This window comes from Microtus oregoni, unplaced genomic scaffold (genome assembly GCF_018167655.1).
Source record: "Microtus oregoni isolate MIOR12 unplaced genomic scaffold, Mior012 000005F_ref0000423, whole genome shotgun sequence".
NCBI lineage: Eukaryota > Metazoa > Chordata > Mammalia > Rodentia > Cricetidae > Microtus > Microtus oregoni.
Window position 1 is genome coordinate 8,094,717 of NW_024543064.1, and position 283,120 is coordinate 8,377,836.

The 283,120-nt window shown below is 48.5% G+C and overlaps 7 protein-coding genes across 15 annotated transcripts; 3 read left to right on the forward strand and 4 right to left on the reverse strand.

The window, feature by feature from the left end:
- Positions 1–9,500: 9,500 nt before the first annotated feature.
- On the forward strand, positions 9,501–19,760 carry LOC121447948 (TAR DNA-binding protein 43). Of its 8 annotated transcripts, none has more exons than XR_005974318.1 (8): positions 9,502–9,705; positions 11,000–11,251; positions 13,841–14,004; positions 14,480–14,620; positions 15,906–16,076; positions 16,457–16,601; positions 17,537–17,676; positions 18,394–19,760. XR_005974318.1 is itself a non-coding variant. In XM_041651306.1 (7 exons), the coding sequence occupies exons 2-7, from the start codon at positions 11,014–11,016 to the stop codon at positions 17,440–17,442; spliced, it is 867 nt and encodes a 288-aa protein (XP_041507240.1). In that variant the 5' UTR covers positions 9,502–9,705; positions 11,000–11,013; the 3' UTR covers positions 17,443–18,387. The 8 variants fall into 8 exon arrangements, 5 of the variants coding, with proteins under 5 accessions (XP_041507238.1, XP_041507240.1, XP_041507242.1 ...); XR_005974319.1 differs by having other exon boundaries at positions 9,503–9,705; positions 16,457–16,583; XR_005974320.1 differs by having other exon boundaries at positions 9,503–9,705; positions 16,457–16,574.
- An 879-nt stretch (positions 19,761–20,639) lies between these two features.
- LOC121447947 (mannan-binding lectin serine protease 2) lies at positions 20,640–33,881 on the reverse strand. 2 transcript variants are annotated; one of them, XM_041651302.1, is made up of 11 exons: positions 33,846–33,881; positions 33,536–33,764; positions 33,255–33,432; positions 32,591–32,719; positions 30,755–30,951; positions 30,336–30,483; positions 29,392–29,510; positions 25,811–25,889; positions 23,155–23,286; positions 22,595–22,669; positions 20,640–21,525 (listed from the first exon to the last, which is right to left on the reverse strand). In XM_041651302.1, exons 1-11 carry the CDS (start codon positions 33,848–33,850, stop codon positions 20,762–20,764), a joined length of 2,055 nt encoding a protein of 684 aa, XP_041507236.1. In that variant the 5' UTR covers positions 33,851–33,881; the 3' UTR covers positions 20,640–20,761. The 2 variants fall into 2 exon arrangements, with proteins under 2 accessions (XP_041507236.1, XP_041507237.1); XM_041651303.1 differs by lacking the exons at positions 20,640–21,525; positions 22,595–22,669; positions 23,155–23,286; ... (3 more) ...; positions 30,755–30,951; positions 33,846–33,881 and adding an exon at positions 32,092–32,251 and having other exon boundaries at positions 33,536–33,837.
- Positions 33,882–42,449: 8,568 nt separating this feature from the next.
- On the reverse strand, positions 42,450–45,679 carry LOC121447815 (spermidine synthase). The gene is made up of 8 exons (XM_041651102.1): positions 45,415–45,679; positions 45,007–45,127; positions 44,617–44,709; positions 43,606–43,759; positions 43,253–43,336; positions 43,028–43,173; positions 42,822–42,944; positions 42,450–42,738 (listed from the first exon to the last, which is right to left on the reverse strand). Exons 1-8 carry the CDS (start codon positions 45,579–45,581, stop codon positions 42,718–42,720), a joined length of 909 nt encoding a protein of 302 aa, XP_041507036.1. The 5' UTR covers positions 45,582–45,679; the 3' UTR covers positions 42,450–42,717.
- A 7,237-nt stretch (positions 45,680–52,916) lies between these two features.
- LOC121448206 (exosome component 10-like) lies at positions 52,917–76,322 on the reverse strand. Its single transcript, XM_041652023.1, has 25 exons — positions 76,184–76,322; positions 75,060–75,196; positions 73,383–73,506; positions 72,872–72,976; positions 72,461–72,626; positions 72,186–72,300; positions 71,570–71,645; positions 71,295–71,405; positions 70,895–71,038; positions 69,825–70,015; positions 69,093–69,249; positions 66,816–66,964; positions 66,629–66,679; positions 65,690–65,801; positions 62,726–62,776; positions 62,506–62,584; positions 62,302–62,408; positions 58,990–59,085; positions 58,713–58,787; positions 58,191–58,272; positions 56,468–56,544; positions 55,052–55,223; positions 54,480–54,541; positions 53,594–53,670; positions 52,917–53,086 (listed from the first exon to the last, which is right to left on the reverse strand). Exons 1-25 carry the CDS (start codon positions 76,292–76,294, stop codon positions 53,056–53,058), a joined length of 2,658 nt encoding a protein of 885 aa, XP_041507957.1. The 5' UTR covers positions 76,295–76,322; the 3' UTR covers positions 52,917–53,055.
- A 1,118-nt stretch (positions 76,323–77,440) lies between these two features.
- On the reverse strand, positions 77,441–188,292 carry LOC121448014 (serine/threonine-protein kinase mTOR). The gene is made up of 58 exons (XM_041651552.1): positions 188,190–188,292; positions 185,196–185,371; positions 184,497–184,605; positions 183,654–183,886; positions 182,811–183,011; positions 181,470–181,604; positions 177,585–177,860; positions 177,393–177,501; positions 173,548–173,734; positions 172,607–172,735; positions 171,537–171,781; positions 170,902–171,117; positions 170,156–170,361; positions 167,916–168,038; positions 167,027–167,116; positions 166,644–166,736; positions 165,534–165,668; positions 165,173–165,302; positions 163,739–163,989; positions 159,826–159,912; positions 157,468–157,635; positions 156,988–157,100; positions 156,615–156,777; positions 154,776–154,868; positions 153,991–154,137; positions 152,140–152,282; positions 149,821–149,983; positions 149,552–149,697; positions 129,547–129,622; positions 126,661–126,800; positions 121,088–121,188; positions 117,854–117,969; positions 116,183–116,260; positions 115,883–115,990; positions 112,556–112,681; positions 112,354–112,485; positions 107,596–107,711; positions 106,501–106,618; positions 104,517–104,765; positions 103,884–103,984; positions 103,337–103,433; positions 102,952–103,050; positions 102,622–102,744; positions 102,355–102,537; positions 101,331–101,465; positions 100,980–101,154; positions 97,299–97,434; positions 95,801–95,948; positions 94,357–94,479; positions 92,943–93,025; positions 88,871–88,943; positions 88,420–88,494; positions 88,039–88,174; positions 87,378–87,443; positions 83,166–83,246; positions 82,840–82,920; positions 79,205–79,310; positions 77,441–78,682 (listed from the first exon to the last, which is right to left on the reverse strand). The coding sequence occupies exons 2-58, from the start codon at positions 185,355–185,357 to the stop codon at positions 78,667–78,669; spliced, it is 7,650 nt and encodes a 2,549-aa protein (XP_041507486.1). The 5' UTR covers positions 185,358–185,371; positions 188,190–188,292; the 3' UTR covers positions 77,441–78,666.
- On the forward strand, positions 141,432–146,477 carry LOC121448015 (angiopoietin-related protein 7). The gene is made up of 5 exons (XM_041651553.1): positions 141,432–141,859; positions 143,946–144,046; positions 144,526–144,720; positions 145,341–145,539; positions 145,719–146,477. Exons 1-5 carry the CDS (start codon positions 141,505–141,507, stop codon positions 145,886–145,888), a joined length of 1,020 nt encoding a protein of 339 aa, XP_041507487.1. The 5' UTR covers positions 141,432–141,504; the 3' UTR covers positions 145,889–146,477.
- A 3,565-nt stretch (positions 188,293–191,857) lies between the features above and the next one.
- On the forward strand, positions 191,858–201,112 carry LOC121448830 (ubiA prenyltransferase domain-containing protein 1). The gene is made up of 2 exons (XM_041653071.1): positions 191,858–192,690; positions 199,864–201,112. The coding sequence occupies exons 1-2, from the start codon at positions 192,162–192,164 to the stop codon at positions 200,349–200,351; spliced, it is 1,017 nt and encodes a 338-aa protein (XP_041509005.1). The 5' UTR covers positions 191,858–192,161; the 3' UTR covers positions 200,352–201,112.
- The last annotated feature ends 82,008 nt before the right edge of the window (positions 201,113–283,120 follow it).

Sequence of the window (283,120 nt, forward strand, 5' to 3'; positions counted from 1 at the left end):
ATCAAAGTGACATTAGGAGGGAACATTTTACATTCATCAGAATGGCAAAAATTAGGGAGGTGGGAACGAGGAAGGAGGAGGGCTGGGGAGCTGTGCAGAGGTGGGCGGGGAAGCAGCATCTTTCAAGCTCTCGGTGCCTGAGAGGGCTGGGTTGGCGGGGCCACGGCCTGTGCTTCTGCCTGGCTTCTTACCTGGACCATGGGGAAGGTATCAGCCTGCTTCACAGACAGAGGATCAAGCAACTCTTGACGTCAATTGCTAAGATGGTAGCTGTACCAAAGAAAGGGTCTGTGAACACAGCCTTGTAGCTATAAGCTCAGGGCGCCAGGGCCTTTGTTCCTTTGTGGTATCTTGGATCTCTGGGAGGGTGAGCAGAGATCGCAGGTGAAATAGGGTGGTCTTTTACTGTGGGATTCCCCTCTGTATGCTGTGAATATGTTATGTTACCATTGGTTAATAAGAAGCTTTACTGGCCTATAACAGGGCAGAATATAGCAAGGCGGGAAACTCAAACAGAGATAGAGGAGGAAAGAAGGCAGAGTCAAGAAGATGATGTCCTGTAGCTACCAAAGGAGAAAGATGCCAGAACCTTACCAGTAAGCCACAGCCTCGTGGCAATGTACAGATTAATAGTAATGGGTTAATTTAAGATATAAAAGCTACCAAGGAATAGGCCTGAGCCATTGGCCAAGCAGAGTGGTAATTAATATAGTTTCTGTGTGATTATTTGGGTCTGGGTGGCCAGGAAGCAAAAGCCCGTTCTCAGTCAACAGTTTACCCAATGCTGTGAGCATTTAGAAGTGATGGACTACAGGTTGGTGAACTTTGCCCTAAAGAATATACAGTAAACACTTCTGGCTTTGCCAATAATACTATGAATATTAAATGTTACAACCTCAGAGGATAGACAGAGCAAGCATGGCTGTGTTCTAATGAAACTATCTGTGGGGTTGGAGAGACAGCCCACTGGTTAAGAGCATATTGTTGTGAAATATTTGTTTAATTAGGCAAAGATGTGTTGCATTTATTTAATTATATAAAGACGTGTTGCTTTTGTTTACGTTGCAGAATATTTGTTTAACTAGACAAAGATGTGTTATATTTGTTTCATTATGTAAAAATGTGTTACTGTTTTACCTTGTCTGCCTAAGGCACCTGACTGGTCTAATAAAAAGCTGAACATCCAATAGCCAGGGAGGAAGTACAGGTAGGACTTCCAGGCAGGGAGAGTGAGGAGGAGGAGGAATTTAGGCTCAGGAATGCTGTGGGATAATGCTCTTGTACACTGTAAAGATTTGTCACACATACTGGGTTTGTTTTTTTTTTTTTGTAATTTTATTGATTTTTATTGAGCTCTATATTTTTCTCTGCTCCCCTCCCTGCCTCTCCCCTCCCCTTCAACCCTCTCTGAAGGTCCCCATGCTCCCAATTTACTCAGGAGATCTTGTCTTTTTCTACTTCCCATGTAGATTAGATCCATGTATGTCTCTCTTAGGGTCCTCATTGTTGTCTAGGTTCTCTGGGATTGTGGTTTGTAGGCTGGTTTTCTTTGCTTTATGTTTAAAAACCACTTATGAGTGAGTACGTGTGATAATTTTCTTTCTGGGTCTGGGTTACCTCACTCAAAATGATGTTTTCTAGCTCCATCCATTTGCCTGCAAAATTCAAGATGTTGTTTTTTCTGCTGTGTAGTACTCCATTGTGTAAAGGTACCACATTTTTCTTATTCATTCTTCGGTCAAGGGGCATTTAGGTTGTTCCAGGTTCTGGCTATGACAAACAAAGCTGCTATGCACATGGTTGAGCACATGTCCTTGTGACACAATTGAACATCCTTTGCATATATACTCAAAAGTGGTATTACTGGGTCTTGAGGAAGGTTATTTCCTAATTTTCTGAGAAATCGCCACACTGACATCCAAAGGGGCTATACCAGCTTGTACTCCCACCAGCAATGCAGGAGTGTTCCCTTTACCCCACAACCTCTCTAGCATAAGTTGTCATCAGTGTTTTGATCTTGGCCATTCTTACAGGTGTAAGATGGAATCTCAGAGTTGTCTTGATTTGCATTTCTCTGACGACTAAGGATGCTGAGCATTTCCTTAAGTGTCTTTCAGCCATTTTAGATTCCTCTGTTGAGAGTTCTCTGTTTAGGTCTGTACTCTATTTTTTTAATGGATTATTTGTTCTTTTGATGACCAATTTCTTGAGTTCTTTGTATATTTTGGAGATCAGACCTCTGTCCGATGTGGGGTTAGTGAAAATCTTTTCCCATTCTGTAGGCTGTTGTTTTGTCTTGTCGACTGTGTCCTTTGCTTTTCAGAAGCTTTTCAGTTTCAGGGAGGTCCCATTTATATAGAGCCAAAGATATACAGAGAAACCCTGTTTCAAAAAACGAAAAATTAAAAATAAAAGAAATGGAGAGAAAAGTCACATAAAGATGGAAAATACACAGAGAATCTGAATACTGTATGCTATTGTATTGTCCCTGAATTGTTTGACTGCTGAGAAAGGAACAAAAGCTGCTTAAAGATATTTGATTACGCCGGGTGGTGGTGGCGCATGCCTTTAATCCCAACACTTGGGAGGCAGAGGCAGGCGGATCTCTGTGAGTTCGAGACCAGCCTGGTCTACAGAGCTAGTTCCAGGACAGGCTCCAAAGCCACAGAGAAACCCTGTCTTGAAAAACCAAAAAAAAAAAAAAAAAAGATATTTGATTACAAATGCTGCTGAATTAATTCAACCTACATATTTTGAAAATGCCTTGACTTCAAAATTTAAGTCAAAAACTATGTTACTTTGGAGAAGAGATTTTGCTTTTGTTTCCACAGGAAATGAGAGGTTACAGATTCATTCCAGGTTAGGAAAAATAAAGTTTGATCAAGGAAGACCCCCTGAAAAATCTCCAGTAGGAGAGGATGGCCCAGATTATCCAATGTTTTTAGAGCAGCGCTGTTGCAGTTTCCTCTGAGTTCTACATCCAGAACAGCTTCAAGACTGCTGGCTGAGATGATCTAGCCTCACAGAATACTCTAATCAGGACTTGGCCCGAATCTTAAATTTTCTTTTAGTCCCCATAAGATTACTAGTGCCCCCTCAATCAGCAGGAAGTAGCTTAGAAAACTATGCCCACACTTCAAAAACAATGGATTATGGATATTTGTCTTTGTTTAGTGTGTTTGTTACAAGTTGTTATGGATAATGGTCAGGAAAAAAGCTAAACAATGAAGATTAGATAAAGGGTCTTGTTTTAAAAAAAGGGGAAGAGCTGTGAGAAAATGCTCTTGTACTCCTTAGCTGCACCCTCAGTCCCCAATTTCTTTTTTTTAAAGATTTATTTATTTATTATGTATACAACATTCTGCCTCCATGTATGCCCGCATGCCAGAAGAAGGCACCAGATCTCATTACAGATGGTTGTGAGCCACCATGTGGTTGCTGGAATTGAACTCAGGACCTCTGGAAGAGCAGTCAGTGCTCTTAACCAATGAGCCATCTCTCCAGCCCCAGTTCCCAATTTCTAACCTGACACATAATAACTGCATATATTTATGGGGCACAGTATGACAATTTGACACATGTATACAATATACAATTGTCAAATGAGGTAGAGCATTTTTGTCTCTTTAAACATTTGTCATTTCCCTGTGTTAGAAAGATCTGAACTCTCCTTTAGCGCTTTTCAAAATTTGCACTAGGGCTGGCCAGTGGTGGCACACACCTTTGATCCCAGCACTCAGGTGCGAGGTCAGCCTGGACCACAGAGTGAGTTCCAGAACAGCTGGGGCTATACACAGAAACCCTGTTTCAAAAAACAAAGAAATAAAATAAAATATGCACTAGGACTGGCTCGTGGAAGCACACACCTCTGATCCAGCATGAGGCAGAGATAGGAGCATCTCTGGAGTGGGATATTTGTACACTGTGTAAAAATGTATTGCTGGAACTGGTGTAATAAAAAGCCCAACAGCCAATAGCTAGGAGAGAGGTATAGGCAGGACTTCCGGGCAGAGAGAGAACTCTGGGAAGAAGGGCACCAAGGGGACATGAAGGGGATGAAGAACAAGTCACAGATATGGGACTGAGGAAAGGTAACCAACCCATGTGCTAGAACATAGATTAGTAGAAACAAGCTAATTAAGTTATAAGAGCTAGTTAGGAAAAAAGCCTAAGCTAAAGCCAAACTTTCATAATTAATAATAAGTCTCCATGTCAATATTTGGGAGCTGGTGGTCCCAGTGAGGAAGTAAAACTCCAGATCTCTATGATGATGAGTCCACCTTGGTTCACAGAGCTAGTTCCAAAACAGCCAAGACTACGAAAACCCTGTCTCAACATAATATATATTGAGCCAGGCATGGCAGTCCATACTGTACCCCCAGCACTTGGGGATGGAGGTAGGAGGTAATCTTCAGCTACATAAAGAACTCAAGGGCACCCCAGGTCCTCTCAGACCCATTTCTAAAACAGTAAGAACAACAAATGGATTTGAAAATGTTTAGACCAAGCTTGGTGGTACATGCTTGTAATTCCAACATGACAGAGACTGTGGCATGGAGGTTGCCGTGCGTTGGCCATCTGAACTATCTACATAGTGAGTGCAAGACCAGCCTAGGCTAAGTACCAGGACTTCGTCTCAAAAAAGCAAAGGAAGAAATAAATTATTTATTAATATGGGACTGGAGAAATGGCTGAGTAGTGAAGCCCAACACCCAGACAGTAGACAGGGCATTTCAGAGAATGCCTGCAGCCCCTGCTCTAGGAGGAGCAGAAAGAGAAAACCCAAAGCCCCAGATTCAGGAAGAGAACAGGGAGAGAGTGATATAGTCGTCTGGCTTGCGTGTGCACATACATGCCCCCCCACCCCGCATGCACATATACTCACACTTAGACACACACACAAATAAGTAAATAAATCTGTTTTTAAAGTAGGAAAAAATCATACATTAAATATGTACATAAATTTTCCTTGTCATCATCCCCTAAATAACTCAATACAACTATTTACATAGCATTTACATTTTATTAGGTATTGTGAGGAATGCAGAGACGATTTAAAGTATATGGGGTCATTTGCATAGGTTATATGCAAATACTATATTATTTTATAATAGGAATTTTAAAGAGGGGCAAGGTACCTATGCCTATAATGCCAGTGCCTGGAAGGCTGAGGCAGGGGAACCACTGCAGGTGAGGCCAGCCTGGTTTGTTCAGGGTTTTGTTATTGGCGTTTGCATGGATTGCTTTTCTTGTAACTTATATTTATTTATTCCTTGTTTTTGAGAAAGGGTTTCCCTATGTAGCCCTGGCTGTCCTGGAACTCATTCTATAGATGAGGCTGGCCTTGAACTCACAGATCTGTCTGCCTTTGCCTCCCACGTGTGCACTACCACTACCTGGCTCATTTTTTTTTTTAGATTTATTATTGTATCTATGTGTATTGTGTAGGTCTATGTGCATACATCATAAGGATGCAGTGTCCATGGAGGCCAGAAGAGGGCATGAGACTCCCTGGAGCTGGAGATACAGGTGGCTATGAACCACCCAGTCTTTGTTTTTCAAGACAGGGTTTCACTGTTTAGCTCTGGCTGTCCTGGAACTTGCTCTGTAGACCAGGTTGGCCCCAAACTCACAGTGATCTGCCTGCCTCTGCCTTCCAAGTGCTGCTGTGTTGGGATCCTTTGGAGTCCTGGCCTCCAGCTGTTCTTCCCCACTAGTGACCTTTCCTTGCCCTTTTGATTTGAGCTTCTGAGAGCTCTGTCAAAGTTGTTTACCAACCCTGCTTCCTGAGGACGCAGAGCCCTGGCCTTGACCAAGGATCAGGCGGTGAGGTCTTTACCTGTTGGTCCACCTGGCTGGGTTAGGTAGAAAACCTCCGTGGTGCCGTTCAATAAAGTGCTTCTTCTACCATCAGCTAGAGAGGTGTATGTCTGTTCAATCCTGACGTCCTTCGCTAGGTTTCGGTTCCAGGCCGTGCAGGCAGGCGGCACTGCAGATTAAAGGTGTGGGGTACACCACCACTGCCCAGTGAACCACCCAGTCTTATAAGGGCGCTGGGAACCAAACTCCTTTCCTCTGGAAGAGCAGAAGGTGCTTTTCCAGTCCCTACAAAAATGACTTTGAAAAACCTAAGACCTAGGCCAACACAGGGAAGTATACCTTTATTCTGGCAGGTTGTAGGCAGGAAATAAAAAAAAAAAAAAAGCCTATCACAATGAAGCCAGACTTTTTTTTTAAATCTGGATACTGTTTTACCTTTCAAATATGCCTGAGACCCTATCTCAGAGTGGGGGGGGCGGGGGAGGGGAGGAAAGGGGAGGAGAGGAGAGGAGAAAGAGAAAGGAAAAGACAAAGAAAGAAACAAAAATAGGAAGGGAAAAAAAGCCAAGTGGTGGTGGCATACACCTTAATCCCAGCACTCAGGATGGAGGATACAGAGGGAGGGAGGTATCTGAGTTCAAGGCCAGCCCGAACTACAGAGTGAGTTCTAGGACAGCCAGGGCTACACAGAGAAAACCTGTCTTGAAAAGTCAAGAAAGAAGAGGAAGAACAGGAGAAGGAGGAGGAGAAAGAGAAGAAATGTCTCCAGTAGGCTGGAGCTGAGTAACTCCCAAAAGGTTTCATTTTATAGTCTAAAGCCACAAGGTGGGGCAAGCAAGTAAGCAAACAAAAGCATTCTTAGCAGGTAGCTTGGAGGTTGACAGACTGTAAGCTGAAGAGAGGGCAAGGACCTAGTGTTTCCACTGTTTCTCCAGGTCGTAGCAAGTTAAGTCCTGCTAGGCGACAGGCAGTGCTTTAAGGGAATCACTAGGTAAGTCAATAAAAAATAAAACAGTAACAAGTCATTGATCTTTTCTACCTTATTCTCTCCTTCAGTGCCTTAGCCTCCTGAGTAGCTGTGACTACAGCCCAACTCCTAGAAATGGTCACAGAAGTCATGTAGAAGAATTTCCTTGTTTGGGGGATAAGAGGGCTGAACGTGGCCTAGGTGGGGGACGTGAGAGCTGGCTATACACAATCACAAACAGATATTACAAAATATGAGCCAGTTACTAAGGGGTCTTTGTGGGCTCCGCAGCCAGCAGAGAGATGATCCTAGAGAGGCAAGAGGGTAGTTCTATTCAACACGGTTCAGGAAGGTAGTTCGATTCAACACGGTTCAGGAAGGTAGTTCGATTCAACACGGTTCAGTCGGTGGTAGTTCTTCCAAACTTCAAGCATCTGATCCCAAGTGGTTTATTTTTTTTTATTTATTGTGTTATTTATTTTGGTTTTTCGAGACAGGGTTTCTCTGTAGCTTTGGAGTCTGGCCTCAAACTCACAGAGATTCACCTGCCTCTTCCTCATGAGTGTTCCAAGCAGTTTATTTTACACACAGCACAATTTGGTGAAAATTTTTCTGGTGATAATTAACTCAGTCTCATGTGTACAACAAAGCATACATCATGAATCTCTGAAGAACAAAGTAAGCTGAATCAGAGATGACTACGTCGAAACTCTTTGTAAAAAGTACATGGGACACTGGCCATAAAGATAGGTTCTATAGTAAACTGAGAAAAAGCAAGCTCATTAGGGGTCTGGAGAGGGCCTTGGTGGGGTCGCAGCTAGTGTAAAGGAGACCAGGCTAGAAAGCATACCCATTCCCAGCCTTCTAGGTGACAACAGGCCTTGCCTTCCTTCTCTTGAAGTCCCTACTCTGAGTCACTAACATTCCAGATTCCTCTAGTGCTTGTCTGTGAGCACAAATACCTCCGTGCCTTCCCCCCCAGGGCTTACTTATGAGTGGCAGCTATGCTGGTGTGCACTGTATTATTACTTCAACTGTTCCTTATGTCTGAATGGGTCTGGTTTTTCTGAGACAGGGTTTCTTGGTGTAGTCCTGGCTGTCCTGGAAATCACTCTAAAGACCAGGCTGGCCTTGAATTTAGAAACCTGCTTGCCTCTTTCTCCTTAGTGCTAAAATTAAAGGTGTGATCACCACCGCCCAGCAACAAAAATAACTCTTAAAAAACAAACAAACAAACAAACCCAACTAAACAAGTCAACCACGAAGTGTGTGTTGGTCTACAAAGTGAGTTCCAGGACAGCTAGAGAAACACAGAAACAGAGAAACACAGAAACCTTGTCTGGAACCCACCACCCACCCATAAAATTTGTTGTGGGTCTGGGGTAAGAGCACTGGCTTGACCCACCGCACCTCAGCAAATAAATAACAGGGTCAGGAGCTGGACGTGGTGGCCCAGGCCTTGACCTTCAGTCTTTAATTCCAGCAGATCTCTGAGTTGAAGGCCAGCCTGGTCTACAGAGGAACTTCAAGGACTGCCAGGGCTACAGAGACCCTGTGTCTTGAAAAATAAATAGAACCAAAAAAAAAAAAAATCACCTTTTGGCAATCAGCCTATGTTGTTGGGTATTTTTATTTTTCCACTCTACTCTTAGGGGCTTGCCACCAGCTCCCAAATAAATCACACGAAGACTTATTCTTACTTAGGAATGCCCAACTTTAGCTTCATTTCTTTTTGGTTTTTGATTGTTGGTTTTACAATAGAAGGTTTCTCTGTGTAGCTTTGGAGCCTATTCTAGGCTCTCTCTATCTCTAGGTCCCTCTGTAGACCAGGCTGGCCTCGAACTCACAGAGATCCGCCTGCCTCCGCTTCCCAAGTGCCGGATTGAATCCAAGGGATTGAAGGCGTGTGCCACCACCATCGAGCAATTTGGCTTATTTTTGCCAGTTTTTCTTAAATTATGCTATCTATCATTTGCCTCTGTGCAATCTTTCTCTATCCTATACACATTTCTTTACTTCCTCTGTGTTTGCTACGTAGCTGGGTGCCTGGCCCCTGACGTCCTCCTCTCCTTTTTTTCTCCCAATATTCCCTTCCCAGATTTCTCCTTCTATTTATTCTCCGTGCCTGCCAGCCCCGCCTGTCCTTTCTCAGTGCCTCAGTTTCCTTACTTATAACATCAGATTCCTAGGACATCAACACTTGGGAGGCTGTTGATAGGGGAGGGGGAGCCATAATGAGTTCAAGGAAAACCTGGGCTACATAGTGACTTTGAAGTCTCTGTCTCTAAAACAATACAAAGACTCTGAAAACTACAAGGGACAAGCACAGCCCAAGGTCAATGGAAGAACACTTGTCTACGATTCACAAGATTCTATTTTGTTTTGTTCTTCCCTGGAGCCAGACGGGGCACAAAAGTACCTGATACAAAGTAGTACTTAGGACAGCTACCATTTGTGTAGACCAAAGCTAGGGTTTCCACGGTTGGAAATTACCGAGCAAGGGCAGAAGACGTCTGAAGACCAGCAAAGTTTAGAGCCGGGAGCCGGGGTTCCCTGCGAGATTCCCTCCCCGCCCCCACCCGACCCTCTCGCGCCCCGCCCGCCCCGGCTCCGCCCCTTCCCTTGAAGCCCCGCCCACCGTCCCCGGTCCCGCCACGCTCTTCCCGGCCTTCCGCCAGTCTCGCGCACTTTCCGTGAGCGCGAGCTGCTCTGCTGGGGTCGGCGGTTGGTCGGACGGAGCCACGTGCCACGTCGCGTGGGGGTGGAAGCTAAAGCCTGCGTAGCCGCGCTGTGTCTCCGGCTTCGGCGTCTCCGGCGCGGCCCCTCCGCTCTCCGCGTCCTTCCATTCCTTTCTGCGTGTCCGGGCGCCCGCTAGGATCTGAGCCACTTCGAGGAGGGAGCGCCTGAGCCTCCGCGAGGTGAGCGCCCCTCCTGACAGGAAGTGGGTGGGAGCGGCCGAAGGCGGGCGGGGGCGGGAGGCGGCCCTAGCGCCATTTTGTGGGCACGAAGTGGTAGCTCGGCTGAGATCGGGTCCCTCGCTGTCGCCGTTTCCTCGTCGTGCTTTCTGGTCGCGGCCTAACGGTGAGTGGTGACCCCAGGGCTGCTCGCGGGCTCCGGATGGGGCTCCGCGGGGAGGTCTCAGGCGCCCTGCGCGGCGGGAAGGGCGCTCTGGAGCGGGGCCTAGCTGGCCTCGCGCCGCCGCGTCGTTAGGGCCTAGCGCGGGCGGCAGCCGGGGCCGGACGCCGAGCCTGCCGGGCCGTGCGGGCGGGGAGTTTGTCGCAGCCCCGGGGCTTCGGCGGTGCGGACCCCTTCGGGAGTCCGAGAACAATCGGTGCCACCGTGGGCCTTGTACTCCGGCGGCCCCACCCCAGGCCGAGTGGGGGGGTGGTTAACGTCGTTCATCGCGCAGAGCCTTCTGGGAAGTGGTGGCCTACGTCGCGGAGCCACTGTCGTTCCTGCCCTCGACGCCCAAGTTTAGCTCTCCCTTCCCGAGAATGAGGAACAGGAGACCTCAAGTTTCCGAGCGCCGCCAGCCCCAGATGGAATTCTTTGTGGATTTCTTCCACCCGCTTAAAGCACGTGCTCGGCCCAATGTAGGGTCTCAGACCTTGGAATAAAACTAGTTCAGGATGGCCAGAAAATATTGTAGTCTGTAGTTTTCGCTCCGGGTAAGAAAACTGTGTTTGCAAGAAAAAAAAAAAAGTCGGAACAGAAACAATTAGTTCTTTAACCCTTTATTTTTTTGTCTGGTTTTGTAACCAACAAGCCAGGTGGTAACACTTTTGGAATTTTAGCGCACCTCAAGCATATAGTAAGCCCTGAGAAAACACTTATTAAATAAGTGAGTTGGGAACAAAAAGTTTAAAGTCTTTTTTTTTTTTTTTATCTCTAAAGAATACTCTTGGCCGGGCCGTGGTGGCGCACGCCTTTAATCCCAGCACTCGGGAGGCAGAGGCAGGCGGATCTCTGTGAGTTCGAGACCAGCCTGGTCTACAAGAGCTAGTTCCAGGACAGGCTCCAAAACCACAGAGAAACCCTGTCTTGAAAAACCAAAAAAAAAAAAAAGAATACTCTTCCTCAGTTCTCAGGGATGGCAAAAGAAACATTAGGTTTCAAGTGGCAAGAGGCTTTTCAGGAAGTGGGAACAGTAGTGGTGGTGACTAAATATAAAGAAATAACTGCTATTATTCTCTTGGTCATTCATCTCTCTAGAAAATTCGGCAAAGATGTCTGAATATATTCGGGTAACAGAAGATGAGAACGATGAGCCCATTGAGATACCATCAGAAGACGATGGTACAGTGTTGTTGTCCACAGTTACAGCCCAGTTTCCAGGGGCATGCGGCCTGCGCTACCGGAATCCCGTGTCTCAGTGTATGCGGGGTGTTCGGCTGGTGGAAGGAATCCTGCATGCCCCGGATGCCGGCTGGGGAAATCTGGTGTACGTTGTCAACTATCCGAAAGGTTTGTTACTCTGTTTTTGCCTTATGGCTGACTACAGTTAGGCTTGTATGCCATCCTAAATCGTAGATTATTTGTGTGTGGTGCCGCTGTGATGTCCAGGGCTTCATGTTTGCCGTGCAAGGACTGTTAGGCTCTGTCCTCGGGGTTTGGCCTTTGTGGCAAATGTCTTCTACAATCCAGTTCTTTTAAACTTTGCTTAGACTACTCTAAAAGGTCCCTAGTCTAAATAGTGATTGGAATTGTAGGGCTATTTTTTTATAGGAGTATATACTTAAATGTTAAGCTGTTGGAACAGTTATTGCCAATCTGATGCTAAATTTAGGCTGTTAAAACAAAGTGCCTTGGGATGGAGTGGTGACTCTGGTTAAGAACAATGGCTCTTAAGAGAACCCAGATTCAATTCCCAGCATCCACAGGGCAGCTTACAACTGTCTGTAACTGGGATCAAAAGTATGTGCCACCAGGCCCGGCTTTCTCAAATTTCTGCACTGTGTGTGCCTGATGCAAAAAGGGCATCCAACCATCTGAAGGGGGCGTTTGAATGGTTGTGAGCTGCCATGTGGTTGCTGAGAACCAAACCCTTAGCTCCACAAGAGCAGTGCTTTTAGCCTCTTGCTCCCTTGTTTAAATTAACCTCTTTTCCCCTCCTCAGAGAAGCCACAGTTGCAGTGGCCCAAATCTTGATTTAGTACAGAATTACCTTGATTTTAAGGTTGTGGTCTTATTTTCCCTGCCTCTTATGAGAAAGCCAGGCCTCATGTCACACAGCTTTGACTCAAGCACTCGAAAGCTGAGGGGAGTCAATCTCTTGAGTTTGGGACAGCCAGGGATAAACAGAGACCCTGTCTTCGAAAGAGGATGATTGCCTGGGAATTGGTACGTTGTTACTTTTAGTATAATGATATTGCAACAAAGTGCCACACATACCTGTAATCCCAGCATCAGCAGGGGGTATGAGGCAGAAAGATCGTGACTTTGAATCCAGTCTGGGCTACATAGTTACAGCTGAGGTCTCAAACAAGGGAGGTCAGTCCACAAATTGTTCAATATACAAAGACTAATATTTGTCTAAGAAATTAAAGAGGATCTGCTGGGCAGTGGTAGCACACACCTTTAATCCTGGCACTCAGGAGGCAGAGGCATCCTGGTCTACAGAGTGAGTTCCAGAACAGCCAGGGCTGTAACACAGAGAAAGAAAACACTCTACTACGTTATATTTCACTGTTTCCTCACAGTGATCTTCAAATCTGTAATATGAAGATCTCAAAATTATAAAAACCTGTCTTAAAAAACCAAAAAAAAAATTAAAAGAACATTTGATGTTGTTTGGGGGTGGCACACACTCGAAATTGAAGGTTAAGAAGCTCAAGCAGGAGAAACTCAATTTTGGGGGAAGGGGGTTTCCAAGAGTATTTCTCTGTAGCTTTGGGGCCTGTCCTGGAAATAGCTTTTTGTAGACCAGGCTGACTTCGAACTCACAAAAATCTGCCTGCCTCTGCCTCCCAGGTCCTGAGATTAAAGGCACATATGTACCACCACCATTTGAAGAGCACTGTGGGGACATGGTAGAATACTGTGTCTACATGAACGGGAGCTGAAGCTAGAGCGTAGTAAAGTGCTTGTCTGGCCTTTGAGGTGGCGTGCAGCCAATAATAACGGCAGGAAGGATGAGGAAAGAGGGTTCTTGTGGCCCGCCACCACAGGATTTCTCTGTGGCTTTGGAGCCTGTCCTGGAACTAGCTCTTGTAGACCAGGCTGACCTCGAACTCACAGAGACCCGGGTGCTGGGATTAAAGGCGTTTGTTACCACTGCCCGACCAGAAAGAGGATTCTTTAAGACCAGTTTTGGTGGCATATGTAAACAGTATCACTGGATGTTTGGATAAGACAGAAAGCACCCAAATTTACATGTAGAAATAAAAGTTGCTAGTTTTCTCTTTTAAGTATGTATGTGGGCTTTGTAAGGTTTTTTTATTGTTTTTTGGGGGTTTTTTGTTTTCTTTTACACCATGTGCATCCCAAGAGGGTGTTTGATCCCTTGGATTAGTCAGATAAATTTAATGCCACAAAATGAAAATGAAGTAGAATTTTGTTTATGTAGATACCGGTTTTGAGGAGAACATGCAGTTGGTTTTATAATCTTAGATTGTTCAAAACTAGGCCAGGGAGATAGATAGCTGATAAATGCAGTAAAGACAACTCTCAGCAAGCCAGGCCACCTGTCTACCTCTGGTAGCTGATTTCTGTGGGGTACAGCCTTCCCCAGGAATAACAAGACAGAAGGCCAAAAACTGCTTACAAATGGTATACTCGGCACTTTCTCAAATGTACACAAATCAATTTTCAAAAAGATAATACCAAACTAGAATTGAGATTCCTCTAATTTGCACCAGAAAAATCAGCCTCTTAAGCTACATTCTGTCCTAAGAAGGATACAAGTTTTCCAGTCTCTTCACTGTTTATAGATCTGGTCTTGTTGGTTCATTGTATTTTGTTGTTAGATAGACCAGGCTGGCCTCAAACACAGAGATCCACCTGCCCTTTTTTTTTTTTAACTGCTAAATATGGGTTTCTGTTTGCCTTGTTTAGATAACAAAAGAAAAATGGATGAGACAGATGCTTCCTCAGCAGTGAAGGTGAAAAGAGCAGTCCAGAAAACATCTGATCTAATAGTGTTGGGTCTCCCCTGGAAAACAACAGAACAAGATCTTAAAGATTATTTCAGCACTTTTGGAGAGGTTCTTATGGTTCAGGTAAACTTAACTAGCTAATTGCTTTTGTTGTTGTTGTTGCTTTATAAATAATATCATTCAAAATTTCCACTTCCCTCCCACTCACCCCCCCAAACCCCATCCCCTCTTTATGCTGTTTGTATAGGTCATAACAGTAACAAAATTATAGTTAAGAAGTAGCAACAAAAATAATTATGTGTGGGGTCACCATAGCATGAGGACCTGTATTAAAGGTTGCAAGCATTAGGAAGCTTGATAGCTACTAGTTTAAAGGAAATAGGTTATATTAGATCTTCTTTGTGCTCATTCTAAACATTATTAGAGTCCAAGTTAGTCATTCTCTACTGTTCTCTGATTTTCTGCTGTTGACTTTGCCTTGAGCTCTATTGACTTTAATGTGCTGCTTCATTCAGTTGAAGCCATTCAGAGTTTTATGTGATCTCTGATTTGTTTATGTGTGATATTAGTAGAATAAGTTTCAATCGTCCTTTCTTAGGTCAAGAAAGATCTTAAAACTGGTCACTCAAAAGGGTTTGGCTTTGTTCGGTTTACGGAATATGAAACCCAAGTGAAAGTAATGTCACAACGACATATGATAGATGGACGATGGTGTGACTGTAAACTTCCCAATTCTAAGGTATTTTGCTCTTTGTTTTCCTGTATGCTTGGAGAATCTTTTCTTAAGATACCTTAAAATATTAAATGCATTTGGAAACATGGCAAGGAAAGTTTTAGCTTTTCAACTGTGTAACCTTGGCTGTCCTGGAACTTGCTATGTACTGTGTATATCAGGCTGGCTGTGAACTCAGATCTCCATGCTTGCCTCTCCCGAGTACTAGGATTGTTTGTTTTGGGGGGGGGGATTTTTGGTTTGATTTGTTTTGTTTTGTTTTGTTTTGTTTTTTTGTGGTTTTGTTTGTTTTTTCCGAGACAGGGTTTCTCTGTAGCTTTGGAACCTGTCCTGGAACTAGCTCTGTAGACCAGGCTGGTCTCTAACTCACAGATATCCGCCTACCTCTGCCTTCCCAGTGCTGGGATTAAAGGCGTGTGCCACCACCGCCAGGCAGGCTTTTTTTGCTTTTTGTTTGTTTTTCTCAGATGGGTTTCTCTGTTTGGCCCTGGCTGTTCTGGAGCTCATTCTATAGACCAGGCTGGCCTCAAACTCAGGTCAGCCTGCCTCTGTCTCTTGAGTGCTGAGGTTAAACCACTACCTGATTCTTGAGACCTTTGCTACTTCTACCAAGAACCCACATTTTTTGTTTTTTTAAAGAACGGGTTGTGATAGCATGTGGGTTCCCCTGCAGAGGGAGAGGCAGGTGATCCATGGAGCTTACCAGCTACCAGTCTAGAAAAATAAAAGTTTAGTGAGAGACCCAGACTCAAAAAAAGGTGGAGAATGACTAAGAAAGATGAGTAGCATCAACCTCTATCCCGAATGTGCACATAATGGTCTCGTGTGTGAAGGAAATTAAAGCTGGGCATGATGTTGCATTCCTGTAATTCAGGTTGTCCTCACTTACATATCAAGCTGAGGGCCATCCTGGGGTACATGGAGCTGTCTTAAAATCCCAAGGAAGTGAGGTTGAGAACTTAATTAGTAATTACTTATTTTTGGAAAGGGATTGGTTCAGTTTTCAGCACCTGCACTGCAGCAGCAACTAACTACAGTTCTGAGTGATCCAATCCCTTCTGTCCTAAAAGGGCACCAGACCTGGTTAACATAGATACAGGAAGGCAAAGCATGCCTTTCCCCCACCCCCCACAAGGGGCCATAAATCTTGTCACACACTTTTAATCCCAGCACCCAGAGGCACAGGCCAACGAAGGATACACAGACTTTGTCTGGGGCGGGGGGCAAAACACCAAAGAAAGGGGAAGTATGCCTTATATATTTATTTCTGATGTTCCTTTCTTTTGACCAGCAAAGCCCAGATGAACCTTTGAGAAGCAGAAAGGTGTTTGTTGGGCGTTGTACAGAGGATATGACTGCTGAAGAGCTTCAACAATTTTTCTGTCAGTATGGAGAAGTAGTAGATGTCTTCATTCCCAAACCATTCAGGGCTTTTGCCTTTGTTACCTTTGCAGATGATAAGGTATTTTTCTTCTTAATACGTTTCAGGGCTGGGAATGTATCTGGTTTGGGGCTACTGTATGTGCCCAGCATGATACAGTAGGTGCTAAGCTCAGTCTCCAGCACTCAAAATGATAAAAGTGACTTGTTCCAGCTGATTGTCACATTTTCAGAGTAGAGTGTATGGGTTTAGATAGCAGTAAGATGCTCTTCCGATGTTTTTCATTATGTGAGCTTTGGGGCTGTTACACATATTTTAGTTACAGATGTTGCCAAAGTGAAACTAGCAATCATTGCTTATTTTCCTTCTACTTAGATGGGTTATACTAAGATTTGGTATTGTATTGCTGAGTTGGTACGTGAGTTGGTTTAATCACCATTTACATTCCTTATTTCTTATAGGTTGCCCAGTCTCTTTGTGGAGAGGATTTGATCATTAAAGGAATCAGCGTGCATATATCCAATGCTGAACCTAAGCATAATAGCAATAGACAGTTAGAAAGAAGTGGAAGATTTGGTGGTAATCCAGGTGGCTTTGGGAATCAGGGTGGGTTTGGTAACAGTAGAGGGGGTGGAGCTGGCTTGGGAAATAACCAGGGTGGCAATATGGGTGGAGGAATGAACTTCGGAGCTTTTAGCATTAATCCAGCGATGATGGCTGCAGCTCAGGCAGCATTGCAGAGCAGTTGGGGAATGATGGGCATGTTAGCCAGCCAACAGAACCAGTCAGGTCCATCTGGTAATAACCAAAGCCAGGGCAGCATGCAAAGGGAGCCAAATCAGACGTTTGGTTCGGGGAATAATTCCTATAGTGGTTCTAATTCTGGTGCCCCTCTTGGTTGGGGGTCAGCATCAAATGCAGGGTCAGGCAGTGGTTTTAATGGCGGTTTTGGCTCAAGCATGGATTCTAAATCCTCTGGCTGGGGAATGTAGACAGTGCTGGGGGAGGGGTGGTCGGTTGGTAGGTAGGTAGGTATAGAATGGTGGGATTCAAATTTTTCTAAACTCATGGTAAGTATATTGTAAAATACATATGTACTAAAAATTTTCAGATTGGTTTGTTCAGTGTGGAGTATATTCAGCAGTATTTTTGACATTTTTCTTTAGAAAAAGAGGAAAAGCTAAATGAATTTTATAAGTTTTGTTATATAAAGGGTTAAAATACTGAGTGGGTGAAAGTGAACTGCTGTTTGCCTAATTGGTAAACCAACACTACAATTGATCTCAGAAGGTTTCTCTGTAATATTCTGTCATTGGACTTGTTAAATGGATTCTTTGCATGTTCAGAATAGAAACCATTGGTTAGAACTACATTCTTTTCTCATTTTAATTTGAATCCCACCCTATGAATTTTTTCCTTAGGAATATCTCCATTTGGGAGATCATGATGTCATGGTGTTTGGTTCTTTTGGTTTTGTTTTTAACACTTGTCTTCCTTCATATACGAAAGTACAATATGAAGCCTTCATTTAATCTCTGCAGTTCATCTCATTTCAAATGTTTATGGAAGAAGCACTTCATTGAAAGTAGTGCTGTAAATATTCTGCCATAGGAATACTTCTGTCTACATGCTTTCTCATCCAAGAATTCGTCATCACGCTGCACAGGCTGCGTCTTTGACGGTGGGTGTTCCATTTTTATCCGCTACTCTTTATTTCATGGAGTCGTATCAACGCTATGAACGCAAGGCTGTGATATGGAACCAGAAGGCTGTTTGAACTTTTGAAACCTTGTGTGGGATTGATGGTGGTGCCGAGGCATGAAAGGCTAGTATGAGCGAGGAAAGGAGAGAGCGCGTGCAGAGACTTGGTGGTGCAAAATGGATATTTTTTAACTTGGAGAGATGTGTCACTCAATCCTGTGGCTTTGGTGAGAGAGTGTGCAGAGAGCAATGATAGCAAATAAACGTACGAATGTTTCGCATCAAAGGACATCCACGTCTGTTGGAAGACTTTGAGTTTTGTTCTTAGAAAACCCACTTTAGTTGAATGTGTTCAGTGAAATACTTGTACTTCCCTCCCCTCTGTCAACTGCTGTGAATGCTGTATGTGTGTTCTCCTCTGCTACTGAGCTGGAAGTGTGGGCACGTGAACTGAAGCTGATGGGCTGCGAACATGGACTGAGCTTGTGGTGTGCTTTGCAGGAGAACTTGGAAGCAGAGTTCACCAGTGAGCTCAGGTGTCTCAAAGAGGGTGGACGTTCTCATGTCTGTTAGCTAACATAAGAATGCTGTTTGCTGCAGTTCTGTGTCCTGTGCTTGGATGCTTTTTATAAGAGTTGTCATTGTTGGAAATTCTTAAATAAAACTGATTTAAATAATATGTGTCTTTGTTTTGCAGCCCTGAATGCAAAGAATTCATAGCAGTTAATTCCCCTTTTTGACCCTTTTGAGATGGAACTTTCATAAAGTTTCTTGGCAGTAGTTTATTTTGCTTCAAATAAACTTATTTGAAAAGTTGTCTCAAGTCAAATGGATTCATCACCTGTCATGCATTGACACCTGATACCCAGACTTAATTGCTATTTGTTCTTGCATTGTCCAAAGTGAAAGTTTTTTCATGGGTTATTCTGTTTTTAATCTAGTTTTTCATAAGTCTGGGTGACAGAACCTAAAATGGTAAGCAGTTACCCTCCAGCTTGTTCTGAGTGCCTCTGTGCATTTGAGTGATTTTTCTATTGACATGGCTGTATAAGTCTCCGTTGGGAACTCATGCCTTCTAAAAATACTATTTGGGAGGGGGCAAAACAGTTGTTTCCAAATGCTTTGTAGCAGAGCATATCAATGGGAAAGAAGGGATGATAAACATTCTGGGGGATTTAAAAGTGGAATTAATTGCAATAGGGATGAAGTAGAAGAAACCATGTGCCTGAAATCCATTCAGAAGCCTGATAGCTTTAAGAACTAGTAGGGTGGGTTGTCTATCTGTGGCAGTCTTTAAGTGAGATGGGCTTGTCCCCTCTGGGCTGTAGGGGCATGAAGTGACAGTGCTCACAAAATCAGATTAGACTCTCACAATGCATTGTTAAGAATGTAAAAGCAATAATACCTTGATTGTTGTACTTTCCTGTAACTACTGAGAGCTGGGGAACTCCTTTTCTAGCTGGAAAGATGTGACCATTTTTGTTAGTTTCCCCACTGCCCTTACCTAAATAGATGATGATAAATAGGCTTGTCATTTTGCAAATTGCGTGTTTTGAAATTTTATATCCTCTAGACTTGTGAACACGGTGTTTCATTATTAAGTATCCTCTGTAAAAGGATCTTGAGTTATTGTAAATTTTTTTCTCTGCATCTAAATCTGCATGATTTCCAAACCCTGTACATCTGAATTTTGCATTTTAGCACTTGCACTATTACTCAGCAGCAGTAACATGGTAACATTAAAATGGTTTTCGGGGACCTCCAAAGACTAAACTGGCAAGCCGTCCAGGAGTCCTGGGGTAAGTTACTTGTCGATGGCATGGTTTTGATCCCTTGTTTGCACCTGTTAAAGAGTTACTACTGGTCATCTAGAAGGCTTTCAATGTTGAGTAGCCTTTTAATATGTTTATGGTATGATGTAGCTGTAGATAGTTATTTGCCCTACATGAAGTTTTAGAAATAAACTACTTGGCAAAAATTTGGTTTTGAAAATCTATTTGGTTATCAAAATGCATTCATTCTTAAACAATCTTTGAACCGCAGTTGAATAAAAAGTTTTCTTGCCACCAACAGTTTAGTGTCTGGAGTCTTACTGGAAAAAAAAAAAACATTTTTCATGACAAAAATGCCAGAAAGTTTTAACAGTGACTTCTGAGGGAAGGTGCAATATAGCATTTTCATCCATTAAAAATGTGAGTCTCCAGCTGGGTGTGGTGGCACATGCCTTTAATCCCAGAAGTTGAGGCATACACTTCAGAGTTGTGGGCCAGCTGTTGCTCCATAGTGATACTGTCTCAGAACTCATTGGAAGTACAATCAAATGTGACATTTTAAGATTAAGGCAGCATCTTAGCGGGAGAGTAGCAGTTGCTTTGTGAGTTACCATCGTTTTTGTTACATAAGTTCACTGTGTGCGGTTTTCTGCTGGTGTGCTTTCTATGATCTGTTTTGGGTCACCTGTGCCCAAGTCATGCTCACTTAAGAACAGTCCAGATATAGTGGCATACACTTTAATACCCAGCACTTGTGAGGCTGAAGCAGAATTGTAAATTTGAGGTCGGCCTGGCTGCTACTCAAGGGTTAGGGTGGGTGGAGCAGGATTCAGAATGTTATCTTAGTTGGCTTGCCAAACTCGCATATCCAAAACCCAGATTTAATTGTCAGCACCAGATAAAGTGAGGTGTGGCATACACCTTTAATCCCTAAGCATTTGGCTGGTAGGAGCAAAAGAAAGAGGTTGGGTTGTCTGCTACATTAGTTTTAAGGCCAGCCTAGAACATGAACCCATTGATTATGAAAATCAACAGCAAGCCTTTAGTTGTTCAGAAATGGGAACAGCCAATAGATTGTAGAGAATTGAACACGACATGGTAGGTTTGTGTGCAGGGTTGGTAAAAATAAACGTATTGAACACCATGAATCGACAAAGTTGACATTGGCAAGTGCATGTAACAGTTTAATCCGGTTTAGTTTAGGGTGGGCCATTGATGCTCCTTGGGTTCTGTTACTGCTAAGAGCCTTTCCAGGTATTTGTAAGAATAATTCACAGATTGGAGGCATACAAGTTAGAAGTTACTCATTATGTTCTGGATCCAGGAAATATAGTTTATGACTTTGGTATAGACCCCATATTGATCTGCCTCCCCACAATTAATGGAACCCCAGGAAACTATTCCTCCCACAAACCATCGCTGTGTTTCATTATCTAGAAACACTAATGCCCCTCCACTGTCACCTCTGCAACTGTCCTTGCCACCAGTTTGTAAGCCAGCACAGAGCATGTTAGCAGTTACTCTTCCTCCTGGGTAGAGCTTCTTTGCGTATGCAGAAGTGCATTTTTGATGGTCGACAATTGGTATGTCCACAAACATTAGGTTTCTAGCAAGAAACCCCTTCTGGGTTAAGCCCCAGCCAGCCACAGTTCCAATGGTATCTGTCCTCATTAAGGATGCAACTTCTTTTGTTGGCAGGCAAACAGGCATGACACTTCCATTGATGGTGACTTTGTTCTTGAGTTTAATCAGTGCTATGTCATTGTCAAAACCAGCATTGTGATTGTAACCTTCATGTATAAAGACAGCCTCGGGCCAGGCTTGGGTGTAATGAGGTGAGAGCCTTTTGAGGATACCCATACGAATGTCCAGGGAAGACACGTCCTCTGTTAGCCCATACACAGCATGAGCAGCTGTTAGGATCCAGTTGTCGTGTAAAAGAGCCCCTGCTGCTATGGTCTCGCCCAGTAATAAGACTTGCCAAGGAAAGTCACCAGTCTTTGCGAGCTGCCCTCCAAATATGCGGCCTCTTGTAGAGAGTGTGGACATCCCACAGACTGAGGAAAGAGCAAAAGCAAGTTGAGTGTCAGTAGTTCTGTCCCATGGATTGGTGGATAGGTAGGCATCCTCTCTGTTAGGCAAGTGAGGCTGTTCTAGTTTCACTTGATAGTCCTTAACTGGTGCTTAGCTACTCAGGATCAGTAAGATTTCACAGATTCTTATGTTTTGCTTTATGAAAACATGAGGAAAGCTGTAGACAATACGGACAGGAGTTGTGTGAACAAAGACATGAGTGCCACATACAGGCGAAAGGTCAGGACTCTGCATTGCTTGCTTTACCTCTGAGTTCATTAGGAACTCTGGGAAGGCAGGAATTAAGGTTATGGTTTGCAAAATTACTGTTGCCTTTGAATGTAAAAATGTAGTAAATCATAATGTAGCAGCAATGGCCAAGATGCTTCTGGTTCTAAAATTTGTGTTTCTGGTCTAGTTGAATCATCCAAACATTAAGTTTGCAGTGTCTCTGTTGCAAGCTAATTACTCAGGAATGCAGCACATGTTTCTTATTGTGGTCTTGTACTTTGATTAAAACTTAGAAGCAGCATGTAAACCAAATACAGGGTTAGAAAACTAATTTAAACCAGCTAACATGGGGGTAATGAGTGTATTATTACCTTTAAATTTTTTTAAAAGCATTCTCAACTATTATTATTGGAGCCAATTCTGGTTTAAAAAAATTAAATACTATTAAAAGGCAAATTGCATTAATGTTGAAAAACGTGTATGTTGAAAACAATTGCTTAGGGAAATAATGAAGTTATTAGCTTTGGGTTTTAATAGCACTTTTACAGAGAAGAAAAGTAACTCAGCAAGAATTCGTGTTTATAAGTGTATAAATCGTTTTAGATAATTTAAAAAATCATTTAATTTTTTACGCTTGCCTAATCATAAGGTCAAAAATGGTCAAATGAGTGGTGCAGCTAGCAGCCTCTGTTTGCAGAGGGGTAATGAGAACATGCTTGGGAGTTATGTTGGCCTAAGCCAGCCTCTGAGCCCCCTGTCTGCCTGTTATCTTCCATCTACTCTGTGTCAGCTGTGATTCTCTTTTATAAATGCGTCCATTACCAGGCTTGCAAACCGGGAGGAATTTTTCTCCTTTGGAGCTCGTCCAGAATCCATCAGCTTCACACACATATTTACCTGCAAATCGTTGGAAAAGCAAAAATGTTTAACTGTGGTTGTCATTTGCTTGAATAACCCCTTGAAAAATGTTGATTCTTGAGCATCCATGGTGGGGAGAGGTGTGTGAATAACCATTTTACATGATTTCATAAATAGCTGTCTGCATTACCATGTTTGCTTGCAAAGTGGAAACCTTTTAGATGTGTAACTTGAATATGTATCAAGATCTCAAGTGCTTAATGATAAGGTTTTTGACTTGTTAAATTAAACCATTTGGAATATATTGTGTGTTTGTGGTAGTCATTTACTAGATAAGATCTGTTTTCAGATTCTTGCAAATTGACATTAAAGTCACTTCAACTGTAATATTTCACTTAGCACGAGGGAGAAAGGCCTTTTAATCCTTTGTCTCCCTTAGCCAAAAAGTCTGCCTCAAGTTTATATTCAACCTTAAGGACTCAAGTTCCAAGTACCACCCGCCCCTCCTTGAAGAAAGTACTTACCATCACTGCTCATTGTGTAGAAAGTCTCTTCACAGCTGTATTGGATGACAGCCTTGTAGGTGGTCACTTCAGGGCCTGTGATGTATTTCATGTGGCCATTGGGTAGGTCATCGGGAGGACCACAGTCAACAACTAGTAAAGAAACAGTAGGGAAGAAGAACCCCTTTGTTTATGGATTGGTGGAGTACTTATGGAGAGCCAAGTGGGCCTTGTGCTAGCCTCTATTTCCTCTACATAGTGCATGGCAAGAATAGCTTCAGTTTGGTAATGCTAACTGAAGGGACTTCTGGAGAGGAGTGGGTGGGCTCTCCAGAGAAGGGAATTCAGAAACACTTGAGAGTTACATAGTTCCTACAAAAGAAATGGTCTACAGGAGAACATGGAAGAAAAGCCAGTGTTATTGTGTGACATAAACCAGTGGACTAAAGGTCCTCTTTACAGTTATACAGGGGCGGGGGGTGCTTGAGACAGTGTCTCTATACATAGCCCTGGCTGTCCTAGAAGTTGCTGTGTCCTCTGCCTCAAAAGTACTGGGATTAAAGGTGTGCTGCCACTACTGCCTGGCACAGTTTTATTGTTTTTCAAGATGGGGTTTCTTGCCAGGCAGTGGTGGTGTACGCCTTTAATCCCAACACTCAGGAGGCATAGGCAGCCTGGTCTACAAGAGCTATTTCTGGGACTGGCACCAAAGCTACAGAGAAACTTGTCTCCAAAAAATAAAGATGGGGGGGGCTGGAGAGATGGCTCAGTGGTTAAGAGCACAGACTGCTCTTCCAGAGGAACCAGGTTCAATTCCCAGCACCCACATGGCAGCTCACAACTGTCTGAAGATCAGTTCCAGGGGATCTGACACTTCACACCAATGCACATAAAATAAAGTTAAAAAAAAAAATAGATGGGGTTTCTCTGTAGCTTTGGAGCCTGTCCTGGAACTTGCTCTGTAGACCAGGCTGGCCTCAAACTCAATCCACCAGCCTCTGCTTCCCAAGTGCTGGGATTAACGTGTGCCACCACTGCCTGGCCTCTCGCTGGCATTTTGTCTGCATGTTTGTAAGGTACATGCGAGGGTGTCAGAAGCCCTGAAGCTGGAGTTAGGTGGGTGCTGGGAACTGAACCTGGGTTTTCTGGAAGAGCAGCAGCCATGGCTCTGCCGTGCCACAGGTGAAATAGCTTCTGTGTCTAGAACTACAAGCAGTAGCAGGACCCAGACCACTGGTTGCCCAGATACTCTCAAACCTTGAAGTTTGTTTTCAAATATGTGGACTCTTGTAATGAGACAGTACTAAGAGTGTGTGATTCTTGAGAAATTTCTTTGTTTTCAAAATGGGAATGTGCCATTATCCCTGTATGTGTGTGGTAGGTGTGCACACTGCAGAACTGTCCTCATCCTGCACTTACAGCGTGCCTGTGTGTGCCCACAGAGGGGTAGTGGGGTGGTGATAGCAAACACCTTTAATCTCACCACGCAGGGAGATAGAGACAGGTAAGGTCAACAGAACTAGTTCCAGGACAGCCAGAGCTAAACAGTGAAATCGTGTCCTTTTTTTTTTTTAATATTTATTTATTATGTATACAATGTTCTGTCTGTGTGTATGCCTGAAGGCCAGAAGAGGGCACCAGACCTCATTACAGATGGTTGTGAGCCACCATGTGGTTGCTGGGAAGTGAACTCAGGACCTTTGGAAGAGCAGTCAATGCTCTTAACCTCTGAGCCATCTCTCCAGCCCCTGAAATCGTGTCTTTTTTTTTTTTTAAGATTTATTTATTATGTATACAACATTCCTTCCTGCACACCAGAAGGGGGCACCAGATCTCATCACAGATGTCTGTGAGCCACCATTTGGTTGCTGGGAATTGAACTCAGGACCTCTGGAAGAGCAGTCAGTGCTCTTAACCACTGAGCCATCTCGCCAGCCCCCTGAAATCGTGTCTTGAAAAACAAAAAAGAAAGAAAAAAGAACAGGAGAGGCCTACGCAGCAGCATCACACTTCTGTAGGGCGATAGGAATTACGAGGCTCAGATGGTTCCCTACATTTCTTCGATCTGCACGAGCCTCATTTTACACTTCTTACACTCTGAATTACTTCAGAGCACTCTGCCTTTCCTCAGTACTTCGGTTCCTCTTGGCCCATAGACTTGAGTAGAAGGAAATCTAGAATTTGTGCCCTAGTAAATGATTCATTTGGCAGGGGAGGTGGGAATGACAAGTCACAGAGTGATTAGTGGTGGGCTGGGGAGCGTGCTTTCTGTACAGGCATAGGTCCTCAGCACCCAGGTAAACCAGAGATGGCAGTGTACTCCCTAAGTAAGATGAGGGGGTGGGGATCTGTAGAGAATGCCAGGCAGCCCGTAACCCAGTGGTTCTCAACATATGGGCCCTGGCCCCTTTGGGGTTGAAGAACCCTTTCTCAGGTTGCCTATAGACCAATGGAAAACATTAATTTCATAACAGTAGTAAAATTACAGTTATAGCATAGCAATGAAAATTATGGTCTGTGGGTACCACGCGAGGGACTGTATTAAAGGGCCGCAGCGCTAGGGAGGTTGAGAACCACTGCTCTAACTACATGTTCATTCACGTGTGTGCACATGAAGGGTACACAGAAACGGTACAGGTGGTAGCAAGGGAAGGGGCTTGTCACCATATGACCGTACTGCTGCACTCTGGTATTGGCCAGTCCCAGGATCCATCTTTCTGACAGACAGCAGTGAATGATTTTAAGGACACAGAACCCTGAAGAGAAAATTCAGAAAATGAGCTCCCTGTTAACATCAGGTCCCTCCCCTCAAACCTCAAGTGAGAGCAGTAACTGGGAGGCCTTGTTTCATGTGCACATTTGCTGCCAACAGCTCTGCTGGTTTATGTCACCTAGTCCGTGGTGGTATTGTACACATTAATAACTGCTGCAATTCTTACATATAGACTGCTTCCCAATGCACCCTAGAACTCATCTGGCCAGAGTTCCTGTCAGTGCTCCCCTCTCATCCCTTCCTCTGGAGGGATTAGCCCCCTGCCCCTTCCACCATTTATTTTTATGAAGCCCTGCTGTCCTGGAACTGTGTAGACCAAGACCAGGCTGGGTTTCTTTGGTTTTTCGAGACAGGGTTTTTCTGTAACTTTGGAGCCTGTCCTGTAAATAGCTCTGTAGACCAGGCTGGCCCCGAACTCACAGAGATCCGCCTGCCCCTGCCTCCCGAGTTCTGGGATTAAAGGTGTGTGCCACCACTGCCAGGCCAGACTGATTTTTTTAATTCACAGAGATCCACCTACTTCTGCCTCCTGAGTGCTGGGATTAAAGGTGTACACAATCACACATTTAAAAAAATTTTGGTTTTGGTTTTTGAAAAAGGGTTTCTCTGTAGCTTTGGAGCCTTCCTGGAAGTAGCTCTTGTAGACTAGGCTAGCCTTGAACTCACAGAGATCCACCTGCCTCTGCCTCCACCTCCCAAGTGCTGGGATTAAAGGCGTGCTGGCAAAAATTAAAGAGTTTAGATTTGTTTTATGGGTTTGAGTGTTTGGCGTACCACTGATGTGCTGGATGTCTATAGAGGACAGAAGGTGGCCTTGGACCCCTTGAAACAAGTTAGTGAGGTTGTGAGCCACCACGTAGGTGCTCGGAACTAAATGCCAGTCCTCGGTAAGAACAACTGATGTGTTCAATCATCTCTCTAGGCTCTTCCGCCATTTATTTATACTAAGTGCCAGACGGGGTCAGGGCCAGTGAGATGGCTCAGCAGATAAGATTAGCTGCCAAGCCCGACAACCCTGAATTTGAGACCTGTAATCTGCATGGTAAAAAGAGAACTGGCCTCTAAACATTAACGCGTATGAAGCCACACAAATAAATGTTTTTTTCAAAAGGAGCCTGGCATGGTGGTAGTGCCAGTGACCCCAGTGCTCAAGGAGGCAGAGACAGACAGATCTCTCAGTTCAAGGCCAGCGTGGTCTACAAATCAAATTTCAGGACAAGTCAGGGCTGCACAGAGAAACCTCCATAAATGTTTGTGAAAAACTGCAGAGGTCAGTTACTAAAGTCAAACATTAAGCTGAACACATCTTTAATCCCTGAAGTAATATCAACCACTGAGCCAAGTGTGGTGGAACAACCTTTAATCCAAGGCATGCAGATCTCTTGAGTTTGAAACCAGCCTGGTCTACATAGTCCAGAGAAAGGGAAAGTATGCATTAATGGAAGAGGGTGCCATTTGCAAAAGCTATAATGTTTCAAAGAATATACATTTTTTCAGTTAAATAATAAACACAGGATGTATAGAATGCTTTACTAGCATCTTCCAAGTCCTGGGTTGGGTCCAAAGCAACACATACACTGGGCGTGATGGAACATGCATTAATCCCAGCACTGGGAAAGTAGAAGCAAGAAGACCAGGACAGGACAAGATATCCTCAGCTACAGAGCAAGTTCAAGGCCAGCCTACGCTACATAAAACTGTTTCAGAACAGTTGAACAAATTTGTGATCTTGCACTTAAGAAACAGTGGAAGAGCCTGACCAAGAGTTTTGCAAGGTGGGGCTTTCTCCAGTTTGCCCCTCCACAGACTGGACTCCATCCCTAGCTGTCACTCCAGGGTTATTGCTTTTTGCCACTGGGATTCAGTGACAATTTTGAAGACCACAGTGAAGATGAGTTAATCTCTTACCTGTGTCCCGAAGCAATGCACTAAGCAGTTTTTAAAATTATCTTCCCTCTCCCTTAACAGTGAGCACTATTTATAACTTTGCAGAATGTACTCTTTCCAGGGCTGTCTAAGCTTTGTGGGCCCAGGGGCTGTTCCCCAGGAAGGTTTTCAGCTGACCAGGGAAGACTTAATTTAACAGGAGCTCTGCAGAGTTCATGGGGCAAGGTGCGCGCACCCCTTTCTGTTGTCTCAGCCCCTTTCCAGAGAGCTGCTGCATTTTGCAGATGAATAGAAGTTCTTTCTCTAAAAGAGACTTCACAGCAGACAGGGCTGTGGGCTGTGCAGGCCGTGACGCAGACAGCATACTTAGTGTGAGAGTCAGGCCTCAGCACCAGAAGTAGAACCCTCTGCCAGGTGTGACCACGTACACCTATAATCCCAGCACTGGAGAAGCTGAAGCAGGAAGCCAAAGAGCACATGGCCAGTCTGGTCTACATCTTGAGCCATTGTCTCAAGAAGTGACTGCCGAGCCAGGCAGTGATGGCACACGCCTTTAATCCCAGCACTTGGGAGGCAGAGACTAGCAGGTCTATGTGAGTTGGAGGCCGGCCTGGTCTACAGAGTGACTTCCAGGGTATCCGGCACTACACAGAGAAACCTGTCTCAGAAAAACAAGCAGAAAGGGCTAGAATGGCAGCTCAGTGGTTAAGAGCACCAGCTGCTCTTCAGAGGATCCTGGGTTCAATTCCCAGCACCCACATGGCAGCTTGCACCTGTCTTTAACTCCAGTTCCAGGGGATCTGACACACACATAGACCTATGCAGGCAAAATATCAATGCACATAAATTAAACAACAAACACAAAATCAGAAACAGGCTGTACAGTGGTGGCACATGCTTTTTAAAAAAAATTCGAAAAAAAAGTAATTACTTTTAAAAGGTACGACTGCTTGTAGCAGCACACAAGCATATGCTAATCATCCCAGCACTCAGGAGGCTGAGGCAGGAAGGTTGGGGTTTTGTTTGTTTGTTTGTTTCGAGTCAGGGTTCCCTGTGTAGTTTTAGAGCCTATTGTAGAACTTGCTCTGTAAACCAGGCTGGCCTCAAACTCACAGAGATCTGCCCACCTCTGCCTTCCAAATGCTGGGATTAAAGATGTGTGCCACCAACGCCCAGCATGAAGCAGAAAGAATTTGAACTTGAGGCCAGCCTGGACGACATTGTTTTAGGCAAAAACTGCCTCAAAACAAAAATGAAAGGCAGGATTCCCCTCCACACACACCATGGTCCCCCAAAAAGATTCTCCTATTCCTCTTTGCTGCAAACTTACTACTACTCTGATTGTTTTCTGCGTACGTAAGCACTTCCCATTTTCTTTCTTTCTTTTTTTTTTTTTTGATACGGGGTTTCTTTGTAGCTTTGGAGCCTGTCTACTAGCTCTTGTAGACTAGGCTGACCTCGAACTCACAGAGTTCTGCCTCTGCCTCCCGAGTGCTGGAATTAAAGGCATGCACCACCACTGCCCGGCACACTTCCCATTTTCATCTCGAATTTCAAAGGCACCATGATCATAGGCACTCAGGTTTTTAGTGACTCACTTGGAGAAGCTCAAAGCCAGGCTTGCAGAAGACGGAAAAGCTGTCCTTCAGGATGTACTTGGCTTGCACGGGTGAAATGTGACCATTAGGTGGCGCCATTGGATCAGGGCAGGGCTGAGCTGTGCAGAGGAACAGGTTTATTTTTGAAGTCTGTAACAGCCAGGACTGAATTTAGCAATGCGCAGTCTTGGTTATAAATTAAATACAAGCCGGGCGGTGGTGGCGCTTGCGTTTAATCCCAGCACTCGGGAGGCAGAGGCAGGCAGATCTTTGTGAGTTTAAGGCCAGCCTGGTCTATAGAACAAGTTCCAGAACAGCCAGCGCTACAAAGAGAAATCCTATCTCAAAAAAGAAAAATCACAAAAGTAAATAAATAAAATAAAATAAAAATAACAAAGAGGAAAGAAAAAAGGTAACCAGGAGCCGGGGCTGGCAGCACACACACCTTTAATCTCAGCACTCAGGAGGCAAAGGCAGATGGATCTCTGAGTTCAAAGCCAGCCTCAAATTACAAAGTGAGTACAGATGCGGAAGGGAACAGGTGAGTGGGTGGGTGGCTCCTGACGGGGCCAAGACAGAGGGAAGCATGGACCTGGAATCGCAGCTCTTGGGCAGAGGCAGGAAGATCCGAGTTTAAGGGCTGTTTTGCTATAAGACAAGTTTAGGGCCCTTTGACCCACAGAGTTAGACACTATCTCAAAAATACCGGAACTGAGGGAGGTTGCCCAGGAAAATGGTTGCCTGGGTGAAGGGATAGAGGGAAGGAACGTGACGATTGCTATCACTACGTCTGTCATGGAACGTCATGTGACAGGCTACGCTGCCCCATCTGGGCTCCCTTTCTTGGCCTGGCAGGAAAGAGTCCAGGGCTATGTAGTCTGCTGATGCCGCACAAGGGACAGAAACCGTTTCCTTTGCTGCCTGCGCCCGAGCTGCTTGCTCACCTGTGCTTGTGTAGCGTATCTTCCAGCCTGTGTGGTTCCCCGAATCATCAGTGGCAAACATGATGGTCACGCTGTTGCTGTTCGTTTCAATCCTGCGGGGCAAGGTCTTCCCACAAAATGGGCCGTATTCCCTCTTCTCCGTTTGGATCTGAACAAAGAAAACCCTAGGACCTGCTGCAGGGGTCTGGCCTGTGTTAGAGGGAAGCGCACCAACTGAAAGTGGCTGGGGCAGGCTGGCACAACAGGGTGGGACCCCGTTCTTCATGCGGAAACCACAAGCTGGCTTAGACCCCTCACAGAAAGGTTGGAAGGGACTCACTGGGGGGACAGAAAACAGGGGGCCACTAGTTGGAAGAAATGGAGGGTTGTTGGGGGGCACGACAAGGGAACACAACAAGGAAAGGGTGCAAGAATCAGACCTTGAGGGAGTCATAGGGGCACTGGATCTCGGGGTGCATCTCCACATCGAAGGACTCCACGAAGTCCACGATGACCCTGAAGCCCTCCTCCAGGCGGATGCTGTAGGTGCAGCTGGTGAGTTTGGGGTACGGCTGTGGGTATTCAGGGCTACTGAGCTCCCCAGACCTCCCAGTGAACACCTGGCCTGAACATAGGGCTGGGAGGAGAGAAGACAGGATAGCATGACTGCTCGAACCGGGGACAGCACTCGAGAATGGGGAAACACCAGGGACACCTATGTTCTGGGTTTGGTCAAGGCCCAGCTCTTGATAAACCGCAGAGGCAGGAGGGGACACAGACTCCACCCTAGACGATGCCCGAGGACAGAAAGGAACTCTGTTGCCCTCGGGCGTTAGCTGAAGCAGGGTAGCGTCAGGGATAGTTTGCCAGGGCCCAAGCTCCTACCCCAGGGTCAGAGTACCAGCTGGTGGAGAGCAAAGGAAGGGAGGCTTGGCCAGAGGGAAGTGGGCCCTGGCAAGAGGAGGCAGCCCACCTCCCCAGGGGCCTTAGGAATTCAGGGAAAGGAAGGAGGCCGCCCCTTGAACTCAGTCAGGGCTTTTCCCTGCTTCCGAATCATTCCAGTGCCCACCTCACAGTTCCCAAGCGTGTCCACAAGGGGGCTCCCGCCATGTCTGGCAGAGACCAGCCCAGAGCCCTGGATCCCAGGGAACAGCCTGAAATGCTTTTCCCAGGCCTTCCCTGTTCTTAGAAGTAGCCCTGGGGACGGCTGAGGGAAATTTACGTCACCAGTGTGCACACAGTCTGCCCTCCTTTCTCAGGCTGCTAAGCTGCCCTGTAGGTGATCAGGTGCCGCCTCTTTGAGAGGTTCTTCCCCCCATCACGGGTGGTAAGATGGCTTGTAGGAAGTGAAGACTCCACATTGCCCTCCTTCCCTGAGGCTGCTTCCTACTGCTAGAGAGATTCCCCTGGATGTAAGGTAACTAGCCTGATCCCTTGGCAACACCTTCCTCGGTCTCTCTGTTCTGAATCAAGCTCCTCCAGGTCAGGAAACAAAACCCTGCATTGCCCTATAAGCAAGAACTGGCTGAAGATGTCCTGAGATCAACTTCAGAAGTGGTAACAGGACAGTCTCCCTGTGTGAGCTCAGGCTAACCCTGCCATTCAGCGCCCCATCCACAGGATAAGGGACTTAAAGCAAGCCCTTTGCAAGTGCCTAGGACCCTGGAGGAGGTTCCCGCCATCAGGCTATGAGGCAAGGAGGGTTAAGATGAAGGCACCAGGTGGCTCAGCTGTCCCTAACTCTCCCCCACTCCCCACAAGAGACACACAGCCACAGTGGAGACGGAGGCAGGTTTATTGTTGTTGTGCGCATGGCGGATGGTTGCTGTAGCTGGCAGCCTTTCCAGCCCCACGCAGAGCTGCAGGGGTGGACACGCTCTGACATCTGACCCCTTGGGGTGGGCAGGCTGGAGCTGAGGGAGGTTAGAGGCTCTGCTCTGGAAGAGAGAGGGGGCATCAGGGAGACTGAGGAGAGCAGGGCCAGGGTAAAGGATGAAGGGACAGGGAGGCCAAAGCAAGCATCCAGGGGCTGGGGTCAGGAACAGTGGCACTGAGCCTGCCGGTGCCGCCCCCCTACCCTGAGGGTCTGTGACAGAAGGGAAGCTCAAGGTGAGCCAGGCTTAGCCAGAGATGCCAAGCCTACCCAGGAACCACCCAGGAGGGAGAGGTGATTGGCTAGGGAGGAGTCAGGCATGCTAACAGGGGAGCAAGAGGCCAGCCTCCTGAGCCTTGGGGAGCTGGAGCAATCGGTGCAGAGGGGTACCCCACCCTCTCACCTGAGCAGGTGTGTTTGTTCTGGTGGAGAATGTAGCCCACTCTGCAGGAGCAGTAGTAACCGCCCAGGTAGTTGTGGCAGTAATGGTCACAAGGGACTTCTTCCAGGGACGCTCGGCACTCGTCCACATCTAGGGGGCCAGGCAGGCAAGGGGGATGAGATGGGACAGAGCTCAGGCCTTGGTGGCCCGTGGGAGGAGGCTGCAGCTTGGCAATTCACAGCCCTAGGGCAGAGATGCAAACAGCACCCTTGCTAAACCAGTGATAGGCTGAGTCCTACTCAGAGCCGCCCAGACAGTGTGATCAATCAACCCAGTGGCGAACAAGGTGGACGAGGTTCCACGGACCCCATACAGCAGCAGTCTGGGCATAGAGAGGCTGTGCCACTTGCCTGAGTTCACACAGATAGTCCCTTCAGGGACCAGAGTGTGCAGTCAAGTGTGAAGCCACACGCCTGTGCAAGCGCTTTGTGACCTGACATCTGTGTGCTGGGGCATCATTACGTCATTGACAGCTACCGGGTCGTGTGTCATTAGCCCCCACGGTGCCTGACGTCAGGCGATGGCAGGACTCACCTTTCCTGCTGGTTTGACCTAATCCAGAGCCCCAGGAGAGGTGGGAGGCAAGAGACCCCAAGATGGGCAGCCTGGGCCCGGGAGTGCTCACCCTCCGTTGCATAGAAGGCCTCAAAGCCTGTGAATGGCTTCTCATTGGAGTAGTCTGAGTGGAAGGTGACCTCCAGGTGAGGGCCCAGTGAGTAGAAGGTGTCATTGCCCGGTGCCTGCTCAGTATCCGTACTCTCCTGGCCACACAGTGTCGCCAGCACCTTGTTCCCTGAGCTCAACTGTGGGGTCAGAGGGAGGGAAGGTTAGAGCCAGGCCTGCCTTCCTGTCAGACTTTGCCATGCCCCATGGCCCCAGCTGTGCCCCCTGTCACCTGCCAGGTACCTTGACAAAGTCATACTCGCAGCGGTAAGAGAGTTCCAGGTTGAAGTGGGTAAAATAGAGGCGCAGGCGGTAGCCAGGGGGTGCAGTCAGCTTCCAGGACCGATCCTGATTGTTGCCATATGTCTCTGGGAAACCAGGGGACGCCAGGCGTCCGAATACAGGCTCAGGCCACTTTGAAGCCCGAAGTGTGGTCACCAGGCTCCACAGCAGGCCTAGGAAGATGAGTAGCCTGTGGGCAGGGAAGGGACATGAGGGACTGGGCCTAATCCCTCCTGCTCCCCCAGAGGCCATGGGTCACTCATTCACCCACCTCATGATGTGCCACCAGCTCTCAGGCCCAGCTTGACTCACCTTTGATCTGTTTGTCCAGCACCCGGCCCTGCCCCCAGCCTCCCGGACCCAGGGATTCTGGGAATCCATCCATGGCTCCTGCCTGCCTCACTTCCAGGCAGGAAGGTTAGGTGGCTCTGGGGGGGCGGGGGTAGAAGCTTGACTAGGCCACAACCTGGTAGCAATCCTCAATTCCACCCTCACCCACCCTCAGTGTCCTATTTGGTGGGACCAGGAAGATCTATTGGGCCCGAGTTTCCGCCACAGTCACGTGGACTGCCTAGACAGCCCCCTCAACCCAGGGAGAGGCAAAAGAAGAGATTTGAGCAAACAGGCGAACCCAAGAGGAGAGGGACCACAGGACAGAAGACAAGATGTGGCTGCATCTGGGAAGATGAATGGTGGGTGGCGGGTGAGGGAGAGGCTGCTGGTGACTGCTGAGCCCAGAGGGGCGGAGTCAGGGAGCTGGGTTCCTGGTTCTGGAGCTGGTCTGCAGGGAAAGTTACTCATTTGAAGACAGAGGCTCTCTCACCCTGACTATGTTGCACTGTGTAGACCAGACTGGCCTCAAACTTGTAATAATCCTCCTGCTCCTAGCTCTGGGGTGCTATGGGGAAGGACCTTGCAGTCCAGCAATTGTAGAAGTAAAAATTGAGACTCATGGGAAGGATTGGTCTATGGAGAAAAGAATGGGCCTTTGATTGACCTGTTGGAGGAGCCTGGGGTCTGCTTGTTCTCATTAGTCACTAGGACAGCAAGTTTTTAGATTGTGCATGTGTGTGCATGTGCTTGTGTGTGCGCGCACGCACGCTCTGCCTTGTATGTTCCAGTGCTTTTGGAGGCCATAGAGAGAGCATTGGATCTCCTGTAGAGTTACAGGCAGCATAGAGTTTGGGCACTGGGAACGGAACTTGAGTCCTCTGGAAGAGCAGCAAGTGCTATTAATTGCTGAACCATATCTCCAGCCCCACGGATAGCATTTTGAAGAATATTTTTTTTTGGTCAGGCATGGTGGCACATGCTTTTAATCCCAGCACTCAGAAGACAGAGGCAGGCGGATCTCTCTGAATTTGAGGCCAACCTGATCTATAGAGCAAGTTGTAGGACAGTCAAGGCTACACAGAGAAATCCTGCTTGAAAAACCAAATATTAAAAGTAAGAGAGAGAAGTCTCTTGGGTCAGATTTTAGCAGCTAGTCCCAGCCAGCTGACCTCAACAGGCCAGCTAAACAGACACGTTTAACAGTGAAAACCACAGGGACTTATCCAGTGTGGCTGTGTGGGGAAGAACAAAGAGTCTGTGTCCCTCTCTCCCCCGTCCCCCCCTCTCCCCCTCCCTCCCTATCCCGTGTTCTCTCTCTCTCCCTTCCTTGTCCTCTCTCTTCTCTGCCTGTCCTCTCTCTTTCTCTCTCTCTCCATCCTCTCTCTTCCCGTCTTTCCTTCCTCTCTCTCTCCCTCCTCTCCCCTGTCCCCTCTCTCTCCCTGTCTTCTCTCTCTCTCTCTCTCTCTCTCTCTCTCTCTCTCTCTCTCTCCCCCTCTCTCCCTCCCTCTCCCTCCTCTCTTCCTTCTCCTTCCCTCCTTCTCCCTCTTTCTTTTTCTTCTGTCTCCAAAGATAGGATCCTTGAGGCTCTATAAGCAGACTTAGCCCATGTTGCTCACGGTAAGAGTGAAATGGACAAGCCCTATTTTGTATTCAAACCTTCCACTTCATCACCGTTTTAGGCTCACTCTGTTCTCCTCTGTGAGGCAAGGTCTGTTACTTCCTCAACCAGAACCTGCCTCCTAAGGTTTTCGGAGCCTTCAAAAACAGCCTGTCAGGGGCTGGAGAGATGGCTCAGTGGTTAAGAGCATTGCCTGCTCTTCCAAAGGTCCTGAGTTCAATTCCCAGCAACCACATGGTGCCTCACAACCATTTGTAAAGAGGTCTGGCGCCCTCTTCTGGCCTTCAGGCATACCGACAGAATATTGTATACATAATAAATAAATAAATATTTTTTAAAAAAAACAGCCTGTCAGCCGGGCGGTGGTGGCGCACGCCTTTAATCCCAGCACTCGGGAGGCAGAGGCAGGCGAATCTCTGTGAGTTCAAGACCAGCCTGGTCTACAAGAGCTAGTTCAGAGAAACCCTGTCTCGAAAAACCAAAAAAAAAAAAAAAAAAAAAACCAGCCTGTCAGCTGCGGGGCCTATTATCCAACACAGGAGTCTGTCTGGACCTTTTCTTTTCTTTTATATATATATTTTTAACCGTATGAGCTTGCATGTATGTAAGTGAACTTGTGCACCTGGTACCCTCAGAGGCCAGAAGAGGGCATCAGATCCCCTGGAACTGGAGTTACAGATTGGTTGGTTGTAAGTTATGTGGGTGCAGGAAATTGAACCTGGGTCCTCTGCAATAGCAGCAAGTACTCTTAATGAATGAGCCATGTCTCCAACCCCGCTGTGTGGGGGACATTTTATATTTAAGTCATGACTTTGTGTGTATGTGTATGTGTGTATTCTTCATGTTTGAAGTTTACCCCACAATCCTGGAGTAACTGGTTCATATAATAGGGCACATACCCACGCGTTTTAGCACCAGGAGGCTGAGGCAGGAGGACGAGTTGACTCTTATATAAAAATCCTTTCCTTATTGCCTCAAGTCCAAAATTAAAGACAGTCAGCGGTGGCAGTTCAGCAGCACAGCGCATGCTTGGCCCCGGCTGTGCTCCTCAGCACCCAGTGAATTAAAAAAAGGCCAGAGAGAGATAGATCATCTAAGGAATTCTGCCATTTAATGTTTACTTGGGAAGAGCAGAGCATTGCCTTGGCAATGCTCTTGCCATCATAAATTATGGGCGTAGTCACAAAGCTTGAGCAAGAAGTTTTACAGATAAAGATGCTGGCATCGGATATTTTAAAACAATAGTCCTGGCCACAATGACTAATAACAAGAGTGACGAGGATCTAAGCAGGCAGCTGCTGCAGATGTGTGAAGTTCTGGGTAAGGTCGCGGCCTCTGCAAGTTTGTGTCTCTGGGAGTGTCTTCAGACAACCACAGTAAGAATGTTTCCTACAAAACCTCTGAAGTTCATTTGTTTTTCCTTTTCTTTCTTTTTTTTCCTTCTTTTTCTTGATTTCGATACAGCGTTTCTCTATGTAGCCCTGCCTATCTTGGAACTTGCTCTGTAGACCAGACTGGCCTCAAACTCATAAACATCTGCCTGCCTCTGCTTCTCAAGTGCTGGAATTAAAGGTGTGCGCCACCACCTCCCAGCTCCACCAAATCATTTAAACTACCTTTGTCTTTATCATTCATTGTGTGTGTGCATAAATAAGCATGAAAGTCAGGACAGCTCACCAGAATTGCCTCTCTCCTTCTGCCATGTGGGCAGGGCACAGAGCTGTCTACTCCAAAACAGTGGTAGGGCGCAGAGCTGGAGTGGAGGGCTGGGTGATAAACCCGAGCTTTATCAGGTCATATGCCTATTAGGCAACGAGAAAGCTGCCAACCATATCTGTCATGACCCTAACCAATGGCTGCCATGGATTGGGTGCCAGGCCCTGAATACGTATGCTTTCACCTAAGCCCTGCCCCCAGGAAGTGAATTTTCTTTTTTTTTTAATATTTATTTATTTATTATGTATACGATATTCTGTCTGTGTGTGCCTGCAGGCCAGAAGAGGGCACCAGACCTCATTCCAGATGGTTGTGAGCCACCATGTGGTTGCTGGGAATTGAACTCAGGACCTTTGGAAGAGGAGGCAATGTGCAGGCAATGCTCTTAACCTCTGAGCCATCTCTCCAGCCCAGGAAGTGAATTTTCTTGTTCATCTATTTTCAGAGGAGGAGTAACTAGTGGCTTCAGGTCACCAAGTGGAAAAAACCGGAGTCAGATTCAGGGAATTTGATTCTGTAGCCAAGTTCATCTTCACATTCTGCCCACTTTACTGTTGTGAAGACTGAGGATAGGAGCTGTCAGGGCACTCACATCATAGAAATGAGAGATGATGCAGCAGGTTTGAACCCAGGGCTGCTGCTGTCTCCTGTCTGTCTCCCAGGGGGAGCACATGTCTTTCTGCTCTGGTCTGGGGACCTCAGGTCTCAGCAAGGTCTTGAACACAACTACTGTAATATTTCCACACGTTTTTAGGAAAGTCATCGCCAAGAGAGCTGGTCTAAGCCAAAGTTCACATTCAACTTGGTTGCACTTGAGATGGTCTGAGTTGACTACAACCTGCCTCAGGAAACCAGAGGGACCAACCAGCCCCAAAGAGGAAGAGTCACACCTCGTCTCCCTAGGACAAGATCCAGGGACTAGTGACTTCCCCTGGCCCAGGTCCCCAGGTCATCCAGCCTCTTCCGCAAACGGCAAGACTGAGGCCCAGGCAGAGGATCCCACGACCGTGTTTACTTCACAGCATTGCTGTCCTTTCGGCCACTTCTCTTCTGTCCCCTTCCTGCCATCTCCAGGTCTTCATTTTGCAGCTGGGCACGTCGGGGGACCGCTGCTCTTGTTGGCAACCTCAGCCACATCTGGCAGATGTGTCAGCAGGATGCAGAAGGGATGTGTGAGTAGCCTTAATGTGATGTGGGGGAGCAGCCGTGGGCAGAGCTGTGCCTGAAGAACCGGCTTGATGGCCTCCCCCTTCCTTATTTTCCATGTTCCCTGACCTCATCCCTTACTGGTACTTCTTCCTTTTATACTGGTCCCAGTAATTCACCATTTTCCTTTATCTTCCCATCCATGACTGCTGAGAGGGGGGATAGTTTTTCTTTTTTTTTTTGAGACAGGGTTTCTCTATTTAGCCCTAGCTGTCCTGGAACTCACTCTGTAGACCAGGCTGGCCTCAAACTTGGAGAGATCTCCATCTTCTGCCTCCCTGACATTAAAGGTGTGCACCACCACTGCCCAGCTTATCTCCCTTCTAGACCAGAATATAAGAAGTCAAGATTTGTAAGGCCCAGGGAGTTTAAGCTCAGTCCCTGGGCCTCTGCCCTCCCAACAATGACGGAAGAACACAGCCCTGTGGACAGGAAGGCCAGAGCTGGTGATCCATGCTCTTGGTCTCAGAGAGGATGTTGGGAGGATGTATCTCCCTTGAAGCTTGGAGCTGGTCTCAAACCCAGCCTAGACTGTGAGTCTCTGAGCTCCAGCTTAAACCCCTCCCTGCCCTGTGCATGGGGTCAGCCCAGGGTCTATGATGCTTATAGGATGTAAAACCAGAGAAAAGGTCCAAAACCACAGAGAAACCCTGTCTCGAAAAACAAAAAACAAAACAACAACAACAAAAAAAAAAAAACAAACAGGGGGGCTGGAGAGATGGCTCAGTGGTTAAGAGCATTGCCTGCTCTTCCAAAGGTCCTGAGTTCAATTCCCGGCAACCACATGGTGGCTCACAACCATCTGTAGGGAGGTCTGGCGCCCTCTTCTGGCCTTCAGGCATACAGACAGAATATTGTATACATAATAAATAAATAAATATTAAAAAAAAAACAAAAAACAAACAAACAAACAAACAAAAAACCAGAGAAAAGGAAGTAGAGACAGAAAAAACGCAACCAGGCTGTTCCACAGGGACCCAGGCACAGAGGACTTCTCCCCCTGGGATTCTGTGACTGTCATTTCTGCACTAGGACAGAGCGCTTGGTACTGGGTGAACCTGAGTGCTTTGATGTCTGTGCTGCTCCCTGGAGGAAGTTGTCTGACCTTACCTCCAGCTGTCTCATGGCAGCCATGACTGTGATGCCGGCACTCAGGAGGCTGAAGCAGGAGGATCCTAAATTCTACGCCAGCTTGAAGTACATATCGGGATAGGGCATTTAAAACAAAGCATGCCAGGTGGTGGTGCACACCTTTAATCCCAACAGACAGGAGGCAGAGGCAGGTGGATCTCTGAATTTGAGACCAGCCTGATTTACAGAGTTCCAGGACAGTCAGGGCTACATAGAGAAACCCTGTTTTGGAAATAAAAATTTAAAAACCATGGGAAAAAAAACAAACAAGATTAACCAATCAACATCCTAGGGAACTCACCTGGCAAGAGATAAAGCCACAGTGGGCTACTTCCTGTCCCAGCTGTAAGCATGTTCTACATGAAAGCCAGCCTACCAAGGTGAGCAGGCAGGCAGAAGGGAAGGAGGGAGTTAAATCTTTGTCTCCACGGTGCTGGGATGGAAGCCAGGGCCTTGCTCATGCCAGGCAAGTGTTTTACCCCAATCCTTGGAGAAAAGCAACTAATCAATGATGGTAGACATGACCAAGTCCAGGAGTTATGTGGATTTGTTATTTAAGACATAACCGATCATCTACAGGCACAAAGGGTCATTCCCACATTAGCCTGCCCAACAAGTGTGCTGGCGGCAGATCTGGGGAGGCAGTTTACAAGACTAACTTCATTTTGGACAGCAGTTCCATAGAGTGACTTATCATCTCTACCCGTGACTTTTTTCTTTTTTTTTTTTTTTAAATATTTATTTATTTATTATGTATACAATATTCTGTCTGTGTGTATGTCTGCAGACCAGAAGAGGGCACCAGACCTCATTCCAGATGGTTGTGAGCCACCATGTGGTTGCCGGGAATTGAACTCAGGACCTTTGGAAGAGCAGGCAATGCTCTTAACCACTGAGCCATCTCTCCAGCCCCCGTGACTTTTTTCTTGAGACAGGGTTTCTCTGTGTGGCCCTGGCCGTCCTGGAACTCACTTTGTAGAGGTGGATGAATTCGAACTTGGAGATATGCCTGTCTCTGCCTCCTGAGTGCTGGGATTAAAGCTGGCAGACAACCTAGGTCCCTCTGGTCATTCCCAGGCTTTAGCAACTTCGACTCTTGGAGGCCAGAACAAGTCTTGCACTACTTACCTGATGACCAGGGTGCAAGGCTGTCTCCCACCCAAATCACCTAACTAGCAAAGTCAGGTGTCAAAGGAACCCATTACAAATGACATAATACTCCCATCAAGAAATTCCAAAGGTTTTAGTCCCTGTGACTGTAATTAGGGACAATGACCAAAAGCTATAAAATAAGCAGGAAGTGAGATGACTTCCCAGATATCAACTTGGGGGTCACTGTTTTTCTGAGCAGCCCAGGGGACTACTGGAATTTGAGACAGGGTTTCTCTGTAGCTTTGGAGCCTGTCCTGGCACTCGCTCTGTAGACCAGGCTGGCCTCAAACTCTGGGATTAAAGGCGTGGCCGACTATTGGAATTTTTTTTTTAAAGATTTATTTATTTATTATGTATACAGTGTTCTATCTGTATGCTTGCTGGCCTGAAGAGGGCACCAGATCTTATTACAGGTGACTGTGAGCCACCATGTGGTTGCTGGGAATTGAACTCAGGACCTCTGGAAGAGCAGTCAGTGCTCTTAACCTCTGAGCCATCTCTCCAGCCCCCAACTATTGGAATTCTTAAACCAGGACATGGCTAATTTACAATTTTAGAACTCTAGGCAAAATTTCCATCTGGGTGTGGTGGCACAAGCCTTTTAATCTCAGTTCTTGGGAAGCAAAGGCAGGAGGATCTGAGTTCAAGGCTCGCCTGGTCTAGAAAGAGTTCTAGGACAGCCAGGGATACAGAAACCCTGTCTTGAACAACTAAAGATTTCCTGTTCCCCAGTACAAGCCAGTCTGAGCATTCTGTGGCTCAGACTCCAGGCCTCTCCGCGGCTGCTGCTGTGCTTGAGAAGACACTCAGTTCACAGAGCTGATGGATGTGGCTCTTTGGGAACCCAAGAGCTTGGTCTGAGCTGGAGATGCCACCCAGTATTTGGTATTCAGAGACTGACTTCCTGCTCCCTGGTGTCAAGCCCACAGCAGAGCAATTCTGCCCTCTACTTGGCTGGGCAGACACGAGCTTTGGGAAGGGCACCTAAGCAGTTAGGCTGAGGCCATGACAGTGAGGCCAATCAGCTCAACGGCACATGGTCTGAGTGTGCCAGACCCTGGGTCCCCACAGTCAGAATCACTCCTGTCAACACAGGGCACTCGGTGACGCTCAAGTTTGGGAGTCTGTCATGTCACTTCGATAGCGGAGCAACAGCGTTGGTGCCCCTGCCAGCCTATCATCTTCCCACAAGCTCCCCTCTCCCTTGGCTACAGTGGGGCATGGTTAACTCCTGCTCTAGCAAGCTTTCTGGGTCATTCCTGTACCTGGCTCCTCTCTCCAGAGACCAGAGCCCTGGTTCTGGTGAGAGGATGTGGTGAGGCTGAGAATCAAGTTCAGCACCTTGGAGAGAGAACAGCGTGCCTTTGAAACTTAGGAGGTGGATTTGAACTCAGGTTTTGATCCACAGAAAAAGCATTATAGGGGTAAGCAGATGTGATTAAACATGTTCCAGGTCCTTGCCAGTCTCTTCTGGGATTGCCTCTAGTGCCAGGGTGTACCCTGCCTCAATTCTGCAAGATGCCCACATTCTGAACACTCCGGGGCAGTCCAAAAGTTAGAGCCTGCAGATTTCACTATCTGGATCCTCTACCCGACACTCCTGTGGTGGGTGCTTGATTAGCCGAGGGGCTGGGCTTGTGACTGCTGGGTCCCCAGAGCCCACAGGCCTCCCTCATCATCAGTACCACTGGTGGGACCAGAAAAGGTCGGGGTCATGACTGAGTTATTATAAATACACATTTTTTGTTAGGTGACAGAGGGCATAGATGGTGCTGTACAGAGCTGGTTTAGGCTTGGGGCCAAACGCCACAAAGACTGAGTCCACCCAGCAGGGCAGGCCAGGCAGCATTCTGGGGCCTGTAACACTTGGTTGGTCGGTAAGAGTCACTGGGAGTCTCGTTCAGGGCTGGCGGGGCCCTAGACACCTTGGAAGCTCCTTGGTCCAGTCCGATTGAGGTCGCGGGTGGTATTGCAGTGGCACCTAGGCTCAGCTTATGTCATTCAGGGCCTGGTGGGACAAGAGGGCGTCAGGAAGATGTCTAAGATGTGCAGGACAAGGAGGCACAGCAGGGAGACTGGCAGGCCACTCACCTTGCGGGTGAACTCGGGCAGCACAAAGGCTGCGCGGTGCATGTCCGTGTTATAGTATTTCAGCTGCATCTGCTCCACCTGGGCCTGTGTCAGCTGCTGCACAGGCTCCCGGAAGTTGGTGCTCTGGGGACCAGGGACCAAAGGGTATCAAGAAGGGGCTCTCAGCGTCCACCCACACCCTACCTTGCAGGTGACCCCCAGCTCACCGGGTTTTTGCTACATAGCATGAAACCAATCTGGCCGCTTGGGTAGGTGGGGATGGTGCAGTAGGCATAGCCCACCACAGGGAAGAGAGATTTGCAGAAGTGCCTCATCTCCTTGATGAGGTCCAGGTGCAGCCACTGGCACTCACCTGTGGGGGAGTTGTGGGTCAGCCTTGCCACAGAGAGAACAGATGGCCCAATCGTGCATCCCACTGTGCCCATGCTCACCCTGGCAGCAAAGGATGCCATCCTCCTTGAGTGCTGTCTTCATGAGCTGGTAATAGGACTCCTTGAAGAGGCTCTCAGCGGGGCCTAGAGGGGCAGAGACCTCGGCTAACCTGGCTGAGACCCCCAGGCCAGTCATCCATGACCCAGCCACACGGTTTCTCAGCGGCAGAGATGGTGTTGGACCAAAGTTTGGGTATTGTGGAGCCTACTGCTTCCACCTGGGGAACCCTGCATTTAACCCCCTCCCACATCACACCCCACCCCACTCTCTTCAGGTCTCCATCTCTGGTGGCAAGGGAGAACACAGCTCTGGCTGGGGGGCTGCTGCGGGTATGGGGCTTGCCCTGGCTCACCCATGGGATCCGAGGAGTCGGTGATGATGACGTCGAAGGCATCTTGGTTCTGTTTCATGAACTCAAAGCCATCACCCACATGGAGGGTCAGCTTAGAGCTAGAATAACCGATGGCCATACCCGGCAGAAACTTCTTAGAGACTTCAATGACATCCTGGAGAGGGGGACAGGAGGGACTGTGCTGGGTCTGAGTTTAGAGACTCCTGGTTGAGTCTCCTTGGACAAGCCCTTCCCTTTCGGAACCCCAGTTCCCACAGATCTGTAAAATGGAAGGGACTCTGGAACTTCAGCTATTCAGGGGCTGACTGGTTCTCACCCGGAACGCACCATCATGTAGACCGAGTGTCCCGTGTACAGAGCAGGGCTTTCTTGACCCTTTATTAGGTTTTTTGAGACAGAGTTTTTCTCTGTAACAGCTCTGTAGACCTTGAACTCAGATCCAGTTACCTATGCCTCCCAAATGCTGGGATTAAAGGCGTGCACCACCACCGCCTGGGAGACCCTTTAATATTTTTGAACCAGTCTCATGTAACTCAGGCTGGCCTCGAACTTCGGATCTTGCTTCCATCCCCTAAGTGCTGGGATCTAGATATGTGTGGCTACAGAATTTCTTATGGCCAGGACCCTCCTTCTATCCCTAGCTAGCCTTATCAGGTCACTGCAATGTCTCCTCCAGTCCAGATGATCAGCTGTACGCTCAGGACTCACCTGCCCATCATCCCAGAACCTTGGGCAACGCTCAGTGCAGTGCTCACTAAAACCACACTGGGCATAAAGGGTAGATGCCTTAGTTGCTGGTGATGTCCCTGGCCTTGCCAGGGCCTTAAGGCAGAGACCAGCTCTGAACATACAGAATTAACATCCACAGTACAATGTGTGCCAGGCTTTACCTGGTTTTCCTACTGAATCATCTTTTCAGACTGAGGAAACAGGAACATTGAGCCATAGGGTGCAAAGTCAGGAAGGGACAGAGCTGACCCTGGGGACTCAGGCCTGTCCTACAGCACCCACCTCATCGATCTCACACTGGACCACAGACTCCACAGACGGGTGCTTCACCACTTCCCGTAGGACGCCCCCATCTCCACCCCCGATGATCAGCACCTGGGTGGAGGAAGGACAAGTCAGGCCTGAGCAGGTCCACTCCCACAGAACCTGGAACTGTCAATGCGCCTCCCAGCTACAGATCTCTGACTCATTTTCTACCTTCCAGAGAACCCTTCTGTCTTGGAAGCCCGGGTTTCCCCTCGGGGCTTCTCAAGAGAACAACCCCCCTAGGGGCTCCACTCATCCGGACTGGCAATTTCTAACAAACATCTGGGTGGCATCTGGCCCCACACCTAGTGCCAGACCTGTTTTGGGACCCTGAGCTCGGGGCCGAACCAGGGGGGGATGCGGTACCTTCCGCGGGTTGGGGTGACTGCAGAGCGGCAGGTTGGCGATCATCTCCTGGTAGGAGAACTCGTCCCTCTCGGTACACTGGATGACGCCATCCAGAACCAGCACGTTGCCGTAGGTTTTACTGCGGGCAGAGTGACAGTCGGGGATGTGGGTCCAGGGGCACGGGGAGAACGGGTCCCAGCCCGCCCTGGGTGCGCACCGTGGCCGCCACGGGGTCCCGGTGTGGGCCGTCGGGGTGACACGTGGCAGGCCGGCCACGAGTGGGGGCTGGGTGGGCCTCGGGGTCCCCTCAGCTGACGTGTCCTGGGAGTGACACGTGGACGCGGGGCCGGGACGCGGGCTTAGCGCGAGGGAGCCGGGCCTAGCGCAGAACTTCTGACAGCTGTCCCGGCGCGCGGCGGTCGGTACCTGCGGAAGACGAGGATGTCTTGGTACCGCGAGCGCCGGTGGTGCAGCAGCTGCTCCACCTGCAGCGACAAGGCCTGGCCAGGCCACAAGCTGCAGGTCTCTCGGAACCAGCCCTCGCGGATGGCGGCGGGGCCGGGCGCGGCTGTGCTGTCGGGGCCGGGATCCATGGCGGGCGGGCGGGCGGCGCGCGTCGCGGGCCCGGGACTGCAGGCCGCGCGGAGCCGCAGCACAACGGGACCAGCTCTGCCCGCCGCCCGCGCCACAACCTAACCCGTACGGGGGCGGGGCCTGTGTTGAGGGGCGGAGCCCTGGCCATCCAATGGCAGCGTGGGCTGGCCCGCGGCTTCACGGGTGCTCATTGGCCGCCGGGCCGCAGCCAGCGGTGATTGGCTAGGGCGAGCTGTCCGTCAGCAGCAGCAGGGTAGTGCGGCCGGCTGCCGGGCCACGTGGGGCCGAGGGGCCCTGGCGGCGGGAGGGTTCCGGGGCGGGCGGCGCCGGCGCAGGGGTTCAAGGGCCGGGGCCTCATCCTTGGCAGCTCACTGGGTTTGAGATCCTGAGTTTAGTCCGGGCCCCTAAAGTATTTTTATTTACATGAGAGGATTGTCGCGCCATTTGGCTCCTTTGCTTTGAATTGCGAGCCAGGAGCGGGTAGCTGCGGAATAAGAATGGGGCTCTTTCCCGAAGAGTTTCTAAATTTACCCGCAGATCCCAGGAAGAGGCCCTGCACATTCATATTCAGAACCAAAAAAGACTGGCGCGCATTTTTTTCTTTTTGACAAACTGAGTCTTGCTCCTTGAAGGGTGGGAGGGAACGTGCTGTTTTTATGAAAATGTCAAGGAACTTATCAGAATCACATTAAGCATGCTAATTACCAAATATTAAATGCTAATTGCTCCATACACAATTTGAATGCCAAGGAAGGAGGATGAACCCGGAATAAGCAATTCCTGACACGGTGTCAGGGATGGGTCTTGACTGACATTAGCGGCCTCCACCTGGAGCGGGAGCGTGCTCCCTTGTCATAACAACGCACTGGCTGAAGCGCACAGGCTGCTGTTGCTGGGGGCTGCAGCCTCAAATCTGTCCCCCCTTCTTGCTGACTTCAAGGTCCTAAATGGAGGAGCAAGGAAGGCAGTCCTAGAAAGTTGCCACCGCATCCAAGTAAAGGATCACAGTGGGTCAGATGGAGGGAGATAGTGTGTCCAGTTTTACAGGCTTGACTGGGATAGCCTGTACTTGGTAGAGTGTCCTGTACTTGGTAGAGTGCATGGCAGCTCGGCCTCTGGGCTATAACTGGCTGTTCACTTGCCAGGAGCTCTGAGCCAGAATGCAGATTGCCACAGGGGTAGGGATGGTTCCTGGAGATGCCAGCCCCTGATGACAGGCTGAGCTGGGTCCGGTCCATCCCTCCCCTGGGAACAAGGGTCCAGCATATACCCTCCAGGCATGTGCCTTTCAGGTTTAGGAAGATGGAGGTACTGAAAAAACTGCAAGTAAAGCCAGGCATCGTGGCATACATCTTTAATACTAACACCGAAGAGTCAGAGGCTTGAATCTCTCGGAACTATCTATAGAGGAAAACCAAGATCCATAGGAGACCTTGTCCCAAAGAAAACAAAAACAAACCAAAATACCAAAGGCAACCAAACCCCCCCCCCCAAAAAAAAAAAACAAAAAGTAAATAAAGACCTGCAAACAAAACCTCCCTGAAGCCGGTGGTGGTGGCAACACACTTTTAATCCCAGCACTTGGGAGGCAGAAGCAGGCTACCTCTGTGAGTTCAAGGCCAGCCTGGTCTATGGAGCAAGTTCCAGGACAGGCTCCAAAGCTACAGAGAAACCCTGTCTCAAAAAACAAAACAAACCCAAAAAACAAACAAAATCCTCCCTGAAAGCACAGCGACCGAGAAGCACCAGCCAGCTGGTGACCAAGAGGAAAAGCTGTGGTTCTGCTTTTATTCTCACTACCCAGTCCACATAAAAAGTGATACTGAAAATCAGATGCCAGGCAGAAAACAGAACACAAGCCTCAGCCACACCTCACTCCCAGGTGCTTGTGGACAAAGGGAGAGAAGGCAGGCTGAGGCAGTGGCAAGGTGAGCCTGTCAATGAATAGTGGCTGGCCATGGGGGCTGCCACATGGTGTATGTCACTGTGGAGTCTGGCTAGATCAAGAGATTGGTCAGCTTCTCCATCCTGAGTGCTGGGGTTAAACACATGTGCCATTCCACACAGCTTCGGCGAGTCTTTCGAAGCACTGGGTTTAGCCAGTAAATGCTGCGGCTGAATGGGGGCAGAGCCTGTGAGCAAAGGGCCTTCCCGTGCCCGACTAGGTCCAGCTTCAGCATGTCAGGGTCTATACCTCCTGCTTTCCTCCAATTTGGTCATCCTAGGTCTGTTCAAGTGATCACCCCCCTGGGCCTCGGCTTCAGCGGCCTGAGCTACAGCTGTTTTCCAATCTGCCAGGGCTCCCTCCCCACGCCCACCTTTTGTCCCAGAAAGGAAAAATTTAAAAATTTATTGCCTGTGCTGGCTAGCTATCTGGTTGACACAGCTGGAGACATCTGATAAGGGGGAACCTTAGTCAAGAGTACTCTACCACCAGATTGGCCTGTGGGATATTTTCTTTATTGATGATTGCCAAGAAAGGGCCCAGCCCACTGTGGGTGGCCCCCACCCTGGGCAGGTGGCCCTGGGTGTCTAAGAAAGAAAGTAGGCTGAGCAAGCCATGAGGAGCAACCAGTGGGCATGTTCCTCCACTTTAGTTCCTGCCTCTTCTTCAGGGTTTTCTTATGTAGACCAGGCTGTCCAAGACCTCATGATCTTCCTGCCTCCTCCTCCTGAGGGCTAAAATTACAGTCACCAGGCCTGCTTCTTCCTTTCCACTTACGGGCACAGCCCAGTGCCCTTCTGAGCATCCCCTGCCCTCAGTCTCTCTATGGAAAGTGCCCACCACTGCAGTTAGACTGCCATGGGTTAGCAGATTATGTGCTCCTTGCTCTTCAACGCTCACTGTTCTGGGATGTCTGTACACTGTGTGAAAATGTATTGCTGTGATTGATGGAACAAAAAGCTGAGCGGCCAATGGCTAGGAAGAGGTTCAGCAGGACATCTGGGGACAGAGAGTATATGCTGGGAAGAAGGGAGGAGATACCAGGAGACACAGAAGGGAAATGGGAGATGCAAGATGGAAGAGAAGTAACACCATAGGACAGATCATAGTTTAATACAAATTAGTTTATTTAGAAATAAGCCTAAGCAATTGGTTTAATTTCTTTCCGGTTGAGCTTTCATAATTAATAAGAAGCTGGGCGGTGGTGGCACACAACTTTCATCCCAGCACTTGGGAGGCAGAGGCAGGTGGATCTCTGTGAGTTCGAGGTCAGTCTGGTCTATACAGTGAGTTCCAGGACAGCAGCAGGGACTGTCGTTATTTGTGGGCTGGCAGTCCCAATGAATTTCTTTTCTTTCTTTTTAGTTTTTCAAGACAGGGTTTCTCTATAGCTTTAGTCTGTCCTGACTGAGCTAACTGGGCAAAGGAGTCTACCAGGCTCTCTAGCCCAAGGTAATGATGAAATTGATCAATCATTAGTAGGAAATGTGCTAGAAGCCTCTGAGTTTCATAAGAAACACCAAGTTAGACGGGCGGTGGTGGCGCACGCCTTTAATCCCAGCACTTGGGAGGCAGAGGCAGGCGGAGGATCTCTGTGAGTTCGAGACCAGCCTGGTCTACAAGAGCTAGTTCCAGGACAGGCTCCAAAACCACAGAGAAACCCTGTCTCGAAAAACAAAACAAAACAAAACAAAACAAAAAAAAAAAGAAACACCAAGTTAATAGCAAGGGTTTGAAGAAAGAGTTTTTTCCTATCACTTGACAACAAGCCAAAGAAATAAGGGGATGTCCTACCTGTTCTTTGTATAACCAAACACCACTACCTGCAGGAAATAAGCCTCAGGGTACTCAAAGAAATGTAATTTGGTAAATGGATGTGTTTTATTTGGTAGAGTTTAGAAAATTAAAATATGTACATCATACCATAGATTCAGGATTTCAATGGGCAACTGCTTTGAATTCTGAATAGGCTGATTCTGTAACTCCACATTTATTAGAAGTTACCTGTACAAATTAAGACTGACAGTGCTCCAGCATGTCTCTAGTAAAGGACAAAAGAAGCTATTACAGGTACACCACACAATTCTACAGGACAAGCAGTTATAGAAACATCTAATCAAACTCTAAAGGATAGGCTTTATAAACAGAAAGGGGTAATAAAGACCCCCAGAGATAGACTGCTCAAAATTTATTAACTTTAGGGCTGGAGAGATGGCTCAGAGGTTAAGAGCATTGCCTGCTCTTCCAAAGCTCCTGAGTTCAATTCTCAGCAACCACATGGTGGCTCACAACCATCTGTAATGAGGTTTGGTGCCCTCTTTTGGCCTGCAGGCACACACAGACAGAATATTGTATACATAATAAATAAATATTAAAAAAATTATTAACTTTAAATGTTCAAAATGCTATGAAAAAGGAACAGCAGCTGTGGAGAGACACTGGATGGTAGGAAAAAACCTGCTGAGCTAAATTAGCCTGTATACTTTAAGAATGTGCTGAACTCAGAATGGAAAACAGTTAAGTGTTACGTTGGGGAAGAGGTTTTGCTTTTATTTCCACAGGAGAAGATAAGCTATAGAAACCACCAAAATTGATAAAGATGAGATTTGAACAAGAGAGACCTCTTGATTAGAAGGGGCTATAGTTCATCAAACAATGTGGCCATTCAATCTAAAGTAACTTATAAGACTGGCAAATGTGTTTCATTTGATCTGATATAACCTGCCAAAAAGGGAAACTCTTCAAAGTTAGGGCTGGGGCAAGGTTTTGTTTTTATCTTTCCAGGAGAATAAAGTTTTTGTTTTTATCTTTCCAGGAGAATAAAGATCCAACTAAGGGATCTGAAGACCACTGGACAAATGAGACACCTGAAGAAAAAGGACAAACCCTGCAGAGAAAATGTCCTAAGAAAAGGAGTAAACCAGCCTAATGATCCAACACATTTCCAACAGGATAAAATTGCATAAGTCTTCCCAAATGTTTGCTTTGCTTTTCTCTACAGAGATATAAGTCAAATGGTCTTTTTTTTTTTTTTTTTGGTTTTTCGAGACAGGGTTTCTCTGTAGCTTTAGTGCCTGTCCCGGAACTAGCTCTTGTAGACCAGGCTGGCCTCGAACTCCCAGAGATCCGCCTGCCTCTGCCTCTGGGATTAAAGGCGTGCGCCACCACCGCCCGGCTTCAAATGGTCTTTTTTAAAGTCCCAGTTCAATTAAAAATTAAAGCAGGGGCTGGAGAGATGGCTCAGAGGTTAAGAGCACTGGCTGCTCTTTCAGAAGTCCTGAGTTCAATTCCCAGCAACCACATGGTGGCTCATCTGTACTGAGATCTGGCGCCCTCCTCTGGCATGTGAGCATACATCAAGGCAGAATGTTGATTACATAATAATCTAAAAAAATAAAATTTTTTAAAAAAAAAGAAAAAAAAATTAAAGCAGGTTTTGGAGTTAGGGTGTGGCTCTCTCCTTCTCAAACCCCAAGCATGCTTGTTTTTTTTTTTTTGTTTGTTTTTTTTGTTTTTCGAGACAGGGTTTCTCTGTAGCTTTGGAGCCTGTCCTGGAACTCCCTTGGTAGACCAGGCTGGCCTCGAACTCACAGAGATCCGCCTGTCTCTGCCTCCCAAGTGCTGAGATTACAGGCGTGCGCCACCACCGCCCTGCCCAAGCATGCTTGTTAAAGGAAAATCCAAAATCTCTGTCTCATGTCAGAAAAGCCAGCTGGTATGGGACGGAAGAAAAACCAAAATTAAGGGACTATTATATTGCCACTAATCTCATAATGCTTTGGTTCTCTTCTAACATACAGGTAGGTATACATGCAGAGCATTTATTAAAAAATACTTATCTATATATAGATATATAACACAAATATATAAAATCTCTCTCTCTATATATATATCTAGAAAAGCCTTTTGCTTTTAATTTTTTTTTTTTTTTTGGTTTTTCGAGACAGGGTTTCTCTGTGGCTTTGGAGCCTGTCCTGGAACTAGCTCTGTAGACCAGGCTGGTCTCAAACTCACAGAGATCTGCCTGCCTCTGCCTCCCGAGTGCTCGGATTAAAGGCGTGCGCCACCACCGCCCAGCTGCTTTTAAATTTAAGAGACCCACCTACCTCTGCCTCTTGAGTGCCAGGATTAAAGACACGTGCCACCACCGCCTGGTTTAAATTTATTTTTCTTTTTTTTCTTTTTTTGGTTTTTTCGAGACAAGGTTTCTCTGTGGTTTTGGAGCCTGTCCTGGAACTAGCTCTTGTAGACCAGGCTGGTCTCGAACTCACAGAGATCCGCCTGCCTCTGCCTCCCGAGTGCTGGGATTACAGGCGTGCGCCACCACCGCCCGGCTAAATTTATTTTTCAATTGACATTTTTGCCTGCATGTATGTCTGAGCAAGGGTGCCAGATCACAGACAGTTGTGAACTGCCATGTGGGTGCTGGAAATTGAGCCCAGGTCCTCTGGAAGATCAGTTGGTGATCATAACCACTGGGCCATCTCTCCAGCCCCCAGAAAAGCCTTTCAGTATATTACGAATACTACAAAAAATGTCCCAGCACTGAGGAAATGGAGGCAGGAGAATCAGGAGTTCAGGGTCATTCTTGAATACACAACAAGTTTGAAGCCAGTCTGGGCCTTAAGACTCTGTCTCAGTGGGTAAAGGTACTTGCCACCAAGCTTGGCAACCCGAGTTGGATCTTCAAGACCCACATAGTGGAAGGAGAGAACCGATTCCCATAAATTGTCCTTTGACCCCCACACTAGACTGTGCAGACACATAATAAATAAATAGTGTTAAAAAAAAAAACCAAGATAATGTCAAAGGTCTAGGGATATTCCTCAGTGTGGGCCACTTGCCTAGCAGTGTGAGACCCTAAGTTAAACCCCAGCCTGATGAGACCTGGCCGTGGTGGCACACGCCTGCCATCACAGTGCTCTGAAGGCTGAGGCACAAGGGTAGCCGGTGAGTTTGAAGCTAGCCTGGGCTACAAAGTGACACACTGCCTTAGAGAGAAGGAAGAAACAGTACTGCTAGACGTAGTGGCAGACACTTGTGAGCCCAGCACTCGGAGAAGGAGGCAGGACTGTAAGTTTTATGCTAGCCATGACTGGATGACAGAGTGAGACCATGCCCCAGACTTCCGCTACCCCTGCCACCCAAGTCAAAAGCTAAAGGAGAGGCACAGTTGGCCCTCCCAATAGTACTTCCTAAGTAGCTGAGGCAGAGCTGCCCCATGGCCACACTGGCCACCAGCAGCTCAGAGCCTCCCAGTTGCAGAGAGGGCCCACCACCTGGGTAGCACTCCTTTGTGCGTAGCCTTGGGTTTCCGGGCACCCTATTTGGGTATGCTCCTCTCCCAGTCTCTGAACAGGGTGACACTGTTCTTTATGCCAGAGCTGGGTTGAAATGAAAGCAAACCAAACCAAACCAAAAAAGCCAGAACCAGCATTCTATCAGTAGGGATGGATTTTAATGATTCTAAAATTAAAATGGGTTTGTACAAAGTAACACTGCCTGCAGCCCCAGGAATCTCTCCAACACTATCTCTTTGGCCAGTTGTGCCGGAAGCCTCTGCGGAGATAGATGAGAACAGGGTTACTTCCTCGGGTTAGGTGCTGTGCAGATCTGAGTAATACACCGCAAAGGAGGGCCGAGCAGGAGAGTAGCAGGAGCCTACGCTTGGGCGCTGAGCTGTGTGGGTGCTGTGGCAGCAGGTCTGTCCTGCTTCACGTGTGTGAACCTGAGCTCAAGGTCATGCTATGAAAACACCAGTGAGACCCACTTGCTGATTTCTCTCACCCCTAAGAAACATGGTGTGGGAAAAATTCCCACCCATGTGCTGAAGTTAGGGCACCCAGTGAGAAACTACAGTCTAAGAAAGGAAAATGGGAGAATACTGGAAACTGAGGTCTGGGATGCAGGACATCATGTCATGGGAGAGTGACGCTGGCACGACGCAGGTCATGTGTGTTCCTGCTTTCTGGGTGACAGAGCAGTCTCACTTCTGCACTGCTGGAAACCCTGGTGCTGCACTCTCCTGCTGTTCTCCCAGGTACAGGGGGGCTGACTGTCACCTACCTGTCTGACTTCCCAGCCAGAAACGACATGCTTTTGTTCCCCATCGACTGTTTACATTTCTTGGCTGTAACACATTTCTGAAAGAGAAGAGTTATGTACTCTTACACCGACCTCGGCCACCAGCCCTGGGGAAGACACCTGAGCATGGTCAGTCAGTTCTTTTTTTTTTTTTTTTTTAAAATATTTATTTATTATGTATACAACATTTCTTCCATGCCTGCCTGCATACCAGAAGAGGGCACCAGATCTCATTATAGATGGTTGTTAGCCACCATGTGGTTGCTGGGAATTGAACTCAGGACCTTTGGAAGAGCAGTCAATGCTCTTAACCTCTGAGCCATCTCTCCAGCTCCGGTCAGTCAGTTCTCATCCCAGCATGTGGCTGGCAGGCTGAGCTGACAGGGACAGGAGGGCTCTGCACAGTCCTGCCCACTACTTACTAAACCTCAAATTCAGCCTGGTTAGCACAGACCTGATGTAGCCAGCAGTTACCCACACAGCCCCTTCACTGTAGGGCATCACCTCGAGGACCCGGTGGCAGATGGAAGGACTCCATTTCAACAAAGGGCAAAACATACTATCCCCACCCGCACCAAAAAGGTGACCTGCACTAACTATAGTGTTCATTGTGTTTTTAAAATGCTGACACAGGAGCCAGCAGGACGGCTCAGCCACACAAGGCCAGTGACTTGAGAGCCTCGGAGCCCACGGTGGAAGGCCAGACAACCCAACGCTACCCTGACCTTGGCGCACTTGTCACATTAACAATAAACAGTGACTGTGGGACCACTGGCAGCACTGTCTAAGAGGGAAGGAGTCTCAGCTTGCCACTGCGGTCCAGGAGGACAAGAGTACCGCAGGCAGCAGGTTCCATCTGAAGCCTTACCTTGCCAGAAGGTGCCGGCTTATTTGGGTCAAACTGGGAGGAGGGCTTGGATTTGCTGTCCCCTGAAAGCAAAAGCGATCACGGCAGTGAGCGAACACAGGCTGACAGGCCAGAGCTCAGGGCTTCAGGAAGCACCTTTTCCCTCTGCTCCAGAGACTATGCCACCCACAGGTCTGTTCCCAGGCTAGTAGGGGCAGGGGTCAGCATCACTATGATCCAGGACAATGTGGACTGAGGCAACACTCCTGACAGCGTTCAGTGTGTGACTGTTCAGTCTGCTCTCTCACTTTTCCAAGCTCTAGAGGCTGCTACAAAATCATGAGTGCCACACACACATCCTTCACATCACAGGGATCTCAAACTAGATCCTATGGATGTGGGAGGGGAACCTAAATAAGGGTCACAATGGAGGACCCCCTGCTGAGCCATGAACAATGGCTACTGAGATCTGCTTCAAGGAGAGCAGGCAGCTTCTCTCTCCTGTGTCCTGGGTGGGGCTCACTCTGAGGAAAGCTGTACTCCCTGCACCTCAAATGGCCATGCGTCTGCTTAAGTGTTCGCTCTGTCCTTACCAGCAAAGGCCCTGAAGTCTGACTGGTTGTAGTCGTAAGGTGTGAAATCCTTTCCTGGGGGGTCTGGATCCTTGGGTTTCTTGGAGCTTTTCAACCGTTTCTTCTCCTGCTTTTGTTCTGTGGTCCTCAGGTCACTTGTGGCTCTCTCTCTCTTCTTAGTGGCATTTTCTAGCTGCAAGGTGAACAAGCAAGCAGGGCTGCATGAGAATGTGCGAGCAGAGATCTTGCACTTAGACTGCATCACTGGGAGGTCTAGCCCAGTCTAAATGTGAGATTCACTTAGACATACAGCCTGCAGACAATTCCATGCAACCTCGAGTACTTCTGGACAGCACGGAAGTTTCCACTTGTGGTCAGCACTAAGAAAGTTATGGAAAGTGGGCATTTCAGATATCAGGTATCAGACTGGGATGTGCGATGCTCAACCTGTATGAGCTGGGAACTCAAGCTGCTTCAACAGCAGGGAAGAGAGCTGAGGCTGGAATTTAGGGACAAGTTCCTAATTGACAATGCTATCAGGTCAACTAAGGCAAGAGTTTAAGAATGGAATTAAGAATGGATTAAAGGCGTGGTGGCACACACCTTTCATACCTTTAATCCCAGCACCCGGGAGGCAGAGGCAGGTAGATCTCTGTGAGTTCGAGACCAGCCTGGGCTACAGAGCCAGTTTCAGGACAGGCTCCAAAGCTACAAAAAAACAAAAACCAACCAAACAAAAAAAGAATGGAATTCTAGAATGGTCTGGGTGTGGTAAGAATAAAGAGATCTCATGAGGCGTGGAGGTGCACACCTTTGATTCCAGCACTCCAGAGGCTGGTGGATCTCTGAGTTCAAGACCAGCCTGGTCTACAGATGAATACCAGGACAGCCAGGATTACACAGGGAAACCCTGTCTTGGGGATGATGGGGGATAGGGGATAATGACATCCACCCAATCCCTCCCCCCTAGAAATGAAGAAAAAAGAGGCTTCTCTAGGGTAGACTGGGGCACAGCAATGTCCTCTGCCAGGCCATAGCCCAGTGCTAAGAGGGTTTACCAAAGACACAAAGAAATCTTAAGAAAATTCAAGGCCGGGCGGTGGTGGTGCACACCTTTAATCCCAGCACTCGGGAGGCAGAGGCAGGCGGATCTCTGTGAGTTTGAGGCCAGCCTGGTCTACAAGAGCTACTTCCAGGACAGGAACCAAAAAGCTACGGAGAAACCCTGTCTCGAAAATCAAAAAAAAAAAAAAAGAAAGAGAAAACTCAAGATTCAAGTATCACTTAATTTGAGAAGAGAGTGGGCGCCAACTGATAAGACCAAGTCAGCTGCAAAAGAGATTATTCAAGCTCGGATGTAGAGCGAGCCCTCTGACAGTGGTCCAGGAAAACCCCCAAACATGACTACATCTGAAAAGGGGAAAAGGTAGCACTTACTGCGGCCTGTTGCCGCACCGGGATGGCCTGTTCCAGCGCAGCAGCCTCAGACTCCTCCTTTGCCTGTTTCCGGGCAGCTGTGAGAAAGAACCATGTGTGGACTTCTTGCCATTTGTCCACCCAACCTGGGCACAAGGTCAGCGCTGTTGTCCACTGGGCTCAGCTCAGTGCTCTCTGGCCTCAACTGCAGACTCTAACAATAGGCTTGCCCTGCTTGTGCCTCTCAGGAGGCAGGTCAAGCACCTAGCAGCTTCCCTGACTCGGTGTCAATGGCTAGGTGTCAGGCCTCATTTTAAAGATGGACTTCTCTCACAGCCTTAACCCCACCTTGCTAGCTGTTCAGAACCAATTCTGCCACCTATACCTTCCTTTCCCATGCCTTACCCAACTTACCAGAAAGCCCTGGCTCTAAGAAAGGATGAATCCAGGCTCTGACATCAAATCTGTCACCTGCTCCTGTTGTGCTTCTCAATTAGGCTTTCTGTCCCTCTTCTTTGTATCTGCTGGAACTCTCAGCTCAGAGCCCTGCCAAGTCACTCTAGGGACCTGCCAGCCAGTCCTCACGGAGCCCTGCCTACTTGCCCGTCTTTTCCCGGGGGTACTCTGGGCAGTCCTGCCTTGCCATGCTTTGGGCATGCCAGCCGGCTACCACACGGGAGCTTGGACTCTGTTTCAGTCTCAGTCTACATTCCCCTGGATCCGTGCCGGTCTCTTTCACGTCAGGAGACCTAGGCTGCCTTTTCTCACCAGCATCAGAGTCGCATTCTTTGCCTCTTTCCTCTCTACACACAGCACCCTGCTTTACAGGCACAGAACACGCAGGCAGTGAGTGACTGGGCGCCATCCCCAGTAGAAGCTAAACTGCACGAGGCTGGGGCTGGGCCTTTTCTGACCACTGCCCTGTCTGTCAGTGATCCCTACTAGACACCATCATTCAACGTCCTCAATCAGACTGATGGCTAGGGCTGTCCCTTCGAAGACTTTAGAGGAATTTAGAGAGCTGCTGCATCTGGGGTGGACATTAGAGTGAACAGCTGTTTTCTAGAAGGACATGGACCTTGAAGATCACTGTAGTAGAGAGCACAGAATCATTGTGGAAAACAGTGATTGTTTTCTGAGGGGGCGTTGCAGCCTTTGCATGACTTTGGTTACAAGACAACTCGGGCACACCTCAGGCACTTGGATTATCAAGTATTGCAAATGACACACAATAAAGGACTAAAGTCACGAGGGCATGTGATACTTTCCTTTAGAAGAGACATATAGATTAGATTAGGGACTTTGGTATGAGGAAATACTTCATTTAAGAAACAACTTTGCCTGCCTGCCTGGCTACGGTGCGAGTCTTTAATCCCAGCACTCAGGAAGCAGAGGCAGGCGGATCTCTCTGAGTTCAAGATCAGCCCGGTCAACAGTAAGTCCAAGACAAACAGTCAGGGCTGTTACAAAGAAACCCTGTCTCGGGGGAAAAAAAAACAAAAACAAAAACAAAACCCCAAACAAGCAAACGAACCCAAAAAATCCACAAACAACTTTGTGTAACCATCAATAAATATGCATTTGTATGGCTGTTCAGTTAAGCTCATCAGAGGCTGGACCTTCCTGCTGAACACAGGCCTTAAAATTTCATCTTGGAGCGACCTCTTTCTCCGACCTCCCTCCCCCCACAAAACACAGAGCACCCCGACACAGGAGCCCATGTTTACACGGACTGGAACACTACCTGTTTGCTCAGCAGCCTTCTTCGTGGTTGCTTCTTTAGGTTCTTTCTGGACCTGGCTGGCCAGCTTCCAGCGGTTGCTGATCTATAATGAAAACAGATAATGATCAAAACAACCTGCCTAAACGCAGCTACGGAGGAGTGCCTACTTGTTCAGAGGCAAATGAGGCGTGCCAACCTTAGAATGACACACATCCTAAGCCATGCACCCCGAAGCTGAACACACCATCTTTTGCAGGCTTTATGTGGTGCTGGGGGAATCACACCAGGGCTCCACATAAGCCAGGCAAGCACCCTACTAGCTGAGCTTTGTCCCCAGCCCCAACCCTTTGTTGTAGAGATCCCCAAAGGTTTCTGAGGACTGGGCTACAGTTAAGTCTCTTCCTAGAATATGCTTAGATGGAAAGGGCCTCTCCTCTGTTCTCAGAGGCCTATAGAGGATCTGAAGCCCGTAAGAGCCTGGAGCCCCACTCAGGTCAGGAGCCCCTTGAAATCAACTGCTCCAAAGCTTGAGAAACTACTTACTTCATAGATTTTTGAAGAAGGATCAAACTTTGCTGCTTGAGAAATGTGGGCCTTGTGTTCCAGAGAAGGCAGGAACTGCGGAAGGGGAAACAGTCACTGCAAATGCCAAGAGCAGGCACCTCGCCCATCAGAGGCACTACTACTGCCAGTAACTCCAGAGTCTCGACCAGGACACCATGGACGATCCCTCCACAGCCCTCTTTCCTCCCAGGGGAAAGGATGTGTGGCTGCAGAATTCCCTGCAGCTCCTGCTGGCTTGTGCAGCTGCACTACTCACCATTCTAAATGGGTTTTCAAAGGACTCCATTATGTTCTGAGCTTTTTTCTGTGCCACTGTCAATGGAGTCTTTCCATTTTCCTCAGCACTAGGTTCCTGCAAGGACAAACCAAAACCCATCACTTCTAACCATGATTATGTTGTGCCATCAGGACACCTTCTTGGGACCACAACAGGGAAGATTAAGTTCCTGAACTCATAAATTCTTTGTTTTTTTTTAAAAAATATTTATTTATTATGTATATAATATTCTGTCTGTGTGTATATCTGCAGGCCAGAAGAGGGCACCAGACCTCATTACAGATGGTTGTGAGCCACCATGTGGTTGCTGGGAATTGAACTCAGGACCTTTGGAAGGGCAAGCAATGCTCTTAACCACTGAGCCATCTCTTCAGCCCCAATTCTTTGTTTTTTTGACTAGGATGGCTTCACTCTCAGAGGGCTCCACCTGTTTCTGGGATTAGAGGCGTGAGTTGATACACCAGCAAGTTAATGAACTCATATTGCCTTCATAGCCTACAAGGCCTGTGGTATTTTCACCATCTTCTGCTCTTGAAGAGCCCTGTCACTAAGAGGGGAAAAGCAGGAATAAAAACACAGGTCTGATACATGAAATATGAAATGTAGTATTATACATTTTTTGACAGGGAGCCAATGAGCACATACAAGAGAATGTTGTTTTCAACTGGATTCAGAAACTCTATAGAGATAGTACAGTCTTCTTCCAACTAACAGATTCTCATGTCAACAAAGCCTCAAGTTCACAAAAAACTAGCTAGGAGCAGGGCCTGCAAACCACACCCTGGAAAGTTGAGATAGGAGAAACCCAAGTGATTTTTAAAAATTTTATATGCATGAGCATTTTGTTTGCATGTATGTATGTATGTATGTGTATCCCATGTGTGCCTGAGGCTGATGGAGATCAGAAGGAGGTGTTGGATCCCCCGGAACTGGAGGTATAAATGGTTGTGCACTGCCATTGGGTCTGGGAATCAAACCCAGGTCCTCCGCAAGGGCAACCAGTGTAAACTGCAAGCCTAAGGCCAGACTGGGTTACAGAATGAGATCCTGATTAAAAAGAAAAAAGGAAAGAGGCTTCACGAATTTAGTTGCTGAAACGTGACAGCTTCTGCCAGCTGCTGCGACTCCTAGACCTTCTTCATGAATCACCTCGGAGGGTGGCTGGAGAGATGGCTCAGTGGTTAAGAGCATTGCCTGCTCTTCCAGAGGTCCTGAGTTCAATTCCCAGCAACCACATGGTGGCTCACAACCATCTGTAATGAGATCTGGCGCCCTCTTCGGGCGTGTGGGCATACATGGAGGCAGAATGTTGTATACGTAATAAATAAATCTCTAAAAAAAGTAACTGCCCACGAATCCCATTAAACCTGGATATTCTTTATTTTTTTTTTTCTTTTTGGTTTTTCGAGACAGGGTTTCTCTGTGGTTTTGGAGCCTGTCCTGGAACTAGCTCTTGTAGACCAGGCTGGTCTCGAACTCACAGAGATCCACCTGCCTCTGCCTCCCGAGTGCTGGGATTAAAGGCGTGCGCCACCACCGCCCGGCTGGATATTCTTTAAAAAAAAAAGTCACCTAAACTTAAAACATTTATTTATTTGAGATATGTTTCTCTGTGTGACCTTGGCTCTCCTCCAACTCATTTTGAAGACCAGGCTGGCCTTGAACTCAGAGATCTACCTGCCTCTGCCTTCCAAGTGCTGGGGATTAAAGGTGTTGGCCACGATGCCTGGCTCATTCAGGACTTTTCCTTTTTTTTTTTTTTGTTTTTTCGAGACAGGGTTTCTCTGTGGCTTTGGAGCCTGTCCTGGAACTAGCTCTGTAGACCAGGCTGGTCTCGAACTCACAGAGATCCGCCTGCCTCTGCCTCCCCTGAGTGCTGGGATTAAAGGCGTGCGCCACCAGCCACCACCACCTGGCTCATTCAGGACTTTTTTTTTTTTTAGTTGTTGCAAAAAAAAAAAAAATTTCCGCCTCCTCCCCGTTTCCCATTTCCCTCCCCCTCCGATCATTCAGGGCTTTTTTTTTTTAAATATTTATTTATTTATTATGTATACAATATTCTGTCTGTGTGTATGTCTGCAGGCCAGAAGAGGGCACCAGACCTCATTACAGATGGTTGTGAGCCACCATGTGGTTGCCGGGAATTGAACTCAGGACCTTTGGAAGAGCAGGCAATGCTCTTAACCACTGAGCCATCTCTCCAGTCCCCCTTTCAGGACTTTTTAAAATGTATATATATGTATTGTGCAGAGGTCAAAGGACAACCTCTTGTTCACCACTTTGATTTCCAGGCTACTTGGTCCATGAGCCACTTCCCATCTCACCACAGGTACAGTGGGATTGCAGAGGTCTGTTACAGCATCTGGTTTTTGGTTTCAGGTACAATGGGGTTGCAGAGGTCTGTTACAGCGTCTGGCTTTTGGTTTCTGGGAATCCACACTGTAATCCTCACACTTGCATAGCAAGTCCTTTGGGCCTGGCTGTCTCAGGGAACCTAGAGTCGCTATCACAGGCAGAAATACGCAGCCCAGCGATAACAGATGGAGAGGCTATATCACAGCCATGTTCCAGGAACGCCTCAGCTAGGCAAGCCACACAGGCTCTCCAGAATGGACACTCTCTCTAAAGCCCGCACTGGCTGCTGACGTTTCTTCTAGTGAGCTACAGTGCAGAAACTGTGTTTCAAGGGCCTTTCTTTGTCTCCCCCAAAAGCACATGCAGGAGGGTGTACATGGCACACGCTCCAAGTTCAGGAGAGCGAGTGGTCTGCTGAGCCCTGCTGGTCCTCTGCCATAGCTGGACCTGCTCCTGTCCGTCAAGTCAACCCAGTGTCTCCTTATCAGGTACTTTCCCTTGAAGCCTGTGTGCTGGCATTAAAGTCCTGTGCTATCATTGCCGTTTTTTTTTTTTTTTAAAGAGACTTATTCATGTGTATGAGTGTTTTACCTGTGTGTATATTTATGTGCACTGTGTGTGTGCCGAGTGCCCACACTGGTCAGAAGAAAGCGTCAGCTCTTCTGGAAATGTAATCACAGATGGCAGAAGCCGTCATGTAGGTGCACGTAACCTCTGAGCTATGGCTTTAGTCCCTCTTCCAGGGTTTCCTCACACCCAGTGCTCAGGAGATACCCCCCCCCCCACACACACACATACTGATCCACACCTCTCTCTAGCTTTCCTTCTGGCACTGGTCTCAGAAGGACATGCACACCTCCAGGCAGACAGCCCATGTGATAAGAGCACCCAACCCCAGGAACCTGAGTCCCCCTGGTGAATTTTCTTGCTACTCACACTAAAGATAGTGATGACGGCTGTAGCAAGAAGGCATCTGGCATCGACAGAGGTCTCTTCTTCGCCCTCAGCAAAGAGGCTTGGCTGTTTCTGAAGTGGCACAGACCCTAGAGACACGGAAGTCAGCAAGATCTAGACATGTGGAGGTCTGGGCCCAGAAAACTTCCTCCAACTCTCTGGAAATTCAGAGGGCCTCCATCTTACCATCAGTTGGGGTGATCGAGTAGTTATCTGGAGGGGCGTGGGAACAGTCATGGGGTCCAAAGAGCTCATTCTCCAATCTCTGCATCAAAGAGAAATCAGCAGACCACATGTAAAATTCAGAAGCCAGCCAGGAGCTCTTGGCCAGTGGAACAGCACTGACCTGTCAGGGACTGTGGTCTCCACCCCTCCCATAGGTGAGACAGCAGCTGTGACACTGTACCTCGGCGCTAGGCAGTGGTCTGCTCTTCTTCACTCCAGCTGCAGTTTCAGACTAAGGAGGAAAGAAGAGTAGGGCCGGAGATGTAGTTCAGTTGGTAGAGTGTTTGCCTAGCATGCTGGAAGCCCTGGGTCTGACTCCCCAGTGGGTGTGACTGCACATGCCTATAGTTCCGGTACTCCAGAGGTGGGAGCAGGAGGACCAGAAGTTAAGGCCATCCTGGGTTACTTGAAACTCTGTCTCAAAAAACAAACAAACAAAAAAAGAAACTGAGGAAAGCTGTGTAAAGTTAACAACACATGCTTACTCAGCAGACCGCCTCCTAGGGCCAGGAGGAGACCTTGCATCCCTCCCTCCTTTCAGCGCGGGCACTGACACTATGATGTGCTCAGGCACGATGACGACGACGACGTGGAAGATGAGTTTCTGTCAGGAGGTGGCATGACACGATGGCTCAGAGAGCCTGGCGTCGTCTCAGGTAGCCAGCATGCTTTCTACTTATACAACCACAAAACTAAGGAAGCCTTTGTGTGTGCATATGTGGTGCTGGGATACCCAGGGCCTCACACATGAGCGGCAAACACCCTACCGCTGAGCTGTTACCAGTCTCAGGAGAATATTCCCCAACCCAAACCCTATGAGACAAGGTTTCTCTGTGTAGCCCTGGCTGTCTTGGAACTCGCTCTGTAGACCAGGCTGGGCTCAACCTCACAGATATCCACCTGCCTCTGCTCCTTGGTACTGAGATTAAAGACGTGTGCCACCACTGCAGAAGGCTATCTTAACATGACAACTGCAGCACACTTTCTTCTTTCATTTTAAGACTTTTTGGTCAATAATCTTTCAACGTATGAATCACATATTTATATCACTACCAAGTCAGCACATTCAAAGTTATCCTAAGAAAGGTGGATGTGGTGATGCAAATCTAATCCTATTTATTTGGGAGGCTGAGGCAGGGGACTGAAAGTACCTGGCCTGCCTGGGCTACAGGGTCACAGTTGATCAAGGTTGACCTAAAAAAGACTGTATGGGAAAACTCTATTTCAAAAGGAAGGGCAAGAATTAGAGCAAAACCCCCCAAAAAACCATGTAAGCTGAATTTTAACAAGCTTTATTGCCTACATAGAGAGCAGACATTCCCACAAAGTATATGTCTGTATTTCTTCTTTTTATTACATCCATTCACTCATTTACTCATTTACTCAAACACGGCCAACAGGCTGGAGGGTAACTTAAGGGTGCGGATTCTCCCCTTCAGTGGTAAGGGGTTGAGCTCAGGGCATCACACTGGTGGCAAGTGCCTTTACCATATTGTTTTGACAGTTTTTTGTTTTTCTTTTTTTTTTTCTCGAGACAGGGTTTCTCTGTGGCTTTGGAGCCTGTCCTGGAACTAGCTCTGTAGATCAGGCTGGTCTCGAACTCACAGAGATCCGCCTGCCTCTGCCTCCCGAGTGCTGGGATTAAAGGCGTGCGCCACCATCGCCCGGCTAATGTGTAGCCCAGGCTGGCCTCGAACTGGTGATCCTCCTGCCTCTGCCTCCTTCAGCAAATTCTACCGGTGTGCGCCACCACAACCGGCTGTTTTTCTTTTGTCTTTTAGAGACAGGGTTTCTTTGTGTAGCCCTAGATGTCCTGGAACTCACTCTGTAGATTAGGCTGTCCTCAAACTCAGGAGATCCATCTGTATCTGCCTCCCAAGTGCTGCGATCAAAGGCATGTGCCATCATTGCTTGGCGATAGGGTTTTTTTTTTTTTTTTTCTTTTTGGAGACAGGGTCTCATGAAGCTCAGGCTAGCCTCACACTCATTAGGTAGCTGAGGATGACCTTGCACTCCTGACCCTCCCCACCTCGGCATCCAAGTGCTGGGGTTATGGGTGTGTTCTGCATGCCCAGCTATGCCTCTATTTCCTGTGGGAGGTCTCGCTTCCATCATGTTTATAAACACTTCAGTATTTCCTTCACGAAAATTGATTTTTCTGAATTCCCGTTCTCCCATCACTTTCCTCCTTCCCCTCTTTGACTTCAGAGTTTGTGGTCCTGGATCCTGCTCCCACTATCAGCAAATCTAATCCAGGTGGAGGGTTCCTCCACAGTCCTTAGGCTCAGAAATAATGGGAAGCACTTCAGACCACCTGCAACTAAATACCAGGAGCCTTCCCTGCCAGCCCTCTCCATAAAGGTTCAAACACGTGCACCAGCTCTCGACACCAGGACCCCTATTCCAACTCCTCTACCCACTTAACTGCTTTACCATAACCATTAAATGGCCCAAATTGCTATCAAATTATCAAAAAGGCCATAAAATATAAAGGATAAGGCTTAGTTTATGACTGTCATAAAAAAAAATGCAGTTGCTTGTGCAAGGGCTCTTGCTGCCAAGTTTGACAACCTGAGTTTGATCCCCAGGAACCACGTATTAAAAGGAAAGAATTGACTCCTGCAAGTGTGTAATCTGGTCTAGACAAGCATATTGTGGTATACACGTGCCTACATGCATAAATAGAGATACATAAAAAATTAAAGCCGGGTGTTGGTGGCACATGCCTTTAATCCCAGAATAGGAGACAGAACCAGGTGGATATCTGTGAGTTCTAAGCCAGCCTGGTTTACAAAGTGCACTCCACAACAGCCAGAACTGTTAAACAGAGAAACCCTGTCTAGAAAAAACAAAATATATAATTCAATTAAAAAAATTTCATGGGCTTGGTCAATAATTCATCAGAAGAGTACTTGTGTAGCATGAGGAAGCCCTGAGCTTGAACCCTATCATCAAAAAATAAAGCCACACCTCAAAACCCCAAACCCCCAAACGAGCACAGCTACATCTAACAGGGCACACCCAGTAGCTTCCCAGCTGTCATTACTCCTCAGGGCGGTTGAGAAGAGGAGAGCAGCTCAGGGCTTTAGGAGGCCACAGGAGGAAAGTGCTGAAGAAGAGGCCTGCTGGGTGACACACCGCATACCTTGAGCAGGGGCATCTCTCGAGCCTGCTGGATTAAGAGATGCATCTCATTGATCTGCTGCCGAACAAGAGGTGGGACCGGGTTGCAGCAAGCTATGATGCCTTGAGGTTCCCTGAAAACAAGGACAGAAACTCAGCTCACCATGGAGACACAGCCTTCAAGGTTTCCCAACAGCAATGAATGGGCTGGAGTTTGGGTAGCAGAGCGCTTGCTTGGCACGCTCAAATCTCGGGCTCCAACCCCAGCACACCATCACCAAGAGGTGGTACAGTCTGCAAGTGCAGCATTTGTGACATGGAAGTATGAGGGTAACAAGTTCAAGGTAGTGAGGCCACTCTTGCTCATGGAGTGAGGACCCCTCGGCCTAGCCCCCTAACCCCCAAAAAAGGCCACAGAAGTTCTAAACGATTACATAAACCAGTCCAGGCCAGCCACCTGCTCATGCGATCTTCACTGCACCAACTCTTAGCCCACTCCTCTAGTTGTCTTACAAATTGCGAGAGCTGGAGACAAGCCTCAAGAAAAACTGGTTTCTAATTTCTTATTCCTGTTTATGCTCCAATTAATACAACACAATGCTTAAAAGTTTTGAGGCTTTAATTTAGAGAAAGATCCAGGACAGGCTCCAAAGCTACGGAGAAACCCTGTCTCGAAAAACCAAAAAAAAAAAAGGAAAAAAAAATTTAGAGAAAGACACAAGAAATAATGTGGGACAGTTCCCTCAAAGGGACTGCAGCAGACTTGGCACTAGCCATGAGATATACCAGTTCAGAAGTTTTAGTTCTTATCCAGGAGCCCTCAGGCAAGGACTGTGGCTCCCTTCCAAGTTTGGGGTACTAACCTCTGAGTACAGCCTCAAGCAGCTGCAATCAGAATGCCCGGCTGTGAAGGACTGAGTGACTGAGAAGAGAGAGCGTGTTACTCAGCTCTGAGACTTACTTAGGCAGTTCCTCGGCTATCTTTAGCATCATGTGATTGGGTAGAACATATCTGGAAGAAAACACAATGGGCTCACATTATGTTCAACTAGTAAGCTCACTAAACACTATAATGAAGGAGACGGTAGCCAGACTCTACAATCAATTCCGCTGGGCCCATAAGCATTAAAGGAACCCCACATCCTCACCCGTAGCTCTCATCCTCCCTGCGGGCTGTTTTATCCCTCCAGGAAAACAGCAGCTGAAAGGCCGCCAGCTGCTGTGAGTTCAAATGCTTTTTCTGCTTTCGATACAGCTCAAGGTAGGACTCATCCGTAAAGACAGGCTTGACAAATTTCTGCAAAATGTTAAAGAACATTCACGATCAATGAGCATAGGGAAAGGCTCAGTGGTGGAACACTTGCCTAATGTACATGAAGCCCTGGCTTGATCCTCAGCACTGTAAAAAAGGAAAGACATCAGTGGGGTAAAAAACTGTGCCCTGGGCTCTCTAAAATGTTTGGCTCTTGCACTACAGGATAAAGGTGGAGCTAGGTTTGAGGAGCTAACACAGGAGGGCAACAAGCGAGAGGCCGGGCTGGGTTTCCTGGTAAGACCTTGTCTTAAAAAATTGAAACAAGCTGGGCAGTGATAGTGCATGACTTTAATCCCAGCACTCAGGAGGCAGAAACAGGCAGATCACTGTGAGTTCGAAGTCAGCCTTGTCTACAGAACAAGTTCCAGGACGGTCAGAGCTGTTACACAGAGAAAACCTGCCCCGAAAAACACAAAACAAAACAAAAAACCAACAAACCACCTGAAACAAAGGCTGGATATAGAGCTCAGTGAGGCAGTGCTTGCCTATTGCATGTGAGGTTCTGAACTGAATTCTCAGAATGCAAGGAAACCAAACCAAAACAAAATGCAAAGTGAGTATGCTCGTGGTAGCAACACACACACTGACATTGTCAGGACACAAAGGTTCAGATGGCTTCTGCATAAGGGTGACGCCCAAAGTCATGAGCATTCTGTACTTCTAACTGAAAAATTGAAACACCAAAAACCCACATCATTCCATCAGTAAACAGGCCAGTGAACTGAAAAAATTCTCAAAGAAAGAAACAGAAATAGTAAGCATTTGAAAAGGTGCTTAAGAGTCTTTTCCATTAGGAAAATGCAATTTTTTCTTATATGCGTTTGAGTATTTTGCCTGTGTATCTGTGTATCATGTATGTAACTAGCACCCATAGAGGTCCTATACCATTTGGATGCTGGAAACTGAACCAAGGTTCTCTGGCAGACCAACAGGTGCTCCCTCCTATCCCTAACCCCGAGAGAGGGTCTCACTATGAAGTCCCGCCTGTTCTGGAATTCACTGTGGACCAGGTTGGCTTTGAACTCATAGCAATCTATTTGCCTCTGCCTTTAATGAAATGGGATTAAAGGCATGCATCACCACACCCAGGACTACTTTTTTTTATTTGTCTTGTTTTGTTTTTTAAATGGGGTTCTGGTGTTCACACTGAACCATCCTCTCTGTCTCTGCCTCAGAATGAAATTTGATTCAGCCATAAAGGAAAATAAAATTGTGACACCTGTGGGATTACAGATCTGAGATCATCATGTTAACACAAGCCAGATTCTGGATGGGTCCTGAGAGCTTTCCTGGATACAGGAACCTAGACTTACAAGGCGTATGTAGATCATCGGAGCAGAAGTGACCATCAGAGGGGAGAAAGAGATCTTGAGGGAGAAAAGGAAACACACAGTAATAGAAGATGCATGCCATGAAATCAGGAGTCACAGGACGGTGGTGGCACATGCCTTTAATCCCAGCTATTGGCAGGCAGATCTCTGAGTTTGAGGCCAGCCTAGTCAACACAGCAATTTCCAGGACAGGCTCCAAAGCTAGAGAAACCCTGGGTTGAAAAACCAGAAAGAAAGCAAGCAGAGTCATTGGTGGGTAGGGGTGGGGGGCCGAGCAGCAAGAGTCAGAAGGACAGGAGAAGAGGATGAAGAAAAAGGATGACAAGGATGTATAAAAGCCATCATAAGAACCAATTTTTTTTTGGGGGGGGGTGATTTTGAGATAGGGTTTCTCTATGTAGTGCTGGCTGTTCTGGAACTCTCGATGTGGACCAGGCTTGCCCCTAGATCAGAGGAGAGCCTCCTACCTCTGCCTCTCAAGTGCTAGGATTAAAGATATGTGCCACCACCGCCAGGCTTTCTTTTTGTGTGTGTGCACTTTTTTTTGTTTGCATATATGTTTGTGTGAGGGTGTCAGATCCCCTGGAACTGGAGCTACAGACAATTTGAACTGCCATGTGGGTGCTGGGATTTGAATCCTGATCTTCCAGAAAAGCAGACAGTACTTTTTACCAATGAGCCATCTCTCTGCCCCAAGAGCCATTAAAAAACGAAAGAAGCAGAACTCAGTCCAAAACAACAGCGTGCTGGGTGTCTGTATAGCTGTGGGGACATGGTACCTTGAGGCATATGTCCCTGCTCCGCTGCCACACCACCTGCAACTGGACAGGCTGGTCGTTGCCTCTCTCCCACAGCTCCAGCCTCATGCGGTCATAGATGTAAAGCAGGTAATGGGTGTCATCCCGGGCGTAGGTCAGCATTTCTTCTGGCAGAGGGCTAGAGTTGCAAGAGACATAGCTTCCATGACTGTCCCAGGCAGGGACAGTCATCCAAGCCACCTTTGTGCTGTGTGAAAAAGCTTTTTTGGCTCTCCTCTCACTCCAAAGATTCCTTCCCAATACTATGCTACACAGACACTTACTGCAACTTGGTATGACACACTATCATTTAACTTCGTGCGGCGAGACAGAGGGATGCTAAGGTTAAAACTGGGGTGCTATGGTGCTGGGGTGACTTGCAGCTCCGCCTGTCTGTCCTTACCCTCTCTGTACTTTCTTACCTCAGCTATGGAAAGGGAACACACACTTAAGACTGCTGTGAGCATGACCAAGATGTCGTCCCCGTAGCACCTGGGGATTTAGTGCTGGGAGGAGGGTAAAGGGTTTGATAATGTTTCTTTTAAGACAGGGTTTCTCTGTGTAGCCTTAAACTCAAGTCACCTGCCTCTGCCTCCCGAGTGCTGGGATTAAAGGTGTGCATCACTTTAATTAAAGGTGTGCCTGGCACTAATTTCCAATTTAACAGATTCTTTCCCGCACTCACACATCTCCACCCACCACCAGCCGACTGACCGTATCCTCCAATCTGCCAGCTGATACTGCTTGTTTGACTCCACACCACAGTACAGTCTCAGCAGATGGTCAAGTGAGTGACGAGCCAGGTTGAGAAGCCGTGCTGCCTGGTGTGTGTCAAACATGTTCACCACATAGAGCCCGAAGTCTTTCTGTAGCCACTCTATGTCAGAGTCAGCACCATGGAAGACCTGGAAACAAAATCAAGACCATGCCAATTCACAGCAGCACCAGGCTATTCATCTGTCTCCTTACTTAACCCTACCTCTGGGCTATCAGAACATTAGTAGGAATGGAACCCTGGAACTGCTAGGCAAGCATTCTATCACTGAATTATATCCTCAACCCAGTGTGTGTAGTTTTGTCTTGTTTTATTTTTTTCCCCCCAGACAGGGTTTCTCTGTGTAGCTCTGGCTGTCCTGGAACTCACTCTGTAGACCAGGCTGGCCATCTGCCTTTGCCTCTTGATTGCTGGAATTGAAGGCATCCACCACTGGCAATGTATGTACTTTTAAGTGCTTTTTTTGGGGGGTGGGGGTGTGTGTTTCGAGACAGGGTTTCACTGTAGCTTTTGGAGCCTGTCCTGGAACTCGCTCTGTAGACCAGGCTGGCCTCGAAACCACAAAGACCCGCTTGCCTCTGCTTCCCGAGTGCTGGGATTGAAGGCGTGCACCACTACCGCCCAGTTTAAGCAGCACTTTTTTTAAATTTAGGCCACAGGCATCTTTTGTGCTTATAACCGTATGCTGGTAAGGGCTGCAACTGCTTTTGAACCATGGTATGGGTTAGGAGTCCTATTAGCTCCAGGTGTGTCCTTAAGTTCAAGCAATCCAATTGACTGGGCTCAGCGAAACTCACTACCATGATTTATGTCTCCGGATAGCAATAAGCTACGTGGTAAAGGCCCTTTTGGGGTCTAGAACTAAGCAGTTAGGTACGTAGACCCTCGGGATAGGAGATGACATAGCTTTTCTGTCCACGGGTCTAGGTGGAAAGAACAAGATGGTAGACTGGAAAGCACTGCATTTCCACCTCGGGCAGGGGGCAGGCAGGGGGGCAGGATGGCTGACCTTAACAATGGCCGGGTCTGTGAGGCTCTCATTGAGAATGTACATGTCACTTCGAAGCTCTAGGGTGTCAATGATGAAGTCTTCCGTCCGGGTGGAAATTTGCATCAGGCAGGTCAATCCTAGGAAGCTTCTGTATGAGTGATGCTAAACCAAAGAGAGGGAGTGTAGGGGAAAGGGTTAGTACATATTCCTTCATTTTTTTTTTTTTAAAGTTAGCTATAAAATTACATGACTAATTTTTCGGAAATTTTTTTTTTAAGGCAGGAGGATGTATTCAAGGCTAGCCTGGACTGGTGCAATACTTGTTTCAGGCCCCCGAACGTAAAGACAAAAGAGATTAAAGTTAGTGCTAACTTTAGACTTTGCAAGTAGATGAAGTCACAGGAAAATTACAAGGTACCTCTAGATCCACTGCAAACTCCTGACAACCCAGGAGCTTCTCGTTGAGCTCCACGAGTTGGTCCAGGGAGGATACAAAGTGGCAGGGTGTCTCTTCCACAGGTCTGTACAACTGGACCAAGAAAGGAGAGTGTTACATACCGACCCTATGTACAGGATGAACTCTAAGCTTGAGGAATGACCCCACACCTCAGCCTCCCAAAGCTACTGCACTAAACTAGCCACCGCTTCATTCTTCCCAGGTTCGCAGCTTTGGAATCTGGGCTAGGCACGAACCTGTGGCCGCGGCTTCTGAAGCACTGACTCAGGTGGAGTGAAGTGATCGAGTTCATACTGATAAGGATGTGCAAACCTGAGTGAATACAACAGAAATCCTGAGATGAATTTCATCATTCATAAGGCACACGGCTGCTCAGATACGATGTGTGTAAACAAACATGGTGGCTGTGCTGGGGCTCTGTTGCTACAGTGCTTGTCCAACACAGCCTCAGTACCAGATAAACCTGAGGATAAGGACAGACATCTATAATCTCATCGTCTGGGAGGTGAAGGCAGGAGGGTTGTAAGTTCAGGGTCAGTGTGAGGCCAGCCTGGGATATGTGAGACCAAGTCTTACCACCCATACCCCCAACAAGGAAAACTCAGGAATTACACAGGCTGGGTTAGCACAATCACTAAAAGGAGAATAACACACACACACACACACTCTCTCTCAAAAAAAAAAAAAAAGGCATGAAGGGCCAGGTATGGCGTCCATACACCTGTAATCTTGGTACTATAAGAGAAAGCCAAGTTCAAGGTCAGCCCGAATCACGATAGAGACTGACTGTAGACAAAGGGGCTGAATGAGGCGGCACAAAGGCGAGGAGAAAGCCCAGCCCCGTGCACTTACATGTCCTGTTCAACCTGCTGGGTCCTCTGCTGATGGATGAAATCTGCCAGGGCAGGGGGCACGTCCAGGTCCTCAGGACGATCCTGTGGACGTTCCCGCCTTTCTTTTGAGAGAGCTGGAGAGCCAAGCAGTGACAAACACACCATGACACAGGAGCACACACTTCTCTGCCTTTCAGTTTGGTAGGAGCAGGAACGGAAGGCAGGAGGAAAGTCCGTTCCCTTCTAATGCATGTGTCAAATGAAGGACTCACAGGCAGCAACTGCACCACTTACCCTGAGGGAGGGGCTTCCGAGCATTGGGCTTGACAAAGATTTTGGGGAGAAAGGGCGTGTTCGAATTATCAATCTTCTCCCGAAATCTGAGCTGAGGTCGGAGGATGTTTTTTGCATGCAGCAGTCGGAAAGTCTCAGATTTTGCTTTTTTCCCATATTCTCCTGCCTACGGCCAACACATATGAATCAACTAAAACATGGCTTGATGAAGCAGGAAAGGGAATCCAACTCAGCAACCAGACACATGGAATGTTACTGCATGTGAGGTTCCAGTGACACGTGGAGAAGGAGGCGGGCTGAGTGTGCTGGGGAGACCACTCAAGGCGGGGAGCACCCCGCTGCATGCAGTGTGCCACAAGAGAAATGCAAACTAAAATGACGTGGGCCTGTGAAACCCGACTGGGAGCTCACCTTCCGGTTCCAGCTAGACACTATTGTTTTGGGGACCTGCAGTCCTGCAGGGAGGACGGGCTGTTGGTGCTTATTCACACCTGATGCTTCATCCAGTAATATACCCTAAGAGGAGACAAGGCATTGGGTTAGGATCTTAACTGCCTGACATTTGAATAAATACATTTACAAGAGAGAGGCCGGGCGGTGGTGGGGTACGCCTTCAATCCCAGCACTCAGGAGGCAGAGGCAGGTGAATCTCAGTGAGTTTGAGTCCAGCCATATACATAAAAATTTTTTCTTTTTTCTTTATTGAGATAGGGTCTTAGGGTCTTACTGTATAGACTAGGCTGGCCTGGAACTCAGAGATCCACTTGTCATTGCTTTCCTAGTGCTGAGATTATAGGCATGGCTACTAGGCCTGGCTAAAGGTATGCCTTACCATGCTCTGTAATGCTGGGGTTTCCCCTTGCATTTTAACATTTGAGTTTTGTGTTTGTTAGTTCACTTATGTGGACGGAGAGACACTCACCACTCTCTCCAAAATCACATCGTTGGCATCAACCAGTAAATCGAACTTGTCCTCCAATTCAGTCACGGTCCTCCGATCTTTAATGTTGCTGCGACACCCGTGGTACTGCATTACCCTACTCATGCTAGAGGAGGAAAGCCAAGGTCAGCGCGTGCGCCTTTATTCCACCAATCTATAATCTCGGAAAAAACCCAAATGGCTTGTCTTTTTTTTTTTTAAAGATTCATTCATTCATTCATTCATGTATATAGTGTTCTGCCTGCATGTATGCTTGCAGGCCAGAAGAGGCCACCAGATCTCATTACTGATGGTTGTGAGCCACCATGTGGTTGCTGGGAATTGAACTCAGGACCTTTGGAAGAGCAGACAATGCTCTTAACCGCTGAGCCATCTCTCCAGCCCCAAATGGCTTGTCTTACAGGGTTCCCACATTAATTAATTAATGAACATTCTCACAGCAACCTTTAAGAGACAAGACCCAAAGCCAGGTCTAAGAAGCCCGTGACGCTCCCTGGCTTCTTAGAATGCAGAGGTAGGAGGCTTGAACATTCAAGGCCTGGGCCACACAGTGAGTTAGGAGCCAACCTAAGCAATTTAATGAGTGAGACCTTTTTTCAATAAAAAACAAACAGCTTCAAGGTAATTTCTCTTAACAATTAACAGATGAGAAAAGTATAGCCTTGGCCTGGAGAGATGGCTCAGAGATTAAAGAACATTGCCTACTCTTTCAAACGTCCTGAGTTCAATTCCCAGCAACCACATGGTGGCTCACAACCATCTGTAATGAGGTCTGCTGCCCTCTTCTGGCCTGCAGGCATACGTGCAGACAGAACACTGTATACATAATAAATAAATATAAAAAAAAAAAAAGAAGAAAAGTATAGCCTTGACTGCTGCCCTTCTCGTTCTATAGACCAGGCTGGCCTTGAACTCCCTTGAGTTCTGACTGCCTTTGCCTCCCAAGTGCTGGAATTAAAGGTGTGTGCCACCACCACCCTCCCCCGCCAGCAAAAGACTTTTAAAATTAAAAATAATAAAGATATTTTGTGTGTATGTGTGTGTTTCACTACCTACCCATACAGTTCAGAGGACAAACTGAAGGAGCGGATTCTATACCCGCTACATCTGAGTCTCAGGGATCACACCCAGGTCATTAGACTCAGCAGCAGGCGCCTTTAGTCCACTGAGCCACCTTGCTGGTGGCCCTTTTTGTTTTGTTTTGTTTTTTAAGATAGGGTCTCTCTGTGTAACAACTCTGGCTGTCCTGGAATTCACTCCGTAGACCAGGCTGGCCCCGAACTCCTGAGTACTGGGATTAAAGGTGCGAGCCACCATGGTCCAGCTGTGGCTAATTTATCTTTAACAATCACAGCTCATGCTAGATGTGAAGGCTCACATTTGCAATTTCAACACTCAGGAAGCAAAGGAAGAATTCAAGTCTAGCTTCATGTACACACTGAGTTCCAGCTCCGTAGTGAGCTGTTGTTCCCCCCAGCAACCACAGGCCACAAGGTTATCCCTGCTTACAGTCACCCTTGTTACCACCATTCAGCCAGCACTTCCTTCAGTTCGTCAGTACTGGGGTTCATACCCAGGGACCCCATCACGCCTATAATGCCCCTACCACTGAGGTCTTTCTTATCGTGGTTTCCAGCCAACATAACATGCAGTACTCACCACTGAAGCAACCTGTCTCCTTGGGTTTCACAAAACGCCTGGAAGGCAGGAAAACTTCGGTAAAAGTCATACTCGTCGCCAAACTGTGGCAGGCCCCCAGATGCCTTGGTCACCGCCACTACTGACCCAAGGGCAAACTGAAAAATTCAGAGGAAAAGACACTTTTAAAACATGGATTTCTATTCATTCATTAAAAAGAAAAACAAAAAACAAAAACCTTGCCTCCACCTCCTGAGTGCTGGCATTACAGGTGTAAAACCATACACAGTTTATGTGGTGTCGAGAACGAAACCCCAGGCTTCACATATACTAGGCAGCCACCCTGTCAACTGAGTTATATTTCCATTCCTGATATGAAAGTTTATTATGAACTGTGATTTGAAGTAAGTTTTTTGTTCATACCGACCTTAGTTTACACCTCTGAAAAATGGGCACAGTAAAAGGCAGTTATTGGGAGGATTAAATGAGCTACTACAATCACTTAGAACACTGACTGGCATATGGATGCTATCACTAAGTTCAGACGGAGACGGTTTCTAGAATAATCTACTGTATTTCTGTGGGTCTGATGCACATCCATCAGCAACACACAGTTCAGACACTGCAGACGACCATTTGCTACCCAGTCGTTCGGTAACGGGAACCAGTCTATAGTGGCTGTCATGTTAAGGTCTAATGACAGCACTGTCAATCTTGTGAACACAGAATTACACGAATCCTTTTATGCTCAAGGAGCACTGGTGAAAGCGCTTTGGCACTTCGAGAGACTCGATGGCAACTGTGACAAGTGACGTTCAACCCAACATTACAGACGTTTGTACATAGTGGGGACAGCACGGGCTCTCCCGCCACGGGCTGCTGGGCCCGAGGTAGCGCAGGGTGCGCCACGTGGACGACAAGGACGCCCTTCTGAGGGCGCAGACACGGCTTTACACGCAAAGCGGCACGCGCTCATACCGGAAGCGCGGTGCCCTCCGCTCCCGCTCGGCTCCCGCTATTCCCGCTGCGCGCCGTGAAGCCGCCGTGGCGGGCGCCAGAAGCCCGGAGGGCCTGCTCCGCAGCCCCAGACCCGCTTCCGGCCAGCACAGGGGGCTCCTGGGGTGTCCCGGAGCCCGCGAACTCACTTTCACGAAGCTGTCTGCGTCGGGGAAGCCAGGCAGCACCATCTCCTCGTCAGGCTTGGTCGCGCTAGTGGCTGCCGCGGCCTGATGCTCCCGGGGACTGGGAGGCGCCATCTTTCCGTCCTAGGGTGGCTCTTCTCGCGAGATTGATCCGGCTGACCGAGGCGGGCTCAGCGCGCGTGCGCACAGGTGGCCTCTCCGCTACCTCCCCATCAGGCTTGTACCTAGTTACCTAGCATGGCTCTCAATAGGAAAATCACACTGTAGCACTAACAGTCCTGTGCTCTACAGTGTGTACTGGAGGATACAGTGTGTGTTTGTTTTTTTTCAAGACAGGGTTTCTCTATGTAGCCTGGCTGTCCTGGAACTCACTCTGTAGACCACGCAGGCCGCGATCTCAGAGATCCGCCAGCCTCTGCCTCCCAAATGCTGGGATTAAAGGTGTGCACCACCACCACCTGGTTGAAAATACAGTTTTAATCACAGTTAAAGATAGTTTTTCTCTGCTGGCATGGTGGTCCAGGCCACTAATCCCAGGACTGGGTACTCAGAGATCAGCCTGCCTCAGCCTCCCAAGTCCTGAAACTAAAGGTGTGCATACCACACTAGGACTGGATTTTTCCAACTTAAAATTAAAAACAAAAAACTGAGTGGGGCCGGGCGGTGGTGGTGCATGCCTTTAATCCCAGCAGTTGGGAGGCAGGCACAGGCGGATCTCTGAGTTCGAAGCCAGCCTGATCTAAAAAAGCTAGTTCCAGGACAGACTCCAAAGCTACAAGGAAACCCTATCTCAAAAAACCACACACACACACACACACACACACACACACACACACACACACACCCTAAAGCTACAAAGAAACCCTATCTCAAACAAACACACACACACACACCCCAAAAACAAAAACCTGGGTGGGGAGGAAAGAGAGGTCTCGGTAGTCAAGAACACTCCTTTTTTTCTAGAGGACCACAGCACCTAGTCCTGAGGTTCATAACTACGTGCAACTCAAGCTGGCCGGGGCAGATGACTTCTGGTCGACATGGGCATCTGCTCATGTGCCATACATATACATACATATGTAAGTAAAAATGACATACACGTATATACATATATAACTAAAATGACATGTGTCATATATACACATATAAAATTGTTTTCTTTTTTTTAAAGATTTATTTATTATGTATACAACATTCTGTCTCCATGTATGCCCGCACGCCAGAGTAGGGCGCCAGATCTCATTATAGATGGTTGTGAGCCGCCATGTGGTTGCTGGAATTGAACTCAGGACCTCTGGAAGAGCAGCCAGTGCTCTTAACCTCTGAGCCATCTCTCCAGCCCCATAAAAATTGTTTTTTCAAGACAGGTTTCTCTCTAGCCCTGGCTGGAAGGTAATGAATGATAAAGACTCCCTTGCCTGGATCCCTTTTTCTTTTGTGCGAGGCTGGGAAACAAACCTTGGGCCACTGCCTATTAGCTAGAGGCCTACCTCTGAGTTGTATCCCCAGTGACAGAATTTATAAAGTAATTACTAATAAGAGCCAGACATATATATATATATATATATATATATATATATATATATGTTTTTAAAATTCTGATGTCATTTATTGGCACAAAAATTACTCAGATACAACATGGTGTCTAGATGTGGCTTCACTTTATACTTTTGTGTATTTAGTTGGATATTTGCTTTGCTCAGAGTTCTCGACCTGTTCTAGTGTGTCTATCCCTCTGTGATCAGCACGTCCACGACAGCACTTGTGTTGTGAGCCCCTGTTCCAAACACAAGGTACTCATCCCTCTTCCAACACAGCAGGGACGATGCACCCCCTTTGCACTGGGATCCATGGCACACCTGCTCACACGCGGTGGCCTGGTGTCTGAGCAAACTGTCCTCCTGGAAGGTCAGGTCTTGTGACTTTAGCATCATGGGGTCAAGCAGAAGACAGATCTTCTCACCCACTTTGGCCCATCCTGCAAACGTTGCCACTGCTGCCCAGAGACTGGTGAGGTAACAGGATGGGTGGAGTGCTGAAGTCTGCATCACTGTGTTGGAGCCCCTGGTCCGTGTTCTCCAGGCCGCGGGCATACCTGACTGTGCTGAGTCCACTGTCCCTGGGTTGAGAGAATGGACTATATTTTTCTGCAGGAAATGCTTGTGATAAGTTCTCTTGTAAGTCAAGTCAAAACCCGTATTTTTTAGTTACCCATCATCTTTCCCCCCAAAATCGAAGGCTTGGTTTCTGTAGGATTTCTGTGTTTCACTGTCCGGGAACTGAATCAAGCCTTGTGTTTCTGACAGTCTTTTCAACAGCAGCTAGGAGGTTGGTTCAGACCAACTTTGAATATACAGTAGTTCTTTTCATATACAGTTCAAAATATTTAACAAAGTCCAATTTTATGCCCTTGGATTCAGTCCACTGGAAGCACAGACCAAGGTACAAAAGCGTCTGAGGAAATGGTGTGGTTTGCCAGGCTCCAGTTACCAGAAGGGACACCTAGGAAGGGGGACAACAAAGGCAGTAGTCATCAGAGGTCTTCCAAGCTTTAGCCTCCTGCAGGGAGCAGGTCTGATTTCTGCCCAGACACTCCAGGATTCTCAACCTTTCCTCTCGCCATTCTCTCTCGTCACTCCCTGGCTCCTGTGCCCTTCTGCACCTCTGGAGCGACAACAAAAATCCAAAAGATGTACAGCCCAATCAGGCGCCCTTCCCACTCTGAACCATGGCTCTCAAAGCCATTTTAACTTCAATGCAGATGTGCATTTCTCAGGTTTCTCCTGTTAGAGAAGGAGCATTCTGAGAGCTACAAACTTGTAAACTAGAGACATTAGCCAGGTCTGACCGCCCTGTATGGCCACTCTACCACACCGTCTTTGGTCCTGACTGCTTGTTTATTTTTAAGACAGCGTTTCACCACTGTAGCCCTGGCTGCCCTGGCCCTGAAGACATCTGCCTCCCCTGCATCCCCAGTGCTGGGATTAGAGGCATGAGCTGTCACACTCAGCCACTGAAGCTCACCAGCCAATGTAGCACTGGCAGAGGTTTTCATGGGATGTCGCCTGCTTGATGAGCAGCTCCACTTGGGTTGGAACATCCAAGGTGTCGTCATGAGAGAAATCCCGACCTAGGAAGCGGAAGGAGAAACACTGTCATCTGAACCTGCTATCAACAACTGCCATGTTCCTGTGTGGCCCCACTGTCTATGCAGCCACAGGAAGTCAACTCTTGCTGGAACGGGAAGGTCAGACCACTCCTGCATTGACTTCAGTGTCATCTGCACGCACAGGGGTCTCTTATAACAGAACCCGCTCAAAGACGGTGAAGACATCAGAGATATGGCTAATGGAGCTGTTCCAAGATCTGATCTGAAGAGTGAACAAGGCCGTCCAGTTTGAGCCCCACAGGCTGCCATCCGTGTTCCTACTGAACAGTGAGGACACTGGCCTCACACAGACTCTGCAGCCTGGCCAGCCAACACAGCTTCTTTGAAAACCTGCCTGATTTTTTGTTTGCTTTTAAAGAATTTTAAATTTTACGCGTATGAATGCTTTGCCGGTATGTCTGCACGTATGCCATGTGTGCCCTCGGAGGTCTGGAACTGCAGTCACTGATGGTTATGATCCACCATATGGGGGCTGGGAATCATCGGCTAACACATGCTCTTAATCAGAGTCATCTCTCCAGGCCTAACCTTCCTCTTTTCTTTTCTTTAACACAGAAGTATTTTGTTGTTACAGTTTTTTGAGAGAGATCTTAGGCAGTCAGAGATGGCCTGAATTATGTAGCTGAGGCTGGTCTTGAATGTCCGATTCTCCTGATTTCCCAAGTTGTCCACCACTGTAACCAGTTTCTTCCCTTCCCTTCCTTTCCCTCTCTCCCCTCCCCTCCATTCCGTTCCACGTTCTCTTGAAACTCATTGTATAGCCCAGCCTAGCTTCAAATTCCCAGTAACCTTCCTGCCTTTTTCCCCTTCTGGAATGCAGGTGTGAGCCACCACACCTAGCTGGCAAAGCGCCTTTCTAGTACTGCCAGGTCTGTTAAAGTCTCCCCAGTCTCCTCTACTTCTCACCCTGGCCAGATGCCCTCCCTCCAATGTTTTAGTTTTGGGCAGTTTGCATCAATTCCCTCTTCTCTCCATCTCAGGAGTTCCTTCCTCTCCTCCGACCACCCTGCCCTGTGCTCAGGGTCCAGTCCTCCTGCTCTCCTTCAAGTCTGAAGTACTGATCACTTAGTCTTTGTTCAAACTTTCCTTGATTATGTCCTTTTCACGGCTTTTTAATTTTTTTTGAGACAGCGTCTTTCTATATGTAGCTCTGGCTGGCCTGGAACTCACTGAGATCTATCTCTGCCTTCTGATTGTTGGTATTAAAGATGCGTGCCATCACAATGGCCTTTTCAATTTTGTAAACACATCCCTCTATTTCCTTGTAGAGAAAAAAAATTGAGACATAGGAATGTAGCTCAGTCAAGAGAGTCCTTTGTACCATGAGTCCTTTTATGAGCCAACGCTAGGGTGGCTCTCAGTGCCCAGAACTTCTGCCCACAAAGGCCTCGACTTGCTTACTTAGTCCTCCCCTCCCTGCACAAGCCGCTTGAGAATTCTGCCACATCTCACTTTCTTCGCCTTCATCTCATTCTCTTCAACAATTCCAGCTCTCAGATAAACACCAGTGTCCTGGAGTCACCTTTGACCTTCTCACGTCTCACATGAAAAGAGTTACAACACTGTCAACAGCAGTCTTTGTGGGTTTTTATATTTTTGGGTGGTACTGGCCTTCTTGTCTTCACCTCCCTAGTGATGGGATTAAAGGTGTGAGCCACTATACTTGGCTCTGTTTCTCTTTTAGACTGATTCAATCTTATACAGCCCAGGGTGACCTGGAACTCACAGAGCTCCGACTGCCTCTGTTTCCTGAGTGCTGGGATTAAAGGTGTGCACCACCACTGCCTGGCCTCTAAGGCTAACTAGTGTGGCTAGCTCTGCACTCTGATCTTCAGGCAAGCTTTATTTGTTAAAGCACAAAAAAAAAAAAAAAAAAAAAAAAAAGAAGAAAAAGACAAGAAAAAAAGAAAAAAAATCATCACATTGGGGCTCTAAGTTAGGTTTCTGAGTGTCAGGCAAGAACTTTACTAATGAGCTGCAGTCCTAGTACAACCTTTGATTTGCCCTCAAGATCTCTTGCATCTGAGGTCTTCATCAGTGGCTGTCTTCTCTGGATACTAGAGCCCTGGTCCAGCCAGTCACCACACTGTTTTTTCTAGGCCACAAGGCTAGCCCTAGGACCTTCACTCTTGCTGCCACTCTCATCAAAGGGTTCTAGTGTACACTGCTCCTTCTGCCTGGAACAGTGTTCTAGTTAACTCCTTGGGGGGGGGGGAAGCGGAAGGGTCTGAATGAGAATGGTCCTCATATATTTGAATACTTGGGCCCCAGTTGGTGGAACTGTTTCAGAAGGATTCGGAGGTGCAGTGGTATTGGAGGCCTTGTGTCAATGGCTTTGTTCATTTCCAGTAAGCTTTGTCTGCCTCACAGTTGTGGAACAAAATGCAAGCTCTCGGCAACTGCTCAGGCGCCATGCTTGCCTGCCTGTTGTGCTCACCACCACAGGGTTGTTGGTTCAAACTAACCACCCAGAGCTGTCAGTTCCAAATAAACGCTTTCTTTTATAAGTTACCTTGGCCAGGTGGTGGTGGCTCACACCTTTAATCCCAGCACTCGGGAGGCAGAGGTAGGCGGATCTCTGTGAATTTGAGTCAACCTGGTCTACAGAGTGCATTTCAGGACATCCAGGGCTACACAGTGAAACCCTGTCTTAGAAAAACAAAACAAAGTTGCCTTGGTCATGGTGTCTTACCACCAACAACAGAAAAGTAACTACTACACTCCTCTTGTAAACTTGAACTCCAGTTATGTCCTTAGCGAACGTTTCTGGAATTTCCAAATTAAACTCTGCCATCACAAGGCACACAGCCGCAGATGACTCTCCTCTGTTTAGTGACAGTGTTCACCCCTAGATTCTGAGCCCTGAAAAGTCAGGGAAGCTGTCTGTTTCTGCTGCTGTGGCTCCTTTGGCATCTAGCACAAACAGGTACTTGATTAAGCATCTCTGACTACAAAACTGATTGGCTCTGAGGCCCAGAGCCTGGAACCCTGTTTCCTAGGGTGTTCACATCCTCTGTCAGGGCTTCTGCCATTCAGATGGAGAAATGAGTTCAGAGGTCACACAGTCAGTGAGTGTGGAAGAGCGCTGGCTTTCTGGCTCCCACTCATGTAATAAACCACCCAACAGAAGAAAGAGGATCAGTGGGATTGGTAGCTGCTTTCCAAAATCAAACATCCCTCCTCTTCCATCCTTCCACTGCAGTCCACGTGGTCCGGCACCCGCCAGCATCTCACTACGAGGCCAGTAACTTGCCCATGGAGTTGGCTGGTTCTGGAATCCATCCAGATTCCAAAAGAGCCTCCCTCATGCCCAGAGTGAATGAGGTTAAGAGACCTCAGGTGAGACCAAGGGTCTTTAGCAAGAGGAGCGCACTGTGCCTGAAGTCACTCAGGAGCCATGTGGAACTGACTCCTAGGACAGGGGCTGGCCACCCATTGAGAAAATACTCCCCACATCAGGCTTTGTGTCCTTTTAGCCCCAAGCACTCACCTGTAAGCTTATCTCGAACCCTGTTAATAATCTGAATAGCTTTCTTGTTTAAGGCCTCTGGTTTCACCAAACCATCTCCAACTGAAAGACACAAGAGTAGAAGCAACAGGTCCAAGGCTGCCCAGCTGTTATGAAACACGGCCGAGTGTTGAGCAGTCCTGTGCATGCGACTCTGTCCTCTGCACACAGTGCGGAATTCATGGCCCTTTCCTCTCCAAGGCAGCACTGTTGCTCACCTTGTCGACTTCATTTCTGGCTGTGGCTCAGTGTAGCTGCTATCTGTGCAATGAGCTTGTCATTGCTGCAGCTCCTCAGCATGGACTTACTGAAAGAGTGGATGGATTCTGGCACCGTGGTTCCTGCTTTCTTGTGGGCTGGTTCTCCAAGTTCTACACCATCCAAAATTTCTAGGATAAAGAAACCAAATAAAAAACAAAAAAACCCTCAATTAGTGGAAGTTAGTAGGAGACTCAAATACTAAGAAACCATTATTTTCTAATTTCTTTCTTTTCTTTTTGTTTTGTTTTGGTGTGTGTGTGTGTTTTTTTTTTTTTTTTGAGACAGGGTTTCTCTGTACCTTTGGGGGCTGTCCTGGAACTAGCTCTTGTAGACCAGGCTGGCCTCGAACTCACAGAGATCCGCCCGCCTCTGCCTCTCTCAGCCCTCTAATTTCTTTTGAGAGGTCTCAGATATCAGAGGCTGCCCTTAAACTCCTCATGTAGGTAAAGAGGTCCTGATGCTTCTACCTCCCAAGTGCTGGGATTACAGCCATGTGCCACAGCGCCTGGCCGTTACTCTTATGTTTCTTTTAATTTATTTCATTTAAAATTATATGTATGTATGTGTGTATGGGCATGTCCACATGTATGTGTGGTGTGGGTGCCTGAGACCAGAGGAGCTGAATCTTCCTGAAGCTGGAATTACAGGCAGCTGTGATCCACCTGATAGCCTGCTGGGAACCAAACTCAGGTCTTCTGGAAAAGCAGTATGTGCTCCTAACTGCTTAGCCATCTCTCCAGCCCTGCTACTCTTTTTTTTTTTTTTTTTTTTTTGGTTTTTCGAGACAGGGTTTCTCTGTGGTTTTGGAGCCTGTCCTGGAACTAGCTCTTGTAGACCAGGCTGGTCTCGAACTCACAGAGATCCGCCTGCCTCTGCCTCCCAAGTGCTGGGATTAAAGGCGTGCGCCACCACCGCCCGGCCCTGCTACTCTTTTTTAAATAAAAATACCTTTATTTATGTTTATGTGTGTGTTGGAGGGACCAAGCATGTATGGGCGGTCAGAGGACAACTTTGAGAAGTTGTTTCTCTCCTTCTGCTGTGTCCAGGGGCTCAATCTTAGGGGCCAGAGTAGGCATAAGCACCCTTACCCCTTCCTTACCTACTGAGATGTCTTGGGGATTAAACTCAGGGTTTCATTCATGCTAGGCAAGCACTCCCCTAAGCTACATCTTTAGCACTGACGTCAGGAAAGTAACACAGTTGAGGGATGGCTCAGTGGTTAAGAGCACTTGGAGTTCTTTTGGAAGACATGGGTTTGATTCCCACCACCCTCATGGTGGCTCACAATCATATGTAATTCCAAATCCAGGGGCTCCAACGCCTTCTGGCCTCCTCCAGGCATTCATGAAATGCACAGACATACATGCAGGCAAAACACATACAAATAAAGCAATGATTAAAGATTAAAAAAGAGTAATATAAAGTAATTAGTTTCTAATTCTTTAAAAATTTATTATTTGTTACTATTGTATATAACTGTAATTCTTACTTGAGAACTGTTTTCGTTGTTTATAAATTTACTATGTTAAAAGTTGAAACCTTACTTTTTAATTAGAAAAAAAGGGGGAAATACAGAATATTCCTTTCCACTGTGTGAATATATGTCACTGTGATTGGGCTAATAACGAAGCTGGCTGGCCAATAGGTGGACAGGTAGAGGTTAGGTGGGTCGTGCAGACAAAAAGAGAGCATGAAGAAGAAAGGGGAGGAGTCTCAGGAGTTGAGAGGAAACATGGAGAGAAGCAAGATGGATTTGCCATGTTGTAAAAAGTACTGCCATGTGGCAGAGCATAGATAAGAAATATGGGGTTAACTTAAAATATAAGAGCTAGTTAGTAATAAGCTATTGGCTGAGCATTCATAATTAAAAATAAGTCTCAGTGTGGCTATTTGGGAACTGGTGGGCAGGACAGAAAAGCCAGCCTATAATTGTGAATATATGTATGATGTGTGGGAGTGGAGTACTGGTGCCCACGTGGATAACTGCACCCATAAAAAGCCTGAGAGAGCTTGGAAAGTAATTCTATACAGAAAAGAATAGAGTTAAGCATGCCTTATCAATAGCAGCATTTTCTCAGGTGGGCTCTGCTTGCTAGAGGCAAGCACTCTCATTTAAGAGAGGCTTCCTGACTCAGCTTTAGCTATAAAACCTTGCAGCTCTTTTAAGAGGCCATGCCACAAAATACTTAAATGGTATCAATGAAAAGCTGACCACATGCTTTTTTGGTTTTCAGCCATAGCAGGAAAAAAGCTGCATCATTTTAAAATGCTGGCTTTCTGGGCCGTCCTGCCAGTGCAAACTCTGACTCTTTCAGGCAGGAGGTCTGGCTACAGAGCATTTGAGTGTGGTTTGTAAGCAGACTGCTGCAGCTTGCTTGCTGGCAGGGACCTTGAAACACCATAGAGTTGTGGCAATAAACATGGCTACAGCTGGTACCTCCACCATGACACTGGAGTCTCAGAAAGCTAAGAAATGGGCTGTATCCAGCCGCCAAAGCCATGTCTTTAACCTTAGCCATATCGCTTAGCAAATAAAGATTCATGTAGTCAGAAAAAGAGAGACATACAGTAAAGAAAGAGTCAAAGACAAAGAAAACCTCTAAATGGTTTACAGTGTTTTAAAAATATATGCAGGCTAAAGGTTAAAGTCCTTATAATAAAAAAGAAAGAGAGTAGTTGGGTGTGGTGGCACACACCTTTAATCCCAGCACTTTGGAGGCAGAGGCAGGCCGATCTCTGTGGGTTCAAGGACAGCCTGGTCTACAGAGTGAATTCCAGGATAGCCAAAGATACACAGAAAAACCCTGTCTTAAAAAGGCAAAAATTAAAAATAAAAGAAATAGAGGTTAAAATAAAGCCACGTAAAGATGATTTACACAGAAAATATGGATACTGTATGTTATTATGTTCTCTTTGAATTGTTTGAATGCTGAGGAAGGAGCAACAGCTGCTAAAATATATTTGCTTATAAATGCTGCTGATTTAATCCAAGATAAATATTTTGTAAATGCCTTGACTTCAAAATTGAAGTCAAAAGATATGGTACTTTGGAGAAGTTTTGCTTTTATTTCCAAAGAAAATGAGAGGCTATGGATTCATTCTGAATTAAGAAAAATCAGGTTTGATGAAGGAAGACCACCTGAGAAATCTCCGGTAGGAACAGATGGTTCAGATGTCAGAGTTCTACATCCCGAAGAGATTCAAGATGCTGCCTGAGATGATCAAGCCTCACAGGATACTTACTCCAGTCAGGACTTGATCATAATTCTAAATTTTCTTTAGGTTCCCATAAGATTATCAGTACCCCCAACCAGCAGGAAATAGCCTGGAAAACTATACCCACATTCCCAAAAAATGGACTATGGATATTTTCCTTTATTTAGAATGTTGGTTACAAGTTGTTATGGATAATGGTCAGGAGAAAAGCTAAACTAAGGATATTAGATTCAAAGTTCTTTTCTTTCTTTTCTTTTCTTTTAACAAAAAGAGGGGTAAGTGCTGTGGGACAATGGTCTGTATCCTGTATATTATATTTTAAATAAATGCTGATTGGCCAATAGCCAGGCAGGAAGTATAGGCAGGACAACTAGACAGAAAGTAGAGGCGGGTCAATGAGAACAAGAGAATTCCGGGAAGAGGGAAACTCTTTCCGGAGTCCTGTCCCAGCAACAGAAGAAGTAAAATGTGACTGCCTCACTGAATAAGGTACTGAGCCACACGGCTAGCACAGACAAGAATAACGGCTAAGCCTAAGCTCTTGCAGAGGATTTCTTTTTTCTTTTCTTTCTTTCTTTTTTTTTTTTTTTTTTTTTTTTTGAGACAGGGTTTCTCTGTAGCTTTGGAGCCTGTCCTGTCCTGGAACTAGCTCTTGTAGACCAGGCGACCTTGAACTCACAGAGATCCCCCCCGTCTCTGCCTCCCAAGTGATGGGATTAAAGGCGTGTGCCACCACTGCACAGCTAACAAGCCTAAGCTAACGGGCCATTCAGTTTATAGTTAATGTAGACCTCTGCATGATTTCTTTGGGACTTAATTACTGTGGTTACTGGGCAGGACAGAAAACCTCTGTCAACAGAGTACATGTTACAGTTCATATGTAATCAACCTCCATGGGTCAGTCTCTCCTTCTACCTTTTACATGGGTTCTGGGAATTGAACTCAGGTCCCCAGGCTGACCTCAAACTTGCTGTGAGGGTAAGATGACCAAATGCTCTGGAGATGAGGAATGGGGTCTGCCAACTTCTCTGGGATGTACCCACCTACTGACTGGCCTGCAGAGTAGGAGTCTGTCCTTGTTCGAGACCGCTTATTGCCTTTGGTATTTGCTAGGAAAAGAAATTAAGTGTTAGGAAGTACTTCAGACTGTGACTTGAAAGAAACTTGGTTAAAAAGGTATTTCCTTATGATCATAAAAACATAATATTTTCAAAAGCTGTCATGCTGAATAGTGAACAAGATCTATCACTCAAAACCAAGGGCGAGAGCTGGGATCTGAGGCCTAGAAGCTGTCCACTGCAGACCTGACTTAGACAAGATGAGTGCTGGCTTACTCCCAGAGCACCAGAAGCCTCACATCACAACTGTGTTTCCTACTGAATCCCAGCTTCCCTCGCTACAGACGAAACAAATGAAACCCATGAAGGTGCAGTTTATCCAGAAAAAAAAAATCTTCATTTAAATAGCTAAGGCAAGAGTGGGAGTGTTGTACAGCTCATAAAATACCTGAGATTCCTCTCGAGCCCCAGAGCTGCTCTGTAATGCTTTTGGAACATATACATATACACAAATATATATAAATACACACACATACACACATACATACATGCATGCATACCTACCTACCTACCTACATACTTATTTCAAATAGCCCAGGCTGGCCTAGAACTTATAAAGAATTCCTCCCACATATCTGAAACTCACTGTCCATTAGCCTCCAGTTCAGCAAAGGGTCATAGACGAAGGCTTCCAGTACAGCCATGACACTGTCCTTGTGTTCCCGAAGCACTTCCATCACCGTGTGGCATGTGGTTCTGTAGTTGCCATCCAGACCTGTAACCTGCAAGAGTGACAGAGCCACACAGCCAGGAGTTACCAACTGTGGCTCACTGGTGCCTTATGACCAAGGCAAGGGAGGGCCTGTGTCACCCCGACATGGGCACAGACCTGGGCCAGGACATACACAACATGCAATGCCAACCTCCAAAGGTCATCTAACACGGTAACGGGGACCTGCTACAGAAACCACGTCTGTCCTCAGAGAAGGCTCCATTTCAAATCAGTGTGTACCCAGGATCTACTCACCTCCATAGCATTGGTCAACATTCTTGTTAGTCTAAATGGAATCTTTTCTGGAAATTTCTCTCTGGTCATAGCAACCTATATGGTCATTAAAGAAAAAGCCAAATTCATGGTTAGGTTCTGGCCTCTAGCTAAGGTCAGAGGAAGGTGGGCGGCTTCTCTCATTGCATGCACTGACTAACATCACAGCAAGGAAACAAAAGTTCGCTGTTGAATTCAGCAAGAGGGCATTTATCTCAGGGGTTTGAAAGGCGACTAAGAAAACAAAAACAGGGAAGAGAAAAAGGACCCTGGCCAGCACATAGTTGGGAGGATGGAGATCCCTCTTCTCTGAGAGGATGTGGGGAGAGTCCTTGCCCAAGGGGCTTAGAGGCTAAGAGGAGGGGGAAGGGAAGGCCTTTGGAGCTGGAGCTGCCTGAACCCGTCAGGATGGTTAGCTGTGTGCAGCAGTCACCTCAAAACAGTCCCCGAAGTCAATGTGCAGGATCTTCCCGCTCAGCCGGTCCAGCATCAGGTTGGACGGGTGTCTGACAAGCGAGAGTGGAGGGGGTGCATCAATCAGTCAGACAGCCCCAGGCCAGGGGCTGGAAAGTCCCACTCTCAGGTGACCACAGCCACCACCACCACCCTCCCCCCCCCCCCCCCCCCCCGCTTGTGTGTAAGCTGTTGTTTTGGGGTCACAAAGGCAGAGGAGTGTGCTTGCAGCAGAGGCCGCACAGCCTTTTTTTTTTTTTTTTTTTTTTTTTTTTTTATTTTCGAGACAGGGTTTCTCTGTAGCTTTTGGTTCCAGTCCTGGAACTAGCTCTTGTAGACCAGGCTGGCCTCGAACTCACAGAGATCTGCCTGCCTCTGCCTCTCGAGTGCTGGGATTAAAGGAGTGCGCCACCACTGCCTGGCTTGCACAGCCCATTTTATTATCTGCACTTGCATTTCCTTTCTTGGAATCTTGGGTCCCCAGGAAAGTTTCTGTCAAGAGTGGCATAGCTCAGTTATTCCCACCAAGCAGCTACCACAGGGGCTTGTCTGTATAAGTCTAAGTCCTTCTTAGTCTGTCAGTCTTTCTTCAAAGGCATTCTGCCAGGGTTTCAAAAATTTCAAAGTATTGATTTCTTTCTTTCTTTCTTTTTTCTCCCCGAGACAGGGTTTCTCTGTAGTTTTAGAGCCAGTCCTGGAATTTGCTCTAGCCTCAAACTCACAGAGATCCGTCTGCCTCTTCCTCCTGAGTCCTGTGATTAAAGGCGTGTACCACCACTGCCAACCACCAAACTACTGGTTTCTAGAGCTCTCTAGTTTGTTTTACAGAGTGTGTGTGTGTGTGTGTGTGTGTCGGCATCAGACTACTGGTTGCTAGAGCTCTCCAGTTTGTTTTACTGTGTGTGTGTGTGTGTATCATCAGACTACTAGTTTCTAGAGCTCTCCAGTTTGTTTTACAGTGCGTGTGTGTGTGTGTGTGTGTGTGTATCTCATCAGACTACTGGTTTCTAGAGCTCTCTAGTTTGTTTTACAGTGTGTGTGTGTGTGTGTGTGTGTGTGTGTGTATCATCAGACTACTGGTTTCTAGAGCTCTCCAGTTTGTTTTACAGTGTGTGTGTGTGTGTGTATCATCAGACTACTGGTTTCTAGAGCTCTCCAGTTTGTTTTACAGTGTGTGTGTGTGTGTGTGTGTGTGTGTGTGTATCTCATCAGACTACTGGTTTCTAGAGCTCTCTAGTTTGTTTTACAGTGTGTGTGTGTGTGTGTGTGTGTGTGTATCTCATCAGACTACTGGTTTCTAGAGCTCTCCAGTTTGTTTTACAGTGTGTGTGTGTGTGTATCTCATCAGACTACTGGTTTCTAGAGCTCTCCAGTTTGTTTTACAGTGTGTGTGTGTGTGTGTATCATCAGACTACTGGTTTCTAGAGCTCTCCAGTTTGTTTTACAGTGTGTGTGTATCATCAGACTACTGGTTTCTAGAGCTCTCCAGTTTGTTTTACAGTGTGTGTGTGTGTGTGTGTGTGTGTGTGTGTGTATCTCATCAGACTACTGGTTTCTAGAGCTCTCTAGTTTGTTTTACAGTGTGTGTGTGTGTGTGTGTGTATCTCATCAGACTACTGGTTTCTAGAGCTCTCCAGTTTGTTTTACAGTGTGTGTGTGTGTGTATCTCATCAGACTACTGGTTTCTAGAGCTCTCTAGTTTGTTTTACAGTGTGTGTGTGTGTGTGTATCATCAGACTACTGGTTTCTAGAGCTCTCCAGTTTGTTTTACAGTGTGTGTGTGTGTGTGTGTGTGTGTGTATCATCAGACTACTGGTTTCTAGAGCTCTCCAGTTTGTTTTACAGTGTGTGTGTGTGTGTATCATCAGACTACTGGTTTCTAGAGCTCTCCAGTTTGTTTTACAGTGTGTGTGTGTGTGTGTATCATCAGACTACTGGTTTCTAGAGCTCTCCAGTTTGTTTTACAGTGTGTGTGTGTGTGTGTGTGTGTGTGTGTGTGTGTGTATCATCAGACTACTGGTTTCTAGAGCTCTCCAGTTTGTTTTACAGTGCTCACACATGGCTCTTGTTTGGCATTTAGAGGATAGAGGACAATTCACAGCTGGTTCTCTCCAGAGAGAGAATTCAGGTTATCAGTTCCTGTGGTGTAAGGACTTTTAACTTCTGAGCTAGCTTTTAACTTCTGTCCTTTTTTAAAGACAGAGTCTTACTGTATAATCCTGGATATCCTAAAACTCAGAGATCTGCCTGGCTCTGTTTCTGCCTCTTGAGTGCTGGAGTCAAGGGTTTGTCCACTATGCCTTGACTTTTTTTTTTTTTTTAAAGATTTATTTATTATGTATACAGGGTCTGCCTGCATGCCAGAAGAAGGCACCAGATCTCATTATGGATGGTCGTGAGTTACCATGTGGCTGCTGGGAATTGAACTCAGGACCTCTGGAAGAACAGCTAGTGTTCTTAACTGCTGAGTCATCTCTATAGCCCGACTGGGTGGTGTGGGATAATGGTCTGTATTCTGCCAATTATATTTTAAATAAATGCTGACTGGCCAGTAGCCAGGCAGAAGTATAGGTGGGACAACCAGACAGGAAGTAGAGGTGGGTCAATGAGAACAGGAAAATTCTGGGAAGAAGGAAGTTTCTTTGGGAGTCCTGTCCAAGCCACGGAAGAAGCAAGATGTGACTGCCTCACGGAATAAGGTACAGAGCCACGTGGCTAACATAGACAAAAAATAATGGTTTAATATAAGTTATAAGAGTTAGTAAGAAGCCTGAGCTAATGGGCCAATCAGTTTATAACTAATGTAGAACTCTGTGTGATTTCTCTGGGACTTAATGATTGCGGGAACCGGGCAAGACAGAAAACTCAGACAACAGCTGGGCTTGTCTTTTAAAGATGAGATCTCATTTTGCTGCCCAGGCTCATCTCAAATCTTAGGCTCAGGCAACATTCCTATCTTGGCTCCCAGGTGCTGGGACTAGAGGTGTATGTCTTAGAGCCTGGCTCTTAACTTAGCTTTCATTTTGGAGGTAGGGGGCACAAAACAATTTTTACTCAAGTAATTGCATGAGACACAATTCCAAAAGAAAAGCAGTAGACACCAAATGATCAGTTTTGTTTGCTTTCTTGTTGGTTAGTATCTAAACATTCCCAGTTTTCTTTTTCCTTTTCGGATGGTACCGCAGATTAAACTCTGGCTTTGCATTAGCTACACAAGTGCTCTTCTACTGAGTCTATCCCAGGCCTGAAGTATCTCTTTGGTTATGACACTTAGAAGTGTATTCTGTATAATGATGGAGGAAGGTCATTGGCTAATAAAGGAACTGCCCTGGCCCATTTTATTGGTTAGAGGATAGGTGGGAGGAGTAAACAGATCAAAATGCTGGGAGGAAGAGGAAGTGAGGTCAGAGACTACACAGCTCTCCTCTCGGGAGCAGACGCCTGAGAGAGACGCCATGCCCTGCTCCCGGGATGAAGCTCCGACCCAGTATGGACATAGACTAGAAGACGCCTGAGAGAGACGCCATGCCCCGCTCCCGGCATGAAGCTCCAACCCAGGATGGACTAGGCTAGAATCTTCCCGGTAAGACCGGTTCTCACAGATTGTTAGAGATGGGTTGATCGGGATGTGAGAATTAGCCTGTAAGTGCTGGAGCTAAAGGGCCAAGCAGTGCTTGAAAGAATACAGTGTCTGTGTAATTATTTCGGGGCATAAGCTAGCCGGGCAGGCGGCTGGGGTTCTGGGAATGCAGCCCCGCCACTCTTATTACTTCAGTATAAGATAAGGTTCTACTTTGGTTGGTTTCAATTATAGATGGAGAATGATCTGTCTTCAGTACAGTGGTGACTGAAGAGTCTGTTACAACAATGAATCACTTTGGGGACCCCTCCCTGCTGCAGGCACAGTCACCCTACATCTCAATAAAGCCATGCTTGCTTGCCCTTTAAAAAAATAAAATAGTCGTTTTCAATGGTCACAAATTTCACTAGAAGACAAAATGAAACCATTCAGAACAACTGGAGAGAGAAAGGCACAAATTAGATTCACTCACCTGTCTCCCAGGCCTAAAATGTATCCAACCATTGACATGACGGCTAAGGAGCGGGTATAGTTGGTTCTTCGGTCAAACCACACCTATAATACAAAAGCACCCGTGAATCAGTGTTCTATGAATCAGTAGCTTCAACAAAGTTAAGCGGTCCAGGACAGCTGTCCTTAGCTTCTACCGTAACAGTTAGGATGGATAACGGAACAAAGATCCCATTCATGATTATAAACTATGCCTTAGTATAAACTTTATCAGAAGTGTGCTGTGACGATGTAAGTGAAAATGTTCTCTCCTCGAGACTGTGAAGATAAACATCTTTCCAAGTTGTCTGCCATACTTAATATCATTTCAAAAAATGTTAACAGTGCTGTTTCTGATCCACACATCGGTCCTCAAACCTCTGTGGTAGAAAACAGAGATAGCCAATGTGAAGAGATGCGTGTTCCTAAGACAGGCAGAGAGCAACGAGATAGTCCTGGAATGGATTCCATGGGAAGATCAGATCAGTGTGTGAGCAAAGCACAGCATCTAGATGGTGGGAAGGCAGATGTTTACCCAGTGACAGCAGCAGACCACTAAAGACTTTTAAAAGCTGTATTTATTGGCTGGGCAGTGGTGGCTCACACTTTTAATCCCAGCACTCGGGAGGCAGAGGCAGGCAGATCTCTGTGAGTTCGAGGCCAGTCTGGTCTACAAGAGCTAGTTCCAGGTCAGGCCCCAAAGCTACAGAGAAACCCTGTCTCAAAAAACCAACCAACCAACCAAACAAACAAACAAACAAAAACCCTGTATTTATTTATTTGTGTATGTGTGTCTGGGAGTAAAGGGCAGAGGACAGCTTGTATGAGTTAGTTTTCTCCTTCTACCATGTGGTTTCCAGGGATTGAACTCAGCTTGTTAGAGAGTGAATTAACCTGCCAAGCTATCCCTCTGGCCCATTTTTATTTTATTTTTTAAGATTTATTTATTTATATGTGTTTGAGTGTTTTGCCTGCATGTATGTATGTGTACCACATATATGCCTGATACCTGAGATGGCCAGAAGGATGTTGGATCCCTGTGACTGGAGTTACAGATGGTTGTGAGCTGCCATGTGAGTTCTGGGAACTTAACTGAAGTCCTCTGCAAGAGTAGTTAGTGCTCTTAACCACTCAACACTTTCTCTAGTCCTCTCCACCCCAATACAGGGTCTAATATATAGCTCAGATTGTCTTAAAACTCTCTATGTAGCAAAGGATGGACTTAAATTCATGGTGATCCTCATGACTCAGTCTCCTAAATGCTGTGATTACAGGCAGGTTTCAGAAAGCTTTTCGTGAAAATTCCTCATCTAACCACAACAAAAATGACCACACCTCCTGTAATATGTGGGTATCTGTGGTGGCAGTAAGGCAGCCTGCAGAGCCCCAGGACATACCTCCGAGCTGGGGCTTTTCAGCCACAGTAGCTTGGCCAGGTCGTCCCCGGCTGTGTTGTTGACAGCATGCTCAAACACCTCCACCTTCTGCATCAGAGTCAGGTGATCATAGTCGGGAGCCATCTGAATCAGGACATAACCAGTCAGTGAAATGAGCCACAATAGGCAACTCACATTTAGAAGAACGGGGAGACAAGCGGAGTGGGGCTGATTTCACCAGCAATGGCAACAGAGAAAGGAAATAACAAGGGAAAGGAAAAAACAATGTGGTTGCTATTTTTTTTTTTTTTTAAATTTGGCAACACAAGGCTTTATTTTGTAGCCCTGGCTGTTCTGGGATTTGCTATGTAGATCAGGATGGCCTTGAACTCACGGCCAACTACTTGCCTCTGCCTTCCCAGTATTAGGATTAAAATCGTGCATCATTATGCCCAGCACTTTTTTTTTTAAATTTGAGACAGGGTTTCTCTGTGTAGCCCTGGCTGTCTTAGAACTCACTCTGTATGTCAGGCTGGCCTCGAGTTCATAGAGATCCTCCTGCCTCTGCCTTCCAAGTGCTGAGATTAAAGTGTGTGCCACCACCACCAGGCAAGGTTTTTAATTTATTTTTTTTAAAATTGTCTTATTGTTTTGTGTGCATGTGGAGGTCAGAGGACATTTCTGGAAGTTGGTTCTCCCCTTCACTGTGGATTCTGCAGATCAGGCCTGTACAGCAGGGGCCTTTGCCCTGAACCTTCTTGCTGGCCCTCCTTTGTTTCTCAGCAGTTATCTGCGTTATGAGTTACTTCATTAAGCTTTTTCCGTAGTGATTTCCATGGACAGCTTTCTCAGTGGTACCCCACTGTTGGTACACTGTGAAAAGGTATTGCTGTTGGGCGGTGGTGGTGCACACCTTTAATCCCAGAACTTGGGAGACAGAGGCAGGTGGATCTCAAGTGAGTCTGTGGCTAGCCTGGTCTACAAAGCAAGTTCCAGGATAGACTGGAAGACAGAGAAACCCTGTTTTGAAAAAAAGCAAAAATAAAAAAACAAAAACAAAAAAAACAAGAAAAGAACCCCCCTTGCAAAAACAAACAAATAAACAAACAAAATGTACTCCTGTGACTGGTGTAACAAAAAGCTGAGCGGTTAATAGCTGAGCAGGAGGGATGTCAGGGCAGAGAGAGAACTCGACAGGGAAGAAGCAGCAGGAGCAGCATGGAGCGATGAGGTAATGAGCTACATGACAGAATGCAGATCAAAATAAATTTAGGAATTTAAGTTATAGAAGCTAGCAGGACAAGCCTAAGCTTAGGTTAAAGTTTCATAATTAACAGTAAGTCTTCATGTCATTATTTGTGAGCTGGTGGCCCCAAGAAATATCTTATTACGCTTCACCAGGTATGGGTGCCCTGGAGTGTGGGTATCCGTGAGGTCACGGGTGTTGGCATGGGGTGGCACGCACCCGCAGCATGATGCGATGCTCAATGTTCAGGAGGATCTTCTTCTTCTCCCTGTAGTCCCGGATGAGGGCGTGCAGGGTGTCGCAGTGGGGGACCCAGCCAATGAGGCCCGAGTTGGTAGACAGAGGGATGACTGCATATCTCTGGATACTGTGGCCACAGGAGAGGAAGGGGATTGCACAGTGAACAAAAGCACACCTTGGGTCAGCTTAGGACAAACAATGCCTTTGGTGAGCTACCCAGAAGATGCCATGGAAGCCAGAGTGGTCCTCAACTTGCTTCACAGACTCGGCTCTGCGGAGGAAGCTCTGAAAGGCTACATTGAGAGCTAAAGTAACTTAGAGGAACAGCCACAGACTAAGAGACAGAGCCGCAGCAGGGAGTTTCACTGGCCTGGGTCTGGGGGAAACATCAAATTTGTAGACCCCTGAGTCTAATCTTCGAGGCATTACCTTCTGAGTTCTTGTAGCTCACTAAAGGTGTTAATTACACAATGGAACAAAACATCTGGAGAAGCTTCTTTGCTGGGCACCTTAGTGTTCCTTGTCAGACACTTAAACATCAGTTTCGTTTTGCTTTGTTTGAGAGTGGGTTTCTCTGCCAGGTGGTGGTGCACGCCTTTAATCCCAGCACTCAGGAAGCAGAGGCAGGTGGATCTCTGTGAGTTCGTGATGGAGGAGGGTCACCTGTCTATGTGTTACTTTCATTGGTTAATAAAGAAACTGCCTTGGCCCTTTGATAGGACAGAAAATTAGGTAGGCGGAGTAAACAGAACAGGATGCTGGGTAGAAGGCAATGAGGCAGACGCCGTAGCCTTCCTCTCCAAGATGGACATAGGTTAAGAATCTTCCCGGTAAGCCACCATCTCGTGGTGCTACACACATTATTAGAAATGGGTTAGTCAAGATGTGAGAGTTAGCCAGTAAGAGGCTGAAACTAATGGGCCAGGCAGTGTTTAAAAGAATACAATTTGTGTGTTGTTATTTCCGGGGCTAAGCTAGCTGTGCGGGAGCTGGGTGGGAATGCAGCCCGCTGCTCCATCTACAAGTTCGAGGTCAGCCTGGTCTACCAGAGTGCTAGTTCCAAGACAGGCTCCAAAGCTACAGAGAAAAACAAACAAACAAACAAAAAAGAGTGGGTTTCTCTAAGTAGCCCTGGCTGGTCTGGAGCCTGTTAAGAGCAGGCATGCAGCAATCCTGCCCCTGCCTCTGTTTCTTGAGTGCTGGGATTATAGGTGTATGCCACCATACTGAGTTATTTTTGTTTCACAACAGGGGGTCATATATAGTTCAGGTTGGCCTCAAGCTCTCTCTAGGCTAGCTTTGAATTCTTGATCCTTGTGTCTCTACCTCCCAAGCTCTAGGACTACAGGCATGTGCCATTGGACCTGACTCAGGCACTTAATTTTACTAAGTTTGTGAAGATACCTGATTCCAGAGACAGCGGAGGAGGGAATGTGAAGAACTCTGAGAGCTCAGCCTCTCACAGCGCTCTGAATACCTGAGATTCTTCCGAAGAGAAGTTGGGTCATTGGCCAGGAGCGTGTTCACCAGGCCAAAGAGCTGCATCACTCGCTCGTCCTGCCGCAGATCTTCGTGGCCTTTCAGGAGAAAAACAAACTCGTGCCCATTGCTGCCTGCAAGAAACAGGGGAGCAACTGAAGCAGGCCAGAGCTGCTCACATCACTCCCAAGACCACCAGCTTATTCCTAAGGTCCCCAGAACTCTCTCCCGTCCTAGTCACACTGTCCCCACAGACAAGCACATACACATCCCTGAACTGAGGGAAGAACAGCTCTGCTTTCATTGGTCCCCAACAATCAACGCTGCTTAGTTAAAACAAAACCTATTTTATGAGGACTGGGAATGACGGGTTGAGACCCTAGAGGTTCCCTGTTCTCCTCTGTCCTTTCCTGACTCCTACAGGCCGCATCACCTGGGCTCCAGTGGAATATGCCCAATGGGAGAACCAGCAGGGGGCCAGGAACTGTGAAGAGGGACAGGTCAGGGGATCTGCCCCATAACTGGGGCTGGGCAAGTAAGTCTGGGGTGGGGTGGGGTGGGGGAGGAGCAGCTAAGTAGCATTGGAGCCTGTCCTGGCACTAGCTTTGTAGACCAGGCTGGCTTTGAACTCACAGAGATCAGCCTGCCTCTGTGAGTGCTGGGATTAATGGTTTGCACCATGACCTTTAAAAAGGTAAGAGTTCCTTCTTAAGCTTCTCTCTCTCTGTTTTTTAAAGAGACAGGGTCTCATGGAGTCCATTCTGACCTTGAATTTGTAATGATCCTCCCAGTCTTTGCCTCTGGAATACTAGTTTATGTGTGCCACCAAGCCCGGTTTATATTGTCCCATAGTTCCAACTCAGGGTGCTGTGCATGAAAGGCATGCAGCTACCAACTGAACAATATTCATAGCATCTCCATTAAATACTAAAGGCCATCACTGGTGGGACCATGATTGATTGACGGGGGTGAATAATCACTGTGCTCAAGAAGCAAGCATTATTTTTTTAAAGGTTTGTTGTTTTTACACATATGTATGAATCTTGTGAGCATATGTGTCCAGGTGCTCATGGAAGCCAAGAGTTTCAGATCCCTATGAACCTGAGATCTCTCAGCCCCTAGATAGATGGCTCTAAAGCTAAGAGCCTGTACTGTTCCTACAGGGAACACAAGTTCTGTTCCCAGCAGCTCACAACTCTCTGTGACTCAGGTTCATAGGGATCTGAAACTCTTGGCTCATGGGGGGCTGGAGAGATGGCTCAGTGGTTAAGAGCACTGGCTGTTCTTCCAGAGGTTCTGAGTTCAATTCCCAGCAACCACATGGTGGCTCACAACCATCTGTAATGAAATCTGGTGCCCTCTTCTGGCGTGTGGGCATACATGGAGGCAGAATGTTGTATACATAAGAAATAAATAAATCTTTAAAAAAAAAAAAAAGAGCCATCTATCTAGTCCAGAAACAAGCCTTATTAAGGGTGAGAAAGGTGGTGAGGCATGCCTGTAATCTCAGCACTTGGGAGGCAGAGGCAAGTGGATCTCTGTGCTCTGTGAGTTCAAGGCCAGCCTGGTCTACAAAGTGAGTTCCAGGACAGCCAGAACTCTGACCTTATCTCAAAAAACAAAACAAAGAGTGAGAGAGTAAACCAGGCATAGTGATGAACGCCTTTAATCCCAGCACTCTGGAGGCAGAGGTAAAGCCAATCTCTGAGAGTTTGAGGCCACCCTGGTCTATATCATGAGCTTCAGGACAGATGGGGCTACATAGTGAGACCCTATCTCAAAAAATCTCTCATGATTTGGGTTCTCCTTCTTATTTAGCTTCTCTAGGATCACTAATCATGGGCTCAATGTCCTTTATTTATGGCTAGAAACCGGCTGACGAGGGAGGGGGACTTGATTGGGGGAGGGGGAGGGAAATGGGAGGCAGTGGCGGGGAAGAGACAGAAATCTTTAATAAATAAATATAAAAAAAATCTCCCATGAACAAACGAATATATAAATAAACAAATGTGAGGAAGGATGTGAGCACAGTCTGGCTGAGACATCTGTCACCACACTGATCCCTGGTTCCAGGGTTGGTTTGGATCATCTAGCTGGCTGGGCAGGTGTCCCTTTCCTCTATTACTGTCCCTCTCAAAGCCATTCACTCTGTCCAGGAGGAGCAGCTGAGCTCCCTGTTAGGCCCTCCACAAGCTCTCAGGAGTGAGAAAGCTGGACTGGACAGCCGGCTTATCAGCTGAGAGTGTTTGCTGTGCATGGAGAGGTGGCTCAGTGGGTAAGAGCACTGGCTGTTCTTCCAGAGGACCCAGGTTCAGTTCCCAGCACCCATCATGGCAGCTCATAACCATCATAACTCCAATTCCAGGGGACCCGACACCCTCTGCTGGTCTCTGTAGGCATGAATGTGGTGCGGAGGCATACACACAGGCAAAATATGCATACACATCAAGGAGGGGGGAATGGGGTCAGGGAGGGAGGAAGAGGAAGAAGAAAGAGGAAGGGAGTAGGAGGGAGGGAAGGAGAGAGAAGATAAAAGGAGAAAGAGGAGGGAGGGAGAGGATGAAAGAGAGCAAGTGCTGAGTAATTATGAGGAATCAGAGGCCCCATCCCAGCATCCACACAACTAATCAGGGACCTTGTAACCCTACTTCCAAGGTGGAGCTGAGACAGGAGGTTTGCTGGGACTTAGTTGCTTTCAGCTTAGCTGAGAAAATGAGAGCCTCAGAGCCTGATATTCAGGGAGAGATCCTATTTTAAAAAGGATCGAGCAGAGTTATAGAGACACTTGATGCCCTCTTCTGTCTTCATTTAAGACACTATTCACATACACATACAATCAGAAACACAGCAGTGGTGGCACACGCCTTTAATCCTAGTACTTGGGAGGCAGAGGCAGGCGGATCTCTGTGAGTTCAAGGCTAGCCTGGTCTACAGAGCTAGTTCCAGGACAGGTTCCAAAGCTACAAAGAAACCCTGTCTCGAAAAACAAAAAAACAAAAAACAAAACAAAAAAACAAAACCCAATCAGAAACACACACACACACTCAGTGAGGAAGCCAGGCCTGGAGGTACATGCTTGCGATACAAGTACTTGGAAGGCAAAGGAGGAGTGCCTCAAATTTGTGGCCAACCTGAGCTACATACACAGTGAGTACAGGGCAGTCAGGAATACAGAATGAGGCCCAGTTCCAACACCCTCTTGCTTCTCTAAAAGGGCAAGAGACCTCACAGAGCTTGAACAGAGCTCTTGGGCCTCCCTTAACTGGTCCAGGCTGGCAGCACTCGGTTCCTAAAACAACTTCAGAGGCAGCTTCATGGTAACACAGTCTACTGTGAGAAGCCAAGTTCAGCCTGCTCATTTCGGACAAGGACGGTAAACCAGGAACATCCAAGAGCACAAAAGCTGTCGTTGTAACAGCTTGTCATAGTCCATGTTTACCTCAGATGCCTTTCTTGGCACCATCAGTTTCCCGTAGCTTCCCACCACAACCGAATGATCAGACAAGGGCAGCGGTCTGCTGCTCACTCAACAAGTGCAGCACTGGGCAAAGGAGGAGACTCACTGTCCTCCCTCTCCCTTCTGACAGAGATGGGGCTGCCGCAGGGAAAATAGCAGGCAAACATTTCAAAAGAAAGGCGGGAACTGAGGCAGGATAGAGGAGGTGAACTCAGTCCTTACCCATCAGGGTCAACTTCCGGGGCCTCTGCTTGGACGTGATGACTTGCAGAGATGGGGCTATGGACTGAATGCGGATGATTGGCTGGTTGGGGTCATAGGTTCCTGGCACAGCCAATTCTAGGTCCCGGCACATCAGAAGTTTGGGGGAAACATACTGCAGCTCCAGTGATGTGAGCTGTGAACAGTTAGGAAAGGATTTAGACTTCCGCCTTTCAAGGGGAACTGAAAAGGAATTTAAGCATTTTTCTTTCATTAAACGGCAGTAAGCGGTTGCTTGTCCTAAAGTCTTCAGCATGAGTGAAGGCTGATGCACAGGATCAGCTCACAAGGCACTCTGCCTCAAGAGCCTACCTGGGGTAACTGCTTGGAGATCCGCCTGAACACGTGATAATAGAGGTCCCAGGCTTGGGTGAGGTCCTTGACGTTCCCTGATTTCATGTACTTCCTGCACCATTCCTGTGCCTCCATTAAATCGCGACCATACGCCTGAGAAGCAAGCAGGGAAAAGTTTCAAGTTACCAAAGTAGCTCAATCCCCTAGCAGACCACACAGATGCCAAGGGTGCCGGAGGGGGTAAAAGCTACCAAGAGGGGATAGCTGAGCAGAAGGGGCTGAGCAGTCCCAACCTTGGAGCTCCCAGGGCATGAATGAGGGTGACCTAACCACAAAGGGGGATTTGGGGAGAATAAGATGGCCTCTAGAGGAATTTCTGTTAAAATTTCAGCAGCTGAGGGAGTGGCTGGGTGGGGCAGTACTTGCCCGTTATGTGTGAGGTCCTGAGTTTGATCCTACCCCTCAGCATGTCAAGAAAATGAAAATAATTTAAGGGGCTAGAGAGATGGCTCAGTGGTTAAGCACACTGGCTATTCTTCCAGGTCTTGAGGTCACTTTCCAGCCCCCACATGGAGGGTCACAACATCTGTAACTGTACTCCCATGGAACTAATACCCTCTTCTGGTGTATACAGATGCAGACAAAACACTCATATACATAGATAAATAAATCTTTAAAAAAAAAGGCCAATACTATTTTTTTTTTTTTAAATAGAAGGATTGGCCAGGTAGTGGTGGCTCACACCTTTATCCCTGCACAGGCAGAGGCAGGCGGATCTCTGTGAGTCCAAGGCCTGGTCTACAAAGTAAGTTTCAGGACAACCAGGGCTATTATGCAGAGAAAGAAAAAAGAAAAGAAAAGAAAGAAGGAAAGATTGTTGTAATGACTATATTTCTAATGTTTTGTTTTGCTTTGTTTTTCTGGGCATGAGTTAGTTCTAGGTCTAGGCTGGCCTTGAATTGCAATTCTCCTGCCCAGAGCATTGGGGCGACAGTTTCCTAACAGTCTGGTGAGGCCATGTCCTGCCACTCTCAGCCCGTACCTGGTTAAAGGATGTTTCCTTCAGAGTCTGGGGGCCCCGCTCCATCATAGCATGCAAGGGCTCCAGCACCTCAAACATGCCTTTCACATTCCTCTCCCCAAAATACAAGCGTGATGCCTCTTCCAGGCCTTCATGCCACATCTCGTGCCAGAGGATGGCGACTCGAATTAGCTCTTCGCTCACCTGGATCAAGGGGAGAAGGAAGGAGGCACAGGTGAGCTACGATTGGGAACATGCGACTTGGAGACAGTAGAGAGACTCACTCACCATCATGGCTTGCTGGACCAGGGTGTTACTGTGCTCACACATGTTCTTCAGGATCTTGTTGGCTGCATTGTGGCGGGCTGTTGTGGTAGACTTGGAAGCCACCGTTAGGGGGTAGATGAGGGCCTGAAGCAAACAGAGGAACACTTGCAAAGGGACTGGGATACGGAACTGATGTGCTTTAAGGAGGATGGCAAAGAAGTGCTGAGGACAGCATTAGCCTGTGGACGTTAGGAAAGGGGCCACTGCATTGGGAGAGGAGGGCCCTGCTCACTGTCGATTCCACCAGCACTGTGTGGGGCACTGGCTCTCAGTCCCGGGGCTGGCACGTACCTGGGGGTGGTAGCGACCAATGTCTGTAAGAAGCTGGTGAATGAGCCGGCCCACCAAGGGTCTGGGTGTGTCGATCCTTGCAATGAGCTGGGGTATAACCTGGCATGCAGGAAGATGCACAGCACGTGAGGCAAGGAAAGAAGACTGATGTCCGAGACAAGGTCTCATGTGGCCTAGGCTTGTCACGATCCCTCTGCCTCCATCTCCCCTGTGCTGGGATTTCAGGCATATGCTTTGACTTAGCAGGTCTTCGGGAGAATCTGTAGTCTGGAGCTTGGGACCAAGCTTACGACACAGGCTGCCTTGCTACTGGGACCACTGGTGATTTCAAGAGGACACAAACGGGATGGACTGTGACCCACACCCACTGACACCAGGTTCTCACCTGCAACCAAGTGTCAATCTGTATGGCCTTCACCCCTTCCACCAAGGCTTCATTGACATCTGGCCAATGACCATAATCAAACCACAAGGTGAGGACTCTGGGGAGACAGGAGAGAGTCACAGGAACTGAGTTTCCTAGCTTGTCTGCTTTCCCCTTGAAGGCTGTGATGGGGACAGAGCCTGGGAGGGACCTCTAAGGATTCATCCCAAGGTTTTGTCCCAGGTCTGTCAGGGTCATTGAGGTACAAGCTCAGTCGCAGAGATGAGGGGGCAGGGTCTGTGCACGTAGAAGGAGGAGTCTGGAGGATGGGCACTGAAAGGCTGGTGAGTCTGACAGTCCCCAGGATGAATGGGAGGCGGCCTCCCCCATCTCACTCCATCTTCACAGCTCCCAGCCTCACAAGTGAGGTCTGGTTGGCTGTCGTGTCTCAGGGGACAAGAGAAGAAAGGCCCATATGCTGACTGTACTGTCCTGACCAGAGGTGGAGTACAAAGACACCTCTACGTCCTGCCACTGATAAGGCCTCAGAAGAATCCTCCCTCCATACCTGAGTGTATCCTGCAGGTTGTTGCCTCTCGACAAGGAGATAGAACGGAAGAAGCCCTGGACGGCAGGGACAGTGTACAGCAAGAGGGTTTTGGACAAATCCTGTGGGGATATAAGTGCGTCACTGACTCTGCTTCTCAGCTCTCGTCTGTGAAGCAGGCACAGCTGTACACTGATGGCGCCCGCTCAGAGGGCGGTTAGGAGTGTGAGGAAACTCATGCCTGGGGCTAACAGCATTCAGAATGCATCCCACAGTAGCCACTGCTTTCCAAATCATAGTGCGGCTTCCTGACAGGGCCGTAGGAGTGGAGTGGAGGCTCTAAACACGCTGTTCTCTGAACTTGTTGGCTGCTCTGTTGCAGTCTGGACTGACAGGCCCAAGGGAGGGAGACAGGGGAAGTGCAAGGCTCTGTCCTCAGAGTGGCCCTGCAGCTGTGGCAGCCACCCCCACACAGGACAGTGCATTAAGGGGATGAGCTCATCTCTGTGGGAAGCAAGGAGCCTTTCTTCAGCCCTGACAGCAGCTCCCCAACACGCAGGCACTAAAACACAGCCTCTGGCACACAGTAAGGCTAGCCCGTCTGTGTGAGCCCCATCCTGCCTCAGAGAAAGCCTCAGTGAATGAGGAGCTCACCTCGGTGACCTTCTTCTGCAGAGGGGAGGGAGTGGGGCTGTTTTCAGTGCTCTCAGCCTCACTCTCGCTGTTGCTGCCCTCTGTGCTGGTGGCAGCAGCGGCTGAGGCAGCTGTGGTGGCAGCAGTGGTGGCATTGGTGATGTTGGCCCCGCTGGCATGACGCAGCTTCTTCTTCTCATCACGGGCTTGGTTCTGATGTTTATAGTGCAGCACTGCTTCAAAGTTCATCACTGCCCATGCATGCCAAGCCTAGGTTCACAGGGCAAGAGTCAAGGGCAGACACAGGCTTGCTCTGATCTAGTGTGAGGCTAGTGTCGGGGCAGGGCTTGACATTCTAAGTCCACCCTGGGGACGGGGCCTTGAGATCAGCAGGACGAGACTGCTTCTACAGACACACAGGAAGGGGGCATTACTGCAACCAATGTGACTCATTCACCTCCTGGGCACTAACGGAACTAGGTTTTATGGTGAGCACTGTGGGGGGTCACAGCAAGAGGAGCAGTGTAGACTTCTTGCCTCAAGGCCTACAGCTTATGCAAGGCAGATGGGGTCAGAGGAAGTGGCAATGGGACACCAGTGATCTGAAGCACTCCATAAAGAAAGGGGCTTGTTAAGCCTTAAATAGAAGCTGAAGAAGGGCAAGGGAGGGGGGTCAGAGAGACAAGAGAGACAATGGCAGTGAGTCTTCCTGGCAGGGGAAAAAAGACAGGTACCTGGAGAGCATGTGTAAAGAACCCAAGGAAACACGTGTGCCTGCAGCTTGGGGCTCACAAGGCAGGGTGGAGACAGCTGGCCAAGAGGCAGAGAGCATAAGGCAGTGGATGTGATGGGCCAAAGGGTCCACTTCATCTGTGACAAAGTGGGGCTTCCTGAGCTTTATTTTTTCAGATTTATTTTTTAATTTTACTTTATGTTAATGGATGTTTTGCCTGCATATATGTATATGTACCACATGCATGCCTGGTACCTGTGGAAGTCAGAAGAGGACACCAGATGCCCTGGAACTGGGGTTCAGGTGGTTTGTGAGCTCTGATTAATAAGGGTCCCACTAAGCAAAACTGCGTTTGGTTATTTTTCTAGCTTTGGGCATGCAGCTGTCTGGAAAGGGGAATCATTATTCCTACCGTGGACTGGTGTGTGTGTGTGTGTGTGTATACATGTGTGCATACGCATGTGTATGTTGCTGGGGATGGAATCCACTGCTTTGTACATGCTTGGCAAACGCTCTATCACTGAGCTATCACCCAGCCAAAGTGCAGTTTTCCAGTCAGCATGAAGCGCCTGCAGAGGATAAATACTTTTTATTGTAAATATATCTATGGTCTTCAGATCAATTTTGATCCCAGAGGGAATAATTTAGAAGTCACTGGCAAATATGGAGATTTTGGAGAGAAACTGATGATATAGCTAAACCAAGCAGCTATCACCCAGAAAAGATACCCAAAAAAGAGTATGTGCTCCCCTAAAGACACGGGCACCAGCAGGAATACCCCCTGTACTAGCTAGCCACTTCTTTCATACATTTTCTAGCTGTTTGTCTTTTAGAAAGGTTTCTGGTAATATAATAGAATGTTATCTAGATATTTCCAATAAAAACAAGTCTAAATTCCCAGTAGAGGAATAGTCAGGGACAGAAGACACAAAGCAGCTAGTGTACAGATAACACAAGGGAAGACAGAGTTTCAGAGAACAACCACACGCCCAGATGTTCTAGAATAACAGGCAAGGGAGAGACTGTCAGACAGGTGTGGCCCCAGTGCCACTCGAAACAAGGGTATCATTGGAAGTGGTTCTCAACTCAAAGTCTCAACTGGCGCCTCTGCTGCTCTGGGATTCATAAAGGAAAGCACAGGCTCCTTGGGCCTCTGTCAGACTTCAGGCATTCCAGGGGCCTGGCTGTGACCATGAGAACATGGGAGAACACAAACAGGGCTCCTCGTGCAGAGAACCCAGGGGCTTGGAGACAGTGCCGGCCCTTCCTCACCTTGTACCAGCTGCGGTCATGCTCTGTGGCGGCACTGTAGTACTGCAGCACCTTGGGGATGGTGCTCTCGTTGATGCCCTGAAGGTTCAGCTGCCACTCCCCAAGTTTCAGAAAACACCTGAAAACAGAGAAGCAAGACCCTATGTTGTTCCCTCCCATCAAAGGCCCGGAAGGAGAGGAGCAGATGCTAGGGGTGCCCTAAAGACTTCTGATGTTTACTCTTGCTTTCAAGAGGCAACTGATGGATGTTCAAGCCCATGAAAGGAAGAGAAGGGGAGGTCTATAGAAATATTGGAGGTGTCTTTTCTTCAGATCTGTGCATTCCAATGACAGCATAAACCAGATCCCAGGTACAGGTGTTCCTGCAGGACTCTATAAGCAAGCTTTGTGCAGGACAGTTGTTCACTACTTTTTTCTCATTGATATTTTTCCTCCTCCTTCTCCTCCCCTCCATTCCAGATGGTGATGGTACTAATGAGAGCACCCGCTGATTGCTACTCAAATCTAGGTACTGCTCTCTGTCCTTGATAGTGGGCTCCTGCACCTCACATCACCCTAGGAGACAGGTGTTCTTACTGCTCCTTTATACAGGCACAGAGGGACTAACTTACCTGGAGTCAGGGCTATCTACACTTTGAATCAGTAGTATAGGTGCCATTTTAAAACAAGAAGCCTGAGTCAGTGAGATGGCTCAGTGGGTAAAGACCTCTGCCACCACCCTGATGACCTGAGTTCAATCCCTGGAACTCCTATGGTGGAGGAGAGAGCTGATTTCTGTCAGATGTCCTCTGATCTCCACATGCATTTTGTGACTTGAGAGTACACACACACACATACACACACATACACACACACGTAAAATTAAAAAACGTGTTTAGAAATAAGGTACTGAACCCCACAGCTGGACAGCAGCTGGAGGTTAGCACGTAAGTGCTCTTGCTGCCAGAGCCCTGGGAAGTAAGGGGCAGAGACTGTAGCAGACAAGCTGATGGCTGCCTGGGATACTCTGCAGAAAACTGAGGGATGTCAGCAACAAGCTACTCCAGGTGCCACGAGTGTGCTCTGCAGAAGCGCTGGACAACAGGCGGGGCTCACCTGGCCATGAGCTTGTGCAGCTCCTGCTTGTGCTGCTGGTCCTCAGTGGCAATAGCATGCTGGGCCTGCTGCTGCATGGTCTGGACAAAATGCTGCATGTGCTGGAAAGCATCGATCTGTGCAAGGCAAAGGCAGAGAGCCACTTGGCATGTTGCCCAACTGTCAGGGGACCTAAACCAGCACTTTCCAAAAAGGGTACCCTGAGATACAAGGGTGAGGACCACACTGGACAGAAAACAGGGTGTGCTGCCTGGAGAGAGCTGGGTTATTCCAGAATGTTCATAATTTACTCACATGTTAGCTTTCCCTGCCAACTCTAATTATCCTTTAACAAGTCCTGGGAAACCCACATGCCTGACCAACACAGGTAACAATTCAGATGAAGCAATCCGAAACAAGAGCATGCTTCACTAACAAAGTATTGCCCCACGGGAAATCAGGATGATGGGAACAGTTTCCAGCTAGTGAATCTTGGCATGGATGTAAAACACTACGACACTTGGAGTCTTCGCCACCGCAGATCAGCTACAAGCCCAAACCCACATGAAAACAGAGAAGACCCTCATGCACCCAAGTGGAGGAGGGAAGTCATCATCTAGACAGGCCACTAAAGTGGGGCAGTGGCGTGGGAGAGTCTTTACAGCATCCTCCAGCCATCAGGTCTGGGATCTGACAGGAGGCAAGTAGTGGGCATCTAAGGAACAGACAGCTACGCTGAGCAGGAGCAGTGCAGGCCAGCCTGCTGCACCCAGACACGCCAGCATCTTGACACATGGGGCCATAGGATTTTGTTCGGGTTTTGTTTGGTGGTGCCGGGCAAGCGCTGCTGCCATGGAGCTGTAGCCTCAGCGAGCGCTTCTAGGACAGGTGGACTGTGCAAACATGTAAAGTATACATTAAAAAGTGATGTAGCCTAAACCCACCAACAGGGAGAACAGCGTGAGGATGCTGCCAAGGTTGTACATGCTTCTCTACAGAGGGAAGGGGACCCAACGCGTCAAGAAGCTTTAGTGGGCAGTGGCGGCACACAGCTTTAGTCCCAGCACGCAGGAGGCAGAGGCAGACGGATCTCTAAGTTTGAGGCCAACAAACAAACAAAAGCATTAGGTCTTCTTATAGTAAGTCATGTAAAATTCTGATCTTTCCTATAACAGAAACAGGCTACCATGTAAAAATGGCCTAGATGGAAAGCAAAACTCTCTGGCTATGCGTAAGACTAAACCTACATACTTTTAAATGTAAGAAATCAGTTAGTACTAAAAAATAGATATTTTTGTGTTTTTTTTGGGGGGGGGGTTTCAAGACAGGGTTTCGCTGTAGTTTTAGAGCCTGTCCTGGAACTAGCTCTTGTAGACCTGGCTGGCCTTGAACTCACAGAGATCTGCCTGCCTCTGCCTCCTCCCAACTGCTGGGATTAAAGGTGTGTGCCACCACTGCCCGGCCTGTTTTTTTTTTTTTTTTTTTGGTTTGAGGAAGGGTTTCTCTATACAGTCCTGGCACTCACTCTGTAGACTAGGTTGGCCTCAAGCCCACAGAGATCCACCCGCCTCTGCCTCCCACTTGCTGGGATTAATGGAATGTGCTACCGTGCCTTGCCTGAAATAGTGGTTTAATGTCATGCATAGTGGCATACACTTCAAATCATTTGGGAGACTGAGTCAGGAGGAAGTAAAGTTTGAAAAAAATCAAAAACCAAACAAAGAACACTGGGGACAGAGCCTACACCCAATAAGTGCCCCGTGAGCACAGCTGGTGGTGTGGGTTCAGACTGAAGGATGATGCTCCTTTACGTGATCCTCAGTGCCCAGGGACCAGAGAAGGAGGTAAGGGAACACGATGTGCAGTAAGCAGGTAGACCACAGCAGGGCTGGGAAATTCTGCTCCAACAGAACTATGGTGCTGGGGGCCGGGAAGCTGGCTCAGTGGTTAAGAGCACTAGTTGCTCTTGCAGAGGACCTGGGTTTAGGTACAAGTACCTAAATGATAGCTCACAATCACTTGTAACTCCAGTTCCAGGGGATCCAAAATTCTCTTCTGACCTCTGCAGGCAATAGGCATACATGTGGTGCACAAACATGCAGGCAAAACACTTATACATATAAATAAATAAAAATTGTGATGCTGACAATTGGCCTCACACAGGCCAAACATATGTTCTGTTTTCCAGTTATACCCTTAATCCATTTTTCTTTTTTTTCTTGAGACAGGGTTTCTATGCATAGCTCTGGATGTTCTGAAATTCACTATGTAACCAGGCTGGCCTTGAACTCAAAGAGCTGTCTGCCTCTGCCTCCTGAATGCTAAGATTAAGGGCGAGTGTCCTCAAGAGCTCGCCCAGGATCACTCAGTGCCCTCAAGAGCTTGCCCAGCAGGAACTACACCAGGAGTTTTGGTGCCAGGTGTTCAGAGCCCTTATACTCTGTGATGTCACTAGCTCTCATCATTCTTCAAATAGGTTTCTAAATCTTGAACCTCATCTGATACAGAAATGAATACTTAACATTGGTATGGACTTTGGTTTATTGATACAAATTTAAGGTCAATTTTATTATATGTCTATTTCTATTCTTGTTTAAGGTATTATGTTTATATAGCTCAAATAAAAATATAATGTATAATTAAAATTATGGGTTAACAGATAGTCATCTATAATAGTCAAGCTTGTAGCCATGTTAGTTAGGTTTTCTAGATATACAGAGATATATCTCAGAGGAACAGGTATTCTTCAAACCTTTCAAAGACCTACAGAATACAGCATTTAAAATGTTTTAAGAACTTAGAGTTTTCTGGACAGTGAGATATGTCTGCTGCTGGCAGCACCAATTTCAAGAGGAAGACGGGCATTGAAGAGGCTCCTCACGGAGTTTGCTAGCCATTTGAGCAAGAGACTGCTCTTGCCTGGACTGTTTGACGGTATGCTACGTAAACTAGACATGCAGGACCCACAGAAAGATGACTGCTGAACTTGCCTAAAGAAGGTGAGACAGTCCTCCAAGGATCCTCCTTCATGAAAAAGTCTGCCAGACATTCTTCAGGACACAGAAGAAAGTGATTGACAAACTGCCAATATAGGCGAAACTGTCTTTCAAATTTCTTTCTTTATGGAAAAGTCTGCCAGATACTAAGGGCCTGTGGGCTGAAGATGGATGCCTTAACATTATAAAACTTTGGGTGACTGTCCAGGCAGTGAGATGTTTCTGTCAATTTTAGACCTTTGGAAGTTGCTTACAATGCCCTTCCAGTTTACTTAGGTAATATTATATCCTTCTGGGGTCTTTAATGGAGTTTAAGACAGATAGTTATAGTTTTCCTTAGTTATGATAAAAGATAAATTAGATATAAAACTTTAGACTCACAACAATAAAACATGATAGAATTTTTTTTAATTTTGCCAGATACTAATAGACTAAATATTGTAACTGTAATTCTTGCTTGATACCTGCTTTGTTATATGTAATGTTACCATGTTAAAGTTAAAACCTTTCTTTTTATTTAGACAGAAAAGGGGAGATGATATGGGATTTCCCTCTGTATATTGGGAATATATTTTATTACCATTGGTTCACAAAGAAGCTACTTTGGCGTATGACAGGGCAGAATAGAGCTAGGTGGGAAAACAAAACTGAATGCAGGGAGAAAGAAGGTGGAGTCAGGCAGATGCCATGTAGCTGTTGAAGGAGAAAGATGCCAGAACCTTATCAGTAGGCCACAGCCTCATGGTGATACAAAGATGAATAGAAATGGGTTAATTTAAGATAATAGCTAGAGCCGGGCGATGGTGGCACACGCTTTTAATCCCAGCACTCAGGAGGCAGAGGCAGGCAGATCTCTGTGAGTTTGAGACCAGCCTGGTCTACAGAGCTAGTTCCAGGTCAGACTCCAAAGCCACAGAGAAACCCTGTCTCGAAAAACCAAAAAAAAAAAAACAACAACAACAAAAAAAAAACCCCAAAAAACCAGATAATAGCTAGCTAGAAAGACGCCTAAGTTGTTGGCCAAACAGTGTTGTAATTAATAAAACTTCTGTGTGATTATTTGGCAGTTGGGAAATGAATGAGCAGTCTCTGCTTAACACTCACCAGAATTTGTACGACTCAGAAAGTCTGTATGCTGTGGGTAATCTGGGCAATAGCAGAGGGCAAGGCCCAGTTAAAGTGCAGGTACTTTGCTACTGACTTCATTCTGGGTAGCATTCAAAGTCATCCGAGTCAACCACCTTAGGGAACACTACAAGACTGCAGTGGGGAGAGAAGGCTGAGTTCTCTCCTGTAGGGAGGGATGACAGGGGCCCAAGCCTGGTCTTGCCTCCGAGGACTATATTTTGTAAATCGCCACCATCATCCAGAGATTGTTTCAAAACAAAACCCAAGAGCTTGTCTGTTTCCCAAGGACTTGTCTGCAAACAAGGAGGAATTCTAGGCTGGCATCAGGGAGATCTTCCCTCCCTGCTGTGGTATCTCTCCTGGCATGGCTGACACACTGGAGCCCAAACCGATGACAAGAAAGGAGTCCAGAAGTCTGAGAGAGAAACCCAGCTGGTCTTTAAAAACGCTAGTCCATGACCGCACAAACACAGGACTTGGTGCCAACGTCAGCCTTCTCTTGTAGGGCAGCACTCTTCAGATCCCAACCACCACAACTGCGACTACAGGCATCATTGACCAAAGGTACAGATGTCTCTCTCTGACTGGGACTCCCTCCACACTGTAGGTATGGTAAGGACACTGACTCCTCCTGGTGGGGTGGGTAGGAACATACCTTGCGAGCACTCTTCCACATGTTTTTCATGTAGGCGTAGGTCACTTGAGGGTGAACTGTTGGCAGAGGATGGTCCAGTTGCCGAGACGGATCAACTCCCAAGAGCAACACTAAGGTTTTATGAGCAAGAGCCTTAAAAACAAGAGGGCAAGTTACAAACAGAACTGGGCAGGGCACCACCCCTGGAGTAGGGGTTACTCACCAGTCTGCCGCTCTTGCCACATAGGCTTGCATACTTGAGCCAGGTTCTCATGTCCTCATGAGGGTTGACCACCAGGGACCGCACCATGAGGATTTTCTGCCAGTCTTCCACAATACGCTGGCAGCCCTGGAATGTTCAGAAACGAGGGTTAGACCTGTCTCTGCTCCACCTGAACCCCATAGCAGCAGCCACGTCTGCTCCCTGTGAATGCATTGCTCGCCTCCCAGGGACTTGTCAACAGGCGGAGGAGCAGTGGGGCGTGGTGCCTGGAGCTGTGTCCTGGCTGTGATTACTGTGACTTTGGAAAAATTATTTAACCTTTTTGACCATCCTGTGGATTGGAATGAAGATAGTATTAACTTCACAGGACTGTGGTAAAGGGTAAATTAAATTAAATTCCTTTGTGGGTTGTAAATATTTTTTTCTCCATTTGTATGTACACAGGCATGCACAAACCACATCATGCATGTGGAGGTCAGAGGACAGTTTGGAAACCATTATCTATCCACCATGTGGATTCTGGGAACTGAACTCAGGCAGGCAGACATGACAGAAAGCACTTTTATTTGTTAAGCCATCTTGCTGTCTCCAATGTAGTGAGTGTGTGTGTGTGTGCGTGTGTGTGTGTGAGAGAGAGAGAGAGAGAGAGAGAGAGAGAGAGAGAGAGAGAGGCGGAGGCAGAGGCAGGAGGATCTCTGTGAGTCTGAGACTGGTCTATACCTCAAGTTTCAGGCTAGCTGGAACTACATGGTAAGACCCTGTCTCAAAAGTCAAAAATCAAATAAACAGGGGCTGGAAAGAAGTTTAGTGGTTAAGAGCAAAGGCTGCTCTTTAGAGGACCTAAGTTCAATTACCAGCACCCACACGGCAGCTCACAACTGTCTATCCAGGGGATTTGACAACACCCTCTTCTGGCCTCCACAGGAACTAGCACATATATGGTACACAGACATGCATGCAGACAAAACACTCATATTCACAAAATAAACAAACAAATGCCCCCTCCCCCAAACCAAAAGAAACAAAACATAAGAAAGAGCTGAATTTACTTCCATGTAGATTCTTTATAATTAGAAGGAAACCGAGTAATTTAATTATTATCACAGGGGTTAAGCTGTTTTTTTCTGCCTTAGCACACGTGCTCGCTGTGGTGCATGTGTGGAAGACAGAGGACTTGAGAGAGCCAGCTGTTTTCTCATCTGCCATGAAGGTCTCAGGGGATCAAACTCAGGACAGCAGACTTGGCAGCAAGCCCCTTCGTCACTGGGCCATCATCCCAGCCTGCGCTGATTTTGTGCCAAATGATCACTAGGTGTTAGGTGAACTTTCCCATTCTTGCTGAGAAAAAGCCTCTCTCAGGAGGGAGATGTGTTCCTGAGATCTGCCACTCATGTGTGAAATTCACAAACCCCAAACCTAGTGACAATGATCTCTGGTTTCTGTACGTAACAGAAGAGGGTGCACACTGGGCCTGATCTGGGAACCTGAGGCAAAAAGACACGGAGCTAAGGCTGACCTCCTCAACTGCCTCATGGCAAGCAGTGGTTTTAAGGATCTGAAATGACTTGACCACGAACGTGGCAGCTTTTCAGCCCCGGCAGCTCGCTGAGTTTTGACTGCACACCACCTTCCAGAGCCAAGTTTCCAGCAGGGCAACTCTATTTCCAGCTTTAGGGAGCAGCTTCCCAGCCCATGAGGTTGGCAACAATGACTTGGAAAGTTAGGAAAAAGTACACGGAGTGATTGCTTTGATCACTTCTCACCAACAGCTAGCTTCTCCGCATGCTGTCATTTGGCTCCCTGTAGTCTGAAAAGCAGCTTGCTGTCTGAAGAGAGGACTCAGGAAGGGGATGGCAGTGCTCTGAACTCGGCGAAGCCAGCGTGAGCCTCTCTTCCCACCCCATTCCCTCAGGCCCCTTTCAAACTGTGTTTCTAAGTTCCCCACGTCAGAACGTCTGCAGGTCATCAGCTCCCTGACTTGGAAGCTCCACACCCCAATCACAGTCATTTCAAACACCAGGTGTGTCCAATCCTAATGGGCAGGGCTTTCCCTGTGGAATTATTCTTCTGGTGCCCAGGAGACAATTTTCCATCAAAACATTCACTGGGCATTTGTAGTTACAAATAAAACATGTAGAGGAACTGTACGTGCTCACTCCGGAGGCACGAATGACTGTGCCCAGTGCTCTTTCCTGTCCAGTGGAATGTGCCCTGGTGCTTCCTAGACAGGAATGCAGCCTGGAGTCAAAGAGCCTACTGAAAAGCCTGGAGGCATAAACTTTGACTGGAGAGAGAAGTGGGAATCAGGTGTGGATGTAGCCAAGAAGAAATAGCTTAAAATTGTAGGGAGACTAGTGGTTCCCGAGCAGTGCGTGCTCAGGTGCGTGTGTGGTTCCCGAGCAGTGCGTGCTCAGGTGCGTGTGTGGTTCCCGAGCAGTGCGTGCTCAGGTGCGTGTGTGGTGCCCAAGTAATGTGTGCTCAGGTGTGTGTGTGGTTCCTGAGCAGTGTGTGCACACATGTAGTTACCAGAGAAGTGTGTGCTCAGGTGCGTGTGTGGTTCCCGAGCAGTGTGCGTTTAGGTGCGTGTGTGTGGTGCAGGAGATAGAACTCAGGACCTGGGAATGCCGGGAAAGCGCTCTACCACTGACCCACACTCCTAGTCAGTTTGTTCTTTGTGAGGACCTTTCCCTCTAAATATTCAAGGACTGGGGGATAGGCTGCCCTTTCAGGGGCACGTGAGACCATCTTAGAGGTGGTGCCGGCTCCTTCCTCATGCTGCTATGATCAGAATGCCACACTGAAATGGTGAGGCCTTGGGAAAGTCTCTACGAGGTCTGAACAGAACGCTAGATGGAGTCTGACTGAAGAGTTGTCACAGTAGGGTTTCTGTCTCAGAGCACCTAGCAACTCTGGTGGCCAGTAAGTACACTTATAAGGCTGGCGCTCAGTTAAGTCATTTGGGAGCCAGGAACGATTCCGAGCCTGGGTGTATATCCACGTGTGCTAAGTTAAGTGGCAAAGAGAGTTGCCCTCCAGGTGACTGCACTGTGTGGAGGCCTCGGCTGGAGCACTGAGAACCAATGACCCGGAGTTTACGGTTTCCAAATGGTGATCCTAGTGTCATTTGCTTAGACACACGTCCTCCCGTCTCTAGATAAGCCCCAAAGGAGGCTGCTTTGCTGGGCGCACTCGCAGCCACAGCTGAGGTTGGTTAGCTTTTGAAGGTTCTGCTTAGTAGAGGTGGGGGAGGAGAAAAAGGGTGGGGTGCAGGGTCTCACACAGGCCGTGGGCGGGGTGGGGTGGCAACTGGGGCTGTCTCCAGCTTACCTGCAGTCTCTCCCACCAGATCTGGCGGATGATCTCCCGTCGCTCAGGGACAAGTTTGTATTGGATAACCTCCTCCAGCTCGGACAGCATATGGCAAGAAACCATGGCCTGATGGAAGCAGATCACATTTCAACCTAATTACTGCACACACAACCTCCAAGCTGGTGAACCTGAACCATTCCTTTTGGTATCAGGGTATCTGCTAACCCCAAAAACAGCAAGTTCTCAGCAACCCGCTGAGTCCTCTAGAGCCCACTCATTAAAGCTCTAGATGCCAACAGCGTGCAGACAAACACTTACCCCGTAGGCTCGGCTGTAGCTCTCCCCTGCCATGGCAGTCAGCTCAGCATCCAGCAGGTCCCTGGCCTTGTCAATGCACTAGAAAAGAAACAAGGAGGCTCTAGGCCGGGGCTTTGCACTTGGGGCTTCACAGAAGTTATTTTGTCTCACTTCAGTTCCAGTGATGAAGCAAAACACTCGCCACATCAGGACAGAAATTCCCCTTAATCTAGACGGCTGGAGAAATTCCCCTTAATCTAGACGGCTGGAGAAATTCCCCTTAATCTAGACGGCTGGAGAAATTCCCCTTAACCTAGACGGCTGGAGAAGGACTCTACCAGTGTCTCATCAAAGACAGCAGCACACAGCGTCCACAAGCAGAGGCTCCGGTGACACTCACTCACAAGCTTGGTGGCGAGGAGGAGGGAATGTGTGCTATGGGACAGAATCACTGCACTCTTGCATGCTAAAGGGACGTCCGTGGGGCTGTCTTCTTTTCACTTTCCCTGATGGGTGTGTTGTCACAACTCACTGGGCACGTCAGTAGCTCCGAGGTGGGCATTGCCTCTGGTTTCTTTTTTTTCTTTTTTTTTTCTTTTTTTTTTTTTGGTTTTTTTCGAGACAGGGTTTCTCTGTGGTTTTGGAGCCTGTCCTGGAACTAGCTCTGTAGACCAGGCTGGTCTCGAACTCACAGAGATCCGCCTGCCTCTGCCTCCCGAGTGCTGGGATTAAAGGCGTGCGCCACCACGGCCCGGCTCGCCTCTGGTTTCTAAGCTGCTCCTAGCCTCATAAAGGAGTTCCTCTGCAATGCCCTCCATGGAACTGGGCACCTGTTACTGACCCAGAAGACCTATGGATGGGATCCTTCAGCGTAGGGATATCACAGGATGCCATTCTGAACCTTCCCTGTGCTATCAATTAAACTCCCTCTTGTGGAGGTTTTTCTCCCCTCTGAATGGTTAAGGCTAATTGTTATGTTAGTGTCTCTGAAGTGCTCTGATCACTTCCTGAGCAGCTCGTCCAAGACAGTCTGGTGTCTGACAAGGCGGATATAACCACCTCATTATGCATTCTGCAAGTTAGAACAGTGTGTGCTCCTGGATGGCCAGAAAACCCATTTCTCCAGCATAGTGGGGATCACTGGCTCTCTAAAAATCCTCCATTGGTGAAACTTAAAGCCACTCTCGGGCTGGAGAGATGGCTCAGTGGTTAAGAGCACTGCTTGCTCTTCCAATGGTCCTGAGTTCAGTTCCCAGCGACCACATGGTGGCTCACAACCATCTGTAATAAGATTTGGTGCCCTCTTCTGGCCTACAGGCATCCATGCAGACTACTAAGAATACTGTATACATAATAAATAAATAAATCTTAAAAAAAAAAACATTAAAAAAAAAGCCACTCTCACTAGAAGGAGAACTTAGGCAAGGTGTTTAAAAGGGTCAACAATGACACAAAGAACGATTGCCAAAACAGCTACAATCCACAAGCTGCCCCATGCTCCAGGAACACGACACAGCCTCAGCCTACACACGAATGGTTTCTGAACTCTGCACCAAGGCCATTCCCGGAGTTCAGAGACTTGAACATGGCTGAAGTTCAACAGCTTCTTAACACAGACATATGCGCAAGAACCAAGAAGTCACTCACAGAGATGTTTTCTTCCCTGGCTGGTCTGCATACACATTTTCTTACCTGTTGGGCCAAGGAGAAGAGATCCTGATGTAAGGCCAGCACAGCTCTGTAAAATGCTCCATCGTGGGTATCCCGAGGAATCATACAGGTGTACTCCTCCATGCTGTCCCACTGACCTAGGAGCACAAACATACAGCATGAGGGTAGCTGGCTGGCTGAGTTGGAGGCAGCACTGAGTCCTGTCATTGATATTTTGATTTAGCTTGATGTACACACAAGTTAACAGGACTTGAGCCCTATGTACCAGCTGAGCCCTGCAACCTATTGTGGGGGTTGACTTTAACAAAACCACGTCTGTCTTCTAAGCATCGGCTGATGCCCCAGGCAGTATCATAAAAGACAAGAAGAGGGCCTAACTACAAAGCCTGCACATCAGATGGGCTTAGTGCTGCCCCTCACTAACCCCGAGAACTCCCTCCAGCTTCTCCAGGTAAGATAAAATGTAGGGAACACCGCATAGCTCAATGGAATACTGGGAACTTATATTTTTCTCTAAACAGTTAAAATGGCCATCACACAATTAGAGGACAGGCTTTGACAAATTGTTTGCCCTTTTCACTGTGGCAGTATTTCTGCCTCAGGAGGGAGGAGGCTGGGTCACTGTGCAGTGACCTTATGTCATGTTAGAATGGGGAACTGACTGCACCAGGGAAGAGGGATGTACTTCCCCTGGTGGGCTGAGCAGGCATCAAATGTCAAGCCTGCCAACGCCATCTGCAGAAAAGCTATCAGCCTCATTAGGTGCGAACTGCAGGGCTGCTGTTTTTACAGGCGGTTTCCAGCATTCCACCCCCAGCTATTGGTTCATCCATTACCAATGCCTCTGGGCAAAAGCAGACAGCAAAAGATGACTCCTCAGGAAGCAATTTGTTTTTAAGAGATGTTCTGGACACAGTCCAGAGCTTATGACAGCAGAGCACAGAAACTGTGGCTGGGGATAGGACCCGGGAAAGCTTTGTGCATGCCACATCCTGTCCATCCTCTCCTGTCCCATCAGGAAAGGCCAAGTTGGGGGCGAGAGGGATGGCTCAGTGGATAAGAGTTTATACTGTTCTTGCAGAGAACCAGAGTTTGGTTCCCAGAATCTACACTGGGTGTCTCACAACCACCTCTTGTAAATACAGTTCCAGGAGGATATGAGCCTCTGGCCTCTGTTTGCATGTATCCACATGCCTATAGCTACAAATGCATATACATAATTAAAAAAATAAAACAAATAAAAAAATTGCCATGCCTTAGCTAGGGCTTGGTATCAAAAATCTACATCTCTGGCCTGGGCATGGTGGTACACACTTTTAATTCCAACACTGGGGAGGCAGAGGCAGGTGGTGAGTTCCAGGACAGTCAGGGTCATGTGGTAAAACAAAAAACAAAATAAACAAAAAAAAATCTTTATAATACTCTGGGAATAGCAGGGAGGTTATTGAGTGTCAGGGGGTGAGAACAGATAAAACAAAATGGTTAAAATGTTTGTGACTATCGGAGAAGGCAGTGGGCACACGGGACATCATTACACTATTCAGTTATACACATGTGGAGAAAGACCCATGCTGTGGGATAACCTTTTTGCATGCTGTGAGTATGTTTTATTCCCACTGGTTAATAAAATAGCTGATTTGGCTTACAGCAAGGCAGGATAGAGCCAGGCAGGAAATCTAAGCAGAGATACAGGAAGAAAAAAGGCCGAGTCAGGGGAGATACCAACTAGTTGACAGAGGAGCAAGATGTATTAGAGCACAGGTAAAGCCATAAGACATGTTGCAAAATGCAGATTAATAGAAATGGGTTAATTAACTTGTAAGAGCTAATGGGCCAAACAGCTTGTAATTAATATTAAGCCTCTGAGTGATTATTTTAAAAGTGGCTGCTGGACTAGGCAAGACAAAAAAGCCTTTGTTTACTGAGGCTTTATGTGTGTGTGTATAAACACTAAAAAATAAAACGAGATGGCAACCACCTCTCCCTCTCCTCCTATCTGAGACACAGGGAGGACAGGTGGCGCTCAAACAACACATGGATCCTGAGGTGAAAAGGTGTGCAGTGCACACAGAGGGGAAAAGCAAAGGCAAGAGCCAAATGCCAGTCTGGGAATCTGTGACTACTTCTATGTAGTACTCATAACACAGAAAAATAAAGCAGCACTTTGTTTAGAACAAAGCCAAGTTCCACCATGGTACAGAGAAATCTATCCAGTCACCCCGCTTCCTGTCACAGAGCTCCTAAAACCCTGGGGTTTCCTGTGGGGCAAGACTGTTTTGAACTAGACACAAGGGCGGCAGCACACCCACAGGCTGTACTGCAGCAGTTTCTCTGAGAGAAGAGTCACCTGAGCTCCTTAGGACTCAGGAAGTTCAGAAGTGGGGCGGTGGGGGTCCATCCTGCTGGCAAGCACTGAACCTCATGAAGCAAACAAACTCAAAAGCTCCAAGAAGTTCCTGAAACTGATCATACGCACTAGCCCTTTCTCCCCAAGCAGTACAAGCCGACACTCAGACCAGCTGAGCCGCCTGGAAGAGCCGCTCTCCAGCCTGTTCAGTTATCTGCAAGTTGCCAGTGGGTCAAGGTTCCAACTTTTAAGCTGATCACCCAGCTGGGGCGGGCTTTCAATTCTGAACCCGCCCTGAATCGTGTCTGCTCTTGTAAGTGGCCACCCCCCAACCTATACTGCTGTAAGGAACCCGTGTACCTGCTCACTTGTATTCTTTACAACAAACACAGTGAACAAACTCAGTGTTCCCCTGAGTTCTGAGAGGTGTTCTTGCATACTGTGCTTATGAGGAGCTGTGGGAACCATGATTTCCGGCAAGTCAGTCAGAAGCGCAAGGCACAGCCTGGCTCATGCCACTGGTGACTAACATGAGAGCAACCACGTGGGCCTGAGTCCTTGAACTGGAAGGAGTAATATCTTAAGTACATCTCTGATGTGGGATGTCCTTCTGTATATGTGTTGCTTTTATTGGTTGATGAATGAAGCTGTTTTGGCCAATGGCTTGGCAGAGTAAAATCAGACAGATGCCATGTAGCAGCCAAAGGAGAAAGACACTGCCAGAACCCAAATTACTAAAAATTGGCGTCTCAATTTCAGATGCTTTCCCACAAGACCCATCTTTACTCATGTCTAAGGAGTGTGTGGAAACAGACAGATGGAGGACATGGTACATAGGCACAGATGGTCTTTACATCTCGACATCACTGCAGCTCACTCTCTGCCGCGTGCCCATGCGGAAGCCTCACCTAAACCCCACGCTGCTGCAGCGGCCATCCGGGCCATCTTGGCCTGGGTCTCATCGTTCACTAGAGTCCACTTTTCACAGCACTGCTGATGAAGCTGCCCCCTGGAGGAAGAGAACAAGTGAATAGGTTGGCAAAATTTCGCGCTACAACCCATGAACCTCCTTTGGGTTAGCTGGGGTTGCACAGGAAGTGGTATGATGGGTCTGCCTGGAACTTAGAAGTCTGGAAAGAGAAGTGGACAGGTTGTTTGTGGTTTCTAGGGTCTAGTGCCCATCTTTCAGGTGCAGTGTCTAACTCTGTATGATATAAAATACCCTGAATTGATGGCGCCTTCATAAATGCTGTGACTTCTGTCCTCTTGGTGCAGTCTGGGGGGTCTACAGAGAAAGTAATCTGAAAAGACACATCTGGACGTGTATTCTGAGGGCAAAGCTATAGAGAAGGCCCGCTTGATGTGGATGCTGCACAGATGGAACATCTGGAAGACTGTTGAGCCATCTCTCCAGTCCCCTCTCTGTCTATTTTTGACATAGTTTTATGTAGCCCAGGCTGGTCTCAAATTAACTATGTGGATGCTGCACAGATGGAACATCTGGAAGACTGTTGAGCCATCGCTCCAGTCCCCTATCTGTCTATTTTTGACATAGTTTTATGGAGCCCAGGCTGGTCTCAAATTCGCTATGTGGCCAAGGATGATCTTGAAATCCTGATCCTCCTGTCTCTACCTCTCAAATTCTGGGATTACTGGCACACACATTATAACCAGCTAGTTACTGAGATAGGATCAGTACTTAAGAAATCTCAATGGGTAAGAGCCCCGGCTGCTTTTCCAGAGAACCTAGGTTTGGTTCCCAGTATTAACTTGGAGGCTCACAGTTATCTGTAACTCTAGTTCCAGGATCCAATGCCTTCTCCTGACCTTTATGGGCACAAGACACAGATGTGGTGCACACACATACATGCAGAGAAAACATTCATATAAATAAATACCATCTAAATAAATAAAAAAGTTTCAATATACAAAAAGAACAGAGCCACACCAAGAATAAGAATTTCCAATTTGGCGAGCTCAAGCTGACCTACAACTCACTATATAGCCCAGGATGGCCTCAAACTTGAGACAATTCTGTGCTAGCCTCTCCATTATCACAGGTGTGAGTCAGCAAGCCTCACAACAAGAGGGCCTTCCTGTTGCTAGTTAATGTGCCCCCTTAGTGCCTGGAGTTGTGGCTTGGTGGTAAATTGCTGGCTAGAGTATAATGTCCTGGGCTCAAACCCCAGCTAACAAAGAGAGCGCAAGAGAGAAAAACAGAACACCGTTGCCTCCACATTCCACTTCTGCACCGTGCAAAGGAGAGGGTGAGCCCGAGTTCACAGGAGCTTCAAGATACAGCTAGGGGCCGGGCGGTGGCGGCGCACACCTTTAATCCCAGCATTCAGGATGCAGAGGCAGGCGGATCTTTGTGAGTTCGAGACCAGCCTGGTCTACAAGAGCTAGTTCCAGGACAGGCTCCAAAGCTACAGAGAAACCCTGTTTCAAAAAAACAAAACAAAACAAAACAAATGCAGCTAGGATCCTCTTTCCAGGTGGAGAGGCATACTGCAAAGTGTTTAACTCAGCACTGGAAGCAGAGCCAAGGAAAACAGCACAAGTTCCAAGGGGCCCAGGCTGGAAGCTGATGGACCACACTGTTACTAGAGGGACCAACTTCTTTTTTAAATAGGTAAATAAATAAAAACTTTGATTTATTTAAATTTATTTGAGTGGGTCAGAGCACAGGAACTGACTGGTGCATTTTATTGGGGTGTCTCTGAAGGTAAGAAAGAAAGCTCCATTATCTACAAACGGTCCTACCAGGTCTAGAGTTCCACTTTTTAAAAAGAATTAAAACATTTAAAAAGATACATTTATTTATTATGTACACAAATGTTCTGACTGAATGTCTGCCTGCAGGCCAGAAGAGGGCACCAGATCTCATTATAGATGGTTGTGAGCCACCATGTAGTTGCTGGGAATTGAACTCAGGGCCTCTGAAAGATCAGCCAGTGCTTTTAACCTCTGAGCCATCTCTCCAGCCCCCAAATTATTAATTTTTTATTGTTGTATATTCATTGTACAGTGCTGGGCTTCATAAAGATAATTCCTTTGGATTCACAAGCTTTGACTACTATATTCTCCCCAATGAGAATTTTAATACATGTTTGTGGTATGTGTGTTAGAAAGAAAGAGAGAGAGACAGAGACAGAGCATGAGCGAGCACATATGCATGGTGCACGTGGAAGCTGGAGGATGATGTTGGGTGTCATTTGATGTTCAGAGTCAAGGTCTCATTGAACCTGAAGCTCACTTATGGGCTAGTCTGGCTGGCCTCAGAGCTCCAGGGATCTGCCTCTCTGTAAGTTAGTTACTTACATGCCAAGTAACTAACTGAGCTCAGAATTCCACTCTTGATGGCTGGTGGCCACAGGCAGTAGGCCTCCTACTGTGGCGAGGATCGCTGTTTCTGTGCCAGGGGCTGAGGGACTTAGCTTTCCTTTTCAACTAGAGGCAGAAAGAAGCGGGGTAGTGCAGGGACTGCCATACAAGACACTCCCCCTACAGGGAAGCAGGCAAGGATCAGGAATGTAGAATGCACCGCCATTGGGAGACTTAGGGGTGACAAAAACAAAGAAAACATAGTCCATGGTCAGCAGCTAGGCTGAACCACCTGAGGGAAAGGGTGGCCTCCCACGGGTGCTGCAGGCCCCACAGCAGGAGGCTGAGCAAGGCCTTTCATCTGGAGCACCTCCACTACCTGTGCTCTCCACCCACTGCATCTGCTCTCAGAGACTCAGAGGCTGTGTGGAGGCTGAGGAGGTGGATGTGTCCAGGGTGCCACAGTGCTGGGGCTCCATCTCTAGTCATCACTCAGGAGTCAAATGAGCGTGGAGAAGGGGACATTTGTACGCTCACTGCAGATTCCCTATAGCTTCTGCTGGTGCCTTTGGAGAACACCTGCTGCAGGCGGGTTCAGAAAATCCTCTGGCACAGAAAGAAATTCAGAAACTGCACTCTAAACAGAACTGATTAAATAAGTCTTATCAGAAAGCTGCAAATGACCAGGAATTCTGCTTCCTTCATCTCTTTTAAGGTCTCTTTTAGGCTTCCACGTTCTTAAAGCCCTAGATCAGCAATACTAGTCCCTTAGACTTTGTAGGTAATTATAAAACTGGAAAGGACCCAAGAGACTGGAGGTGTGCGGGAGTGAGAACTGTGGCAGAGAGAGGCCCATGTCACTTTCTCTCAAGAGATCTCAGACTGTGAGCCTGTTGTTTAAGGAGACTGGACAAAAAACCACATCTCTGCTTTTCCCAGGTATCCAAGCTGTCCCTGCTTGGTTCAGTCAGGGAAAGTGAAGAGGGAGGGCAAGAGGAAGGAAAGAGCACCGGAGAGCTCAGGGAAAGGAGCAGTGTGTTTTAAAGAGAGAAAAGGAGCAGGGTCATGGCAGCTGGAGGAACAAAGGAACGAGAGTAGGCTTTGAAGAGAGGGAGCAGGAAGCTCAGATATGACACCTCCAGGAGGAATGGTGAATAAATGGGCCAAAGCCACACTACAATGGGCAATTAATTCAAAGGCCACAGGGAAACACTAAAGCATTTCACAACTGATCAGATCTAAACTTTAGAAGAATTTGCACCTGTTTTATCTTTCTCCTAAGATATGCTTTAGGACACAGCAGAGTTGAAAGTAGACAAAGCAAAATTCTGTTTTGAGTGAACAGGGCTCATTCTTAACACCCCTACTTCCTCCAGATCAAAGCTGCCCAGCAGAACGCGCCACGAGGATGGGAAGTTCTGTGTGCACTGCCTGACGAAGGAGCCACAGAGGCTTCTGATGTGTGGCCAGCACGACTGTTTTCATAGCTAGGTGTGGCTAGTGGCTATTGAAGCAGGCAGTGAAGTTTTAGATACCTGTTGGACTTAAAACACCTTCAGTTTTATAAAGAAGATTTGGTAGAATGTGCTTATTCCATTCATTGACAAATGGATATAAGATATTCACTTATGAAAATAAATAAAATAGTAACTTTCAGTTTACCTATTTCTGGTTAAATTAGACAAACAATTTTCAAATATTTTTGCCAGCTCATCCATTCATCCACCATTTCTGTGTGTGTGTATAATTTATTTGTATTCATGTGCACACGCAGAGGCCAGAGGCCAAGGTCAGGTTTCTTCCTCAGTTGCTCTCCACCTTACTGACTGACTGTGTGGTATATATGCACAGGTATGGATGTGTGCTGTGTGCACACGTGTGTGGAGGTCAGTGAAGGATGCCAGCCATCCTGTGTCATTACTCTCTGCCTTAATTACTTTGAGACAATATTTTTTAGATTAAAAGTTTTTATATGTATGGGTGTTTTGCTTACACGTATATCTGAGTACTATGTGCATGCCTGGTGCTCACAGAGATCAGAAGAAGATGTTAGATCCCTGGAACTGGAGTTCCAGACAGTTGTGAGCTGCCATGTGGGTGATGGGAATCAAACCTAGGTCCTCTAGGAAAGCAGTCAGTGCTTTTAACTGCTGAGCCATCTCTCCAGCCCTCCTCATTTTTTTTTTTTTTAAAACAGGGTCTCACTGTGTAGATCTAGCTGGCTGGAACTTGCTATGAAGACCAGGCTGGCCTCAAACTCACAGAGATCCACCTGTCCCTAGCTCCCGAGTGCTGGATTAAAGGTGTGCGCAACAACACTCAGCCCAACAAGAGCTAATCAGTCATGTCTTTATTTTAAAAAATGTAAGATTTACTTATTCTTATTTTTATATGTATGCGTGTTCTATCTGAATGTTTATGTCTGTGCACCACATGCATGCGGTGCTTGAAGAGGCCAGAAGGGGGCACCAGATCCTCTGGTAAGAGAAGGTAAAACTGCTTTGTGGGCGCTGGGAACTGAACTCAGGTTTTACTGCTGGACCATCTCTTCAAAAAAAATTAAAGCTAGGGCTGGAGAGATGGCTCAGAGGTTAAGAGCATTGCCTGCTTTCCAAAGGTCCTGAGTTCAATTCCCAGCAACCACATATGGGGTCTGGTGCCCTCTTCTGGCCTGCAGGCTTACACACAGACAGAATAAATAAATAAACAAACAAACGAATGAATGAATGAATAAATAAATACAAATTCTTTAGCCGATCAACTGAGGTCGGAGGCACAGAGAGCAGGCAGAGAATGTATGGTGCCAGGGACTCAGCTCTTCTGCGGGCAGCATTAGCATTAAGAAAACAAAGAGCATGAAACAACAAAGCTGGGGGCAGGGGCGCACACCTGCAATTCCATCACTAGGGTGGGTGAGGCCACATGGTCAAGTCAGTCTGGGCTGGACAGCAAGTTCCAGGCCAGCATAGGCTACAGGGTGAGAGCAACTCAAACCACAAAAATCGAACCAGCAGAATCAAACCAAACACAACTGTGTGCTGAGGCAGAAGAGAGGTAAGAACACAGCAGTTACCATTCCTGGGAGAGCAAGAGTCTGAAGACTCTGGAGACATGTGCCTCTCCTGGCCACTCAGGTCATCACCCCAGGGCAGCTCACCATTCCCCCAAGGCTTCAAGACAGCGCATGCGGCCCAGCATCAGCTCTGGGTCATCCTTGTTCGTGTCCATCTTCTTATCATAGGCCACAAGAGCATCCTCCCACTCATGCAGTTTCTCATACCAGGTGGCCTGGATCTCCTGCGGAGAGCAAGGGTTTATGCTTTGGAGTCCACACACGCTTTCCTGTGCTATGCTATATTCATACACATACTTCACCCGTCTGCATGTCCCAGCCTAGGCTAAAGAACTTACCTGGAGGGAGGTTGTTTGGCAGAGACAGAAATGTTATTCCTGGGCACACTAATGGCAGACCTTGAATCCTGAGATAAACTAAGCACACGGAGGGTTCAGCTCCACCCCATCCCCTCCAGTGGTCCCGGAATGCTAGTACGGGGGGGGGGGGGGGGCAAAGGGAAAAGTGTGTCCCCACCGCAGCTCCTGCATTCCAGTCTGCTGCACCGCTGACATCAGGCTGTGTGACAGGCACAGCAGCCCAGGGCACAGCTGGTTCTTTTTAGAAGCCCTGATACTCTGCATTCTTAACGCATTTCTAAACCTTCAGGAAATACAATAGAACACTGCTACTTAAAATTCTTTGGACAATCTTCCATCCTACAGTCTTCTAGCCAACATTCCCTTCTGTGTAGCACTTGGCGCCGTCTACCAGTCAAGGCCAAAGGAGGGATTCCATTATGCTGGCAGGCAGAGTGCCACGCTGGCAGTGAGTGGTGTCCACAGAAGTAAGGGCCACGGTCTGAAGTTCCAGACCAGAATGATCAGTAGACTGTTTTATGTGTTTTCTGTCTGTCTTTGAGTTTCTTCATCAGCTCAGTAGGAGACTACTTCTGCATCAGCCTGGTCTATTGCTCTCCAGAGGGTCCTTAAATAACAACACGATTCTGAGGTGGAACTTGTAGATCACACATGCAGGACCCACATCAGTTTCTCCTGTTCCCTCCTCCCCTTTCTGGATAAAACTGATGTTTTTACAGCAGATACAGAAGAGACCACTCATCTGTTGTTGAGTGGCCTCAAAGAACATCTTCCTGCTGAACCAGGACAAGAAGTCATTCTACTGTGTAGTGTTGACTGCTCTTCCCTCCCAATATCCCCTGCTGCCTATGCACCAACTAATGCCACACTCGCCTTCACCCCAGTGCCGGCAGGGTTTGCTGAGATCAGCCTATCTGTGGAAGGTAAACTGGGCTTCACCCTAGTGCAGGCAGGGTTTGCTGAGATCAGCCTATCTGTGGAAGGTAAACTCGGCTTCATCCTGTATGCCAAGAATAGCGTTTCTATTTGCCTACATTCAAAAGAGAACTCAGAAGAATGACGAGAGTGTAACGAAACACTCTAGGATGAAGGGCAGCACAGACAAATGTCCACACAAGGAGCCAGTGACTGATGTGTGGCACACACGCAGCGAACCAACAGAAGGCAGAGAGCAGCTATGGAGAGGTCAAACAGGGGCCAGGACACTTTAAATTGCAAGGGGTTGCAGAAACCATAAGGTTTAAGCAATGAATCACACAAAGTTCTAATGAGATTGCTGTTACATAAATTGTGCTGAGGAAGCACAGGCTCTGCCAAGAAAAGGCAAACCATTGTTAAGCTTAATATGATTCAGCTACTTAAATATAACAGAAAATCCACCACGGTTTAGCAATAATCCTGAGCTAATGGTCACCTTTAGAACCTGAAGATGGAGAGACTTTCATTTACGGCTGGCAGTCTGAGCACTGGAGTACGAGCCATCTGTTGGCAGATCACCTGAACACCAGATGGGCAAAGAGCGCTTGTTTCAATCAGGCTTATGGGGGCCCAAGCTCTAGGGTATTGCGGCTGAGGACAGCCTGGCCTGGGAAACACACCGTGTGCTTTCTGCCTTCTACAAACAAGGACTGGCAAAGACGGATGAGACATATTCTCTGTGTTTTGTCATCATCTGGAGAGGGGCGGTCCTTAGTCTGTTTACAGGCAATACATGCTTAAGATGGTGAAAGAGCCTGCAGTTTCAGTCCAATGTTCTAATGAGGCGGAGTGCCAGAGCATCGAAAACAAGTCCTGCCTCTTGATTAAGGAAACCAAGTAAGTGACTTATGCAGTTCATAAAAGGTTTTGCATCAAATATATGGATCCAGAGTTTCCTGGCCTTCCAGGGTCCCAGTATTAAACTGATTAAAATAGTGCTTTGTAAATTCAGGGATCGTCAAAGCACCTTCTCAAACTGCAAGAAGTCACGGGGATGATCTGTGTATGACAGGCAAGGGTGGTAGCAGAGACGCAGTTATGTATGTAATAATGAAAGAGAAAGTCCCTTGGCATCAGAGAGTAAGAGGACGCGCTTTATCTTCCTCTTGGGGAACTGGCTAGTTTCTAATTCAGGGACAGGCACGAAGGCTCTGCCACAGATGACACATAGGTGATAAGCCAGGTTGAATGGCAGTCCTGGGGTCCACTTCCCTGGTTCAAATCCTGGTCCTGCTGTGTACCTGCTCTGTTAGCTCAGACAGGTGTTGAACGTGCTGGGTCCACAGTCCCCTCCCTTGAGAAAGAGGGTAATGACACTACCCACTTTATGGTGTCCATGTGAGGATGGAGCCGAATGAAGCACGTGGAGCAGTCACACATTACATGCTAAGAGTCCAATCACCACTGCTGATTAGACCGTGCGCCCTGCTCCCCACCTCCATTCCATCTGAACGCACTCCATCCTGCATTGTCCCTTCGTCCTTAAGATACAGGCAAGTTGGCATTTAGATCCTCACAGATTAAGGAAAAAATCCACAGAAATGGAAAGTAACTTTTTCAAGGTGGCGGCCGAGTGCCTCTGTAGCCAGATCTCTACTTCTTGTCTTTCTAGAAGGAATGAGAAGGCACTTACCAGCTCTCCAAAGTGTTTCATGGCATATTCTAACACACCAGAAGCTGCCTCAGGCTGTTGTAGCTTATTGTTAATGCTGAGGAAACAAGAGGAAGACAATTACACGCATGCACTGGGCAAAATGGCTCATCTGCATCCCGAGGATGATGTCTCACAGACACGGGGATCCGCCACCTATCACCACCCAGAAAGCCCAGCTTGAATGATTTATCTGAGAAAAGGGTTTTGATTTCCTGCCCCCAGTCTGAGGGGCTGAAAAGGCTAGGATCTGTTATTCTGACCTGTTTCCTAGACAGTGGAGACTGGTTTTCTCCCAGAGGCTGTCTGGCAAGCAGTGCATGTCCAAAGCCTCATGCACACTAGGCCTGTCTTACTGCTGAGCTATGTTCTTAGTCACACATTTAAATATTTTTAAATTAGGGCTGAAAAGATGGCTTAGTGGTTAAGAACACTTGCTGCTTTTAATGAGGATCCAGGTTTAGTTCTCAGCACCCATAGGGACGGCTCACCACTGTCTGCAGTTCAAGTTCTAGGGGAACTGACACCCTCATCTGGCCTCTATGTGCATTGCACAAACATGGTGCACAGATATACACACAGGCAAATAGTCACTGACAGAAAAGTAATTAAAAAAAAAAAAACGGCAAAATTCCCATGCCTTCCACTCATGCTCAGTGCTCATCTGCCAGAGACCACTATCTGCGAACACACAGGCTTCTTTGGCTCCTCTTCAGGACCGCTCCCCTCCCTCTGCAGTAACTCTCGTGGCCACCAGCATATAGATGCTTTTCACTGGGCTCTGCTTAGTAAAGTCACCTTCAGGAGGTGTGGGCCCAGCTGACGGGAGAACTGTCTGTGGGCTGTGAGCAGTGACATGGAAGGCCTGGTCCCTGGGGTTGATCAGAGGTGACAAGATGGCCCTGAAAGCAGGAGAACTGTGAGCCTTAGCCCCTCATTCTCAGCAACTGAGCTAGTGCTACTGGTATGGAAGGGAGGGAAATGGGGAGAGCATTAAGGCAGGCAACAACAGTTGTATCCTGTTACTCCTGGGCAAAACTCAACATGTGACACACCAACCTGGGAATCTAGACCGACTTACTGTGCATGGCTCTAGTTTATTGCACAGGGTACAAACTGTTTACTAGAGTAGAATTAATTGTTAAGTGGTTTTAGGAATTCCAGGGTTTGGGTTCCATGTGGTAATATGGCAAGAGCTTGCTGTTATAAATATTTTTTTTTAATTCTACCACTTTTCTTCCAATAAAACTGAAGGAACTGCCCAGAAGTCTGACAGACTAGTTACCAACATTTGTGAAAGTAATAATAGAATGTCTCATTACAAAGCACATTTCCAACCATCATTCCTTTGGCCTCGCTTCCCTGAGAAAATCAGAAGAGAAAGGTTGAGATTTGTTCCGTCTTACTAATGAGGACACGAAGCCAAGGACACCAAGCCTAAACTCAGACTGAATCAGGATGTTCCCCCTAAATCCAGGAGCAACTGGATGTCTCTCCTAAGAAGTGGGGAATGGGCTGGCAAGAAGGCTAGGTGGAGAAAGGCACTGCCGCCAAGCCTGACAATCTGAGTCTGATCCTCAGGACCCACGTGGTAAAGGAAGGAACAGACTCCTGGAAGCTGTAGGCATCATGGCAGGTGAGCCCCTAACCTCAGTGGTCTACGCTCATGGGGTAGGGTGAACTGCACTGCTAACCAACATTATTTGGTACAGCTCTGCCACTATCTAGTTCTTTAACCAAATGGAAGTCTAAGAAAACAGGAAAAAGAAATCCAGTAAACATGCCCCGAAACATGGTTCTTCATGTTCTCAGTACTCTTGTCAGTGGACTCCTAAGGTGGCCTTGGGGGAGGAAGTCCGGGTAGGAGGAAGTTGGCCTGACAAGGAAGCTGAGTGTTCTTTGCCTAAACCAGAGGGTGCTAACTCTAAATCAATGGAAAAAAGTGAAACAAACAAAAACAAAACCACCACACTAGTTTTAGCAACTGTCTTCTAGTCTTGTGCTCTGAACAGATTCTGTTTCAAGAACAAATTATGAATGTTACAAATTGCTTGGTTTACTCTGAAACTCACTGACATTGTGGTTAAACAAACAAACCAAAAAACCCCAAAACCACATAAAAAGCTTTTGCCTAATACATTCTCCCACTAATTATGCATAAAAGAGAGTTTAACAAGAACAATCAAAACTGGGAAGCCACAGTTTGACATCTTTTTTTGTTTTTTTTTGCCATGGTTTAGCAACACTGCCTTGTGAGACAGGCCAACGTAGCACTGGGCATGAGGAACGAGACCTCCTCGTTCCTTAACTCCCTCAGCCGTCCAAACTAATCCCTTCTGCAGTGTATCCCACACGACACTCGCAGGCCTCGAGGATGCAGGGGGCTAGTGGGAAGAACAAGTGGAGTAGGCTGAGCACAGCAGAGGGATCAGGCCTTAAGCAACGGCCACGGAGCTGGGATGCTTCTTGGCCCTATAAGCTGCTCTTGTGTAGCGATAAGAAAACCACTGAGAAATTACCTCTGGCTGAGATCCATGAAAAATGAGAGGGCTCAATCAGAAATTAAATTTATGATCTTGGATCTGAGGCCTAAATGATGCAAATCTTGTTGATCAAGAGAGCAGGTCTGGTGGCTCACGCCTTTAATTCTAGTACTCAGGAGGCAGCTGCAGATGGATCTCTGAGTTCAAGGCCAGCCAGGGCTATACAGAGAAACCTTGTCTTGAACTCCCCCACTCCCCAAAAGAGAGCCTGTCTTTTGGAGGCTTTAACGTTTCCTTCTTCTGTGACCCTGCCTTCAGAGTTGGGCTGCGACAACTTACTGTATTAGGAAGAGCGCTCACCGCATGTGGCAGGAGCTACATTTATGTGAGGAATATCAGCCCTAGAAAGCTGACAGTTATTAGTAGACCCCTTTTATATGTGAAGAAAAGAGGTCACAGGCTGTGGAATGCCATGCCACCATTTCAAAGACATCTTAGAGCTGGTGAGGTGGCTCTGGCTGCCAAGTGTGACAATGTGAGTTCACTGTTTGGGACCCAAGCCGGGACAGTGGTCTTCTGATCATCATGCAAATGCCACTTGATGAGAATGGAAGGACAGGTGTGTTCTGTTCTTGAGAAGTCACCTTTGCTCCCTAGCCCCCTTCTGAAAAACCCACTTTATGGCAGCTGGGGTTGTCACAAATCCCCTTCCATAAACCCCCACTGTGCCCCCCACCCAGTCTTTCCCTACTGACACTGAAAGATGCAAAGATCAATGACCAGAGCCTTAGCCCAGCCACAGAGGAATGCTCAACACAAACCAGCTCTACTCCTACTGGTAAAGACGCAGCAGCAAGCAGATGCAGAGACTCAGGTATGGGCAGCCACCACTACCTAGCGGTGGGCGGAAACAACAGGTCGTCAACTGACATAGTTCATGAATCTACATCGCAAGTCAAAACTGCTTACCTGCAAACTAAAACCCAGAGTCCACAAATGGGCCTGACTTTAGGAAAGGAGAAAGTCGGCTGGGAAAGTGAGTGGCCTGATTGATTCCTTTTCTTTCCGGTTTAAAGTGAAGCCGAATTCAAGAGCCGGAACCGGGAACATTCTTGCCAACTGAGGGAAACACTTTCTGGAGTTGGTTTGAGCTAATGAGTAAGGACAAGAAGCTGCCTAGTATCTTTACAGACAAGCCAGTCACAAAGGGCACTTCTCTGGGACTTGACAATCTGCTTCCTGAGGCTGGGAGAACAGCCTGGTGAGACACCAGAGAGGGGTTCAGAAGCGAGGGAACATGAGGCTGCCAAAGTGGGAGTGACGGCTGAGGCCCTCTAGCTGCAGGCCCCCCCCCCCCCCCCCCCCCCCCCCCCCCGCCACCTGTGATCCTCCCCTGCAAGCTGGCCTCTGTGCTTCTTCCTTTCCTTTTCACATTTTGTTTTGTTTCAAGACAGTTTCTCTGTGTGGCCCTGGCTGTCCTGGAACTCACTGTGCAGACCAGGCTCGCCTTGAATTCAGATATCTACCTGCCTCAGCCTCCTGAGTGCAGGGATTAAAGGTGTGGGCTACTAACATCCGGTTATCTGTGCTTTTTCTTCAATTATGATTTTTTAAAAAAATCCTATTGGTTGACAAGTTCACATGTATACACACTGTCTCTTGAGCTTATCTACCCCACGTCCCTCCCCCATTCCCTTCTACTCTCCCAACATGTCCACCTCTCGTGCTGGGGCTCTTCATAGGTAGTTTGTGACTAGTCTCACTGAGAAGAAAGGGACTGACCCAAAAGCCAAGCAGCCCAGCTGCCACTTGTGCTCCTGAGAAGCACCCTGAAGGGTTTCCTGGTCACTGTTCACAGTAGCTGATTGGAGTTTTCTTCCTCTGTGGCCTTTAGCTCTCCCTTCTCTTAGCTTCAGAGCCTTAGTGACCTCAGGCCCGGCAGTTAAAAGCACAGTACAGGGAACCCCTTCCACACCAAGCCTGGAGGGGTAGAGGCCCAGGCAGACCTGGGGCATCTGTGCTCCGTCTGCTATGCCTAGGCTTCCCTGTGTGCCATCAGGAATTCACCAGAATGTTCCTGCTTGCTTCCACATGGCCCTGGGCCTTCCTTCCAGTGCAGACTGTCTGCCTTTTACTTAGTTTCCTGTCAAAGGAGAATTTTCTGAATTCCCTTGGCACCAGAACGATGACACATGTGTCCCAGCTGGCAGGAGATGGTTGGAATGGGATGTCTTGAGCAGCCACAATGGATGGTGCAGAACACTGCTTTGGCTCCCACACACTATATCACACAGTTGTTTTCATCGCACAGAACTGCTTCAGATGGTCCTGCTATTCTCCCAGCACTGAGCAGTTCTGTGCCCAGTGCAGATTAACAACGGAACTGTCTGGTGCCCCTACAGATCCAGGAGGAAAGGGTTGGCTGCGCCTTGATGTCTTCATCAGGCAGCTCAAGAGTCTTGGAACAAAAGAATGTTCTGTTCAGGGACCTCAACAACAGTCTCTTTTGGAATGTATTAATTTCAGGATGGAAGGACACAGAGAAGACAGGAAGCAAAGGGACATTTGAAACTCTACAGCGAGGAGGTGAGGTGGGGTCATTCAAATGCAGATAGGAAGGGATATGGTGGAAAACGGTAAGATCTTAGAACTAACCACCTGAAACAAGGTGAGATGGCTCAGTGGATAAAGACATTTGTGACCAAGTCTTCTCACCTGAGATTGATCCCCAGAACTCACCTGGTGGAAGGTGAGAACTGACTTGCAAAAGTCATCCTCAACTTCCAAGTGTGCAATACTGCACAAATGTGCTGACGTGTTTCTCTCTCTCTCTCTCTCTCTCTCTCTCACACACACACACACACACACACACACACATCAACTAATTAATTTTTTTTCTTTTGTTTTTCAAGTCAGGGTTTCTCTGTCCTGGGTCCTGTCCTGGAACTTCTCTGTAGACCAGGCTGGCCTCACAGAGATCCACGTGCCTCTGCCTCCTGCCTGCGTTCTGGGATGAGAGGTGTGTGCCACCACCGCCAGGTGGCAGATTTAATTTTTTAAAAAACTTAGGAAAAGGACATTTTTAGCCTTTCCCCTGTATGTTAAGAAAGAGAAGATGGGCTCCATCACCATGACAGACATTCAAAGCTAGGACATTTGGTGCTTTTGCAGCTCTCAGGAATCTATGGCACTAAGACTCCTAGCTGAGTAAAACACAAACCCCAGGCAGAGGGAGAGGCTCTGCCTCAAAGGACTAGTGAAGAGTGATAGAGAAGGGCACCAGATACTGCCTTCTTCTGGTCTTTGTGTGTGTGTACAGGTGTGTGTGCCCCACTTTACATGTATACACACGTACACACACACGTACATACACGCACGCACGCACTTTTGCTTGTAATCCCAGCACTAGGAACCGAGGCAGTAGGATCATATTAAGAAGTTCGTGCAAGGGGCTGGCGAGATGGCTCAGCGGTTAAGAGCATTGCCTGCTCTTCCAAAGGTCCTGAGCCAGCAACCACATGGTGGCTCACAACCATCTGTAATGAGATCTGGTGCCCTCTTCTGGCCTGCAGGCATATATGCAGACAGAATATTGAATACTCAATAAAATAAATAAATATTAAAAAAATAAGAAGTTTGTGCAAGCCCAATGGCTATTTTCTGACCTTCCACAAAGGTTGCTGAAGTCTTGATTCCAGAGTTTCCTGAGAAGGAAAAGCTCCTGCCACATCCTCACCCTTCCCTCTGAGCAGTCTCCAGGTGTCTGCTCCATTTAGAGGACATGCTAACTATGCAGCGGCGGTGTGGTCCTCATGATCGGAAAGGGGGAATGGTAACAGAGGCCAGGTCAGGACGAGGGATAGAGAAACCTTTAGAAATTGTTGAGAGTGAGGGCATCTTCTATAAAGTTTTTATATATGTGTTTTCTGAGACAGAGTCTTCCTATGTAGCTAGGCTGGCCCTTGAACTTGTTGTGTTATTTCTGTGTCAGCCAGGGTGCTGGGAACATAGGCATAAAGTACCACACCCAACAAACCATCTTTGTAACTTGTTGGAGAAGGGAGACATGGAGAGGCAAACACACATGATTTTGGTGGCACAAGGTGCTGGCGACTGAGCCCAGGCTTCACACGTATTAGGAGAGTGCTACTGCACTGATCTGTATCTTTGGTCTCCCCACCCCAAATTAAGACATACTCGGTCAGGGTAGGGAATATGATATATATATATTACAATATAATTTTAATGTAAAATAATCCCACCTATGCATATTAAATATATTTTACATAGTGATACACAGCATATGCTTCTGCCTTCTGCTTTTACAGGCATTTCTACTTTACTAAGGTACCTCATACTTGCTTGTTTTGTTTTGTAATTTTCGAGACGGTCTCACTAAGCAGCCCATGAACTTGCTGTTTTCCTACCCCAGTCTCTGCAATGCTGGGGTTTCAGGTGTGGGCTACCACAACTGGCCTCATAATTCTTTTTAATGCTATGCTAACAAGCCATCACCAAGAGAATCCAGTTAGCTGACAGTGCTACCTGGTGGGTCCAGGCCACAAGGAAACTGTGTACGCACTCACAACTCCATGTGCCCTCTGGAAACTGTCCCCAGAGGCCAAGCACTGCCTGGTGACAGGCTGGGTACTTACTGCTTGCAGGCATCTCCTGGATGGATGTGGACCTGGTACCTAATACAATCCAGCATGTGGCACAGGTTGGTTCAAGCCTCAGAGTGTCAAAGCACACGATCTGTGAGGGCCAGGTTTCCAACTGAGGAGCCTGTCTGAGGCGTGCTGTAAAACTGATGAATGGCTGTCACATTTCCAAGGCTTTGGCTGATTTAGGGAGCTATTGGCAGGCACACTGCTCCCAGTATGTCAGCCAGCTAATTACTTCCAACTTTATCTTTTTGTCAGTGCTTTTTGACAAATTGGCTGTTATCTCTCTATTCTGCAACAGTGGGCGCTGCCCCTCTCCTGGTGATGCCTGGAAGTTTTTCTCCCTTTCTCTGCTTCTTCATACCCAGAGAGAAATGAAGCACTCAGGGGCTGGAGAGATGGCTCAGAGGTTAAGAGCATTGCCTGTCCTTCCAAAGGTCCTGAGTTCAATTCCCAGCAACCACATGGTGGCTCACAACCATCTGTAATGGGGTCTGGTTCCCTCTTCTGGCCTGAAGGCATACACACAGGCAGAATATTGTATACATAATAAATAAATAATTAAAAAAAAAAGAAATGAAGCACTCAGGCAAAAGACTACAAGAAAGAAGATGTGGGTGGGGAGGGCTCAAAGCTCAACCTGAACCTAGTTTGATCTACTTGGATGCAAAGTACACTGTGTATTTTGGGTGAAGTCTGATCTTGGCCTCTGGATGGCCAAGACCTGGGGCTCTGCTAGCATGCGAATGCCGTGGCAACACAAAAGGGCTGGCATGGAGCAATCAGGCAGCTTCCAGGTGTGCCTTTTGTAAAAGCAATATGGGCTGTCCTGCACTCCACCCATCCCTTCTGATGTCAGAGGAAAGGAAACTCGGCCTATCTATGTATAAGGAGGGAGCTTAGCAGAGAGGTGACACACAGTAGTCCCAGAGTAGGTATTAGGGACTCCCCCTTGGAGCCCCATCTCCATCTCTTAGATCCAGTAAGGTATTCTACCTCGGGCTTTGTGCAGAGTGCCAGATGCAGCTACCAGAGAGGACAGACAGACGAGGCCTGTTCTTCATGGAGTTTACAGGTTAGGGCCATAGGCAGATACAAATACAAAAGGACTAACAGAAACAAATGTCCTATAATGGGACAAATGGGAAAATAAAGCAACTGGAGAATAATGTGAGGACCGAGTTCAGCCCGGGAGTCAGGAGAGATGTTCCCACTGAGGTGACACTCTGAAATGCTTGAGATTTCCTGCACTTCAATCCCGAGTCAGGTACCACTCCATTATTGGTGCATCATTTATTTTTAAACATTTTCTAGAAGGAAATACGCATGAAAGAATGTCCCCAAGTGCAGAGACAGATGGATTATCAGAGGAAGGACACTTGGGACTTCACCAGACAAAGTACAGAGCAGTGCACTGCAGCTCCCATCACCTCCCGCCCACCCTCCCGTTCCTCATGGGGACTGTCACTGACGTCTAACACTTAGCCTGCTGGTTTTGTTGTTTTTAAGATTTATTTCTAGCCGGGTGATGGTGGCGCACGCCTTTAATCCCAGCACTCGGGAGGCAGAGGCAGGCGGATCTCTGTGAGTTCGAGACCAGCCTGGTCTACAGAGCTAGTTCCAGGACAGGCTCCAAAGCCACAGAGAAACCCTGTCTCGAAAAACCAAAAAAAAAAAAAAAAAAAGATTTATTTCTTTTCATTTTATATGTATGAGTGGTTTGCCTGCATAGATGACTGTGCACCACATGCATGTGCTTGCGGAAGTCAGACAAGGGCACTGGATCTCCTGGGCTCTGGGATTAAGGGCAGCTGTGAGCCACCATGTGGATCCTGGTGCTCAGACCTTGGTCCTGTATAAGCACAGCAAGTGCTGTTTACAGAGTCATCTCCCAGCCCTTTGCTTGTTAGATTCTGAACTTGTGACTACCTGGTCTCATGCTCTGTCTGACACACTGTGCTGCTGCACGCTGTGGTACCTGCCCTTCCTGTTGCGGAACAGTAATCCGCTGTGTGAGACGCTACAGTCTGCATGTGCAACTGCTGACAGATTGATTTCAGCTTGGTTCCTGGGAGAGGCCTTTCCATGAGCTCTCCTGAGTGTGTCTGCCGAGCCCATGTGCTTGCACTGCTGTTGAGCAGATACCTAGAACTCCAGGTCACAGGCTGTGTTCAGCTCTGCACGGCATCATGCCGGTTTCCCTCTTCACACTTCCCTCAGTAGACATGAAAACCCAAACAATCTACTTTTCTGTCAACATTTGCTATTTTCGGCTTTTCCACTTTCACCCTCCTGGCTGGTGTGCAGTGGCATCTTACTGTGGTTGGAATGTGTGTTTCTACGCACACTCATGAGATGCAGAGCCTTGCACATGTCCTCCGTCCTGAACTCAGTGTCTGCTCTCATGAGCCACTGGGTGGAGAGATCTTTATACGCCTGAATCCAGGAGTATACACTGCAAATATTGTTTGATTTTCTATTTCTTCTCTGTGTCTTTTTTGTTTGTTTGTTTTGTTTTGTAAACAGAGTTTCTCTCTGTGACAGTCCTGACTGTCCTGGAATTCTGTAGACCAAACTAGCCTTGAACTCACAGAGATCCACCTGACTCTGCCTCCCAAGTACCGGGATTAAAGTTATGCACCATCATGCCTGGCTCCTTAGTGTCTTCTACTGAAAAGAAATGACTACTTTTCTTGCATTTCCTTTTCTTTTTTTACCATGTAGCTCAGGCTAGCCTTGAACTTGCTATATAGCTCAAATGGTTAAAACGTACACTCCTCCTGCCTCTGCCCTGAGTTCTGGGACACTGGGAGAGTGCCACCACAGCTGGCCAGCATGCCTTACTGCTTTCTCTTGTGTTGGCAGTTTTAGTGTTTGGCTTATCTCAAAAGGCTGAAGAAAATCTCCTACACCAGGGTATTATGATTTTGCCTTTTACATCCAGAATTTAAATCTAGAATTGGAATTTTGTGTGTGGTGTGAGGTAGGAACGAGAGGCGAATGTTCTCCGCTTGAACGCTAACCAGCTGGCTCACTATATACTTATGCAAAGGTTGGCGTGTCCCCAGAGCTCTCTGCTGCACTATGACACTGTGGTTCTAGGGCAGCAGAATCACCCGGGATGCTCTTTATAGGATCATATGGTACACAGCACTTCTGTGACTCATGGCTTAAGCACAGCATCACTGGAGAAACACGCAGTTACCTTAGACAGCGCCACAGGGTTAAGCAGATTCTGAATGATGGTAAACACTAATGAACCCCACGGAGCTGGTGAAGGCTGCTAAAGCAGCTATTCACTAAGGGAAGTGAGAAAAGAGCACATGAGCACAGTGTTGACTCCCAATCTCTGAGCAGGTAACCTAAAAGATGCCACGAACATCCGATTCCCAAGGAGGAAATAGACGGGAGGTGAGGGGAACAAGAAGTAGCCTGAGTCCTTAACGCCCTTTCCTCAGAAATGTAAACCTGCTGCTCACCTGGGCTGCCTGAACAGAACCACTGTCTGGGGACCGGGACACCCTGCCGGAAAAGGCTCAGAGGGTATGGCAGGATGCAGTGCAATCACATTTGTGCATGGGACCCACGCTGAGCAGCAGGTCAAGTGACTGTCTCGGTGGCACATGTTCCAAAGACAGCTCCTGCAGTAAGGACAGCGGGACCTTTGTATATCGTTTTAGTGAAAAGTTCCAGGACTTTACATGGTTTTAGCACTTCAAATGAAGGGTATCAAGGTTGTAATAACCCCGTTTCTCAGGCAAAAGCACACGAAGGTGCTGGAGGACTAACAACTTGCAAACCACACTGCAAGGAGAGAGGGGATCCAGGTTCCTGATCTGGACTGATTGGGTGACAGGGAGTCTTTTCTCTAAGTCTGAAGCTCAGGCAAAAGTTGGGTCTATTCCCTGCTGCCCAGACTCTGAGAGAAGTGTGGGTGACCAATCCCAGAGCAATGCCTGGCAGGACTGAGTCTTCCTCTCCGTCCTAAGTTTGTGACAGCTCCTTGTAAAATGTCAAGCCATCTTTTAGGAAGGAAGGTGTGAAAAGGAAGACAGTTCCATAGAGACAAACTACTAATTCAGATTCAGCAGGATTTTCTACAGCACTGAATGATGACCAGAAAAAGAGGTATCCAGCCCAGTTAAAACCCATGCTTGCCCACACTCAGTGGGATGTCCAAATAGCCCAGAACCACAAGGAAACAGCATGGATTGCCTTAGCAGGCTCCCTAGCTCAGCAGTCTCAGTCCTGACTCCAGCTCACTACCTCACCCTCAGTCTGCGTTATGTAACCTTCAGACAGGAGTTTGGAAACTCTTTTGCTGCCTGTCTGCTGATAGAGCTGAGCCAGTAGCTGGCAGGGGTATAATCTAATAGGCGCAACTGGAAACAAATTCGCAGCCTCCTGTCTGAGCCCAGAGACTGTACAAAGAAACAAATACTCGCTCGGTTCCCCTCCTCCTCAACCTCTGGCCTAACTCTGTGCTGACCTCACTCAACAGGCACCTGACCCTCCCAGATGAGGTGGGAGGGGCTTTAGCACACAGCATGGTAGGGTGGAGTACAGGCACTAACAATATTTAAGATGCTGCCTTGGTGGGGCATTCAGACTTGGGACACCCACTGAGGTCCTCTTTAGAACTTTAGCTTTGAGAAAGGCTAAGAAAGTGCAGAGAAAGGAGACCCCCAGGAAGGAAAAACTGCTAGTGTGAGTCAAAAACCCGAGTTCCTGCATCTTCACAGACTCCGCTAAGTACAGACTCTACAGGAGACGTCTCAACAGTGCTCTGGACAATGCTACGGAAGACCTGGCTATGCATTATTCTTGTGGCCTTTGTCAGCCACCCAGTGTGGCTGCAGAAGCCTCCTAAGCGCAAGACACCTGCACAACTCAAAGCGGCTGTGTGCTGTGAGGAAATGAGGGAGCTCAAAGCCCAGGTTGCCAACCTCAGCAGTCTGCTGGGTGAGCTGAGCAAGAAGCAGGAGAGCGACTGGGTCAGTGTGGTCATGCAGGTGATGGAGCTGGAAAGCAGCAGCAAGAGCATGGAGGCTCGGCTCACAGTGGCTGAGGGGAAGTATTCTGAAATGAACAACCAGATCGATATCATGCAGCTGCAGGCAGCTCAGACAGTTACGCAGACCTCAGCAGGTAAGTGCTGTCCTCGCCTTGTCCCCACTGAAGTCTCCTGGCCCCAGCACTGCTTCTGGATGACCTGCTCAACAGGACAACTTTGGGGAGCCCTTGGGAGGTGCATTATCATTAAAGGTTCACTTTGTACTCATTGGGGGTTAGTGATGTCCTGCAAGGTTAGCCAAGACCTACCAGTCTCTCTCTAAGTCTCACGTAGCCCAGGCTGGATTCAAGCTCAATATATATATATAGCCTAGGCCGGCCCTGGACTCTGGATCCTACCGCCTTATCCTCCCAAGCACTGGAATTGCAGGCATGAAGTATCATGCCTGGCTCCATCCAGTCCATCTGAATCACATAAAATTTAGCAAATGAGGAGTCTGAACTCCCCTTTGAAGCGTGAAGTCTGCCCAAGGTCACACAAGATTGGTGTGGCCTTGCTATACTTCCTTGCTGGGCACTGACAGATGCAAAGAAGCAGGAATAAACAGTAGACAGTAGCAGCTGCTACTCTAGAGGCTAAGTTTCACCCCATACAGTGCTTGCATATCCTCAGGACTTAGTGCAGACGGGTGGCAAATCTCAGACCTAGCTCATCTCAGTGCAGACACAGCCTGCAACCTTTTGACCGACACCTTTGTGCTCAAGAAAGGACAGACACCCTGATATTCTACAGTTCTGATCTATTTTCCCCATGTTTGCTAATAGAACTCCCCCAAATAACACAAAATATAAGCAAATGTAATGCTGAAACGCTGATCTTTAGTGGCTGAAAACAAGGCACATGCAATTCGCTCTTCAGGAAAACAGTATTTCAGTTTTTGGTTAGCTTGGCACAGGCAGGCCAATAAATGAATCTGCTGTTCAGAGATAAATCTAATTTTCTGATGTTATTGGAAAACATTTGGAATGAGTATATTCTATAGGTGAAGTATTTGTACCCAGCATTATAAACCAAATCAAGAAGTTATGATTGGCTTCCAGTGAGTAAGACCCTGGCTACCCTTGGTTCAGACAAAGAAAAAGTTTTGCCCAAAATTAAGCCTGAAAAGTCTGTTAGCTAATTAAACAAATATATAAACCTGTTTCAAAGCATGAACCTTGTGATCCTCGGCTTGGGAACCCAAAGGTAGGTGTTCTCATTTACCAGACAAGCGAGCCTTCATTTAGTCTGAGATGAAACTGCTCACGGGAAGAGCAGGCCAGATGCAGAGGCTGTGCTGCTTCTTGTTACTGGAAGTCTGTTGGGAGGGCAGGTGTACCTCACTTCCCCTTCCCCAATATGGCCTGTGCGAAAACGGGCACTTTGGGAGCTCCCACTCCACCTGTGCCAGCAGGCACCAAGGAAAAAGTCCCCAGACAGGGAGCAGGAAGTGACTCCTTCAACAGCCAGACTCTCCTAGAAAAGTCCCCAGACCCGGGAGCAGGAAGTGTCTCCTTCACAGCCAGACTCTCCTAGAAGCAGCTGCTTCTTTGAAGCCCTGCTCTGTTATTCACAACAAGGACACAAAACCCAGCACAAAGCAGCCTCAAAGCAGCCAAGGTAGGTTTTAAATCAAGCCCAAGGGGAAGTGGGAATGTCTCATTTCCTTGTTTATCAAGACTTGCAGGGAACTGTACCAATAGGCTCCTTGGGGTTTTGGTTTTCATTTGAGCACGTAGCAATGTGAGATTGAGGAGGGGGTAAGATTTCAAATCTGTCTCCCTAATTCACAGAGGCTATTACCTGAGGAAAAAACAAACCAAGAAACAGCAACCCTCTGAGGTTCTTGCAACTTAGCCCCTGGCTAAGAAGCCAAGAAGCCCGAAGCTACTCACAGGGCAGCTGTCAAATGCCTTCACAGGCCACACCATTGTAGTTTCAGGGTCAGGGCTACACCAGGGTGTCTTATTTACACTTACCCTGGAGCTTCCTGGTTAAGGTCCCTTGGCACAGGTGAAGGGCCTCCCCATTCCACTGCTTTATAACCAAGGAAGCCCAAACCTGCCCCCACAGTCATGACACCTGCTTCTACTCATGGGCACCTTACGGTAGAATTAAAATCTAGTTCGGATGCATCAGGCATGCCCTCCCATCCCTGTTCACTCTGGGTGTCCCCCACAGATGCCATCTATGACTGCTACTCCCTCTACCAGAAGAACTACCGCATCTCTGGAGTGTACAAGCTTCCTCCTGATGAGTTCCTGGGCAGTCCTGAGCTGGAGGTGAGGTCGCTACTGCCATGTCCTACCCTTTGTCCTTAAAGGTCTGGTCCACAGAAAGGGAGACTCAGAGAAGCAAATGGCCCACGGTGGAGCTGTGAGAGTGCCCAGTTTATGGGATTTCTCCTCCAGATCCAGCCATCTGTCAAATGTTAACTCTAATTCCTCCCAACATATTACTAGCTCACACTTCGGCAAAGTCCTAGAGCAACTGCTCTCCAGGAAAGGAGACATTAGAAGGAGGCACACTGAAGAACCTCATTCTTCCATTCAAGCTGTGTTCACCTGATGCCCCCCCCCCCCCCATTTACATCCCCAAGCTAACCACCACGGTGCCCCAGCCCCTCCACACTGGGGGCAATATTTCTGCTACAGTGTGCAGAGTCCATGGGCCGACTGCTTGACCCTGTAGGCACAGCACACAGATGGGGGAGTCTGTCCTCAAGCTCCTACCCCTGCCCAGAGGATCTTCTCTGTTTCAGGTGTTCTGTGATATGGAAACTTCAGGCGGAGGCTGGACCATCATCCAGAGACGCAAGAGTGGCCTCGTCTCCTTCTACCAAGACTGGAGACAGTATAAGCAGGGCTTTGGCAGCATCCGAGGAGACTTCTGGCTAGGGAATGAACACATCCACCGGCTTACCAGACAGCCAACAAGGCTCCGTGTGGAGCTGGAGGTAAGCGTGAGCTGTGAGGCCCTGATGGTCCAGGTCCACAGCACGCGACTACGCATGGTTCGGAAGCCATTGCCATCGTCTGCTTACATTAGGTCAGGACGGCCACTGTGGCAACTTCCCTGAAGCTTCAGTACAGCTGAGGAAGATTTTTTTTCTTCTTTCTACCTCTCAGCAAAGTTAAACTACAGCTGACCCAGACCTGGGGAGACGCAGGCCAGAATAGGGTAAACCATAGAGAGATAGAAACACCATTGCCTCTGCCTGGGATCTTTTTAAGTACAAATCTCAGGGATGCTGGGTGGTGGCACTCTAGAAGCCTTCAAGTACAATGTCCCTACTTGCTCCCATAGCATCTCAGAGGGAGATTTAAAACAAAAGTCCAACAGAGACATGAAGGGGCACAGAAAGAACAATCAGGTCATATGGTGAGTCCAGACCCAAGTTTGGTCTCAGACCTGTGTTTGCTAGCTTCCAGATAACAGGGTCAACTGTAACAGTCTTAACAGAGTCCCATCATTAAGGAGATATTTGGCTGTGGAACTAGAGAGAGAGGAAGTGTTCAGGATCTGTCGAAACGAAGTCCTTTATAGCTTCCCTAAGACTCTGCTCCTCCTTGCCAGGACTGGGAGGGCAACACACGGTACGCAGAGTATAGCCACTTTGCGTTGGGCAATGAGCTGAACAGCTACCGCCTCTTCCTGGGGAACTACAGTGGCAATGTGGGGAAGGATGCCCTTCTCTACCATAACAACACAGTCTTCAGCACCAAGGACAAGGACAATGACAACTGCTTGGACAAGTGTGCACAGCTCCGTAAAGGTGAGGCCTGGGAGGCAGGGGAACAAAGTCTGGAGCCCACAGTACTGCTGAGAACAAGCAGTGAACTACAGCTGTGCTCTGGCTGTGGCGGTCCCTTTGCTTCCCGCTTTAGCGCCATCAGTCAGCCACAGCCTAGGGAGCCATCCCAGCCTACATGCCTCATCTGTTTCTCATGCCAGGGGGCTACTGGTACAACTGCTGCACAGATTCCAACCTCAATGGGGTGTACTATCGCCTGGGGGAGCACAGGAAACATATGGATGGCATCACTTGGTACGGCTGGCACGGAGCCAACTACTCCCTCAAACGGGTGGAGATGAAGATCCGTCCAGAAGACTTCAAGCCCTAAGAGAAGGCTGCTGCAATGTAGAGCTATTGGAGTGAGGCACGTGGAAGGCTGAGCAGGGCAGAGCAGGATGGGAGGAGGGCGGAAAATGGTAGGAAGGGAATGGTATATCATCTTCAACAAAAAGCCACTCTCTAAGGAGCCGAGAGAACTCTCTCTGTGCCACCGATGTGAGCACATGTACACACAATAGAACTAATGCACTAGCAAATGGTGACACAGTAGACCCAGGGGGGCCTGCCACAGGTGCCTTGGGGGGGATGACTGCGTGGGCCCAGAGAGCAGCAGCTGTTCTCCACATGACTTTCTGTGGGAAACAGTAATCCAGAGGTCACTGTAGTCAGCTTCTCTAACTGAGGCCTAAGATGCCATGAGCAAAAAGAGTAAAGAAGGACTGAAGTAGTTCTCAGAGGGAAAAGAGTGGGTGGCGGAGAGGGGGCTTCCTCTTCTTCAATCCCATGACATTTCCTGTGTCTACAGGATTTGTCTTGTTTTTCTTTTGGAGACTGGGTTTCTCTATATAGTTCTGGCTGTTCTGAGCTCATGTAGTGGTTGGCCTTGAACTCATAGAGATCTACCTGCTTCTGCTTCCCAAGTGCTGGGATTAAAGGCCTGCACCACCATGATGCAACAGGATTTTTTTGTTTTGTTTTGTTTTTGTTTTTTGAGACAGGGTTTCTCTGTAGCTTTGGAGCCTGTCCTGGCACTAGCTTTTGTAGACCAGGCTGGCCTCGAACTCACAGAGATCCGCCTGCCTCTACCTCCCGAGTATATAGGTGGCATATAGGATTTTCAAGAGGCACAAAGAGGTGGGGATAAAGAGCAGCTGTCCAGGCGGACTTGCTTCAAGCAGTCTCCAGGAAACAGCACTGAAAGGCCTCATGTGGGAGGGAAGACCAGCAGGAGGGAGCACAGCCTCCGCATGATCACAGTATGGCCTTCACACATTCTCAGTAAATGTACATACCCATTTTTACTCATTCTGTAAGAAATGGACTCAGAGATCCCCTTTTAAAACACTGCCTATAAGAAGAATGTCTGGAAATGAAGGTAGATGGTGCTGTGGTTAGAAACTTAGGCTGTATAGAAGAAGCACCTTGCTTTGTAAAAATAAAAGATTGTAGTCTCTGTTCTAAACATTCAAAATACCTTTTTCTTTTACAATAAATACTATAAAAATTTGAGTATTTTCTTCTAAATGCTTATTATTACCACTGAGAGCATGGTAAAAACTTCAGGTAAAAAGTCAGAATGAGCAGTGACCCTTGAGTTGGTTTTGCATTGAGTCAAGGAAACCAAAGGAGCAGGAAGCCAGAAAAAGAAAAGGGCAGAGGGAGAGGAGGGGAAAATGGGGTGAGGAAGTGGCACAGGGGGAAGGGGGAAGGAGGAAGGGCCTGAGCCACTGGAAAGCAGGAGCAGAGCCTGGCATTGGCAGCCCATACCAACCTGGGCTCATGGCAGGGGTCAGGGGATTGGTCCTTTACAAGAGGAGCTGCCCTCTGGAGGAAGTCAGGACAAGATAAGCCATGTCTCACTTAGTAACTTCACTGTACCCACGGATGTCTGGTCCTGGAATCTACTTCCCCTCATGAACAAGAACCTTGGGGATTTTTCAAATAAAGTGACAAGAGAAGCTGCATAAAACAGGGGTCCCAAGGGGTGTGCTATCCAAACAGAAATCTCCTCAGGCAGGCAGAAGAATGCGGTGCTCAGCACCATGCTGTTTGGAGGAGCGGGACGACAGGCCTCACAGGAGTGTGCAGAGCAAGGCGCCCCCACAGAAAAGTTGATGGTTCTCCATTTAACATGAGCCCCAAAGAACTCCTGTGGGTCTCCACACTTTGGAGAGAAACTCCTCGGAGGGGAAGAGGGAGGGTAAAGAAAGGGCAAGCAAGGCACTCCAGCCCCCACACTCCCCAGCATGTGTTTGGTACTGGCTGACAGATGGTGCCCTCATAGCCTCTGACATAGAGAAGACAGAGCTGCCAGGGCCCAGAAGCAGAGCTGGGTGCTGCTGTAGAAGACAAGGCCCTTTGAGAACCCAGTGAGCGCCAGTCCTTGTTCTTCAACTGTGCGGATGCTGTGGGACAGAGAGCACAAGCTCTGATGAGATTCTCTACATAGCAGAGCAGAGCAAAGAAGGCAGGCAGGCTGCTGTGACACATGCTTTTGATCCCAGCACTTGGGAGGCAGAGGCCTACAGATCTCTGCAGGAGTCAGCCTGGTCTATAGAGAGCTCCAGGACAGCCAAGTCTATGCAGTGAGACCCTTTCGCAAAACAAGAACAGAAGAGAGGCCAACAGACCACTGTCCTCATGCACTAGATAACCAAGGCCCCATAGCTAGCATGATGTGTTTCTTAAAATCCAATTCCTCCTAATCCCCCGCTCCCCTGAGAAGTGATTATATACTTTCTCATCTATGTGAGCTTCAAGCAGTGTATATTGTCTTAGTGCTGACCCAGCCTGAAGACTACACGTGGGATTTAATTTGTCCCAGAAAACACAGGTAGGAAACAGACAGATGGAACCGAAGTGGAAAAATCCTTCCAAATCTACCTGGTGAGTGCTGGGATTACAGGTGCACCATCACATCTGCTCGAAGGGAAACTGTTGGTTTTTTAAAAGCAAAAATAAAAATTAAGAAATAGCTGGTAATGTTAAATGTATGTATTACCATAAGCTCTGGGAACAGATAAATTAGTGAGTGGAATATGACTAGGAAAAAGAAACAACCACTGTGTGGGGGAGGGATGCTAACAGTCAAAACAGACAAGACATCTACAGTTCACCTGTGGGGCGGGGGTGGGGGGGCGAGCAGGAACTCAGAAACCACTGTGAAGAAAGGAATTTAGTCAGTGACTTGAGAGCTCGATCTCAAGACCAGACCCACACTGGGGCACACAACTCAAAGTGCCAGGACTCCAGAAGGAGCCACCAGGTGTTTCCTACTCTGGGGCAGTTTCCCAACAGCAGCTCTGACCAAGGCTGATCCCACAACTTTCTCCTCAGGGTGTGTCTAAAACAGAACTCAGGAGACTGAGGCAGGAGGATTCTAAGTTCACTCTTCCCCCCAAAAAACAAACCAAAACCAAACCAAATAAACAGACAGATCCACCCCTTCCCAGAAGCAAGAAAACAGCTTTCCCTGTAAAGAGGGCATCACAGTCAGCACTACACAGCACAACATTTACTAAACAACTTCCTTTTCCGTACCCAGAAGATTCCAAACCATCTTAGGCGAGGAGAGAACAAAATCTAACCAGGGAAATATCACTGCACTTCAGACTTTGCTCTTCATAGTCCCAGAACTCCAAAGGAGGAAGAGTGGGCACCAAAAGACTATCTCTAAAACCAGCCCCTGCCTCTGGGCACCTAGTGCTGCTCGGCAGCATCATCTAAGCTAGACACCCATCCGTCCGTCTTTCCCAGGGCTCGTGGCCAGAGAACTGCTTCCCGTTGATTTTACTGGGACCAGACAGCACAGGGTGGGGAACAACGGCGTGCAGGTAAGGACTGACAGAAGTGACAACCAAGGCTTGACAGCCATCTGTAGCCACATATTCACATGTGCCAGGCACACCTGACGGCAGACTTCACACAGCTGAATTCTACACTGGAACCCAGTGAAGTGGGGCAGGCAGCAGCACAGGCGTTTGGGGCCTACCTGATGAGGGACTCAAGTATGGCGGGAGTGGGCCCTTTCTGGAACTCCAGTTCTTTGTAGTGTAGGGCTTTTGCATATGCTCGGCACTTGGCAGCTCTCTCACCCAAAAGCACGATGCCATTGTCATCTCTCAGTGGCAGGGGGCCCTACAGGAAAGCACAGGAATATGGTAGATGGGGCACACGTAAGAGTGGGCTGTGTTCCTGCTTGCCCCTCCTGCCAGCTGGTTTCCTCCCACCATCCACTGGCACAATGGAGGGAAAGCTCACCTTGTCACTGTGTTCCATGAACTCAGCCAAGTTCAAGAGGGTCTGTGTGACTTCGGCGATGTCTTGAGAAGTGAGGGCCAACTCAATGCTTCTGATGAGCTCATCTTGCTGGTCTTCATTCAGTTCAGACCAGCAGGACACAAATGCAGCATTGAAAAGATCCCTGTGAACCCAGGAGGCAGGGAAGGATGCTAGGAATCTTTCCCGTGCCTCTGCCTGCTGCCACAAGCTCTATCAACCTGCTTCTGGCACTGCCATCTGATTACAAGGAGCAAAGCTGCCTGATGGAGCTTGTTGGAAGTTATCTAAATCTTCCCCAAGCAGCACAATAACTGCTGGTCACTACCTGCTCTGTGGCAAGCAAAGGAGGAAACTCGAATCTGTTTGCTTGTTTGAGCCAGGGTCACACTACTGCCCAGACTGCTCTCATACTTGGGCACCTTACTGCTTCACCTCCCAACTGCTGTGACCTCAGGCAGGCATTGGCAAGCCTAGCAATGACAACTGTATCTTTTAGGGCATGTATAGACACGGCACCCAGGGGACTGTGGTAGAGTGGGGTGGGGAGGAGGATACAGAAAACTAACTTCTCTTCACAGTTACATTTCCTGGCGGTTTCTGCGCGCTTCTCTGCACTGGGACGACCAGAAAGAAAGCTTCAACACGAACAGATTGAGGAAGTAACAGTCCTTAAGTGATTCTTGGAGTATTGCCCGGACAATGTCCAAATTCTTTTTTTTTTTTTTATATTTATTTATTTATACAATGTTCTGTCTGTATGCCTGCAGGCCAGAAGAGGGCGCCAGACCTCATTACAGATGGTTGTGAGCCACCATGTGGTTGCTGGGAATTGAACTCAGGACCTTTGGAAGAGCAGGCAATGCTCTTAACCACTGAGCCATCTCTCCAGCCCCCTGTCCAAATTCTTAAGATCAAAAATGGCGGGGCTGGAGAGATGGCTCAGAGGTTAAGAGCATTGCCTGCTCTTCCAAAGGTCCTGAGTTCAATTCCCAGCAACCACATGGTGGCTCACAACCATCTGTAATGAGGTCTGGTGCCCTCTGCTGGCCTGCAGGCATACACACAGACAGAATACTGTATGAATAATAAATAAATAAATAAACAAACAAACAAAAATGGCAAAGGCAGCATCTGCTACTGCTTTCCAAACACACCGATAGCGTCTGACTGGGTGACTGCATGAAGGACGACAGACTCAAGTGCCATCAAAGCACACAGGACACCCTGCTGGTCTCCACAGCACAAGAGCCATTTCCAAGGCCACAACACCGAGGTGAGATCCCCACAAAGTCGCACAGATGGATACCTCCAGCCCCCAACATAAAATGCTTTCCACGTTTCTAGGCACTGTGGCCTGCGGTGGTAGAGGAATGGAGACCAGAACATGGCCCCACTATGGTGGGGTTAGAACTTAATGCTCTTCACTTTCTGTTACATGCTTCAGGGTTAAGTTAGACAAATGTATGTAATTTTGAAATATGGTAGAAAAAAAGATTAAATTCTAATCTGAAAATCTGAACACTGAAAGATTGGTGTAAACGAAGGAACAAGCTTTCCTTATCTATTCAGAGTTGACAATGGATCCCCAATGTATATCGGGGACTAAGGTAATAAACAGCCTCTCCCAGGCGGTGATGGCACACGTCTTTAATTCCAGCACTCAGGAGGATCTCTGTGAATTCCTGGCCAGACTGGTATACAGCATGAGTTTTAGGACAGGCAAAGCCATTACACAAAGAAACTGTCTCAAAAAACTAAAAACCAAATAAAACAAACAAACCAGACTCTCTGGGAATGACATTGTGCTCAGGATGACCTGGGTAGAAGAGTGGTTCAGAGCATCAGCTAGGCACGTATAATCCACACTCGCACGACATGGAGCATAGCCAGGCACGTGTAATCCACACTCACGTGACACGGAGCATAGCCAGGCACGTGTAATCCACACTCACGTGACACAGAGCATCAGCCAGGCACGTGTAATCCACACTCGCATGACACAGAGCATCAGCTAAGCATGTGTGATCCACACACTACAGAGACAGAGAACGTCTAGACAGGGCGTTTTGAAACATTAAAAAAGAAAACAAAACAAAAAGAAAATGTGAAATAAATGAGAGGAACCACATCATTATGGAGTATGGAGCCCATGAGTACTACTAACACAGTAAACCAGCTCTGCTGATGGAATAAATGCCTTCCTTCTGCTGCCCCCTGCAATGTGTCTACTGAAAAAAAAAAAAAAAAAAAGAAGAGAAAGGCCTTGCAAACAGGGTAAGGAAGCCCTGGCACACATACCTGGCCATTGGGTTGTAGGCCTGTGCCAGGGCCCAGCACGAGCGCAGGGAAGGTGATGAAGAGTCCTTCAGCAACTCCAGACTCAGCCGTCTCAGCCACTCCAGCCAGTCATCTTTGGAGACCCTTCTGGCAGCTCCCCAGGCCTGCGATACACATATGACAACAGGAAGCCATTAGCTCTAGGGCCATCACAAACCACTACCACCGATGTCACCATCATTCTACTGTGACTTGTAATTCATACCTGTAGTTCCTACAGAACATAAAAAAGTTTTAATTAAAGCACATAAAGCAAAAGCAGGAGCCTCTGAACACAGCACAGCGTAGGAAAGGCCCGTTTGCTACCTGCTGGGGCTGGATTCGCTCTGCAGAACAATCATGGCAGGTCTGTTACATCCAGAATGTCTTCAACAGAACCTAACGGACAGACAATGGCCGCGGTGCAGAAGTGAGCAGGGCACTCAGCTCTGCAGAGCTGAGGTATGGCTTAGTGCTTGAGACTCTCACGTGTGAGGCCCTATGCTCCATCCCTGGCCCCAAAGTATTCCTGGGGCCGCTTGGGCAGGAATGTTAGTGGAACATCAGACTCTGGTGTAGTGGCCAAAACCACACCCAGGACTCAAAGGCTTGAACTGGTCTGTTTTGTAACTTTTGGCTCTCTGATCTTGGGCAACTACTTAATACCCTGTGTCTGTCTCCTTATTTATAAAGTGGACATGCCAGCTTCCACACCACTGAGCATCTTCAGGCCTAACTAACGAGGTAATAAACTTTAGTGGTGAACGTCCCACTAGTGTACTAAGTGGGCGTTGTTCTCTGAAGCTCCAATCCTATTTGGAATCCTGACCCAGCCACTCACAGCAATAACACTGAGCTTCAGGCTCCTCATCTAACTGTATCCAGATGGCCTAGCTCAAATAGATGAGCAAAAAGTGGCTGCTATCATCAACATGGCCCCAACGTCTAGACTTGATCTTGAACATGAGTGCTCCCTGCTCCATCTTCCAAGTGCTGGGAAAACATGCGAGCACTGCTACACCTCAAAACTGAGAGGATTTCATTCCTAGCACCACAGAAAAACAGAAGAAACTTTAAACAATTGATAAATACACTATCCCATTTCTGATTACATAATATATGGAAGCATATTTTTACTTTCAACAAAATGGATTCAAGAGTCAGCGATGGAGGATTTTGCTTAGGGTTTCTGAACTTGATCTGTTCTTGGGAAGATAAACTAGAAATTCCTTTTGTCTGACTGTTGGCATTTATGTTTATTGTCTGAGTCCTGGGTAGAGGGGCTGGAGAGAGGGTTCCTTGGTTAAGAGCATACATTGTTCTTGCAGAGGATGGGAGTTTGGTTCCTAGCACCCACATTAGGCAGCTCACAACAGCCTCTGACTCAGCTATAGGGAATCCGATGCCTTTTCTGGGGTTCGTGGATACCTACATGCATAAGCATACACCCACAAGCACATACACACGTAAGACATAATTTCTAAAATACTCTTAAGTGGAAAGGAAAGCCTGTAAAAATAAACCAGACCATAAGGAGATGTTTGCAAGGCAGAGCAGAGTTCCAGGGTAGGGTGGGTGCCCGGAGAGACGTTCTGCACCCGTGTATAACAGACTTGCCGGCAGTCTCACCTCTGACCGTTTACCCTTTGCGAGGTGCTACCCCGAGAGACGTAAAAAAGTCAGACACAATGGCCTAAATTCAAGACATTGACTTTTTTTTTTAAAAAAATAAAAGCTGATTGGTCAGTTTAAATTCAAAGTAGCAAGAGATGACTGAATGAGAAAGGAAAACAGAGCTCTGCTCCCCAAGCTCCCTGGAAACAGTGGACCTGCCTTTTGGAGGTTGATGGTGCTGACATGCAGCTTCTTCATGGGTCCCGTTTCAACTGGTCCACTGGCCAGCGCATCTCCTTGGCCACTCCTCAGCATCCGGTGCTGGTAGATCAGAGGGTCTTCTTCCTCATCAGCAAGTGTGTACCCCTGCAAGCAGAGACGCACTGAGCACCTGCACCTCCACCAGATGCCCCAGCTTACAAAACATTTGTGAACTCAGGACAGTCCTGCCTGGAAGAGCCAGGATTTCAACAAGCAGAACATGTGGCATGTACGTCCAAAATCACCACAGGCGGCTGAGCTCCCGTGGGGGTCACTGACAAACCTTTAACAGGTAAGTCCCCAAACCAGGCAAAGGCAGACTGAGCCGAATAAAGCGATCAGGTGCCCAGGGCACAAATAGCACACAGTTGGGCTTGCTACCTGTTTTCATTCAGCACAAAAGATTAAGAATTATTATTTTTGTTTGTAATCTCAAACAAATACAAGAGGATTGTGAGAACTCAAACCTCAGTGTCCACAAATACAATCTACTATACCAAGGTCAGGCTTTAAGTTCTGAGCTGGGTGCAGCCACTTTTCAGCCACATAGGCGGAAGTGAGAGACTTTAAAAGAAACCATACAGAAAAACCACACAGCCAACACTGCTAAAGAAAACCACCTTCTCCAGACACGGCTGCCAGGCCTAGCCAGGGCTAAAAGGCTAGCCTTGGCCTGTCCTTTGCTGTGAGTTTGCCAAGGAGAAAACCTCTTGGGACCTCAGTGCAGAAGGGCACTCACTCACCTTGATGATTCTGCAGATGAGCACGTCGTAGCGCTGGTGATTGATCCGGTGTCGCACTAGGACTTTATTCACCATGGGGATGAAGATCTGGTACTGTACAGGAGGGGAAGACACTGGAAGCTGTTACTCTGGAGAACAGGAGGGCAGCTACTTTCTGGTGCTTGGCCGGCTCTGTGGGAGTCCCTAGAACTCCTTTCCTGCCACTGTAATGCCAGGCCAATCCCCACAGCATCTGTCTGCTTTCCTCAGTGTCCAGGCCTCTTGCTCCACAGCCCATTTCCCCACTGACAGACACTGACAGTTGTCATTTTAAAATATCAATTCTGTTTTTCCTGCGATCAAAGTCTTCCAAGCCTTCTAGTCTTGCTCACGGTGACTTGCACATGTCGGTGGGCCCTGGCTCCTGAAGGCTTATGACACAGCCCAAGTTCCCAAATCAGCAGATCTGGCCTGAGAGTTTGCATTCCTAAGAAGTTTCCAAGCATAAGGATCGGAGACCCTCTGATTCAGACTGAGGTCTCCCCACTACCTAACCCTGTCTCATCTAAGACCTTAGCTATAAGTATTCCTGCATCACTTTGGGGGTTACCTTGCTCTCTGGGGGTGCCACAAATGCTAGCTACCCACCTGACCCTGTGTACTTGATGCTAAGCGTGTCTCCAGGTAACTCTCTGCAGCTAGGGAGACTGGAGTCAGCTCCCTGTTTAAACGACAGTGGTGGAGATATTTTGTTTGTACTGGAACAAATAAAGCTTGCCTGAAGATCAGAGTGCAGAGCTAGCCACACTAGTTAGCCATAGAGGTCAGGCAGCGGTGGCACACACCTTTAATCCCAGCACTTGGGAGGCAGAGGCAGACAGATCTCTGTGAGTTCAAGGTCACCCTGAGCTACACAAGATCAATCTAGTCTAAAGGGGAAGAGACAGGTGGTGGCTCACACCTTTAAACCCAGTCCATGGCTTTAATCCCAGTACTAAGGCAGTGGAGACAGGGAGGGTTATGGCTGGGAGGAGGAGGAATATAAAGCAGGAGGAGACAGGAGTGTGTGCCATTCAGAGGGTTTGGAGACAGGAGTGTGTGCCATTCAGAGGGTTTGGAGACAGGATCTTGTCTACTTTGGTCTGAGGATTCAGTACAAGTAAAAGGTCTCTTTAGTGGCTGGCTCCTTTACTTGTCTGATTTTTCAGCATTTACCCCATATGTGACTCCAGGTTTTATTATTAAGACCAATTAGAATTCACACTACACGACAGTACATTAGAAAAGTCTTCCCTGTCTCCCCTGCATGAATGGCATTTCTCCCTACTTTTACCCAGTACACTCAGGGTGGCGGGGGAGTGGTTACCACTCATTTTGCTTCCCTAAAAATATACTGTAAGAATAAGGATTTGCTCTTCTCTTTTCCTCTTGAAAAAAATTTTTTTTTAATTTAAAATTTTTGGAGACAGGATCTCCTGTGTCCCATGCTGGCCTCAAATTCACTCTGTGCTCAAGTGTTCTTTAATCCCTGATCCTCCTGCTTGCACCTCCCAAGTGCCACTACCCAGTTTTATGCAGTCCTAGGGCCAAAACCCAGGCCTTCTTACATTAGCTAGGTAAGCACTCCATCCCCAGCTATTTTCTGCAATCTCTAGAACGACACTTAGCCCACACAAGTGATTCAACTAAAACTGGCTGAGCAAAGGAAGAAGAACAATAAAAACTGAAATAATTTCATATTCTCTAAGAGTGGCCGAGACCCATCTCCTGACCTATGTACTAACGACTGGAGATTTCATAAGGTTTTCTTCCTAAACAAGGCAGATAACATGGTGGGTCCATCCAGGAGTCCCATCTTACCTTCTTCCCCAGCTGAAAGACCAGCGAAGAGAGTGTATCCATAGCTGTGGAGCGCAGCTCTGGGCTCTGGTCCAGCGTCCGAACGATAGGGTGAATGATCCGGGAGGCATAGTCAGTGAAATCCAGGGACTCTGTGAGGCGGTCCACTGTCTCCAAGGCGGCCCTACAACAAGTGCAAGCTGAAGGCTACCTCACCAAAGCACGGAGGGATGGGAAGGAACGGCTCTGAGGTACTGTGGTGAGACGAATCCAAAATGAACCCACCAGGAGGGTAGCAACAAGATCTCCATAATCTGGGACATCTCTGAACTAAAATAATGGGAGCAGAAGTGAACGAACACACAAAGATGGCCTGGTAAAATAGGGTGCTTACTTCCTCGATGGCAGTGGGACTTCGGGGGCATCAAACAATTTCACAATCGGAGGCAACAGCAAGTGCAGATAGTCATCCAGGTTGGCACCAAACAGCTGGATCGCTGCCAGCAGCTGCAAATGGGAGCAGGAGCACGGAGGTAATGATACAGGAAGGCATCAGGTAAGCCTTACATGGCTGGGGCGGTATATGAAAATTCAGAGCTCTGTGGGCTTCTGAAGATCCCGTCACATGCTCTCTACTGCATTCTTTTTTGGTGCCCTTTCCCCTTATTCTATGTGAGTACATGCTACTTTGCTTTCTCTGCTCACATGTAACAAGTGCTAGATACCAGGCTGGCTGGAGACAAACCTTCATTAGGACCAACCCATCAAGGGAGACAAACAGGAAGGACAATCAAGAGAGGACTGGGAACATTCTGGAAAGACACTGCACGAGCTTAGGTGTCCCTGTTCCCAGGAGGCTGGGAGCCCTGCTCACCTTGATGGAGACGATGCGGCCTTGGCTGTTGTCGTGCATGAAGACGCGCAGCATGTGTGGGATCAGCTGGGGCAGGTAGAGCTTAAACTCACCGCCAAGAGCCACCACGATTTGCTCAATGAGAAGAATGATCGTACTCTGGATCGAGGTGTTCATGACCCAGAATTCCTGCAGAGGGAGACAGAAGGACAGACCCAGGTGCTCATTTGCTGAAAAGGGAACCTAGAAATGAGATGGCTAAACAGGGCAGAAATGTATCGAGCTGTCTGCCCAGATGACCACTCCCCCCCTTCCTCTCACTGCACAGCCAGGCAAGGGGACAAAGGATACTGCACATTTTTTTTTTTTTTTTTTTTGTGGTTTTTCGAGACAGGGTTTCTCTGTGGTTTTGGAGCCTGTCCTGGAACTAGCTCTTGTAGACCAGGCTGGTCTCGAACTCACAGAGATCGATACTGCACATTCTAAGTGCTGCCTGTCCCAGTCCTCCATGCTGTGAGCATGCAGTCAATGCTAATTTACTCTGCAAGCCTCTCCTGCTCTGTGAGGGCAGAGACTACTCCACTTCACCTCTGACCTCTGGAGCCTCCCTGAGCACCTGGAAAACTCTAGTCATCAGACTGTTCACAGAATGTACATCTGCGTCACTGCATGAGCTCTGAAGTGCTGTGGGTCCACATGTTACTGGGGTACAGTCTTAATTCTAGCAGAAGGGAACTCCAGGGTTACCAAGATTTCATGCCCTTTCAGGATTTATATTTGATTGGACAGTATCTGATACCTGTTCCCTAAAATCTGTCCATTAGGCTAGGGTACTGCAAAAAAGGAGGTACTTCCACACCCATGCAGTAACAATCCATAGACCGTACTGATACAGAAACCTGGTCACTGCCCCAGATTCTGCCTCGGAACTGGCTCAAGGCTCCTACTCCATGAAAAGCTGTCATCTTAAGTCACTTCCAAGACGGACCTACAGCTTTCTTCAGAGCGTCTGGAGCAGGAGACTGGAGGAACAGATACCCCGCTGCTGATGGCAGCGCACACCAACACCCAGGGTCTGAACAATGCACACGAGCAGTCAGCAGAATGAGGAAAACTAAACTAGAAAATGCTGCGTGAACTTGCTGTTGTCCTCTGGAAACAGTTTACTCTCGGTAATGACCTGCAGCTCTGCAGGCCCTGCTTTGACTCATGTTCATTCACTGGACTGCACTTGCCTTCTTCAGAGAAAGCCGGGTCTCCTAACTATCACCACAAGCCAGCAGCCTGCCGGGGGTGTGGGCTAGATCATTGCTTACAGACTGTTCTCTCCCTGGGCTCGAGGGAGCTCATTAAAACGTCCAGGATCAACAGTCAAAGGAAGAGCACCTGCTCTGTCTCCTCCGCTGGGACAGAACTAAAGCTGCATTCCGCGGGAGAGGCCCCTCCTCGAATCCCTGTGCATTGGTCTTTGAGGGAGGCGTGGGGTGACTCAGAGGGCTTCAGCTTCCTACCCTGAGCACACTGCTTCCGTCCTGCCTTCCCTTCCCCGAGGCCATCACTGGGCAGTTAAGCATTTGGCCTAACTCCTTGTACTGAGGCCTCCACGGTAGAAACTGGGCGCACAGCAGCTCTTAATGGTTTACACATGCAGGGCTGCTCAGCTCTGCACCGAGGTGCTGCCAGCTCCTCTGGGGAAGGGAGCCATTTTGATATCGGCCCTGCTGCTTCCACCAGGCTAACTACAAAGTAACCCTCCCCACACAACCATTTTAAATTGCACAGGACAGTAGAAAATAGTGTTCCTATTATCGGGGAATCTTCTAGCACTTGCTTGATGCATGCTATGAAATGCTAGACCTGAGCCTTTCCTCAGCGCCACTGGAGTAGATGACTTTTATGTTTTTGGCGCTGCAGGGCAGAACATCACCTTGTTACTCGGTGCCTGACTAATATTTCGGAGCCCTAGGAGAAGCCGATTCCCAATGCTCTTGAGCTGTGGGGTTTATGGGTAGTAAGGAGTGGGAGGCTTTTGTGGGAATCAGAAAGCACAGCCTCAATACTGAAGAGAAGCTGCTTTGCTGTAGGTTGGGCAAATAACTCAAGAATGTCTCGGGCAGAACAACTGTTTCAGGGTTTCTCTTCTGACTTCATCTCATAGTCTGTACTTGGGAGCTGGGAGCCTGCAGCATCAATCCCCGTCTACCCTGCTCCTCAGAATCTAAGCAACCGACCCTGTCACTGTGGAACCCTCTACCCTACGCTCCGTGGAACAGCTCTGCCGCGCCCACCCTGTGAAGGAAAGAGCCGTGCTATTTAAACACATTCTGGGCCTCCCTTGACCCAAGTGCAGACGGACAGAGAGCAGGAGCTTCTACTCACTCTCATGAGGGTGACTATTTCATCCATGTATGGGCGGATGTGGCTCTTCACGAAGGACACCAGCATTCCCAGCTGCTGGAACAGAAACTGGAACAGACAAGAAAGAGTTCAACAAGTTGGTACCAGAAGGACACAGAACTCGCAGGCTTACCCAGAGATGGGAAAAGACAGCTACGGGGTTGGCTTCCACAGCATCCCAGCTACTGAAAGTATGCTCCGAGTAGACTTAAAACCTGCAGCGGGGAGGGGTCTCACACACTAGGAAAGCCAGTTGTGGACGGCAGGAGCTCAGTGCCAGACTGGCTGGTTTACAGGGCCTTGTCACACCCTGGCCCTGCCTCTGTGGTGGGAAACTGCAGATGGCAGTGCTTTAGCTGTGGACTGTCCCAGGCGCTGCCCCAGGCCGTAGGTGGGAAGCACCTGAGCAGGGGGCTGAATACTGCCATGCAAGATGTGACGTCAGGATTTTAAGTCACTAAAGACTTTAAAAAATGGGCATGAGGCCAGACATGGTGGCACATACCTTTAATCCTAGTACTTGGGAGGCAGAGACAGGAGATCTCTGTGAGTTGGAAGCCAGCCTGGTTGACATAGCAAACTCCAGGACAGCCAGTACTAGACAGAGAGACCCTGTCCCAAAATAAAAACAAACAAACAAACAAAATTTTACACCTGGTGTAAAATTGTTAGCCAACTACAAGTATAACTTGGCCTTAATTTGCTACTAATTACTTCCCAAAGTATAGGCATGGTGGTAAATACATTTAATCCCAGCAGTCAGGAGATTCTGAGGTAGGTCGGTTTTGGAATTCAAGGCCAGACTGATTTACATAGTGAATTATAGTCTAGCCAGAGCTACATAGTAAGAACTTGTCTCAATAAATAAATAAATATAAAATAAACTCATTATGGATGTTATAATCAATTTATTAGTAATAAATCAGTAACTTTTTTTTTTTTGAAACAGTGTCTCATGTAGCCAGATTGGCCTTTACCTTGCTATAACTAAGGTGACCCCCTGACCTTCTGGTCCTCCTGCCTCTACTTTTCAAGTGCTGGATTTTGGGCATGGCATTACCATATGTAGCTCTCAATAAGGTCTTAAGATATCTCAAAGAAATTGTGAGCCAAAATGAGCATCAAACTTGGGAGAGGGACTGGATAAGGAGCAAGGGGATTCTATTTAGGGCAGTATCGTTTGTAATTATTATTTTTGGTTGCTGTTGTTTTTTGAGTTTTGCGACAGGATTTATTCTGTAGCCCAGGCTGGCCTTGTGCTCAACCGTGCCACAAGGACATGTGCTCAACTGTGTTCATAGCAGCTTTGTTTGTCATAGCCAGAACCTGGAAATAACCTAAATGCCCCTCGACCAAAGAATGGATAAGGAAAATGTGGTACATTTACACAATGGAGTACTACACAGCAGAAAAAAATAGCGGCATCTTGAATTTTGCAGGAAAATGGATGGAGCTAGAAAACATTATTTTGAGTGAGGTCACCCAGACCCAGAAAGACAATTATCACATGTACTCACTAATAGGTGGTTTTTAAACATAAAGCAAAGAAAGCCAGCCTACAAACCACAATCCCAGAGAACTTAGACAATAATGAGAACACTAAGAGAGACTTACACAGATCTAATCTACACGGGAATTATAAAGTAGAAAAAGACAAAAATCTCCTGAGTAAATTGGGAGCATGGGGCCTTGGGGGAGGGTTGAAGCGGGGAGGGGAGGAGTAAGAATGGGAGCAGAGAAAAATGTAGAGCTCAATAAATATCAATTAAAAAAAAATCTGCCATAACCAGAGTAGCTTTAACAGAAGGCTATGTGGATATGTTTAACATTAGAATTTATTACAACATAATGCAACATACCAAGACATCGAAGGGGATTAAAACAGATGGTTATTAAAACAAGAGAAAGGTATTTGGTAAATTCAGTATCAATCCATGATTAGAAAAAAACAAAAGTCTTCTAATAATTTAAGACTATAAAGAAATGTTTAAGAGTCATAGCAATAATGAAAGTGTAACAGCAGCTAAAATCAGCGTGAAAATCAGAACCAGATTCAAGACCTGCACACTCCTTCCACTGAAACAGCACTGCAAGGGAGACCCAGCAATCAGAAAAAAAAAAGTAAGAAGCGATTTACAGTTTCAAATGAACAATATCCAAACACCCTTCTTTTTTCAGTGTGAATTATCTAGAATGAAAATCCGGGAGCGTTGTGGCTAACAGAGCTAATGAGGATTTAATGAGGCTGGCAAAGGCAGGAACAGTGCACAAGAGGGAACTGCAAGCCAGGCGGTGGCTCAACAGGCGCAGTGACTTGGTGGGTAAGAAGATCCCTTGAGTCCAGGAATCTGAGACTAGCTTGGGCATCATAGACAAAGATTCTGTCCCAAAAAGGTATTTTGTTTTGTTTTTTTAAAAAGCTTTCCCATACTTCAAACACAAAGTCAAGAAGCAGTTTAGAAAGAGATGCTTCCCACCTGTAAATGTCTGTCAAACTGGTAACAGTCACAGAGGGAAAGGAAATGAACTGCACACCCGCACACCCGCACACCCGCACACCTGCACACCTGCAGGGTACACGCTATGACTAGAAAGGAAATGAACTGCACACCCGCACACCCGCACACCCGCAGGGTACACGCTATGACTAGCAGGAACTACTTGCTATCTTGAACCCCTCGAGGGAGGTTTGTTGCTGGTACACATATCATGCAGGTGGACAGATGTCATGGAACCACTCTTCATAGTCTAGAGTTGAGAGAAAATAAAAAGCCAAGAGAGAAGAGAGGGAAGGGACAGCCACAGAAAAAGGCTGGCTAGGAAAAGGAACCAGAGAACTACAAAGTCATGATGCAGCCATGGGCTCAGCACCTGGTGATCAAGGGTTACCGAGGAATGCTAAAGCCACTGGGTGAAAGGCAGCTGAGGAACAGCATGGTCACAGTCCCAAGAGTGACATCACAGATTACTATCAGTACAAAGCAAGGAGGGAAACCTTACAATAGAGAGATCTGCCAGACACTGGCCACGTGCTCCAGTTTGGGACCAACAATAATGGGACAGACTGACACCATCAGACCCAGGAATTACACAACTTCATCTATGTAGAACTGTCACTGAAATGTGTGGTTCTGCCTCCTTTTCATGGAGCCTGGTAGTAATCTCAGCTACTAGGGAGGTTGAAGAAGGAGGATTCCAATTTAAGGCTGATCTGGGCTCAGGCTCAAAGTCAGCCAAGAGAATTTACTGAGCTCCTGCTTCAGAATAAAAAGTTGAAAAGGGGTGAGAAACAGAGTCAGAGAGTCAGAGTCCCTGCCTAGCAGGTCAGAGAGGCTGAGTTCAACCAAAAAGCAGTGTTGGGGCTGGAGAAACGGTTCAGTGACTAAGAGCACATCTTCGCCAGAGAACCCAAGTCTGACTACCAGCCTCCCTGTCAGGCTCACGACAGTCTGTAAGTCCAGTTCCAGGGGTAGCCAACGCCTCTGGCCTCCCTGAGCACAGGTACATACGCCCATATAGACAAACACATCTACACACAATTTTATTAAAATGAATAAAAATAAATCCTAAAACCAAACAACAACAACAAAAACAATGAGATTTAAATCCAGTCGTAAAGAAGCAAGCAGAAACCTGTGCTGCAGTCCATTCCACAACTGAACTACATTCCTGAGAACAAGGCTGTCCTTCCCACTAGGCTGTTCACCTTATAGCTACCCTGTGGGCAGGAAGCAGAAAATGGGTTGAGTCAGCTATCCACGCAGATGTCAGAAGCTAAGAGAGGAGAGGAACTGCTCTCAGCAGCAAGCAGGGTGGCTTCAGGAAGCCGAGGCACGGACAGAGCTGCATGCTGGGGTGCAGGGCAGAGGTGAGCAGGGAAGGTTTATGTACTTACTTCCCGGATGGCCCCGTCACAGACCCGGATGACATTAAGGAATGTGGGCATGACTTGGGGCAGGAACTGCACACACTTGAGCCCCAGGGACTTGAAGATGAAGGTGATGGCCTGAACCACCATGGTGTGGTGGTGAGAGAGGGACTGGTCTCGGAAGATCCGCATCAAGGCCACCATGGACACAGCTGGGTAGAACTCATCCAGGGGCAGGTTTCCCATGTTGACCAGCATTTCACTGGTGCTGTAGTCAGCTAGAACAAGGTGACAGGGCTCTGTGTGAGGCTTAACATGGTTAACAGCAAACAAAGCCCCGTCAGAGACATTAGCATGCAGATAGTCTTTCTGCTGCCTTCTGACACCGCTGTGAATAGGGAGCACAGGGCCATTAGGAGCCGATGAATAGGCTCTCCCCGTCAGGAGCAAAACCCATTCTTGCTTTTCTATTACCCAAACCACCAAAGCCTGAAACAGTACATGATGGGTTTTCTTTAAATTGCTAGGTTTAAGATAGCTTCTCAGCATTACAGTTCACAACTTCATAGCTGAAACCATCAATAAAAATAATTACCCCTCCAAATGAAAATAAAGGGAATTAAATTAGGCAAACATCTGTTCCACAGCTGGCTGGTCCCGCAGGGAATGCAGGCAGTCAGCAGGCATATGCCAAACACTGAGCAGCAAGGACTCTGTCCTGGGACAGAGCCATGCAATGAGGACATCAGACGTGGGGCAGTGAGAGATTGGATGGCGGGCGCTGCTGAGGAAAATGGGCACCTGGCCTGGTTCAAAGTGTAATAACCCAGAAGGGAGGAGGGATTAAGAACAAAATGATCGCACCTACAGAGATCTGGGGAAATTCACATTCTGCTACAACAGTGGGAGAAACCACTGTTTAACTTCACTGTCATAAACAGGCTTGCCCCAGTGTACGGAGGACTAAGACTAGAAACTCATATTCCATCTTCTTTCCCAAACCCTCAGGCTTCTTGTCAAAAGGCATCAGGTCTCTAGTGTCAGACTGGGAGCAAAAAGAGGCCCCAGGTCTTATGGGGGCTACTGGTCTATGCACTGATTCTCTCCAAAGAAACAGACGAAAACAACCAGCTTCCCCTCCTATGAGTGCCAGGGAGTAAAACACAAAAAGAGGCACTAACAAAGAGTGAAAGAACAGGGCAATTCCTAGCTCCCTCACTAGTGTCAAGTAATGTAGACCTAGCCTGCTAGCTCTCGACAAAGACTCTGGGAAGATGTGAGGACTTACAGCTGTACTGGGTATAGCATCCTGCTGGATTCAGGGACTAGAGGTTTATCATTCAGAGGTTGCCATGAGATTCAATATCTATCATTTCAATTATCTGACCCAGCACTCTTTCTATTACAGCCAGGAAAGTTTTGTGAGCCCAGACTTGGTAAGTATCTCGGTTTCCGACTTACAGGAATCCTGACTCGACTTGGATTCTGACAGGCTGACAGCAGAAGCGTCCCGGGATTGGTCAATCATGCCAATGTTCACTTTGTGCTTGTAGGGATCCAGAGCCCCAAGGAGCCCTAATACTCGGATAGCCTGGGTAGGAAAGAAAAAAAGATAAATACTCGCCCCAACATCTGATGACAACAGAGTTCATGGTGCATCTCTCCTAGCCCATACGCCACACCTCACACGCAAATGACTGTCTCCATCAACAGAGCAGAGACAGATTGGAAGCCCAGCCCAGTGTGGGCACACCACTGCCATCACTTCCTCTCTCCACTGTCCTAGTCAAATCTTTGCAGACCAGGGGCCCGTGCCGTCTACCTCTCTCCGTGTGCCCTGGTTCTGCTCAGTCTTCAAGAAATTCAGCAGCACCTCGAGCAGAGTGGGGTATTTCCTGTAGGGCTCCACCACATAGCCGGTGCTAGCTACCAACTGTCCCAGGGTCCACAGGGCCACCTGAATGGACAAAAGGCCACATGTTTATTGAACCAGTACAAGAAGGGTAAGCACAGGCACACTCTTTGTATAAAGAGTGTAATGGAAGTGCAGAGTCAATCCAAAGACTCCATTAATTCACCACCCATGAACGGAATCCCAGAGTCAGAATATAAAAATAGCTGATCAAGCATGGACCTACAATCACAGAATCAAAAGTAAAGAGTAGAGGTGGGTGTCAGGGCTCACATCTGTACTCTCGGTATTAGAGAGGCCGGGGAAGAGGACTACCTCTAGTCCAAGCCAGTTTTACCTACACACTGAGCTCCCAGCCAGCCTTGACTACAGAGGGAGACACTGTCTCAAAAACAAAAAACTGTACAGTGTTTTCCCACCTTTCTCAGAGGAAATGTAGTTCTTTTATTTCCTGAATGACTACCAGGAACTACAGGAAGAAATTAATGCTGTTCTTCATTTTAGACAACTCCTCTCACAACCTCCAGTGGCTGCGGAGAGAGGGAAGCCAAGGGCCTCCACAGGCAGTGTCCAAGCTTGCTTCCTCCCTCCAGGAGCTGGGGCTGCACAGACAGCATTTTCCTTCATATACAGGAATGGTGATGCTCCTCCCGGAAACCAACTGCAGGGGACTGGCCAGGAGGAGAGCCTATGAGAGTCTTCTCTTTCCACATTCAAAAAAAAAAAAAAAAAAGCCAGGCGATGGTGGCGCACGCCTTTAATCCCAGCACTCGGGAGGCAGAAGCAGGCGGATCTCTGTGAGTTCGAGACCAGCCTGATCTACAGAGCTAGTTCCAGGACAGGCTCCAAAGCCACAGAGAAACCCTGTCTCGAAAAACCAAAAAAAAAAAAAAAAAAAAAAAATGTCAAGTGCATACCGTCTGCCAAGCTCTGTGCATGACTGGGTGCACTGAGGTGGACAGAGAAACTGTCCCGGGTCCCAGGGGTCTGTCTACTCACTCAGCCAACAGCGGTACTCACCTGCCTTTTGGCTAGCAGAGAGGAGTCCTGCAGCATGTCCATGATGATGATAAAGAGCTCATCCACCCACTTCCTCATTTCTAGACCACTAACCTGCAAAGTGAAAAGACAGTGGCAGGCAGAATGGGAGACTGTGGCATTAAGACATCATTTTGGGAGGGGTGTGGTGGCTCACACCTATAACTCCAAAACTCTAGAAGTTGAGGCAGGAGAAACACTGAGCTTGAGACCAACCTGGGCAATAGAGTAAGACCCTGTCTCTAAATGAGAGTAAGAACAAACAAACAAAAACAAAAACAGAACAAAGAGAAAAAGCAATACTTTGACTTCCCCCAGGGCTAAAGAGTTTCCTTCCACCTATGGGAAGAGAAGCCGTTCCTCACCTGAGCCAGTTCTCCGATGGTGGCCAGTACGTTATTGATCACTCCCGGGTTTGGGTCAGGGTCTGGATCTTTCAGTTTCAAAATTAAAGCCTATAGAAGAAGGTATAAGAAAATGAGCATGGACATGAATCTGTAGGGGAGCTATCTTGCCCCTAGAGGGCAGCACACTTCCCAAGTTCATATAAAGCTCTGGGTTCAATCCCTAACACCAGAAAACAAACAAACAAAATAAAAACTTTCCAAGACCCTCTACATAAGTTACTTCTAGGCTGTGGGAACAAGCCCAGTTGATGATCCAGGAAGCAGCACAATTTGAAGATGCTTCTCACACATTCAACTCTGCCTGCCTATCATCCCTCCAGCTGTGTATGTGTTAGACATAAAAACCTCGTGTGAATACCATAGTCACATCTGAAGCTGGGTTCATGCTTTCTTTTTTCTGCTTGTTTGCTTTTCGAGACAGAATTTCTCCGTAGCTATGGAGCCTGTCCTGGAACTAGCTCTTGTACCCCAGGCTGGCCTTGAACTCACAGAGATCCACTGGCCTCTGCCTCCCAAGTACTGGGATTAAAGGAGTGTGCCACCACCGCCCACCTGGGTTGGTGCTTTCAAGTTCATTTTACTTTATCTGAGGAAAGTGCACATGCTATTTACCTACTTCTCCTGTCCAAGCCCAGCTGAAGATGAGTCTAAGCACAAAAGAAAACTCTTTCCTGCAACTGGTGAGATTCTTGGCGCTCTTTAACTCAAGGCGCTGTGTGTAGCCCTTGTTCCCCAGACTGAACCAAAGAGATGGTCTCCTTGGTTCAGTGCAGGAGGGCTGAAGTACCCCTGTCTCCTAAACACAGAGCTAAGACAGATGCCAGGCTGGCCAGCTGCTGTGCTTTACCTTCAGAATGGGCTCCATATAGGGGCGGATGAGCCGGGGGGCGTTGGAGACCAGGTGCCCCAGCATGCGGGCACTCTGTTCCTTGATTCTCCCAATGCCACTGTGCTCCAGCTCTGTCAGAATCTGCAGGGAAGAAAGGTAACAGACCATGGCAGAGGGAAAGCAGAGAGGACCGTGTAAAGGGAAATCTGTTACGAACTAGGGAAAGAACCAGACTTCCACAGTGGATCACATCTCTACCGGACACTCAGCAAACATGGGGATCTGTGAGCTACCAAGATAAATGGCCCTGACTGTCCCTTCTCCAACCATGGCAGTACAAAGTACTGGAGTAGCGGCACCCACCAGAGCTGTGGTTACGGGGGTTTTCCAGACAAGGGACTGAAGAGAGGGGTCCTGAGGAAAAACCTCTGCCCGGACACAACATTAACAAGAGGATCTATATACAATGACAAAGGAATCAAAGGTGACTTAGAGCAGCTGTGACAGAGAGGAGCACTAGACCTCCACAGGGGACCCAGGCACATGGAGCTGAAGGAAGGGCCAGGGATCCCATCTTGAGGCATCGCTGAACAGAGCTGCCAGGCTTGTTCTCATGCCCCTGAAACACTAGCATAGCAGCGTTAAGCTCAAAGTCAAGTAGGCACTGGCAATACGGACAGACTTCTGGGTACAGCCAAGGAAAGGAAATGTAAGTTCACTTGAAGTGAACACCACAAAGGCCAATTAGTCAGTAGTCCAGCAGACGGCAGACGGTCTGCAGGGAACGAAGACATTTTGTCTTGGCTGCTGACTTGGTAACTGATTTCTCCAGTCACAGGAGATGGCAGTGAAAGGAGTTAGCAATGCGAGAAAGGACTGGTGGGGTGCAGGATGGCTGCAGGGACTGTGCCCCAGAGAGCAGAACAACCAGCAGGTGCAGTGCAAACCAAGCTGGAGTCAGAGCCATCTGCACCACTGTGACATCTACCAGCACCCGGGGACCAGACCCCAGGAAAGGCCATAGCACTCACCAATACATGAAAATACATAATTCAATTTGGGAAAATCTGTATCAAAACTACTTTTCTGTATTTTGAAATTTAAAGACTAGGGGTATAGTTCAGTGATAGCACACACACACAAGGCCCTGGTTTTAATCCCCCTACATTGTCTAAATAAAGATTTTTTTTTTTAATTTTACGTGTTTATGTTTTAAGTTTCAAGGGTTAAGTTCAGCACAGGGTCAATTCATCTGATGGAATTTCACATTTTCCAACACTAGGAAACAAGCTTGCCTATTGGCCGGGTATGAGCTTTCCAAGAACAAGAGCTGTATCTGGCTTGTTCATCAACACACCGCCAGTACACAGCATTATGTGGGACAGAGCAGGTTAAGTCCTGACTGAACGAACAAGCCCATGTTCTCATTCGGAGATATTCCCATGCCTGACCTGGTAGGCTGAGTAATGGCTGCTTCCTTCCCAGACCTTACGTGGCTTACGATCTGAAGCAACAGACATGGGCCTGCAGCTACAGTCGGAAGTCATAAGGTTGAAAACAGAAAGGCCAACAAAGTACAGTTGTCCAACTTGTCAAGCGATGGTCTCACTGCAGCCATGTTTAACTATGGCAAACAGATGACACTTTCCTAGGGTGAGCTGCAAATACTGACATTCTGTGTGTACGCTCCTCAGTTGTTACGTGACGTGTCTATTTCAAAAGACACGGGAGGACATACCAAGGTGGGAAGGATCAGAACAGGCACTGTTCACAGGACCCAGGTGGTAGCAGAAAGGCCACCTGCATCTCTCTAGAGAACCACGACAGCACACATCACTTAAAGAGAGCCCAGGATCCCCGAGCAAGCACAATGACCAGAGGACTGCGTGGAATCATGCCCACATGGTAAGACTGGCAGTCTCTGCTTTGCGACCATTAGCGGAAGAGCAGTGCAGAAGACGGGAAGAGCAGGAAGCCTGAGACCCTGCCACAGATACAGTCAAAGTCAGGACGCTGGCTCACTGGGGACAGAGGCGGATGAGCCAGCTGCCTGAGAGGTTAGACCGGAACCAACAAGACCTCATGTCATGCCGACAAGAGGCTCACACCTGCACTGTAACCAGAGCTGGGAACATGGACTCTAGGTGCCAAAGGTGACTTGGCCAAGTATGTCCATCTTTCTTCCTGGTCCCTGTCCTCAGCACTTCCTTGTCAGCTCACTGTGGAGGTCCTTTCCTTGCTGTCTGTCACGCCATTACCTGGATAAGCATCTTGCGTAGGAAAGGCATGACGAAGGCTGGGTTCATGCTACTGAGTCGGCCCACAGTGCAGATGGCCAGCTCTCGGATCTCGAAGACCTGGTCATTTAGAGCCACAAACAGGGCCTGTAAGTTTTCAGCCTGGGCCAGGTGGGCATCAAAGCGCTCATCCAGGGATGCCAAGACACAATAGCGGATATCAGGGTCTGCAAGAGCAAACAAGTCTTTGAACAGCTCTTCAGGGTTCCACCCTCCAGCCCCTTCCCAGTTTCTACCCCCACTGCTATCACCCTAGCCCAGTGGTTCTCAACCTCCCTAATGCTGCGGCCCTTTAATTCAGTTCCTCATGTTGTGGTGACCCCCCGGACCATAAAAGTATTTTCCTTGCTACTTCGTAACTGCAATTTTGCTGTTATGAATCATAATGTAAATGTCTGTTTTCCAACGGTCTTAAGTGACCTCTGTGAAAGGATCATTCACCCCCCAAAGGGGTCGTGACCTGCAGGTGACTGCTGCCCTACTCAGCAAACTCCAAAACACCTTCTTCAGCTAACCTTCTGCCCCTCCCTTCTAATCTGCTCACAGGAAGAAAGGGAGAAGAAATTATCTCACACCAAGAGGCTAGAGGAGCCAAGCCTACGTCTAAGCAGAGAAACGTTACATGAAGCGACTGATGCTGCTGTCTAGAGCCATGCAAACGCCTCGAGCTCCAGGGTCTCCCAGGACTGCTCCACCCTAACATTTACCAGGGTCTGTTATCCCGACCACCAGCAGCTTGCTGAGCACATCTGCCACCACTTGCACTGCAGTCTGGCTAACCACATGCGCATGGCCACTGATGAGGTGGATGGAGGGTGTGAGCAGGCGGGAGCAGGTGCGGGCAGCTTCCATGCGGATCTCCTTGTGTTCACTGTTCAGGAAGTGATCCGCACAGTGGCGGACAAACTGGGTCAGAGAGTGGCCTGGGTGCAAAGGAAAAGGAAAGAAGAATAAATACTGCTGCTTTGGGGCAGAACTGCAGATTCAACTGCACAGAACACCACAGCAGCACAAGAATGGAAATACTCAGAAACCCCTGCCATGCATTTTAAAGCAATAAATCAATCCCCTCATGGCTGCAGGTCAGTGAGGAGGAACAGAGAGCCATCCTGATGTGTAATTCTTTACACATGCTTTTTCTGAGCACCATCTGTCCCAAACACATCATGAGATCAAGCACAGGGCAGGAATTAAACAGGTCGAGCCTGGGAAGGAAGGGCCGCTGTGCATCTGGTACCCTGCTGTGATGACTCTAAACACTCAGGAATCTAGACACCCTCATCCCTTTCTCAGGGCCACAGCATCCCTCAACACTTCAGCAAGAGCCACTGTCATTTCTTACCTTCGAACTCGAAGCTTCCCAGGGTTCGTAGGGCAAGAGTAATGCTGGCCACATCGCTGGCCTCAGGGAGGGTGGTAAGGCCAGGGGAGGCCAGTTGGTGGGCCAGGCCCTTGGGCATGCCTGGGTGTCGGAGGGGTTTGTGCATAAGGACCAGGGACAGCATCTTCAGGAGCCCATCCTGGATATCTTTCTTCAGCTGCGGAATCTGCCGGCTCAGGTCATAGAGCACAGCAGTAAGTGCAGGGCTGCGGAGGAGGAAAGTAGTCAGGACGTGGCCAGGGCACGGACGTGGCCAGGGCCCGGAGCAGACTGCCACTACAAGGCCAGAGTGTGACACAGTCTGCTCTGGGCAGGAGGCATGGGCCCTGTCCCTGGTTAGTCTCAGAAGTGCTGCACAACCCTGGCCTTGTCTCAGATTTCAGAATAATCTGCCTATTTCTGGTTTTCACCAGAGACCTTGTACAATGTAATTCAGCCACCAGAGATTGAGTCTCAGTCAATGACCAAGAAGCAGACAGAGACCATTCTCCTTATTTCACAGGGAAAGGAAGGACGTTTTGAGAAGCTAGCAAGTCTCTCTGGCACTAACACCGACCGCAATCACGCACTTACCTAGTACTCCCTATAGCCTTGTGTCAGGGCTGCTTCCTGAACTCTTTCACTCAATCTCAACAACTATCCTAACAGTAGAAAGAGTTGGGTTTTTTTTTGTTTGTTTGTTTTGAGACAGGGTTTCTTTGTATTGCTTTGGAGCCTGTCCTGGAACTAGCTCTTGTAGACCAGGCTGGTCTCGAACTCACAGAGATCCGCCTGCCTCTGCCTCCCGAGTGCTGGGATTAAAGGAGTGCGCCACCACCCGCCCAGCAAGAGTTATTCTCAGACAAGAAGAGAGAAGCAGCTGAGTCAAGATCACACAGGAACTAGCAATGAAGCTCGGATTCCTAACCAAGCTGGTGTGTGTAGCCTCAACCAGCCTGCCTACCGAATTTAATACCCAACTAACCTGCCTCTCTCTCCTAAGCCAGACCCCATTACTGAGGCTGGGTGGCCACTGGGCCTCTGGCACACACCTCAGGCCCACTGCTAACATGGGCTCCAGCAGCTCCTTGATGTCCTGCTGGATGCCTGGCCCCATTGCTCGCGCCAGCATGCTGATGCACGTGAATACTGTGGCATCCACCTGCACGGTTTTCTGCCTCCTGGAGAGAAATAGAATGGCACTTTAGACATAAAGACATTCATAGTGTCCCACCTCAAAGTCACGTTGGGACCTGAAGGGCAAGTTATTTAGCCAGTGCTGGCTACAAGAGCGTGTGGCGATTACTGCAAAACTCTTCTGGAGCCAGTCCATCAGTCGCTGTGGGTGTGTATTTAAAACACTGCTCCAGCAGATGGCAGTGCTGTGTCTCACAAAGGGGCTCTTTCTCTGAATTCAGGAAGATGCGCCATACTTAATATGAGGCTGACTTAGTTGGGAAGCTAAGAGGCATGCACATTGGGAACCAGAGGGTAGGGTATCAGTATCCCATGGGAAGACGTGTCTCCCTATGATGAGAACGCTGGGTTTCAGGACGGGTAGCTGTGAATCCCAGAGCAACGCTTGCTGACAAACACACAGAGAAACAAACATAAAGGCTCAGTGCCATTGACACTGACTTCTCCATCTGGCAAGACGCCAAGGGTCTTGCTCATATATTCTGTGGTGGAATGACTTGTTACACCTGGTGCTAAGGAAGAGTTGACCATCTGATCTCTTCAGTTCTAGTCAGGGATTCCTCCACAACGCCGGAGAATACCATCCTGGACATCCAGCATGTTCTCAGGGTACCCCCTTTCTAAATACTCGGACAGTCATTGCACCTGAACCTGAGCTCAAGTGAAAAGGGACTGCCGTTCACCTGTCATACCTCAGAGTGCAGCAGCGGGAGAAAGGGCTTAAACTGTGCAACGGATGGATTAGCTTACTCCACCTCAACAGAGAGCATGGTGACACCCTAAGAGAGGGGCTTACTTGTGGGCAAAGTCCTTCGGAGGCAGCGCTGCTCGGATGATGTCCAGTACACGGGGCAAGTAGACCTTAAACTCGGACCTCACGGCCACAGAAAGCAGCCCCAGGGCCTGGAATGCTGCAGTCCGTTCCTTCTCCTTTTTGACACAGCTAAGGACATGGTTCATGGTATCCTGGAGGTACTGAGTATCTAGTACAGAGAAGACAGCACATAACCAAGGTCAGAGACCCTAGACAGCACTCAAATTTAAGTTACAGTGGCCAATGGGGAGATGCTAAGAATTTAAAGGCTAACCCTTAGAAGACATCTCATGCTTGGCAATCACTCCTCAGGTGTCTTTGGGAATAAGGAATGTCTTTTGCTTTTCCCTTAAATAATAAAAGCAAGGAGGGCATCTTCAGAAGAGTACTTTATCTCCCTTAGTCCAATCCTTTTGTAATTATATCCATATGTGTGTGGGTGAGTTGAAGTGTGTTTGCCAATGTGCATTTGAAAGCCAGAGAACAACTCATGGAAAGGATTCCTTCCTTGCACCATTGGGCCACCAGTGGCCATCAGGGTCAGTGGCCTTCAGGGTTAGTGGCAAGCACCATTTCTGTTGAGTCATTATTCTAGATGCTCCATGAGTATTACTCTGGGGAAAGAGCACACAGTTCGAAAACTGCTCTTGAGAAGTAGAGCTTGGTGGATCTCTATGAGTTCAAAGCCAGCCTGGTCTATATAAAGTTCTAGGCCAGTCGAGTTACAAGGTGAAGCCCTGCCTCAAAAAAAAGCTAAGGGCTGAAACAGCTGACTTCAATTTCCAGCATCTACACCATGGTTCAAAACCATCTGTTACTCTATAGGCACTAGGCACTCATGTAGTGTAAAAACACATGCTGGCAAAATAGCCAAATACGTATTTTTTTTTTAAAATACCAAAATCCAAAGTAAATAGACTAAAACATTAAGTCTTGTTTAAAAAACAAAGAGATACACCAGGTGGTGGTGGTGCACATCTTTAATCCCAGCTCTCGGGAGGCAGAAGCAGGCAGATTTTTGTGAGTTCAAGGCCAGCCTAGTCTATACAGCGAGTAGCAGAACAGCCAGGGCAGTTATACAGAGAAACCCTGTCTCAAGAAACTAAAAACAAAACAAACAAACAAAAAAAAAAATCAAAGAGATTAATCTCAATTAGCTGACAGTGTAATGACAGTGAAAGTAATATTAAATATTATTTACAATTAATGGGCCATTCCATTCAGTGTAGGCCTGAAAATCTCTCAGCTATTACCTGAAGATTTTTACTGTAGATACATCAGAGTGAGACTTAAGAAAACATCTGGAAAGCACCTGCATCTTCACTATGTTTATTTACATCAGTAGCACGCAAGAGCAGGTGTTCCTGGGTGCTTGATGCTGGAATGCTTTTTTTTTACGAACCAAGGGATTTTCTGATTCTCGGTTTGGCTTCTCCTCTGCCACTGATGGTGAGCCTTAGGCACAGTGGCAAGTCACAGGCCTGTAAGGTAATGTTCTGATTTATTTGTGTTATTATGCCCAGCTTTTATTTTTCTCTTTTACATTTTATTTTCAGGGTATTTTTTGCTCTTCCCAGAGCTCCCACCATTGGGAGGCTTAGGCAGTGACTTCCACACTGTGAGTTCAGTAACAGGCGGCCTGGAGGTGTACGATGATGGTGGCTCTCCAGTCTGAATGTCACTGGCGCATTTTAATGTGATGTTTAACAAAACAGTGACCCTGCATCCAAAGAATACACACAGGGCCTTTGTCTTTGTATCCTGTCGCTAGGCAGTCCCCTGGACACACCATGGTAACTGTTTCTACAGCACATCAGACTTTGATCAAATTTGGCTTAAGTTTCTTTTGAACACAGACTTTCAACCTAAGACCATTTAAAGCTCTACTGACCAGGGGTGTGTCTGGTCATTAGGAAAAAGAAGAGCTGCTGGTGCCAGGAAGGCAGAAAGGAAAATTTCAAAAATAATGGGTGATTCCATCCTGTAATTTCTCCTTGGTTCAGCAAGTTTACGTGACAGTTTGGTCCTTATCCAACACACTGTACTTGTCAGGCCTAGCCTGCTCAACAACTCACCCATCCAGACACCTGACCCCCACTGGCTTTATCTGGCCTGGATGGCATGGGGGAGTCCATGTTGGGAACAGCAATGCTGAGGGTCAGGCTGACCTTTCCTTTACGCCACTAGATCTTACTTAGTTCTGAACACTACTCAACACAGGCAGCATGCCACGAAGAAGTACAAAGAGATGCTTGAGACAAGGGCTCACTCTCACCAAGTAGGAGGCAAGGGAGGGACATTAAATACAAACAGGCAACTAGAGTATCATCATGTGTACCTCCTCATTTCCAAAATGAATCTGAAGTAGCTCCAGGAGGCAATAATAATCTCATAACGGCTTCCATTTACTGGGACTTACTCTGCGCCAGGCACTATCGAAGGTGCTTAAGCATTCATGCTGTTCATTCTGGGAGGCAGGGACTGTTGTTTCATGTTCACTAGTCAGGAAGTGGAGGCCCACAAAGGTCAATAACCTATCCCAAACCGACTCCATCACCAAAGCTCCCGACAGCTGAGGACTGTGGTGGACAGGAACAGCTCCAGCCACAACAGCTGGGAAGGCCTCATGGGAAGGCCTGCGTCTGAGCTGGGTAAAACTCGACTGACTGCAACTCAGTGACTACTGAGGACAGCACGGCATGTGGAAATGCGCTGTTCATCACCTGTGGAGACTGCGCTAACTCCCGCACGTATCTTCCGTGCAGCACCGCCCATCACCTGTGGAGACTGCTCTAACACACACACACACACGCACACACACACACACACACACACACACACACACACGTCTTCCGTGCAGCACCGCCCATCACCTGTGGAGACTGCTCTAACACACACACACACACACACGCACGCACACACGCACGCACACACACGCACACACACACACGTACACACACACGCACACACACACACGCACACACACACACACGTACACACACACGCACACACACATACGCACACACACACGTATACACACACACACACACGCACACACACACGCACGCACACACACACACGTACACACACGTACACACACACACGTACACACACACACGTACACACACACACACACACGTCTTCCGTGCAGCACCGCCCATCACCTGTGGAGACTGCTTTCACGCACACACACACACACACACACGCACACACATGTCTTCCATGCAGGTGGAGTGGATGCTCGATGGTCACCATGGGGAAAACTCAGGTCCCTAAGCCCACTCTGCCCAGACAGGCATTGTTGACAGTATGGACCTGAAGTGCCCTTCTGCGGATCTCACTCTGAGGCCCAGGTGGTCTTAAACTTTAGGTGGTCCCCATCTCAGCCTCCTAAGGCTTGTGAAATAGGTGTGAGCCCCAACACCCAGCACAAGAAGTTATGTGTGCTTAACCCGATGACATGGACCACAACTGACCCTTTGCTACACATTGTGATTTTTTTTTTTTCTGAGCAGGGTATTATGTAGTCCAGGCCGGCCTCAAACTCACTGAATGGCCAAAGATGGCTCTGAACTCCTTATTCTTCTGCCTCTGCCTCCAGGTGCTAGGGTTATACATGTGTACCACCGTCTGTGTGTACCACCATTTGGATTTCTATCAGGTCTCTTCACAGAAAACGAGGAAACTGGATGGGCAAAGTGATCAGAGACTAGCCCTCATGTCAGCGCTACTTTGAGGGAGGCAGACCCGACTGACTCTCTAGGACCAGCGCTTCCGTCCCTGTTTGATCATCCTAAAGAGGGAATGTCTTCAGAGGACAGCCTCACCTGTGAAGGCAGAGGGTCGGAACGCAGCCAAGCGGGGTAACAGATTAAGGATTGTCATTTGGATCAGTGAGTTCTTGCTGCCCCTGCATTTCAGCACCCACTGGCACACCTGAGAGAGGAAGGATACAGGGTTGGCAGAGGAGCGGAAGGTGTGGGATGTGGGGAAGAAGGAAAAGGCCTTTTGCCATTTACCTGATCAAATTTCTCTTCCATCAAGTCCCTGCAACAGCGGCTTTCCACCAAAGTGGATTTGGTAGGGCTGGGGGAAGCCCCGAATCCCATGAGGCCTTGGTGGGAGCTGTACCCCAGCAGTCCCACCAAGGCATTCGACTGCTGGGGCTGCACAGCCTGGAAACTGGTGAAGGGGGTGATGTGTCGGGGCTTTGTCCCGAAGCCCATCAGGTCTTTGCAGTACTTGTCATGCACCAGCTGCTGCTGGGTGATTTCCTCCATCTCTTCTCTCAGACGCTAGGCAGGGCCAAGGAGGGAAAAATACAGTCACTTTGGCTTATGAGGAGCATTTACCCTGCACACAGTGAGTCTGCAGGGTAACATTAGGCAAAAGACCACCTTTTACTGAGCAGGAAAGAAAACTCCAGGCTGGAGTTCCTATGTCCAAGTATCCCTTGCAGGTTCAAGAAGGCTGAATTGCGAAAGGGAAGATAGCCCAATGCTGGTACCCTGCAAAGAACATTCTGATCTCTTTTCCTGAAGCTGAGTTTCTACTCAGGCAAATCATTTTCTCAGAATCCTCATTCTGGGGGCGGCATGGAATAAGGGTGCCTGCAGTGCTGGTCTGTCCTCTATTGAAGGGAGGCATCCCAACACATCCTCCAACAGCCTCCAGCTCTTCTCATACACACACTTTCATTTCCCAGGAAGGCTTGCTACTCTTACCAAAGTCCCTAAAGGACCACCCCAGTCCACTTCTCTATTTGCAGCATCTGATACACTGTCATCTCTTGCATGAGACCATCCTTGTTACTTCTGCAAACCCCACACTCTCTGGCCTGTCTTCCTCCTTCCCAGCTGCTCCTGTCTCCTATGGTTGCTCTGAATTTCTCAATTTCAGGTTCACAGACCCCATCTCTTTTCATCTACATCAGGTCATGTGAGTTCTTGCCCGGTCTCATGATGTAAATCAGTACCCCCACGTTCATTTCTCTTAACTAGGTTTCTCCCCAGAACTACTCACTAGGTCACACAGATGCCCAACATGTGTCTCAAACTTGTGCTCAAAACCACCTCCTTCTCCTCATCCTGTTTTCCTATCTCAGTGCAAAGCAACTCCATTCTCCCAGTTACAAAACCAAACCCTTTGACTTCTCTTCCTTCCAATCTATCCCACATCCAGAGTCCAGCCACTTCTTGGAAATCTATAGCTCTAGGAAGAGCTTCAAAGATCTCCGCCAAGTCAGTCGTGTTCCGCTCTTTAAATGTCTCTTATTACACTGTGTGTTTGGAAATGAGACGATAACTTGTGAGAATTGGTTCCCCGCGTACATCTGGGTCCTGAGGAACTAACCCAGGTTTTCAGCCTTGCTAGCAGGCTCCTGTACTGCCAAACGAGCCATGCTGACAGCTCTGCAGTTCCCTCTTAACCGAATTTGCGGCTTCAGCCCTTTGCCCTCTGATAATCCCTTCTCAACAAAGGGCTCTCATGAGTCTAAAGCCACCCATAGGGGTTAAGGACCTAGATGGCTCAGCCAGTTAAGTGCTTGCTGCACAAATAGGAGGACTTGAGCCCAGATGCCCAGCACTTGTATAGCCAGTTGGGCATGGCTACATGTGCCTGCACTCCTAGTGCTGAGGAAGCCAAGGCAGGAGCTCCAGAGATCACTGGGCAGCTAGTCTTGCCGAATCATTGAGATCCATCGAGATCTCATTCAGTGAGATACCTTGTCTCAAAAAAAAAAAAAAAAAAAAAGCAGAGTAATAAAGACAGGTACTCAGCAACACTACAGCTTCCATAAACCTCAAGCACATAAACACGTATGCGCATGCATGCGAAAGCAAACACTCACCCACACAAATAAATACATTAAAACAAGTGTTTGTTTTGCTTAAGTTACTTTTCTTTTCAACATCTACCATAGCCTACCACTGCACACAAAGTCCACTCAATGGCCTCCTACAACCTGAGCTATCCTCCTGGCCAGACCAGGTATTCTCAGAGCTTCTCCTGCTCACCTGCCCAGGCACAGGGGCATTCTGGCTGCTCTCCTGGAGTTGCGGCATGCTCCTGCACACGGGCCCATCAGCTGCCTGGAATGGCTTTCTGCCTACCCCCTTCACAACTGTGTGCAAACACATCGGGTTTTCTTCACTCCATAGCACGTAACTCCATATAGCTCATCACAGTGTGTTTTCATCTACACGGGCACGCTCTCCCTGGCTACAACACGGCCTGTTCTGTTCCCTGTTCTTGCTTTGGCTCTCAGGGCTCACTATCGCTGGTACACACTAGGTTCCCCACTAAAACCTGGTGAGCAGGAGAACACAGAATGGGCATAATCCTGACATTTTAGGAGGAACCTGTAACTCAAAAAGCACCTCTGTGAGAACCTTTTCACTTATTGCTGACACCTTTATGTGTTAGGTGACATCATCTTGTTTCATTAGGAGGAAACAAAGGTCCCAGAACTGTCTGGACTACAGTAGGACTCAGGTAGAGAAATTTCAGAGTGCTACCACTTACACCATATCCACCAGGTATCAGAGACTGCACTGAGCCCTTTATATACATTTAGAAACCTCTCAGCCGGCGGTGGTGGCGCAGGCCTTTAATCTCAGCTCCAGAGGCACAGGTAGGCAGATCTCTGTGAGTTCGAGGCCAGCCTGGTCTACAAAGCCAGTTCCAGGACAGCCAGGGCTAGACAGAGAAACCCTGTATTGAGAATCCAAAAAACAAACCAAAACAAGACAAAACTATAAACCTTTCAAGTCCAGCACAACGGGGAACAGTCCTGTGCAAGGGGAGGAACAGGGGGCTTATGTGAAACACACAGCATCAGAAGTGGAGGCAAACGTGTCCTGCACTCCATGTGCTGCCCTGATACAACACACACAACCACTCTCTGTAGTCAGGGCACCCTGGGTGAAATGCCACACCAACAGATCCTCCCAGGAAGTCTCATAGGGAGAGTTTTACTCCAACATATCCTGCATCCTGTCTCCCCAGTATCTATGTCACTACATCTAATTGAAGCCAGCCAGGCTATTCTAGGAGCCCCCTGTGGCAACCACCAGAATGTGACCTCAACTACAAGAGCCTAACTGATCCAACAGGCCCTGGTGCTGCTCAGAGTTCCATGGCCAAGCCTGTGCCATGGCCACATGGGCTGCTCATGGCAACTACAGAAGGCAAAGATGCTGTAGCTTGCTTGATCCTGGATGACAAAGGCCTCCTCTCATAACCCCCTTTGGCATAAGGACCTCAAAATGGCCTCGCATAAAGACAGAGACATCCAGTGTGTTTTTTCTCTTTTTCATTCACGCCAATGTAGATTTAGCCCTTCCTGTTTTCTCATAGGCTGCAAAATCCTTCCACCTTAACGTTAACAAAACCCTTTCACCTTAACTGACTTAACTCCTAACTCTGACTTTATTCCCACCTCGCCACACACTTGATCCCACAAGCGGGCAGGTGTCAGAAATTCTTAACACCCTATGAATCCCGTGTATAACACTGACGTCTGTGCCTGCAATAAGAATAAAACTGCTGACCACAGTGAGCCTATTAACTGGACCCCACTCCCTCTCTGACACCATCTCCTCTTTCTCCTCCGCTCACAATATACCAACCATCCTTCCCATGTCAAACTCTCTCCCACCTCAGCCAAGAACACAGCTCCCAGCCAGCTGCCAGCCTCATTCACATCACACGCCTCTCAGGAAGATGGCGCCACCTCAGGGAAGGCAGGCCCTGAGCTCCACTTACCCTTCCAACCCCATCCCCACGATCTTGCTGCCTGCTTCATGGGTTTTCACAGAGCGTCCTGCCATGATCTTATCTGTTGCCCGCTGGCGCAGCGGCACAGGACCCTGGCCCCCGGTCCCCAGATGACCGTGGCTCACCTCTCCCTCCATGCTGCTGATGCGGACCAGCTCGTTGAGGATCAGCAAGGCCCCGTGGATTCGATCGTCTCGATTCATGCCCTTCTCTTTGGCCAGGGTCTCATCAAACCCTTTCTCTGCTTCTTCAAATGTGTGCTGAAGAGAGAGGATGCTGTTCAAGGATCAACACAGGCACTCCCCCCCCCCCCCCCACGAGGTTCAGAGGCAACCCAGGGGCTGCTAGTGCCATGTGTCAGCACTCACACTGACTTAGAAGCTCTTTTGTTTAATTTAGCTCCAAGGCTCATGCCTTTGCGTCAAATGCCACTGTCACATCCGACAGCTACATAAAACAGGCCCAAAGGAATTAAGTGACTTGTCTAATGTCATACATCTAAGGCAAGAAGGCAGGCCAGGTCTCTCTTCCCATGTTTAGAACTCCTGTGAAGTCCATTTCCTTGGCGGCAGCTATGGGCCCAGGGCCCAGGGCTCAGGACGCTGGATTGGAGGGAGCTAGCCCTTTGCAAACTAGTAGCAGCTGCATTCCCTGACTCACAGACCCAGTTTCTACATTTTAACAGCTCCTGATGTGAAGGCAGCAGATACCAAATATTACTTTATTTATTTTTGTTATTGTTGTTTTGAAACAGTGTTTCTTCAGGTATCCCAGATGGGCCTTGAAGTCTTTTTCTGTTTGTTTATAGGACTTAATCTTAATCTTGTTTAATTATATTTTGAAGCAAATATGATGTGGGCACTGCTGGCAAAATTGCAATTATCAAACATTACTTGCTTTTGTTTTTGAGATAGGGTTTTACTATGTGAACCTGGATGGCCTGTCTGATTCCCAAATGCTGAGTAAAGGTACGAGCCGTGGCACTTGGCCAATACGTGGTCCAGAGGCTGGGGATGTAGTTCAGTTGGCAGCGTTCATCTAACATGCAGGAAGCTCTGGGTTCAATGCCCAGCACAGCACAAAAGTGGGCATGGTGGTTTGTGCCTATAATCCTAGCACTAAGGAGGCAGAGGCAGAGGATCTCAAATTCATGGTCAGGCCCCAGTTCTTATCTTCTTGCCTCAGCTTCCCAAGTGCTGGGATTATAAACGTGTGCCGGCCACAGCCAGAGGCCTTGGATCATAGTCTAACTGACACATTTTCTTTCTTAGGAATGCATAAAATAATGGTGTGGCTACCAATGTGTCTTTACTACGAAAGTGCCATAAAGTAACCAGTGATTCATGGTGAACAGAGAAAAAAAAAAAAACATGCAGGCCCAAACAACTGTGACGAGGCTCCATGGCCAGCCACGATCCCCAAGCAATAGTGCTCTGCTATTGGCCGGTATGGAACCATCTCCTCACCCTGTACCACTGAGGCTTCTGCATCTCCTTCGGCTCCCGCTGGGTGGTGAGAATCAGACAGGCACGAAGGGCAGCCACGGCTCCCTCTCGGATGGCCTGCTTGGGGTCCCACACGGCCACAAAAATGTTGTCAAAGAAGGGTTGCACTTGCTGGAAGAAGAAAGTGGGGACGCTGATGGCCAGCTCACGGAGAACGAGGACCTGGGAGAGAAGGGCAAACACAACTCTTATTGCTACCAGAACTTTTGTTCTCTCGGGACACTCCCCTGCCATCCTGGTGTGTCTCCCTGCAATGCAAAGCAAAGCCTCATCCTCCTAACTGGGAAAGCCTGGTGCCAGGAGAGGCAGAGGCAGACCAACCAATCGTCTCAGTGCTTACACCTGGCTGCTGACACAAAAAATGCTGGCACCATCTGAACCCACACCCAAACAGACAGGGGTTTGATGCTTTAACACTAAGCTAACAGCCTAGAACTATACCTGCAAGCCAGAATAGTCAATAAATATTTACTGGATGAAAACACATGTTTGATATTCAATTTTGTTACTATTTTATTTCAGAGAAGACTAGTGTCCTTAGTAAGGCTGCCCTGCTACAAAGTTGTGAACGAAAAAGCCATTAGCCAGGGTTAGTTTGTGCTACTTCCTTGAACCAACTGGAAAGCAGCTGGGGATGCTTCCAGCTCCACTGCACCCACTACCAGATGTTTTCTCAACCAGACTGACTCTCCCATCTCATACCCCGGAATCCTTTTCCCAGAACAAGCTTCAGAAGGAAGCAAAGCACAAAACAGTGCCCACTGCTCCCCAGGCCTGCCTGGGCTTAATCCTATAGGCACTCACAGCTGCGTGTCTCCGACCCTCGTTGCGGTCAGCACCCAGCCATTCCAAGGCTCGTTTCACTTCAAACTCCACATACTCAGCAGTGAAAGTATCCCCGGCCATAGCAAGGCGGCCAATGGCCTTGGAAGCCATCTCCATGACAACTGGATCACTTGAGGGGAGGAGGTTCCGAAGGTAGTTGGCAAATCTGCCAATCCTGGTGGAATTCCCACCTTCCACTCCTATGAGGCTGGCTAGAAAAGAAAGCAAAGGTGACCATGTGATGCGTTCTGGGATGCATGTGGCCTGGAGCTGAATGCTGGCAAGTGAGCCCTTACTTCACGCTGAACGCATTTCCACATGTAAGAAGGAGATTTTTCATTTGAACCAGGAGATTGGCTCTTTGTGCCATCTTAACACATCTGCATATCTTCCTTCCAGGAGAGAAAACTCTTCAGACTGAATGACAATTTACAGGGTTTGTGACCAGCCTCAGGCAAATAGCAGCCATTTCTATTTTGGTATGTGTGGGCCCCACTGTGACAAAGCCTGCTCTGTGTGACACCAGACCTGCCAAAGGCAATCTGGGGCAAAAGAATGAAAACCTGGTTTCTAGTCTCAAACCCGGCAAACCAGTTCTGAGATTCGGTTGTTACCTCTAAGAGTGTGTCTTGCCTGCATCCCAGGGCTTCTAGAATCGGCACTCGGTATACAAGTACTGAAAACCACAGGCTCCTTGACAATCTTTTGAAACAAAGACGAACTAGATGCTACCCCTCAGCAAGTACAGACAGGGTACAGTGAACATGAGATGACTTGTCCTGTGTCCCTAAGGGCTGCTGCGACCAGAAACTCTGTCCTTACCGATGGCCAAGATGCCACCTTTCCTCTCATTGGCATCTGAGCTGGAAACCAGTTCAAAAATGTGATGGTTCAGCTGGTCATAGAAGCGCGTAGACTCCTCTTGGCTCATCTGCAAGGGAAGATGTGAACAGAACAGGTTGTTACCTTCCCACTGGTAACCACAGTGGTAACAGCTGGCAATTTCGGATTCGGACGGAGGGGTGGCGGGTACAGTTCAAACCAAAGGCAAACCTATTCCCCATTTCCATAGCTTTAACGTGAAGAGCAACTGATTACATGACCTCTCTTGTTTATTTAGCAACTACTTCCTGATTCTCTACTCTATAGGACAGCTTGTCTTAAAATCATCTTAATCCCAGGGGCACAAGGGTGGACAGGTCAGTGTCTTTGACCTCAACTGTGGTCTCTGTTTAGAAAGTTCCAGACCATCAACTCTCCCAAACACTGACAGATATAAAGAATTGAAGGGCTGGTATTAGGGGAAAACATCATAAAAAATAAAATAAAGAACCGAACTGTGACCACAAACATGAGCAAATCACAGAAACGTGAAATCGCTGCATGGGAACCCACACGCTCTCAGAACATGAAAGCTGGTATCCTTGCAAATATCATTGAGCTGCGGCAGCAATCTCAACCAGCAACGGCACATCGGTCCCAGAACCCAGCAAAGACTAACCCCAAGCACACAAGACCAACCTCTCGAAGCTCCATGGTGACATAGTGCTGCAGCTCCTTGGCCGCTTTGGCTCTGGTCTCCTCATTCCGGCTCTTCAGTCCACTGGCGAACTGCTGCAGAACGCTCACATTGCTAGAAGTGGCGGCACTGGCGGTGGCCGTGGTGGGACCTGTCCCCAGCATCTTGCCCTAAGGTTCTTTGGAAAAGAACATCTTTCAGTATCTTTTTCCCCCCTTTTATTTATTTGGGCATGCATGTGCACACTACAGCACATAAGAAGTTAGAGAACAACCTGCAGGAATTAATTCTCTTCTTCCTCCACGTGGACAACTCAGATTGCCAGTCTTGGCAACGAGCATCTTTGCTCCTGAGCCATCTTCTCATTCTCAGCCCCTTTATTTTTGTTTTTTAGTCAGCCTTATATTCTCAGCATGACTTTGAACTCACTATGCGACTGATGGCCTAGAATTGCTATCTCGATTCCACCAATCACTGGGATTTTAAGAGTGCTACCATGTCCACTTCATGCAGTGCTGGGACTCCAACCCACGGCTTTGTGTGTGCTGGGCAAGCATTCCATCAGCCAAGCCTCAGCCCAACCCATCTCTCAGTACTCTATAAACCATGTATTTGTGGCCTTAGTACTAGCACAGGTCTCTACGCACTCATGACAGGTGCAGGTTTCTAGAGGGCCAGACGGCAGACTGAAGAGAAAACTATCTGGCCTTGAATTCTGCTGCAAAGTCATACATGTATCTTAAGACAGTCAAGATTCCTCAATTTCCACAGCACCGCAATAGAAGGACGACAGTGCCTGACTTGTGGGTTGAGCTGAAAACTAACGGGCTTAGAGTATTTCCAGAAAGTGCGGCACACAGCTCTGGCTCGTGGTTAGCATCACTGTGGACATGGTCCAGGGTCAGGTGCCAGAAGCAGCGAGAGAATTAAGGCTGGGATGTCCTTTCCTCAGAGCACCATTTGCTGAAAGGAGTCATGATCATCCTTCAGCAGCCCTGCCCAAAAGAAACGTAATACAAGCCACGTAAGTAATTTTACTTATTGCTTTATTTTTATATATGCGTGTCTGTCTGAGTGTATGACCCATGTATGCAGATGCCTGGCAAGGCCAGAAAAAGTCATCAGAGCCCCTGAAGCTGGGGCCACAGGCAGCTGTGAGTTGACTGACAAGGTCACTGGGGACTCGAATGGGGTCCGTTGGATGAGCAACAAGTGCTCTCAAGTCCTGGGATATGGTCAGCCCCCTTGTAAGAAATTTTAAATATTTTAGTACTCAAATTAGGAAAAACAGGTGAAACTGCTACATTGTACTCAATCCAATAACCCAAAAACTATTATTTGAAGTTTTATTGGTATATAAACTTATTGATATCTTCCCCACTCTTTTCTGAGACTAAGCTTCCAACATCCATAGCTTTAACCACCTCAGTCTGAATCCATCATTCCCCAAGTGCTCACGAGCTACATGTGGCTACAGGCTGCCGTACACAGTACTTGTGTAGCTGGCCCTTCTCATCATGGGTTCTGAAGCTGCAGACTCTACCAAACATGGACAGAATGTGCTGGGGATGAGGGAGCTAGCAAGATGCCTCAGCGAGTAGAGGTGTTTGCTGCCAAGACTGATGACCGAGTGTGATCCCTGGGCCCCACAAGGTAGAAAGGAACTGACACCTACACGTTGTTCTCACTTCCAGGTGCGCACCAGTGCATGCACGCCTCCCCTGATAAAAAAGTGTAAATTTGAAAAGGAAAAACAATGGGGCAGGAGAACCCTTAGTTTGCACTGAACATACACAGGCTTCTTGTCATTATTTGCTACATGATATGGTATAACAATGCTTTCTGTTGTATTTGACATTAAAAGCAACATAGGCATGATTTAAAGCATACAAAAGGATATCTACGAGTACTACACCATTTCATGAGGGACAGGCTTTCACTGGGTTGGGAAGGCAGTTCCAAAACAAACCCACCCTGACAGGAAGGGGCAACTGATTAGAGTTGTGAGCTGAAAGGGACCACTCATTGCTCAACTCTGTGCTGTTTCCCCAGTGAGTTTACAATTCAGGGGGACCATAAAAAGGAGGCTAGCTCACAACGCCATGGAAGTGACATGCACACCCATCCTGCCAGATTACACTAAAAACAAACACACTTCCTGATATCCCCAGCATCACATAACCAAGGCAGGAGAGCGCGCACTTTTAAGCCCAGCACTCAAGAAGCGCTGGCAGAAGGATCAGAAGTTCAAGGTCATGCTCTAGGAGATGGGTAAATAAACTGCAGAACAAATGGTTTTGAAAAACTTTCAAACACTGCACTGCTGTCTAGAAAAAAAGGTACTACGAAAGGAAGCAGACCCTTTTAGGGAGGAAGAAACTACTCCTAAGTGTGTACACACACGAGGCAGCAGGAGGGAGGCCGACACGAAATTTCTATTCTCACGAAAGTAGAGCGTCATTTTAGGCTTTCCCTACAAGACAGCTGCCCCAGGCTGGATTCAAAGTAACTAAACTACTTGGAGTCACAGAATCCCAAAGGTTTTGGTCATGCCTTAGAGAAGTTCACGTTGAAAGGTTGAAACAAGAAGTGAGGACATGGGCGAGGCAGACACAGCGTGAGCTCGGAGGGTGGAACCTAGCTCAGCTCGGAGGTCTGGGTCCCCGACAGGTGTCCAGGTGCGGTGTAGGGGGCTGACCCCGGTCTAGGAGGCTGCAGCTCCCAGGGGCAGGCTCCACAGTCTGTAGGTGGTTCTCGAAGGGTGACCGAGACCGGGCATGAGACCTAAAGGCACCACGGCAGGCCCGGAGCAGATCCGCCAGCCTGGGGGTCTCCCTGAGGGCGCAGTGTGGGCCGCCCCGGTGGCGGGGCTGGTGTGGAGGCGCTGCCTGGTCCAGACGGGCGGCTTCCCGGGCCTCCCCCAGCACGGCCCAGACTGGCCGTGAGTCTGGACATCCCGCCGGCCGCAGGCGCTCGGCTCCAGGCCCCAGACTCACCGCGCGGCTTCGGCCACCGCCTCAGCTGCTGCCGCCTGAGCCGGTACCGCCACTTCAGGCCCCCAGTCCCACCACCCGCCTTCCCCGCTGTCCTCTGGGCCCGGGAGGGGAAGGCAGGCTCGCAAGCCCGACAGCCAATCAGCTGGCTGAGAACGAAGATGGGCAGGAACATTCACCAATACTCATGAAAAAGTAGAGCTTCGGGACCGGCTTCTGGCGGGGCGGGGATTGTTCAAATAGACAAAACACGCGGCCAGTGGCAAGCGAAAGAAGCTTAAGACTTTTCCGGAGAACCAATCAGTTGTGAGTTGATTTCGGTCACTTCCACGCACACATCCGGTGCGTCGCTACTACGGTTCCCCTCCGTGTGAGTTGTGACCGTGTGGCGGCCGTGTTTAGGGACCGCGCGTACCTATTGGAAGAGCTGGGTAGAAATTGGGGACCGCGCCCGACGTGATGCTGAGAAGGAGCCGAGTGTCTGACGCCCTCGAATGACTGCAGACGGCATACTATCTTGGGAACCGGTTTACTAGGAGACTCGTGCTTTCTCCTTTGTAAAATTTAATATGCATTTGAAAGTTTTTATTTTCTTCTCACTGCCCCCAGATTGCGTTACTTTTGAAAAGGTCATTCTTGAGAGACGATCACCAAGAAACTACTTTAAATGCAAGATTTTAAAGCAAAATCCTTTTTTAAAAAAAAATCTGTCAAACAGGCAGTAGCCGGAGCTGTAAATGTAACTCAGTTGATTGACTGCTTGCCCAACAGGCATGAAAGTCGTGGATTCAGTCCCCAGAACCACATAAAGGACACGCCTGTAACCCCAACACTCTAGGAGGTTGGAGGATCAGGAATTCAAGGTCGGGGCTAGAGAGAAGCCTCAGTGGCTAAGAGCATTGGCTGCCCTTCCAGGTAGCCTGCACTCGGTTGATGGCTCACAACTCCTTGTAACTCCGGTTCCAGGGGATCTGATGCCCTCCCTATACAGGGCTCTGCCAGCATCAGGCACACACAGGTGCATAGACGTACACGCAGGTAAAACACCAATATAAAAAAAATTTAAAAATTCAAATGAAATTTATGCACATCTTGTGTAATTTTTATTTTTATATCAGTTGTGATAGACATTGAAAATTCCTAAATAGCTTGAATTGGGAATTTGAATAAAATATTAAATAAATTAGTATTAGGAGAAACGTGAAGCTATTAATAATGATAATGCAGATAAATATTTGCTAATAAGGTAAAGGTTCTCAATTAGGTTTTTAAAAGTTACGTTTTAAAGTTAAGAAGCAAAAAGGAAAATTCCAAAGTACAAATTATACTACAGTAGTACCTTTTATAAAACATTGATACATTTCTTAGGTATTAAATTGGAGAAATGCTGATGGGCCTGGTGGCCCATGCCTTTAATTCCAGCACTCTGGAGACAGAGACAGGCGTATTTCTGTGAGTTTCAGGATAGCCAAGGCTGTTACACAGAGAAACCCTGTCTCAAAAACAACCACCAAAACAAATAAATAAATTGAGATGCCAATAAAATGTAATAAGATCTGGGGAAGACATACTTTCTTTTCTTATTTTGGGGGAGGGGTTCAAGACAGGGTTTCTCTGTGTAACAGCCCTGACTGTCCTGGAACTTGCTTTCGTAGTGTAGTCCAGGCTGGCCTTGAACTCACAGAGATTCACCTGCCTTTTACCTCCCAAATGCTGGGATTAAAGACCTGTGCCAGCACTGCCCATCAAAAGACATACTTTCTTTAGATATTATAGAAAAAAAATCTCAAAAAACTCCATGTGGTCATGTAATTAAGTAGATGTAGGTCGTGACTTGGGGCAGATCGGGCTCCAGGAAACAGACTAAAAGCAGCAATCGGCTCTTACAGCAAATGGAAACTTATTTTTAACAATGCAACATAAGGCCTCCTACCTTCAAAATGGAGTCAGGCAGGGTCCTCAACCCTGTCTCAAATATCTGTATCTACATCTATCTATCTATCTATCTATCTATCTATCTATCATCTATCTATCAATCATTATCTATCAATCATCTATCTATCTGTAACATTTCTCTAGTTTAATACATAAGAAATGTAACAATGTTTTATAATTTAAAAATATTTTTTAACTATTTGAGAGCTTTTTCCTTATTTACAAATACACACCTGTAATCCGGGCACCTGGGCAACTGAAGCAGAGGGATCTTGAGTTCCAGGCTATATTTGATGCTGTGTCAAAAAGTAAGAGAGGGCCAGCAAGATGATCCGGGATAAAGGCATTTGCCTCCAAACCCAAAGACCTGAGGTCAAACCCCAGAACCCACAAGGTGGATGGAGAGAACTTAACCCTGCAAGTTGTCATGTGACCTAGAACAGTGCATCATCCCATAAATAAACATATGAAAAAATAACATTAATTTAAAGTATAAAATAAATATTTGAAAAGGATAAATAACATTAATTTAAAGAAGAAAATGTGAAATAAGGAGTGGAGATGGCCATTGGCTGAGGACGGGCTGCTCTTCCAGAGCACTCGGGTTCAGTTCCCATATCAGGTAGCTCACAACAGCCTGCAAACTGTAGGACTGGGATGTAGTTCAGGTGGTAGTTTATCTGCCTAGGGGGTAGAATCCTTAGCACCACCTAAAACCAAGTGTGTGGGTGAGTGTTTATAATCTCAGCACTTGGTGTCAGATCAGAATTTCAAGGGCATTGTGGTCTACATTACTGGTTCCAGGCCAGTCTGGGCTACACAGGCCCTTGTAGTTTTATTATTGGATTTTATGTGAATCTGTGTTTTGCCTGCATGTATACTACTGTGATCTTCCTGCATGTATGCACACCATATGTGTGCCTAGTGCCCTTAGAGGCCAGAAGAGGGCACCAGATGCCCTGGAACTGACTGGATTTAGAGGTGGTTATAGTTGCCTTCTGGGTGCTGGGAATTGAACTCAGGTCCTCAGGAAGGGAAGCCACTCCTTTTAACCACCGAACCATCTCTCCAGTTCTTTTTCCAAATGAAGAAAGAAATAAAAACCCAGTCTATTGTGTAGGTCTTTGCATCTTAGTACACAGCAAACTTCCTCGTTCTTTTTTCTTATAGCTATACATATATAATCCATAACATTTCACCGTATTTTCTTTTCCTGGCTCTCTGTTTATAAACACTTACTTTTTCTTCTTTTCTTTCTGTCCTTCCTTTTCGTTTGGTGTTCCGTTTTTCTCCTTTCCCCTTCCCTTCCCTCTTCCCTCTTTCCTTTCTCCTTTTTCTTCTTTAATATAGGATCTCATGCAGCTTGGGTTGGCCTTGAACTCATTATATAATAAGGGATGTCCTTGAATTTGCTTCCTGCCATCATCTTCCAAGTGCTAGGATCACAGAGGTGCACCACCAGGCCCAGCTTGCACAGAGCATTTTCAACGTAGGATTTATTGGGGTAACCATCCCCATCACAATGAGTCTTATTTCAGTAAGCGAACCGGCCCAATACATCGCAAAGCGACACGCCCTGAAATCCTTGGGGTGCTAACCGGATCATTTTCCGGTGACTCTTGCTTTTAGTTTATTTGTTGAACCCCGGCTCTGGGCTTTGACCACGCCCCCCGCCGGCCTTCTTCCGGCCCTTCTAGTCCCGGGCCTGGGTTTCCCGGCCGGCCTCTTGAGGCCGGTGCACAAGATGGCGGCGCCGGTGGCCCGCTGGAGGCCGCGGGCTGTGGCTGGTTGTTAAGTTGTGGTGCGGGACAGGGAACCACACAGGCCTCGCTCAGGTGACAGGTGGTTGGGGCAGTGCCGCCGGCCCCGTTGGGGTGCATGGCCTGCTCTCTGCTGTCCCATGTTTATACCGCCCCCCAAACCCTGTCCCGGGGCGGAACTAAAGAAAGGTCAGGTCAGGCTGCCCAGCCTATCTTCGTCCTGGGGCGGTCCCCGTGAGTGGCTCCCTTTTAGAATTGACTTTAGCCACGTGTCACTTCCATGGCTGCGTTGCAGGCCCCGGGGGAGAAGATTAATATCCAGGCAGGAGAGACGACCAAGGTCGGGGACAGGGACCCCCTGGGGGACGACTGGCCCGAGCAGGACAGCCTTCCACCGCGTTCCTGGAGACAGAAGTGCGCCTCTTATGTGTTGGCCCTGAGGCCCTGGAGCTTCAGTGCCTCACTCACCCCTGTGGCCCTGGGCAGTGCCTTGGCCTACAGATCCCAGGGTATCCTGGATCCCAGGCTCTTGGTGGGCTGCGCAGTGGCTGTCCTGGCTGTGCACGGGGCCGGCAATTTGGTCAACACTTACTATGACTTTTCCAAGGGCATTGACCACAAAAAGAGTGACGACAGGACTCTGGTGGATCGAATCTTGGAGCCCCAGGATGTTGTTCGGTTTGGAGTCTTCCTCTACACCCTGGGTTGTGTCTGTGCCGCTTGCCTCTACTGCCTGTCCACTCTGAAACTGGAGCACTTGGCTCTCATCTACTTTGGAGGCCTGTCGAGCTCTTTTCTCTACACGGGAGGTAAGAATTGACCTGTTTCCTGCTCTAAGGTCTCAGTTGCCTGAACTGGAAACTGTTCCTTTACACAGGAACTGTAGAAGTGTCAAAGACGCCTGACTAACTTAGACGACTTGACTGGAAATCCAAAGTTTGTGTGCCGTGGCTACTTTGGAAACTTTAAGTTGTGAAGACCTTGGTTCGGCAGTGGATTATGAACATTACCAGCTGGAGACATGGCTTAACCTGTAAGATGTCTTACTTTGGGGCTGGAGAGATGGCTCTGTGGTTAAGAGCACTGGCTGCTCTTCCAAAGATCCACATGGTGTCTCACAACCATCTACAATGGGATCGGTCTGTCCTCTTTTGGCATGCAGGCATATATTCATACGGAGCACTCATGTACGTAAAATACATAAATAAACCTTGTAGGGGAAATACGTGATCACAAAATAGCCCTCCTAGAGTGAGTCTTAATCATTGCATCCAGATGTGCTGAGCTGACCCCTGCAATTTCCCCAAATGCAGGAAACTCGATTGCATTAAAAAAAAAAAAGGAAAAAGAAGAGAGAGGGAGAGAGAGAGAGAGAGAGAGAGATCTTATTGTTCTTGCAGAGGACCCATGTTCAGTTCCCAGCACCCATGTTGAGCCCCTCACAGACACACTTGATTTCAGCTCCAGGGGATCCAACACCCTCTTGGGGCCTCAGTGCACATGCACACAAAGAAACACACACATATAACAACATAATGTGGGCTGGCAAAATGGCTCAGTAGATAAAGGCTCCTACCACCAAGCCTGATGCTTGAGTATGATCTCCAGGACCCACGAGGTAGAAGGAGAGGACCCAACTTCCAAAAGCTGTCTTCAGACCTCTCTCACACATGTGTACACACTCAACTTAGAAAAAGTTTAGCTCAGAAGCCAGGCAGTAGTGGCTCACGCCTTTAATCCCAGCACTCGGCAGGCGGAGGCAGGCAGATCTCTGTGAGTTTAAGGCCAGCCTGTTCTACAAGAGCTAGTTCCAGGACAGGCTCCAAAGCTACACAGAGAAACCCTGTCTCGAAAAACCAAAAAAAAAAAAAAAAAAAAAAAAAAAAAAGAAAGAAAAGAAAAGAAGTTTAGCTCGTAATCAGAAAGCATGGTAATAACTATGTAGACCATTAACAGGCATTTAATTTAATAACTACATAGACTATTAACAAAGGCGTTTAATTTTTTTTGTCATCTTCCCTTTTAATCTCTAGGAACCTTTGTGTATCTGGTCCATCACTAACTGTCGTGTGATGCAGTGGATAACTGGGTATAAGAGGTGCTAAGTGCTATGGTGGCAGGACACAGAAGAGGACAATGAAGACAATTTTAAGTAGTTCGATTGACATGGGCCTCACTAAGGAGATAACACCTGAACTAGATTGAAGGCAGTGAGAGATGATAGGGTTGGCGTGTCGATGTCTGGAGTAGGACTCTAGGTATGCGGGGCAGCAAGTGCCAAAGTCCCTGATGACTTTGAGGAAGAGGAAACCCACTGTGTGTGTGAGGGACGCAGTCCAGGAAGCTAGGCGAAGAGGGGTGTGTCTGGGGAGAGGTGGGAGGCATGCAGACTGCATAGGCATTTTCCCCCCTTTGGCCTCTTGCACTTTAAAGTACAGGGGACATTGCAGGACTTTGGATAGGAGTGTGATGTCATGGCTCAAAAGAGTCTCTCTGGCTATGGTATTGTGGATGGATAAGTAGGGTGGGCAAGGGTAGAAGAACAAAGACCAGGTCAGAGGCCCTTGAGCAGTTCAGGCAAGATGTTTGGTGACTTGCATCAGGGTGGTGGCCACAGAGAGGTGAGGCAGGTTCTGAGCAGACGTTGGAGGTAGACATTGTTTGCCAGTGGATTGGTTCTTAGGTAGAAATGCCACAGAGTTAAGTTTGACTCAGAAGGTTCGGCCTGCGCCACCAGAAGGGCACAGTTGATATTGTCATGCCAGATGGGAGAAAGGCAAGGCTAGAATTGGTTTTTGAAGGGAAGAAGTTGGGATTGACTTTGGACATCTTATGCTAGAGCTCCAAGTGGAGATGTGAGGTGGATAGTTGGTTAATGGAGAGGCCTGGGCTAGAGAGACAGGTCAGGGGGCCACTGGCCCATAGATAAAGTTGTAGAGTTGGTGGGAAAGCACAGAGGAGAAGTTCTGGGCCCTATAGCCCTCCAGCCTAAGAGGAGGGGAAGATGAGGACCATATAAAGGAGATGGAAGGAGTGGAAGGAAATCAAGAGACTGTAGTTGCCCTGTAGCCTGTTGTAAATGTAGGGCAATTAAAAAAGTCTGAGGCAGCCGGGCGGTGGTGGCGCACGCCTTTAATCCCAGCACTCGGGAGGCAGAGGCAGGAGGATCTCTGTGAGTTCGAGGCCAGCCTGGTCTAGAAGAGCTAGTTCCAGGACAGGAACCAAAAAAAGCTACGGAGAAACCCTGTCTCAAAAAATCCAAAAAAAAAAAGAAGGCAAAGGCAGGCAGGTCTCTAAGTTCAAAGCCAGTCTGGTCTACATAGTGAGTTTCAGGCAAGTCTCTCTCTCTCTACACACACACACGCACGCACGCGCACACACACACACACACACACACACACACACACACACATAGTGAGGATTTGATGAGGGAAACCCGTAGGACCCTGGTAGAAAGTGTAAGGTGGTGTTGAAGGGAGGAGCCCTCTGCTGGTCAGCTTTCTGCTACTATAACAGAATGCCTGAGTTATTTGACTTAAAATGGGGAAAGACTTACTTAGTTTTAGGCTCCAGTTTATGGTTTTTTGAGACAGAGTTTCTCTTTGGCTTTGGAGCCTGTCCTGGAACTAGCTCTGTAGACCAGGCTGGTCTCAAACTCACAGAGATCTGCCTGCCTCTGCCTCCCGAGTGCTGGGATTAAAGGCGTGCGCCACCATCGCCCGGCTTGGCCTATGGTGTTTTGGTCTTTGACAAGATAGTACATGTGGCGGGAATCCATACTGAGGAAGTCCATTTGGCTTGGGTCTGGTAGTGAATAGAGAAAGAAGAGTGGGCTAGACCCAGGCCCCAGTGTCCCCTTCAAGTACACACCCCCACATGATTGGAAAGCCTCCTACGAAGACTCCACTCCTCTTAGAAATTCTACCACTGGGACGACTTAGCATTCAGAGTGCTTGCGGGTCTTGTAGAAGACCCAGGTTTGACTCCCAGCACCACATGGGCACTGCCAACTGCCTATGTAACTTCAGCTCCACAGGACCGATCGTCCTCTGCTGGTCTCCACAGGCCCCTGCATGTGTGTGCTATCCACTCACACAGGCGCATACACATTTTTAATAAAGACAGATGTTAAAGATAAAATATTCCACCAGCCCAGCGACTAACTCTTCAGCACACAGCTCTTGGGAATTCTTGAAACCGTGGCATTCTCTTCATTTTAGAGACATTTTAACCAGGACATGGAGGAGACAGAATTGGCCCTGGGTTAGAATTAGAATCTGGTTGCAGTGCTGAGTCAGGGCTGATGGGCCAGAAGTACAAAGGTCTCTTCCCAGTACTCCTAACCACTGAGACATCTCTCCAGCCCCGTAGATTTTCTTTTTATAATCTCTCCCGCCTGTCCAAGACAAAGTTTCTCCTGGAACTCTGTAATTCAGACTGGCCTTGAACTCAGAGATCTGCCCGTCTCAGAATGCTGGGATTACAGGTGTGTACCACCACTGCCCATCTGTAGATTTCCTTTTAACATTGGCCTTTATTGGTAGAGAATTGACATGCAGTGAAGTGTGTTTGTTTGGTGAACCTTGATGAACACGAGCAGCTGTGTAGTCCTTGCCTCTCCATCACCCCTATCGCTTCCTTGGGCTCTTCTCCCAGCCCCATCCTTCCTCGTCTATGCGCAGGTAACTACTCTTCTAGTTCCTTTCACTCAGGTTAGTTGTGTGGTCTAGAGTGCCGTGTGCAGGGACCCATTCCACATGGATCGCGTGTGACTTTGTTTATTGCAGTATGAACTCTGTTTTTGTTTGGGGGATTTTTTTGGTTTTGTTTTGCTTTTGTCTCTTTATGGTACTGGCTAGCTTGGAATACACTATGTAAACCAGGCTGGCCTCCAACTCCCAGAGATCCTCCTGCCTGTGCATCCCGAGCGCTGAGATGAAAAGTGTGGGCTGCCATGTCTGACCTCCGTGTGAGCGCTTTGAGTCTGGCCTCCTTTGCCCAGTGTGATGGTTTTGAAGCTCACCATGTTGTCACTCATGTCAGCAGCTCCTTGTTATTATTGAGCAGCATCTGTTGAGAGACAGCCACACTGTGTTCTGCTCCTCTGTTCAGGGACCTTGGGGTTGTGTCTCTTTTTTCTATTGTGACTGAGCATTCATGTTCAAGTCTTTTTATGAGCATTTGTTTTCATTTCTCTTGAGTAAATGCCTGGAAATGAAACTGCCGTGGCCTCCACTGGGTGCCGTTTAATTCTACAAAGAGTTGCTAACCCAAGAAGAAGCACTTGTACTGCTCATATTCCCACAGCCCACAGCGGCATGAGACTTCAGTGGCTCTGCACCTTTGCCAGCTTCCTCCCTGAGTTAGCTTCTTTGTGTGTAGCAGGGCTGGCTAGAAACTCTTGCTCCTCCTGACTCTGTCTTGCAAGCGCTAGTATTGCAGGCATGCACTGCCACCTGGCCAACTTTTGATCTCTGTGAGTTCGAGGCCAGCCTGGTTTAACAGATTAATTCTGGCTGCTAAGCAGAGAATGGTCCCAGTATTTCACTGTGCTGTTTCCTTCAGAACATGGTGTCTGAAGGGGTGGGAATGCTTGAGAAGAGACTCCCATGTGGGTCGCATCTCTGAGTCAGGAGAGTTCGGGCCATGTCTTACACTTAGTTCTCTCTCCAGAAGCTCTGTCATTTTCTTCCACCAGATAAACTCAAGACTAAAACCTTTCTTCTCCTTGAGTGGCTTTAGGGGAAGACCTGCGTAAGGGGGACCCAGGTTTCTGTTGTGATTTTGTTTTGTTTTGTTTTTGTTTGTTTGGTTTTTCTTTTTTTTTTGGTTTTTCGAGACAGGGTTTCTCTGTGGTTTTGGAGCCTGTCCTGGAACTAGCTCTTGTAGGCCAGGCTGGTCTCGAACTCACAGAGATCCGCCTGCCTCTGCCTCCCGAGTGCTGGGATTAAAGGCGTGCGCCACCACCGCCCGGCTTGTTTGGTTTTTCAAGACGAGGTTTCTCTGTAGCTTTGAAGCCTGTCCTAGAATTAGCTCTTCTAGACCAGGCTGGCCTTGAACTCACAGAGATCTTCCTACCTCTGCTGGGATTAAAGGCGTGCGCCACCACCACCCATTTTGTTTGTTTGCTTTGTTTTGAAGCTTGAGTATAGTTCTGTTAGAGTCAAAGCAAGCTGCACATCTCTAGCTGCTGGGAAGAGGGAGATGGAAAAGAGAAAGAAGAAAGCCATGCCTTTTGCAGTGGAGGTAGGCAAACAGCCATGTAGTGGAAGTGAGGGGCTTCAGGAAGGAGTGGCCGGGAAGCATGCTCATGGCTGAGGGTCCATAGGAAGCTGAGTCACTTTTTGCTTGCTGATCTGAGGAAGGAGGGGTCTTTGGATCATCCAGCCAGAGGTTACATCTTCCCCATCCGGTGTCCTGTTGTGGTGTGTGGGTCAGCGAATGTAAGAGAAAGTAGGGGAGCATCACGCTAGCTTAGCCTGAGGGAGGCTTCCTGAATACGTGCAGTATGTGGGGAACATGGGCTGCTGTTCCTCTTGCAGGCACTTCCTCCTGGGCACATGTCCTCAGATAACCAAGTTATCGACACACAGTGTGGCTGTGTGGAATCAGCTTTCTGGTGCTGGGAAACTGAGGGCTCATGCCTGTGATGCCTTGTGGGAGTGCTGCACTTTAAAAACCAGGGGTGCTCACTTGGAGCCAGCAGACCCATTACTTCTGTGAAGGTGAAGTTGGCCAGATCTTGGTCCTTAGTTCCTATGGTTTTAGATCCCCTGAAGACCATTGTCATCTGTTATCTCCCACCCCCCATTTTAGTTTTTTGAGACAGGATTTCTCTGTTTAGCTTTGGAGTCTATCTTGGAACTCATGCTGTAGACCAGGCTAGCCTTGAACTCACAGAAATCTGCCTGCCTCTGCCTCCCGAGTGCTAGGAGTGAAGGCGTGCGCCACCACTGCCCGGCATGTCGTCTCTTATTTTAGACTGGGTAAAATATAATCAGATACTCTGAGGCCTGCCTTATAGCATCACCAGATCCAAAGGCTTCCCTGTTACTGTAGCAACCAAAGTTTGGATGCTAATGCCCATCTCCCACCATTGCACGTGACTTTACTGTTTCAGACTGAGTGGGAAATATTCTTGACCTCCTGACCTCGGTTCCAGGTTGAAGGAAGTGTTTGTTACTGTAGCTCTGTGCCAAATACTCCCAGTGGGAGCCAAGTCTGGCAAGCCAGATGCTGGGACTTTGATTCCAAAGACACAGGGTTGTTGAGGGTTTGAGGGTGTGTGGGAAGGGCAATCCCAGAGTTCTAAAGGAACACTGGAATGGGATGGGAGGTTCATACGAGATCAAAGGCCACCTAGGAAGAATTGTAGTATTCCAGAGTAAGGTGACCCTGATTTGGACTTAGGATGTCGTGTGGTGCTGGAGATGGAGGGAGGAGGCTGGGAAGGAGTTACAGGCAGGCCTAGGAGCAGAACGGTCGCTAGGAATGGCTTGGTTTTGAAGGAAACCACAGGGGGGGGGCAGTGCACGATAACTGCACTGGTTTCCTCCTATGAGTGACGGTGTCCTTATATGGAAGTGTGTAGCTTGTGAAATGCCATGGCGTTCAGTGGGGTCTTTTAAGAAAGACTAGAGGGGAAGGAGGCAGGATGGACATTCTGCCTTCCGGGGCTGGAGAAGGCAGAAGAACTTTATGGTCTAATAGTGGATCATCAAGCCTTTTGCATGTTCTTGGACTTGTATCATCTCTGCGTACTGGGAGTTCAGGGCACTTTGTAGCAGAAACTGGTTTGGGGGATAAAACCTAAAGGGTAAACTTGGCAAGTACCTGGCAGTTGAGCTCAGAGACCTGAGTCTGTACTGGGTCATTTATTGGGGTACCCCAATGATTGCATACCATCACAGCCTCTCACCAGACACAGCCATTTCTTGGACAGCCTTTGGTTCACACTGCATCTCTGGCTTTTCTGTCTGCAGGAATTGGATTCAAGTATGTGGCACTGGGAGACCTCATCATCCTTATCACTTTCGGCCCCCTGGCTGTGATGTTCGCCTACGCTGTCCAGGTGGGGTCCTTGGCCATCTTCCCTCTAGTCTATGCCATCCCTCTGGCCCTCAGCACGGAGGCCATTCTCCATTCCAACAACACCAGGGACATGGAGTCTGACCAGGAGGCCGGCATTGTCACTCTGGCCATCCTCATCGGGCCCACCCTCTCCTACGTGCTCTACACCACGCTGCTCTTTCTGCCCTACCTGATCTTCAGCATCCTGGCCACGCACTGCAGCATCAGCCTGGCGCTGCCCCTGCTCACCATCCCCGTGGCCTTCTCCCTTGAGAGGCAGTTCCGCAGCCAGGCTTTCAACAAGCTACCCCAGAGGACAGCCAAGCTCAACCTCCTTCTGGGGCTTTTCTACGTCTTTGGCATCATCCTGGCACCGGCAGGCAGTCTGCCCAGACTCTGAGGCGACTGTTAGCTCCCTCCACAGCACAGCCCCTCCTTAGGATGTGCAGAAGCCAGAGACTGAGAAGGGGTGCAGCTGGCCAGGGTGGGTGCCCAGCGTGGGCTGCCAGCTCCCACCCTTGTGTGTTAGGATTATCTTCGTCAGGATAATCTGTTGTGGTTTGTTTGCCATGTTATGGGGAGCCCTGAAACCACTTTAGTGTCCGAGGATGAATTGAACATACTGTCCTGCTGTTGTTTATAATCCCCACTAGAGGGCGTTGTCAGGCCACTTTAGGATGGGAGGCCCATCTTGCTTGTTCTGAACAGAATGCCCTAACAATTCATGAAGGATCTGTGTCCCAGAAGATCCGCAGTGACAAAGCACAGTACTGCCCTGTTACCTTGGCACACAGGAAATGGTAATAATTGGCGCCAGGTCCCATTAACATGGAACACCTGTCCCCTGAATGTGCTGCTTGCTAGAGAGAAAGCCCCTCATTAACAACCATGTGGCTCCCGGCTTTTTGCCTAGGTGGTGGGTGCTTTCGACATTTCTGTCCTTCATCTCTCCTTTCACTCAACGCCACTGGTGAGGAAAATGCCAGCTCACCCTGCAGCAAGACAGTCAAGCCTGGGGCGGCTGAGGAAAGCCCTCTGCTTTCAGTAAAACTCCTCAGGGTGGGGGTGGGGGCTGCTTCCCCCCAGAAGAATCCCCCCAGGTAGAATCCACTAGGATGGGGCTGGAGAGATGGCTCAGTGGTTAAGAGCATTGCCTGCTCTTCCAAAGGTCCTGAGTTCAATTCCCAGCAACCACATGGTGGCTCACAACATCTTTAAGGAGGTCTGGTGCCCTCTTCTGGCCTGCAGACAGAATATTGTATACACAATAAATATTTAAAAAAAAAAAAAGAATCCACTAGGATGCCAATCACTGGGACCCGAAGTGGTAGTGGGATGCACATTTAAAGCCCACAGGCCGGTCTCCTCCCGGTTGTCTCCCCTGGTACCTCTCTTTCTCCCCTGCATCTCTGTCTGTCTTTCCATCTGTTTCCAAGTCCCCAGACTGAGGGCAACAGTAACACATGAGTCAGGGACACTTGTCCCCATCCACAGAGCCTCAGGAGCCTGTTGAATGTACAAGCCAATGGATAGCAGTCCTGGCCCCACTCACCAGAGTGGGAAGCCTGGCCAGTGAAAGAACTATGAAATATGGGCCCCTCCTCTCCCTGACCTGTCGCCATGCTCAGACGGGGTGGTTTCAGTGAGGTCTCATCCGAGGGACCAGTGGTGTCTCACCTCTTGGACACTTGGAGCGTAATGTCTGCACTGAGGTTGCCCTCTCACACTGAGATGATCACGTCCTCATTGTGATCAGTTGTCCTGGAGGGCACTGCAGCTTAGCCTGCAGAAAATGACCTTGAGTTAGCACTGGGTCACTTCCTTAGGAAAAAATATGTTTAAAAGTTGCCCCGAGTTCCTTTGTAGTCAGGATGGTTTGTCTAAAAGAGAACCGGTGTCTGTCCCTGAGCTTGGAAGAAATCCAGAAATCTTAGACAGGGGCGCTCCTTTCCTGTTCTTCCCAGCATGCCAGGTTTGTGGCATTTGGTGCCTTTGAGGGCCTTGCCTTTGGAGAAGCACCTAGGACCCCTGCTGGGAGCTGACCAGTCACCCGCAGGACCAGTTATAGTAAGGAGCAGCAGGGCTGCGTCCTGCCACCTGGTTGCCTGTACGGCTAGCTTTACCCGAAATAATTATACGGAAACTATTTTTTTGAACACTGTCTGGCCCATTAGTTTTAGCCTTTTATTGGCTAGCTTTTACATATTTGTCTAACCCATTTTTAATAATCTGTGTAGCCCACGAGGTGGCTTACTAGGAAAGATCTTAACCTATGTTTGTCTGGAGCAGGAGAATCATGGTGACTCTCTGATTCAGCTTCTTTCTCCCAGCATTCTGTTTTGTTTACTCCGCCCACCTAAGGGTTGGCCTATCAAATGGGCCATAGGCAGTTTTTTTATTAATTAACCAATGAAAGCAACAGATTAAAAAAATCACTCCCACAACCAGTGGCTTTCACGGTCCAGGCCTGACATGGCTGCCCCCATCAGAACTGTGTTCGCTGCTGCACCATGCTCTGGACACATTTTAATGTCTATTTTTATATATGATCCCAGAGGCCATATTTAGTGCCACGTTTTATATACAGGCCACCATAATTGATATCATGTCTCCTGATTTAATGAAGGTTTCCTGTAGATTTGTTAATTAAAATGTGAGAAAACGTCCATCAGTGGCTTCATGTGTCTTTTCTTCCCTTCTGCTTCACTTACTGTGGGAATGTGCAGAGATCTCAGAGTGCCAGGCACAGTGGCACACACATTTAATTCCCGCACTTGGGAGACAGGCTGGGGGATCTCTGGGAGTTTGAGGCCAGCCAGGGACACAGTGAGACCCTGTCTCCAAAACAAATCTCATTGCAGGCCTTTGGGACAGTGCAGTGTGGTAGGGGCACTCATTACCAGCGATGAATCTGGGTACTGTTTGCACAGCGTTGATGGGCTATGTTGGCTGGTCTCGTGTCAGTTTGATACAAGCTAGAGTCACTGGAAAGAACCTTAATTGAGACAGTGCCTCTGTAGGCCTGGGCTGTGGGCAAGCACGAAGGGCATTTTCTTAGTGATTGATGTGGGAGGGCCCAGCCTGTGATGGGTGATGTCATCACTGGGTGGTAGTCCTGGGTTTTATAAAAAAGGCTGAGCAAGCCATGGGGAGCAAACCAATAAGCAGCACCCCTCCATGGCATGACCTCTGCATCAGCTCCAGCCTTCAGCTCCCTGCCCTATTTAGGTCCTCTCTTGTCTTCTAGTGATGAACAGTGATGTGGAAGTGTAAGCCAAGTGAATCCTTTCCTCCCCCCACAAGTTGCTGGTGTTATCCCAGCAGTAGTAACCCTGCCTTAGGAAAGGTGGTAGGGACCATTCAGAGCCAGCTAGCCAGACCGCATTAACCTCATTTCCCTCTATCCTTCCCTACTTACATTTTTCTGCTGCTAGGTCACCACGCTGATGGATTAGGAGCAGGTAGTAGATGGAGTGAGTTTACGTTTTGGCTAGGCGTTTGGCAATATATCCTTATGAACGAGGCAGAGATATGTGGGATGGATATCACTGTAGCTAGATAAATTCCTGAGGCTGAACGCACCGTGGGAGACAGCTGACTGATCAGTGTGTCAGCAGCAGCAGGGAAGGCAGCCTTCAACGGCACGTTCGAGTGAGCCCTGCCTTCTGCCCTTTGCCCAGCTAGATTCAACACCTGCTATTAGCAACCGGAGTAAGGCAGCTGGGATGGGAGCTCTCAGGAGCCCAGGAGGAAGGGCTTCTGGAGGGGCTGGTAATTAGGGGGCTCAGGAATTAGATGGGTCAAGAGAACAGTGAGCGTTAATAAATGCAGAGAGAGCTGTCGGGTCTCCCAGACCGCGGCCTGTGATTGGGAAGGAGCTGACCTGTGACAGGAGAGCGATGTGCCTGTGGGTGTTTTATGAATGACGCTAGGCTGATGGTCACACGCCTCTACCGTCTGAGTCAGATTTTTCCTGCTTACCCAGTGACTAGCAGGGAATCGCACTCCAGGCACCTCAGGCTTTTCCCATTCCCGTCGGGTTGGTCACTGGGATCCCCCCAGTCTCCTGGGGACCAGAAGTCAGGGATTTTAGGTTGGCCTTTGGTCCTCCCATTCACCAGCCGTAAGGTCATTTCTGCTGCCTGGTGCTGGGCTTCAGGCCTGGAATTCACTCTGCTTCTCTCAATGGGTTCTGGAAACCGCTTCCTGCTGACAGGTACCATGGGCCTGTGGGGCACACCCTGCCACCCCATACCCATTTCTGCCCTGGCTCGGCGAACTATCCTTTCTGTGGTCTCTGTGCACCTCTGCTGCTCAGAGCTGCCCTCCTTCCATGCCGTTGCTGAACCTTTGCACAGTGTCCTGCCTAGAAGACCTTGGAAGCTTGGGGCTGGCCTGCTCTGGGGCTAGAGGGACTGATGTACGAATCCAATGTTTGCTGTTTTACTTTCTGCCACTTCTGCATTAATAACCAGACCCACACCCGGGATCTGGCCCTAAGCTCAGACTGAGACAGTGATGACCTTGGCGAAGGTTACTGTGGTCCACGAGATGAATGGGCGAACAAGGAGGCAGTGCCTGCTCATCCCCGCATTGGGCCTGAACCTGCAAGCCTTGTTCGCCATGGAAAGAGTCAACGTGGAGCCAGATCAAGGACGTATCATAGAGCGATGCACGCGGACTTCAGAGAAGCCGTTGACAGGATGTGGAAAGCAGAGTGAAGATAGGGTTGGGAGCCAACTTCATTTTTAGGTGAGCGTGTGTGTGTGTGTGTGTGTGTGTGTGTGTGATGGGTAACAGCTGCAGCAGAGATTTTCCTTTTTCCCAGCGTGGGAACCATATTTTGAAGGTGTTATTAACAAACTGGATCTTGTCCAAGAAGCATTTGGAAGAAGGGTGAGGACACGTAAAACCACGTTAGCCTGGAGACCCAAAAGGACGCTGTCTTGGGGGAAGAGTGATTGGGCTGGGTACGTTGTGTTCAAAGAGGACAACCGGGGCATGCAGATGGGACGTTTCAGCTCTGGTGTTGAAAAGAACTTCTCGGGGTCCGGAGAGATGGTTCAGAGGTTAAGAGCCACTGGCTGCTCTTCCAGAGGTCCTGAGTTCAATTCCCAGCAACCACATGGTGGCTCACAACCATCTGTAATGAGATCTGGTGTCCTCTTCTGGCGTGCGGGCATACATGGAGGCAGAACGTTGTATACATAATAAATAAATAAATAAATAAATCTTTAAAAAAAAAAAAAAGAAAGGAACTTCTCTAGCCATGAGTGGAAACACTGAGCGGGGCAGGTACTCAGAGCATCCCAGCGGGTGCTGAGTTTCCCATAACTACAGGCATTCAAGGGAAAAAGCCATGGCTTGTCTAGAAGACCGAGCTCAGAGTCACATCAGAGAGAGCTCGGATGAGACAACCGGGGTCCTCTGACCTGTGCTATGGTTATTCTGCTGGAGAGTTGCCTCCCAGACCTGCTCAGACCTGGCAGTTGGGAACAGAGGGAACCCAGGGTACAAGGGCCATTTGACATTTCAGCTTCTCAGTGCCCTCCCGGCTGTGTTGACTGATACTCCCGTCCTGTTTTGCTTGTCTTTGAAAAACTGCATGCAGACTCACATCCAAACCCATGTCCGTGCTGCTGGCTTCACTCTCAACGGCCTTGGAGGTGAGGCTGCTGACAGCTGCTCTCTCTCCCGTGTGCCCACTGCTAATGGACTGCCGGCCTCGTTCATTACTGGCTGCGGACCATGCAGGCTGATGTAAAAGCAATGCCTCTGGCAAGAGCCCGCACTTGCTCTCAGCCTGCTGACGTTTGTGCTTCCCTCCCGTGGTGAATGACCAAACCACGGCACCAAAGGGTGGTGAAGCCTGGTCAGGTTCTGCCTGAGGCCCTGGTGAGGGGCTGAGCCTGGCTCTTCGAGAGCTCACCAGAGCTCAGCAGAGGTAGGCAGCTGTAACCGGGAGACACTCTTGTGGTAATATTTTGTTTGTGATCTAACAAAAAAAGCTTGCCTGAAGATCAGACTGCAGAGCTAAGCAATTTGTTAGCCATAGATGCTAGACAGTGGTGGCACACACCTTTAATCCCAGCATTTGGGAGGCAGAGGCAGAAGGATCTCTGTGAGTTCGAGGTCACTCTGGGCTATGTGAAATTGAGTCCAGTCTAAAAGAGAAACAGAGGCAGGTGGTGCTGGCTCACACCTTTAATTCCAGTACTTGGGAGTCTCAGGTTTTCAATTCCAACTCTAGGAAGGTGGAGACAGGAAGGGATATGACTGGGCAGAGGAGTATAAGGCGGGAGGAGACAGGAAAGGATATGACTGGGCAGAGGAGTATAAGGCGGGAGGAGACAGGAAGGGATATGACGGGGCAGAGGAGTATAAGGCGGGAGGAGACAGGAAGGGATATGACTGGGCAGAGGAGTATAAGGCGGGAGGAGACAGGAGCTCAGGGCATCCATTCAGTCTGAGGAGTCCTAGAGATAGGATCGTGCATTCAGTCTGAGGACTTATAGAGACCTCATTGGATCTGAGGACTTCAAAGAGGAAAGAACTAGTGGCTGCTGCTCTGCTTCTCTGATCTTTCAGCTTTCACCCCCTAGTATCTGACTCCAGGTTTTTATTATTAAGACCAATTAGATTCATGTAGCACACTTTCTCCTACCAGCCCCGCCCTGCCCCCCAAGATGTAGATGTTCTAGAGGACCTAGTGAGTGTCTAGGTCACATGCTCCCCACCAAGCTGGGTGGAGAATAGAGGAAATTGATCTGGTCTCCGTGGGTGTGATTAAGGGCATGCCTCAAAGTTCATAATCAATGCTTCAGCCATAACCTTGCTTCTGCATTTTACAGTACAGTTAGAATCACCTCCATAGGTTTTCTGGTTTTCAGCCAGATTTTGTTTGTTTGTTTTGAGAAAGTGTTTCTCTGTGTAGCTTTGGAGACTTTGCTGGAATTCGCTCTGTAGATCAGACTGGCCTCTAACTCACAGAGATCCGCCTGCCTCTGCCTTCTGAGTGCTGGGATAAAGGTGTGCGCCACCACTGCCCGGCAAGAGTTATTCTCAGACAAGAAGAGAGAAACTGCTGAGTCAAGATCACACAGGAGCTAGCAATGAAGCTCAGATTCCTAGCCAAGCTGTGTGTGTAGCCTCAACCAGCCTGCCTACCGAATTTAATACCCAACTAACCTGCCTCTCTCTCCTAAGCCAGACCCATTACTGAGGCTGGGTGGCCACTGGGCCTCTGGCACACACCTCAGACCCACTGCTAACATGGGCTCCAGCAGCTCCTTGATGTCCTGCTGGATGCCTGGCCCCATTGCTAAGATACAGCCAGATTTAACAAGAGAATTCCAGCGTGTGTTCTGTATCTGTTTGTTAGTGTGTTTATTGTCAATGGCCCCCAGCAGATGGATGGTGGCTGGGCAAGTGAGACGATGTCTATCTTGGCACCTGCACAGTGCTGGGCACAAGTGACAGAGGTGGGCCTCAATAGCGAGTCACGGAATGACCAAAGGGTGTGGGAGTGGCTAGGCCCTGTGGGGCAGGTTTGAAGACCACGCTGACATATTACACAGCTGGCTGACACAGAGCAGTGAGGACAGGGGAATTCCACTCAGGGCTGGAAGTGGACGTGAACTATGGACTCCGAGGGTCTCTTAAGGTTGAGCTCCTGTTCTGGAAACCTGTGCATAATTAAAGTGCAGGATAAATGAGAAGGACGATGGTAAAGTTGCCATTTATTGCTCGCTTGCTGCGTGCCAGGCCTCGTCCTAAAGCTTAACGACGTTGTTTTAATGTTCCTAACAGCTCCATGAATAGGGGATTGAGGTCTTTTTTCATAAGACAAAAAGCTGAGCAAAGGGACATGATTAAGTTTGCCCAGGTCTCCCAGCTAGTGAGAGAGCCGCGTCTGTGCCCATGTGGACTTCCTTCCATGGACCCTTGTCCTGTCGCTGGGTCCCTCACAGCGTCTTGCACGTGAGTTCTCCATGAGGAAGGCGAAATAGGACTGACAGTGGTGGAGTCCTCAGAGGGCCAGAGTCCCTCATGGCCTTCCCGTGGCCACAGTGGTCAATTAAGGTTTTATTGATTTTTATTGAGCTCTACATTTTTCTTTGCTCCCCTCCCTAACTCTCCCCTTCCCTTCAACCCTCTTCCAAGGTCCCCATGCTCCCAATTTACTCAGGAGATCTTGTCTTTTTCTACTACCTGTGTAGATTAGATCTATGCAAGTCTCTCTTAGTGTCCGAATTGTTGTCTAAGTTCTCTGGGATTGTGGTTTGTAGACTGGCTTTCTTTGCTTTATGTTTATTTATTTATTTATTTTTTTTAAAGATTTATTTATTATGTATACAACATTCTGCCTCCATGTATGCCCGCACGCCAGAAGAGGGCGCCAAATCTCATTACAGATGGTTGTGAGCCACCATATGGTTGCTGGGAATTGAACTCAGGACCTTTTGGAAGAACAGCCAGTGCTCTTAACCGCTGAGCCATCTCTCCAGCCCTGCTTTATGTTTAAAAACCACCTATGAGTGAGTACATGTGATAATTGTCTTTCTGTATCTGGGTTACCCCACTCAAAATGATGTTTTCTAGCTCTGTCCATTTGCCTGCAAATTTCAAGATGTCGTTACTGTTTTCTGCTGTGTAGTACTCCATTGTGTAAATGTACCACATTTTCCTTATCCATTCTTCGGTCGAGGGGGATTTAGGTTGTTTCCAGGTTCTGGCTATGACAAACAAAGCTACTATGAACATAGTTGAGCACATGTCCTTGTGGCACGGTTGAACATCCTTTGCATATATACCCGAAAACAGTATTCTGGGTCTTGAGGAAGGTTGTTTCCTAATTTTCTGAGAAATCGCCACACTGTTATCCAAAGGGGTTGTACCAGCTTGCACTCCCACCAGTAATGCAGGAGTGTTCCCTTTACCTACATCCCCTCCAGCATAAGTTGTCATCAGTGTTTTTGATCTTGGCCATTCTTTTTTTTTAAAAAAAAATATTTATTTATTTATTATGGGTACAATATTCTGTTTGCATATATGCCTGCAGGCTAGAAGAGGGCACCAGATCTCATTACAAATGGTTGTGAGCCACCATCTGGTTGCTGGGAATTGAACTCAGGTCCTTTGGAAGAGCACGCAATGCTCTTAACCGCTGAGCCATCTCTCCAGCCCCCCCCCCCCGATCTTGGCCATTCTTACAGGTGTAAGATGGAATCTCAGAGTTGTTTTGATTTGCATTTCTTTGATGACTAAGGATGTTGAACATTTCTTTAAGTGTTGAGAATTCTCTGCTTAGGTCTGTACTCCATTTTTTTTTTTTTTTTTTGGTTTTTCGAGACAGGGTTTCTCTGTGGCTTGACCAGGCTGGCCTCGAACTCACAGAGATCCTCCTGCCTCTGCCTCCCAAGTGCTGGGATTAAAGGTGTGCGCCACCACCGCCCAGCTGTACTCCATCTTTTAAATTGGATTATTTGTTCTTTTGATGACCAATTTCTTGAGTTCTTTGTTTATTTTGGAGATCAGACCTCTGTCTGATGTGGGGTTAGTGAAGATCGTTTCCTATTCTGTAGGCTGTTGTTTTATCTTGTTGACTGTGTCCTTTGCTTTACAGAAGCTTTTCAGTTTCAGGAGGTCCCATTTATTAATTGTTTCTCTCAGTGTCTGTGCTACTGGGGTTCTATTTAGGAAGTAGTCTCCTTTGTCAATGAGTTCCAGTGTATTTTCCACTTTCTCTTCCATGAGGTTCAGTGTGGTTGGTTTTAGGTTGAAGTCTTTGATCCATTTGGACTTGAGTTTTGTGCATGGTGATAGATATGGGTCTATTTTCATTCTTCTTCATGTTAATAACCAGTTATGTCAGCACCATTTGTTAAATATGCTTTCTTTTTTCCATTTGATATTTTTTGCTTCTTTGTCAAAAGTCAGGTATTCCAAAATGTGTGGATTGATATCCAGGTCTTCTATTCGGTTCCATTGGTCCTCCTGTCTGTTTTTATGCCAATGCCAGGCCATTTCCAGTACTGTAGCTCTGTAGTAGAGTTTGAAGTCAGGAATTGTGATGCCTCCAGAAATTCTTTTTCTTTCTTTCTTTTTTTAAAAAAGATTTATTTATTTATTTATTTATTTATTTATTTATTTATTATGTATACAGTGTTCTGTCTGTCTGTGTGCTTGCTGGCCAGAAGAGGGCACCAGATCTCATTACAGATGGCTGTGAGCCACCATGTAGTTGCTGGGAATTGAACTCAGGACCTCTGGAAGAGCAGCCAGTGCTCTTAACCTCTGAGTCATCTCTCCAACCCCAACAAAAATTCTTTTATTGTACAGGATTGTTTTCGCTATCCTGGTTTTTTTTTTCTTTTCCATATGAAGTTGAGTACCATTCTTTCAAGGTCTGTTGTGGCGGACCTCTCGACCGGCGAGAAAGAATAACCACCACATCAGGATTTTACTCAGATCACGCTTTACTGGAGTACCCTTGATTGATGGGGAGCAGGAAACGAGGGGGGCAGGGAGCGAAGGGGCAAGAAGGGAAGGGCAGGGAGAGCATGAAGCGAAGGAGCAGGGAGCAAAGGGGCAGGGAGCTAAGGGGAGAGGCAGCAGGAAGTAAAGGGGCAAAGGGCACTTAGGCAGTTGCTTAAATAGGGAAATGGCACATGGGTCACCCTGTGATTGGCTGCCACCAACAGCTGACATCAGACTGCATCGGGATAGGCTCAAGGATCCTCATCCACCTCGCATGCGGGAAGCGGGTGACAAGCAGCTCTCAAAGGCATAGCCAAATATGGAGTTGTTTATTTCCAACAAGACAGGATGTCGGGCGCCATCTTGTAATGGCGATCCTGTCCGGCTCACTACAGTCTGTGAAGAATTTTGCTGGGCATTGCGTTGAATCTGTAGCTTGCTTTTGGTAGGATTGCCATTTTTACTATGTTAATTCTGCCTACCCAAGAGCATGGGAGATCTTTTCACTTTCTGGTGTCTTCTTCAGTTTCTTTCTTTAAAGATTTAACATTCTTTTTTTAAAAATATTTATTTATTATGTATACAGTATTCTGCTGACCAGACCTCATTACAGATGGTTGTGAGCCACCATGTGGTTGCTGGGAATTGAACTCAGGACCTTTGGAAGAACAGGCAGTGCTCTTAACCGCTGAGCCATCTCTCCAGCCCAAGATTTAACATTCTTGTCATACAAGTCTTCCATTTGTTTGGTTAGAGTTACTCCGAGATATTTTATGCTATTTGGGGCTATTGTGAAGGATGATGTTTCTCTGATTTCTTTCCCAGCCCTTATATCATCTGTGTACAGGAGAGCTATTGATTTTTTTTTTTGAGTTAATCTTATATCCTGCTACATTACTGAAAGTGTTTATGAGTCGTAGAAGTTCCTTGGTAGAAAGAATTTTTAGGGTTGCTTATATAAACTATCATATCATCAGCAAATAGTGAGAGTCTGACTTCTTTTCCAATTTGTATCCTCTTGGTTTCTTTTTGTTGTCTTATTGCTCTAGCTAGGACCTCAAGAACTATATTGAATAGATATGGAGAGAGCGGACAACCTTGTCTTGTTCCTGATTTCATTGGGATTTCTGGGAGTTTTTCTCCCAGCAATCCAGGTGGAAGTGGTGAACAGGAGAAAGGACTTCTGAGGAGTCCCTCCTGTCCTGACACTGGTCTACAGGGTTCCATTCTTCAAAGTGAGCTCCCTTTGGGCACTCTGCCCTCGGCCTCCAGTTGTCATCTCAGAGGCCAGCTCAGTGGTGATAGAGGTAAGTCTACATTATTATTCTGGGTGGTGGAGGCCAAATTTCAGTTCAGATCCTGTCCATCTTTGATTATTGCTCACCTCAGTTGGAGAGGAAGGCCCATCCTCAAGTTAAATTTGGGCTCCTGCCCCTCCATCTGCCCTCAGTTTTCTCTTTTTTCCATAGTCACCTGGCCACTGGTGGCCCAGTGGCTTTGCCTGGTGAGAATGCAGCCAGCCACCAGGGGGCAGTGGAGAAGACTTCAGGTTACCTTCAGAGAGTTTCATGAGCATAAGGGATGTGGAGATGCCCATTGGGTAAGCATGCTCATGTTAGGGAAAGGCAGTGACATCGTCAGCTTAGAACAGACAGCAAGAGCTACAGTGGATGGCGTCGAGGTCATCTGCTGATTGGAGCGGACCAGGAGGGGCTTCTGGGAAGAGATGGCAATAGGCGGAGCTCAGGGTTCCTAGGAAGAGTTAGCATGGAGAGGTGCTGGTGGGCTGGAGCAGCCATCTTCACAGCTGGAGAAAACCCCTGCCTGCTGCCAAGACCACGCTTTGGCCGTCTCCTTTGATGGCATAGCCAGACAACTGTTGTGCTTAGGCAGATGTGCCAAAGGTTCCCTCATCACTGCCAAGGTCAAAGCCGGCCAAGGAGTGATTGATACCTTGTTGAGAAACAAGCAGAAGGCGATAGCAGGGCATTTAATCACCCTAGGCTACCGGTCCCGAGTCCAGAGTAATGGCCTTGAGTTATGAGGCCCTGGGAGAGCATTGCAGGAAGAAGGTCCTGAGCCTGCATCTACTGAGGACAAGCGGTTCATTTCTGTTGTCTCAGGCGCTCAGCTTTTTTGTTAGGCCATCGCAATGGTTGCTACACGCTTGGGTTAACACATAGTTCTCTGTAGCAACCAAGGACATCCCATTCAGAGCCTTTCTCTTTTGTTTTGTTTTTTGAGACAAAGTTTCTCTGTATAGCCTTGAATGTCTCGTTCCTTGCTCTGTAGACCAGGTTGACCTCGAACTCGGAGATCCGCCTGCCTCTTCGGAGCCTTTCTTGCAGGAGAGAGCCAAGCCTGTTTTTGTTCAGGTGGGAGAAGTTGAGGTGCCAGCCTCAGGGTCAGAGGTTATCCATGTGACTACTCACCTAAATGCTCCCCAGTTCTGGGCCCTGCCAGGAGCAGTACTGGGTGGAGAGGCTGACCGTGCTGCAGAGGGTCTTCTGGGACCCCTCAGTTCAGGGCCACATCTTGGCCTATAGTCTGGGTTCAACAAGGCAAGCCTATCTCCAGAACGCCCAAGTCCATTTTACCAAGGTTGTTAGCATATCTCTAAGTCCATGAGCCTCTGTGTGCACACATATGCGAGACCATTTGGAAGTTTGTGTCACCCTTAGTATCAAAAATTCTCAGAACCCAGTGCTACGAGTTCCGCCTTGTAGAACAGTCTCAATTACCAGATAACCAATCTCGGAGCAGTCCTGGGAAGGATGCAGGGAAACCACGGGGACTCTGAGCAAATGATAGCCCAGAGCGGCTCCAGGCAGAGGCAGAGAGATATGGCTCTTCTTTATCCTGTCAGTTCAGAGCTGCGGCTGGCTGGCTGCAGAGCCTGGCTGCTCTGCTCAGAAGAGCCATTCCTCCCTGAAGAAAAACTGCAGCAGGGGACCGGATGAAGGCGAAGATAGGCAAATCCCTCAAGTGAGGCTGAGCCTGTGTAATCTGCGCCTCAGGCCGTATGATGGATGCCATGGAGCTGGCCCAGCCAGAGCTGTGAGGAAAATCCCTGCCTCCTCGGAGGACCAATCTCCTAGAGGAAGCTCGGCCAGGCCCTGCGGCCCTACTGCTTGTGCCCGGGGTCGCGGCATGCATCTCTCCCGTTGATGAAGTAACAGCAGCCGGCCACAGTCACATAAAGCCCAGCTCTGACAGTCACTGGTATCCAGGCTTTGGGAGAATACGTAGGTCTCTCACCCAGCCCTCTTGTGCCCTGATGTGGCAATGTAACTCGTGTCAAGATGGTCGGAGGGATTAGGTGACTCCTTCAAGGTCACCTAGCCACCTGGAGGCAGTGCCACAGAGAACGCATTTTTTTTCCTGACCCTAAGTGCAGCATTCTTTGGGTTAAAGTCTTTCTCTTTGTCACTGCTTCTCCTTTCTTCTGAAGGCAAGAGAGGAGGCATGATTTTCTTTCTTTTCTTTTTTTATATAAATCTCATTTTCAATTTAACTGTCTCAAAATGTTGAAAGAGCCACAGCTGCCTCTTTTGCTATTGTCTCTCCCGTTCTATCCCTGCTTTGTCTCGTTCCCCTCCCTAACCTTTCCTCAGTTCCCCCCAGCACCCCCTTTGCTCTCTGGCACCCAACCAGCTTCCCAAACCGGCTGCACTGGGTGTTAGCGAGCAGGAAGAAGAGGCAGGGCATAGGAGCCCCACTGGGGAGAGGGGCTCAGGGATTCTCTTTGAGAGATGGGCAATTTGATCATTAGCTTTGTCAATGCAAGTCACCTCAGCCATCCCTGAGATCTGGAGCTGGCTTCAGGCTGCAGCAGCCTTGGGTGGAGACCTACAGACGCGCACCACACCCTCTGGCTTCCAATTCTTCTGCCCTGTCACCTGAATTGGCTTCATACAAGCTGATTGTCACATTGGAGCAATGCCACGACCCAGTTTATTAATGAGGAAGCTGAGGATTCTTCAGCAGGGTTAGTGCCTTGCTGATTACATCCCAAGATTCAGCAACCCAAGAACACAGCACCAGTGGCGGAGCTGGACTCAGGGACTGGGTCGTTTGACTCCTAGCCCGGTGCTTTTCCCACTATGCTCTGTGGCCTGGGCCAGCATCCCTTCTGTATGTTGTCATAGCCTCCAGAAGGCAGGACTGAGGCTGGGGGATCTGTGGCCTCCCAGACCTCTTGAAACCAGGGGTCAGCCCACCAGAGTTCTGAATACAACCAAGAGGCCAGCATGATCTGCCTCACAAGGCGACAGTGGCTTGAGATGGCTCCCCAGGTGAGGATAACCGCCAACCAGCAAGGAGCCACTGATTGGGAGATAATCTCCCTGAGAAATGATGAGCGCCAGTTGCTTCCGCAGCTGCAGGGCTGCATCTGGGCCCCGGTGCTGATGTGTGCACCACCCCCAGATCCACATTGTCATTGGCTTGTTGTAAAAACAGATGTTACTGTTCCCCGTTCCTGTCTCTTTGTCTCTAATAGGCACTTAAACACTGGAGGGGGAGCCAGCAGCGGAGACAGAAATCATGTGACTCTCTTTCAGGCTTTGTCTGGGAGGGTAGGCTACTGCAAGAATTGGGATTTGGGAGTGGGTGTGTGGGAGAACCAGCCCCTGCCCTGAATGCTTCTGGGAATGTCCTGGGAGAAGCTAGGTGACACAGGACAGTGGGTATTAAGGGGTACTTAGAGGAGCTGCCTTTAGGACTGGCCCCCAAGCTTAAGCTAGAGGGAGGGGGTGCTGGCCTTCTGGCCTTCTGCTTCCCAGAGTTTGGAGACTTGGAAGGGGTCAAGGGCTGATGAGCTTGAAGTGTTTTGTAACAGTTCTCATCTGGGCCTTATCTATCTATCCATTCATCTATGCACCCGTGCGTGTGTGCATTCGTCCAGTTCATCTACTGTGCCTACATCGTCCCTGCATCTACTGCACATTCTGCATCTGGCAGCAGCATGCAGGTTTTGCAGGTAAAGCATTTCCTGAAAAAGACTAGGCACCCCTTATGTCCGCTCAGCCATGACCATGATTTAATGGGAGCTTGGAGCCCTTCCTGCCCCCGAACTGCCCTGAATCAACCTGCCTCAGTACCCTGAGCTCTATCATCCATCAGCCTTGGGGACGGAAGCCATCCTATTTCCCAGAGGTCCGTGCTAAAATGCTGGCGTGTAACCGAGAAGGTTCTCAAAGAGGAAAAAAAAAAAGTCCATGTGTCATTGTGGAGAGCAGCGGGTCAGGCCTGGGCACGAGATGAACAGGTTCCAGTGGGAGAAGGATGAGGAGCATCCGGCCAATGGATGTCGCTTTGAGAAAGGAAATCTGAGGGATGTCCCAGGAACACTGGGGATTAACAGGAGTGGGTGCATCTCCTGGGGAGACCTAAAGCATGCTCCCTTAAACTATTGTGTCTGCCTTTTTGCCTAGAGATCCTCAAGGTCTCCAAGGCAAATACCTGTCTAGGATTGATTTAATTAGTATGTAAGTACTCTGCCCACGCGTGCACGTGCAAGCCAGAAGAGGGCATCAGACCCTGTTATAGATGGCTGTGACCACCGTGGGTGCTGGGAATTGAACTCAGGACCTCTGGAAGAGCAGAAGAGTAGCCAGTGTTCTTAACCTCTAAGCCATCATCTCTTCAGCCCTAAGGGAGGGAAAGTATGCTATATTCTACTGACCCCTAAAACTGGGGTGCTCAGAGATTGACTCTGTTCCTACAGATCCTGCAGATCTCATAGGGCAGAGTGGCAAGGGGAGAGGCTTTGTCTGTTCGATCATCTCCCCAACACCTCCAGTCTTCTCTGGCCCCGAACCCACTCCTCGGGTCTGTGGTTTTCCCCACTGAGCGGAGGTGAGGCTGGGCCCTGCCGGGTTGTTGAGGGTGGAGAGTAATCTGCTCCACTTAGACAGTTTTCATTTTGTTTTGCTTTGAGACAAGTCTAGAACAAGAAACATAGATCAGGTTGATCTTGAACTTTCAGCAATCCTCCTGCCTCTGCTTCCAGAATATGGGATTTACAGGTGCCACCATATCTAGCCACCCGGATAATTTCCATGAGAAAACCTAGTCATTGGGTTGGGAGCTGGGGAGACTCTGCTGGGCTGTTCCCTTCACCTGCTGGGTGGTAGCACACTGGGGAGGTGTCCAGCAGGCAGAGATGCCCTTGGTAATCTGACTAGTTAATATTCAGAGCCCATGTTACCATCTTGTAGCAGAGAGTTTCTGGGGTGGGCGGTGGGGGGGGGGAGTCCCTTTGCGAAGCACATTGAATTTCACTTTAAATGATTTCCATAAAGACAAATATTATTATCGGTGATAATTCTCGGTGGTGCGAGAGTGTAGGGTGGGGATGGTCGGGCACATACAGAGGTGACCGCAGCCTGTGCCTCCAGTCCCTGTGGCCCACACTCTATCCTGCTCCAAAAAGCACTGAGGGGTCCTGTCCAGCATCTCCGCAAGCCTCTTGGACCCTGTCTTCCTCGTGTCCCCTCCAGCAGCCCTGCCTTCATATGAACACAATTTTGGTAGCTTAGCCTCACTCCTCACCCCCCAAGTGACAGGAGATTGAATGACAAACACGGTCCAGAGAAAATGCAAGGACAATGGCCAGGCACCCTCAATGGCTGCCTGGTCTCTGGTGGTCCTTTCTTCTCAACTCTTTGTCCCACTTATCCACCCTGGCTCCTTGCTTGCCTCGTGTACACTTTATACACATTTTCTCCTTTTGTGGTGCTGTGGGTTGAACCCAGGACCTCGCACATATGAGGCGAGTGCTCCATACTGAGCTACGTTCCCAGCTCCTCTTGTGTGCAAAAGAGGTGCTCTGGGGAGCAGAGAACTTTGGTCAGAGGGGAACATATAAAAACTTAAGAGCAAAGAGCCCCGAGAAGCTGGACAATCATCTCATCTCTAAACAGGACTTCTGCTCCAACAGCCGTGCACGGTAACTGTCTTAACCACAGCCTGTGTCTGGGGCCCGGGTCACTGGCCTTTAAAGCATTCCTTCACAGAACTAATGTCTAGTGTCAGAAGTCCATCCAGCAGTCGCTCCTGCTGGGGACACGAGAAGGGGGACAGTGTGGGCACGGATTAAACAGGCACATGTGCTTGTGGTTGAATGACACAAACTGTGTGCTCTGCTCGAAGCAGGTGACACCTCCGTGCAGAAGCTTCCCCCAAACCCTCAGAAAGGTAGCAGCTCCTGCTTGGGTAGCTGTAGGATCATGCATGCTCTGTTCGGGGGCAGGGCTTAGGGAGCCGAGGGCAGCGGGTGCTCCCAGTGGCCTTCTGGTGGGATGTGGAATCAGTGCCTTCTTCATCATGAGCTTTTTATTTTTTCCTTTGAGACAGGACATTGCTCTACAGCTGTGACTGGCCTCTAACTCTCCACCCGTCTTCCTCAGTACAGGGATTCCAGTGGTTGCCACCCCTCTGAGCCACAATATGCATTTCATTGCTGACATATTGCTAACTTATGTAGACCAGGCTAGCTCATAGATCTTCCTAAAGGCCTCTGCCACCATGCCTAGCCACAATCACAGTTTGCTTCACCCCCCCCCCCCCCCAAGATAGGGTCTCTCTGTGTAACTTTGGATGTCTTGGAACTTGCTCTGTAAGTTCAAGGCTGGCCTTGAACTCACAGAGATTCATTCGCCTGCTTCTGCCTCCCAAGTGCTGGGATTAAAGGTGTGCACCACTACCACCCTGCTTCTTTTTTATTTTAAAATTATATCTGTTTAGTTTGTGAGTATGTGTGAGTGCCATGCCATGTATGTAGACTTGGGTCTCTCTAACATGTGGGTCCTGGGCATTGAACTTGGGTCGTTAGGTTTGGTAGCAAGTGCCTTTACCTACTGAGCCATCTTGCCAGTGCTTGTCATGTCTCTCTTCCTTTCCAGAGCTTGAGTCTGCCTTCCTACTCCTCGACGCTGGTCGGGCTTTTGACTTACTGACTGGTTGGATGGGATATAAGGCCAAACCTGGGGTCTTGAGGCTTCTATCCTGTCCCTCTTGAAACTTTTGGAGCTGGTCACACAGTGGACTGTTTGTTCAGTCCTCTCTAAGGAAGAGGAGCCACGTGACACAGGGTATGAGCACCCCAGCTGAGGTCCCTGTGCCACCCAGAAGATGCCAGCACACAAACACAGGTGTGAGAGCTGTGTGTCCCAGCCGTACGCTGGCCATAGCCACACTAACCCAACTTCCTGGCCGAGAGCATGTGAACAGCTGTCATCCTAAGCCCATAAATCTCGTGATGGTTTATTTACACAGCAATCACAACACACACACACACACACGCACTCACACGCCACACACGCCTGAGCACTCACTAGTCAGTGCCACATTCTACTGGGGTGGGACCGCACCCTCACAAGCTCTGCCCCTTCTGTCTAGAAGCTTCAAAAGCAACTTTCTTCCCGAGATTTGTTTCTTTCCTCATTCTCCCTGGTTTCCAGGGCTGGCACGACAGTGCCCATTGCTCTTTATTAGTTTAATATATGTTGAAGCCTCCAGATAGATGCTGGGGCCCAGGTGGAGCAGACGGGATGTGACTAAGTTCTGGGGGATGATTGATAATGAGTAGGGACTGGAAAATCAATTGTGTTAATTCCTGGTCTGTCACTGGGACCGAGAATTAATGAGAAAATCTGTCTAACTTAATGGTATTTACACATTATACAGAGTGTGATAAAATTGTCTGCAGGTGCTGCCTGGCATCCCAATTATACCAGGACTGCGCAGCTGAGGGGCAGCCCAGGACCCAGGCTGGGCATGGAAAGCCTCCCTAGGCTCCTTTAACTTCCTCACTAACTTTGGAGCAGGTTCTAAGCTCCTGAGTGAATGTCACTGGCATAGGTGGTTCCTGCCAAGCGTGGGCCACCCAGCTGGCATAGAATCAGGGATGGGTTAAAGGGTACACTTCAGGTCCGCTTTGGGGATGTGTACGCTGTCACCAAAACACATGCATGGGTCAGGTGTGGTGGTGCACATCTTTAATCTAAGCACTGGAGAGGCAGAGGCAGGCCGATCTCTAGGAGTGCAAGGCTAGACAGGGCTATGTGAGACTCCCTAAACAATAAAACACTTTGAGAATTACTCAAAGGAAGAAACGTTAATTTTAGCTCACAGTTTCAAGAGACTCAGTTCATAGCACTCGGCTTTGTTGATGCTGGGCCTTGATGAGCTTAGAATGTTATGGCAGCAGGTATATGTAGTGCCGTTCAGTTCATGGTAGACAGGAAGGAGGGAGGGAGGGAGAGAGGGAAGGAGGGAGGGAGGGAGAGGGAGGGAAGGAGGGAGGGAGGGAGAGAGAGAGCATTTGACGCGTGAGCTCCCAGTGGGTAACCATCTAGAAGCCATGAAGGAAGCGGAACAGTGGTCGAAGAGAACTTGAACTTACGTGCTGGCAGAATCTGTGATTTAGGGACGTGGTCCTCCTGAACTCCCAGTCCTGTTCTCCCAGGGAGTCCTGCAACATACCCACAGGGGAGGTCACTATGGGAAGGCTGTCTTGAATCACATTCTGGATGCTGCAGGAAGAGCCTGCTTTGGGGCATGTGCCTGCTTCTGTGAAACTGCAGACAGGGCTGGTTCTGGGGAGATGTGATAGCTAGCCTTCAGATGGTCCCCAGGAAGGTATCTGGGACATCTTCAGCCCTTATTAGTAATTCCCCGGTGCTAACTAGTAATTCCCTCTCTTATGCTGAAGAGGCTGTCTGATTTGGGGAACCAATGAGATCATATGGCCACTCAGCCTTGTGCTCACTCTGCGGAGCCTTTCCCCTGGGTGGGGAGGGTGCTACTGGGGGAATAAGGTCAAATGCCAGCTTCATATAGGAAGCCTGGGCCGTGCTGTTTTATCACAGTCCCTGAGCCAAATTGTTCCCCAGTTTCTGATGCCCAGAAACTGGCAAAGGTAAAGATGTTTAAGTTGCTGAATGTGGGGTTCACTTTTACAGAGGGGGCAAATTACAGTTAGGGAGTGAAGTGGGCAGGCAGAGCCAGGGTGACCATATCCTCCTGAAGCATGCATTCATAAAAGCCTTCCTTGTGCCTTTCCTATGCTTCCACCTTAGTTTGAAACATTTGTTTATTATGTATATGTGTGTGTGCCTGTGTGTGGTATGTGCATGTGAGTGTAGTTGCCTGAGGAAGCCAGAAGAGATCGTAGGATCCCCTGGAGCTGGAGTTAAAGGTGGGAGTGAGCTGCCCAGTGTGGGTGCTGGGAATCAGAGTCGGAGCCTCTGCCAGAGCAGCTATGCATCCTTAACTGATTACCCATCTGTTTAGCTCCCTGCCTTTAAAAAAAAAACTCTCTGGGTATATACATGTGAGTGCAGGTGCCTGTGGAGCCCAGAGGTGTCAGACCCCCCCAGAACTGGACTTACAGGCGGTTGGGAGCCACCTGATTGTTTGTAAAGTTTTTTTTTTAATTTTTTAAAAAATTTAAATCACAAATGATAATGGGAGTGGCCATGAGCATCTGAGGTGCACCTGTGGAAATGAGAGGACTGCTTTGTGGCGCTAGTTCTCTCTGTCCACCTTGTGGGACCCTGAGGTTGAACTCAGGTCATCAGCCTCGGCAACAAGAGCCTTTACCATCTCACTGGCCCATTGTCCTGGTTTCTGCCCAAGTGAAATCCCTCCTGTGTTTTGCTGTTCCTGAGCACACGGCCCCCTGTGAAGGTTCTTAGGGTGGCTTTTGTCACCTTTTTAGGCACCCTGAGGACCCTCTATTCCTAGATGGATAACTGAGGGAAGGGAGCAACACAGAGTATGGAACGTGAATGACATCAGCCCTTTCCTTACTTGCTCCCTGGTACCCAGAGGATGCTCAGTGTGGATGGGTGGCAACCTTGGGGAGGAAGAGGGGGTCTGTATGCAGCTTCATTCACAGTGGGGCAGGAGAGGGCAGAGCTTGGTTGGTAGGAGACACTCAGGCTCCTGATTGGTCCCTGTGGTCAGTTTTGGGGGTGTCCATCTAGCCCACAAGATCCTTCTTCTTACCTACTACCCCAGAGCACCCTTGGTCTGGGGATGAGACATCACTTTGGAGGTTCCTGTGTCAGTGTGTCCCCGACACCCTCTCTTCCTGAATCCTGTTCTTCCTTGCCTGATGTTTCTCTGCTCACCAGACAGCTCTCCGGGTCTCTGCCCTTCCTCCCTGAAGGGCAGAGGAGCAATAGTCAGACAAATGTGACTTCTGAATCAGGTTTAAAGGTCTTTTCCCAGAGACCCTGAGCTCATTTCTTCTTTCTGTGTCTCCAAAGTGCCAAAGCAGCAATTCTGATTTCAAATGCCCCGAGCAGGGGTACAGCCGAGCTTTTTATTGCACACGATGAATTTGTTATGTGGGGATTCTTTGGCCTGAACGGCGGCTTAACGACCAGCATTGCCCTGCTTCGTAGCCTGGCCAGTGCTCAGAGGCCAGAGGGCCTCTTTGTCTGCTTGCTTTCTGAGAGGAAGCCTGGCAGGGTCTGTGAGCATTTGGGCCAGAGAATTCCCCTGCAGGCTCCCCTGCTATGGCCCATCGTCTGCTCTGATTTGTGGAGAGCCTTGCAGGCTCAGAGACCTCAAGACATTTGGCCACCATCCCACAGCAAGGGAGAACAGGGCTAAGGTTTGCTGCTAGGGCTATCTGATTTCAAGAGCCTGCTCTGAATTGCCAGCCCCAAATGCCCCAATCTGTGAATCCCTGGCCTGGGCACTTTATGGGCAATGAGTGCCCTCCTTCTCCCAGCCTGTCGTCCTTCCAGAGGCCTCTTGGACTTTGCATAGGATTAGCCAGAAATAGAACAAATGAAGCCTGGGGCTGAGTTGCCTGGGTCCTCAACAGCCCTGTTCCTCAGCTTCCAGAAGCAAATCGGAGCCCTAGCAGTTGCTGTTTATCCAAATCTTCCACCTGTCACAGGCAGAGGGAGGGGTGGCCGCCCAGCTTTATCTCCCAGAACTCTGCAGAGCCCGTGAAACCTGCGAGCCAGCCGAGGAGAACGAGATTAAAGACGAAAAGGATTAGAATCTACAGGGCTCCTGCGCTCTGCAGAGTCTCTCTCTGAAGCGCCTCTACGATCTCTCTATTAGACAGATGGGCAAAGCCAGCTGCAGCCGTGGTCAAGGCGCAGAGATGAGGAGGCAGGAGTTTGGAAAGGAGTAAAACAGAAGGGATTGCAGGTACAGAAAGAAGAGGGATGTGTAGGGTAGACATGGACGCCGCGTCCAGGCTGAGGTCATCCTGGCCCCCCCCCCCCCCCGCCTGTGACAGGTGGAAGATTTTCCCTGCATGGCATGCTGCTCCCACATTCAGAGCTTTTAAGACTGTTACTAGTACAAATAATCAAATATATTTTTCTTATTTTTAATTACGTGTCTATGGGTGGGCGCATTTGTACCAGGTAACAGGTGCGGAGGTGAGAGGACAACTGGCAGGAGTCAGTACTCGGCCTTTGTCATGTGGGTCCCCAGTTGGAACCCGGGGTGTCAGGCTTGGCAGTAGGTGCCTTTGCCCTCCGAGCCTTCTCTCCCGTCTAATCGTGGATTCCTCATGGGAAGGGAATCGGGGCTCATCTCACGGCTGAAATGAAGAAGAAGCATCGCAGGGTTCTTCCCTTGCCTCTGTCACTTAGGAGCTGTGTGGCACAAGCTACTGTTTGCCTTGTCTGTGCATCAGTTTTCTGATCTGTAAAATGGGAGGGAGCACCTACTTCATAAGGCTTTGAAAAGACTTAGTATTTTCTCTTTGTTGGAACTAACCTAACATAGGAGGTCCTGCAAAAAGGTGGGCCCATATTCTAGTCCCTGGTGAGATGTGGCCGTGAAGAGAGGATGGGGTGCAGCAGATGAAGTGGGTAGTGGGGATCTGGTGCCCACACGGAAGCTGCCAAAATTATGATTCAGATAAAGGGTCCTGGGGATGGTTCTAGTGATTGCAGACTGACCCCCCAGGATAGCCCAGTCATGAGGCTGACTGCCAGGAATACAGGCAAAGCTGGGAGCAGCGGCAGGCGACTTCAGAGATCAGATCATGACATGGCCATTTAGACTTGTTCACTCTGGGAAGTACCCCAGGCAGGGCCACACAGCAAGATCCTGTTTCAAAAGAACAAAAACAAAAGAAGCCACAATCATCAGATAGGGATTGGGGTGCTGAGTACAGTAAGAGAGACAGGTTAGACACCTGTAAGGTACTCTGGGTCATTGTGTAGCTTGGTCCTGAGTGGGTTCAGAAATTAGGGGCTGCAGGGGCTACAATGAGCAGAACTAATGGTAAAGGCTTTAAAAGATGTAAAGACTGTGGGGTAAACTCTCTCCTGTGCCCATTGTTAAGGGGACAGTTCGGTGGCTTTAAGGAGCTCTATGTACTGTGCCGGACACAAGGGACCACCCTTATGTCGGGAAGTCTTTGATGTGGCCTTTTCTGGAAGTGTCTGCCTGCCTGAGGACTCCCACCAGCCTGCCTCCCTGATCACATCAGGGGCATGTTGGGAGGAGGGGGAGACGAGGAGGCAGCTCAAACCCGCTTCTTCCCTCCTTCAAGGAGAGGTGTTAAAATGATCCACCTTTGAGGTTCCCTCTCCGCTTCAAAGACCCACGGCAGCTCTGCGGATGCCGCCGGAACAACACGGCATGAAAGGGAGTTATCAATAGCTACCTGGGGCCGGGGAACTCATAAACCTTTCATTAGTGTTACATCAGTGCCGGCTCAAGTCCTCGGCAGTAGATTTAGGCTGGATGACAGATGTCTCCATAAAACGTTGTCTTGGAAAATTAGGGAAATGGAAGGAGCTTTGGTAGAGGATTTCCCAGGAGCCCCCATTCTGAGCCTCTTCCGTACTTTCCCAGGGATCCAAGTGTGGTCAGGAGGGGGCGTGGCTCAGAGAGACGCCTCCTGAGCCAGTCTTCAGGGAGGACACGGGTCACAGCTCTGTCCACCATGGGAGCACCTCTAATCACCAGGCTGACTTCACGGTCCCTTTTTTGTTCATCTCAGCTACAGGGGAAGCAAGAGTCAGCTTTCCAGATGTTTCTTTGAGAGGAGGAAAAGAAGACTGGCTATCAGCAGGATCCGAGGCAGAATGGAGCCTTAAAGCCCAGCTAGACCTCAAGTTAGAAACCAGAGCAGGGCTTTCTCTGGCTAATGAGACCCACTAACTCCAGCACCCAGCGTCCTGCTACAGAATGGTTAACAGCTCCCTGCATGCTATGCTCTTCATCTAGGATTTATCTTTATATTATCCTAATCATTACCTTCGTATTGTGCAGATAACCAAACAGACCCAAGAGTTTCATTCCAGGACATACTGGGCTACCTTGTGAGGTCTGTGTCAGGCTGAGCTACATAGTCAGGGCTTGTCCTGATTTCGTGTCTGTGGCTGTGATAAAACCCCCTCAACCAAAAGCAACGTAGGGGCAAAAGGGTTTATTATAGTTCCATCATGGTGGGGAAGTCATTGCATCAAGAGCTTGAGATAGCTGGTCACTTCAGATCTACGATCTCCAGCAGAGAGAAAATAAGTACACAGGACTCTTTTGCAGGCTCCACCTCCAAAGCAGGCTATAGTGCCACCCACATTCGCAGCAATCAAGACAGTCTCTATAGACACACCCACAGGCCAACACAATTGTAGACAGTCCCTCACTGAGACTATTCCAGGTAATTGTAGCTTGCTTTGAATAGACAATTGGAACTAACCATCACAACCCCTAACTTTGAAAAAAATATTTAATGTATATCTGTATTACAAATGTAACAGCCTTTGGGATTTTCTTTGTTTCTTTCTTTGTTTCCTTCTTTCTTTGTTTGTTTCTTTCTTCCTTGATTTCTTTCTGGTTACATTTTACTATTGTAAAAAACCATTTGTTTTGGAGTGGGGGATGGGGAAGAAGTGATTTGCCTAAGGTAACACAGCTAGAAGATGACAAGGACGGGATCTGGTTCCCCAGCTCAGGAGCTGTTTTTCTAGTACTAGAAACCGACCCAGGTCCTCACACACACCACAGGGCTCTCCAACTGAAACACATTTCCAGCCCCTTTTCCATTTTATTTTGCAGCAAGAGCTTGAACTCAGCTTCTCTTGTGCTGGGATGATGGACATGTACTCCCAAATCTGCTTTAGAGTCCCCATTTGACTTGATTTTGCTAGGCTACCTTCCTTTTAGAATCTAGATTTCTGTAGATGGAGGCTGTTCTTTTATTTCCTGACTAACCAGACCCGAGTAATCACATAGAATCTATATTAATTGCAACACTACTTGGCCTATTAGCTCAGGCTTTTTGTTAACCAACTCTTACATCTTAAATTAACCATTCCTATTATTTTATACTTTATCACGAGGGTCGTGGTTTACCAGTAAGGTTCCTGGGCATCTGTCTCCTTCGGCAGCTTCATGGCATCTCCTCGACTCTGCCTACTCTCTCTCTACATCTTTGTTCAGATTTTTCCATCTGGCTTTACTTTGTTAACCATTGACCAAAATCAGCTTCTTTATTAACCAATGGCAATAAAACATTCACAGCACACAGAGGGGAATCCCACATTGGGTTTCCCTTTTGTTTGTTTGTTTTTTGTTGTTGTTTTGTTTAAAGATTTCTTTATTTATTATGTATACAATGTTTTATCTGCATGCATGTACACCTGCCAACCAGAAGAGGACATCAGACCTCATTACAGACAGTTGTGAGCCACCATGTGGTTGCTGGGAATTGAACTCAGGACCTCTGAAACAGCAGCCTGTGCTCTTAACCTCTGAGCCATCTCTTCAGCCCCCTTGTTTTTTGTTTTTTAAGACAGGGTTTCTCTGTGTAACAGCTCTGACTGTCCTGGAAACTTGATTTGTAGACCAGGCTGATACTGAACTCACCGAGATTCACCTGCCTCTTCCTCCTGAGTGCTGGGATTAAAGGCATATGCCACCCCTGCCTGGCAAATCCAGGTTTCTTTATCTCTAAAATAATCAACCTTGGTCATCATCAGTTCTCTGGAATGACAGGTGACAGCTGGCCAGGAAGCTGGCTTAGAGTTCTGGGGGTGCCAAGTACATGGCCAAAATATGGGTAAAGTTGTTCATCAGGACACTTTGGCTTTCTTGGGGCTTCTGTTATATCTCAAGCTGAGGAGACAAATGTTTATTTTTTTATTCTTCTCTTATACATTATATCCCATCCCCCATTTCCTCTTCCTCCACTTCTCCCAGTGCCTCCCCACATTCCTTGTCCCCCAGATCCACTTCTCTGCTTACCTTCAGAAAAAAGAACAGGCCATCCAGGCAGTGGTAGTACACCCCTTTAATCCCAGCACTTGGAAGGCAGAGGCAGGCAGTTCTCTGTGAGTTCAAGGTCAGCTTGGTCTACAAGAGCTAGTTCTAGGACTTCAAAGAGAAACCCTGTCTCAAACAAACAAAAACAAACAGAAAAGATCATTCTTCCCAGGGATATCAATCAACATTATGTTATAACAAGTTACAATAAGACTAGGCCCAAATCCTCTTATCAAGGTTGGATGAGGTAAACCAGTAGGAGGAAAAGGGTCCTAAGAGCCGGCAAAAGAACCAGAGACACCCTGCACTCCCACTGTTACGAGCCCCACAAGAACACCAAGCTACACAACCATAATGTATATGCCAGGGATCTAGCTCAGACCCATATAGGATCTGTGTTTGTTGCTTCAGTCTTTGTGAGCCCCTATGAGCCCAGCTTAGTTGGTTCTGTAGGCTGTGTTCTCACCGTGTCCTCTACTGCTCTGGCTCCTACAATCCTTCCTCCCCTCTTCTGCAGGGTTTCCCTGGCTCTGCCTAGTGTTTGACTGTGGGTCTCTGCATCTGCTCCCATCAGTTGCTGAATGACTCCTCCATGATGACAGTTGGGCTAGGCACTGATCTATGAGTATAGCAGAATATCATTAGTAATCATTTCATTGAATTACTTTTTTCCAGTTGTGTTTGCTTCTAACCTGGGTCTCATGGCTGTCCAGTCGCTGGTCCATGGGCATTCAGGCAGTGTCAGGTGTGGGCGCCCTTTTGTGGTGAGGGCCTCAAGTTAACCCTGACACTGGTTAGCCACTCCCACAAGTTCTGTGCATTGCCCCAGCACATCTTGCAGGCAGGACAGATTGTAGGTCAAAAGTTTTGTAGCTGAGTTAGTGTCCCAGGCCTACTGCTGGAAGCCTTGCCTGGTTATAGAGCATGGCCAGTTTAGGTTCCTTATCACCCATTACTAGGAGCCTTCATCATGGTCACTCTCGTAGATTCCAGGAAGTTTCCACTGCACTAGGGTTCCTCATCACTTCCCCATTGTCCCCCAATTCCAGTCATCTCTCCCAGTACTCTCTCCCTCCACTCTCCCACACTGATCCCTCCTGTTTACATCCCCACCTGTCTTTAGTCAACCCTCAAAATCTATACTAGACAAATGCTATTCTATTATGCACGAGGAGACTCATTTCTTCTCTGCTCCCCCAGCCCTAAGTGGCAGGCACATAGCGTTAACGATATGGGCTGACTACCTGTGGGTTCTGGCTTGCCCTGGAGTCTCAGGCCAGCAGGTAGCTTCCATGGCTTGCACAGCAGGGACTGAATGCACAGCAAGGCATGGGACCCTACTGCTTCTTGTGGTGGAGCAAAGCTGTTCCCCTTGTGGTGGGCCCCGGCAGCAGAAGAGCAGAGGAAGCGCTGGAGACAAGATGTGTCCTTCAAAGGACCCCTCCTGATGGCCTGGGGCTGGCTCAGGTTTTGCCATCTGTGTTGCTCTCCAGTCTCAGGATTCCTGCCCACCTTCCTGCCCTCTTGTATGGTCTCCTGGGGGCCTGCACTAAAAGCTCAGAGATACTAATTTTATTTTATTTTATTTTTTTAAAGATTTATTTATTTATTATGTATACAGCATTCTGCCTGCATGTATGCCTGCACACCAGAACAGGGCACCAGATTTCATCATAGATGGTTGTGAGCCACCATGTGGTTGCTGGGAATTGAACTCAGGACCTCTGGAAGAGCAGCCAGTGCTCTTAACCTCTGAGCCATCTCTCCAGCCCGAGATACTAATTTTAAAGAACAGCTGAAGCTGGGCGGCGTTGGCATACCTTTAATCCCAGCACTTGGGAGGCAGAGGCAGTGAGATCTCTGTGAGTTCAAGGCCAGCCTAGGCTATGGAGTGAGTGCCAGGACAGACTCCAAAGCTACACAGAGAAACTCTGTCTTGAAAGACCCACCTCCACACACACAAAAGAACAGCTGAGAAAAGCTGTTAGGAAACTGGCTGGTGATTTGGACTGTGCCTCCGGACCCGGTGGTGTCCCCTGGTGCCGCAGTCTCCCTCAAGCCAAAGACTCTAATTTCCTCTCCTCTCCTCCCTCTTCTCTTGTCCCTGAAGACCAGGAGGGCAGGTAGCCAGAGGTGAACTCTGCAGTCTGGGAAGCATAGCATCCCAGGAGAACCTTTATGTGCGTGAGGATTTAGTTCCTGTCACTGAACTCCCAGCAAGGCGTGCATGTGTGCCAAGCTGCTGTAGAAGAACAGGGAACTAGTGGAAGATTTGTGTTCACGGAAATCTGGGTACCTTCTCCCCCCTCCTGCCAAGAGTCTGTCTGTCCATCCTGCCCCCTCTATTCAGGGCCCTTTGAAGTAAAGATTCTTGCTCCCATTCTCTAGATGAGAGGAGAGATTTCCCCTGGGGTAAGCCAGGCGTAGGGAGTGGCATACCCCTGTAATCTCAACACTCAGAGGTTGAGGCAGGAAGATCCAAGTCAGAGGCCAGCCTGGGCTATATATTGAAATCCTATCTGCAAAATAATAATAGTGATGAGATGACGATCCAAGCAGTCATTGATTTACTCCATTTTCTTTTTGAAAATTGCTTTATTACATCTGTCTGTCTGTCTGTCTGTCTGTCTGTCTGTCTGTCTACCTATGTACCTATTTGAGTGAGGGTGTGTGCGTGTGCCTTGGCGTGTCCATGGAGGTCAGAGAACAACTTTGGGGAGTCATTTCTCTCCTTCCATCATGCAGGTCCCAGGAATTGAACTCAGCTCATCTGACTTGGCAGCAAATGCCTTTTCCCCCTGAGCTCTCTCTTCAGCCCTACATTACTCCATTTTCTTGCCATAAGCCAGGTGTTGCTCAACAATACATGGTTAACACATTGGAATTTTCTCAGTAATGCTATGAGATAGATATTTGCTGCTGTCATCTGCAGGTCGGACTTCAGATGAGGAGACTGAGGGCCAGCTGGGTTTTGTAGCTGCCTCGGGTTACAGGGGTTGAAAGTGGGAAGCTAGGATCCAAATGCAGTTCTGCTGGCCCAGCAACCAGGAGGCAGGCCTAACGATCAGGCCAAGTCCTGTTCCTTTAAACCCCAGGGCCACTTCTGTCCAGATGCCCCTTCTGTGAAGGAGATTGGAGGGACGGGATCATGGCTGTGGTGAACAGGACTTTGCAGCAGCTGCCGGAGTCAGACTTAGCCAGCACAAGCAGAAGAGAAACATGATTGGTTAACAAGGCAGAGGAGTCTAGGGCTGGATCTAGGGACCAAATGATGCCATTGAGGTCTGGGTGTCTGGCTGTCTCTCTCTGAGGCTCATTTGTCCCCAGCCCTCCTGCCTTCATGGTAGAAAGGTAGGGGACACACACACACAGTTTAGGCACAGCTGAGAGACCTGGGGGAAGATGAAATACATCCAAATATATCTTTGCCGGGTTCCTGTCCTGGGATAAGGCTGTGCCAACCCAGAGTGACACTTTCCCTAATCCATCTGCCAGAAGCCACCCAGTCCTAATGCACACCATCCATCCATCTGCCCATTTATTTACCCACCCGTTCACCCACCCATCTACCAGTATACCATCTACCCACTCATCATCCGCACACTCAACCAACCGTCAACCATTCATCTAGCTACTCACCGACCCACCCATCCACTCAGTAAGTACCTCCCAGCCCTGACCATGAGCCCAGCACTGTTCTGGGTCCCATGACTGATGGCTGCAGTGAACCAGGTCAGCAAAGCCCCTGCCTGCCTCCCGGTGCTCACATGCTTGCGGGATATGACCATTTGAGTAATTCAAAGAGGTTTTAAGGCCAGAAAGAGATATATGAAGAAGCAGTGGCCTTTCCCCAGCCCAGAGGACCCAGGCCCCTTCCTCTATCCCTCCCAGCAGAGCCTGGGCAGCCAGCCCTAAACCTTCTTGCACTAACCATCTGGGGGAGGTCACCCAGGCTATGGGAGGAACATGTGCCAAGGTATTGATAGCCAGGCCACAGCCCTGCTGGGCAGCTCTGCTAATTACAGTGATGAATGGGTTTAATTTACTTTGAAAGAATAATATGGATCACATCATTGGCACAGATTAGCTCTAGAATCTGTGCCTTCCTCCCCACACAGGTGGGCACTCTCCCTCTCACCGCCTGGCACCCTTGAGCCCAGACACCTGGCACTAGCCTTGGAGGAAGGGGCGGGGCTTGAGGGGATAGCTTCTGTTTTGTTTGCTCATTGTCGCTCGCCCCAGCAGGCTGCCAGCTGGTGGCCTACGCTAGGGAGCGCAGCATGGTAGTGCCAGGTGGGGACAGGCTTGGTCGGGATAGGCTGTGTGTTTGCTTGCTCTCCCTGTGAGGATAAAGGACTCTGCCTGTCAATCCTTTAGTCCAGTTAGGACAGGACAAAGACAAATGATGCAGGGAGAGGGAAGGCAGCCAGGAGAGAAGGCGAGCGCGTCTTGGAAAGGGAGTGAGTTAGAGAACCCGATGTCACCCTGGGGACAATGGCTTCAGTCTTGACATTGGCTGTCGACGATCATGGCAGGTCCAATCTTGTTTGGCTTCAGTCCCTTCACCTATAACTCAGGAGGCTTGGACGTGCCGAAGGCTTCTGGTTCTCAACATCTAATTCCTGTCCTAGGGCTCAACCAGGAACAATGCAAGGCAGGCCTGTGGCCCCTTGTCCTTTGCTTGTATGAGGTTCTAGGACCAGAGCAGGGTCCTAACGACCAGCTCCCCCAGACCTGGGAACTACCGAGGTCTCATTGGGCAAGAGGCCAGATTGGTAATTGACTCCCGCCAAGGGGGAGCCAGGCAGCTTCATCGGTATGCAGCCGGGTACTGAGTGCTTAAGAGAAACTTATTAATTTCCCCTCCACAAAGACTAGGACTTTGACAGTAATCACAGTATCACATCGTAATAATAATAATAAAAAATCCTTTGGTAGAGGTTGGGAATAGAGGTGGGGACTCTGGAGAGTTCAACAGGAAAGATTGTATTAAGATAAAGGAGATTATAGCCAAGCAGGCATTAAAGGTTGTCATTGTGTGGTAAATCACATCTGGGAGGTCCCGAGACTACTGTCTCCCCGGGAGGTTGCAACCCCGTGCAACACTGCCACCTCCTAGCCAGCAAGGTCACCAAGAAAGAGGGTTGCCCAGCAAACTCAGGTACCATGTGTGCTTGCCACCCCAAACTGGACAGTGGACCGCCCTCAGAGGCAGAGGCGGGGACAGCGCCCAGATTTGAGAGAATAAAGGTCTCTGGATTGGGCTGCAGTGTTTTACAGTTCTGTATGAAAGAGGCCTTCAGAGTGGGGAACTGAGGGCTGCCATGGTCTGGATTTTCTGTGCTGTTGGCATCATCCTAATGACAGGAGCACAGAGCTTGAAACCCTTGACACTGTCCTCACTCCCCTCTTAGACACATGTTGATTCAGAATGACTTTGCAACAGGCCAAGTGGGAGTCTCCCTCCTAGTAGACAAACTCAGAGGATTCTGGCCACACATACTCGGATGCCATGTGATGATTGGCTGGGTGGACCCTTTCCTTGACATTTCTGTTGGAGCCACATGGAAGCAGATGTTCTGGCTTAGATCTAAACACTTAGATCTAAAAGTTACCCTGGACTCAGGACAAGGAATTACAAGCTGCTCATAACTAGAAGGTTACATGGAAGAGTTAAGAATGGGCCCCTTACAGAGACAGATGGATCTCTGTGAGTTCAAGGCCAGCTTGGTCCACAAAGTGAGTTCCAGCACAGCCAGAGCCGTTATAGAGAGAAACTCTGTTTTGAAAAACCAAAAATAAATAAATAAAAATAAAATAAGACTGGACCCCTCTGGACCATCAAGGAGAAAGGAGGGTAAAGAGAGCAGAGTGTGGTTGGGTCTGGTAATGTAGATCTGTAACCCCAGCTCTTGAGGAGACCGAGATGGAAGGATCAAAACTTAAGACCTATCAGGGCTGCAGAATGAGTTCAAGACAACCTAATGAAACCCCTCCTTTAAAAAAAATGAATAAATAAAACAAAATAAGCCTAGGGAGATGGCTTATGGGTAAAGTGCTCCTGCATGAGGACCCAAGTTTGTCATTCTGCACCCAAGTATGCCATGTGTGCCTGTAACTTCATCATCGTGGATGGAGACAGACAGATGGAAGGAGAGGTGGAATTGAGGGGGAGTGGAGAGGTGAAGGGTTGGATGGGGAGGGTGAGGAGGAGAGGAGAGGAAAAGGGTAGGGGAAGAGGTCTCACTGGCCAACCTGGTTCAGTCAAAGCATCAAGGTTAAAAACAAGAAGGCCATCCAGGCCATGGTGGCACCTCCCAGTGCTTGGGAAGCAGAGACAGGTGGATCCCTGAATTCGAGGCCAGCCTGATTCACAGAGCTAGTTCCAGGACAACTAAGGCTACATAAAGAAAGCCTGTCTTGGAAAACCAAAACCAACCAATCTACCAATTAACCCACCCACCAACCGAACAAATAAACAAACATCAAGATAACAACAATGAAGCAATTGGGGAAAAAAACATCTGGACATCAATCTCTGGTGCTACACGCATCCCTGTGGCCATGCACACCTGCACACACACACACACACACACACACATACACACACTTTAAAAGGGGTTCAGGATATGGTTTAGTGGTAGAGGACTTGTCTAGCAAGCACAAAAACCCCAGGTTCAGTCCCCAGTAGGGTGAACACGTATGCGGGGAAGGGGAGAAAGAGACAGAGAGGAGGGGAGGGGGAGAGAGGGAGAAGGAAGAGGCAGGTAGATAGATAGGCAAGTGACTCACCCTCTCTGTGTATCAGCTATCTATATATCTAACCCACAGGGTTATGATGAGAATCAAATTTATTATCATAGAAGCCGGGCATGGCGGCACATGACTTTAACGCCAGCCCTCAGGAGGCAGAGGCAGGTGGGTCTCTATGAGTGTGAGATTAATCTGGTCTACACAGTGAGTTCCGAGTGATCAAGGGCTACCTAGTGAGACCCTGCCTCAAAAAGTATCATATACAAAATTCTATAAATAATAAAATTCCACTCTTGCCTCCTATTGCTCCACCACGAGACTGTCTCCTGCCCCTCACCTACTTTCTGCAGATCACTCTGGGAGGTACCGGTGGTCACCCAGGCTTTGGACTTCAGACTGGAGTGCCTGGGTCCAAATCCTAGCACCAGCGCGGTTACAGGCAGCCAGTGGGCACTGCTCACCATTAAGCTGGGAAAGTTGCAAACTCCAGGCTAAACTGCAGAGACTCAGTGGACTGACTGGGCTGGGACTGCTGGTGCAAGAGAGAGACCTGTGTAAATCAAGCCTGAGGAACTAGCACTCCCTACCGGTGGCCCTCCAGGTGCCACCTGGCTTCTGCAGCTTCAAGCCCAGGGCCCAGGGGCCTCTTCTGCAGCTGCCTGGAGTTTGCGGGACTAAGCGGGGAGGATGACCACAGTAAGTGTAATGGGGTTGGGTGGAGGGAGCCAAGGCAAGCCATTTCTCCACTTAATGGGCACATTTAAGGGTCATCGACGAGTGTGAAAACATTTAAAAGGAATGCTAATTCAGATAGCTCCATTCTGAAAAGGAGAGCTTGCAGAAGGCAGAGCTGGACGACAGTGCGTAAGGATCCCAAGTGATTCTGTTTAGAAGTCGCCCCTCACACGGGGTCAAGGGTCTAGGACTATGCTCCACCTGTCTTCACGGACACAGGCATGTGGGAAGGTTCAAAGCAGAAACTGGCAGAAAGCTTGACTTTGGATGTAGGTTTTGGCCTTGGCTGGTCTGGAAACTTCTAGAAGTGGTGTCTTGGTCTTCATTATGTAGAGAAGAGAATAGAGGGGGAGCAGGTTAAAGGGGCTTCTGGGTGTGGCTTGAGCTGAGTCTTGAATGGATGTGAGAGAGTGGCTGGGGCCTGTGACCATGCTAGGGAGACTGGTAAAGGACCCAGGCATCTTTTAGTTCATCTCCACTAGAGTCCCAAAGAGTAAGAGACTAGGGATGACAGTCGCTCTTTCCTTGGGGACTCCCCTCCCTCTCTGGAGGAAGGTAGGCTTTGGACTCCTACAACTGCACGTGCCCTTTGGCAGCAAGGCTTGAAGCCAGAGGCTGATCATGTGCTCACCAAGCCTCCTCCAGTTCCCTCCCTCTTCCCCTGGGATTCCTCTTTTAGCAGGAAGGAAGTGTGTCACTAAGGGTCTTGCAGGCCCCCTGAGCTCGAGGACCCAGACTTCCCGTTCACATGTCAGTCTGTAGATGGGGGGAACTCAGCCTCCAGCGGTCAAGACTCTTCCGCAGAGTGCCCACCCCACCTGAGTCAGGGCTTGCTAGGCCAGCCAGGAGGAAACGGCTTACCCGCGCCCCACGTGGTTATTAATAACGTCACTGGGCTCCGAATGCCTCTTTAATTCCTCTGCTTAAACCACTCTAGAATCCATAACACTTGCCCCTTAGCCTGTGGTTATTCTGCTCCCTTAATGGCCTTTTGTGGAGGGACCTTATTGAAAGCTTTTCCCCAGCCCAAGTAAATCATGTCCTCTGGGTCATCCTCGCTGCAGGTTTATTAACTCCTACAAGAAGTTGGAGGGGCCGGAGCATCCTCTGCACTCTGTCCTAGCTGGACATTTCCTGGTCCCTATCCCTCCCCACACGCTCTCAGCCTGAAATCCTTGTGGGTGACAAGGGCCTGGGGATCAGAGTGGCACACAGGAAGTACGTGGGAGGGCTGAGCACACGTTGGCTACCTGGTACATCATTTTTGGGTGTGTTAGTTATTTGGCTCGTAGGTTGCTGGGTGACTGGTCAGTGATCTGGCACATCGCTTCTGTGCCAGGAACAGTATTTGCCGGAAGGGAGGGATAAGCAAAATCAGTACGGTAATTTGGGACCCCAGGGCCCCAAATTATCAGGCTCAGGACCACACTAATGCAAGATGGAAATAATAGGGGCTATATATAGGAAGAAGAGTTGCTCGGAAACCCAAGACCTCACTCCTCAATCTGCTACAGAATCGCAGTGGCTCTAAAGTGAGATAGCCCTGTCTATATAGAGGAGCCCTTTCCCCAGTCTCCTCCAACTCCTCTTCCTCCTCCTTCCTCCCTCCTCTTTTTCCTTTAAACAATAGTCTATGATTGTATTAATCCCATTGCTATTTTGAGCTCCATATGAGATGATCATTAATATTTTTTTTCAAATTACATCTATTTACTTATTTTGTATTTGGGAGACAGGAAGAGGCAGGGATGGTGTCTGTCCACTGCTCCGACCCAAGGGCCAAGAATGCTGTGTGCTTCATACTAGATGCTCGGTACATGCTTGCCGAATGAATAAGAGAAAGGTGTGACTCTGCTGCCTTGGCAGGAGGTTCTCCCGGGAGCACACCTGTGGGACACCTTAGCTCTCTCTGGCCCCTAGGCCTCCCTGTGTCAGTCTCAGGAGGCAGAGAGAAACAGGATAAGACCGCAGCTCCCAGCCTGAGCTGCAGGCACCGCACAGAACCCTGGGGTGACAGCCGCTCCCAGGGAGATGGATGCACCTACCCAGCCGACTGCCCCGAGAAGCAGCTTCCTATTAATAATTGTGGTAGCTCCTGCCGGGAGCTGGGGAGGGCAGTGGCAAGGGAGACGAAAGGATGCCCTGTCACAGGCTGCGGTGGGCACACACCAGGGACCGGTGCCTTATTTTCTGGAAGGCAGGGATGCCTCTTTCCATTAAACCTGGCTGGTCAATGGGGCATTAGCTGATTGTGTGCCTTCCAGCGTGTGGAGCCGTCTGCTGCTGTTGAGTGGGCTGTCAGGCCAGGCAGAGAGGGCAGTACTGTCCTTCCTGTGGAGGCCACAGTCAGAAGGAGACAGAAACCTTTGCCACACTCTTGCTCCTGTCCCTAGAGTGGGTGTTAGGGACAGAAATAAAGGTGACTGTGGGGGAGAGAGATAGGAGAAGGGAAGGGAGATGCAGGTGCTATGCAGGCCCAGTAGTGGCTGTCCATGGTAGAAGGAAAGGTCTCCTGGTACCCAGACTCGCCCTAATCTTAGAGGGCAGAGGGCCTAGGGCAGTGCTTCTCAGCCTTCCTAATGCTGTGACCCTTTAATACAGTTCCCCATGTTGTGGGGACCCCCAGCCATAAAATTCTTTTTGTTGCTACTTCCTAACTGTAATTTTGCTACTTCGTGAGTCATAATGTAAATATTTGATATGCAGGATATCTGGTATGTGACCCCTGTAAAAGGGTTGTTTGACCCCTCTAATGGTTGAGAGTCACTGGCTAGAGGAACGAACAGAACCCTCGACAAGAGAGAGTTGAGCTATTCTCTCTCTTGACAGGCAAAGAACCTGTCACAGTTATTTTTAGGGGAACACAGCACCCCGTCACCTCTCGGAACACCTTCTGTTCCCAACAGAGAGCAGCTCCACGGAGTTGTCAAAGGAGAAGGCTGAGGTTGGCTCTGCCACCAGCTTCTGCTGCAGATTTGGGCTGCACGCTTGGACTTGGTGGCCTGGCAAGGTTGACTGAGATAGCCTAGCTTGCAGCTGTTTTTATGTCCCAACCCCCAACCCCTTGGCCTACCCGGAGTTCTTTCCCTGATCGTCACCCCTGTCCAGACCCTACCTGGCTTAGCTCTCTCTGGTCCTGTTCAGTCCTGTTTCATCTCAGCCCCAATCCTGAGGCTCAAGTCCCCAACCCCGGGCAGTAACTCCTGGCCCCTCTGTCACTCAGCTTCTAGCTCACCCTCTCTGTTCCTGAAATGAAGACATGGCCCAACTCTGCGTCCTCTGACCTCTTGTTCTCGGGTGCAGCCTCTGAGGGCTGGAGGTCAGAGCTGGAGGTTTTCAGACCATTCAATCAGTCCTGGCTAACAGAGGCCATCAGCAGCAGGTCCCTAACTAGGCCGTGTTTCCCAGCTGCCAGGACAGCTTGTTCACAGTGCCAGAGAAAATCACACTTGCTGGTTGGGGGTGGTGTGGGACTTGTGAAAAGTCACACCCTCTTCTAACTCCTCCAACCTCCTCTCTGACTTCTCCCTTTGCTAGGAGGGTGAGGTGTTACCCTCTGGCGCCTTCAGCATTGCTGCTGGTTCCCAGTCCTGACCATCAGTTCAGATCTGAGTTGCAACCCCTGCTTCCTGAGTAGCCTCCCTGCATCCAGCTGAGCTGAACATTAGTTTTGTGACCTCACACGTTGGGACATGAATATCAGGGATGCTAAGTCACCTCCCTAAGGTCACAGAGCCAAACCCGGCAGAGTTGTGTATGGGTCTGGGTGGTTCCAGCCTGTCTCCCCAGAGAGAGGTTGTCCTCATATCTGGTTGGGGTACGCTGAGTAGGTGCTTCTACGTGGCAGGGCCTGGGTGAGGGTAAGGGTGGTGATGTTAGGTTGTGGGCAGGCTGTGCAGTTTGGTGCAGTGGATCTCCCGTGGAAGCAGAGGGAAGCTCAGCCACACTCTGGGTGCTAGTTCAAGAGAGAGAGCTCTGTGTAAAGCCTGGCCTGCGAGGATGCGGATTTGAGCTTGGCTCCCTGGCACCCACACAGCTGGGTGTGGGGTGGGTACCTGGTGCTGAGGAGGCAGAGGCAATTGGGGGATCTGGGGCTTGCTATCCGGATGGTCGGTCTACCTGTGTGCACTACACCATGACCAAAGCAACTTAGAGGAGGGGGATTTATTTGGGCTTGGGCATCACCATCATGGTTGGGGAAGCAAGGCAGCAGGCAGGCATGGCAGCTGGAGCTAACGATTCACATCACAACCTACATACAGGATCAGAGAGTGAACTGAGAGTGATGAGTGTGTGTGTGTGTGTGTGTGTGTGTGTGTGTGTATGTGTGTGTGCATGAAAGAGAGAGAGAAAGAGAGAGAGAGAGAGAGAGACAGAGAGACAGAGAAAGAGAAAGAGACTGAGACTTTTGGAATCTCAAAGCCCTCCTCCAGGGAAGCACTTCCTCCAGAAAGGGCAAGTCTCCTAAAAGCCTCACCCAACTGGGGACCAAGTCTTCAGGTGCCCGAGACCATGGAGGACTGTCTACCAATCCAACCCCCGCACTAGCTGAGTCGGCAAGCTTCAGGCTCAGTGAAAGATGCTATCTCAAGGAATCGGAGAAAATGGTAGATGAAGACCCTCATCCTTGCTCTCTGGCCTTCACACAGACAGCTCATCAATAAGGAAACGGGAGGGTCACCTGAGCAGGAGCCAGGAGCGGGAAGAGTAGGGACCTGGAGAGCTGGGAAAACCCCTTCAGAGTGAGCCCGAATGTCCCAACCAGCAAGGAGGAACCCCGCAGAGAAGCCTCAGGGTGGCAGCAGCAGGGAGGGCTGGTGAGGAACTGAGCCAGGCTGCTGACCTCATTCCGTGATGCCGACTTTGTTTGTACACACAGAGTACATATGATGCATGTACATATGATGCCCACATATAATGTACTTTTACAGGGTACATGTGACATAATACAATGCATAGGCAGGACACATGTGATGCATTTTCGGTATGTGACCCACACGTGGAGTGTGGCACATGTGGGGTGTATCTTCAGTGTGCATATATGGCTTGTGGGGTGTCTATGGAATGCACATGTGTTTGCTAGAGAACAGCACCCTCCCTCTCTGCCTTTTTTTTTTTTTATGGCGGGCACTGTCATCTGTATTCCAGCCTCTAGGGGGCGCACCTCCCCCCTCTGCCCACCCAAGTCCCACTTTCTAGGTCCTGTGCAAGCAGGTGGAAACTTTGCTTTTTATTGAGACTGATTTATTATTGAAACAACTTGAATGGGTTTCAAAGTAAGTTAAATGAGAAGAGATGTTCAGGTCTGGTCTCATAAATCAAGGAGCATCCAAAGGAAGAAGGAAACAAAGAATTCGCAGGGGCCTGCAAACAGATGGCCTGGCGAGCAGGAAGAGAGGAACAGGTTTCCGGCTGACAGGGTGTCTGGGGAATAAATCTTCTCCTTCCCTAGCTGGAGCGCAGGGGAAAGGCTGCCTCTCCCCTCGTTGCCATCCGGGGAGGGTAATGTCTGGGGAGCTCTGTCCTCTCTGGGGTGCTGGGCATTCCCAGGGGCTCCTTGCCTGGTCCCTAGTTTCTAGAGCCAGGGGGAGGCATTTTTATGGGGAAATTGGGTTTCGGGGCTACAATGATTCTGTGGTTCCTAGGTGTTGATGAGAAAGATGTGAATCTTTCAGTCTGGCTATAAACTGTTTGAACTGCTCAGATCATGTATCTTTATTGCGGTGTCTATCTGTCTGTCGTGTGTGAGAGTGTATGTGTCTGTGTGTGTCTGTCACTATGTGTGTGTGTTTGTATGTTTGTAACTGTGTATGAGTGTATGTGTCTGTGTGTGTCTGTCTGTCCCTGTTTGTGTGTGTATCTGCCTTTCTTTGTGTGTGTCTGTCTGCTTGTCTGTCTGTCACTGTGTGTCTGCTTGTCTGTTTGTCACTCTGTTTATGTGTTTGCCTCTCTATCCCTCTGTGTGTGTGCATGTGTGTGTGTGTGTGTGTGTGTGTGTGTGTGAGTGTGTGTGCATGTGCGTGTATGCCCCAGCATTCAGCAAGACCTGGCCTGGAATGTCAACTCTATTCCAGAAAAGAGAGAGCTGCGACCACAGCCTTGTCTCCTCTACCTTTGCCTCTGTGCCAGCTGCCCACAGTTGAGAGCAATGTGGGCCTCCCTCCCCACTGCAAAGCCTGGATCTTCAGGCTTGGGGGCCCACTGCCCAGGGGATGGGACAGGTTGGAGGTGGAGGTCAGTCACCAGCTAAAAGATGGGACCTCGTGAAAGGGAAACTGAATCCAGGTGGGGGTGTAGAGACAGATGTCCCCAAAGGCCACAAAGAGCCAATTGCGGGGAGACAAACAGGATAACGGGCACAGGGCCTCCTGGTGGCACTTGGGACATGAGCAGGAGTGAAAAGCCTCAAGTACTAAAGCAAGAAAGCAAATGAGGATGGGTGGACAGGGGCCTCAGGGCCAGCGCCTGGGCTTCTTGGCGCCTGGCAGGTGGGATGGTCTTAGGCTCTACCTGTGAGGTAATTTCAACCAGGTCCTCCAGCCCAGCTGCCAGGGGAGCGAATCCCGCTAACCCAGTCTGCCTGCCTGTCATTTGTGTTTCTCTTTTGTCTTCAGAATAAAGAGACTCGGCAACTCCCGGGCTGCTTTTGACTCATCTGACTCTTCATGTCTGCCGCTCTTACTGGTGGCTGTCTTTATTAGGCTACAATTCATGTGTCTTCATCCCCCCTCTTCCCGGTCCTGCTGTGGGACAATGGCCTTCTCCACAAGTGTGCCAAGCGTCCCTGTCGCACTGTCTGTCTCCTGGAGGGACTGGACGGCTCACCCTCCTTCCTTGTGTTTCTGACTACCATGTTCCCCATGGCCTGATGGATGGCTGCTCCAACCCTGCCACTTCCAGCTGTCTCTGTGGCTCAGGCTGCGGATTGACAGGATTCATACATCATAGTGGCAAGGCAAAGCCCTGGGAGAGGACAAAGGGCAGAGTGCAGATGTAGTGGAAGGATGCTCAGGTCCTCGGTGCGTGGAGCCTATGGATTTGCTCCTCCAGGTTCAGCGAAGCGTCTCAGTCACACCATTGACGGCCTTGTGTAGCTCTGGGGATGCCGAGCGAGTGAGGAATAGGCTGCATATCAAGTAATTGGAAGCTAGGCTGTAGTTTCTAAAACTGGGGACTGGAGAGATGGTTTGTCAGTTAAGAGCACTGCTCTTGCAGAGAGCCCTAGCTGAGCCTCAGGGTCCATATGGCGGGTCACAGCTGCCTTGTGGAAGGGAAACTCCAGCTCCTGGGGAGGCTGACGCCCTCTTCTGGCTTTTTCTGGCACCACATGCACTCCGAGCCTTGGTGTCATCAGCATGAAACGGAATGCCTGGCCCTCACTCACTCAGCACACAGGGCTAGAGGCCTGCCCTCTGCTCAGCTATTCTAGGCACCGGAAACAGGCAGGGCAATTCCCGTCCTTGGGGGACCTGTGTGGTGACTAGGGAGAGGGACAGATGAGTGACTACTGCTGAGTGAAGACTGTGAAGAATGGAGGGGGCACCAGGGATGTGGGTCAGTTGGGAGAGCTTTCGCCTAGTATGCACACAGCCCCGGGTTCGATCCCCATCACCACATAAACCATATGATGTGCCTGAGACCCGTGAGACTGTGTCTCATCACACAAACCAGAGAAGTTCAGAGGGAAGCCTGTTTGGATTTAGTTTCCATACATGAGTGTTTTGCTCACATGTGAATGTGTGGTCCGTGTGTGTGTCTAGTGCCCACTGGGGGTTGGAGGGTGGATAGGATCTTTTGGAATTGGAGTTACAGATGGTTGTGAGCAACCATGTGGGTGTTGGGAATTGAACTTGGGTCCTCTGCAAGAACAGCCAGTGCTCTTAAACACTGAACCGTCTCTCCAGCCCCAGTGGCTGTTCTGTGTAAGTTGCTGGAATTGGCTTCTCCGATCCAGTAACAGTTAAGCTGAGGCCTTCAGAAGGATCAGTGGGAGCTGTGGGGGCATCAGGAAGTAGCACAAGGCAGTGGGAAAAGCAAGTGCAAAGGCCCTGAGGCAGGAATGAGCGTGGTGAGTGAGGACCGTGGAGGAGATGTGTGGCTGGATGGGAAGAAGAGAGGGGTGCGCAGGTTGGCAGGAGTGGCGGCTGGGTAGGAAGCCATAGCTTGTGGTTAGCATCCCATCTGCTGCCCCGAGGAAACATGGCATTCTAGCAGCATTTCAATAGCGCGGGTCGCCTGCCGTGGGAAGTCATTTGGTTCTAGCAATCTGAATGACTTGGCCCTCCCGCCTCATCTACCTGCCCAGGACCCGCAGAGCCGCTCACCAGAGGCCATTTCCTACTCGCTGCTCTGTTTCGGATCCAGGGCAGGCTGTTTGAATTTTGTTTTTTTAATTAAAAAAATTCTTTACTGCCACGGATGGAGAGGAGCTTAAGCCTGAACCCTTGTACCAACTTGGCAGCTTTATTTCTGTTTTGTAATGTGGTCATGAAGCTTCGGTAGGTTCTGTGCTTGCTGGAGGTACGCAGGCCATATGGCATGAAGGAAAGGGATGAGGCTGACCACTGTTTTATGAGTGGTTATAAAAAAGGTCTTCCTTTCCAATGAGAGAGAGAGAGAGAGAGAGAGAGAGAGAGAGAGAAAGAGAGAGAGAGAGAATATACCTCTACCATTCATGAAGTCTCTCCAAAAAGCCACGCTGAGTACAGTGGCATATGCCTGTGACAGGAAGATCCCTGTAAGTTAGAGGACAACCTAGGCTACACAGTGAGACCCTGTTTCAAAACACAACACAACACACTCAGCACTGGGGGTGTGATGAATGTGGAACAGGTGAACACATGACATATGCACCACCACCTCCCAGACTGCAGCCTTGGCAGACATTGCTAATCAATCACAGAGCACCTCCTTGCTGAGCTCAGATGCAGCCTCAGAGTTCTGGAGAGCCTGCATGGGGTTGGTTTTATAAGAGGAAACATTTGTTGACTCAGCTGCAGGAGCAAGTGGTCCTGGGGTTTCTCTCCTGGGTAGGGGGAGCAGGCTGGACTCTGAGTTCGAAGTCCTGTCGTTGAACCTGAGGCAGCTCTTTCTGGCTATGCCTCTGGCCTACAAATGGTGAACAGCGTAGCCTCAGAGGACTCCTCCAAGTGCTGCTTGGAGCCTGACGTTTGTGTAGCCGAGGTCCCACCATCTTGCAAATAAGCAGAGTAACTGGGGCTGTTTGAATCCCTGGGTGGATTTATCTGGTTACCAGATGAGGATCACAAGGTGACAGATGAGGGCACCAGGTGTCTAATGAACTGGGATAGAAACGGCGACCTAAGGGGAGTCATCTCGTCAGCTTGGTTCCGAGTGCCAGGAGGTCAGTTATGCAACCCCGAAGAGGGGAGGGGAGTGTGTGGTGGTCATTCAGGGTCTGGGGACCCAGAAGACAACGGGAAGGGGTCTAAACGGAGAATAGGGAGCAGGTGAGGACAGGAGAAGGGACAGAGTGGGGCCGCTTAGGACCGGTGCTCTCATCCCAGGACGCCCAGTCAGGAGCAGGTGACAGCCCCTGCCTTGGGTTCCCGGGACCCTGAGGGTGTGGGTGTGGCTCTGACTTAGAGTCACATTCAGGTTTACCTGTGCCTTGGTGGGCTGTAGGAGGGCAGAGAGACACTGTGAGGACAGAGAAACACACAGACCTGGGTGCATACCCTCGTACTCTGCTCACTTGCCTCAGTTTCTGCAAAGTCAGCTTCCTGTTTCCTTGACAACAAGGCTGGCTGCCCAGGCTGCTCCAGCCCTCTCAGTCCTGTTATCCAGCCTGTGGTAAGTGCTAACCTACTGGGACCATCTTTGCCAATGCGGATTCCTGGTCTTTCTGTCCTTGGGATCTGACTCCAGAGTCAAGGCATAGGAATGTGTTCATTAGGGCTTGCCCACCTTAGGAGCCCCACCCCTGGGGTGGGACAATGGAGCAGGGGACAGTGGCTATGGCATGTGGGTCACCTATATGTAGGTGGCTAGCCTCGGCTAATCCACATCAGGCTGCTGTGCACAGGAGACCCAGCAGAGGTGAGAGGTGATACATGGGTTCATTTTACCTCGTGGATATTTTTTCAGATTTTAGAAACTTAACATTTTCTGTATTTATGGCTCCTTCCAGTGGACTCCTGTTTCTATAGCAAAATGCACAAGACAAGGCTGCCAGATGTATATAGAAGAGGCTTGAAGGTCAGGTCAGTGGTGAGTTTGCTGCCAAGTGAGTTTTTAGTCACTATTTTGTTTGCTTGTTTTCAAAACTTTGGGGACGTTGGAATTATGATAAAGGGACAAGAGGCTGTCCACTTCCAGGGGCACACGGGGGGCTGTCCACTTCCAGGGGCACACGGGGGGGGGGCTGTCCACTTCCAGGCAGGCTCCAGCCCAGCATCTCACTGTACACTTTCAATGTATTAAAATATCCGTTTCTTATTGCAAAGTCAGTTTTGCTTTTTTGTTATTTCAACTTTCTAGAAGAGGAAGCGCAGACACAGAGAGGCTAAGTAACTTGCCCAAGGGCACACAGCCAGGAAACCGCACAGCTTGGGTAGAACGGACTTCATAGCAAAGCTGCCTCTGTCACAGTTTACAGCTTCGTGTAGGTGTGGGAGGAAGGCAAGAAGATTCTTACCACATGGGGGAATGAGATTGGAGTGCCTAGGTCGCCAAAGCCCAGGGGAACGATTTCTCTCCGCTTAGGGAGTGGACGGAAACACCAGAGGAGGTGGTGTCTATGCAGACAGAAGGGTGAGCAGGTAACAGCTGGCACCAGCAAGGGAGAAGTGCCAAATCAGGGGGCTGCAGTGGGTGGGCTGGAGGGGAGGAAAGATGTAGGGAGTGGGGGCAAAGAACTAAGCAAGGGCCAGCTTTGGCGGCTCCTCGCCCTATTGGCTCAGGCCTCCTCCTCCAGTGGTCAACCCTCCTGACCGTTTTCCACCTTGCTCAGGATTCTGGGGTGTCCTTACCCCTCAAGCATCCCCTTCAAGGACTGGCTGGCCTGTCCCAAAAGGCCCTGGAAGGGAAGACCACTCCAATCAGTGTCTGGGCTGGTGAAACTTGGGGTAACCGCAGATCCTCTCTCTAGGGAAGGACTTCCTCACTTGGGGAGCTGGGGCCCATCTCCCTCCTCTCTGATCTGGTGTGGGGCTTGGGGGCTCCAGCCAACACCAGCCACAGACCCCGAGTGCCTACAATCCACCAGCTACCTCTCTCCCGGAGACAAGGCAGGAGCCTGACAGATGAAATCTTTATTATCCCGACTTATTTTTTATTTGTGGCATGCGTGTGCATACGCGTGCAAGCCGTTGCATCTGGGGCCCAGGCGGCTGCCGAAATCCCCACAAATGTTGCTCATGAATATTCCACGGCAGCACCGGCCACGCTTTGCAGTCATTGATTATTTATACGTGAAATAACGAAAGCTTCATAAATAATCAAAGAGCCTATGTGCCAGCTGTGTTGATACAGCCCTCCCACCTGACGCAGGTGAGGGATGGGTCCTCCACACTCGCAGGGCGGCCTTGACATTCATAGACCGTGGAGGATGGCTCCGGGGTGCCTGCACCTGCAATTGGGGTGTGCATGCCAACTAGGGCTGGGGCCACACACCTGGCTGTGTGGCTAGGGTGGTCTGTGCTGGAAACTGGAAGGTGGTCAGAGAGAAACACCATGGAGTTCTCCTGTGGGGGTAACAGCAGGTTCGGTGGAACGCCCCTCTGATTCAGAAGGCCTAACCTCCATGTAACCGCTTTAGAAGCACAGTGGGTCTTCAAAGGACAGAGAGTCTTGGGTCACCCTTGTCCCTGCTTTATGATGTTTGCGATGGAGGTGGAGGAAGCAGAGTACCCGTTCGCAGCCGGGCCTGGGCTTGAAGGCAGAGACTCAGTGCCCTCCCCTCTCCATTTAGCAAACTACCACAGCCTGACTCCAGAAGCAACCTCTGTTTCCAGGCTTCTCACTCCGTTATCTCCAGTACTTAACAACCACCATTACTTCATTTTATTTATGTAATTCCTTTTGACATGGGAGGGGGCTTCTACATAAACCAATCTGGCCCTGAGCTCATCACATAGCCCAGGTTCAAACTCTTCATCCTCTACTTCATCCTCCCAGGTGTGGTGGGATTTCGATCCGTTTAGCCCATGACTCTGGGGGCAGCAAGCCCTAGGCGTGCTCTCGTCTGCCTAGGTAACAACTTGGAAGCGGAGGGAAAGGGTCTCTTCCTCTCTTGTTCTTGCTGTCTTTGGTGTGCGGAGCAAAGCAGACGGCTTGTGGGTGGCGCTCTTTACCTCCTGGGCAGAACGACTGGACAAAGGCGGCTGGATCAGTGTTGTTGTCTAGTCTGTTCTGTATCAGTGAGTGCTTACCCCTATTTTAGATCTAAATAATTCTCGAGAACCTTTACCAGACTCTCGTGGATTCACGTTACACCCAAGTGCTGGGAACACAGGCGTGCTCCACCACACCTGGCTCCATTCACCTTTGGGGCAGGCAAAGCACATATGCCTTTTTGCAGAGAGTCTCAGTGAGGTTGGGTAACTGGCCCCCAGCTGCAGAGCTGGTCCCTAGGAGAGTCTATCTGTCCTGTTGCTCCTTGGCCATTGCTTCCAGTGAGGGGACTCAACACCTGCCACCCCAGCAGCCTGGAGGGGGGCAGCCTAGAACCCAGTGTGGGCATCTGCTAGAGGGGTGCATATCTTTTCTTCAGTCATTGAAAGGAGGTGGTGAAACAGTAAAGCACGGGACGCCATCTGCATTGATGTGTGTGTGTCTGTGTCTCTGTGTGTGCACGATCCACACATGTAACAAAAACACACACTCAGATTAGTACATGGATTAGTACATGTAACAAAAACAAACATTCAGATTAGTACATGGAAAACCAACAAGATGGGTAATTGTGCTGTCAGTTTCCCTTCGTGATATTGCAACACAGTTTTGTGTGATGTCATCACTGGGGAGATGATCACCTAGTCAAGGGTACGGTCACAGACAAACCTATTATCTCAAAAATTTTTAATTAAAAAAAATTGACCCAAAGCTCCCTTAAGTAATTGCACTGATTTTTACTCAACTTTTATCTTATCTCAAAAAATCGGTGTTGGGGCTGGAGAGATGACTCAGCGATTAAGAGCACTGGCTGCTCTTCCAGAGGACCCGTGTCCAATTCCCAGCACACACATGGCGGTTCACAATCATCTGTAATTCCATTTCCAGAGGATCTGAGGCCATCTTCTGTATTCTGTGGGGAACTGCATACACACAGTGCCTACAATCTCCTGCAGGCAAAACACTCAATCACACGAAATAAAAAAAAAAATTTAAACAACAGAAAGAGAAAACAAAAGTGCATTTGTGGAGTGAAGGCCTTGTGATGCCTTCGGTGTGAAGACTGGAGGACCAGCCTCCTGTGGCTTCAGGAGCAATCCCTGCCTCTTAGCTGTCCGAGGTTGGAAGGCTGAGGACACGCTCGACAGCATGTCCTTGCTGCCTGCCTCTATGTAGACCACATAGCCGGCACTTCTGACGTGAGGTCGAGGTTATCATTTGCAGTGTGGGCTGCGGCTCAGTCCGAAGATCTGGGAGAAAAGATGAGTAGTGGCTGAGGTCAAATCACGCAGGGCCTCCTTCCCCCACCGTGGCCACTGGTCCCGCTTCTCCGGCTCCCCTGGGGTCTCCCCCAGGGAGGACAATTCTGACCCCCTCTCTGCTTCAAGACCAAGGCTGGAATTGTTTAATGTCAAATCAGTAAAGGTGTCACCAGCTTGCAGCCTAACTGCTAAGAGAAGTGATTCATGACCCCACACCAGGCATCCAGCCTCTCCTCCTCTGCCCAGCCCACCCTGCGAGGGAAAAGAGATAAATTACTGTCATTGCTTTTTATGGTACACATAATCAGGTGGCAACATGGAACCTCGACTCATCTCAAAGTCATTTACAATGAATTATTCATTTGGCTGAAAACAGCCTTCCATTGGAGGGGGAAATAGCCTTTCTCCTGGGCTGTGGGCTGCCCTGTCCACGGCTGGGGAGGGAGCTGGGATACCCCTGGGACGTTTGCCTCCATCCTGGAGAACTTCAGAACTGCATTTCCCGAATTGACTTCTGGAGCTTCTCCGGGTCCCCAACTCTCATTACTACTCTTCAGACAGCTCAGAGAGGAGCTTAGGCCTTGTTCACACCAGTTGGCATCTCACCTTCCTCCTCTTAAAAAATATCTAAATCCATTTTTAATTTTTATTTTTATGTACACTAGTGTTTTGCTCGTGTACAGTGTGTGTGCAGTGTCTACAAAGGCCAGAAGAGGGCATCAGCTCCCCTTGGTACCTGTGAGCTGCCATAAGGGTGCTGGGGATTGAACCTGGGTTCTTTGGAAGAGCAGTCAGTGCTCTTAACTGTTGAGCCATCTCTCTGACTCCCTGAGCGTGTGTGTATGTGTGTGTGTGTGTGTGTGTGTGTGTGTGTGTGTGTGTGTGTGTGTGTTGGTTCTCTGGTCTAGAACTCAGGCCATCGGGTCTGGCGACAAGCACCTTCACCTTCCGAGGCATCTCACCAGCCCCCCTCCCCCCCTTTCCACTGAGTACCTAGTAATATGTGCTGTACCTAGTTACTTATGGGAAGTAACAAACATCCCCCTAATTTCTCCCTCCCCTTCTCTCCATTCCCATCCCCTTCTTTCTCCTTTCCTCTCTTCCCTCCCTTCCCCCTTTCCTCCTCTTCTTCATTCTCTCCCCTCCCTCCCACCTTCCTTTCCATTTCCCCTTTTCTTTCCTTCCCTTCAGTCCTCTCCCTCCTCTTTCCTCCCTTCCCCTTCCCTCTCTTCCCTGCTGTGGCTGGAACCCAGATTCTCGGTTGGGCCATAGCTATCTCCATGTTTATTCTCCCAGGAACGACTTACCCTAGGCCTGTGTCACCCTCAGTCTGGGGAGCCTCCCCCACGTTTGCACACTGCTCTCATGTGTCATCTCCATCACTTTGGCCAATGCTGCTTCATCATACCCAGCTTCAGGTAGGCAGGGAAGTGCCACCACCTACTGTGTGCCCTGAGGGAGGCCAGCAAGAGTGTGAACACCCCCTGATGATGCATCAGGCCCTGGGAGGGAGCAAAGGGGACCCAGTTTTCGCCCCAGGAGCTCAAGGTGCAGTAGTCCACAGACACAGGAATTCAGGGGCTGGGCTGAGACAGAGGTTTTCTCTGACGGGGACCTGACCTCAGGGGATCTGAATCATTGGAGCCATTGGCGCCATTTAATGGCAGACAGGTGAATTCACTTCTCTGGGTCTTTCCCTTTACATTGGGTGGTGGAGGTGTAAGTGACACCCAGTCATGGGTGGCTGTGACAAACACAGTGGGGTCCATCTATAGGAGCCTTTGGGAGGTGAGGCCCAGCGTGGAGTGCTATGAATTCATTTGCAGCTTTTATGTAACAGCTGAGCTGCTTTTCACAGGGCTACACAGTTCCCGAGATGCACCCTGTCCTCTGAGCCCTGCCTGACTTACAGAGAGGTCTCCCAAACCCTGCCCCTGCCCTAGAAACAGAGTGACCCGCTCTGAAGTCCTCAAGGGTAGGCTGCCTCCTGATGGGCCACTTGAGAAGCCCTCCCCTCAGCTTCCCCTGCGTGGGAAGGCCCCAGGACAGAAGGCTTCCTTTTATTGGCCCAGCTCCTGTTCACTGAGTGGCAGCTTGGGCGGGCATTGGGCTGGGGCTGTAGCCGAGGTCCAGCTACCACTCAGGTTTCTTTGCAACCTTCTTACTTCCCAGCTTGATTCTGGGACCCCCGCAGTGATCAGGGGAGACAGAGCCTACTGGAGGGTGGGAGGGGGCCCCAAGAGCTCAATAACTCCACAGAGAGACTCCCGAGATATCAGACATCAAAAGGCTGTGTATCCCTACATGTGTTTCCCCATCCTCAGATTCACACATTCCTTCCCTGAATCCCAACCCAGCCCAGCCCCGTTCCCCAGCCCAGAGTGCCCCCCAAAGCATCCAAGGAACCAGAGACACCCTAGCGGCAGACTCCTACAGTGAAACTGGACCTTTGTGAGACTTGTGAGAAGAGCTACCAGGTCTACCGCATGGGCCTGCGTTCTGCTCAGAGCTCCCACCATGCCCCTGCCAGGCACAGATCTCTCAAAGTGCTTGCTGCCAGCCAAACTGGGGATTAGCTCACTTCTATGGCGGGCACTGGGGCTGGCCAGATGTCTCTGGGTGCCTGTCTCTCTGATTTCTTGATCCTTTGCTTCGAATGGCTGCTTAGGACGCTCCCTCTGTACAAAGTCTGCCCAGGCTCTTTGAGTTGTGGTGCCTAGGGGCAGCTCCTCGGTCAGTGACTGAGTGTAGGAGGACGAGGCCCCCTTGCCTGGACCTGGAATACCCTTAGGTATAATTTATACGCCAGAGCCCCCCACCAAAAAGGGGGGGTGTCAGACAAAGGCTCAGTTCTGCTTGACTTTTCATTTGTAGCTTAGCTTTGACCATTTCTCTGTTGGGCTGGTCACTCATCAGTGAGTTCCAGGGACACTTACTTAGATGGGCAGGTCAGAAATCATCTCCTTTGGGTTGCTTCTTAGGAACTTTCCCTGAGAGACCCACTCACCCACTTCCTTCTTAGCCAAGCCTCAATTTGATCCCTGAAGTATTTCCCTACTCCATGTGATTCTGTGAATGTGATTGGTTCATTCCCATCCTCACCTCACGTCTAGACCAGGTGACCCAGACATAACTCATAACGAGAATCAGAACTTCTGGTGACGGTGAGTCAGAACCTCACTGTGTAGACCAGGCTGGCCAAGGATGTAGACTCATGACGATCCATCTGCCTCTGCCTTCTGAGTGCTGGGACTGCTCCGCATCCCTAATTGCGCGTGATGGCTGGAACCCCGGCAGCCACACTGAGGTGGAGAGCCAGCACACTGAGTATGGCTAAATAGCTCAAAGGTGAGCAGCTCCTGAGTTCGGGGTGACATGGGCAAGGCTCAGAATTCATCAGTCAGGGGCTGCCCACCCCAGACTACCGTTCTATGGAATAATAAATTCTGTTTGACAAGGCCAGTTTGAGTCAAGTCTATTATCATATGCCACTCCAAATATCCTGGATATGGTTTTATTAATAGGTGATGCTAAGTCGCTGGGCAGGGCAGATCCCGTCCAGTTCTGTTGTTGTGTCTGATGGATCCTACTGGGCTTGTGCCATACACTCGACTGGGAATAAACCACAATTATCACATGGTGTGGGTTAAGCAGCACATTTTGTTTGTAAAAGGAGCACGAACAAGTCAGGGTCCACGAGCAGAACAAATTGAAGGCAGCGTGCCAGGGCAGCAGGGAGGACTCCAAGTTCACAGCCCAAGAACACAGTGCACATGATTCTTCAAATATCCAACACGCCTTCCAAAAACCATCAGTTTTCTCCTTCAAGGCTGCTCATCTTGTTTCCTTCTTTGCTATGGCTACCAGGAAGCTCAGAGTTGGATTTCACTTTGTATTTGGTAGAATGAGCATCACTTTTTGGCTGCTGTTGACTTATTTTCCCTTGGCTCCAAGCTCCTGTCTTTTGATTTTTTTTTTTTTTTTTTTTTTTTTTTTTTTTTTTTGGTTTTTTGAGACAGAGTTTCTCTGTAGCTTTGGAGCCTGTCCTGGAACTCCCTTTGTAGACCAGGCTGATCTCAAACTCACAGAGATCCGCCTGCCTCTGCCTCCCGAGTGCTGGGATTAAAGGCGTGAGCCACCACCGCCTGGCCTGATTTTTTTTTTTTTTTTAATTCTTCAGGCCTCCACATATTCCTGTGAGTTTTTAAACGGGAGCAGGATGTGCCTCAGTCTCTCTTCAGGCTTCCTGAAGCTACAGTTGGAGCTACCCTGAGGGTGGTGCCTGCCAAGCCAGGCGGCTTTTGAGAGTCTCCCCAGGCATCTGGCAGGATAGGGGAAAGCTGAGAAAGGATTCCTCCTGTGTAGCTTCCAAGCAGGGCCTCTTGGCTGCCTGTGAAGTACATTTTCCCTGCCGTCAGCACCCTTTGGCCTTCTTTCTGCCCCTTTCTGCAGACTAGGCAATGGTTCTACCTTTGGTTTCCAAATGCCCAGCCTGGCCAGAGAAGTGTGGGAAATCCTTTGAAATTTCCAATGAATTAGAAGAACTTTGAGGGCTTGTCACCATGGAGACCAATGGCTTGGTTGGTCGTCATGGAAACCCGTGGGTAGGCTCTCTGCCTGAACTCCTCAGCATCACTGAGAAAAGAAGGCCAAGGGATGGAGAGACAGAAGCATGGGGCACTAGGAGGGAGCTGGGAGCCAGCAGGTTTCTCCAAGCAGGTCAAGAGCCAGGGCGGGGTGGTACGGGGCATTGAGGGGGAGGCAGGGGAGAGCACTTTGCTTTCTGGAACTTTCTGTTCCAGCAAGCTGCTACTACTCTTTTCTCCAGATTATTCTGAGAGGCCCTTGAGCTCTGACCTCCTGTGCCCAACCCTGAAGGCCAAGAGGGGACCTGGGAGAGCCTCCTCCCTGGCAAAGCTGCCAGGAGATCTCCATGACAACACCCCGTCCCCACGTCCCCACGTGTGGGATCCTGAGCCCTTGGCTAGGACCTCAGGGAGTTGCCTGGGTAACCAGGCTCCCTTACCCCACTTCCCCACCAACCAAACCTCCTCAGCCCTGCCCCCTCTTTGCGATGGGCAGCTGAGTGGATGGATGGGTCACCATGGAGACCCGGCTCCCCTCCAGTTACCCGCTTTCTGAAGCACTTGCATTGAGGAGCATGAGGGGGCAACAGGATGAGGAGACAAAGGTCTGAGATCCTCTCTCTGGCCAACCAAGAACATCCTGGTTCTTCCAGAAGTGTCTTTGGGGGCTGTGTGGGGCCCAAGGGAGGGGCTGGCTTGTGTCCCAGCTCTTTCTCCCGACCAGGCTGGTATTGAATTCAAATCCCCATACAGATGTCTCTGCTGAAGGTCCTGGGCTCTGAGGATCAAACTGGCGTGTTTATGAGTTCGAGAGCCTGACCCTGAGACTTTAGCATCTCCCCTGCTGTGCTGTAGAAACCGCAGAGCCTGCCAGCAGCATTGGCTTGTTTCTCAGCTAGAAGGCTCAGGTACCTAAGGAGCATCTATTTTCCAAGAAGAGACAGTTGCATGATTAGTTGTTATTTTATCTAGCTAATGAAAATACATAAAAAACAAAATGGCCAATTAGCAAGGCCATTCATCCCTCTGGACTGGCTGCTTCTTTCTGGCATGAGAGGCCAGCCATTCTCTGGGGCGGGCTGGCCTGCCCTCCTCTGGGCTCCCTCCTCCCCACCCTTGAACACTGGCAGGCAATTCAGGCTCCAATTCCTGGGCTATCCTATCTAGCATGCAGGTGACCCCCTCGTCCCTGCTGACTCCCTATCCGCACCCCACCCCAAACTGATGTTTTCCTCACTTTTCCATCTCCTCCTCTCATATCCAATAAAAAAAGGTTTTCTTTTCTTTTTCTTTCTTTTTTTAATTTCTTATTTAGACAGTGTCTTTTGAGTCCAGTTTGACCTCAAACTCACTATGTAGCTTGAACTTTGATCCTCTGTCTCCCGCTCCCAAGTTCTGAGATTACAGGTGTGTGCCTCCACACCCCATTATCCGATATTGAACACTGAACCCAAGACTTGGCGCACGCTAGATGAGTGCTCTACCCACTGAACACTGTATTCCCTGAGCCCTCTTTTTAATTTTATTTTTTTTAAAGATAAGGTATCATTCTATGGCCCAGGCTGACTCGTAACTCACTGTGAGGCAAGGTCCTCCTGCCTCAGCCTCAGCACTGGAACTACCAGCCGGTGCTACCTACTCTGGCTAAACCCAGCATTTTCTTTTCTCTTTAAAATATTTATTTTTTTAGCCAGATGTGGTGGCAGATGCCTTTAATCCCAGTACTCGGGAGGTAGAGGCAGGTGGATCTCTGTGAGTTTGAGGCCAGCCTGTTCTACATAGTGAGTTCAAGGACAGCCAGGGATATGTAAAGAGACTGTCTCAAAAATTTTTTTTAATTAACTTTATTTATGTGCTTATGAGTGTGTCTGTGTAAATGTATGGCATATGTGTACATGGCCATCAGGTTCTAAAGAGGTGTCAGATCTTCTGGAACTAGAGTTCTAGGCACACACCCATGACACAGTGTGGGTGCTGGGAAGTGAACTCAGGTCCTCTGGAAGAGCAGCAAATGTTCTCTCCTGCCCTAACCATTACATAAGCTTGTCTCCTAGCCAGTCCTCCTCACTGCTCCAGTGCAATGCCTAAGTCCTTCTTCCAAGTACACTCTGTAGTGTCAAGGCCTGCCACGCCCAGGATATCACCCTTCAAAGGATAGGGGAAAACCATCAGAATCTCCTAACTCTCTGAGTCAGGGGGGTGGAGTCACCGAATCCAGCTAGCGCTGACTGTATGCACACAGCTGTGGGAGCTTCCACTAGGGCATAGGTAATCTACCAGAGGCCTCGCACCTGAAGAAAGTTTATTTTCCTTCCTCAGAAGCCATTAGTTGCCCAAACTCCTCAGCTAAGGAAGGGCCTTGTGAACCCCTCCCCCTGTCTTGGGCAGGTCTTGGGCAGCTTGCCACAGATGCCACGAGGTCATGAGTGCGATGGCCACATCATGTCCACAGGGACAGCATTTTACAGCATGCCTCCCTGCACCCCAGCTTGATGTTCTCTCTTCCCTTAAGTGACGTTCCCTGTGCTTTGGGGTGGGATGAAAGTGATCTAGGATGACCCATTTAGGATGGAGCACTTTGCAGCCACGGATGCTCAGATCTTTGATCACTCATGGGTCTCCGTGCTGGCTTCTGCCCACTGCAAGCAGAAGCTTTATCAGACCAAGGCTGAGAGCAGAGTCTACCATTAGAAACAAAGATTTAGGAGTTAGTTTAACAACCTGGCTATTAGCAGAGCAGCAGTAGCTTGCTCTCCTCTCTGGCCTAAGACCTCCTGAGGCCAAGTTTACAGAACCAGGCACAAATTCATTCCCGTGGAGCAGGCAGGACTCAGATCCAAGCAAAAAGTAGTTGGTTATACCCGAACATCCATGTCACTATTGCATGGGTGGGTAGAGCTTGCCTGGCAGGTTGGTATTGTAGTATTTAGGGGCCAGTGCTGTGTAACCTGCCCAGCAGGTCCAGTTGTTCCAGGGTCTGAAGGGGCGCTATCTGAAAGAACATGGGCGAGAAAGGGAAAGAAGACCAAGCAGGCAAAACAGGATTCTGTTCTCTATTTGTCAAGGTCTTCCTTTATTGAAGCAAGCTTTAGTCTTAAATATTCCTCAGTGAGGAACTTGGGCAGGGGGAACTGGGGAAGGGGGAAGGGAGAAGGGATTCGGCAGTTGCAAGGTCGGTGGCTAGAACACCTGCTGTTAGTGATAAGCAGCAAACAATGAAGACACTCTGTGGAGCTTTCCAGAGTTTGAGTCTCCAAGATTAGCACGTAATGTTTTGGTTAACTTTAAGTTTTCTGTCTCAAAGTTTTTACTTCAAGGCCCTGTGAGAAAGGAGAAGCCTGAAATGGCTCCTGGCAGTGCTGGGTAAAACCACTGATGCTTTCTCTCCCCAACTGGCCTGCTGGATGGCAGGGGGAAGTTTCTGGTCGGTTTTAGGTGTGTGTATGGGTATGTGCAGTGTGGGTGTAGTGCCCAGAGAGTCCAGAAGAGGGCAGTAGATCCCCTGGAGCTGGAGTTACAGGTAGTTGTGACCCACCTTATGTGGGTGCTGGAAACTGAACCCATCCCATCTCCAAGCACCCCTAGTTAGATTTTTTTAAAAAATGTCTTGCAACCAAAGTGTGTGGTATCTTGAACAATAAAGTCTTATTGGCAATAGCCTGTGTTGTTTTGGTGGTCTCTGGGGTCTCCCTGAGTAATAACCTGTAGGGAACTACCACATGCCCAACGCTGAGATTTTTATTTAATAACTGATGTTTCCTGGGGAAAGCGTGAGAGACAGTCTTCATCCTGAAGAAGAGTGGGCACTTGGGGGATGAGCAGAGGAAACCACTGGGGAAGGGAGCAGCCAGGGAAGCAGACCCATGGATACACAGGTTCCCAAAGCCTAGAGAACGGAAGGTAGCCTACAGTTGTACAACCCTGCCTTTGATTGATGTTATTTGATACTGGAAGTTAAGCAGGGTCAGGCCTCTTTAGACATAGATGGGACCCCTTGGGGAGGGATCCCTGCATCCTCACATGTGGAGATGTTACCCACATTTTTTGTGTGCATATGTATCTGTGTGATACACACATACCTCTGTGCTTGTGGAGGCCAGAAGAGGGCACCGGATGACCCTGTCACTCTCCCCCTATCCTTTGAGACAGGTTCTCTCCCTACACTTGGAGTTTGTGTTTTCTTGGCTAGGCTAGAAGCCAGTAGGTCCCAGTAATCCTGTCTGCTCCGCTTGGAGCTAGGGTTATTGATGTATGTACAATACCTGTCTTGTTACGTGAGGGCTGGATCTAAATTCTGGTCTTCATGGTTGAGCAGTAAATACGCTCAACTCTTAAACTGCCTCTCCTGGTCCATTCCCATTTTAAGGATGAGTAAACCAAGGAGCAGAGGATGGCTTACCCTCTGGAGACAGCAAGCAGAGTATTTAGGAGTTGAGAATGCAGGGACACTGGGCACTCTGTGCCTTCTCCCCCTTCTTCTACTTTGTCGTCTCCCCTTTTTATTTTTTCTTTCCCTTTCCTGTGTTTGCATGTGATGTGTGTACATGTTAGTGCATTTGCATGGGCACACCCTGTGGAGGCCAGAGCTGGACACCATGAGTCGCCTCCACTGTTTCCTACCTTAGTGACTTGAGACAGGGCCTTCCACGGTCCTTTTCTCTCAGCCACTGGCCAAGAAGCTCCTGGAATCCTCGAGTCTCCACTCCACAGTGCTGGGGTTACAGGCACATACAACCATGCCTGACTTCTTATGTGGGTGCTGGGGGACTTGAACTCAGGTCCTTGTGCAAGTGCTCTTTCCTCCTGAGCCATCTCCCCAGATCTTTCTTCTGAAACAGGGTCTCATGTAGCACAGGCTGACCTTAAGCCTTAGTAGTCTTCCTGCCTTGGTTATCTGAATATTGCAATTACAGATATGAGCCACCCTAACATGCTTGCCTCCTCCTCCTTCCTCCTCCTTCATCATAAACTCAGCAATGTTGACTTAGCTAAGGGATGCTGGATAAATATACAAGAAGGGGTCAGATGGGCGCTCCTTACCGCTTGACAACAGTAACTGGACCATCTCTCACCTCACTCAGACACAGATCAATTTACAGATCACCATACTCTGATTGCCAAACACTGGGTAAACAAGGGATTGGGACACAGGTCCTGCTTGTGAGCTATGGAGGCAGGACATGTGGTCAAATATGAAAAGGTGTTAAGAGAAGTGGGAATAGAGTCTGTGGCCTGAGACAGGGGAATGCCCAAAGAGGGGGTAGCTGCTTCTCCCTGCAGAGAAGGGTCAAGAAAGGGGAGGAACTTGTGGGTGCTCTGAACCACGGCCGAGTGGCCTCACCTTCTCAGCTTTCCAAATGCTTCCTGTCCAGGCAACCCCCGCAGCGTGCTGGCCAGTTTTGCCAGCTGCTGATTTCCTGACCCATAGTTGAGGGCAGTGTAGCTGCTCTGGCATCAGTGAGTGAGCTGCAAGCATCAGCGGTCTTCTAAGATCTTCATTTCAGATTGGTGGGGAGAGGCAGGGGTCCCCCAAGTCCAGCCTTCATTTCTTCTGCATCCACCCTGTCTTTGAAATGATTTGGTCCGTTGCCATGAGCAGGCTCAATTACCTGCAAGCACAGAGCTTGGAGCGTATGAACCCCACACCAGAACACATGCTGTGGGGCATGATTTGGCCATTGGACAGGACGTCAGGTTTGTCAGGAAATTGCAAACAGATGGGTAGGGAGTTTGTACCTGTGCAGTGTATTGGAAAGGACTGAATGAATAGGTATCCAATAGCTAACATATATACATATACACATATACCCACACACTCCACACCCTGACAATACACACTCACCACATGTACACATGCTATACACACCACACATACATATAGCACACATACACACCATGCATGCACACTGAAAACATACCACACACACACGCATGTACACCATACACATATACTACACTACACACACACACATACACACACACACACACACACAACCCCCGTGAGATGCCTGAAGCAAGTTGTTTACACAGTACTGGAACAAGGCAAGATCAAGCTAACTTGATCAGGATTAGCTTTGATGAAAAGGGAGGCCAGGAAGACTTCAAGGAGGAGGCAGTGCCTCAGGTGGGCACTGAGGACTGGGAAGGAGCCATCTTATGACAGGCTGGGTGACAGAGGGCTTTCAGCCCCGGGATGAGACTTGGGGAAGGTGCAGTAAGGTGTTCATGGCACCTGGCTGCCCTGGCTGCTGCTCCCTGCTGTGGGTATTCTGGAAACCTGAGAGCCTGTGAAGGGGAGGAGGGGCTGGATGGGAAGCCCCAAGACTGCAATGTAAAGAGTGTTTGGGGGAGCAAAAGAACAGAGGGACGCTCACTGGGCATCAGCTTATGGGGACAAGGCAGGAGAGCGGGTACGGACACCACACAGCTCCTATGTTATCAGTGTGTTAGTTGGACCCTTTGTGTCAGTAACAACCAAGGGAGGCTGTTGCACCCCTGTTCCTTATTTGGGGATGTTTGTCCCTGGAGTCCTCCAGTTGCTGGCTGCTTAGCAATCTGAGAAGGGTCTGGATTCTTTTCTATTTTAATCTAAACATTTTGTTCAAGCTCAGACCTAGGACTGTAGTGAGGGTTTCTAGGAAGCTTTGGGGCAGGTGGCATGGCTTATATCAGGGTGCAAGTCACAAGACGCGTAAGCTCCGAGATCTGAGTTCAATTCCTGAAACCCCTGTAAAGGTGGAAGAAGAGAACCCACCCCACAGAGCCGTCCTCTGGAGGTGAGGGTGAGTGGGACAGGTCACAGGGTAGTCAGAGTGACAGTCCCTGTGTGGCTCTATGGGACACTCAGTGGCTCCTGGAGCTCTGTAACAGACCTCGATGATGTCACTCTCACTTGGTGTCCAGTCTTGTTTGCTGTGAGCACTAATGCTCTTGTGAGACACGTGACCTTGGGGCAGGAATCAGGTGCTTTCTGTGAGTGTGTTCAGCTGTAAGAGGGCCAGTCAGCTCTATGTGCCTCCGTCTTCCCGTGTCACGTAGGCAGTGCAGAAACCGCAGCAGTCGGCCGGCGTGTGGCTCGCACGTCAGGTTGGGGAAAGGAGTCTGGGCTTCCACAGACCCAGCCAGGATTCTTCCCTGATACCATGAGAGGGAGGACCAGGGGGAACAGGTAGCAGAAGATAAATGGGCAGCTCAGAAGAACAGGCTTACACTGGCTAGGAGGTCAACCTGACCTGGTTAACCAAGTTATCACATGGTCAGCATGATCTAGAGGGGACAATGCTCTGCCCAGCACAGCGAATCCATTGCCTCTGCATCAGCTCCTGCCTGCTTGAGCTCTGGTTCTGACTTCCTCCAATGGTGGACTATGATCTGGAAGTGCAAGCCAAATAAACCCTTTCTTCCCCACGTTGCTTTTTGGTCATGGTGCTTTGTTGTAGCAGTAGAAACCGTAATTAAGTCAGAGACTTTAAACCCAGACCCAGATTCAGGGTAAAATTCGGAGATGCTGTGGAAAAGACAGCTCCCACACTGGCTTTTTACTGTTTCAGCTCATAATGGACTCATACCCTAGTCCCGAACCTCTTTTCAGCGTGAAACTGGGAATCCCCGGTTGGTCTGAGTCAAGGTCTGCCAAAGTCTGGGGGAACCGACTCTTCAGACTGGTGAGGGTGGCCGTGTGAACTGACTCTTCAGACTGGTGAGGGTGGCGGTGTGAACTAACTCTTCAGACTGGTGAGGGTGGCGGTGTGAACCAACTCTTCAGACTGGTGAGGGTAGTGGTGTGAACCGACTCTTCAGACTGGTGAGGGTAGCGATGTGAACCGACTCTTCAGACTGGTGAGGGTGGCGGTGTGAACTAACTCTTCAGACTGGTGAGGGTGGCCGTGTGAACCGACTCTTCAGACTGGTGAGGGTGGCGGTGTGAACCAACTCTTCAGACTGGTAAGGGTAGTGGTGTGAACCGACTCTTCAGACTGGTGAGGGTGGCGGTGTGAACCGACTCTTCAGACTGGTGAGGGTGGCAGTGTGAACCAACTCTTCAGACTGGTGAGGGTGGCGGTGTGAACTGACTCTTCAGACTGGTGAGGGTGGCGGTGTGAACCAACTCTTCAGACTGGTGAGGGTGGCGGTGTGAACCGACTCTTCAGACTGGTGAGGGTGGCCGTGGGACTGAGTGTTTGTTCTCTCCTCCCCAGGACAGGACACTCTCGCCGGAAGGAGAGTCTGTGATGTGGATTGAAAGGGCTCCAGGGCAGGTGTGTTAGTGGGAAGAATCGGAGTGGGGACGGACAGTCAAGAAGAGGACATGCCATAATGGCTGTCACTGAAGTGGCTGAGACAGCAGGAGCTGATTCTAAGGGATCTTTCCGTGCAATGACCTTCTGGGCATATTCTCCTGACAGGAAGTGCGAGTGTGTGTCTACCCGGTACCTTTCTCCTTGGCCGAGGGTAGCCCTGGCGCAATCCCCTCACTTTCTGATCTGCAGGGCCTGGAGAGGCACCTGCTCTGGGGGTGCTGGGTAGAAGTCCTCGAGGAGTGAGGTCCCTTCCTCGGGTCCCTGTTCTCTTCCCGCAGGTGGCCTCCCAAGGACGGGGTCCCTGCCTTTTTATGTGTCTCCAGAGCCCAGCTTGTAGAGCAGTTGAGGAAACATGTCTGAGGGGAGACCAGGTCATTCTGGTGAGGTGGCAGGAGTCACGCTGACTGCTGTAGCTTGCTGAGGTGGGGCAGGGGCAAGGAGGACATCCCGAAATTTCACAGGACATCACTCTGGGATTCACCCTTGGGTCTGCCAGATGGCCTCTCAAAGTGCAACCCAAGCTGGAGTTGGGGTTGAAGGGCCGAGGGGTTCCTAGGAGGGTGGAGGGTGCAGGGGGTCTCCAGCTTTGGCTTGGCTTCCTGCTTCTCCCCATAATGCCCCTCTCCCTTGTGGAGCACACTCTTTTCCAAATGCCTTCCTGTGACTAGATGACCCAAACAGTCACAGTGATTGGCCCAGGAAATGGCACTTGAACCAAGAGAGACCAATCAAAACTCTTCCCTGGGACCAGTCTCTCTTCCTCTTGAGCCTTTGAATGGGAAAGGAGAATCTATTGCTATGGGAGAATGCTCTTGTACACTGTAAAGATTTGTCACTTGTATTGGTTTAATAAAACTCTGATTGGTCAGTAGCCAGGCAGGAATTATAGGTGGGGTGACCAGACTAAGAGAATTCTGGGAAGAGAAAAGGCTCAGTCTACAGTCACCAGCCAGATGCAGAGGAAGCAAGATGAGAATGCCTCACTGAGTAAGGTACCAAGAAACGTGGTTAAACATAGATAAGAATTATGAATTAATTTAAGTTGTAAGATCTGGTTAATAATTAGTCTGAGCTAATAGGCCAACCAGTTTATAATTAATATAATCCTCTGTGTGTTCTGTTGGGACTGAATGGCTGCAGGACTGGGCAGGACAGAAAATTCCATCAACAATCTATTTCAGTAATTTTTTTTGTTGTCTTTTATATATTTTTATTTTTCTCCCTCCTTCCTTCCCCCCTCCCTTCCTTTCCTCTCCCTTTGTATATGTGTGTGTGTGTGTACATATGTGCGACAGCATGCACGTGGAACTCAGAGGACAACTTTGTAGAGTTGCTTCTCTCTCTCCACTGCTATATGAGTTGACAGAATTGAACTCTGGTTGTCAGGCTTGCTTGGCAAACACCTTTACCCACTGAGCCATCTCAGTTTTTGTCTTTTTACTTTCTGTGTGCATGCTCATGTTTGTGTGTGTGTGTGTGTGCATGCTCATGTATGCGTGGACCCATATGTATCTGTGTGAGAGAGGAGGGCTAAGGTTGATGTGGGGAATCTTCCTTGACATCTCTCGCACTTTGTTCTTTGAGGCAGGGTCTCTCAGGAGCCAGCTTGCTCCAAAGATCTCTTGTCTTCCCTGTCCTAGGCTGGAATTAGACACCGCACACAGATTCAAATGACATTTATATTGGTCTGGGGCTCTGAACTATGGACCTCTTGCTTATGTAACAAATGCTTTAATTGCTGAGTCCTCTTCCCATGCCCTGTTGTCTTTTGTGACAGGTTCTGGCTTGCTAGGGAGCCTTGTCTGGCTCAAACTTGCATTATAGACCAGGCTGGCCTCAAATTTGCTCTGTAGACCAGGCTGGCCTCAAACTTGCATGATCCTCTTCCTCTTGCCTAGTGGTTGCTGGGAGCCCTGCTGGGGAGAGTGGCTCTGAGGTGATTACCGCTTCCCACCTGAGGGTCTCCAGACAGAGGGTACAAGGTCTTAGTGGAAAACCCCAGTGCCTGGCATCTGCTGCTCAGGAGTGGATACAGGTGGAGGCTGTGTCCCACAATAAGGTGATCCCAGCAGGGCAGCTTCCATTCCAGGATTCTAGTGGCTTAGGATCCTATGATCTTTTCAGGATACTTTGTGACTGGATTCTGCCCTCATTTAGGTAGCCCGACCTGCTTGACAGGTAGAAAGGGTAGGTTGGCATGAAGCGGCTTGGGTAAATCCCTCTTTTCGGTGAACTTCACAGATTTGGGTCTGTTGACACACTGGCTTCCTGAGCTCGTTTCCCCACTTTAAGCTTGAGTGTGTCCATCCTACTCGTAGGCTTCACGGTAGGAGGCTCCACGGGCCATTATAACCCTCCCTCCCTCTAGGCCAGCACTGTGGGCTGCTGAGAAATGAAAGATGCATATAAAATTAGGGGTGTCCTAGCAGTTGCATTTAAAACAGAAAAGGAAAAAAAAAACCACCCAAACCAGGTAAAATTAATTTCAACAATATAGTTAATCTGATGGATTCAAGCTGGTAAGATTTCAGTGTGTGACCAGAGTAAAAAACAAGAAGCTGTCAATATCAATGAGAGATTTTTACATACAGGTTTTTGTACTTAAATATTTTTTTTTTAAAAAAAAATTCAAAGCCTATCTCAACCCGGACCAGGCATCTCAAGTGCTCTCGGCAACCATGTGGAGTAGGGGCCAGTGGTCAGCCTCAGGCTACCCGTGGCACAGGGAGCAGACCACAGCCTGCTGAAGTCCAGGTGTCTTGTTTTCATTTCAGTCCAATCTCTCATTTAACTAGAATTATATCAGCCGTACACTACTTTGGATCTGAGATGTGATCTTCAGAGGCAGCCCAGGAACCCTTAGAGGAACTGAAGGCAAGAGAGCCAACTCCGGGAGTCCCTTCTCTCTGTGATAGGCAGAGGGAGCTATGGGGACGGGTATTGATTCTCTTTTGTTTATTTGTTTTGCTGGAGTAGTTATAGATTCTTACTAAAGTTACAAAGATAGCATAGACTTCACCCTCCATCCTTCCGTGGTAGCTCCTGGATAACCAGAACACATTTGTTCGAACCAAGACATAGACCCTGGTACTGAACCACTAACTAAACTACAAAAGTTGCTCAGATTTCATTAGCTTCCCACCCAGGTCTCCTTCCACCTTTGTCTCAGTCTCTGTTTCTGTCTCTGTCTTTGTGTAACTGTATGTGTGTGAGCATGCACGTGGAAGCTGGGGGTCAAGGTTAGGGGTCGCCTCCAGCCACTCTATACTTTATTATTTATTTTGAAACAGCATCTTACAACATAGCCCTGGCTGTCCTGAAGCTCACAGACATCCGCTGCCTCTGCCTCCCAAGTGTTGGGATGAAAGGTGCGCACTACCATGTCCAGCTTCACTTTCTGATTTGAGACAGGTCTCCCAGTGGACCTCAAGTTCATTGGTTAGCTAGACTGATGAGCCAATGAGTTCCAAGGTCTATGGATCTCCATCTTTCCTACCAGTATTGAGCTTACAGACATCTGTGCCACACCCAGCTTTAACTGGGAAGCTGGAGATCGGAACTCAGATCCTCATACTGGCATAGGAAGCACTTTGGCAACTGAGTCCCTCATTTCTTTTCTGTTAGAGATCCAATCCAGGATGCCATACTTCATTTGGGGCCGCCTATCTATTTATAGAGCAGCTTCACTGAGGTACAGTGTATGCCATATACTCCCTTGGTAAGTCTCACCTGTACTGAGACCTGTGACACCATCACACAGATGGTGTGTGCCCATTGAACCACACAACAAGGAACCAAACTTGGTGAGTGTTCGCTTAATCCAAACACTGTCTTAATCATTTTACATGATGAAAATGCCGATCCCTTTTAATAGCTCTGGCAGGCTGAATGACCCCTGCCGCTTCTTCTCTCCCAGGGATAGAACTGTGTCCCGGTACCCTCTGCCGTGTGACTTGGCAGAGATCTCAAGTACGGGGGTGAGGGGAGTATGTTTTCCCCATCTGTTGCAGGCAGAAAGGTTGGCTCCCCAGACCCTGTATGCTGAAGCCCTGATGTCCAATGTGGCTATATCTGGAGACGGCTTCAAGGGGGAATAATTCCAGTTGAGTGAGGTCATTACGGTACAGCGCTTGTTAGCGTTGTGGTATCGTAATGGATGCCGGGGATAATTAGCCTAGTTTGAGTTTTCTGGCTCACGGTTTGGGAGACATCTGATCATGCTTGATTGGTTCTGTAGTGCTTGGGCCTGGGAGAGGAAAAGCTTCATGATGTATATAGGTTATAAGGCAGAGCCATACCCATTATGTAGTGGCAAAGAAAAGAGGAAGAAGTCAAGCCCCATTATCTCTCTCAAGAGCTGTCATGGTGTGAAAGTAAAATAACCCCCCAGGTACTCATGTTCAAACACTTGCCCCCCAACACACAGACACTTGTGTTCGAACACTTTCCCCCAACACACAGACACTCATGTTCAAACACTTGCCCCCCCCCAGACACTCGTGTTCAGAACACTTGCCCCAGACACACACACACACACACACACACACACGCACTTGTGTTTGAATACTTACCCCACCCCCCAACACACACATAGAGGCACTTGTGTTCAAATACTTACCCCACCCCCGCAACACACACATAAAGGCACTTGTGTTCAGAACACGTGCTTCCCAGCTGGTAGTGCCATTTTGGAAGATTGTGAAACTTTGAGGAGCAAGCTAGGCATGACAGCCTTTAATCCCAGCATTCTGGAGGCAGAAGCAGATGGATCTCTATGCTTTCAAGGCCAGCCTGGTCTATATATGGAGCTCCAGGTCAGCCAGGGCTGCATAGTGAGATCTTGTCTGAAAGCAAATAAGAAAAACAAACCCCTAAACAACCAAGCCCACTCCCAACCCCACAAACAATCAAAAACCAGCCAATCATCATCACCACTACCACCAGCAAAAACAAAACTGATAGAAGGTGGAGACCTGGTGGAGGAAGGGAGCCTTGGAGGGGTGGAGGAAGGGGGTCTCAGAGGGTGGGCCTTGGGGTGCTGTTGACTGAAGTTTCTGTCCCACCCGGTCCCACAGCTTTTTAGCCCCAATGAAACACATTAATTATAAACTGATTGGCCTAGTAGATTAGGTTTCTTATTAACTCTTATAACTTATATTAGCCCATAATTCTTGTCTGTGTTAGCCATGTGGCTAGGTACCTTTTCCAGCGAGGCAGTAACATCTTGCTTCCTCTGTGTCTGGGTAATGACTGCAGACTGATTCTTTCCTCATCCCAGAATTCTTGTTGCCCCACCTCTACTTTCTGCCTGGTCGCCCTGCCTATACTTCCTGCCTGGCTACTGGCCAATTAGCATTTATTTAAAATACCAGTGACAGGGTACAGACCCTCAGCTATAGCCCCTCCAACTGGAAACCAAAATAAGCCCGTCCTCCTTTAAGTTGACTTTGTCAGGAATTTGGTCACAGAAAGGAGAAAATCATCCAATACAAGTGTATGACCTAAAGATCTCCCACCATTTGCCTCCTCCTCTTCTTTGTGTGGTTTTCTCTGTGTAGCCCTGGAACTTGCTGTCCTGGAACTTGCTCTATAGACCAGACTGGCCTTGAACTCACAGATATCTGCCTGTCTCTGCCTCCCCAGTATGTGTGCCACCATGCCCAGCTTCATGCTCCACTTGTTAAAAGTCCCATCACCTTCCAGTAGCCCCACCATGAGCTCCAAGCCTTTATTACATAGACTTTAGGAGACAGTTGATGGCTGACTCTCCTTCGGTGAACTGGCATGCTTATTGATAGGTTTTTGTATCCCCAGTGGTAGGCTTCTCAGTATGTCAAATGGAGCCGAATTAACAAGTAAAGGACCCGGTTAATCTGAGCAATGCACTCCCGGGTGCCTCTCAAGAAAGGGAGCTGGAGAGAAATCACATGGCCGTTTTAAAGGGAGTGGTTTAAATACCCTGTAGGAGCACAGGGTGATGACGTGCCCAAGGTGGGTTAGTGCTATGGTAAGCTTTTGGGTGGGGTCTTAGGCTACAACAACCTTGGAACTGGGCTTTTGGTGGTTTTTCTCAGAGGACAGGGTTTGGGGAGTCAGGAACGGGGATTTCTCAACTGGCATGAACTGTTCCAGCTGAACACTTATAAGATGAGGAAGAGCTACCAGGGCATAGACACACAGAGAAACCGCCATGCAAGGACACAGGAAGAAAGGGGCTCTCTGCAAGATATGGAGAGAGACCCTGCTAGAAACCAACCCCATGCGTACCTTGATCTTAAACTTATAAACCACAAAGCGGTGAGAAAACAAGGCTCAGGGCTAGAGGGATGGATTATCAGTTAAGGACAGTTGCTGCTTTTTCAGAGAAGCCAAGCTCAGTTCCCAGCATTGCCTTCAGAGGCTCACAAACACCTGTAACTCCAGCTCCAAGGGAGCTGATGCTCTCCTCTGGCCTTCATAGGTGCCTGCACACATGTGGCTTGCACTCACTCACATAGGCAGACGCACAGAGAGAAATAAAAAATCATTTAGTTTTGCCTTTAACCCCAGCACTTGGGAGGTAAAGGCAGGTGAATCTCTGTGGCTTCGAGATCAGCTTGGTCTACAGAGCGAGTTCCAGGACAGCCAGGGCTCTTACACAAAGAAACTCTGTCTCAAAACAAAACAAAACAAAACATAACAAAAAAGCAGAAAACCCAAAAGAAAAAAAAAGCCCCCAAAACAATGAAACAAAAAAAGCAAAACAAAACTAAAATTTTGTTTTAAAGAAAGAAATAAATATTTTTGTGGTTCTAGGCTCTCAGTTTTGGCAAACTCACACATCACCCGGGCAGTTCCAGGTTTTCCTGGCAAGTGAGCTAACTCCAGGTATGTAATTGTAAAGATTTGTGTACTTGGTGTTTTTCAGCCTGTGTTCTTCGCTCTTGTGATTGTCCAAGAAACAGACATGTTATGGAAGCCACTGGCCTGTGGAGAATAAAGAAACACACGGGAATTGGCCTAAATGTGACTTGTCACCTGGAGCCAAGGTGGGCTTGGCCTGGCCAACTGCAGTAGAAGCTCAGCTGCCTTTGAACCCACAAAAAGAGAAGGGGCTTCAGGATGATAAGCCAGTGGGGTCGTGGGATTGATTGCTATGATCAAGAACTGTCTGAGAACCGGGAGCTGAAACACCATTGCTATTCCACGTTAACTCATGGGTAAGGTTGGGCACAGAGAGTCTGACTTGCCCAAGCTCACCCCGACAGCAGGTGCAACAATCTAAAATGTGAACCCTCAGTAGCCCGACTCCAGGTGTCCATCCTTACAACAGGGTTAAGTATGATCATGGCTCTTGTAGCAGTTTGGATGAGAATGCCCCCTGTGGGCAGGGATGCTGGAGCACCCAGTGGGTGGCGCTGTTGGGGAAGTTTAGGAGGCGTGGTCTTGCTAGAGGAATTACATCACCGGGGGAAAGTTTTGAGGTTTTAGAGCCATGTGTCACGCACTATACCCAGGGCACTCTCTCTGCTTCGTGCTTGCCCTTCCAGACGCGTAGCTGCCAGGTGTCCCACCCGCTGCCTCCACACTGCCATCATGGATTCTGACCCTATGACCTGTAAGCCCAAGTACACCCCTTCTTCCATAAACTGCTTTTCAGCTATAGAAAAGTAACCAATACAGTTCTCTAGCATCCTTTGATCCGGCAATGTAATGAATCCACTGTTGACTTGTTCACTTAGCACACATTTCATACGCAAACAGCTTTCCCAGTCCCCCTGTCTCATGACACGCCTGTCTTGGTCTTTCTTAGCAGTTATCCATCACTGCCATTTATGAGAGTCTACTTCCGACTCACTTGCTAGATTTTATTCTTCATAAGGGCAAAGATTATATATATTTTTAAAAGGATGTTTTATTTTTAATCTGTGTGTGTGTATTGTCACATGCATGTGTGGAGGTCAGAGGACAATGTTGGTGCTCCTCTTCCACTGTGTAGGTTCCAGGGATCAAACTCAGGTCATCAGGCTTGGCAGCAAGTGCCCTTGCCCCTGCTGGCGCTGTCCTCCGCGCCTTTACGTCACGTCCTAGGCAGTGGAGCTTCTAGGTAATGATGTCTCCCCATCAACTTGCTGTGTGCCTTTGGTTCAGTCATGTCTGCTCTTTGGAACTATTTTTTTTTCCATTACACCTTTAAAATGTAGGTTTCTTTTGATTTCGCTAGGCTTAAAAAGCTTGGCAGACGGCCAGTGTCACTAAAGGATGAAACAGGAAGGCTGAGGGGACGAGCCTCGGTCCAGGATGCCTGATGAAGGAAGAAGAGCCAGCAAAGGAAGCAGGATTGGGAGTATGGTGGAGGTGGGAAAGCCTTTCTCTGGGGCAAGAAGAAAGCCTGGGGAAAGGGATGGAGTGCCCAGCATGAGATACACATATCTCCCGGGAGGGGCGGCAACCTGCCCCCAGGTGCCAGGCGTATGAGGTTTATTGTGGTTAGAGGCCAGGGCCAGATAGTGCACAGTTTGGCCGGTGACCTCACTTGAGAAGGACCTGGCCTTTTTCTGTTTATTATAGAAACCCATCAGTGAGCATGGAGTGCAGGAGGGAGGGAATTGGCCGGATCCCAGACAGCTCTGCCACTGTCCCCTACCTGCTGTCAGTTGCTCCCACTGATGGCGTAGAAGGTCCAGCTGAATCAGCTGCTGTGCCCAGCATATCTGTGAATGATCCCATTCGGTCCTTTCTGACTCTTTGGGGTCAGCTGAGTTCTTTTCGTTCTCATTTTATAGTGGGAGAGCTGAGCCTAGAGAGTTAGTTGCCTGCTCCAGGTCACACAGCTTCTAGGGCCAGAGCTCAGGTCTAACCAGCTCCCCTGTGCTCCCCTTGCCTGCTGGGGTAGTGGGCACTGCCGTAGATGCAGACCTCTTCAGTTCTCACCCAGTCGACCTGGATGAGTTCCCTGTATTTTGTTAGAAAGTAAACTCCTAACCAAGCTGTTTCTGAGGCTGCTGGTAACAGGCCATCGTCTTCAGCTGCTGTCCTCAGGGGCTGAGCCAGAAGAACTGGGGATGGCAAGCATCTTACCTCACCCCTGGGATGGCAGATTGATAGCCAGACTCTGGCTTCGGGGTTCTTGGGAATCTCCACCCAGAGCCTTTGGTCATTTCTCTGTAGGAAGTATGGGTTGGGGAGAACCTCCTGACCATTGGAAGCCCCGGAACTGCAAGGTTCTGATGATGTGTGGTGTGGGTGGATGTGTTGGTGAGAACTGGGGATTTTAGGGAGCAGGAAGAAGAGTTACATTTTCCAAACCACAACCACCTGGCAGGTGCCTTTACTTACCTCCTCGTGTAACCCCTAAGCCAGGCTCGTGCAGTGGGAAGCTCCCCCTTGTTACCCTTCTCTGAATTCTGGAGCCCAGCCTGGAAGGAGGCAGAGTTTTCATCCTCCAGGAGGGCACATAAACTTACACCTGCGTTCTTTTAAAATAATACCGTTTGCAATTGTGAGGGTTTATTAAATGAAGAGCACCACAAGACTTGGTGGTGGCTGCCTGCAATCCCAGCGCTGCGGAGTGGAGGCAGGTCCTCTTTAAGAGGACAGAGAGAATTTGAAGCTAGCCTGGGCTACCTGTTTCGAACAAATGGAAAAACACCAACACTCTAAAAGCAAACCCTTAGAGAATATCCCTAACAAACTGCATCGTGTTTGTTCACTGTGATGGCAGTGGCCATCTTTATCCCAACTCTAGACCCCAAGAGACTTTCAGTTTCCCTGTTCCCACCCGAATGTGCAGTCAGGTGAGGTAGGGTCCATCTCCCCGCCTCACACGAGACCCTGTGGAAGCGAGCAGGCTGATATCAACAAGGGTTCACAGGCACCTTTCCCAGACTGGTCAGGGACTTGCTGACTCCAGGGACCTGTCTCTGGTCTCGCTTTTCATTCCTCCTGGGTAAGAGTATACACTTGCTTATCTGGTATTTAGACCTGACTTCTTCTGGGGTGCCATTTCTTTGTGGGCAGGGCTGGTGGCCAATCTCTCAGCACTGTCCAGCTTATTGTCTTCCGCTGCCAAGACTGGGTTTGTCGTATATGTCTGTCATCCTGACACTTGGGAGGTGGAGGCCAGCAGATCAGTAGTTTGAAGTCACGTGCCCTTGACTGTATAATGAGTTTAAGGTCAGTCTAGGCTATCCCTGTATCTCCCCATCTTTATTAGCAACCATTCTGCACCCGTGGCCATCACTCTACTCCCAGCCCAAGAACAAACAATAAAAAGGCAGGTAGTTCTAGGCTGTCACTGTCTGGCACTGCTGCCCAAACTGGACTACATTTGCTTCCCACGGCTGTAGACACATAGTTAGACTACATTTCCCAGCCTCCCTGGCAATCAGAGCTGGGCCACATGATTGGATTTTCCCAATGGAAAGTGACTGGAAGGGATGACTACTAAACCATGACCTGATTTATGAGCGTCCACTGCTGTGAACCCCTTGTCTTGCTTGCTTCCTGTTTTCTGCTGGCTAGTTCACATTGACCACCAACCTTCCAGGCCTGGACCGTCACAGCATGAGGGACCTGGGATGAGGGAAAGCCAGTTCAGTCACTTAAAGCTGTGTGGATTTGGACATGTGACTTCCTCTTTGAGCTCAGTTTCTTATTAGTACAAGTGCCTTCCTTGAAAAGCCATAGTTCCTGCTGGGAGGTGGTGGCACATGCCTTTAATCTCAGCACTGGGAAGGCAGAGGCAGATGGACCTCTGTGAGTTCGAGGCCAGCCTGGTTTATAAGAGCTAGTTCCAGGACAGTCAGGGCTGTTACACAGAGAAAACCCTGTCTCAAAAAAGCAAAACAAAACAAAAAGAAAAGGAAAAAAAAAAAGGAAAAAAGAAAATCCATAGTTCCTACCTCAAAAGTATTGGAATACTTTCTTCTGGAGCTCAACATGAATGATCACGGCCAGAAGCAGAGCCAGGCAGCCCTGACTACCATGTTCCCGTGTGGCAACAGTTGCGTGAAATTTTTATAGTAACTGTACAGAGAAAGTCATAAATCAGGGTACTAAAAAACACATCGGTTAAGAAGAAAGTCGTAACTCAAGCTTTTTAAAAAAGTACATCAGGGGCTGGCTGGTGAGATGGCTTGGTGCTTAAGAGCACTGGCTGCTCTTTCAGAGGCCTGGGGTTCAATTCCCAGCATCCTCTTGGAGGACCACAACCCTCTGTAACTCTATGTCTAGGAGATCTGATGTTCTTTTCTGGCCTCCACAGGCACCAGGCCCTCAAGCGGTGTGTAGATACACACAGGGGCAAAGCAACCATACACTTAAAATAAAACAAAACCATGTCTGGTAGGTGGGTAACAGCAAAGTGGGGAAGTCGCCCAACTACCTCCGGGCTGGTGGAAGCTACAAGCCTGTCTATATATTCCCCAAAAGGTTTTATATCATGGGTTTTATGTAAAGGGTGGATGCTAGGCGGAATAAAGAGGTGGATGATGAATGGCGAAGGCTAAGTTGGGCTGGTGAGCAGATAAAGGCACTTGCTACCAAATCTGATGATCTGAGATCCATTCTTGGGACTCACGTGGGAGAAGGGAAGAACCAATGCTTACACACACACACACACACACACACACACACACACACGTACGCACACACGCACGCATGCACGCAAGCACAGAGCAAATAAGTGTAAAAGAAGGCTAATGTTGACCAAGATAATTAGACTCTGGCTAGCAGTATTCTACTCCCTGACACTCACAGCTCTGACCAATTAATCAGCCTTGGAGAATCTTGGCCATAGGTGTGTCCTTCCTAACCCCCCAATTCCCACAACCTAAATTTCAATTCTTTTGAGAATCAAGAAGTTTTTTTTTTTTTTTTTTTGATTTTTCGAGACAGGGTTTCTCTGTAGTTTTGCAACCTGTCCTGGAACTAGCTCTTGTAGACCAGGCTGGCCTTGAACTCACAGAGATCCGCCTGCCTCTGCCTCCCAAGTGCTGGAATTAAAGGCGCGTGCCACTACCATCTGGTGAGAATCAAGGATCTTTAATTTGAGGCAGCCCCAAGGAGTCAGCTGAACCCAGGGCTTCCATGTGTTTCTAGTTGCAGCTTCTATAACCGCCCAGGCCAAGTCAAGTTCCCAATGTCTAATTCAGTTCCTTTCTCAGAGCCCCCAGCCTCTGAGCTCTGATGGGAGAAAGGACTGGAAGAAATCTGGGAGAGGCAATTTGAGATGAGGTTTATTTTTTTTTTCTATTTTGAGACAGAGTTTCTCTGTGTAGCCCTGGCTGTACTGGAACTCATTTTGTAGATTAAACTGGCCTTGGATTCAGAGATCTGCCTGCCTCTGCCTCCTGAGTGCTTAGATTAAAGGCATGCATCTCCACTACCTGGTTGAGATGAGATTTTTGTAGCACATGACCTGTGGGTTTCCTGGCAACAAGAAGCCTGTCTCTGATGGTAGAGATAATATGGAAATCCTACCACTCTGTATCAGTGTGTGGACTAAAAGTACAACTGGGCTGAACAGGTTTAGAGGTGATGGGAGCAGATGCACTGGCAGGCATGGGCAAGCCTTTGCCAAGTGTGGAGGAATTATATATACTAGAAAGTCCCAGAGTCATGGCTAGGGGGCTGCTATCCATAGGAGAAGGATCATGACGGGCTAGGATGGGGTAGTCTCCCATCAAGGTGAAGAGTAAAACCCACATGGCCTCCTGAACTGTGTGTGTTAAGAGGCTCTCAGCTCCTGGGACTCTGGGACAGAAGGGGCTGAGGGCCAGACCCGAGCTTAATTAGAAACCGTGGACTCCCAAGTCCAGAAGCTGCTCATGGGTCAGAGCTGTGGGAGAGCACGGGATACTGATAATTGGCACATGGGTGGGGACTTCTTGGTGGGTGCATTGGACTGTGTTCTCACCAGTCCCTTGGCTCTGCAACCTTGGCCCATTGCTGGTTATAGGAGCCAGTCCTGCTTGCCGGTACAGACAGAGGCCTCAGGCTTGGGAAACAGAAAGAGTCTGCCCTGAGATGGACATCTGCATTGACCAGGGTCAAGACAGGATTGTGTTGCAACTAAAGAAAGCAAAGAATGATGCTGGAGAATGCTATCATCATCTTCATCAGAGTTGCCATGACAACACTTAAGAGGTCTTCAAGTCGGGACTGTTGACATTCCCTTCTAGAAAAGACTGGGGCACTCACTAGGGCCTCCCCTGAGGGCCCAGCCACTCCCTCCAGCTGTATGTAATTTCCCCCGAACTGTTCATAGCCTTGAGATCTTGGAGGGGCTAGCACATAGACTGTGGAAATTTCATCCATGCCGGAGTGACATGACCGCTTTGAGGTCACCCACGCTCCTGCATGTAACCATCATCCATGCTCGATAAGTAAGCCCAATAGACTCATTGGTTTTCCAAGCTGAACTTTGGAGAAGTGGTTACTTTGATCTGTCCATTGGTGCCCAGCCTGTGGGAAAAGTTCACAAAACAGATGGTGGCCCTGGAGGCTGCAGGATCACTAGTGACTGGCAGGGACCTGAAGAGCGTGCCTGGGGTCAGAGAACAAAGCTCCCATGGTCAGCAGCGATGCAGTGTGAAGTTGGAGCAGGAGAGTTCCACCATGAGTGAGCATCCTCCCAGGATACAGGAATTCACATCCTGCCAAGGACGCCAGGAAGAATGCTCAACCGCTGTTAAGATGACACTCGGAAGCTTGGAAAGATCCAGGTAGGACTCATTCTCAGCGAGCGAGAAATGTCAGAACTCCAGCTGCTGCCTGAGCTTCAGGAAGACTGGTGTGTGTGTGCATTCATTTCTCCACCAGGTGTGCTGGTGAGAGGTGCGGCAATGTGGTCCAGAAGCTCCATGGTGGCTGACCTCCAAGAAGCCAAGGCTCGCAATAATAGTTGCTGTGATTGGACTGGCTCCCTCGGTATCAACAGGAAAGAGTGGAGCCCGAAATAATGACACCCCTTGGCAGAACTTAAAACCACGAGTCAGGTGGGAAAAATTACCGTTCTGAATAAGACCGGCGTGGTGGACAGAAGTCTGCAGAGGGTTCTGCAAATGGTTACCTGGTGTTCTCAGGACAAGACAGAGGAGCCGGCAAGAAGCCAGTAATTTACACAGCCAGAGCGATTCAATGGACAATCAGAGGCTGAAGACAGACACTGCGCCAGGAAAAGGCCACTGTTATTTCCTGAGCTAGAGCGCCTGCCAGACCCACTCTTCAAAGAGGAGGCTGCCCATCCCTAAAGTTGCTGCAACGCTGACTGTATGGCACTTATTCCCCAGTTACTTGTTTCCAAAGAGACCCATAGTCAATACTGGAGTCACTGTACCTTGATGAAGGAAGAATACGCAGACCTTCCTGAGACTGTGGGATGCAGGGTCCAAGATGGTGCTAATGTACACAGCATCATGGCTTCCAGCTGGAGAAGCAGCAGGTGGGAGCTGCTCAAGATTGGAGCATGTGCGTCTCCACAGAGTTCACAAACCTTTTATTCCCTGGCTCCCCGAGTGGAAGTCCGGGTGGGATATGGTGTCTCAGCTGGACCCAGCGTAAAACAAAATGCCAAGCCAACTGTCATTCGGCTTTTTCCTCAGAACTGAAACATCCCCTCTGAGACTCCTGAGGTAAACAGAACGTCATTTGTCTAGGAAATCGGAAGCTGGGAAGATTCTCAGGGCCCCTCCCCAGCTTTATAGGTGCAGCAGACAGTGGCTGGAGGAAGGGAGTGACCAGCAGATCTGAGAGGGGGTTCTCAGACTGTGGCTGCCCACAGGCTGTTTGGAGAACTCCCGGGAAGCAGCTTTTGGGAGTTGTCACCTGTGCTTGGGTGGGGCTTTTCAGTGATGCAGTTGTTTTGAGTCTTCCCTGTTTCTGAAAGTGACTTCCTATCCCTACTCCTGTTAGTAACCCCGGTCAACTATTGACTCCCCAAGTTGGATTTTGGTGCAATCATTACTTGGTCTGTTTTGGATTCCCTTTCTGGGGTGAATAAACCTGTGTGCTAAGCCTCCCTAGGAAAAAGTTCGTCACACAACACCAACCAATGTCATATCCTGGGGGGCGTGGCAGGAGTGAGCATCGCCACTAAAGTCCCAAGATGTATGAGTGGCAGGCCTTGAGTTATCAATTCACTGCTTTGGTGCCTGCAAGGATCCCTAGGTGTGTTCTGGAAGATGTGAGTGGATGCCCGTAGATGCAGGGCATGGACAGCTATGATGGCTGCAGTGCCCACAGCTCCTCAGGCATGGCTGTCAACACAGCAGACACACATTTGGCCTCCTGATGTGGCAAATAGTTCGATTTTCCATTTCTGGTATGGATGATCCAAAGTGGTTCTCAACGGGACCCGCAAATGGTGGCAGGAAAAGTGCCATGCTAGTACGTGATCAGATCTGTCTCATGTGCATGCTGGCTTTGCCACTCTGTGTCACAGTGGAGTGTGAGCCTGGCTCTCAGTCTTGGCATTTGGCAACGTGCGAGGTATAAGTTGCTCGTTATTGTGACAAATGCCTGAGAGAGGCTATGGAAGGAAGGAAGGGAGAGGGGAAGGAGGGGAGAGAAAAAGGAAGGAAAGAGGGAGGGGTGATAGAAGGAGGGAGGGAGGGAAGAAGAGAGGAAGGGATTGGTTATTTTTGGCTCACGGTTCAAGGGGATACAGCACACCATGGCGGGTAAAGGGTGGCATCTGGTCGCCCTGCATCTGCAGTCGCGAAGCGGAGGGAGCTGAGCGCTGCTGCTCCTCACTTTCTCCTCTTGCTTAGCTCACGCTCTCCTCTTGCGCCCAGAGGTACGTCTCCTGAGTGGTTCCAAATCCACCCCACCTCCCATGTATCAGAAGAAACTTGGCCTCAGACAGAGCCTGCCAACTGCTGCTCACTCCACGCTACCTTACCAAGTGACACGGAGGCCTGGCATCTTGGAGATAGCCCCAAGCGGGGAGGGCTCTGCCACAGCTCCAGACTGAGGACAAGCAGCCCAACATATTTGGGGGACAGATGGATCTGTGGTGGGAAAAGACACCATGAATTTGTGGCGAGCCCCAATAGGAGAGTGGCAACACAGATCCCCAGGGTTCTGGAACAAGGCCCTGCCATCTGGAGTGGAAAATTATGCAGTGTTTGAAAAATAGCTTTTCACAGGGGGCTTGGGAGCTGTGGAGCCAGGTTCAGCCTGATAGAGACAGCTTCGGTGACACTTTGTGAGCACAGAGGGCCGCTCTCTAGGACACATCCACATGCAAATGAATGATTGTTACATGGTGCTTGTTCTCCAGGAGGTATGACAGATAGATAGATGTGGGGGTTGGGAGCTAAAGGGGAGAAGCAGACGTCTTTCTCGGTGACTCCTGCGGTCCCTTCCTCATCCTTCTTCTTGTGTGTGTGTGTGCTCACATGACGTGTATGTAGGATGCACACGCTGCTGTGCATGTGTGGAGGTCATGGGACAACTTTGTGAGGAGTCTGTTCTTTCTTTGCAGCTCCCTGTGGGTTCCAGGCTTTGAACTTGGGACTCCAGGATGGTGCAATCGGTGGCTTTTCCTACTGAGCTATTTTGCTGGCTCCAGGGAACATTGTTCTTTTTTGTTTTGTTTTGTTTTGTGGTTTTTGAGACAGGGTTTCTCTGTGTAGCCCTGGCTGTCCTGGAACTTGCTCTACAGACCAGACTGGCCTTGAGCTCAGAGATCCACCTGCCTCTGCCTCCTGAGTGCTAGGCTAAAGGTGTGTGCCTCCATCACCCAGCTTTGTTCTTGACATCTTAGACGGAGGTTAAGCTTTGTGTGTTTAGAAGTCTCTTCTGGTTGCCAGACCAGGCACTCTTTCACCAGGATACACAATGATGCTCTCATTAAACTTCAACCCATACCTGCCACCTGGCTATTTCTTTGTGCCAAACGGCCAGACGTTCAGGAAAGAGTCACCCCATTTCCAGAGTCATTGACTTGGTCAGTTGGCTGGAGAAAGCAGGATGGCTGCCAAATACTGCGGGCAGGGAGACTAAGGGGAGTGTCCCTTGATGTCCTCTGGGTTCTTGATTCCCTGCCTTCTTTATTTTATTTTGATTTACATGTATAGGTGTTTATCTGCATGTGTGTGTGTGCTCTATGTGTGTCTGGTTCAGCAAGCTTGTCACCAGGAACTAGAATTATGGATAGTTGCGAGCCATTATGTGGGTGCTGGGAGTCAAACCCAGGTTCTCTGCAAGTGCAACAAGTGCTCCTAACCACTGAACCATCCATCTCTTTAGCTGCCCCCACTGTTTTTTCCTGAGCATCTTACTGTTTAGCTAAGACTCGTGTGAAACTAGAAACCTCCCCTTTCAGCACCCCAAGTGCTGGAGCCACAGGCATATGTAGCCTGAACCTGGCCTGTCCTTTCACAGGTGTGTGCAGCCTGAACCTGGCCTGTCCTTTCACAGGTGTGTGCAGCCTGAACCTGGCCTGTCCTTCAGGTTCTCCTTCCTCCACCTGTGCCCTCACCCTCTCCCATGAAGAAATAACAGAATGAGAGGAATTGCCTGGGCTGTGTTCTCTTAGAAAGTTTGTCTGAGAGGAAGAGGCCAAGAATTCCAGAATCCACCTGCCCCTAGCAGGGAGCCTCCAACAGCACAAAGAGTGGCCAAGGTGGGTGCTGTGGTGACCACACAGAGGTGTAGGGATAATGCTGCTCAGGGCCCAGCCCCTCCCACAGCATCTCCCTCAGTGAAGGGGAGGTGTTTCCCCTAGGGTGACCCCCTGTCTCTGACAAAATAACTGGATGAGAAGGGCACCTAGCCATCTTACACAGAGGGAAACTGAGGCTCCGGCTGTGACTCAGTTGTCTCCAGTTACACAGACCGTAGTAGAATTAGGTGTCAACTCCAGTCTGCTGTGACAAAGGACAGCAGCAGAGTGACTCAGGAGTCCTGGTGGCCTGGAGGTCCCACGAAGGATGAGACAACTCGGTCCCCTTTACTGGTAGGTCATTGTCATCTTTTAAAAATTATTTTACTTTTTATTTTATGTAGACGGGTGTTTTTTCTTTTTTGCCTGCATCTGTGTCTGTTTGTCGTGTGTGTACCTTATGCTAAGGCATTAGATCCCCTGGAACTGGAGTTAGAGATTGTTACGAGCTGCCATGTGGGTTCTGGGAATCAAATGTGGGTCCTCTGGAAGAATGGGCCGTGTTCTGAGCAGCTGAGCCATCTCTCCAGCCCTCCGCTAGGCAGTCATGGGATATTATCTTCTCAGGAGGTGCTGTCCCTGAGGAGGGTTCACAGGGCTGATGATGTCATGGAGACCTCCAGGTGAGGTCCTGGTCCCATGCCTCCTGTTCTGGGCCTGCCTGCTGTCTCCCTCCTCTCAGTTGCTCGCCCCTGCCTGCTGGACTCAGGAAGTAGCTTCGGCACTGCCCGTCTCCAGGGTCTTGGACCCTGTCCCAGTACTAAGAGCTTGTAGGGACCCCAGTGTGGTAGTATATTCCAGGAGACCCATGTGAACCCAGGCGGGGATGTGTGTGTGTGTGTGTGTGTAATCAATGGTTCTCGACTATGTGTAGTTTCAGGCAGATAATGACCTCTCCGAGCTCAGTCTTCTTGCCTGTGAAACGGGTATAACAGCTTCCTCTGGAGAACACTGCGTAGAACAGAAGAATTTGCCCTCCTGAGAGGGTCTCACTTCATGATGTTCACTCTTTCTTTCTTTTTTTTTTTTTTTTTTGGTTTTTCGAGACAGGGTTTCTTTGTGGCTTTGGAGCCTGTCCTGGAACTCGCTCTGTAGACCAGGCTGGTCTCGAACTCACAGAGATCCGCCTGCCTCTGCCTCCCGAGTGCTGGGACTAAAGGCGTGCGCCACCACCGCCCGGCCTCTGCCTCCCGAGTGCTGGGACTAAAGGCGTGCGCCACCACCGCCTCTCTTTCTTCTTTCATGCCTCCTCCCATCTCCCAGACTGAAGAAGCCTTCGTTTACATTTTAGAAGAAATGTCGGACTCCAGTCTTAATCAAATATCTCCTGGGTTCCCCAGGAGAATGTCTGGGACCTTTCCACCACAGCCTGCCCTCCTCCCCCTTCTCCTTGGCCTCGCCCCTTCTCTGCCTCCCCTTCTCCTGCTCTTCTAGGATCTCAGGAGCCTCAGCCGGCAGCGATTCTCATCGTGTTCCTGCAACTCAATTGCTTCCTGATATCCACACACAGTTTGTTGTTGCTATTTTTGATTAAATTTTCAAGCTCTTTTCTAGTTTATTTCTCCTGGGTCTTCTGGCTGGCATGGGCCAAGGAGAATATGGAGGTGGCAGAACTTTGGGGCCAGGCTGGAAAAGCCAGATGATGGGAGTGGTGGGGGACCCTGGCGCTTGGTGGTTTGGGAGGTACCTGATACTGTCAATATCCATATCCACATGCTGGGGAGGGACTCTGAGTGGATGCGCCCCCACTTCCTGAACTTCCTTCCCAGCTCCTGCCCACTCTCCATCTCCCCAATCTTACTAGTCCTTTGGCAGCACCTGCCTGTCTACCCATGCTACACAGGTCCAGACCTGTGCCTCTGCTCGGCACGTCTATGTCACTGGAGTGCCCAGCAATAGCCCATCAGTGCCGGCTTCCAAACTGGGCCTGGGAAGGCCAGGGGCAGCTTCGGCCTTTTCTGCTCACCCTTCTTATAGGCCTCTGCAAGAAGGGACATGCCCAGGGTGAACAGAGGACAAGAGTCTGGTCTTGGATGAGTATCCTGAAGTCCAAACTCCCATTGATCCAAGCAGTCCTCTGTCCTTGGACAAATGCCACAGGTTTGACAGGTTCAAAACTTCAAATATTTTGAGATTATTTTAAAAATTGATGGTTCTCCCTTCTTTCCTATTCTGTCTCCAGGCATCTCTGCAGTCAGGATTGGGGGAACTCTTCTCTTCCTCCTCTCTTCTAAATCAGGAGGCTCTCTACACGCTGGGAAAAGTCACGTGAAGAGGCAATAGGAACATCAAACTGTGGACTGAAGGGGCGAGGGAGCTTGCTGGTCAGGTGACCAGGAAGGAACGGAGAAGGATGTGGAGTGCTCTAACTCCTCCTGCAAAGGTTCTTCAGGGATGCTTAGGGGATGCACAGCCCCCTTCTCTCCCCTCTGTCCCTCACAGTAATGCACCAGGGCCAACAATCCACTCCCCCCTTTCCCTTCTGATCATTTGGAAAAACTGCAGACATCTGAGTCTAATCATGCCCACCAGTCTCCTAGAATCAAGGACCCTTTGCCCAGGAGCAGAATGCTGTGGTAGCCTGGTTAACATCCTCAAGAACTTTAACCAGGATCCGACGATGTTCTTGTCTGAGCTCTTTGTATTTAGATCTCCCGATTGCTGGCCAAGTATCCACGCTAGCTCTTGGGATCCACGTAAGGACCACACACTGCATTTGACATCTGTCCTTTTGGTCTGCTGTATTCTAGGTTTCCTGTCCTTCTTTTAACTGGCGTTTTGAAGATCCCATATCTGATGTCTTGTAAAATGCCAATGACCTGAATGGGCCTGATTGTTTCCTCCTGATTCGGTTCAGTTCAAACGCCTTTGGCTGTGAATACTAAATAGCGGATGTCGTGTCCTTATTACAGCATCACCCAACGGGGCATGTAATGTCCCGTTTGTCTATTTTTGGTGACCTACATTGGATCAGTGGTGAAGGTGATGGAGGCCAGATTGTTCCTTTGGGGAAGTCATCACTTCCCATTTGTAACGGACATGTAATCTTGGTGATATGGAGAGGCCTATGAATATTCTCCCAAACTCACTGACTGCTCACCTGGTTGGGAGCTGGGAGACACCTCTGTCTCTTAAAGGGCCAGCGCTCCTACTGGCGTATGGTTTATATGCAAGGCCACACAGGGGACCAGGTGGGTTACTTCAGTCTTTACTTGTCTCAGACTCTCGAGATCAACATTTCTTTTGTTCTTGACCACAGGAACTGGCTCCTCTGCCCAGGGGGCTAGTTTCCTACCTGCTATAATCTTGGTCTCTGAGGACAGTCCAGTGTGCTGGCTGGTAGTCCTCTAGGTGAGTCAGTTGTGTGCGTGTGTGTGTGTATGTGCGCGCGTGTGTATATGCATGTGTGCACACGTGTGTGTGTGCGTGTGCACGTGTGTGTGTGCATGTGTGTGTGTGTGTGTGTGTGTGCATCTGCTGGGTAGAAGGATGTATAGGGACTTGAGACTCAAAAGCGGCACATCTGCTCTGTGCCTGGGAGCTGCAGGGTGCTGGACTCTGGCCTTGGTTTCCATAGCAATGGGCAACCCCCTTTTGCCGTCTGCTTCTCTCTAGACCAGCTGATGGTGAGAGAGTTGGGCACTCTGAACCAGAGACAGGAGGTGGGGAGTAGGCACCACCAGACCAACACTGAATAGCTTGGGGCGGAGGAGCCCCAGTTGGCTAGTGGATGAAAATCTTGGACGAAACAACTTTTGGCAACAGTTCCTTTGCTTGTGCTACAGGGACCCCAGGGACCCACTACTGAACACTCACACAGTGTATAGCCACATCTGGGTGGCAGCGGTCCATCATCTTTTCTGTGTGTCCTACGCAGATCCTTGACCTGCTTTGGTCTAGACCTTCTCTGTACCTGTGTGGTCATGTTTTTCTCCACGAGTGAGACTCTGGAGGTCACTCTCCCACCACATGGGAACAGGTACTGAGGCTCCTAGGTGTTTCTCTGGGACTCACTGGGGGTGACATGGCTGGCAAAGGGTGACGCTATGACAGACACTCACTGAGACTCCGACGCCACAATGAGCAGGAACAGCGAAGATGTGTAGGTTGGGCCATTTGGGCTGAGAGAAGGCTCACAGATGACCAAGGCCAGGCCTCTCCAGCACCAGGGCATGCCACCAGAGGTTCCCTGTTCTCAGTTCACCAAAGCTCTCAAGGGAATTCACAGCAAGCAAAGGTCCCAGACATGGGCGTCTCTATCTTAAAGGAAAGAAGTGACACGCTGGCCCTAGGAATGCTTTCTCCCCTCCCTCCCTCTTCCTAGGGTGTAGTTGTGACAGGCGGAGTATCGTATTGTCAGCCGTACTGGAGGAAGAGGTGGCCTTAAGGATGGGGGAGCAGAAACAGAAAGACCTAGAGTCACAACCATGAGCTGGAAAGCCCTCACTAGCCCAAAACTGTCCACATTTGGATTTTTGTGCATGATGTTACAGGGCTCAGGTTACAGGGCTCTGATGCCAACAGGAACAGATATTTGTATTCAATGCATCAAACGACTAGGATATCAATTAGTACATCGAGAAAACACATTCCTCTAAAAATTTCAAGACTTTATACATGTATCCATCATCCATCCATCCATCATCCATCCATCACCCATCCATCCATCCTCCATCCATCACCCCATCCATCCATCATCCATCACCCATCCATCCATCATCCATCACCCATCCATCCATTGTCCATCACCCATCCATCCATCTACCCACTCATCCTCTCATCTGTCG

Bases quoted from the DNA above. Each gene is read 5' to 3' on its own strand.
- LOC121447948 (XM_041651304.1), top strand. From the start codon at position 11,014: ATGTCTGAATATATTCGGGTAACAGAAGATGAGAACGATGAGCCCATT. The intron at 14,621-15,905 runs GTATTTTGCTCT...TCTTTTGACCAG, and splicing joins GTAAACTTCCCAATTCTAAG to CAAAGCCCAGATGAACCTTT. The intron at 16,077-16,456 runs GTATTTTTCTTC...TATTTCTTATAG, and splicing joins TTACCTTTGCAGATGATAAG to GTTGCCCAGTCTCTTTGTGG.
- LOC121447947 (XM_041651302.1), bottom strand. The intron at 32,720-33,254 runs GTGAGCACTCCC...CTGGCCCCCTAG, and splicing joins GGCCTTCTATGCAACGGAGG to ATGTGGACGAGTGCCGAGCG. The intron at 30,484-30,754 runs GTCTGATTCTTG...TTCTTTGTTCAG, and splicing joins GCCCCTATGACTCCCTCAAG to ATCCAAACGGAGAAGAGGGA.
- LOC121447815 (XM_041651102.1), bottom strand. From the start codon at position 45,581: ATGGATCCCGGCCCCGACAGCACAGCCGCGCCCGGCCCCGCCGCCATC. The intron at 43,174-43,252 runs GTGAGCATGGGC...ACTCCCCCACAG, and splicing joins TGGCATCCTTTGCTGCCAGG to GTGAGTGCCAGTGGCTGCAC. The intron at 42,739-42,821 runs GTGAGTGGCCTG...TTGTCCCACCAG, and splicing joins TGCCCGAGTTCACCCGCAAG to GCCCTGAATGACATAAGCTG.
- LOC121448206 (XM_041652023.1), bottom strand. From the start codon at position 76,294: ATGGCGCCTCCCAGTCCCCGGGAGCATCAGGCCGCGGCAGCCACTAGC. The intron at 56,545-58,190 runs GTAGTGTTCCAG...TCTTTCTCACAG, and splicing joins GAAGGCTGCTGAGCAAACAG to CTGCCCGGAAACAGGCAAAG. The intron at 53,087-53,593 runs GTAGGTGACAGT...CTATCTCCGCAG, and splicing joins CTGGCTGGGAAGTCAGACAG to AGGCTTCCGGCACAACTGGC.
- LOC121448015 (XM_041651553.1), top strand. From the start codon at position 141,505: ATGCTACGGAAGACCTGGCTATGCATTATTCTTGTGGCCTTTGTCAGC. The intron at 144,047-144,525 runs GTGAGGTCGCTA...TCTCTGTTTCAG, and splicing joins TGGGCAGTCCTGAGCTGGAG to GTGTTCTGTGATATGGAAAC. The intron at 145,540-145,718 runs GTGAGGCCTGGG...TTCTCATGCCAG, and splicing joins GTGTGCACAGCTCCGTAAAG to GGGGCTACTGGTACAACTGC.
- LOC121448014 (XM_041651552.1), bottom strand. From the start codon at position 185,357: ATGCTGGGGACAGGTCCCACCACGGCCACCGCCAGTGCCGCCACTTCT. The intron at 177,861-181,469 runs GTGAGCCACGGT...GGCCCTGCCTAG, and splicing joins TCAGCAGCATGGAGGGAGAG to CGTCTGAGAGAAGAGATGGA. The intron at 121,189-126,660 runs GTGAGCTGCCCT...CTCTTCCTCCAG, and splicing joins CTTGAAGCCTTGGGGGAATG to GGGGCAGCTTCATCAGCAGT.
- LOC121448830 (XM_041653071.1), top strand. From the start codon at position 192,162: ATGGCTGCGTTGCAGGCCCCGGGGGAGAAGATTAATATCCAGGCAGGA. The intron at 192,691-199,863 runs GTAAGAATTGAC...TTCTGTCTGCAG, and splicing joins CTCTTTTCTCTACACGGGAG to GAATTGGATTCAAGTATGTG.